General features: G+C 39.2%; 2 protein-coding genes across 6 annotated transcripts; one reads left to right on the forward strand and one right to left on the reverse strand.

Moving 5' to 3' along the window:
* Window positions 1-5,008: 5,008 nt before the first annotated feature.
* On the reverse strand, window positions 5,009-242,752 carry LOC149262346 (adenylyl-sulfate kinase 3-like). 5 transcript variants are annotated; one of them, XM_089424100.1, is made up of 9 exons: window positions 242,451-242,750; window positions 241,924-242,324; window positions 186,065-186,187; window positions 145,643-145,783; window positions 145,352-145,501; window positions 145,010-145,128; window positions 144,774-144,858; window positions 5,797-5,843; window positions 5,009-5,378 (listed from the first exon to the last, which is right to left on the reverse strand). In XM_089424100.1, the coding sequence occupies exons 2-9, from the start codon at window positions 242,282-242,284 to the stop codon at window positions 5,280-5,282; spliced, it is 1,125 nt and encodes a 374-aa protein (XP_089280226.1). In that variant the 5' UTR covers window positions 242,285-242,324; window positions 242,451-242,750; the 3' UTR covers window positions 5,009-5,279. The 5 variants fall into 5 exon arrangements, with proteins under 5 accessions (XP_089280226.1, XP_089280242.1, XP_089280219.1 ...); XM_089424116.1 differs by having other exon boundaries at window positions 144,761-144,858; window positions 241,924-242,751; XM_089424093.1 differs by having other exon boundaries at window positions 241,924-242,748.
* Window positions 242,753-271,648: 28,896 nt separating this feature from the next.
* LOC149262347 (uncharacterized) lies at window positions 271,649-272,617 on the forward strand. The gene has a single exon (XM_089377789.1). The coding sequence runs from the start codon at window positions 271,649-271,651 to the stop codon at window positions 272,615-272,617; it is 969 nt and encodes a 322-aa protein (XP_089233915.1).
* The last annotated feature ends 15,741 nt before the right edge of the window (window positions 272,618-288,358 follow it).

Here is a 288,358-nt window from a genome sequence, read left to right on the forward strand (position 1 = left end):
AAAAACCTCACCCTTGGATTTCATAAGTAGATCCAGCGCTTCCTAGAGAAGTCATTAAGGAATGTCACATTGTACAATTCTTCCTTTACTGATGCCATTGATATCAATTTGCACACATCTAAATGAACTAGATCCAAGATCGTTTAGACCTATGCTACTTGCTTGGAAAAGTAACCTTGCCATTATTGCCAAGTGCAAGCCCTTTGCACACTCCCACTACTCGATGTTGAAATCTAGAAGACTAGTGACAATCTCCCTTAGAATCAATGCCCCATGGTCCAAGTGTTCCATCTTCCTGTGCCATAACTAACATTAGTTGTCCCTACTATGTAACAAGACTTGAACTAGCTTACCCTATAACCTGTAAATATTGTTTTCTCTAAACCCCAATAACCTCTAAAGTGTTAAAGCTAGATCCCTTCAGAAAAATGCATGCTTTCCCTTTCTGAAACATAAAGAAAAAAACCATATCATCCATCTAATATTGAGAGCATGTTCTTCCTAAATCCTGGTAAATATAGCATGTCCTTCGCTTATAATGAGTCGCCTAACTCAAGTTTGAACAACATAGTCCCCAACCATCTCACTGCATACCTAACATCGTTTCCAAGCTTTGCATGAACATCTAAGGCCTTCTTTTTCACACTGCTAAGTATATCTCATGTTGTTGTCATGTCATTAGATGCACTATTGTCCAAATACCATGTATTCCTTGTGATGTGTTAGTAGAAAGGCAAGAAACTAGTGAGAATTTATTTTCAAACTTCGCAGCAAATCATCTATCTGAGTTTTTGTTATGCTTCTACCTGTTATGATTTTCCCTTACCATTATGTTTCTTTAGACACTGAGATGCATAATGTTGATTCATGTGGCATATGAAGCACTTGATCTTGCTCAAGTCCTTCCCCGACTATGAAGTTGACCCCTCACCTCTAAACTTCTTGTTGGAAGCCTTCCCTCTGCCCTTTTTCACTTGACAGACAAAGGTTGGGTTCTCATCACCTCCCTGCCTATTGGCTTTGGAATCATTCTGAGTCTCTTCCTAGATGCAATCATCCCAAAGCCTCTCAAAAGAGGGAAGTTTCTCCTAAGCACAAATACCTCAAGAAATGGTTCCCAAAGCTTTAAAAATCCATTCAATGATGTATTAACTAGTTACGCATCATCCAACTCCTCTCCTACTACTACAAGATGATCACATATATGAGTGATCCTCATGAGGTAGATGGTAACATTGTCGGATCTAAACATCTACATAGATATGAGCTTATTCCTCAACATCATTTTCTTATTCATGTTATCGCTCTGGCAAAGATCCTTTAGATCTTTAAACATCTCTGTGGCCAATTGTTTCTCACAAAATAGAAGAATCAAATGATCCTTCATAGCATCTAAGATCACACGTCGGGCTTTGATATCCTTCTCCCCATGAGCTACTGATTGATATGGATCTATTGGTGAAGGAATTACGTTGTCAACTATTTCCCAAACATCATTTTCCTTCAAAAGCAAAGTAACCCTTGCTTTCTAAGACCAGAAGTTGGATGCTCCATCCAATCTGTCTTTCAACCTAAGATTTGTTGCGCCCTTTTTTAGTTCTGAACAAACTATTCTAGATTTGTACTTGGTCCTTTAATCACCCACAAGATTTATTGTTGGTTTATAAATCTATTATGATATGCAATTTGTAATTGGAAATCAGCCTCCTCTTTAGAGTGTGTGTTCTAATACCACGTTAAATTTTTCTAACTCCCATAAATTGGTAAATTATTTCCGAATAATGTCCTCGCTAAAAATATATTTTAAATTTAGCTTATTGAATAAAATGCACCCACTAGGATTTTTTAATAGAAAAATAAAGATTATAGTGGAATAAAATGAAACTAATTTCCACTTATGCACAAAGTATTTATGTCCTTGAAATCATCTTCTCATTAAAAATAATATCATAGCTTACAAGGGCTCCCTTACTAGGAAAATGGCTCTCTCAAAAAACACTACCAACTATGGAAAAATTTCTAGAAATAAATTGGGCACTTATATGACATGTACAACCCCTCTACAAATCCCTAAATCAACCATCAACCTACATTTGAATTTCTCTACAAATCATACACTTGTATGGCCTACATTGGACATTATACGACTGCCCTTAACCTCTACTCCATGCCCTTGACCTGTTGTATGACCTTCATATGACTTGTGTACCCTATGCGAATCGAGCTAACTAGTATGGTCACCCTCTCTCTTTTGAAGCATATGGCCTCCACTTGTCTAATCTCTATTGTAGTTACTCACTGCTTTTGTCTTCGTTGGTCTTGAGTCACTGTCTTTGGCACCTCAATCAGTGATTCCAAGTTCTTTTGTGTCTTTCTTCTTCACTTAGCTTTGCCTTTATAACCTTGAGTTATTGACTAAAAAAATTATTCATTGATGACTAAGTCTCCATAACCCTAATCTCTTAATGAGATTAATGGTTAAGATTAAATCCCAATCAATGTTCTAGATTCATATAATTCCCTAACATAGAAACTTTAAATTTTCTTACATTAAACTCACTTTTATAAAAAGCATTATAATTCATTTAATTAAAGTGAATTTGCTAAGGTAAAGACTTTGGATGACTTCCACACTTCTTGACACTTGACTTGTGTGGAAGTACTTGTCCAAGCTACAAACATCAACATTATCAATTAATGGATGGTGTTGGCAAAAGGTTTCTCCTTATAACACAGTTTTGATTATTTTATTAGGAGAACATCCCTTTATGCCAATTCTCCTATGGTGTCCAACTTATGGCTCATGATTTGATGAGCTTTATTGTGATTGCATGTGGATCCAGGCCTTTGCACATGCTCCTAGGTCACCCCTTTCTTGGAGCTTGTTATAACAACCAAAGTGGACCTTCTAGCACACATCGCTATGTTATTTCTTGAGAGACAAATTTATTATTGCATGAGAGAAAGTGCTCTAACTACCAATTCTACTTTTATATGGTTAGGTTCTCAAGGTATTGTTGGCACATTTATTGAGGGAGATAACAACTACTATTGGCACATACTCTTAGGGTACAACTCCTCAAGTAGCAATTTATTATTATTTGGCGTATTTAATGTGGCCCTCATTGCACATTTACCTAAATGTAGTTGATGAGGACTATTTTATTGATTTGGCTCTAGATCCAAGGTGGCACAACCAACTACCTTGGTTCACTTCTCAAAGGTACGCCTCTTCATGGAGTTTAATATTATCTTGACTTGGTCAATGTGATGGCACTGCATACTTCTCAAGGATGTTTCATGTTGAGGATTGTTATATTGTTTAATAATTAGAAGCTATAACTATTCTTGAACACTTTTGAAGGGAAGATCTTCTATCATGTATGTTTTTATATGAATGTGTGGCCAATGTGGTCCAAAATAATCCTCCTTGCACTCATCCCAAGGGCACACCTATTTTAGGTCATATTTTACATTATTTTGCTAATTAAAATGCCTTTTTAGAGAGTGATCCCATTCTTTTGACTTAGCATGTATTAATATTTTATTGCAGATGTTCTTGGAGGTTAGCCTGGAAAAGCATTCCAAAGGAGAAAAGGAAAATGGAACCTTGCATTGGCTTGTTATTTGATGATGAAGGCATCTGAAATTCTCATCTATGTAGCCTCATTATTCTAGTATATTTGAGGGCATTTTGGTCTTGAGTAGCCCTCATATATATTATTTTAATCATTTTAGTGTTTGTTCTAGTATTTCACTATGAAAAATAAGTGGATCTAGAAGTTGCAAATACCATTTTATTGTGAAGGGGGTTGAGCTGAAATTTGAGCCATGGTTGGATTTGGGAAGATTCCTTTATGAACTTAGTTGAAAATTTTGTTATAGCAATATGAAGTAAAAGGTTCTTATGTGAGGCATCATGTGTTTGGAGCTAACCTTGCTTAATATAATGCTAGAAATTCTTGTCAAGGGATATGTTATGAAGGGCTAATTCATCTGTAATACTTTTTTCTTTTAGAAGTAATTTAATTATGTCAATTTCCACCTTAATAATTGAGTTTATTTATGAAATTATTAATTGTGTACCATCCATCTTTACCATCCATCTTAATTATAATTTGTTGCAAACTTATATTTCCCATTGATAGGTTCAACCTCATGCATGTTTTAGACGTTCTCCTTCATTAGACTTCCTCTAAGTAATTTGTGCATTTCTAGACAATAAAGTAAAGATAGTTTTTCTTAACCCTTTTCTATACTTATCTAATAAGAAAAAACCTTTTATGTTTGATCTTTTAGAGTCCATTTGTCTTAACTTGGATAGGCATAGTTCTTGGTCCACCCATCCATCTACAGTTTCTAACAGTTACCCCACTTGTGTCGAGGAGAACTAGCCTAAAGTGAGAAAGGGAACTACTATGGTGATAATGGGTAGCCTCTCTTTGTTTCCCCAATGTCTTATTTATGTTTTAGGACTTTATTACAAGAACTGAGGTTTTGGATGGTAACAAAGGCACTCCTTCAATAGAATGATTACTTCCCAATCATTCAATTTATGAGAACAAGTGCATGTCTCCAACAAAAGAGATGGGTTGGACCAGAAAAGTGTTGCTGATCAAATTTGCCATAATGGATGGGAACTATATATAAGCACAATGATGATTCAACCCCTCCCACTGGTTTTGATTTCAAGTGCCTAACCTGCACAAGGGTCCTTTGCCTTATATTTAATGTTGATGTTTGGTTGGTTTTGGTACTCGCAATTAATGGATTAGTACTCCCAATTAATGGAGGTCAAAACTATTATAATAACCTTTTAGGCTGTAAGCACAACCAATTTTGTTATTATTATTATCCCATTTTGTGTTCCTCCAAAGTGATGTCATTATTAAGATTTGAAGATATACCAACTTCTTAATTACTGATATCCTTTGCCACCCCTTTTTATGATAAGCTTTGAATTATAGTGTAGAACAGAAAATTGAAGCATATTTACCAAAAGCAAAAGGAAACAAAATGCTTAATTGCATCACTTACATTAATTGGAACTGATATATTTTTTGTGAAAGAAGAACCTTTGGCTGACAACTCCACAAGCATAACTATAACAAGTGACCCTTCTCAAATATTAGATGAATGTGCATCCATCAGAGGTAAAAGCATAAAACTAATACAAGCATAACGCATTATATTATTAGGTGTTGAGAAGGCCCTTTTCTTCCAAATATGCAACTACAAATGTACATCCATCAGAGGTAAAAACATAACACTTTAAATCATTAGGCTTTAAGAAGGCCCTTTTCTTCCAAATATGCAACTACTTGTTCTGCCATATCTTTAGGGGTTGGACACACTCCATTTCTTGGTTGCATCACAATCTGCAGGCCATTATTCAGAAACACCGCTGATAAGACTAAAAATCAAAGATAAGAATAATTCTATTAGCACGAGGATTAATGTAACACCTAAATGAAAGGCCAAAAATATATTTTATCTTTCCAAGTGTGTCATAGAGAGCACATGATGGCTTTGCTACTTCAGTTTTTAACATCTAAAGAGAAACCATGGGCACAAGACCATATTATTACTTCATGAAAGCAATAATGTTTATGCACAACACACAAAATGCCAAGTATATTAGACACCTGAATTTAGAAAATTGCAAATTCTACTAAAAGAAACAATCAATCCAAACTTGATGACCTCATTATAATAATTGAGTGCTCAAAAAGGCAATAAAACTCCTGAAAAAGACTCGATGCATATTGGCTTGAAAAAGCCAGATCTGTCACATACCTCACAACTTTCCGGTGGCTCGTAAGGATCATCAATGCCAGTAAAACCTGCAGCCAAGACCAAATCTTAATTGCTAAAAATCTCAAACATCAAAATGAAGAAAGAGATAATATCAGAAAAATGCATAAACAAACATTTTTCTTTCTTTCATTTGGGGATGGAGGAACGAATTTTGCAGACTGCAAGAGAGAACCCCGCGAATCTCAAAGGACAAAAAGAGATGGAACATAGAGCCTCTCCATATATGAAAAAAATTAAAAATAAATAAATAAATATCAAATAACTAGTAATATTGATCACAAAGAAACACAACGCATTATGCAACGTCTAAATACACTTTAAAATCGAAATAGGTAACTGCAGATTAATTCACTGTTAGATCAAAATGAAAATATGATGATACATCCATGCATCATCATCTAAGTTCTGGGATGGTATAAAAGCATTATATGAATGAATGAGATTTTAAAGTTCACAAGACTAAAAATAGCCTATGGGTCCACCAGCCTCCATGTTTTTCGCCTTTCGCAATTCAATCATTTTCTTATTCGAATTGATCATGAGCTGGCCCATCATTCTAACAGTCCCCTCGCTAAAAGACAACGCCAAGAAACCATTGCTAACATATTGCCATAAATGTCCCTAATGTCCCTGATATTGCTTTAAATTTATGGAATGGGGGCATTTAACAGTAAGGTAGGGCCCATCTAGGAAAAACCTTATATATAAACTTTAAAGCATTCATTTTGGAATTTTTTTATTGGGTTTGTTGGGGCCAGTGGGGACACCTATGCATCCCCTATGGGATGAAGGAACATCCCCAATGCATCCCTCCATCCCCAACCTGTAGTGACCGTATGGGATGCATTCCCTACACCCAAAGATATATGTTTTCAACATACATTGTTTATGTGGCATGCTCCCATCGCTACTAGCCAGGTACACACTTGACCATATTTGAAAAACTCCTTCCTTAAAACTAGTCAGGATTCCAACTGCAAATAGAATTTGATCTTCCAACAGAACCCAATTAACTGTTAAAGCAAACTACATGCAAAATTACAAATGCATACACAGAAATATAATTTGTACGCATATTTCATTCCTACATCCACGGTTTACACAAATGCACAATGGCAAGTGAATTCCACAGAAAATACACATGGCATTGCACCGTTTCACCATGGAATTCATATCAGCTCATGCCTACATTACCAGTAACGCTTCTAAGTTTCTCTACATGTGTTTTCACGAAGATTCATATACAATTTCATGTGCAGCATTCATATCTATAAGAGAAGTCAAAGAAATAAATACAATACTGCAAACAAAAGTAAATATTTGTCTTTTATTAAAACTTGTCCAAGAAACTGAGTGAGTACTTCTCTCAAGTACCCAACACAGCCATGGACCTCTTCCTCTAAACCATTCCCCAATACAAGCTAATGCATTTCTCTTCTGTGCATTCACTCTCCCATGAAATCCATCTCAGCAAGTTTAACAGTTCACATAAAAAGAATACAAGCTACCAAGACGTGGTATGGTAGTCATTGGCTTAGATACAATCAATGCTTAGCACAGACGTGAGGGTCACCAGGTTTCTCTCTTTCCCTGGCCTCTGTTCACTCCAGCCAAAATCACTGATCAAACTGGAAGTTACCAAAGAACAACAATGCATAGCACCGAATAGAGTCATAGACAGCTGCTGAATATGCCAGCTACACCCAACATGTGGAATGGATACATGAGGATGTTGTGCTCAACCTGGAATACAATCATCAAATTGGAAGTACCAGAAATTCCTAAATGCATACTGTCGGAGAAGTTTCCTACCAGTCACCAAAACATATGTGGCTGCTGCTCCCATCGCAGGCAGTCAGTTACCCACTTCACTATATCTTAAAAACTCTCTTGACTAGTAAGGATTCCAACTGTGAATGGAATTGGGCTGCTAACAGAACCCTGAACCCAACAAACTACACATGCAAATTTCATAAGCATTACAAATGCATAAACATAAATCTTATTTGTATGCATACATACTCTTCATCTCATCCCTATACTTGGGGTTTACACAAAAAGCACAACAGCAAGAAAATTCCTCAGCAAAATACATACAACAATGCACTGTCTCACCATGGAATTCATATCAGTTCATGTCTACATTCCATATAATGCTTCTAACTTCCTCTGCATTCGTTTTCACGAAGATTCATATACAATTTTAAGCACATAATTCACATTTTAAAAACAGAAGCCATAGAAGTGAATACAGTAATGTAGAACAAAGGTGAATACTTAATTTTTATTAAAACTTGTCCAAGAAACTAGGTCAATACTTCTCAATCACCTAACCCACAATGCTCAGGAGTCCATGAATCAGCCAAATTTAGACACCTACCATAAAATCTCCAAACATAGTTTCCTCCAAGCACCTCAACTAGCATTCAATCAGCCCATGGACCTCTTTCTCTTAGTCATTCCCCAATACAAGCCAATAGATTTTCCTTTCTGTGAATTCACTCCATCCAGAAATCCATCCTAAGGATGTTTGAGAGTGCTTCCAACCTCATTGGATTTCATATGGAGAAAGTAGAATTTTAGATTCCACCCAAAATCCAGCAGACTTCATAGCTTTCAGAATTTCAGGATTGGGATTGCAACATTTCCATTGGATTCTATCATGTATGAAGATATAGAACTAGCATTTAATCAGGAGCACCAAGCCCTCTATTTACCTCAATGTCGGTGGCATTGATTGTTGAACTCCTCTATCATGATCCTAGTAAAAATGTACCCATCACTCAAACAAAATCTCAATTTGACATGCTAAGCTTAGAGGGTGATATTGATGCTGAGGATCCCTCTACAGACAATGATTTTGATGATATGCAGTTATTTGTTGTACCATGATTCTTTTTTTGGATTATAGAGGCCATCTAGAGCCTCTTTGTTGATTTATTTTTGGTTCAAAGATGTATTGCACTTAGTGCTATTTTGGTTATATGCACTATTACTTGTTATATATATGAGAAACTTTGCAATGGTTTAAATTCATATGGATTAACAAGAATATTTCTGTAGTTTTTTCAAAATTTGAACATTAATGTATTTTTTGGTCAATCAGTTTTTTGTTCTGGATTTTTTATTGATTCCCGATTTTGGGGTCAATCAGTTCGATGACTGGTCCAGTTACGATAACATTGGTTCATTGTCCATTGTTCATTTTCAGATTTAACTTTTGAGTCCTGAGTCCTGACTCTTGATACTAATGATCTCATACTGAGTCTTTGACTCCTCACTCTTTACTATTTTCCAGCTTTAGTAATTTCAATTTACTATTTCAGTCTTCAGACTTTAGTATCTACTATTTTGCTTGGTACTAATCAGATTCTACAATAATGAATGATGACTTTAAATCAATGTATACAAAATTTTACTATTTCTATTTCATTGAATCATTTACGATGTATGAATCAATGTATATCACTACTGAATATGAATTTGTATCATGTTTATAGTTTATAATATATATATATATATACACTCCGACATCCCCCCTGAATTTCCCTACCATTTGTGGGGTGCTCCCACACGTCCCCCTTGTGCATATCCCCATTCCCACATCCCCTGTCTCAGAAACCTGGAGGAACATTGAAAAGTAGGGCCAACCTACAAGAAATTTACTTGAGTTAATCTAAAAATATGAATTGGTGCATAGCCAACCGGAACTTTAGCCTTTCTCTGACTTCAAATGATTATAAATGAAAGGGCTGACCCTTATTTGCACTACGTTTGATTCACTTGGTGGCCATTTGTGGTGAAGAAAAGGGTGGTTATCTCATTGCTGGTTTTCTTGCTGAGTTGGGGGCAGATTTGAATTCCCATGGGCCAATTGGATAAACCTTAAGGTGAATGAAGGATCGCATGCTTGCTTTGGAGCTTCCTTTGTCTGATAAGTTAAGCTTTTGGGTGCTTATAAAATTGGATGTGCCTGCTATGAAGCCTTTGTTGTCAATAGTAAAATATGACTCAGGTTTGGCCTTCAGGACTTGTGGAGCAAGCAAAACTTGAAAAGCATTAAAAGTTAAATGTTACAAGTTACAGTCCATATATCTACGTGAAAGGGGTATGGTTATGTTGATTGGCACATTTTGGGAGGTTTTGTTGACAACTATACATTGCAGAGAATCACTGTTGAAAGGGCTTTGAAGGCCACTACAGGGCTTTATTTCCATACTTGGAGGAGAGGTCATACCCATTAGGGCTTGCGTGCCTGCTTTTGAAGGTTACATGGCAGGTTTGAAGATTAATTAACGAACATTTGCGCACTGAAGGGCCCTTGGAGGCTGGATGCCACATCAACAACCCCTCCATGCCCCTTCATTTATGGAGATGGATCAATTTTGAGGGCTCGTGCACCTTAGATTTTGTACATGTGGCATAATTTCCCTTCTTTTATATAATTTAGAATGATTAATTGTTGAAGAGGGCCTTTTGCCACTCCATAGGCTAGAATAGGGGATCTTAGTCTTAAAAATTAATATTTTAATGTGGGCAATGTTAGCACCTCCTCTATAAATAGAGGTGCACTTCCTCTCATTTTCTCATGGAATTTTGGGGAGAAATCTCATAGCTAATCTGAAATTTTCTGCAATTTTTCTCTTGTAAAATTTGGCTATGGATATTTTAAGTTGACAAATTGTCTTGGGGAAGATATTATGCTTGAAGGTATTTTCTCTTGGATTGATGAAGTGATTCTATTGTGAATTATATTATTTTATTGTGAGTATCTTCCTCTATCTTGCAACTATTGTAGAATTAGGGTTTCTATGAAATTTTCATCTTGATATATTGAAACTTTTATGGCTCTAAAATCCCTGCAAAATTTGCCACTAAGCATCCATCAAGGAAACTTAGTATAACATTCCTTGACCTTAAATCTTCAATTGATTGAAAATCACAAGGGTTTTGATGGAGAGATTTTTTTGTATCTTAACTCGCTCCAACCAAGTCTTCAACGATAAAGAGTTATTCCTTGTCTAACTCCATATGCCTAGAAACTCATTGATAATCCAAGGCATTGATGCTTCATTCTCCATCACTTCGTACCTTTTTGTAAATCACAAAAATCGTTTTGCTAGGATTCCACTCTCGAGATCTTGTAGTTATGAGGTTTAGGCACATTCCCTTCGAACTCTAACCCTAATTACTCTAAGAAGCCTAGTAATCCTATCTTCCACCTAATAAGCCTTAATTGATCAGATCATTTGATTGGTGGAGTGTGAAGTAGAAGCTTTGGAGAGCTTTTGACTTGGTGTGACAAAGCTATTGGATCTCTAGGATCTATAGGGAGAACCTCCCTTGAGTCAACAGAGAGTTAGTTAGAAGTGAGAAGAGGTTTGGTGAGGTGATAGTGGCCCACTCTGAGGTGCAATGGGTCTCGCACTTGAGTTTTTGGACTTTATCTCTAGAAGTGCGAGATTTTGTTATAACAAGAACCTTGCCAAAACCAAGATCGTGCTTTTTATCCCTTAGTTTTGCATAAGACATTTGTGTTCTCTTCAAACTACATAACAAATTTTATTTGGATACGTGGTATTTGGGTGAGGAGTTATCTAAAGCGCACAATGTAGGGAATCTCTTCCCATGGACCCCTTTCCTCTCCCCCTCTTATGAAATCATAACACCCTTTGTGCTCCTAGCAGCCATCTTGGACATTTTGAATTATATTGCATATTCACTTTTTGCATAAGATATTGTGTACCATGATGATACAATGTTATTGGAACTAGAACAAAACTAGTGGAACTGGCCAGTTCAACTGATTTGACCACCAAACCAAGTTCGGTTCGAGGTTTGGAACCAAAAATGGCCAATTTGGTACTGAACCAATCTTTTCATCAAACCAACCAGTTCCATAAAATGTGACTAATGACATTCCAAACGCAACTAAAAAAAAAAAACTTTTGAATGAGGCAACCTAATATTCAAGCCTACAGCCCTACTATTAAATTAATGGTAAAGGTAAATTCTATAAAAATGAAAGATAAAGAAGAAGAAGAATGTCACTTTTACTTAAATTTTTAACATTACCATTAATTGGCTCAAAATGCTTGAGAGTGGTTTTAACCTCATTGGACTTCACATGCAAAAACTAGAATTTTAGATCCTACTCAAAATGCAACAGACTTAACAGTTTTTCAGATTAGAGGATTGTGGGGATCGCAAAGTTTCCATTGGATTTTTTCATGTAGGAGGTTATGGAACTAGCATTTAATCAAAGAAAAAAGCCCTCTATGTACCTTGATATCAGTGACATTGATTGTTGAACTCCTCTATCATGACCCTAGTAAAAATTGTTAGTTCGTGTAGCTCAGGCAGGTGTTCAATCTCAGATGGTGTTGTTAATTTTAGATAACAATGGTATGTTCTACGCTTTAACAAAAATTACTTCAATGTTCCTTATCAGCGCAATGACAATTTCCAATTATTTCCAGTAGCAATCACATTAACTTAAACACATTGACAATAAATGCAGATAGAACATAAAAACATGTGCAGAAGACAAGCCAAGACAAGAGGACACAAGATGTGGCAGATGCCAAGGAAAAACCACAATGTGGGGAAACCCTTTGATCAAATCTTCTTCTTATTCTTCAATAGTTCAACAAAGAGAGAGTACAAATATCAAATTAACAGTCCTGTCAGATCAACAGTCAACTCAGCCCTAATCAGAAAGTCAACAGTGGTCAAAGCAGCTCCAAAATATCCTCCAAGCAGCTCAGTCAACAGCAGAAAAATTTGGACTTCCAAGAGGGTCAAACTCAACCCAAAATAGATTGGTCAAACCAGTCAAAGGAGAGAGAAAACACTGCTGTAAATTCTGCAATCAAATCTGAAGTCAATGCTAAGTCAAACCGGTCAAACTGTCCCAATCACCTCGATTTTTGTGCCAATGAGTGCAGCCTTCAAATATCGAAATTCTGCCCAAGAAAATGCAGTCAATGCTGGTCAAGGCACCCTGGTCAATGCTGGTCAACTCTGTCCTGTTTTCATGAAATTCGACCAGCAAACAAACCCAGAAATTCGTCCTCCTTTCACACGTGCAACATAGAGAAGGTTGCATCCAAGCTGTAACCAACCAATCAAGAGAGGAGAGAGAGATATGTGATGAGATGAGTGATGTCCAAATAAGGAGAGAGGTCACTCCTATTTATACACTTCGTTGAGGTTGAGGAGACACATCAATTGGGCGAGCCTACATTTGATTGAGGCCGGCCTAGACAATTTATGCATGAGAGAGAATATATTCAAAATTCCATTTCTACTTGTCAAAATGAGATGATCTTTATATCAAAATTGGACCTATTGAAAAGAGGAATCCAATGCAATAATCATCTCCATCATATGAGTTGTCCTAAGGTGGAATTTGGCCCTGGTTGCCGATTTTAATACTCGCTCTCAACTAGGGAGAATTCCACCTACCAATCCATCTGTTATCATCATGCCATCCTGTCATCCTATACCATCCCTGTCATCACTGCCTTGCTTTGCTCTTTCTCTGTTGAACCATGAAGTAATAATGAAGAAGTGATCGAGAGTGAGTCATAAGATCATACCACTCTCCACTGACAAAAGTCAATCCTTGATCCCAGATCAAGTTGTTGAACACCATGCATCCTAGTCATAGGGAGTACGGTAGTACACGATGCGTCCATTGGTAGTGCTATGGTCCCTAACCATCTTTTGCCAACTCATTGGCCAAATGAGAGGTACTTCCCATGAGTCTCAAACTCCATGGGTAGGATGTGTGTTGGGGCATCGACAGGAGAAGGTGAACCACTCATCCTATGCATATGTCAACCGTAGGGGAAGGTGAAGCACTCACCCTACATGCATGTGTTCGGGTAGGGGAAGGTGAACCACTCACCCTGTATCTAGCGCACCACTAAGGGAAGGTGAACCACTCACCCTGTATCTAGCGCACCACTAAGGGAAGGTGAACCACTCACCTTATGGTCGCTCATAGCTCCAAGAAGTACCCCAAGCCCCCAAGAGCTCCCAGAGCTCAGTGTCCAACTCATATGAGTCCCTCATAGGAGGGTCGTTCCACGACTCCAAGTCTCCCTCGGAAGGTTAAGAATTTGACCTTGCCCAAAGGCTTCGTGAAAATTTTTGTGACCTGCTCATCTGTCCTGATATGTTGGAGCCTTATTGCTCCCCGTTGTACCATATCTCGGCTAAAGTGGTACCTGATATCAATGTGCTTGGAGCGGTTGTGGAACAGGGGATTCACTGATAAGCGAATCCCACTCTGGTTGTCGCAAAAGATCACGGTGGTATCCAACACATGCTCAAATAGCTCACTGAAGAGCTTCCTCAACCAAACAGCTTCACAACAAGCAATACTCACAGCGATGTATTCAACCTCGGCAGTGCTTAGTGCAACTGATTTTTGCTCCCTGCTCATCCAAGATATTGAAGCAAACCCCAAAGTGAAGCAGCACCCAGACGTGCTCTTACAATCCACCACACTGCCAACCTAGTCAACATCTGAATATCCATGTAGTCTCAAGTTCCCGACAATGTATCTCAGTCCATAGTGGATTTTGCCCCAGAGATATCTCAAGAGATTCTTAGCAGAAATCTAATGAATGTGATGAGGCTCGACCATAAATTGACTCAACGTGTTTTACAACGAAGCATATGTCAGGACGAGAGTTGACCAAGAACATCAAGGCCCCCACAAGTTGGTGATACTCGGAAGGGTTCGCTAATCCGGGCCTAGCACCACTTCCACATAACTTCTTAAATTTGAGTTCCATCAGAGTAGTCACAAACTTGCAATCCACCATCCCACATCTCTCAAGTAGCTTCACAATGTTTTTTCTTTAAGAAAGGAAAATCTCACTTGGTTTTTGCCAAATCCCCAACCCTAGGGAGTAATGCATCAGTCCTAGGTCCTTCATCTCGAATTCGAAAGCCAACTCCCTCTTGCATTGATGAAAGCGAGGGTCATCACCTGTCAGAAGGAGATCATCCACATAAAGGACCAGAATGAGGGGCATGTCCTTTTCAACCTTGAAGTATAGGTTCAGGTCAACATCACTCCTTGTAAATCCTAGCTTCATAAGATAGCTATCAATCCTCTCATACCAAGCCCTAGTGGCTTATTTCAACTCATAGAGGGCTTTCTTCAACCTGCATACATGTGTCTCACGATCTTGAACTTCGAACCCCTCGATTTGTTCCACATAGACTTCCTCTTTAAGCGAACCATGCAAGAAGGCAGTTTTGACATCCATCTGGTGTAGGCTCCATCTTCGCGAAGCGACAAGGGCTATGATTGAATGGATGGTGATATATCGGGAAACTAGTGCAAATACCTCATCATAGTCTACTCCTTCCTTTTGAGAGAAGCCTCAAGAAACAAATCTGGCCTTGAACTTCTCAACATACTCCCATCAGCTCCATGTTTGATCTTGTAGAGCCATTTTGAAGTGACCATTGGACTTATCCTTAAGTCTAGGAACAACATTGCAGAAATCATTCTTCATGATTCACTCATATTACTCGTTCATCGCATCCTTCCAAACTTGGTGTTTCGCGGCTTCTTCAAATTTGCAAGGCTTATATTGTACAATGGTACTCATGGCAGCTAAGTACCCTTGGTACCTATTCGACTTCTTGATTTCACGAAATGTCCCCCTCGATGCAATGTGTTTCTCAACATCTTCAAGAGTATCTTTGAGCCACAAAGGTCTTTTTCTTGAAGTAGAGGGCTCACTAGGAGGTGGATCAATGGGATCCATCAGACCTTCCACATCGGGCATCGGTTCATCAGATGGAGGTTCATCCTGCTTTTCTGCATCAGCATCGTCATTGTCCTTCCTAGGGATATGAAGTTCTCGGACTTTCCTAAGAGAAAAATCTTCATCGAAAGTGACATAATGACTTAATTCCACTTCCCTTTGACCAGACACAGATTCTATATGCCTTAGAAGTTTCACTGTAGCCCACAAACATTCCTTTCTTCCCGATACATCTAGTTTGTTTCTTTTCTCTTTCAATACATGAAAATTCAAAATATATGGGACAACCAAAAATTCTAAAATGAGAAACATCAGGTTTCTTATAGGTGAAAACTTTTCCGGGTGTCTTAAAGTCCAATGCTTGACGTGGGCATCTGTTTTGAACATACACAGCAGTGTTGGCAGCTTCTACCCATAAGAACTTCGGTAGACCTTGGTCACGAAGCACGGCACGGGTGGCTTCTATGATAGTACGATTCTTCCTTTCAGCAACACCATTTTGTTCAGGAGTATATGCAATAGTGGTCTCCCTCTTAGTGCCAGCTTCTCTACAATAGTCTTTGAATTCATTTGACTCATATTCGGTACCATTATTGGTCCTCAATATTTTGATCTTCTTCCCTATTTGATTATCGACCAAGGCTTTGAAAGAGCAGAACCATTTGAACACTTCATCATTCTTCTTTAAGAAATAAATACATGTTTTGCGAAAGAAGTCATCCACAAAAATAGCATAGTACAAATATCCACCCAAAGATGTCACGGGCAACATACCTGATAGATCAGAATGGACCAATTGAAGAATATCGATGGTTTGAGTTTCACTTGAGGGGAATGGTCCCCTTGTATGTTTTCTAGCTTCACAACCTTGACAAACACCTTCATGATCTAAGTTGAATTCGGGCATACATGTGATCATCTTCCTTACATCAGGTAAGGATTTGAAATGAAGGTGAGAAAATCTCTGGTGCCATAATTCGGATTGAAGAGAAGTATCACAAGTCATTGCTCCCAACGGACTTCCTCCAACCTGATAGAGACCTTCAACCCTAAATCCAAGAGTGAATGCATCTCTTGGGTTCCTTTGCCAAACACGAACCTTCCCATCAATGAATGTCAACTTGAAACCTTTATCTTCCATCACAGAAATAGAGACCAGGTTCTTTTTTAGATCAGGTACATATAGCACTTCTTGTAAATGAAGAGTATGACCTTGATTTAAGTGGAGAGTAACAGTCCCAATTTCTTTCACGGGATAAGTGGCATTATCCCCAAGTATAATCTCCATATTCGTCTTCTTTTTGATCAAGTTTAAGAGAGCCTCTTTGTACCTAGTGAAGTGGCTTGAGGCACCACTATCAATCAACCAAAGATCCAATGTGTCTGGAGGAGAGGCAACGGTGAGGGCAGAAATAAGATAAAATTATTTTTTCTTTACAACATTAAATTCTTCATACCTGGAGTTTCTAGACTTCTTGGGAGGAGGGCCATTTCCATTTCGAGCAATGGGAGCATTCCTCTTTCCTTTGTTATTGAATTTGTTGTTCCATTGATTATCATTGCCCTTGAAGTTGTTGTTATTGTTGTCATCATCTCTTGGAGTATCCTTCTTGTGAGGACACTCTCTAGCGAGGTGGCCAAACCTGTTACAATTGAAGCATCTTCCTTTTCTTCCTTCTTTGAATCCCTGCTTGAACCCTTGACCTTGATTTCTTGAACCAACATTGTTCTTCCTTTAGAATGAGCGGAGAAGGCGGTAGGCTTGTTTCCATTTGAGGGCTTGTCTCTTTCCATCATCCTTATTTCTTCTTGAGTGCATCTAGCCAATAATTCATCAAATCCCGAGATCCTGTCATTGTTGAGGATGGTAGTGGTGAACACATCCCATTCTCTTGTAAGGCCTCCAAGTGCGATAAGAGTAAGCTCCCTATCACCAATGACTTCTCCAATAGATAGGAGATCATTCTTGATCTCGGCAATCCTCATGAAGTAGGATTGGATGGATTCTCCTCTATCCATCTTGATGCCTTTCAACTTGTTCTTGAGAAAGAGAACTTAATTTGCATTATTTACTTTGAGCATCCCAACCAGCTTGTCATACATCTCCTTAGATGTTTCCAAATCAGAAATATAGGCAAACAAAGGCTTGTGAATAGAATCAACAATAATTTTCTTAGCTTTAACCTCACCTTTCTTGTACTTTGCTTGTGCAGTAGTGGATGCATATAAAGGAGGCTCCACTACTCTTCCTTTGACATAGTCCATGGCACCATTTTCTTCCAATGTCAAATCTAGATACATCTTCCATGCATGATAGTCGAATTTGTCCCTATGCTTGTCCTCGGATTTGAAGTAAGATGTAGTCGTCATTGGGACTAGTTCCAAGTCCTTGTCCAACAGCTCCTCTTAGTGATTTCTTTTCCTCACTCTCGCTTGGGATTTTTCTTCACCTGAGCTCCGATACTATGTTAATTTTAGATAACAATTGTATGCTCTATGCTTTAACACAAATTACTTCAATGTTCCTTATCAGCCCAATGACAATTTCCAATTATTTCCAGTAGCAATCACATTAACTTAAACACATTGACAGTGAATGCAGATAGAACATAAAACATGTGCAGAAGACAAGCCAAGACAAGAGGACACCAGATGTGGCGGATGCTAGGGAAAAACCCCAATGTGGGGAAACCCTTTAATCAAATCTTCTTATTATTCTTCAATAGTTCAACAAAGAGAAAGAGTACAAATATCAAATTAACAGTCATGTCAGATCAGCAGTCAATTGCAGCCCTAATCAGAAAGTCAACGGTGGTCAAAGCAGCATCAAAATATCCTCCAAGTAGCTCAGTCAACAGTAGATAAATTTGGCCTTCCAAGAGAGTCAAAGTCAACCCAAAATAGATCAGTCAAACCAGTCAAAGGAGAGAGAAAGCAGTTGTAAATGCTGCATTCAAATCTAAAGTCAATGCTGAAGTCAAACCGGTCACACTGTCCCAATCACCTCGATTTTTGTGCCAATGAGTGCAACCTTCAAAAATTGAAATTCTACCCAAGAAAATGCGGTCAACGCTAGTCAAATGCACCCTGGTCAACACTGTCCTTTTTTCCTGAAATTCAGCCAACAAACAAACCCAGAAATTCGCCTTCCTTTCACACATGCGAAGTAGAGAAGGCTGCCTCCAAGCTGTACAAACCAATCAAGAGAGGAGAGAGAGATATGTGATGAGATGAGTGATGTCCAAATTAGGAGAGAGGTCACTCCTATTTATACACTTTGTTGAGGGTGAGGAGACACATTTGTTGGGCTTATGAGCCTACATTTGACCGAGGCCGACCTAGACAATTTGTGCATGAGAGAGAATAAATTCAAAATTCCACTTTTGCTTGTCAGAATGAGATGATCTTTATATCAAAATTGGACCTCTCGAAAAGAGGAAATCAATGCAATAATCATCTCCATCATATGAGCTATCCTAAGGTGGAATTTGGCCCTAGTTGCCAATTTTAACAGGTGCCTACGAGGCTAGGAGCACAAGTGGATTAATTATCACCAATACCCAAAAAAAGTTTCTAAGTGAAATTGTCTTAATTAAATTAATTAGCCAGTTTTAATTATTTTCCTAACTTAGGGAAATGGGTTAATCAATCAGGATTAATTGAGACAAATCGATTTTACTCTAGAGACTCCTTGAAAAGTGATTTTGAGAAGTCAATATGATCTTACCCATTGATTGGAGTTAGATCGTGGTCATTGATTCATCCACAAGAGATTAGAAGAGGAAATTGATGGGACCTTTGGAGATCTATTAGAACAAGCAGGCTTGCAGTGACAACAAGGGCGTAGTGATAGTGTGGGAGACACCAGCGGTATGGATCAATATTGATTGAGATCGATTTGTTAGAAAGGGATTCTTCATAGTGATTTCTAGATTCTCAGTGACAAAGGGAGATCGATCTATCTGCAAAGGCTGAGTTTCTCTAGCCAGTGTGAATTATTTCAAGGAGGCAGATTTGCCAAAGCAAGTGCTAATTTGCCAGTGGGATCAATTTGCATAGGAGAAGTCAAGTTTGCCAATGAAGGATGAAATTTCAGTGGAGGACGAGTTATTTTCCCAGTGAGTGTAAGTTTCCAAAGCGACTAAGTTATTTATCAGAAACACACCAGTTGGATCGGTTCAAGGTCATAGGAAGAGGCTGAATTGATTTAGAGGGGCCAAGTTCCTTCCAGGGGTTCGAGTCAATGTGCAGAAGTAAAGAAATTAATTTGTTGGAGGTTTGCTAATTTACAACAAACAGTTTACTTAAATTTCATTTACAGATTTGTTGAATAATAATAAAATCCCTCATCTACAGAACTGGTTTTTCCTTCATGGTTTTTCCAGGGACAATTTGTCCAAAAATACAAATGTCAAATTTTATGTGTGTGATATTTTCTCAATTCATGTGATTATTTATTTGTGAAATTGCAGTTGTGTTTTAATTCAGTATTTGTCGTAAGTAATTTATAGAAGACAAATAATCTGGAAAGATAGAAGATTAATAACCAGTAACTGCAATAGAATTTTCACATGGTATTAGAGCGAGTCCAATGAAGTGCAGGCTTGATGACAAGAAGAAGCTCAACGTAGGGCACAAGAAGAAAAATCAAGGGTTTATAAAAACTAATTCTATCTCCTTCAAATTTACTTGGGTTTTGTCTATTTTCCGAGGGTTCTCAGAAATGGCTTCAATTGGATTGAGAGATCATGATAGATTGGATGGAGCTTCAAACTTTGGTGTCTAAAAAGCCATAATTTCTTTGTTACTAGAAGAGAATGGTCTTAAAGAATATGTGACCAGTGTTGTAGCCATATCGGCATATCCAACACAGCTCATTGCATACAAGAAGGGAGATGCTAAGTCGAGAAGAATAATCCTTAACAGGGTTAAGGATCATATCATTTCACATATCAAAGATTTGGATACAAAGAAGATGTGGGATGCCATTCTAAATCTATACCAGAATGTTGTTGTGAACACAAAGTTGGTTCTCAGGGAGAAGCTAAGAAATACTCGGAAGAACGAGGGTGATGATGTTATTAACTACCTCACCAAACTCAGACTTGTCAAGGACGAGTTAGCAGCTATCGTAGATCAATTAACTGATGGTGAACTCGTGAGAGCAACCTTGTATGGTATCTCAAGGCAATGGGATGTATGTCTTCAAGTGATCAACAAACGAGATACACTACCGAGTTGGGATCATTTGTGGAGCAATTTCACTCAAGAGGAGCTTAGATTGATTCTTATCAGTGGCAGCAGTAGCAGTGAGCCCCAAAAGCGTGAGGATGATGAAAATGTGGCCGTAGCAGGAAAGTTTAAGGCCAAGAATGGCTCGAGAAAAGGGTCCAAGGGAGGAGAGAAGAAAAAGGACTTGAGTACAATCAAATGCTTTGGTTGCAGTCAGAATGGTCATTATGTTGGTCAATGTCCAAACTGAATGAAGGGTGACAAGAAGAAGAAAAGAAAGTAGCAGACAACAGCTTCAGCAAACATTGATGAGCTATCTTCGAGATTAGAGGACGAGTTCGCTCTCATAGCTTGCCTCTCTAGCTCTACATCTACATGTGTCTGGTATATTGATAATGGAGTGTCATGCCATATCACAAGGGTTAGAGACATTGAAAGTTGTAACTAGTATCAATCTTCATAATTGTATTTGGCTCATGACATGATGTATCTCTTATGTACTTGTCAAAAGAAAAAGGAAATTATTGTAAAAGAAAAATCATTTATTAAAGCATGGGTTTCATGCTCAAACTTTCTAGTTCCTAACTCTAAGCACCCATTGAGTGCTCTAGGGTTTTTATCTTGAGTCAAATTTTATGTCATGATGTAATAGACCCGATTGGGCTCTTGTATCAAGAAAGAAAATATTATTTTGATGTTTAGCAAAGTCTAGAAAGACCCAATGACTAAGTCGGCCAGACATGATAAAGTCGGCCTACAGAGGCCCACTCTAGCCCTTGTGAAGGCTATAAATAAGAGGACTTCGACCTCCACAAGAGACGTACATATTAGCATTTGATCTTCGAAAGAAAAGTAGTGCGAGGAGGCAAGAAGACAAGAAATCACCCAAGTAAAGAAGAGTCTCTTTGATTCTTGGGTTACTGCAGGTCTGAATTTTTGGAAGCCGAAGTTGTAAACCTGATTGATGAAGCTGAAATTTTGAAAAGTTAAATTCTTGGTTAGGTCAACCTTGTTGACTCGTTGGAGATCTTGTTTTTGTTCAAGGAAAATTGTTTGGTCGCTGGCTTGGTCTTGGGAAGTCTTTTTTTTTGGGTCTTGGGTCTTGCAAGTCTCATTTGAAGTTGATTCTATAAGAAGAGAATTTATTTTTGGGTTTTCCCCTTGGAGGAGTTTTTCCCTGGCTTGGAGCCTATCTATGTTGTTCTTCTTGTTGTAATTGTGATCTTCATTGTTTGGCATTTGTCTTGATGATAAGATTATAATAATAGCAAAAAGAAGTAATAAAAGAACATCACAAGAAAGTGTCAAGTTAAGAGAAATCAAATTAAAGAAACCCTAATAAGCTACCCTAAGGATTTCTCAACAAGAGAATACCTTTCTAGTTATCAGGACGAGGAGATTGCTTTCTAGATTTAGAGAGGCAATAACTCCAAGTGCACTAAAATATGGAGAGGGTCAGTTACCATTCAGAGGGAGTCAGGCAAGATTACCAATGTTATAGGTGCATTGCATGTGCCATGTTTAGGCATGAACCTGATTTTACTTTCAACTCTTTAGGAGAAGGGATATGATGTCTAATTTCAAGGGTCAAAGGTGTACATTAACAATTAGGATTGGAAATTAGTGAAATAGATTGGAGTGAGGAGCAACAAGTTATATATGTTGTAGTTGGATCCTCCAAAGGCACTAGTGAGCAATAGCAGTAGCATAGACATGGAAGAGTTATGGCATAGGAAAAAAAACACATCCATCATGGATCATTCAGATTGCTCAAGGAGAATGTGACAGGAGTTCAAAAGTTAGCATAGAACACGACGATGTGTGCAGAGGGTGTGTGCTTGGGAAGTTAGCAAAAGCAATGTTTCCAAGGAGTGACAATAGAGCCAAGGGGGTGTTGGACCTGATACATTCTGATATATGTGACCCATTGTCTACGAAATTTCTCAGGGGTTATGAGTATTTCATAACATTTATCAATGACTTCTCCAAGAAGACCTAGATATACTTCTTGAAGACTTGAGATGAAGCCTTTAGTGGCTTCCAAGAGTTTAAGGCTCTTGCGGAGAACATGACAGGGAGGAAGATAAGTACTTCGGACAAATAATGGAGGTAAATACCTTGAGAAGGCCTTCAAGGAGTTATGTGCGATGGACGATATCAAGAGAGAGTGGACAACTCCATATAACCCACAACAAATTGGGGTCACTCAGAGGAAGAATAAGACAATAGTTGGAGCAATGAGGAAGATGCTATATGACCAGGACATGCCTAGATATCTTAGGGGCAGAGGCATGTAGTACAACAATATACATTCAGAATAGCATTCCTCACAGGGCAATGGAGAAGATGACACCTGAGGAGGAATTTACATGAAAGAAGCCAGAGGTCAGGCACTTCAGGATCTTTAGCATCATCTCTTATTGTCACATGCTAGATGATAAACACACCAAGTTGGATTCGACTACAAAGAAGGGCTACTTCATTGGCTATAGCGAAACGCCCAAGACATACAAGATCTATATTCCAGGCAATAGGAAGATTATCATGAGACGAGATGTGAAGTTGCAAGAGGAGAAAGCCTTCAAGAGATCTCGCAAGTTGCCAGCAGTTGAACAAAGTGAGCCAACATAACCTCGAAGGGATGAACAAGGATCTCAGTCTCATGGCACTAGTACAAGTACAATGACTAGTACAGGTGTAGGTACAGGTGCAAAGGAGAGTTCACAACAGGTGGAGCAACAGAAGTAGGCAGAGGAGCATGAATCTCCACAAACTACTAATGGGAGAAGAAATAGAGAGGTGCTTCAAACATTGATAGATGCACAACAGTTTGTGGGACCTCCTAGATTGAGCACCAGAGACATGAGACTACCAAAAAGGTATTCAGGGTATAAGGCGTTGATGACCGACATCATTGACAATGAGCCTTCTAGTTATCAGGAGGCTACATAGCTTTAGATGTGGCAAGATGCAATGGTGGAGGAGTACAACTCCATCATGTTGAATGATGTGTGGGAGGATGTACTTAAACTATTGGATCGGGAAGTGGATCTATAAGATCAAACACGCTGCAGATGGCAGTGTGGAGAAGTATAGGGCTAGGTTCGTGGCCAAGGGATTTGCTCAAAAGGAGGGCATAAAATATGAGGATACTTTCGTTCCAGTGGCTAGATACACTTCCATCAGGGCCATGATATCTCTAGCAACACAAATGGAATGGCAGATTCATCATATGGATGTCAATACAGATTTTCTAAACAAAGTGATAGAAGAGGAGGTGTACATCAAACAACTAGAGGGATTTGAGATGCATGGGAGGGACACCTATGTATGCAAGTTGAAGAGAGCGCTATATGGACTCAAGCAAGCTCCTAGACCATGGTATGGTCAGATCGACAGTTACATGTAACAGATGGGCTTTGTGAAGAGTGAGGCAAACTCAAACCTCTAATATTGGATGGTAGGAGGTTAGCCTTTCATTCTCGTGTTATATGTGGATGATATATTTCTGACAGGGTCACCAAGGCTCATAGAGGACTACTAGAGGGACTTGGAAACAAAGTTTGAGATGAAGGATTTGGGGTTGATACATTATTTTCTAGGTTTGGAGGTATGGCAGATGGATGGGGAGATCTTCCTTGGTCAAGGGCGATATGTTATGGAGATTCTAAAGAAATTCAAGATGTTGGATTGTAGACCCATGTCCACTCCTATGATCACCAATTGGAGGAAGATAGATGCGTCAGAGCAGGATGCAGTGGACCCCACCTTGTATAGACAGCTTATTGGCCCTCTAGTGTATGAGGTCAACACAAGGCCAGACATTTGCTTTGCGGTCAATACTCTCAGTAAATTCATGGTTGAACCTAAGACGGTACATTGGATAGTAGCGAAGCATGTGCTATCATATCTACAAGGTACAATCAAGTATGGCTTGAGGTTTACTCGAAGTGACGGTGTCAAGTTGATGGGTTATACAGATACAAATTGGGCAGGTAGTGTTGCGGACCAAAAAAGCACTTCAAGGTGTTGCTTCAGTATTCGATCAGGGGTTGTCTCTTGGTATAGTAGGAAGAAAAAGTATGTGGCACTGGTTCTGCAGAAGCAAAATACATGGTAGCGAGCATGGCAACATGTGAAGCCATATGGCTTTGGACACTACTAGGGGAACTATTCAGTCAGAGGTTGGAGTCGAGCACTAACTACTATGATAATCAGAGTCGCATCAAGCTCTTAGAGAATCCAGTGTTTCATGATAGGTCGAAACACATTGACATCAGATACCATTTCATCAGGGACTGTGTACAGCATGAACCAGTTCGGCTATAGTATGTTTCCATAGATCAACAGGTTGCAGATATTCTGACAAATGCCTTAGGTAAAGCAAAGTTTGTTTTCTTCAGGGACAAGTTGGGAGTAGTGGAGAACACCTCCCTTGCTAAAAGAGGGAGTGTTAGTTTTTGTAGCTCAAACAGTTGTCCAATCTTAGATGGTGTCTATGAGGCTAGGAGCACAAGTGTATTAATTATCTCCAATACCCAGAAAAAGTTTCCAAGTGAAATTGTCTTAATTTTTTATTTGTCAAGTGATCTGTGTTTATCCAGGCTTGACTTGTGGCTTGAGAAACTGCAATCCAGTGGCATCTAAGTCGTCAAAATCACCCGGGGATTGCACCCGACCTGCGCCACACCAGCCCTAAGCTGATTGGATTTTAGTATGTCTCCTCCCCTAAGCAAGAGCGCAACATCCTCCGTGAGGTTTGATCCTGGGTCGCCTTGGTAACGAGGCCCATCCTCAACCAATTGTGCTAGTGGGACTTGACAGTGAAATTGTCTTAATTAAATTAATTAGCAAGTTTTAATTATTTTCCTAACTCTAACTTTAGGAAATGGGTTAATTAATAATTTAATCGAGATTAATTGAGACATGGATCAAAAGTGATTTTTAGAAGTCGATATGATCTTAGCCATCGATTGGAGTCAGATCATGGTTGTTGATTCGTCAACGATAGATTATAAGAGGAAATTGATGTGGCCTTTGGAGATCAAATCAAACAAACAAGATTGCAGTGACAGCAAGGGCTAGTGATAGTGTCAGAGACACCAATAGTAGGGATCAACAATGATTGAGATCGATCTGCTGGAAAGGGATTCTTCACAGTGATTTCCAAATTCTAAGTGACAGAGGGAGATCATTAATCTATAGAAGCCAAGTTTCTCTAGCCAATGTGAATTGTTTCAGGGAGGCTGAGTTGTGGAAGCAAGTGCAAATTTGCCAGTGGGATCGATTTGCATAGGAGTGGTCATGTTTTCAAGTGAAGGATGAAATTCCAGTGGAGGAAGAGTTATTTTCCCAGTGGGTGCGATTTTCCAAAGAGGCTAACTTATTTGTCGGAAACGCACTAGTTGGATCAATTCAAGGTCACAGAGAGAGGTCGAATTGATTTATTGGGGTCAAGTTGCTTCCAGGGGTTTGAGTCAGCTTGCAGAAGTTGTAGCAGCCCCGAAATAACAACACATAATTAATTAGATTAATCAAGCGATTTATGATCAACAAGCAATTTATCCACTAGTTAACATTAAATTACAAAAATATGAGTGAAGAGAGACAACTTACCTGTGGAATGCTAGTTAAACGCTAGTTGAATTTTACTACCTACAACAAAGTCTTGGGGACAACTCTCCACCCAACCGTAGGCTCAGTTGCACAAAATCTTACTACAACTAGCCACCCCCGAGCCCTCAATCAATGTACTACTGCCAAGGTATCCTTTGTCTCACAACACTATTCTCCCAAGAGAATGGATGGTGGAATGCCTCTCATCTTCCTCACCATCTATTAAATAGGCAAAGATTAGAAGGGGAACCACATGCACACACTCTATGTGTCAACATGCAACTTCACTGCTTTCTTGTTTTATTCTTTTGTTTTTACTTTTTAATAGTTTTACTGATTTTTACTATTCTTCTTGTTTTATTTCTTTTGTTTTTACTTCTTGATAGCTTTACTGATTTTTACTATTTTTCTGTTTATTCTTATTTATATTTATTTAGAGCATGTAATTAATTTATTAATTTATTATTATTTATTATTTTATTTATTGTTTATTATTTATTTAATATTTAATATTTATTATTATTTATTATTTTTATTATTTATTATTTATTATTAAGGGACATTACATTTATTTTATTATTTATTCATGTAATAGTCCCAACACCCTCTGCTGAACTAGTATAACCAGCAGGCATCAAAAGTTTCACAACACCCGGGAAATCCCAAGGAATCTCTGTCCTTTTTCCCACTTTCGGAATCAGGCATAAGCCTCCTCAGTCTGTATCCTAGTCCAAGGCTGGCCCCAAGGCTTGCGCCTGACTCAGACCTCATCTGCCCCAAGGCAGGCATCCAGTACAGTGCTCAATGTCACCGGCATCTCATAAGGTTGGCCCACTCCCTCCACAACTCACTAAGGCACACAACCCCAAGCATCAAAGTCCTTACACCCCTACCAGACTTCGGCATCCCAATACAATACTAGGCACCTAGCCTAGAACATCAGGCACTTGGCCTCCTCAAGATGGTCCCATAGCCCTTCAAGAGCTATCCATCAAGAGCTACACAAGACAAAGGAACCACTGGCATATGTAGTGTTGATTGAGTTTGTCCCCAGCCCATATGGTGTTACATATTTTCCCTCGTAGGTATGGGCTCCTACGAGATCATCAAATAAACCAGCCCTCTCGGCCCATTTGTGATTTCCTGTCAATCACCACATCTCAATATGCAACCAATGCATTAGCTATACCATCATAGTATCATAGAAAATAATCCACATGCCATGTCTTGCATGTCATCATCAGAACATTCATCATTGTTAATCGCAACATTATGAATAATAGCGAACTGCATGCTCATGCATGTCATAAATTTGTATGCAACTATCACATGTTTCACCTCATGAAATACCATCATAAGTTATAACATCAACATATTTGCATCAAAGACATATCATGACTTCACATAATAAATGAACCACATGTCAATAAACCTCATATTATAGCATCATAATTCCTATGCCACATTATGCATATCATATCCATCATGAGTATTCAACATTAAATACCTATCATCGCATAGTAAATGAATATGTCAATATACCTCATCATAATGCCTATGCATATCATTATCATCATACCATCATATCATGAAACCTCATCATAAATATGAGAATCATCTCAATACACATAAAATATAGAACAATAATACTATAATCATTCTTATCATGAATCAATTCCGTTTCCTTATATAAACAATGAATACCAACTATGAAATAAGATTATTCAACGTCTCCCTAGGATCTAGGTTATCTCACCAATCTTATTAGTGTCATGTTTTCATCAAGACACTGATTACTTTTTGATAATCATTCCCACTTTTTCCAACTACTAAGTTGACCATTTACACCATAGGTATAATCATTTTAAGTACATCATTAAATTTTAAATGAGCCTCATCATCTCGAGCCATAATCTCATCATGTATTATTCCTTCCTCAAGGAAATTTTAGTGAAATTCATTGTAAAGATATTACTGGTTGTACAATATAAAATTAAAATTCCATGGTCACTATACATATTCTGCTTATCCAATGGCACACATACACTCGATCGTCCTTGTTTAATTCTTTTGTCATGCTTAATCCACCTACATGAGGGTATGTTGAACCCTAGGGATTTATCCATCACTTGTGTAATTGTCATTGTTCATCCTAAAAAGATTTTCTTATCTCATCAAGTTCCCACTTGATCTCCTCTAATAGATTTACCCTTGTTCCAGTTGGGATTCTTCTTGTCAATTTGTGCATAATTCTTCTCATGGCCTTGTTATAGAGTTTCTATTGAATTTCCTTCTTACTCTTCATGTTAAGAATTTTCTCATTAACTTCATAATTTATTTCTTTGCCAAAGAGTAAACAATTTTTATGCTTGATCATTCAAACCTTTAAACATGTATATTCCTATAACTTATCAACTACACCAACTATGAGTTATAACTTGCAATATATCAACACGATGAGAAAAGTTGGCACATCTATACTCAATTGATGAAATCAAGTCCTAATTGGCTAATGATCAAGCTTACCTAATTCAATAAGGGATACCATATTATTAGTTATTCTTCTGTCAACAAGGTAGAGATAATTCTACTTGGGTCAAATGTAAATCTAATCTATTAGTGTCAGCGACATTATGGCTAGATCAAGGAAACCCACATGATAAATCAATTTTACATCCAAACTTAATAGACAAGTATACCTTATGTAAGAATCAATATTTTTAATCAAAACTAAAAGATTGAGTTTCCAAAAAGAAAAAGGTGAATTTTTAAATGAAAAACCATGGTTGAAAGAATAACATCCCATCATTATTTTGAAACATGATTACTGTAAATGACGATTTACTTATATTATTGAATGACATAACCCGGTTGTTTAATTATCTCTCATCACTATCTTTATCTTGTTCCATGCCATGAACAACTTGGAATTTTATCCATTTGCATTCCAACACAAGATGAGGGCATGGAATCTTAAACTTTATTTTATTTTTGCATGAGAGGTTGGACTTGTTTAGATTTTCCCCTACATTGTCCAAGTCATTCTAATCATACAAAAAATCTACATACATAAAGTTTATGACTTCAAACAAAAGCTCATGATATCAAGGAAACTAAAGACTTGCTATCGGCCACACAGTAACCTAGAGAGAAGTTTATTCCATCTTAGATACCTTGAATGGAAAGGTGAGAAAAAGAGACCTTATTTTTACGTACCGTCACAAGGTGTGGCTTAGCAGTCTTGGTTGTATTCTAACTTGAAACAGGGATGCAAATTCCTACAACATTTCCAAAGAAAGGTGCAGGGAAACAGGCTTGAAATGTATTCTAGAGATGCAAAATGCTCCTGCAGTGTTTCTCTTTCAATAATGTAGACCTATGCAGCCTTACTATACCCACATTTCCCCATGACCAGAAAAATAAAACAGAAATCAGTAAATGGTTTGCAGATATACTTCCTTTTCCAAACCAAAGAACAAAAACAGCACCTTTAGTTGGATAGAAAATTGACTGATCCGGTTCTAATAACAACGACAAGACCTCTCTCTAACAACGATGCGACTTTGGTCCATATAGTATAGAATAACCATAGATCAAACCTAGCTAGGATTACAACAGAAATAGCATACAGGGATTTTCATCTCTTCTCATACTTGTACTTTCCACTTTCAAAGACAGTTATCTATAACAATCCCAGAGACTTGTGCGTGTACCCAGGTCCATAGGCTTGCTGTTGAGAAAGTTTTTAGCTGAAAGCAACTGGACATTTTCAGGATCCTTGATGACTCATGAGGGAATCTATAAACTGTAATTTAGCAATTTTTAGTCCGAAAAAAAGTCCATGTCTGTTTCTTGGTGTCCACTATAGACTTTATATCAGTAGAACAATTTGGACATCCTCTGCAAAGGATAGCAATGTTTTTTTTTTTTTTTCGGTAGTCAATCTTCAGGCTTTTGGACAATTCCTAATGTATCAGCAATCCTACTTTTTGTATTATTATGCTGTGAAGCGACAGCAACTTTATAATACAAAATTTAACCAATTTTGCTTTTAAAACAAATGTAGCTTGTGTCAGATTTTACTATGGCTCATAGTCACAGCTTTTGATATCGGTTTCTTGTTTTTCTTCAATTTCATGCTAAATTTGATTTGCTCCAAGAGCAAAGTTAATTCAATTGGTTAAGTCAGTTGGCTGACATATCCTGTTCCAGGGCAAGCCTTCAAGCATGCAATTACATTTAACATGCTACATATGTATGGATTATGTTCCTGATTTGCCCCACTGGAAATATTGAATTATCATCAAGCTGTTTAATTTTTTTACAATCTGTTAGAATAGCTATAGAACAATATTCCATGTCAAATGGATACTTTTCAGGATGTAACTATTCCTATATGTGCTCTGAAGCTTCACTGTAGATATTTTGTGGGCAAAATTGCTGGACAACTCATTCTACCAACATCAAACACTTGAATTAAACATCCCACAAATCCATGCCACTTAATTGACATGGCAAGATCACCACTAGAATTTGTGCACCAGCAAACATTGCAGTGTGAGAAGATCACAGTATCAATGCCAAACCTGCATATTTCTAGAATGCTTCTCTACTCACTGTCAGACTCATTTCCAGAATCTATAATATTTATTCGTCCACTTTTGTAACCTAGCATAGCATCCTTGTATCTTTTCCTTTTGATCATCATAGGGCTCTTTTTCCTCAGCTGACATCTTTTTCCATCTTTCTCCAAGTGCCTTTGCAATTTCTGTGAACGCTATTCCTGGATTGCTCTTCTTGACATTCTCTCTTTTAATTTGGGAAAAGGACATAAAGCCAGACATGACTCTCTTTGGTGCATTTCAATTTAACGATGTTTCTAGTGTTTAGGGCACAAATCTGAACATATGACGTATCTGAAAGTTACTTAGTTTCAGCAGATTTATTTCCACCGTGAATCTGCCCACTTAGCATCTTTATATTTGTCAATTCACTTAACAATTCATTGTTATGTTTAATTAGTGTACATTACAAGCACTAGAAACTACTTAATCATTATGAGAACCTAAACGAAAAATCAGAGATGCCAGCACATAGTTTGCAGAGAAAAGCATGCTCAATATATGCACAAGATGAAGTAAAAGTACATACTAACAACTTATCCAAAGCTGGCAGAAGTTATTCCTTCAATCTTATCACAAGACAAGACTCTTTAATGCTCTACAAACCCTATCTAGAACTATCACAAGTTCACAACAGTCTCATATCACTCCAATTGGTAAACCCTAGCCGCTAATTCATCCTATCTAAGAATCACTCCCCATTAAAGTGGATCATGTCACCAATGATCCACAACAAGCAAGCATACAAATTAGCAAGTCCTCTTTGCCACCTACACTTGAATCACACAAGTGTACAAGTGTAAACAAGGTAGTCTTCCACTATCTTCTCCACATCCAGCACTCCAAGTAGTATTAGGGTTTCCAGGGCCACGAAAACCTAGTCTTATTCTCTCACAATAACCACAAGAATAAGTTCTCCTTTTACTTATCTAGGATTTTCCCAAACCCTAGCTTCCCCTGTCTTCTTAGGGAGAACCCTAACCATAATGCCTTCCTTGCATCAAGATGAGAATTGTAGCACACTTGACCAGAATGCAGAGTATAATGATGAAGTACAAAAGAAAGAGACAAGTTTTCCCTAACTTTGATGTCTCTGACGATGTGATGAATGAATGAATGAAACATTGCAGCAGCTACAAAAGACAAGCAGACGAAAATATTCAAATAAACTCAGTAGCATGTTGCCTTTATTGACTACACTCTTAAAATCATCTGCTTCAAATCTTGCCTTGTCCAAAGAATGTTCTCTCTGTGGAGGCTTGCCCAATTGATTTAACTACTTAAGTTTTGACTTTAAGCCGCCCCTTTCCGATTACATGAAATTCCATCTTCAAATCAAGGTAGTGCTTTGTTTATTCAACAAATTGATGCTTCAAAGTATCCACCTCTGCACCTGACTTCCGCACTTTCCTTTCCTACATCATCTAGTCCTATATCCAAACTGTTATCTTCATAGATTGATATGAAGATGATGAAGGAATAGGGAAAGAATGGCAGTGTGATGATTGATCATTGAGGAGGTAGAAATAATGGACTACAAATGCATGATGCAAAATTTCGGGATCTTGCAAAGACCAAACAAAGTTGCATGTCTGAAGCTGAGAAAGAGTACAAGCTGGAGAAGCAAAATAAATCAACTGGGACAAAAAGGGTGAAATGCAAGTATACCGTCAGAAAGTTCAATAAAATGCAAGCGGCAAGGGGTTTGTTTTTTTTTTTTTTTTGATAATCAAATATAGTAATACAAAAAGGTAGATGAGAATTTCCAGAATGAATCTAGTCAAAAGTGTATCTAGCAGTAAGCAGCAAAAGTGAGATAATGTTCATGAAACATATTAAGCCAAACCAAGCAAATATCAGATTATGCTTTGGGATTGTAAGAGACAAATTGTCAAGCAAAATATGAAAATAATCTAGGATGGACCTTCTACATGTGGGAAGCACTCCATTGTGATATCTGATAAGGAACAGATTTTGGGTAAAAGTTGCCAACAAGAAGCTGAATTTGTCAGCAACTTCAATAGGAAAAATAATGAATTTCAATTATGAATGCAATTCTCTAAAATTATGAACTTAGTTTGATTAAGCAGTTAAGGCAGTTGTTATTGCAGGTTATTCAATGGTCAAAGCAAAATTCCTGAGAGTTGTACCACACATACATGGAAAACTTGGCTGAATGCTATTGGCAGACCCAAGTAATGCCAGAAACCTAGGCCTGATAACCGTAGTATCCTGTAATTAAAGATCTCAAATGATAGAAATCTAGACAGGCAGAAGGTAATTGGACTGTTGACAAGGGGTCAATAAGATGATCTATCCTGTATACAACTTTGTTGCTACTTTCTGCAACAGAGAAGAAATTGAAGTCAACTTCCAGGGAGAGATTCTGCTTGCAGGAAGGGACGAAAGGTTTTACATTAATGTCCCTCAATGACCAATAAATAATAAATGAGACCAAAGATGGATCATGTTAAGTACCTCAAGGAAGTACCTATACCAAAAACACAAATATACAAAATGTAAGCGTACAAGCACCATAAAGAAAAAATATACAACATAACATATGGCTGCAAAATAGAGGGATGCCATTGAAAGCTTTACTTCTACCAATAGACAAGAATGCCATCTCCTTTCATAGCTGTATGTATGAAGATGCCATGTAAAGAAGAGCATGTAGCTTTGGAAGGATACGGCACATTAAACATTTAATTCTTTAACCTTAGAATCAGAAAAAACTCTGTTTGAATTATAACCATGAATCAAGGGAATTTTGTAACCAAGTATGATTAAATGACAAATTTGTAGAACAAAGAAAAATAACTTATTAGAATGCAAGGAAGATGACCGGTAAACTGGCTGAGACCCAATGACTTCCACCCAACCATAGGTAGTCCTGTTGTGGAAACCACCACTTAGCCTCGCTGCTACAAGTATCCTGGACAAAGTTAACAGCAGCACAATAGAATGAATCCCAGACATTGACCGCTTGAAGTGACACAACTATGCCTGAACTCTTGTATATTCCACAAAACTGTTGATCCTAGGCACTCTCTGTCCAATCATACTTTCGGCACTCTCTTTCCAATCATACTTTCGGCAAGATTCACACATGTGCATAATTGATATGCACCCACGAATAGATAGTTGCAATACGAGCTTGAGGGCAAATTGGTTGATTCTGTGTTGGTATTTATATTGGAACAGAGACCACAATGGCTGTAAACAAATTCCTAGTTATCTACAGAGGCACAATGCATATAGCTAATGATCAACACAGTACATAAGCATATTTACTATGCCAAAGACCAAACAAATGGATAATTGGGCTATGCGTTTTTATATCTAGGCAATTGCATGCTGTTAACTAACAACTAAATGATTCCAAAAATACAAACATGAGATTTGCCACAACAATGGCGATAGATACGTATCTCAAAGCAAGGTCAGGCAACCAAGTTCAGGACTAAGCTTCTCCACCCAACCTTAGACTAGGCTACCGTTCTTCTAAAATCATATATTAAATGATCAACCTTAGGCTTAACATCTGATTTTCGTTAAATCATTTAGATCGAAGCTTTCTACATTAAAATGTCTATAGGCCCTAAGAGTTGAACCTAACCTCTGATACCATATGTAACAGCCCCGAAATAACAACACATAATTAATTAGATTAATCAAGTGATTTATAATCAACAAGCAATTTATCCACTAGTTAACATTAAATTACAAAAATATGAGTGAAGAGAGACAACTTACCTGTGGAACGCTAGTTGAACGTTAGTTGAATTTTACTACCTGCAACAAAGTCTTGGGGACGACTCTCCACCCAACCGTAGGCTCAGTTGCACAAAATCTTGCTACAACTGGCCACCCCCGAGCCCTCAATCAACGTACTACTGCCAGGGTATCCTTTGTCTCACAACACTATTCTCCCAAGAGAATGGATGGTGGAATCATGGAATGCCTCTCATCTTCCTCACCATCTATTAAATAGAGCAAACATTAGAAGGGGAACCACATGCACACACTCCATGTGTCAACATGCAACTTTACTGCTTTCTTGTTTTATTCTTTTGTTTTTACTTTTTGATAGTTTTACTGATTTTTACTATTTTTCTTGTTTTATTTCTTTTGTTTTTACTTTTTGATAGCTTTACTGATTTTTACTATTTTTCTGTTTATTCTTATTTATATTTATTTAAAGCATGTAATTATTTTATTATTTTATTATTATTTATTATTTTATTTATTGTTTATTATTTATTTAATATTTATTATTTATTATTAAGGGACATTACAGAAGTGAAGAAATTATGTAAATTTCAATTACAGATTTGCTGAAGAATAGTAAAATCCCTCATCTGCAAAACTGGTTTTCCCTTTAGGGATTTCCCAGGGACAATTTGTCCAAAAATACCGATGTCAAATTTTATGTGTGTGATATTGTTCTCAATTCCTATGTTTATTTATTTGTGAAATTGTTGTTGTGTTTTAATACAGTGTTTGTCGTAAGTAATTTACAGAAGACAAATAATCTGGGAAGATAGAATATTAATAATCACTAACTGCAATAGAATTTTCACAAAAATGCACCCAACACTCAAACAAAATCTTGACTTGACATGTTAAACTTTTTCCATCTTACTTGAATGCTTAGAGGGTGATATTGATGATGAAGATCCCAATAATTTTGATGATATGCAGGCATTTCTTGTAGCATGATTTGTTTGATCCTAGATGTCATCTAGAGCATGTTACTGATGTATTTTTGGTTCAGTGATGGAACACACCCGTGTTGTTTTGGTTATATACACCCATACATGCTATATAAATGAGAACTTTTGATATTTGTGTATAAATGGTTTGGATTCGTGTATATATATATATATATATATGTATATATGTATTTTCAAATCTTTTATATATATATAAGATTTGAATAGTTTATGTATTTTTGGTTGGTTGGTTTTTTGGTTTGGTTATTTAATTAGTTCTTACCAGTTCTCGGTTCAGTGAGTCTACCGGTTCAGTCAATGGTTTGGTTCTGACAACATTGTGGTAATATCACAATGTTTTACCTATGAAGCGTAAACATAATAAGGAAAGCAAGGTCTAAGTCTTCACATTCTCTGGGGATTTGTTTGAGACAATTACAATATTTACCACATGAATTCATTATAACAAAGCCCACCTAGGTTGACACCGGTTGAAATAACCACATCATTGCTTGTACCAAATCAAATCAAACATATTCCAAGGCTCAAACTCAAGGCATGCTATAGTTTATTATGCAACACTAGTTAATCAATAGTAGAATAATTATTCCTAATGTCGAGCTTAGGTGTGCTTCCCATGAATAAGGGACAAATGTCATTCTTCTAGAATATTACACTAAGGCAGTGTTATCTATAGCGCAAACTTTCCCTTGTCATAGCCATATCTATGGATGCAATTCCCTTTCAAAAATTTGGTGCACTCTATTTAGAAAGGGAAGGCTTATAGAGCACACGAGATTATCTACTATAGTAAATCACCTTTTGTGTTCATCCTACCCATTCTTTCTTTAATACTATAGTGTGATAACAGGGTTGCGGGGGAGCGCCCCCCCCCCCCCCCCTCTAATACACTCCCAAAGTGCGCTCCCTAAAAACCTTTGCGCTCTTTGGTCTGATGCGAGCGATGGAGGGAGCGATCGCTCCAGTTCGCTCCGGTAGCGACTTTTAAAATCGGGGAGTGAAACAAGAGTGGTCGCTCCCAATCCCAAAAAAAGGCTCCGACCACAAAAAGAGAAATCCACACGAATATTTTTGGGAGGGAAGGAAGGCGCCAAAACTTAAAAGAAATAAAAGACCTCCTTCCCTCCCACAATGCATCACTTGCATGATTGAGAGAGCAAGAGAGGGCTTTTGGAGCCAAGGTTGCGAGGGAGTGACCCCTGCCCCCCCTACAAATCCGCTCCCGAAGCACGCTCCAGTCGAGAGCGGATCCAGAGCAACATCGGGAGCATGTTTCCTTAATAAAAAAAGCTCCCTGGTTTTTCGAGAGCAAACAAGGGAGCGGTAAGGAAGCGTTCGCTCCATGACTTCTCTCATTCCCTTGGGAGCAAATTTTTTACGGTGGGAGCAATCAAGGATTGATCACTCCCAACCACCCCCGCCTTGAAAAATTCACTCCCCGTGGGTGAAATTGGAGCGGGCTATGGGGCAGATTTTTTCAGGGAGGGGAGGGGCCAAAAGAAATAAAAGGCCCTCCTCCCCTCCCACAATTCATCATTGGCATATTGAGAGAGCAAGAGAGGGCTTTTGGAATTGGAGATTGAGTTGAGGAGGAAGATTGAGAGGGTTGCTTGAGAGCTTGAGGAGCTTGCAAGGGAGATTGGAGTTTGGGATTAAAGGCCAAAGAGCAGTGTAGCACGACTCTTATAAGACCTGCAGATCTTGATAGGTTCTATGGCGAGACGGGTCACTCGCATAAGACCTGCGATCTCTACCAGTACTCGTCCAAACTTGCATAGAACCCCTCTACTCGTATTGAACCCGTGAAGGCCCGCATAGGACTCACATAAGACCCATGGATCCACGCAAAATTCATATATATATATATATTTGGAGATCATATTTTTTAAAGTTTTTTCTGTAATTTGCTGAGTCTTATACGGGTCATTCCCAAGTCTTATATGGGTCATTCCCAAGTCTTATACGGGTCGGCGAGTCAATAGCCAAACGAGTCTTATACGAGTACGACTCGTGAAACATTTCCAAAGATGTAGGATCTAGACTCTAATCTAGCATGTGTTTTTTATATGTTCATTGGTTTTTTCGTTCAAAATCGCTTTCATTAGATTTTGAAAATATCATAGCGTACAACAATGCTCTCAACAGCCCCCACTCCCTCATTCCAACCAAACTTTTTTAGATTAGGGGTTGGAGAATACCAGGATAGACAATTTGCATACATTATTTCCGAAGGGCCTTGTGGCCTTAGCATACTATGAGACACAAAAAGATACTAGAACTAATAGCAGCATATCAAGGAGGGGGATGAGGGGGCATTATAGGGGGAGCTGCAAAGTAGCCAACACGGTCATGAATGTGAAAGTCAATATGTTCCACCTGTGCCTCTAAGTTGCGGAGGTGGTCGTTTGTATGACGTTGACTGCGCCAAAGGTTGTCCAACTGCTCCAGAATGGTATTCTGGCTGTATTGAATATCAGTGAGATAGGCAACAATTTCATTGTGGTCTTCATACCTGTGGTCCCATAGAATGTCAATGTCAATTTGTATGTGTTGCAATTGCTCGGCGATCAATTCCATGGAGGCAGGAGCCACTAGGCGGCCTGGCGAATTAGCTAGGGAAATAGCCTCTGCATCCTCTATTCCTTGACTGGAAGAGGTAGCAGAGGACGAATGATGGCCTGGCTCGGGACGCCTAGCCTGGCCTTACTGCCCCCACCTGCGATGAGGACGGCCCGTTGGCGTGGCATCTTGCTGGCCATGGTGGTTAGCGGTTCGCAATAGGGGGAGCCCGCAGTGAAAGCTTTAGAAAACCTGCACAGGAGACAAGACAGTCCAGACCCACGAACCCACTGACCCGAGCAGGAATGAACCACTAGCCTGACACTCCTACCAAGAAGGCAAGAGGGGCACACGTTTACCCAAATCGGGTGCCAGAGCAAAACAATTATGAGAAACCAGCCCAAATCCTCACACAAACAAAACCCACACCCCCAAGTGCTGGTCGAGAGACTGTAAATTCCTTCAGGCCAAAGATAGACCCGAATCCAGAGCACAAATTACCAAATACCAATTGAAAACCCACACACCTGTAAAGACCAACAGTGGTCCTGGCAAGCAAGAGAGGAGCCAGGAACTGGAGAAGGAACGAAATAGACTTGTATCCAATAGAAGCGAGGGAGCAGAACCAAACCGCAATTGTCCACGTACCAGGGTCCCAAACATTGTCTACCCTCCTCACCCCAGGCCAGAGCCTCAGTGAGGCACCATAAACACAAACCCAGCTGCTTCCAATCTCCTTACCACCCAAATTCATTGCCCAAACTGCCGAATTGAACCAATTCGCGTACCAAGCTTCGCATTTATCCATAGAGCTCATGAGGGGGAATGTCACACCAAAGGAGTAAATGTCGGATCATTTCATCATCGAGGAGTTAATACGCGCATGGAGGAGAGGCAGGCTTGAATGGCCTTTCACACGCCACTTGTACCATCGCATGTGCACCCCCATCGGGGGATATGTTCATTGTTAAATGAAAATGTTCTCTTCCCTTTTTCCCATTCCCATTCCTCCATTTTATCGCAAACAAAGAACTATAACTCCACCAAGTTCAGAACTTCAAACATGATGGGTATGTGGCTTGGCATTCTCTTGTTGGTTCCTCTTTTAGTTATGATGATGTTGGGGAGCAGAAGGAGGAGGAATGATGAAGATGATGAAGTGGGGAGTGGTGGAATAAGAAACCCTAAAGAAAAGGAGTACCTTGGTGATGAGGAGGAGGATAATGAGAGTGGAGATGATGAGGGCAAAAAAACCAAACCAAACCAAACCCCATTGTAGAAATATGTTTCTAGGCCTGCAGGATGGAAAGGGAGTGGAACCACTAAATTTACATGCCTCCATTGCAAAAACACTTACACAGGTTCATACACCCGTGCCAAAAGGCATCTTTGTGGGAAAACGCAAGTGTGTCACAACAACAAAGAGCCAAATGCATAAGGGAAGAGGAGGAAGCCCAATACAAATCTAAAAGTTCAAAGGGTGACTTTCAACATGACACCACTAGGCCACAATCACATAGACTAAGAACTCCATCAACATCCTACCACGACAGTGGATATGGAGGCACAAGTACAGACATCCCTTTAAGGCATAGAACCATGCCAAGTTTCCTTGACCAAGGGTGTAGGAAATATGTGGATGCAAAAATTTACCGGTTTCTCTATGCATGTGGGATACCATTCAATGTTCTTCACTAACCTTATTGGCATGAAATGGTTGGCGCCATTAATGATGCCCCCAAAGGATACCAAAGCCCTGGGTATGACAAAGCCAGAATTGTGGGACTTGATCATAAGAAAGCAAAAATAGCACATGCTTTGGGTAAAATGACAAATTCTTGGAATGACCATGGGGTATCCATTATATTTGATAGTTGGGCAAATATAAAAGGCAACCATTGATAAGTGTTCTTGTTGTGTCTACTACTAGTGCAATCTTCCTTTCAGCATATGATTACTCAGAAAAGTTCAAGACTGCCATCAACATTGCAGAACCATTACTTCAAACAATTTAAGTATTGGGCCATACAATGTCATCTAAGTCATCACTGATAATGTTTCTAATTGTAAGGCAACAAGAGCAATTATTGAGGATAGATACCCCAACATATTTTTGTCTGGGTGTTTGGTTCACACAATGAACCTTTTGATGCATGATATTATTAAGAACAAACACCCTCAATATAGATGGATTAGTGATTTGTACAAGAGAGGCAAGAGAATGATGAAATTTGTTATCAATCATAGAAATACCCATGGGATTTTCTGTAGTCACTCAAGTTTGGAGTTGTTGAAGATTGCAAAGACTAGATTTGCTAGCTATTACCTCACCTTCAGGTGCCTTTTGAAGGTAAGAGAGTCATTGGCTAGCATGGTATGAAGTCAACACTAGAAGGTATTAAAGGACAAGGCTCTAACTGCAGTTGACAAGCAAGGTTTTCAGGAGGTGGAGGAGACTGCTCTTGATGGTTTGTTTTGCACACGTGTGAGGGAAGTTTTGCAATACACCAAGCCCATTTAAAACATGATTTGTTTTGCAGATACAGAGGCACCAGTGATTGGGGAGGTGTATGAGTAGATGGATAGCATGTTGTGGCAAATAGAAGATATTGTTCTGGAAAAATATCCCAACTTGTACGGTGGGATAAACTTAATGTTCCACTACATGCCTTGGCATCTATCCTTATGCCAAAATACTACTCTCCATCTCGGTTGGGTAAACCTGCACCTAGGGGTGGGGTTAGGGCCAAGCCCCATACAGATTCAAAGGTACAAAATGGGCGTATGACAGCATTAGACAAGATGGTCCCTGATAGGGAGGAGTGTGCTAGATTGCGTCTTGAATTAGGCAGATACTTCACTGGCACTGGAGTGTTTGGTTCTTTGCATGCAATGGAAGATAGGACACGTATGGCGACCAGGGACTTTTGGCAAAATTGGCAAAAAAGGTGCTTTCACTAGTTGTAAATAATTCTTCTTCCGCAAAGAGGTGTTGGAGTACTTATAGCTTCATCCATAATGTGAGAAGAAATAGACTCAATGAAAACTGGGTAGAGAGCTTGGTTTATGTGCACTACAACTTGAGGTTGTTCACACATTATTGTGAGTGGGTTCCTGATGATACATCAGATGTATATTGGGACAACAACCTAGAAGAAGATAATTTGGAGGATGGTGCTCTACATCTAGAAGAATTGGAAACAGAACTTTTGAAAGATGGTGATGAAGCAGCAATAGCCAGGCAACCCCCATCATCCAGGAGCAGTGCTCGAGTTCCACAATCTTTGCCTTTGCTTCCGCCAACTCCATCTACACATCCTCACGTGGAGGTCATGTGCCCTCTGGTTCTGATTTTGGACATGATCATCCGACTATGCGGGAGGAGACTCCCAGTAGATCACCATGACCCTCTTAGAAATTAGACATTTCTCGTGGCAGCAAGAGGCCCAAGCATTAGCAATAGATAATAGATTTACTTGTCTTTTTCAGTTTCTAGTAGTTTTTATAATTGTTGACTCTTTCATATTTATTAAGATATTTTTTGTAAACAATACATGACAATTTAAGTTTGAAGTTTGAAGTTGGCAATTATAACTCATTGGTAATGAAATATGAATATGGTGCTTCGTGAAAGTTGCAACATTTCATTTCATGTTAGATATTCTTTGTTATCATTTGGTTACTTGATAATGGTAATGGTTACAAGTACAAGTTACAACTTTAGTGATCAATGATGATAAATGTTATATATCGAATTTTGAAAGCTTGAAACTTTAAGATTGATGAATCATGAGACTCGATATGTTATATGTTACTAACTTGTGGACATGGTTAATGAAGATTTTAACTTCTAGATGATTGATGTTATATGGTTCAATCCATTCTTTATGCATTTTATATCTAATTCATTATTCTACATGCTTTTGTTGACATATATGCATCAATATATATATATATATATATATATATATATATATATATAAATAAAAATTTGCTCTTGATTCACTCCCGAACTAGGAGCTTTTGAAAATGTCGCTCCTAGCTCCCACTTTTGCTCACAACTCCCACTTCCGCTCCCAAGCAACCTTGTTTGGAGCCTGAGTTGAGTAGGTGTGTGAGACGAAGATTGAGAGGGTTGCTTGAGGAGCTTGCAAGGGAGATTAGAGCTTGGGATTGAAGGAACCATTAGAGAGCCAAAGAGGTAGGGTCTAATCCCATTATTTTTACTTTGCCATGTAGCATTTGTGTTTTTTATATGTTCATTTTTTAATGAAAGATGTTCTCTTCTCTCTTTCCCATTCCCATTCCTCCTCCATTTTATTGCAGGCAAGAAACTATAACTCCACCAAACATCATGGCTATATGGCTTGGCATTCTCTTGATGTTGGTTCCTTTTTTTGTTATGATGGTGTTGGGGAGCAGAAGGAGTGATGAAGAGGATGAAGAAGTGGGTAGTGGTGGATTTGGAAACCCTGGAGAGGAGGAGTACCAAGAGGAAGATAATGAAAATGGAGATGATGAGGGCAAAAAACGCAAAGTAGACCAAAACCCTTTGTGGAAATATGTTACTAGGCTTTCAAGAGGGAAAGGGGGTGGAACCACTAAATTTACATGCCCCCATTGGAAAATCACTTTCACAAGTTCATACACCCGTGCCAAAAAGCATCTCCATGGGAAAATGGCATGGGATGGAAATAAGAAAATAGTAATCAAAACTTGTGGAAGTGTGTCACAACAACAAAGAGCCAAATACATAAGGGAAGAGGAGGAAGCCCAATACAAATCTAAAACATCAAAGGGTAACTTTGAACATGAAACCACTAGCCCACAATCACATAGACTAAGAACTCCATCATCCACCCATGATAGTGGATATGGAGGCATGGGCACAGACATCTCGTTAAGACGTAGAACCATATCAGATTTCCTTGATCATGGGTGTAGGGATGAAGTGGATGCAAAAAAAAATTGGTTTCTCTATGCATGTGGGATACCATTCAATGTTCTTCGCTCACCTTATTGGCATGAAATGGTTGGCGTCAACAATGATGCCCCTAAAGGAAACAAGAGCCCTAGGTATGACAAAGCTAGAATCGCGGGACTTGATCATGTATAAGCCAAAATAAGTAAATAACACATGTTTTGGGTAAATTGACAAATTCTTGAAATGACTATGGGGTATCTATTGTATCTGATGGTTGGACAAATGTAAAAGGCAAGCCATTGATAAGTGTTCTTGGTGTGTCTGCTACTGGTGCAATCTTCCTTTCAACACATGATTACTTAGAAAAGTTCAAGACTGCCATCAACATTTCATAACCATTGCCTCAAACAATTGAAAGTATTGGGCCATATAATGTCATCCAAGTCATCATTGATAATGCTTCTAATTGTAAGGCAGCGGGAGTAATCATTGAGGATATATACCCCAACATATTTTGGTCTGGGTGTTTAGCTCACACAATGAACCTTTTGATGCATGATATTATTAAGATCAAAGAACCTCAAAACAGGGGGATTGATGATTCGTACAAGAGAGGCAAGAGAATGATAAAATTTATTACCAATCATAGCAATACCCATGGGATTTTCCGCAGTCACTCAAGGTTGGAGCTATTGAAGCTTGGGAAGACTAGATTTGCTAGCTATTACCTCACCTTCAGGCGCCTTTTGAAGGTAAGAGAGTCATTGGCTAGCATGGTATCAAGTCAACATTGGCAGGTATTAAAGGACAGGGCTCCAACCGCACCTGACAGGGAAGGTTTTGAAGAGTTGAAGGAGACCGCTATTGATTGTCTGTTTTGGGCATGTGTGAGGGATGTTTTACAATACACCAAGCCCATTTATAACATGATTTGTTTTGCAGATACAAATGCACTAGTGATTGGGGAGGTGTATGAGCAAATGGATAACATGTTGGGGCAAATAAAAGATATTGTTCAGCTAAAAGATCCCAACTTGTATGATCATATTTACAATTTTTTGTGTGCATGGTAGGATAAACTTAATGTTCCACTACATGCCTTGGCGTATAGCCTTATGCCAAAATACTACTCTCCATCTTAGTTGGGCAAACCTGCACCTAGGGGTGTGGTTAGGAGAACATAGATTTAAAGGTACAAAATGGGTATATGACATCATTAGACAAGCTGGTCCCCAACAGGGAGGAGTGTGCTAGATAGTGGGGAGAATTAGGCAAATACTTCACTAGCACTAGAGTGTTTGGTTCTTTGCACGCAATGGAAGATAGGGGCCGATTAGATGCTGTCACATGGTGGGACATGTATGGCGGCAACGAACTTTTGGCAAAATTGGAAAAAAAGTGCTTTCACAGGTTGTAAATACTTCTCCTGCAAAGAGGTGTTAGAGCACCTATAGCTTCATAAGAAACTGCCTCAAAAAACCAGGCAGAAAGCTTAGTTTTTGTGCACTACAACTTGAGGTGTTGACACATTAATGTGAGTGAGCTCATGTTGATACATCATATATGACTTGGGAAACAACCCAAAGGAAGAAAATTTGGAGGATGGAGCTATACATCAAGAAGAATTTGAAACAAAACTTTTGAAAGATAATGATGAAGTAACAGCAACAACCATGCCACCCCCATCATCCAGTAGCAGTGATCATTCTATAGCTTTTGTTGGTGGACAGCTCATCAACTAAGATAAACTACACTACAAAATAAAGTCAACCATTGGGAGTGGTTTATGCACCCAAGAAGTGCCAACACTACCTATTTTCAAGCATAGGTTTATGCACTAAAGAAGCATCACCCATCTGGACTTAGACTTCCTATCCATATCTCGAAATGGAGAAGATGTTGGAGGATTCATGATGACTTTTCTGATGTGAATTTATTTCACATAGAACAAGTGCTAGTGTATATGTCAGATGTTTCCTATTTCCTTGAGAAGAGCAAAGTATTGGGAAGAAGCTTAACAAACGAGAGATCATTTAACGTTGCAAGAGATGAAAATGTGCTAAAGAATAAAAAATGTGAAACTCGAGATTTTCTAGAGGACAAATTTTTTGAGGTAACAATAACGAGGATATTGAAAGCTAGTTTCTAGTATCTTCCACTTTCCTAGGATTGTCTTAATTGCTTTTAAGTGTGATCCATGTCAACTCAAAGTTAGAAAGCCCAATAAAATAGACAATGCCATTTGAAACTAATCTTCTTATGCAAATAGAGTATGTATATGTGTATATATATTAAATATAGCAACAATTGAATATTCACACACTAAGTATAAGACAGGGTAATTTGAAAAGAGTTGAATAAGTTGTTGCCAAATTCTTATTTTATTATGGCATTATTGCATTTGGCTATCCATTGGAGATGACAAATTGACAAATACACACACTTTGTTCACAAGCAACAAAGAGAATAACCTATAAATTTGTAATCTTGCAAAAGCAGGTTCTATGTCATCAAAGAGAAAATGACCATGAATTTAGCACTAATAAGATTCTCTACATAACTTTGACAAATTTCTTAGTGCCAATTAAAAAAATTGAGTTGGGAGAATACATATTGCACTTTACACCTTAGAATGCCATTTGAGAAACAATTCAATACACATTACTCCTAGCCAACTTTTTCAAGTTTAAGTTGACTAGTAAGTTTGACTTTGCTCTTTGAGCAACCCAAGTTGAATCAACTCCTTTGATTAACTCGAGTCATACTCATGATTTTAACTCGCAAGTATCATTCAACTCACAAGTCATATTTACTCAGTTCTATTTGTAAAAGTCATGTTGCCGCAAAATCCAGCAGGCCTAGAAGACGGATGCCCTACTAAGCATAAACTAGACCAAAAGACAACATTGGGGAAGTGGCCCACTGTCACCACAGCCAAAACCCCCTACTCTTTACGGATTTTCACAATAGGAGGAGTCTCGGTATTTGATAAAGGTCACCAATGTATGATATTCTAGGTGGAAGGTGTTAGGTGATCTAAATAGGACCTCAAAGAAAGGCACAATTTTGGGTTCAAGGCTCCACTAGGAGGCAATTCATTTTCTATAGGGAGACCTATAATGCAAGGCACAAGACCTAGGGTTTAATCGATTTGATGAGTGTTGGAGTAACCCAAGATCAAGGTGAAGAAAAAAGGTTTCCAATGATGTATGTTAGCAAGGCCAAGCCTCATGAAACCTTCAAGAAAACTCCCAAGTTGAAGGAAGATAAAACTAAGGTTTCCCTCTTCGGGAAAACAACTAAGGCAAGAGCAATTGTGGATGCCCACCAAAAGGATATACTTTTTGGAAAATGATATCCCCTTGATGTTTAGGCTCTTCAATCCCAAGAATCCTACTTGCCGAGGAATTTGCAACAAGTCCTAGTTTATTACCTTAGCCTTAAAGGGGTCGAAATTACAAAGAGAGAGAAAATGGATCAGAAAGGTAAAATCATGAACCAATCGGACCAGTCCCTTATCCCTTGGGAGTATGGAGTCAATGATGTTTCAAATAAACTAAGTAGCTTCTAAGGAGGCCGAAATTTTGATGCCCTAACTTCCAAAATTCCAACAATTACCTATTCTATGGAAGAAGGGTTTTTCATGGTAGAGCTACCAAGAGTTCACCACTAAGGACATTCATTCACATCCCACATATGAGTAATGCATGCAATAGATCATCTAGATTAGCATTCAATAGATATTCAACAAAATAGGGCACAATTGCAATTACCAGAATCAACTCAACAAAATTCCTTACATTAGACATGTAAGGAATAGATATTCATCACTTAGATAGACTTACAAGATATCATGCAAAATAATCAATTCTATTCATCCAAAGAAATAGCTCCAAACTTCAATGATTTAGCTCCAAATATCAAAATGCATCAAAGATCCAAATATCTCCACCAATTCAAGAGGATAAAATGCACAAGTAGGCCAAAATATCCAAGGGTAATGTGATGATGAATAACAAATGAAGGGCTCCTCTATTTGTACGAGGAAGCCAAATTCTAATTCATCTTATTAGCCCCTCAAACTAATAAAATAATGGGCAAATACTAGCCAAGGTCACAAGACAACCTAGTAGCCTTCGAAAAACATAACAAATCTCCACATGTGAGGGCCAAAATGCTAACACAATGCTAGTGTAGGCCCTTTTAGGGTTGACGTTGAGGACTATGAGTGCCATCATGAGTGTAGAAGCCCTCTAAAATCAATCTCTAGGGGTTGATCCCTATATATCTATCAATCTCCCTCTATGGACCCCAGTTTTGGTTTTCAAGCACAAAAGTGGTCTCATGGGTCTACATGTGGCCAAAATGTCTATCTTTGCTACAACGTTGGGGCTCTTAGAGTGTTGCTAGCCCTTCCATGTCTCAATGTCTAAGACCATCCCCATTTGGGCACTAGATTGGTTGTCATCCATCTGATCAGTGTTAAGTCGGCTAGGGGCATACTAGTCTGGGTGCATCATCCATAAAAGTCAACAATGTGGGGCAAATTGTTGGAATGTTGTGGGTATTAGAGGTGGCCAAGGATGTAGGTGATGCTTTACAACTGTCTGGAGTCCCATAGCTCTCAACGCCTCACTTGTTGCTGTCAATATGTTCCTCTAGAGGACTTGCACCCCAGTTAAGTTTCCCAGACCTATAGATGAAACCAACTTTCAATTACACACAATATCCAGTGGTGCAACTTTCACCATCAGGTGAATCATTAATGCATCTAAGCGAACCAAGCTTGAGAGTAATGGGCAGATTAGGACTTCATACAAGGCTTCCCTTCCAAAATTGGGGTTTGGTCACGTAATGGTGTTACCTCCCTAGGTAGGAGTTAATAAACAACCCTATTAGGTGTTCTCAAACCCCCAAGGGGAAGTAACATGTCCTTGGTACACCTTCAATCAATAGGTGTCAGGTGAATAATGATGGAATGCAGGGGAGAAGACTTCATGGCTAAGTGCCATGGTAAAAGAGACCATCTATGATAGGGATCCTCATCCTGGGTGTACAAATGTGAGGAAGCAATCATGGATGCAGGAGTTACCAACTCGGCCTTTGTTTTTCCATCCCACTTATGCCTTTTATTTTTTCTTGATTTTTTCTTTTTATTACTTCTCGTAGCTCGAGGAATGAGAGCTTTCTTTGTATGATGTGTAGCAATTATTTGTCCCCTTAAGGATGGGGCAATTCATCGCCCATCAAGGGTTGGAACATCCAAGTGTTCCTTGTCTTCCATGAGATAGGGAAATGTTGGACTAAGAACTGAGTGATGGCCATATGAATGACGTAGATCTCATGCTTGGCTTTTCCCCATGTGCTAACATGTATGTCCCGACCATCTTTTACATTTTGACTTTTCTTTTGTTTTGCTTGTGGCCATCATATGCTCTTTCTATTTCTTTTAGTTGCATCAACCTCCCAAGGAAAATTTCTAGGCCCTACCCAAGTATGAGGATGTGTGAGTGCCAAATCCCAATGAACCAATGGTCAGTTGAACCTAAGGAATGGAGGTGGAATAGGGGTTTGTAATGTAACAAGGAAAATGGTAAGTATGGAATAGGGAGAGATGGGGCTATGCTATCTCAATCATGGCTTTCCAAGTAGTGCCCCTCCTATACTCGTTGGGCCATTAGGGGAGGTCACACTGGACTAGGATTGAAAATTCACCCCCCATTTAAGGTGAGGGAACAAGATCACTACAAAGACCCTTCTTTCTTCCAAGTTACTCAATAATCCATGTCAAATGCCCAAATACAAACAAGCATAAGCACTCGATTGCAAAATCAATAAAGTAACTTTTGATCAGAAACCCACCTTCCAACATGTGCTCTTGCCAGATGGGTGAGGAAACATATGACTGACACAGCTGGTGGAGATATGAATGGCACATTTTCATCAACTACTAGTGGTTGTCAAGGGTTGTTAGCTGGTCGGATGAATATAGTAGTGGGAGAAAAATTTCTCCTTTAGGGTCACCCACTTTGGGTGGGCGACATAATAACAAGGAACAAGCAAAAAACACCCAATTTGATAGCAGATGATTATTTTTCTTATAATAGAAACTGATTTCCCAATCTGATATTTATTGCCAATGATTTGTGTTTTCAAGTTGTCTTTATGACACTTATATCATTAAGTAATTATACATAGAATCTCAATTATAATGCAATAGTAACCATAGGATCATAAACAGACAACCAGCTGTCAAACACAATAAGGGACACAACATTACCCTAGGGAAACCCAACCTTGGAAAAAACCCAACCAACTTTTCTTCTAAGGAGAATTCAATCTTCAGCAAAGTTTACAATATAAATTATCTATAAATTTGTGTCAATTTCCAAGCACAAAATACCAATCAAACCTGGTCAAAGGAGACAGAATGTATGACTTTTGTAAGCTTAGTCAAATCTAGTCAACAGGCTGATTTTCGGTTTATTCTGCTTCTGGTCAACAATAGTCAAAGGAGGCTGAATTTCGGCCTTGCAACTTTCATAGAGAACTTAGTCAAACTGTCACAGTTGACCTGCGGTCAACCCTAGTCAAACAGATTCGATTAATATCTAGATTTCAGCCCAGAAATTCGGTCAATATTCAATCAAAGAGACCTAGAATATCCGCTCCAATAATCAGTCAAACAGCCCAAAAAATGTCAAATTCAATGTTGGTCATGTTAAGAAACCTAGGGCATAGTAATTAAGTGATTTCTCTTCTAGTAGTAACTGCTTGTGAGTGCTTTTTACTTCATTAGATTAGGATCTTCTTTTACTTAAGTTATTAGTGTTCTTCATCATCAAACAGCTACCAATGCATAAACCATAAAGAGACAAGAGACACAGAATATAGGCTACCAACCAGGGCCAAAATCTCTCACTCTTTGAGAGGAACACCTAAACAAATTCTTCTTCTTATAGAGATTCCAATTGGCGAATACCAAGACCATGACACTTGACCTATTTTCCATTCCAAGATAAAGACACAAGTTCTCTTGATGGGATCCTTTGACGACGACAGTCAACCCTCTGCTCCTTTCCTTTTCTCGGCTCCTCTTCTTCTTTGACCTTCTTCAGCTTCAAACCTTCAGCCTCCGTTCTAGACTTGACCTTCTTCTTATCTCGACCTTCCTTCTAGACTTTACCTTCTTCCAATTCTTGTCTTGGCCTCCCTTCTAGATTCACACTTTTCTGCTTCAGACTTGATCACCGAAAATTTTGTCCCGAAATGAAGACCCACTGCACTATATATAGTTGTTTCCCAAGGTAATAAGTCGACTTGATATCAAGCTGAGCCGACATGTCAGTGGGAGAGATAATTAATTCCACTTCGAAGTCAACTTGAGGTTAATGCTTGTGCTTGGTCTTGAAGGGCTACTTGACATTTCTAGTATATACAAGTGTAATATGCCCAAGAAGGGTCCTCCATACATGACATAGACTCAAATTGACTTTTATGACTAGATGATAATCCTAAAGGCTCATAATGGGAGCCATTACTAAAATAAAATTCCTTGTTCACGAAACCCATGAGACAAGCACTACAATAATAATTTTATTTTTCTTCTTTTCATCAATTACATAAAATCACAATTACACATGTCATTATGAAGACCAAACCTAGCTACTTTTCAATAGGTCAATGAGTCAAACTTCACTTTCAGACTTCGGTGGTCAACTTCATAATTCTTTTGCTTCTTCGCACATGTAGATAGATGACTTCTTGTTCTTGTGTGTTATTTGAATTATGCCAAGTGAGGTGGTCGAATTGTCTTATTTACAGTGGTCAAATAGGTGCCCTTTTGACCAAGGATTACCTCTAATGGTGGGGCCGACTTAGGCTTCTTGGAGCATGCATAAAACAATATGAAAAATTGAATTTTCTTTTAATATCTATAATTTATTTTTGTTGATTTGGAAGGATCTTTGGCATGTGAGAATACCTCCCGATGCTACAAAAATCAACACTCCCTCTTAGCGAGGAAGGTATTCTCTTGCAATAGATTTCCCTTTAACTGGGAATTCTACTTCATAAGAAAAGGTTCATGAGCTTGTCATAATGATGCATGTCCTCTTGATAGATATCCAAGGTGGGCCAAGTTCCTTTATGGCTCCTGGAGAAAATATATCAAACTCCTTTGGTCATGACCTTATTAAGATTTCTAGCTTGGGAGGCACTCCAAACCCTAGGCTTGAGGGTTGTGGAAGATTAAAAGGCACACAAGTGTGGCTTGTGGGTGTGAAACTTAAGCCTGTGGGCTTTGCAACCCAAGGAGATTTCTACATGTGATGATTTGAGTTGATTGAGGACAATGAGAGTAACCGAATGCAACAAAAACTCGAGTTTGAGTTGTAGAAAGTAGAGATATTAATTTTCGAAGTTATGGTGTGGGCTTGTAGCACAAAGGACAAGTAGGCGTTGGCTTGTAGAGGTGCCCTTTAGGGCTAGACTTTGCCACATGAGTCTTGTATAAAAGGAGGTGAGATAGACCTCATTTGAACATATCCAAGGGTGCGATCTCATCAAATAATACCTCTGAAATAGGACAACAACTGAGGCAATGAAGTTAGGGGGAAAGGAGCACGAGTTTAGAGGAGTTTTTTCTTGTGTTGGGAGCATATTCCTTGAATGACAAAACTGCAATCTGAGGCAGCTAACGTGGAGGGCTTAAGAAAGAATTCTTGGACGGTTTTGGTGCAGATCCTTTGAGCAGCCTATCAACAGATGTCTGAGGTAAGTTGGGTGACTTTTGTGCTTATTTTATGATGATTTATGCCTTTGTTCTAGGCAACAATGAATGTAGTAGCAAACAGCAGCTCGTGGAGGAAGTTTAGAGGGTCGAGAAGCCTAGTCTAGGGCCCTCTCCCCTAGCCGCAACCTCTAATAAGGCATCACAGCCTAAACAGAGGGTGTTAACCCTTGAACAGTGAGAAGACTTCTTGTTGTAGCTTGGCCGCAGGCTATAGGGTGCTTTGAGAAGGATTCCAAGGCAAAACAATGTGTGGAGGAGGCCTAAAAAGGGGCGACAATGAAGCGCAGCCAATTGGAAGGGGAAACGCGATGATTGGAGCAGTTCTTATGTGATGTAGCAGTGTGACATCAGCCCTAACCAAAGTTTAGGTAGCATATATCCCAAGGACAAGCGCAGACCAGCAGTATGTTGGAGGTTGTGTTCTCTTGTTGATGTGATTTGTAGTTGGATGGTGTCCTAGGAGAGGACAATTTGTGAAGTCTGTTGACAGCCAAGAGGAAGGGTTTCCTAGGTAGTTGGATGCCCTAACCAAAGTGTGGATGCTATAGCAAGGATTGGTCACTCATGGTCTGTTGGAGGGTAGAGTGAGAGTAGACCAAGTGTGGACAATGGATTGGGCATTTACGGTCTATTGGAGGGCAACATAATAGTGCCCAAGGTGGAGCCCGATGTGCAACATCGTGATGGACTAAGGTGGTTGGTAGAGTGCAGAAGAAGAGCTCAACGGTTTGATCAGCCAGGAGAAGTTTTGAGCAGTGTTTTACGAAACGGCCGTACCGAAACGGAAACGGCCGTTTCTGACCGTTTCATTGCCAAATTTGATGACCCGGACCATGACCCGGTTCGGCTGGCCGAGTCAGCTATGACTCGGCCGAGTCAGCCAATGACTCGGCCGAGTCATAGCTGACCCGGTCAACCCGGCCGGGTCCCGTAATGACTCGGCCGTTTCAATAAAGTCCGGCTGGGCAGCGTATTTACCAAAAAAAAAATGAATTTTTTGCTGATTTTTGATCAAGTTAGTTAGGGTTTGTGGAGCTGAAAGGGTTATTGTGATTTGTTTAATGCTTTTGGGGTCCATTTCCCCCTCCCAAACTCTATTTAAGACAGCCAAATGCTCTCATTTCACTCACAGCAGTGTTATGCATTTGAGTGAGAGTCTTCTTTGAGAGTTAGTGAGCAGTTCTTGAGCTTGTTTTGGAGCAGCAGTGAGGAGTCTTGGAGGAGCATTGTAGCTGGAGTGAGGAGCTTCTTGGGCAGCCATTTGGAGCAGCATTGAGGAGCTGATTTTTGGAGCAAGCTTGAGGAGGCAGTTTGTGCCTGGAGGTATTTTTTTCCACCCTTACAAATCTGTTTTTGCTTAGTAAATTTTAGTTGCATATCAAGAAAGCTTAGAGAGTGTTTTTTGTCAAATAAATGAACATTGAATCAATTTTTTTTTTTTTTTTTTTCATTTTCAGATTGTTTTCCTAGTCAAAAAATGGCACCTAGAGCAAAAGATCCTGCTTGGGCATATGTTGAAATGGTTGATAGTCAGATGTGTTGCAAGTTTTGCCATAGGAAAATTAAGGAAGGTCCTGGGGGATTAATAGGCTGAAACAACACTTGGCAGGGATTAAAGGCAATATTACTGCATGTCAATCTGATCAAATTGAGGAGATTAGAAAGAATTTGTTGGAAAGCTTTGAAAAATTTAAAGAAGAAAAGAATAGGCAAAAAGAGATACAGGCTGAAATTGGGAGGAAGAGGGAGATACAAAGAATGATGGCTGCCAACCCCCACTATGAGTTTGAGGGTTCTTCCTCTATCCCTCAAACTGATGCATCAAACCCTTTCCGTTATGTTCCTCCCTCTTTTGCTTCTGTTCAAGATAAGGGAAAGGGTAGAATGAAGGGTGATGGGACTATCAAAAGTTTTTTCACTCACTCAGGCTCCTCTCCATCAGATGCACATGGTCCTGAAGTTAGTATTAGTAAAGGTCTTGCTCAGCCCACTTTAGATGACCATTGGAAGAAAGAATTGAGGGAGACTGCTTGTGACTACATAGCTAGATGGTGGTATGATGCTGATATCCCCTTTAATGCTGCTCGTTCACCATATTATGAGCCTATGTTTGAGGCCATACATGCTGTTGGAAAAGGCTTCAAAGGCCCTACTATGCAAGAGCTAAGGGGGTTTCGTTTGCAGAAAGAAATTCAATCAATTAATGAGTATTTGCAAGATTTCAAGGAATCATGGGCAAGAACAGGGTGTACCATCATGTCAGATGGATGGACTGATCAAAGAAACCGTACCATCATAAACTTTCTTGCCTTCTGCCCACAAGGAACCATGTTTTTAAAATCAGTTGATGCATCTGATAAGGTAAAAGATGGCCACTTGTTGTTTCAGCTATTGGATGAGGTTATTCAGGATGTGGGGGTGGCTAATGTTGTTCAAATCATCACAGACAATGCCTCTAACTATGTTCTTGCTGGTAGACTGTTAGAGGAAAAACACAAGACCATCTTTTGGACCCCATGCGCTGCACATTGCATAGACCTCATGCTTGAGGATATTGGAAAATTAGATTGGGTCAGAAACACTGTAGATAATGCCAAAAGCATAACAAAATTTATCTACAATCATACACTGGTTTTGAGTCTCATGAGGAAACACACTGGAGGCAAGGATATCATTAGGCCTGCCATCACTAGATTTGCTACACATTTTTTGACATTACAATCTATGCTTTCCCAACATAGAAACTTGCAAAAGATGTTTTCCAGTGATGAATGGAATCAAAGCAGTTGGTCTAACAAACCAGAAGGCAGAGAATTGAAAAGGAAAGTCCATGATGAAACTTTTTGGAGAAAGGAAGCAGAGATTGTGAAGCTTGCTGACCCACTAGTTAAGGTGTTGCGGTTGGTGGATGGGGAAAGGTTGGCTATGGGCTTCATTTATGAGGCTATGGATCAAGCAAAGGAGCAAATAAAGACAGCATACAAGGATAGAGTGGCAAAGTATGGGCCCATTTGGGCAATCATTGATGAAAGATGGAACAATCAACTCCATCGCCCTATACATGCAGCTGGGTATTTTTTGAACCCACGGTATCATTATAAAGCTAAGGAGTCAGGAGCTTTGAGGGGGGAGGTCAGAGATGGACTGGTTGATTGCATTGAGCGCATGGTCCCATCGGAGTCTGATTAGCTGCTGATACATCAGCAGGTCACATCCTTCAGCAATGCAACAGGTACCTTTGGGAAGAACCTAGCAAAGATTGCAAGAGAAGCAGATGAGCCAGGTAAACAAAAATTTCAATTTTCAATTTCTTAATGGTTTTACTTTTTTTATTAAAGTTTGTTAAATCATTTATAATTTGAAAGTTAGATATAATTTGTAATTTTGTTGAGCTTCAGCCTTCATCTAACTCATAATTCATTACACTCCTATGTTTTTTGCAGCACAATGGTGGGAGGCCTTTGGTGGCCAGTGCCCTGAATTGCAAAGGTTTGCAATTCGTATTTTGAGTCAAACTTGCAGTGCATCTGGGTGTGAGCGCAATTGGTCTGTCTTTGAGAGGATTCACACAAAGAAGAGAAACCGTTTGGAGCAAAAACGGTTGAATGATCTAGTTTTTGTCCAATACAACCTTCGGCTCAGACGGAACCAATTGCTGAACAAAAGACCTGATTCAGATCCCATTGTGTTGGAAGACATTGACCCAACATCAGATTGGGTAGTGGAGAGTCGTCTACCAGAGTTTGATCCTGATGAGGATCTTGATGAAATTGATGTTGGAGATCCACTGCAGCGTGTTCAGTTGAATGCAGATCCCAATCCACCAGCCTCAGTCTCACAGCCAGCTAGTAGGACTCCAGTTGTAGGTGCTTCCTCTGCTCAGCCACGACAGAAGCGCAGCCGCATTTGTACTCTATCTCAGCTTGCATCTGCTGCACAGCCTAGTGGTACTGGCACCACTTCTACAGTTGCAGTTGGAGACGATGATGATGAGGAGGAGCCATGGGGCCCCTTGTCTGACTCTGATGATGATGATCCAGAGATTGGTCGAGATGATCTTGGCTCCTCTGGCAGTAGCGACTAGCCTCCTTGGTTATTTGTATTTTGTTTTGACTCTTGAGTCTTTGATCATGTATGACAGACTACAGTTGACTATGTATTTACTATTGCCATTGGGTACACCGTACCATTTTGATATAATGGATTGGTTCATGAGCCTACTTTGATCATATGTTGTTTTCCATGTATATTATAATGTTGTGTGTTTGGAAACTTGAATGAAAATCTTTAAAATTATGTTTAAAATATTTAAAATTATGTTTTTTTATAAAAAAAATAAATATTTAATGTATTTTTTACAACGACCGAGTCATTGAAATCGAGTCGGCCGAGTCATTACCGAGTCCGAGTCGATCCTCGGCCGAGTCCGAGTCCGAGTCCGAGTTGTAAAACATTGGTTTTGAGTAGCCCTAGACTTGCCTTGTAGAGAAGGACATCTACAGCAGAAGTTGGGCAGTCCTCTTAGCCTGTGTTCATTGTGGGAGAAGGTCATCTTGCAGTGATAGGTGGCATCCCTCCATGCCCTATGTTAGTCTTCATTGGAATAACGCTAGAAGACTATAGTGGGAAGAAGTCCCTGAGTAGATGAGGGGCAGCAATGGGCAAATGAGAGTTGTTCACAAACAGAGTTATGAACAACTCAACAAGAGTCTCGATGTGTTGTGCCCTTGATGGACTAAGGCACAACTAATGAGCAGATTGGATAGCCGAGATTCAGTGGCCAGATGGACTTGGATTATTGATAGAGGCAGTGTTGCAAATTGGGAACTGAAGGACCGAGAAGGTACAAGGTACAACTGAGAGGAGCTTTGATTGCATGCTACATTAGCTAGATGGTCAGAGTATCTTGTTGAGGGTAGATTGGTTGTCAATGGATCGACACCAAGCCCTAGTTTTGTATCTTTGTATCAATGGATGTATGAGGGCCATTATCCCTGCACGGGGTCTTCACTAAATGAATCTCTGACATATCATGTGTATTCGTGGCATACTAAACAATACCCTTAAGATGACTACATATTGGAAAATACCTCTAAAAATCACATTATTTAACCCCCTACCAATACGAACCCAATACACCTTCCCAATTTAAAAAACCTATACTTTCACTAGATATTATAGGTATCCATTTTTTCGTTAACATTATTTATACCCCTTTATATTTTTTCATTAACTTTGCGTTGCATCTTTTATACCTACCAATATAAAATCCCTTTATCCCCTATTATACGTTCAATATATTATGCCATTTTTTCCTCAATATATATCCCCAAATACGAATGCACGTGGTATGGTATATATCCCCAATGAAGTCCTTGTGTATCCCTGTTACAGGATCCCTAGACTATTGTATTATTTAGATTGATTAATATAACAAATTTGGGTTGAAAATTTGCAAAAAATTGTCTATATTTGTGCACGTGTGATTTATTGTTGTTTATATTCCGCTGCAATATGTTGTGATACTTGGTTTAGTAGCGTCGGTGATTTAAGATTCTATCCTAGACACCAGTGTCGTGGAAAAACAACATGGTATCAGAGCAACTTTGATGGGACAATGAATCAAATTGTGCATAGCAAAGCGGCACAGAGGAAGTTGTGGGTGTCTAGATCATGGAGCAAAGGGTTCAACTGAAGACATGGAGATGTGGTCTTGACTGGCTTGGTAGCGAGATTGGTTGGGAATTCTGGTGGATTGGTGGTGACCTTGGGGAACAACAGTTTGTTGTAGTACAGGTTGTTGATCATGAACTTCCTATCACTTGTCATGGACGGTTGGGCCAACTCGAGGATTGTTTTGGCATGGATGAGATTGGTTTGATCAAGATTGCTTCATGTGATGGACTACATGTTGGTAGGCTAGAGTCTTCATCAAATCATGGTGTTGCATATCTAAGATTGGAGGGATTTGCATGAGTGGTATTTGATCTAGGAGGATCAGTGCTTGCACGACTGAGCCAGTGGATATCGTGTAGACTCATAGAGAGTCTATCTTCAGAGGGAGCAGCCCTATGGAGGTTTCAGACTTCAGGTTCAGATGTTATGAGGCAGAGGCACTACCGAGATTGGAGGGTTCATTCTATAGAGTATGCTGCAATGATGGATGCCAGATGGGCTAGTGTCGTCGATGATGTTGATGGAGACTTCCTAGTGTTGGAAGTACCTCCCTCACTAAGATGGAGTGTTGAGATATGTAGCTTGAGAGGTACTCCAAACCCTAGGCTTAAGGGTTGTGGAGGAGTTGGCACACAAGTGTGTCTTGTGGGCATGAAACCCAAGCCTGTGGACTTTGCACCCAAGCAAATGGGTGTGATTCCATGAGGATATTTCTACAAGTGATGAATTGAGTTGATAGAGGACTTCAAGAGTAACTGGATGCAATGAAAATCACTTGAATCTGAGTTGTAGAAGTGGACATATTAGTTTTTGAAGTTATGGTGTGGGCTTTTTCACAAAGGACAAATTAGCCTTGGCTTGTAGATGTGCCCTTCAAGGCTAGATGTTGCCACATGATTCTTGTATAAAAGGAGCTAAGTTAGACCTCATTTGAACATATCCAACGGTGCAATCTCATCCAATGATACCTATGAAATAGGACAATCACTAAGGCAGCGAAGTTAGGAGCAAAGGAGCACGAGTTTAGAGGAGTTTTCTCTTGTGTTGGGAGCAGATTCATTGAAGGACAAAACCGCAGTCTGAGGTAACTAGCCTGGAGGGCTAGAGGAAGAATTATTGGACGATTTTGGTGTAGATCCTTTCGGCAGCCTAGTAGTAGATGTCTAAGGTAAGTTGGGTGATTTTTGCACTTGTATTATGATGATTTATGCCTTTGTTCTAGGCCGCAGTGAATGTTGTAGCAAACAACAACTCATGGAGGAAGTTTAGAGGGTCGAGAGGCCTAGTGCCCTCTCCCCTAGCTGTGGCCTCTATGAAGGCACCGCAGCCTAAATAGAGGTTGTTAACCCTTGAACAGTGGGTAGATTTCTTGTTGAAGCTTGGCCGCAGACTGTAGGCTTCTTTGAGAAGGATTCCAAGGCAAAATAGTGTGTTGAGGCCTAAAAAGGGACAGCAATGAACAACAGCCAGTTGGAAGAGAAAACATAAGGATTCGAGCAATTTTTTGGTGTTGTATCAGCGTGACTCCAACCCTAATTAGAGCTTAGGTAGCACATATCCCAAAGACAAGAGAAGACCAGCAGTATGTTGGAGGTTGTGTGTAATGTTCCAAACTTAAATAAATAGTGATATGCAAAGAAAAAACGATTTACAACACAAAAATTTTAAACAAACAGCAAATGCTCATAAAAACTCTGGAAATAAGAACTAGCTGAGCCATTTTATTAATCAATGGAGAAAGTACAATAGTATGGAAGAATGCACCTGGGCTTGCCTCAATGGCAAACCTGACAGAACCCAGGTGATAATACAATTATCTCAAATGCTAGAAATGACTGCTACTCTAATGCTATGCGTTGCCCAGAAAACTTCACTGCTGCCTGGAAAGGGACTGTAAGAAACTCCTCCTCCAACGCTCTGAAAATGATGAAACTTCAGCGGTAAACTCCTTGGCCAAAACCCACAAAAACTCAAAAATGGTTTGGCCTGATTTGGACTTCCCAAAATCGACCCCCAAAGGCACTATTCAATCCCTAGTAATTCTACATTGTCTGTTGCAAAGATACGGCTTAAAACCCCACCTCCAATGCTCAGAAAATTATGAAACTTTATAATTGGGATCCTTGTCTAAAACCCAGAAAACCCAGAAATGATTTTGTTTGGTTTAGACTTCTGAAATTTGACCCCCTTGGAGGCCAACCTCAGCTACAACTGCAAAACTCAGCCTGCTAGAAACTAGCTGTAAATCATCCCGAAAATGCCCCCAAAGTGTTTGACTGGCCCTTGCTATCCAATCCCTGACTTCTCGGGTGAGCTCTTGGCCTAAGACACCTACTCCTAAGCTCCACGAAAAATTCTTGAGTGGCCTCTACGTTGTCCCCTAGCCTAGCAATTCGAACTGCTAGAATGCTAGCTCTGCTCGCTGTAAAACTCAGTGAGAATGTTGGCCTATTGCTGCTATCTTAGCTCTCTAACTCTCTGGCAAACAATCTGATCTTTGTTGGCCTCTATCTCCCTCTGTGTATTCTCTGGTTGCCCAGAAATATGCACTCCCTGCTCTGTGCTAGTTGGTGGTGCTATGTCACTGCCCCGAAACTCCTGAAATCCTTGTAGAACTGCCTCTCTAGGGCAGGCACGGATGGTCCCCCGAAATAGAGGTTGAAACTCCCGCTTGAGAGATTGGTGGCTAAACAGCCGGTTGACTCAGCTAAACAGCAGAGTGAACAGTCAAGGGATTTTGTTTGCAAGATGTATGAATGAATCCCAAAATGAGGGTTACTCCCTCCTTATAACTCATTGGGCCTCCCTTACCTCATGTGGGCCCCTCCATCCACCTATTCGACTTTCCCTCCAAGCTATTTGAATGGGCCAATTCAAATTCCAATGTGGGTGGCCCCCACATTCCACTAGCAACCAAATTAAGTCGAATCACCTCCTAAGTCCCTAAGTCGAAAATGATGGGTTCTCTTCCTTAGCCAAAATTGTGCAAAATTGTGCAAAATTGTGTAGCAGCACCCTGTTACAAATGTGTTTGAGAAGGGACATGACAGTCCTCCCCTCCGAAATGTTGCTTACCCTCAAGCAACCTCAAAGTTGGGTGCTCCAATATGTGCTCACCCTCCCAGGTGGCATCCTCATCCGGCAAGTTCTTCCAACGCTCCAAAAATCACTTGTCCTCAAGCAATGCTTGAATGAGCATCCTCTCTAACTGTTGCACCCCATTGTCACTGCAACATGTCCCAAGGTCCCAGATGTGCCACTGAATCGCCATTGACCTCAACATTGTCCTGATATGAAAGAATCCTTCAATACCAAGATCCCAGGCCATCCTGTCCAACATGAAGCTCCCCTCGCTCCACTCACTATCCTACTCGATGCAAGTACCAGAAGTCCCTTGCTCCATCATTGACTCACTAAAGCCCAATGGAAGATCTGTATGATCTACCCCTGCAGTAGCCAGCACATCCCTAAAGGTTATTGAGTTGTGAAGAGTTCTGACGCACTAATTCCCTGCTAGTCCCAGAGTGGTGCCACCAAGCTAACGCTGCGCTACTCTGACTATGTCATACTCCCCATCGTACACAGACAGTATCCTCCTCTCCTCGAACTCGATGGTGGAATACTGAAAGAGGCGAGACACATCCTGCCTGGGCATCTCCATGGCACCAAGGCCTACCCATCTAAATCTAACTCCGAACCTGTGCAGCAATAGAGAATGTTTGCCTCCCCATATGATGAAACCCTCTGTGAACCCCCATGTGTCATCCCAAGAATGAACTATATCACTCTCTACCACGACTCCGCTCATCACGAGTGATCTATCGACCAGCTGAATCCGTGCATCCCATAGGCAGACCTGTTGCGGCATAACCCTGACAACCGATGGAATCCCTTTGGCCCTCATCTCTAGTCCCTGCATGCCACCCATATATAGGCTCCATACATCATGAACTAATTTGAGGCATGCTAAACTATCTGGTGCCTGCCACTGTGTAGTACTGATGACCACTGGAAACCACGTGTGCCAAATAGCTAACCCCTGAATGCAACCAATAGGTGGATATATGATACGCGCAATCGACTCAGCGTATTCAGATCAATCCTGCTCCTGCCAACCATCGCCACTAGTTTGGCTATCCACCCCCTAGAGAATGTGTCGATACAATGTCGGGAACTCGAATACATACTAGACAACTATCTCAGCCGTACACGGTATCCTCTGCTCATGCATGGTCCAGACATGCCCTATGGAAAGAGTGAAACATGTCTCCCCTATGACCAACTCCCCAGGCATAGGATCAGTGATGAATGATATGCCATCCCTGTCGGTGATCACCTCATCCCTCGACCTGTGGCTGTCAACTCGTGCACCGACTCAATGCCCCTACTGAGAAGTCTCCCCTCTATCGCACCAAGTGTCATCCAAATATCTTGGGTGAGCTCCCCATCCCCTGTTGCTCGTGCCCAGAGTGTCAAAGGGCAACAACCAGATCACCCGTTCCTATAAGTGACGTAGGTCAAGAGTGTGAGTCCCCGTGGACACCATCAAGTATCGCTCATCTGTGTCCCCATAGATCCTGGGTGAACTACACCCAAAGGTATGCTCGATATCTTCGTCCATGGGTGTCCCTAGAAGCAACACTCCAAGACCTCGTTGTGCAGCACCATATGCCTCTACATGCCACCGATCATCCCAGTACTCCTGGACATGCCACTGTACATCGCGGCCTACCCCTGTACACTGCTAGATACGCTCGGTTGCAGCTATGCCATCCTGTATCGTCCTGCTTCCTACTTGTGTCATTGCACCTGTCACTCCCCGCATGTACTCACTGCGAGTCTACGATTGAGCCACTCCCACTCCGCAATGCAGACCAAAACACTACAGCGCACCACCATGCATCTCCATGCCCACCTATAGACCACTGCTCAATGCTAGATGCTCCCACACATCCCTAGACATGATGGCCTAGAGCTATGTCTCTACGTGTCAAACCACACCCGATCAATATCATCACCTCCACCATCACATCATTATCCCCGTCGATGAATGGATCTTCCCTTCAAATCCCCCCAGAGGGATCTGAGAAGTGACTCTCCCTATGTGTTAGTAGTGATGCCACCACTACTCCGCTCCTTTGCGTCCTCTGTGCCCCGCACAAAAGTGAAGAGCCCCCAGCTCCATGCAAGGCACCGTCTGGTGGCCTGCCAATGCCACCTCCTCCGACAAACTCTTGCCAGAGTATGTTGATCACCCAGTGATCCCATGTACAAATGCCATACCAAGAAAACCAAAAGAGTTTGTCCATAAACTGGTCGGCCACTGGTGCTGACCGAGACTCCCCTAGCGAATGTGCATGCTCAACTGCACCATCCCGGTTGTAGTCAACCGGCATACATGGGAAATGATAGGTAGTCCCTCCTGTATCCCAATGCCAGTCGGGGCTTCCAGCATCCCCAATGCCTGGAAACTCCTACTGAGCTCCACCTTGGTCCACGACCATCTCCATAGTCCACTCCATCGGGTACCAACTCAGAATCTCTCGCCACCCAACCCCAAGAGAGGGATCGAATGCACGAACTCCCGCACATAAAACAACCCCAGCATGCGAGTGTTGCACCCTATGCAACTCAAGTCGTCTCATCTCGCTATCCTGGTCAATACATACAATCTGACTAGGTAGCTCTGTCTCCCTTTGTCCAATGGGCCAAGGTAACCTAACAATGTTGCCAGCCTCGTCTATGTATGCCCGAAGAGGGCTGCTCTCACGCTCCAATGTGCACTCTAGATGCACCAGTAGGGAATCCAAATCAATGTTGCACGAAGCGGAAGCGAAGCGGAAGCGAAGCGGAAGCGTTTTTTGGAAGCGGGGACGCCGAAGCGTCATTTTCCAAAAATCTAGGAAGCAAAGCGTCCGCGGAAGCGTCTGCTATATATATATATATATATATATAGATATATATATTTATTTATTTATTTGCATTTATACTCGAAACAAACATCCCAAATACCAAATTAATTGTAGAAGACATGAAAACATGCATATTTTTGCATAAATCAAGATAGATATAACATCCATTGTACATTAATGATCTAGAATCTAGATTCTTCTCCTCTTGTCTAGCCTTTGCCTCTACCTCGATTGTCTAGGGATATTAGTCAACATTGCCCAATTTTGATCAAACTACCTAATTCAAGACTTAAAATATGGTAGAAAAAGCTTAACATGTTTGATCGATGATTTTGACTTGATTGAAAGGTAATTTTTTGCTAAGGGCGTGCCGCGTGACAAAGGAGTTCAATAATTAACACCACCAACACTAGGGTACATATAGGGCTTGGTGCTCTTGATTAAATGCTAATCGCATACCTTCATACTTGATATAATCTAATGAAATGCCACAATCCCATTGATCCTGAATTCCTGAAAACTGTTAAGTCTGCTGAATTTTGAATAGGATATGAAATTCTATTTTCTCCATATTAAGTCCAATGAGGCTGGAACCACTCTCAAACATCCTGAGTCATTTCATGGTAATGTTAAAAATTTAAGTAAAAGGATGAGAACGAAAAATAAAGGAGAATGTCACTTTTACTTTAAGAATTTAACATTACCATGAGGGAGCATCTGCTATATTTATATTTTTTTTGCCTTCATTCGTCACCCTAACCCAAGGTGGACCCACCCCCAACAAGCAAACTCACCTAAAATTAAAAAAAAAATTGAAAAAAAACGATTTTCTAAACGCTTTTCCAGAAGCTTTTCTAGAAGCGTACGGGAAGCGTACGCTTCCGACGCCCGAAGCGTCGTACGAAGCGCGCTTCGGCGCTTCCGTACAACGCTTCCAAATTTCCAGGAAGCAGCTAAAAAAGCCAAAGCGGCGCTTCCGAATTCGAAAGCGCCGCTTCCGGCCAAGCTTCCTAGGCGCTTCTGTACGAGACGCGCTTCGGGGCTTGGAACCGGGGGGGGCGCTTCGTGCAACACTAATCCAAATGCTCCCCAACATGAGTCAATTTGGCCGTGGACTTGGCACAAACCACTCTCATGCCCTCCAGCTGCTCGTTCTGCTGCAGAATCACCACTCGCACTAATGCATCCTTCCTTTTTAATGCTAGAAGGTCGGCCTGAAACTGATGGAACTATCATGGGCATCTAGGACCTATAAACTCGGTCACGCCTACAAATACCTCGGCAATTGTTAGCATCTCGTCCAGGGATGGCACCCCCTCAACAAATGGCTCTATCCTCTCCACCAGGGTGTCAAATGGGGCTATCAAAGAGGTCTTTAATAAAGGTGACTCTTGCGCCACACCGAGTATATCGATGTACTCCTCACCATCTTGTGCACTCTCAGCATCATGCTCAACCTCCTCCTCAGGCTCCTGATATCTAAAGCCAGGTATCCACTAGCAAAAGCGCCCCCTAGTCTCACCCTCTAACCGTCTTTGTCCTATCTACTCCTTCTTAGGAGATCTGGTGCCCTAATCTGATCGACTTCCCCCACACAATGTAGATGGATGCACCCCCACAACCTACTTACCTCTAACGTCTTTGTTGTAAGGGTGATTATGGGTTTGGTCTGTCACCCTCCTTAACTGGGCCAACCTCTCATCGTCCCAATGAATTCTACCCCAGAATTTATGCATACTGAATTTCCCTTGAGCCATGGGTTTGTCTCCGGTTTCACCCGTCACTGTGCACTCATACCCAAAGCTTCCATGATCTTTTGGCTAATTTCCCACAGTTGGGCCAAGATCATGCTCTGATACCACTGTAATGTTGCAAACTTAAATAAATAGTGATATGAAAAGCAAAAACAATTTACAGCACAAAAATTTTAAACAAACAGCAAATGCTCATAAAAACTCTGGAATTAAGAACTAGCTGAGCCATTTTATTAATCAATGGAGCAAGTACAATAGTATGGAAGAATGCACCTGGGCTTGCCTCAATGGCAAGCCTGACAAAACCTAGGTGATAATACAATGATCTCAAATGATGAAAATGATTGTTCCTCTAATGCTCTGCGCTGACCAGAAAACTTCACTGTTGCCTGGAAAAGGATTGTAAGAAACTCCTCCGACACTCAAAAAATGATGAAACTTCAACCGCAAACTCCTTGGCCAAAACCCACAAAAACTCAGAAATGGTTTGGCCTGATTTGGACTTCCCAAAATCAACCCCCAAAGGTGTTATTCAATCCCTAGCAATTCTACACTGTCTGTTGCAAAGATACGGCTTAAACCCCCACCTCCGATGCTCAAAAAATTATGAAACTTTATATTTGGGATCCTTGTCAAAAACCCAAAAAAAACCCCAGAAAGGATTTTGGCTGGTTTAGACTTCTGAAATTCGACCCCCTTGGAGCCCAACCTCAACTGCAACTACAAAACTCGGCCTGCTGGAAACTACCTGTAAATCCTCCCGGAAAAGCCCCCAAAGTACTGGATTGACCCTTGCTATCCAATCCCTGACTTCCCAGGTGAGCTCTTGGCCTAAGACACCTACTCCTAAGCTCCACGAAAAATTCTTGAGTGGCCTCTGCGCTATCCCCTAGCTCAGCAATTCGAACTGTTGGAATGTTGGCTCTGCTAGTTGTAAAACTCAGCAAGAATGTTGGTCTATTGCTGCTATCTCAGCTCTCTAACTCTTCGTCAAACAATCTGATCTCTGTTGACCTCTATCTCCCTCTGCATATTCTTTGGCTGCCCAGAAAAATGCACTCCCTGCTCTGTGTTGGTTGGTGGTGCTATGTTACTGCCCCAGAACTCCTAAAATCCTTGTAGAACTGCCTCTCTAGGGCGGCACGGATGGTCCCCAAAAGTAGAGGTTGAATCTCCCGCTTGAGAGATTCGTGGCTAAACAGCCGGTTGACTCAGCTAAATAGCAGAGTGAACAATCAAGTGATTTTGTTTGCAATATGTATGAATGAATCCCAAAATGAGAGTTGCTCCCTCCTTATAACTCCTTGGGCCTCCCTTGCCTCATGTGGGCCCCTCCATCCACCTATTCAACTTTCCCTCCAAGCTCTTCGAATGGGCCAATTCGAATTCCCATGTGGGTGACCGCCACATTCCACTAGCAACCAAATTAAGTTGAATTGCCTCCTAAGTCCTTAAGTCAAAAATGATGGGTTCTCTTCCTTAGCCAAAATTGTGAAAAATTGTGTAGCAGCGCCCTGTTACAAATGTGTTTGAGAAGGGACATGACATTGTGCTCTCTTGTTGATGTGATTTGCAGTTGGATGGTGTCCTAGGAGAGGAAAAATTTTGAAGTGTGTTGGCAGCCAAGAGGAAGGGTTTCTTCTATTAGAAAATCAAAAAGGCAGAAATATTTTCTTATATTGATAATCACTTGTGACTCTTTTATCTTTATGTTCTTTTATCTTTTAGTACATCAAGAAATTACCAAAACAATAACACAAGGACAACAAGTGTAGGCGAACATCCACGGGAAAACCCCTATCTAGGGGAAAACCCAGTCAACAATTCTTCCTTCAATAGTTTCTCGAGATAATCATAGACTCTAGACCTAGACAAAGACTCCCTCCACAACCAAGTCAACCCTCAATCCTTCTTACAAATGACAACCCTTCACAAGCAACTTCGACCTGGCAGCATCAGCAGAAGCTTCAACCCAGTAGCAGCTTCGACCCAACAGTAGTAGTAGCAACAGCTTCAACCAAACTTGGAGAACTTCAATCTCCCTTGATACACCTCGAAACTGAGTGATATTTGTCCCAAAATTTTGATCTTAAGGTCTTCTATCCCCTTCCAGAAACTCGCATTCTTTCCAACTCCCTTTCTAGCCCTTTCTCAACTTCGCACTTTTCCAGCTTCCAACTTCAGCAATCGAACTATGTGTGAGTGAGTGAGATGCTCCAAATGAATTCGAATTGCCTTGTATTTATAGCCTTCTAGGGAGGTCGAATTACTTGTCTTGAGGCCAACTTGGCATGGAGGAGACTAAATTCATTTTTGACTCAAAAATAGTTCTTTTTACATGATTCGAAAGCCCAAGAAGGGTCTCTTTTAATGTACAATGACTCTAATGACTCGGAATAAATCCTAGAAGTCCTCAATGGGGACTTTGACCTAAAACATGATGACCCAAGCATGAAGCCCATGCTTTAATAAGTCATAGAAATAATAAAAAAATTATTTTCTTCATTCTTTTGATAAGTACATCTCAAATACATTTACGAAGACCGAACCTAGTTACATATTTCAATACTCCCTCTTAACTAGGGAGGTATTCATTCGTACAAGTACAAGGAATATCTCAGAACACATGAACCATGAAGAATTTTTGGCAACGCAATGCCATGGACTAGATTCCTAACCAAGGCAATCTATCGAAGGTCCTTCAATAGTTTAGGCACCGCAATGCCATGGACTAGATTCCTGACGAGGGCAATCTATCCAAGTGGGACTAACATGGACTAAAGCTTTCAACCTCTCTAGGTACCATCAGGCAGGCTTACTAACCATCAACCCAGGGATCTAGGTGTGTATCTAAGGTCAAAGCTCCATGACCAACACCACCCTCCCTACTTCAGGAACTAAACATCAACACAAAGTGTTGGCCAGATGTCATCCCAGGCAATGTCTCACACACAAAGCCTCAACTTCCCAATTATTCCAATCAGTAACAAATCCTCCCCGATCAAACAGATCAACAACAACTCTCTCCAATCAAACTAATCGACAACCCTAAGCATGTGAAATATGCTATCGAACCTTCGAGAGATTTACCTATACAAACACAACCCCAGTCAGTAACAAACTTTCAAATGTACGTAAATAGATACAAACCTCCAGGGTCTTCTAGACAACTTGATGTTGCTTCAACTTTTCACAAAAGGACTTGGATCTTTCCAAATGAATCTTGACAGAAGATTCCTCGACCATATAGCTTCCTTTCCTATTCTTCATGCAGCAACATAATCTACAAATAGATCTAGCTCTTCTTATCTCAGCAATCCTTCAAAATACATTCTCCAATTTTCTCCTCTCACTCATGGCCTTCACTAAAACTTACGGTTGTTAGTCCTGGTCTAGTGCATGACACATGAAATAGAGAACCATACCCATCACTCCCTCTTAATTAGAGAGGACTTAATCATTCCTATACAAGGAATATAGCCGAGCTCCTTCTTAACCTAGGGAGTTCAACTTTCATCTAGGCTCCCTCTTAACTTAGGGTGCTCATCTTCCTTACTGGAGAATCTTTCATGGCTTCCATCCTTCTTATCAAAGTTATCATGACCATCATCATTCACATCATGCTTATCATATCACCTTTGCTTTATGAACATCTTCACCATCTTGAAGATTATGTACTTGCACAACTTAGATGGCAAGTACAACCAACTCTATAGAAGCATGAAGTTAACTATATCAGAATCATATCAAACACTCACACTTGGTTACAAACAGGAGACACATACTCTTCAACTTCTTGCTAGGGTTTTGTCATAAACCCTAGACTACATGATCAAGACTTTGAGCATTTCATAGCAACTTTCATTACATCTAGGGTTTCAATGCTTCTTCCAGAGGTATGACATACCCTACTACATCATATTGCAAACCCTAGAAACAATTCAGACAAATATAGATCCACAATGTATCTAACAACTTTTAGAATTCATATGTTAGACTTCTCATTAGGATTTAGTGTGAGATCCTAGATTTCATACATGAGCTTTTAACAACCAAAACCAATCACAACTCAATTCAAAGTAACATGACTAGCTTCCATTAGGGTTTGTTGCAAACCCTAGATTTTCTCAAACAATCAAACATCAATCATAACTAAAACTCAAATTTCAACAATCTTACATAAATCTCAAATTATCACATAGTCATCATATATCAGAGATTTGGACTTCTACTAAGGTTTGTTTACAAAACCCTAGAATTCACAAATACTATCATCCTAGAGAATCAAACTTCGACTAGGGCTTAGTTCCAAACCCTAGGACTCATGACCATCAACAATTAGGTCAACTCATATATCTAGGATTCCATCATCATGCACAAGCATATCATAACATATGTTAGTCAAACCCAACTACACAAATATCAATAAGAGTTAGACATATAACAAACTTGATGAGACTAGAGTTTGATCGGACAAACACATACATGCCAAGGATTTCATTTCTAGGACATTATAAGGGTCCTGCTTATACACCCTACCAAACCCTAATGATCTAAACATAGAAAACCTTAAATTACCAAAGGTTCAGGATTTCAGACATTACCATTCAACCCAAACATGTTAGGGTTTCCCTAAAAACCCCAAACATGACATTATCAAAGCATCAGACATTTTTCTTTTGACTTCAACAATAACCCTAAGTAGGCTAGGTTTCCACACATAATCATCATCATACCCTTAAGTTAGGGTTTTTCACAATGAGCCTTTCCAGGTTTCCACAAGAATAATCAAAGATATGGGGAGGGTAGATTTATCTAATGATGAATCACCCAATCAAGAATCTTCAAGATTCAAGAAAGCTAGACAAAAGATGTTAGTAATAATTTATCAAGAATGAATATGCAGAGAGGAAAAACTTGTAATTCAGAACATACCTCTTGTTTCTTAACAAACCTTGTAATTCCAATGGTTTGTCTAGTGAGGCCTTCTGCCTTGAGTCTTCAGCAAGTTTTCCTAAACAAGGGAAACAAGAGTAGAAATGTGATTAGTATTTAATGCAAGAAAAACTAGATAAGTAGGGCAAACTAAAAATGAAAATGGTAATAGGATACTTATCTTTAGAGGTTGGTGAGGGCTCCCTCCAAGCTTGAGGGATACCTATAACCTTAAGAACAAAATAAAAATGCTTTTCCAAAATATGTTAAACCTAAAAAAACTAGAAATCAAAAAGAAATAACTAAAGCTTAGACCAAAGGACTTAGTAGTGTAAGTCCCTTATATCCAGTTCTTCGGGCTTAGGATTCTTTGGAGATCCTTCTTCAACTACATTGGCTTGATCTTTGCTTCTTTCCTTGTTCTTCAGATTGTCAGGACAGTCACTTTTATAGTGACCCATCTTGTGGCATTGGTATCATTCTATCTTGGACATATCAACTTTCATTCTTGTCCCTCTTGACTTCTTGGAGTGTCCTTTCTTGTGAGAAGCAGAGTATGCATTTGACACCTTTCCTTCTTCGCTGTTGGATACTAAAGAAATTCTCATTTCTTCTTGGATGCAAGAATTCCACAATTTTTCAAAGGTAGGAGCTTCTTTCCAACTATTGAGACATAAAGCAAAAGAACTCCAAGTAGGTGGTAATCCCAATAGTGTAGTGATTACTAGCTCCTTCTTTGGTACTATTTCATCTATGGCTTGAATTTCATCTTTAATCCTTGATATCCTTACAAAGAAGGAAGACACAGTATCATCCTTTTTCATCTTTATAGTCCTTAACTCATTCTTCAAGCTTGCTACTTGAACGATGTTCTTGATAGTGAATAATTTTGTCAATGCTTCATACATGTCTTGAGCATAGTCTATATTGGAAATGTATGGGACAAGATTGTCCTTAATGCTTTCTACCATCAGTGTCATAGCCAATATCTCCAATTCTCTATACTTCACCTTGTCTGCATCACTAGATTCTTCAGCAGGTTTCTTCACCTTCCCTCTAACCACATCCAAGACCTTGTTCTTTTCAAGAATGAGGTCAATTCTCTTCTTCAAAGATCTGTAGTTTGATGCTCCTTCCAATTTGTTCTCACTCTTTTATGTGTTAGACATTGTTCTTGAAGATAGTGAGCTTCTTCTCTTATAAGAGCTCCTTGTATGATCCCTAGATTAATCCTTTAGATCCCTTCTAGTAGATATTCAAGACTGCCTTTTTCCTTCTTCACCTTAGCTCTAATACCATGTTAGAAAATCAAAAAGGGAGAAAGATTTCTTATATAGATAATTACTTGTGATTCTTTTATCTTTATCTTCTTCTATCTTTTAGTTCATCGAACAATTACCAAAACAATAACACAAGGACAATAGATGTAGGCGGACAGCCAGGGAAAAACCCCTATCTAGGGGAAAACCCAGTCAACAATTCTTCCTCCATTAGTTTCTCAAGATAATCCAAGACTCTAGACCCAGACAGAGACTCCCTCCACACCAAGTCAACCCTCAATCCTTCTTGCAGATGACAACCCTTCACAAGCAACTTCGACCTGGCAGCATCAGCAACAGCTTCAAACAAGCAACAGTAGTTGTAGCAGCTTCGAACAAGCAACAGTGGGTACAGTAGCTTCGAACAAGCAACAATAGCTGCAGCAGATTCAATCAAACTTGGAGAACTTCGAAAGAGTTTTCCCAAAATTTCGATCTTTGCGGTCTTCTATCCCCTTCCATAAACTCGCACTTCTTGCTAGCTCCTTTTCTAGCCCTTTCTCAACTTCGCACTTTTCTAGCTTCAGAAATCAATCTATGTGTGAGTGAGTGAGATGCTCCAAATGAATTTGAACTGCCTTATATGTATAGCCTTCCAGGGAGGTCAAATTACTTGTCTTGAGGCCGACTTGGTGTGGAGGAGACTAAATTCATTTTTGACTCAAAAATAATTCTTTTTACATGATCCGAAAGCCCAAGAAGGGTCTCTTTTAATGTACAATGATTCTAATGACTCAGAATAAATCCTAGAAGTCCTCAATGGGGACTTTGACCTAAAACATGATGACCCAAGCATGAAACCCATGCTTTAATAAGTCATAGAAATAATAATAAAAATATTTTCTTCATTCTTTTGATAAGTACATCTCAAATACATTTATGAAGACCGAAACTAGTTACATATTTCAACATCTTAGGTGGTTGGATTCCCTAACCAAAGAGCAGATGCTACAGCAAGGATTAGTCACTCATGGTTTGTTGGAGAGCAGCTGACAGTGGACCAAGTGTTGACAGTGGATTAGGCATTTATGGTATGTTGGACAACAACATAATAGTGCCCAAGTTGGAGCCCAGTGTGCACCATCTTGATGGACTAAGGTGGTTGCTAGAGTGGCAGAAGAAGAGCTCAAGGGACTGATCAGCCAGAAGCGGTTTTGAGTAGCCCTAGACTTGCCTAGTGGAGAAGGACATCTACAACAGAAGTTGGGCAGTCCTCCTAGCTTGTGTTCATTGTGGGAGAAGGGCATCTTGCAGTGATAGGTGGCAGCCCGCCATGCCCTATGTTAGTCTTCATTGGAGCAACGCAGGAAGACTATAGTGCGCAAAAGTCCCTGAGTAGCTGAGGAGAAATAGTGGGCAGATGAGAGTTGTTCACAAACGTTGTTATGAACAACTCGACAGGAGTCTCGATGTGTTGTGCGCTTGATGGACTAAGGCACAACCAGGGAGCAGATTGGATAGCCTAGATTCAATGGCCAAATGGACTTCAATCATTGATAGAGGCAGTGTTGCAGATCATGAGCCGAAGGACCGAATAGGTACAGGGTATGACCGAGAGGAGTTGTAATTGCATGCTACATCAACCAGATGGTCAGAGTATCTTATTGAGGGTAGATTCGTTGTCGATGGACTGACACCAAGCCCCAATTTTGTATCTTTGTATCAGTGGATGTATGAAGGCCATTATCCTTGGTACGAGTGCCCTAGATTGTTGTATTAATAAGTTTGATTAATATCACGAAGTTGGGGTGAAAATTTGTTAAAAGTTGTCTATATTTGTGCACGTATGATTTACTATTGTTTATATTCCGCTGCAATATGTTGTGATGCTTAGCTTGCTAGCATCAATGATTTAAGATTTTATCCTAGACACCTATATCGTGGAAAAACATCGTAGCGACTTTGATGGGACAGTGAATCAAAGTGTGCACAGCGAAGTAGCACAGAGGGAGTTGTGGGTGTCTTGATCATGGAGCAGAGGGTTCAACTAAAGACATGGAGATGTGGTCTTGACTGGCTTGGCAGCAAGAATGGTTGGGAGTTCTGGTGGATTGGTGGTGAGCCTGGGGAACAATAGTTTGTTGTAGTATAGGTTGTTGATCATGGACTTCCTATCACTTGTCATGGATGGTTGCACCAACTCGAGGATTGTTTTGGCATGGATAAGATCGGTTTGATCGAGATTTCTTCACGTGATGGACTACAGGTTGGCAGGCTCGAGTCTTCATCGAATCATGATGTTGCGTATCCAAGATTGGAGGGATTTGCATGAGTGATATTTGATCCAGGAGGATGAGTGCTTGCAAGACTGAGCCAGTGGAGATTGTGTAGGCTCAGAGGGAGTCTAGCTTCAGAGGGAGCAGCCCTATGGAGGTTTCGGATCTTCAAGTTCAGATGTTATGAGGCAGAGGCACTACCAAGATTGCAGGGTTCATTCTATAGAGTATGCCGCAGTGATGGACGCCAAATTGGCAAGTGTCGTCAGTGATGTTGATGGAAACTTCCTTAGTGTTGGAAGTACCTCCCTCGCTAAGAGGGAGTGTTGAGATTTGTAGCTTGGGAGTTACTCCAAACCCTAGGCTTAAGGGTTGTGGAGGATTGGGCACACAAGTGTGGCTTGTGGGTGTGAAACCCAAGCCTATGGGCTTTGCACCCGAGTATATGGGTGTGATTCCATGAGGATATTTCTACATGTGATGATTTGAGTTGATAGAGGACTTCGGGAGTAACCGGAAGCAACGAAAATCACTCGAATCCGAGTTGTAGAGGTGGAGATAATAATTTTGAAGTTATGGTGTGGGCTTGTGGCACAAAGGACAAGTCGGCCTTGTCTTATAGAGGTTTCGTTTAGGGTTATACATTGCCACATGAGTCTTGTATAAAAGGAGGTGAGTTAGACCTCATTTGAACATATCGAAGGGTGCAATCTCATCAAATGATACCTTTGAAATAAGACAACGACTGAGGCAACGAAGTTAGGAGAAAAGGAGCACGAGTTTAAAGGAGTTATCTCTTGTGTTGGGAGCATATTCCTTGAAGGAAAAAACCGCAGTGTGAGGTAGCTAGCGTGAGGGCTAGAGAAAGAATTCTTGGACAATTTTGGCACAAATCCTTTGAGCAGCCTAGCCGTAGATCTCTGAGGTAAGTTGGGTGACTTTTGTGCTTGTTTTATGATGATCTATGCCTTTGTTCTAGGCCGTAGTAAATGTTGTAGCAAACAACAGCTCGTGCAGGAAGTTTAGAGGGCCAAGAGGCCTAGTATAGGTCCCGATCCCCTATCCGTAGCCTCTAAGAAGGCACCGCAGCATAAACAGAGGCTGTTAACCCTTGAATAGTGGGCAGACTTCTTGTTGTATCTTTGCTGCAAGTTGTAGGGTGCTTTGTGAAGGATTCCAAGGCAAAAAAAAGTGTGGAGGAGGCCTAAAAAGGAACAACAATGAAGGGCAACCAGTTGGGAAGGGAAAATGCAATGGTTGGAGCATTTCTTAGGTGTTGTAGCAGTGTGACTTCAACCCTAGCCAAAGCTCAAGTAGCACAAATCCCAAGGACAAAAGCAGACTAGTAGTATGTTGGAGGTTGTGCTCTCTTGTTGACGTGATTTTCAGTTGGATGGCATCCTAGTAGAGGACAATTTGCTAAGTTTGTTGGCAGCCAAGAGGAAGGGTTTTCTAGCTGGTTGGATGCCCTAACCAAAATGCAGATGCTACAGCAAGGATTGGTCACTCGTGGTTTGTTGGAGGGCAGCATGAGAGTGGACCAAGAGTGAGCAGTGGATTGGGCATTTATGGTCTATTGGACGGCAACGTAATGGTGCCCAAGTTGGAGCCCGGTGTGCACCATATTGATGGACTACAGTGGTTGCTAGAGTGGCAGAACAAGTGCTCAAGTGTTTGATCAACCAGGAGAAATTTTGAGTAGCCCTAGACTTGCCTTGTGGATAAGGACATCTACAGCAAAAGTTGGACAATTCTCATAGCCTATGTTCATTATGGAAGAAGGACATCTTGTAGTGATGGGTGGCAACCCTCCATGCCCTATGTTAGTCTTCATTGGAGTAGCGTAGGAAGACTATAGTAGGAAGAAGTCCCTGAGTAGCTGAGAAGCAGCAGTGAGCAAATGAGAGTTGTTCTCAAACGAAGTTATGAACAACTCGACAGGAGTCTCGATGTGTTGTTCCCTTAATGGACTAAGGCACAACTAGTGAGCAGATTGGATAGCCGAGATTTAGTGGGAAAATGGACTTGGATCATTGATAGATGCAGTGTTGCAGATTGGGAGCCGAAGGACCGGGCAGGTACAGGATACGACCGAGAGGAGTTGTGATTGCATGCCACATCAGCCAAATGGTCAGGGTATCTTGTTCAAGGTATATTGGTTGTCGATGCACTGAAACCAAGCCCCAGTTTTGTATCTTTGTATTAGTCGATGTATGAGGGCCATTATGCCTAGTAAGGGAGCCTTAGACTATTGTATTATTTAGTTTGATTAATATAATGAAGTTGGTTTGAAAATTTGTAAAAAGTTGTGTATATTTGTGCACGTGTGTTCTACTGTTGTTTATATTCCATTCTAATGTGTTGTGATACTTGGTTTGGTAGCATCAGTGATTTAAGATTCTATCTTAGGCATCAGTATTATGTAAAAACAATAGACCTTAGCCTACGCAATAATTTTTTCTAACTTTTCAAGAGAATTTGTCTTTGGAATATTCACCTTTCTGGTCAGAGCCCTTTTTGACCTTCCCAAGTCCTTTGGTATTTAAAGGTGAATTTCATCTATCTCCTTTGGTCGACACAGCCATGTCCTTCTGACTTCTAAGGAAAAGATATATCCAATATTGTAGTTTCCCTAAAACCTCTGCTTTTGGTCGACCTAGCCAAGTCCTCTTGGCTTCAAAAGTGAATGTATACATCTTTTCTTGGTCAAAATCCTTTATGACCCAACCAAAATCATTTTTGGCTTCCTCATCATTCCTTTTAATGAGGGAGACATCTAGCATCATACTAAGCTCAAATCTATTCATGAATATATACTGGAGCTCAATTGCTCCTTTCTTCATCATGTCTCGAATGAAGTGATTTGGTCATTACTTTATGCAAAGACTCACTTCATTTCCTAAGATATATCCAATATACATCATAAGTACCAATGTACCATATATGTATATTAACTTGAGATGTTCAATTTCATATATTTGGTCCATGAATATGGATTTGTAGTTCATCAAAAAGCTAGACAAAATCCTTCATCTTGAGGTCTTCCTTGTGGTGATCTTGGTTGCTCTCTTTGTCATGAAAAAAAATCCTTATATTATTCCTTTCATAAGCAAGTTCTTCGCTCCCTTTGCCACACAACCAAGTCTTTTGTACCACTGCTACTCCTTCTTACTTGAGAGATCGCGTCAACCATACACTTGCAAACCTTATTCAAGATATCATAAAAAAGATAATTATTATTGAGAAAAAAAAAATACACAAAAGCAACGTGCAAAGGAATGTAAGAGAAGTAAAAACAAGATAGAAGGAAAGAAATTACTTATCTTTTGAGATTTGTATGGAGTTGTTTTCCTTTAACTTTGCCTCCTTACAGATATCCCTCAAATTCTTTTGCAATCCTTATATACAATATTTTGAATCTAATTCTAGAATTTACTTTCTAGAAGATTTCAATAGGTTGTATTTTTCCTTTATTATTTTATAGCGATCAATTCCTTTTGATCATCCATGATCCTAGGAATTTGTAGATTATTTTATTTGTCCTTTGTAGGAAATTTCTTCTTCCTACTACATTGCCTTGTATTACAAAAATCTCCCTTTATTATAACAACAAATAGGAAGAAATTACCAAGGCTAAAACCAAATAAAATCTTGACTATATATATATATATATATATATATATATATATAGGAAGATAAATACTTATCTCTTGATTGAAAGAATCCTTTGACTTCATTTTGAGGTGGTTGGTTACCTTCATTCTTGACATTAGCTACTAATGTATCTTGCTTTTCTTTCTTTGCATGAAATGTATGAGCTAGGGTTTCTTCATCTGTGAATTACCATTTACACCAAAGACTCATCTGTAAGTCAATGAGCTCCTTCTAGCATTTAGCATCCTTGGTCAAGTTCTAAGGTTTTTTATTCAAAAATATATATCCTTCAGGGGATCACACTTTTAGCACAAGTGTTATAACTCTTCTTGTTTTAAATGGGAGAGCCTTTTTCCGTAGCTCTCTCTAGCTCTATATTATTTTTTAATCCGTCCTAGTGAATGCAGACTTCAAACAACTAATTCAAAAATATCTCTTACATATATTTGTCAAGGACCATTATTTGACAATACTCCACAAGATTTGTGAGTGGGCCTTGTCTTCCCTTACTAAGATTGAACTTGTCTGTGTTGTTCTACATTCCAGAGTTTTGGTCAGCCTTATTTCACTAGTCAATCAAGGATGTTTCTTCTAACATAGACACAAACATTGCAAGTCGAGCCACATTTTTCATTTCTTCAATTATGAAAGTGAGGTGTTTTCATAAAAAAATTATTGTAGTTATCAATAAGATTTCAAGTTGGGAACAATTTTTGTCTCTCTTGGAAATATTTGTAACCCTCAAAACCTTAACTATCAACAGAAATGACCTTGGCTTTCACTTCAAATGTTCTAGGAACTAGAGATTAGCAACGTGTTTGCAAGTCTTAATATAGGTCTTTCAACCAAGGTTATTCTTGGTCCTCTATAGAATCTCCAAGGGAACTTGCGCCATTAATCTACAAGTGGCACGAGAGGAGTCCTCTGCAAGTTCTGGTCATAGGATTTGTTCACAAAGATAAAGGTTTTGGCACAAAAAAAATACTTGGCATATTTAGATGATTACTCCTTCCAAACCAAGTAGCTCAGTCTCCTCAGAGCTCCTCAAGACTATTAAGCAATAGTTATCGAAATGACTCTTCCATCAAAATTTGGTCTGCAAAAGTGATGAGTAGCTCAGCCTCTCATGAATTTGTCCTTGACTAGTTATATTTGATTCCAAGATTCATTCAAAGAGATTTTTGAAAGACAACAGGACTGTGGATTTTTTATCTTCTTTTGCCCTCCGACCTGAAGCTTCTTTGTAGAAATTCCTTATAGATTCAAACTGCTTATGTAATAAGCTAAAACAAAAGACTTGAATCTACTCTACTCATCAGCAGAAACAATTAAACGATCGAGAAATCACAACATAAACATGAGACAAGATTCAATCACATATTCTCAGAGATTTATCTAAGGGAAAGCTTGCTCTCAAAACCCCTTCCTATCTATAATATATATTGCATTAGTAAGAAAATAGAGGAGAAATATAATGCTTGTTCAAGCCTGAACAATATTTGCACTAGTATAATCTATCTCACTACTTCACAAGCTTCCTCTAGTCAATACTTAACCAATTCTGCTGCCTACCAAGCTCCTATTAACTTGCGCTTTTCAATGAGGAATTAAGCCCCTATTTAATAGGAATTTTCCTCCATTTGATTGCACAGTTCCTTTAGGCTCTTCCTCTGATTGCATGCACCATTTGTACAATTCGGATAATTATATAACTGATAGTACACTACCCTTGAACTCCAATCTCAACTGGATAACTCTTAGATCTGACATGCATGAGTTATTTATGAGTGAATCATTAGTTAACTGGTTGAACACATGAAGCAGCACCCCACTCTCTGACCTCTCACTAGTTCCTCCATCAGTTGGAACTAGTTTAACTGACTTTAACTCAGTTAAACTAAATTAATTAATTACAACTCAAAATAAACTCAACCAAGGCTCCTATAAAGTAGGAGACACTCTACATGGCTCAGGTTAGACCCTCAACTCGAATTAACTGAACCAACTAAGTCAAATTAACTTAGTTAACTCGTACAAGTTGTCTTGTGTTGTGGAATTACAATTTTATTCCTAATTTAATTCAAGGTAAAATTAAATCGGGATTTTTTCTTGTTGCATTTTCGACATTCCCTCTCAACAAGAAAGGGATTCACATATAAGTCGATCCAGCACCTTTGGAATGTACTGCATGCAACATTTCTCACTATTGTTGTTGTTACTGCAACATCTGCAACTGAAAAGCATAAAAATACAAACTGAATCCACTGTGTCTGCAACTGTCTACTGGAAAAATTGTGTTGCTACTGACTCTACTACTGAGCCTCCTGCTCTGCTATCAACACCCTTCTTCACTCCTCGGTATCTAATTAACACTAATCCTCCTACTACTCAATACAGTGGGCCCCCGTAGCAAGGTAATGATCCAAGAGACAAACACATCTCAATGGACCCTGCCCAATTTCTGAAACTCTTGGACTAAGGTTTCATATCGCCCCACCTCACACCTAGAGGTATGGCTGCATGAGCTCCCTCTGTCCACTTAGTTCGAAATTTCCCCCTACTGGAGGCCTCTAGTTGAGTGGATGTTTCCACTCTGTCTCCTCTCTACTTCTCCAATTGTGGTTGCTCCACAACTTGCTGAGGCTGCTTCTGAGGCTCCATTTTGAGAGGTAAATTATGCTCCCTCTCAACCACCAAGTCTCTAACCTTTGCCTTGCTCCTCAAGGCTTTGCATGCATCTTCTACCTCAAGTGCATACAAGTTCTTGACTCACAGACCGATATGCTTCACCTGTCTCATGGCGATGTGTCTAAGGAAAACCTTTACTTTGCTAAATATCACATTGTAGCCACAGTCTTCCAATACCGCGATGGAAACTAGATTCTTCTTTAGACTCGGTACATACACACATCCTTGAGTCTGAGAGGGGAGCCAGACTCCCTCTGAAAAGTAATTGTATCGATATCGATCCTGTTATACCTCCCTACATGTCCAAACACAATGTTCTACTTGAGGTCTTTCTCCTCCAAGTCACTGAAGAGGTCTTTATCCCCATCATATGGAACAAGGCACCGCTTTCGAGATACCACATGCTTCCCATTACTGTGCTTTCCATGCATGCAATGAGAGTAAAATCAAGCTCGAATTGTGAAGCTAGAGCTTCACCTGCTGCTGCAACTGTAGGCTCCTTCTTGCTTGCCTTCTTCTGTGGACATTTCGTGGCATAGTGCCTGAATTCATGACAGTGAAAACACTTGATGTTGGACAAGTCTTTCTTGTTGCCCTCCTTGCCTTAGGACTTCTTTCCCTTGGCTTTCTTGCCTTTGTTGACTAATGCAAAGTCCTCTTCCACTTCTTTGGATGAGTTGGCACCAAGTCGGACCACAACCGCTCCCACATTAGTAGATGCTCCCTCCCATTTACCGAATCCTGGTAGTTGTGCCAGCTCTTGGGAAGGCCTAGAAGTGCTAGGTTGACCAGATCATCTTCAACAATTGTAATACCAACGCTCCCAAGCTTAATCCTACATTGGGTGAACCTGCTCAAATATTGTGGTATTTTGTCGCCCTTCTCCATCTTGATCTTCCGAAGCTTGTCCTTCAATGCCAGCTTCCTGTGGTCACTGTTGTTCTGAAACAAGTCGATCAAGGCTTGCCACATTGCATATGGTGTATCCTTCCCGTGGATGTTCGAGACAATATGATCTCAAACTCCTTCTAGTATGATCCTCCTCGCCTTTGCTACACTATGCCAGATCTTGAGTATCTATTGTTGGAGGCTTAGGAATATCATTGTCTATGAATTCCTTTAGCGCGTTGTCTTCCAACGCGGCCTCCATGCGGTCCTTCCAAGCAACATAATTCAATCTTCCCTCAAGGGTCTACTCGAGTCTTAGTCCATAGAAAGCCATCCTATTAGATCTGAAGAAATGATCCTGCAAATTCGATCTTCCTACGATAACAATTTCGAAATCTCTGCTCTATTGTGAAACCTACTCTATAGCGTGCTCTATAGTGATTCCAGCTCTGATACCATGTAGAAATTCCTTATAGATTCAAACTTCTTATGTAATATGCTAAAACAAAAGACTTGAATCTACTCTACTCATCAACAAAAACAATTGAATGATCAAGAAATCACAACATAAACATGAAACAAGGTTCAATCACATATGCTCAAAGATTTATCTAAGGGGAAAGCTTGCTGCTCAAAACCCCTTCCCATCTATATTTCATTAGTCAAAAAATAGAGGAGAAATACAATGTTTGTTCAAGCCTAAACAATCTCTACACTAGTATAATCTATCTCACTACTTCACAAGTTGCCTCTGGTCAATACTTAACCAATTTTGTTGCCTACCAAGCTCCTATTTCCTTGTGTTGTTGAATGAGAAACTAGGCCCCTATTTAATAGGAATTTTCCTCCATTGGATTGTGTTGTTCTTTTAGGCTCTTCCTCTAACTGCATGCACCATCTGTACAATTCGGATAATTATACAACTGATAGTACACTGCCCTTGAACTCCAATCTCAATTAGGTAACTCTTAGATCTGACATGCATGAGTTATTTATGAGTGAATCATTAGTTAACTAGTTGAACACATGAAGCAACACCCCATTGTCTGACCTCCTACTAGTTCCTCCATCAGTTGGAACTAGTTTAACTAACTTTAACTCAGTTAAACTGAATTAATTAATTACAACTCAAAATAAACTCAACCAAAGCTCTTATAAAATAGGAGACATGACTCAAGTTAGAACCTCAACTCGAATTAACTAAACCAAGTAAGTCAAATTAACTTAGTTAACTCATACATGTTGTCTTGTGATGTGGAATTACAATTTTATTCCTAATATAATTCAAGGGAAAATTAAATCAGGATTTTTTCTTATTGCATTTTCAACATTCTTGGCTTCATCGTTCTTGGACAAAGGCTCTTTGGCCTACTTAATCATTTTGCAGCCCTGAAACTAGGGCTAGTGTTGTCTGCGGCCAGCCTTAATCTTGTCACAGAATAGATTCTTGATCAACCCTGGCTTGACCTATTCTTTCTTTGTCCTCCCTTCTTTCAAACAAAATAAAAGGACAGAGATACTTATTAGACAGATATTTTCCTTCATTGTTTGAGGAAGATACTTTCGCTTTCAATAGAGGCTGCTCTTTCACCTAGGATCTGATACCATGTTGATTTTTCTTATAATAGAAACTGATTTCCTAATCTCATAATTACTTCCAATGATTTGTATTTTCAAGTTGCCTTTATGTCACTTATATCATTAAGTAATTATACATAGAAAATCTCAACTATAATGCAATAGTAACCATAGGATCATAAAGACAGGGCCAAACACAATAAGAGACACAAGATTACCTTGGGAAAACCCAACCTTGGGAAAAACCCAGCCAACTTTTCTTCTAAGGAGAATTCAATCTTCAACAAAGTTTACAATATAAATTCTCTAGAAATCTGTGCCAATTCCCAAGCACAAATACCAATCAAACCTGGTCAAAGGAGAGAGAATGTCCAACCTCTGTTAGCTTAGTCAAATATGGTCAACAAGCTGATTTTCGATATGTTCTTCTTTTGGTCAACAGTAGTCAAAGGAGGCCGAATTTCGGCCCTACAACTTTCACAGAGGAATTTTTCAAACTATCACAATTGACTTGCAGTCAACCCTAATTAAACAGATTCAGTCAATGTCCATATTTCAACCTAGAAATTCAGTCAATGTTCAGTCAAAGATGCCAAAATATTAGCTCTAATAATCATTAAATGATTCAATCAAACATCCCAGAAAATGTCAAAGTCAACATTGGTCAATGAGTCAAACTTCACTTTCAAATTTCAGTGGTCAACTTCAAAATTCTTCTGCTTCTTCGCATTTGTGGACAGATGACTTCTTGTTCTTGTGTGAGATCCAAATTATGCCAAGTGACGAGGTTGAATTGTCTTATTTGTAGTGGTCACCTCCAACGGTGGGACCTACTTAGGCTTCTTGGGGCCTACATAAACCAATATGAAAAATTTAATTTTCTTTTAATATTTATAATTTATTTTTGCCGATTTGGAAGCCTCCTTGGCATGCGGGAATACCCCCTGATGCTACAAAAATCAACAGAAGACAACCAAAAGACGAATGAACTATCCAAAATCCATGGTGTTTTATAATAATAATAATACTCTAATTTTAACGTCATCGCCAAGCCAAATACCAAATTGATGTATGAGAACCCCTTGTTTGTAGGACAAGAGACTCCCCTCCACACAATGATTTTACTGCTTAAGTCTACGGAAGTGCAGATATTCTAAGCACCTCTAGATTTGAACCTATGTAGTATCATGTATGTACTTTCAAATGAGCTATTATTGAAAGTATACATTAAGAAAATTGTAAGCTTTCATATCAATGAAACATATCTTGTTTTTTTTATAAAATTTAGTGTTATTTTTAAATTTCCCAGGTCAACTTCTCATCTTTTCCCAAGAACAAGTCAACTCTTTATCTTCAACCTCATTGATTCATTCTTTGAGTCATAGTTTAATACCTTTTAGTGTCATTCTGAGTCACCATATTATGGAGATGGAAGACAGTTTCCATGATGAAAAAAAACATCTCTCCAACAAGTCTATGGCCATGACATAATTTCATGTGTAGAATCATAGCTACTATCCCTCAGTAGGTATCAGTTTCTTAGATGAATGCTTGTTCTACCAAAAAAAGGAAAATCCAAGTGGTAAAATATCAGTGGTTTTAGCCAAATAACACATAAAAAAGGTCTTCACATGCTTTTGAAGCCAATCGACTTTAAGGAAACGTAGCTATTAGATAGAAATATCAAATTCCAATCAATATCCCTTATATCCTCATAAAGTTATGTGATAGTTAAATACAGTTGGTTGAGTTAAGTAATCAAGTGTTTGAGAATTATATTAGCATAGATATGTTTAAACTCCCAATATATTAACCAGTGAGAGGAATCAAAAAGAAGTTGAGATGCAAATATCCCAATGCTTAAAAGATCTCAATTTGAGATGGCTTTCCATTGGTTTGTGTGTGGTAAACTACCTCTAAAAATAAATTTGGCATTAATAATATATGTTTGTTATATGATTTCCTTTGACAATATATATTATCTTTACATTTTTCCCCAAGGAAAACCTCACAATGAATCCCAAGGGATGCTTTCTCACATTCATGGATGGCACCCCTAGTAAACCCATCAGCCTAGTCTAATACCTCACCTGCCAACACAAAATATAGTCAAATGCCTAGTGAAACTAGTGATAGCCTATTAAGCTAACCCCTTGGGCTATAACATTTATCTATCTATCAATCCATGGATTAGAGTATGTACACCTTCATAGACTTTAGCAGTCAAATCGTTGCATGGGATCCCTTGTGCCACAAACAAGGGGGTCTCATAAACTATTTTGTTATGTTCATTGATGACTTTCCTGGGAAGACCTGGATCTACTTCATAAAGACCAAGGATGAGGTCTTCAGTCGGTTTCAAGAGTTTAAGGCTCTTATGAAGAACCAAACAGGAAGGAATATCAAAGTGTTGAGGTATGACAATGGAGGCAAGTACACCTCCAATAATTTCAAGGACTTTTGTGCAGGTGCAGGGATAAAGAGAGAGATGACAGTTACTTACAACCCTCAGCAGAATGTGGCTGTAAAAAGGGAAAATAGGGCCATCATTGGGGTTGCAAAAGCAATATTGCATGACCAAGATCTACCCATGTTCTTGTTGGCAAAGGCTTGCAACACTGCAGTCTATGTGCAGAACAAGAGCCCACACAAAGTGTTGGGGAGGATGATCCCTGAGGAGGCTTTTATTGGCAAAAAGCCTAAGGATGGTCATTTTCGCATTTTTGGGTGCCTAACATATTCCCATGTCCCTTCTGAGAAGAGGACAAAGCTCAATCTTATAGTGGAGAAGGAAATCTTCGACAAATACAATGAAACTTCAAAGGCTTACCAGATTTACATTCCAACGTTGAGGATAATAGTGATCAGACAAGATGCAAAATTTGAAGAAGAAAAATCCTTTAGGAAGTCCCACAACACAAATTCAATTGTATCACAAGATCAAGAGCATGTAGCTCCGAAGGTTGAGCAGGTACAAGTTACAAGTTCAAGCACAGATACAGGTGGTACATAAGGTATAGGTACATATGGTATAGGAGGTACAAGTACAAGTGGTATAGGAGGTATAGGTGTAGGGACAAGTACATGTGCAGGTACAAGTGTTCAAACTTTAGGGCAAGATGATGAGCAAGAGGCTCTCTTACAGGATCCCCCTACTTCCAGGACGAGGAGACCCAGATCGGAAGAGCAGACCATTAGAGATGCTCAGGAGTATGAAAAGGCTCATAGGAGGACCATCAAAGAGAGTAGGCCACCACAGTTATTTTCGAGTTACATGGCACTCATGAGTGACCTCATTGATTCTGAGCCTTCTAGCTTCAGGGAGGCTACAAACTAGCAAGTATGGCGAATGCCATGGTGGAAGAGTATTCTTCCATCATGAAGAATGATGTCTAGGACGTGCCACATGCAAAAGGAAAATTAATGATGGGCTCGAAGCTAAGTTGCATCCCCAAATTTTGGAAACAAACGCGATCATGTGCAATCATAAAGCATGAATGATACATTTACTTACATAAACATTTAAACATTAAGATTAAATTTACATCACATTTACTACTTGGAAACCCTACCTGGGTGTAAACGTGGCACGTACTGGAAACGCGTTTCCGGCCGTACGGCCAAGTTTCCGGGAAACGTGGCCGTACGGCCGGAAACGCGTTTCCAGGCCGTACAGTACGGGAAACGAAAACGGACCCCCTACCCACGTTTCCTGCAACTTAGGCTCGAAGTGGATCTACAAGATCAAACATGTTGCAAATGGCAGTGTTACCACCTAAATCCACACCTCAATTAACGTGGAGAAAATCTTTAACTTCACTTGGTGTGGCCTTGGGGGCAAGTCTCGAGTTGAGCAGTTGTCACTCAAATCTCAACTCCTTCATTTAGGCTAACTCCTAGAGAAGCCAAGGGGGTTGGACCATATGGGACAAAATAAACTAAGGCTTTATTCAACTAAGAAAAGTAAATCAAGTTCTAGGAGTTAAAGGAAATTAGACAAGATACAAATCCAACATCAACAAAATGAACCATAGCATATACTTCAAAGCATTCACAAGTAAATAGCCATAAGCATCATGAATCATTTATAAACCATAGATGTACCAGTGATAAGAAACTGAATGAAGCACTTGATAAGAAAAATACATGACCAATAAGACCAGTGTCAAAAGAGTGTTTGTATAAATAGATGCTTGAAGTAAAGCACTTGAAATGTAAATTGCTAGAAAATAAAGTACTTGGAAGATACATTGCTTGAATTGAAATGTACTTGAAATTCGAAATGACAATTGCCCCAAAGTAAATAAGCTTGCAAAGTAAGAAGGAAATGATATAATAATCAAGTACAAAAATGTTGCAAAATAGAATGTGATGGAGTGTACTTGGTTGATTTTAGATTAAGTTAGAATTTCACTTGAGATTAAGTCAATTCAGTGTGTGTGTGCACAACATGCCAAGTGATTGCAAAAATTAACATTAACCTAAGATTAGCTTCCTTTTCATGCTTTACCCTCGCTAGGTTAAGGAAAGTTGCAAGGGGATCCTACAGGGGAAAGCTTAGGCTAAAATGAGTACCCTCGAGAGCCCACAAGTCGGCCTGCTTGCAAGGAGGTCCAACACTAATGGAACAAGCCCAAAGTCTTACTTCTCAAGTCAAACATTTATCAGTTTCCCCCTGTCTCAGAATAAGAAGACATAGAGCGAAAAGGTCCCTAGTTAATCTACTTCAACCAGCAAGTCGTTGGAACTTGCTAGAGGTTTATTACTCTTTGCAAAAATGAAATCTAACTAATGAAATTCTAATCTAAACCAAGAAAGGAAAACTTCTCTAGATTGCTTCAACGAAATGGAAAAAAAACTATAATAGATTGCAATTAGATTGTTAAAATGAAAGAGAAACTAAGCTCAACCATGTGTGAAGAAGGGGCAGCGAAGTGGGAGACATTTCCCCACTTAACTCGTGGTGAATCCCACTTGAAACTTACCCATAATCCCAAGTGTCCTAACAGGTCTATGTATTGGTTCTGGTGTGCTGTCAAAACTGCGTAAGTGTGAGTTGTTAGGAGCGACATATCATCTTGTGGACTAACAACATGAACATGTGTAGGAGAGGGGCATTTAACCCCACTCAAACTTGTGGTTTACCTACCACATAACTCAACCAACAAACATCAAACTCTTACTGTGTTTAATGTTGAACTCGGCCTCCTATGTGGCAACCCATTTGACCTTCTTATGTGGCTTCACTTCAATCACTTAACTCCTTAATGCCAAGTCACTCCACTTGACTAGTGGTGACCTTCTTTGACTGGGAACATGATTTTAATGTGTCCCCAGTTTATTAATTTTTCAATTTTCCTTGTCTTTTTTGCTCACTTCCGAGTAAAAGTGAATTTTGGTAAGGAAATATGTATTTTTTGGACCCCAAAATGGGTACTATGATAATGTTGGTACTCTGAGTATAAATTTTGAGTACAAACATGCCATACAACATTTCCTAGTGCCACTTTTTAATTATTACATACAATTTTGATTAAAAATTCCCGTTATGCGGGAATTTTTAATTATTAAAAAATCCTAGATATACCTAATGCAATTCTGTGAGACTTTGGGAATTGCCTAGCATGGTAATATACGTTGACCCTAGACTTAGAAACTCACTCAAGGCCCAACTATTAAGACACACTCCAGCTTTGGCAATTATAATGAAAAAACTCAACTAATTATTAATCGCTGAAAATAAAAAATAATTAGTCAAGTGAAAGAAAACACTCTAGAGTAACTTCCTTAGTAACCATGTCCCAAGGGTCTAAGACTATTACATAAGTTCATCATGCTAGTGTCATTTATTGCAATTCCCTATGGGAGTACAGAATTTGCATAGAAGAAGAGAGAGAAAAGGGGCAAAATGCCATGTTGGACTTTTGACCTTCAAAAATTTGTTAGGTGCCTTGTCCATTGGACAATGGGGTCCTTGTTTCCTACCATGTACATATGACTAGGGAACAAGAAGCATTGAAAAGTACAAGGCCAAGTTTGTGGAGAGAGGGTTCTCCTAGAATGAGGGAGTTAACTACGAGACATTTGCTCTTGTCGCCAAGTACACTTCTATCAGCGTTGTCCTATCTATTGCTTTAGAGATGTTGTGGAGGATACATCAGATGGATGTAAAGACAACTTTCCTCAATGGTGTTATTGAGGAGGAAGTGTATATAGAGCAGCCAGAGGGCTTTGAGGTTCATCACACGCAGTCATATGTATGTATACTAAAGAAAGTATTGTACGGGCTCAAGCAGGCTCCTCGAGCTTCGTATTCGAGGATTGACAGCCACTTGTTGGGATTGGGCTTTACCAACAGTGAGATAGACTCTAACCTATATTTCATTCAGGTTAAGGGTGAACTACTCATTCTTGTGTTATGGATGGATGATCTGTTTCTTACAAGTTCTAAGAGGCTCATAAGCAAGTGAAAGGAAGATCTCGCTTCGGAGTTTGTGATGAAGGAATTGGGCCTTGTTACCACTCAAACTAGAAAGGGGCCTAAAACGGACTCCTAAAGGGACAACTGCAAGGTCAAGGGCAACAATGGAGACTTAGCCCACCATCACCTCAGCTAAGACTCCCTACTCTTTACGGACTTTCACTGATGGGAGGAGACCCGATATATGGAAGTCACTTGTGAATGATGAATCAACAAATAGATGTGAAGTGACCATAATGATCTGTTTCCTAGAACAGGGGTAAAGAATAGAGCTTACTTGCTCTTCAATCAAGGTACAAAGATTTCTAGGATAAGGAGACAAGGATTTGAGGGTTAGGTTAGGGGAATATGCCTTCTAAAGGAGTTTCCCAATCCTAAAATCCTTATTGAACTTGACTTCCCGAATGGTTCTTGAAGAATTGACTTTTCAAAGGTGTGGGATCACATGAAACCAAGTGGACCCAACCTAGGTTAAGGAGAGGGAATCTAACAATCAATGATGTTCTTAACCCAGACAAGGAAGGGGAAAGGATCAAAGCAAAAATTTCCAATTAAAAGTGTCAAATTGATCCTATGAGGTGCTAGCCTAGGGAATACCAAGGCAAAGTTTGATCTCAGAGCTAGGGCTTCGGTTATCTCACAATTCCACTGTCGGAAAGGCTTTAAAATTGGAGGAGGCCTTGAAAACACACTAGCGCAGTAGAGGCTAGAAGATTGAACTTCTTCTTCAGCTATTTTGTCGAAAAAAAGTGATGCACTAGGTGACCCAACTTGGCTAGATCTAGAAGAGAAAGGGGAAGGTGGGGAAAAATGTTCTTAGAGTGATCACCTATTGGTGGACCAGTGCCTAATCCCTTGGGGAGAATGGAGTCTAAGAGAATGATGAGAAAGGAACTAGTATTTCAGTCAATGACGCCTTGAGGACTACTCCACTTGGCTTTTAGGGCAATAAGAAGAGACCTCAAAGCTTTTATACTTCGCTTTGCAAAAGGGGACGACTTATCACGATAATTTCACTGGTGGAATTATCCCTAGGAGATTTCATTCACATACATGGCCCAAACATTGAGAGATGCTATATAGAAGCAATAATTTCACAATTTCACAATTATGCAATTAGCCCCGATATAGCGAAAATCCCATTCAATGCATATGACAAAAGTAAAACAAGAATAGCATTAAATGCATGTACTTACATGTAATAGAACATGTCCAACCATCAACAATTTCACAATAAAGAAGCTCCAATATGAAATACTCCAATCCAAACATCAAAATTCATCCATCCTCCAATTCATCTTCCTAGAAAAAGTGCAAATTCTCTAAAGAGAAGAATAATCCAATCCAAAGTGATTTCAGAAAAGGATCCTTCGAGGAAGGAAAACATCAAGAAGAAAGAAAAGAGGAAAGAGGTTAAACTTGACATTGACATAGGAGTTGTTGTAGGAAGAATAACCATACTCGTTCCTTTGAAAGAGATTGCTAAATTTCCTGAGAAATAACAACAAATCAAGAAGTCCCTGGGATTTCAGGAAGAAGAATTACCCGAAAAATTACAAAACATTCATATTCCTGACCGAAACCTTGGATGTGAACAATTTATTCTCACTTTGGCTATCAATGACCTCTTCTTACACAATTGTATGTTAGACTCGGGGGGCTTCCGCAAATATCATGCCCAAGTTATGAAGCAATTGGATCTCAACATCACTCAGTCATATAAGGTGTGTGGTTTTAACTCCAAGCCTGTGGAAGTAGAAGGTCTCATCAAGGACCTTAAGGTTTCTTTGGCCAGGAAGCCTGACATATCACTCCTCATGGATGTTGTTGTCATTGATATTCCTGATGTGTGGGGGATGCTATTATCTAAAAAATGGGGGGCTATCGTTGGGGGTCATGTTCAAATGGACTTATCATATGCCACCATTCCACAATCTGACGGCAACCATTTTATCCTTTATAGGGAACCCACCTACCTATCTCATGTGATCAAGCCCGAACCATACTATAAAACAATTTGAAAATATAGGTATCGGCAAAATATCGGCGAGGGTCTAGAAAACATCTTATCGGCAATATCGGCTAAAATATCGGAAAATATCGGCAAGCATAAAAAATGCATCATATATTCATTTTTTTTCAGATTTTTAAACATATAAAGAAATAACAACATGAACTAAACACATTGGCACATAAATATGAAGAAAGCACTGATATATATGATGTCAAATAGAAATGATACATCAAACTTCAAAGGCGATACCAAATCCTACTGATCCCTGATAATTGTCCAATCAAGGACTCAAACAAATAACATCACATATCCTGTTGATCCTTGATAATTGTCCAATCAAGGACTCAAACAAAATAACATCAAATATATAAAACTTTAAAAATATTTCATCATCATGAGTTATAAACTTATATGTAGCAAAAAAAATAAAACTAGCAGCTAATAGCTATCTATCTGAGACCAGTGGCCTCTCCCTAGCAGCTTTCTTTCTGTCTTATTCAACAATTGCTTCAAGAGCTTTTTGTATAACCTCCGCACTATAAACCATACAAGGCATTACATCTGCATCATGTGCAGGGAGTCTAGCCAGATGGTATTTCAATCGTGTAACCCCTCCTGACATCTTGGTTCCACACAATTTGCATGATATATATGCCCGATCCCCACCAACAGCCTCCCCATACTCTCAAAATGGGTACAGGGCTTTTGGCATATTTGACATTTGTAGTGAACTAATTCAAACCTAGGGCACAAAAATTGGCATTAAACCCTCCGACACAAAAAATAGTAAGCAATAACCACCTCATTTAAAAAAAAAATACTACATTATTTGCATTTTGCAATGTGAATGAAAAATGGCAATAAGAGGGTGCATAAGAAAGTTGAAAAAAAAATGAAGCTTGCTCTCCAAATATGGAGAAAACCCTTGCATTGGCTCATGGGCATGAAAATCATAGCAAATGAAAAAAAAAAAAACAAAATGTTGGTAGGCAAAGAGGCAAGCAAGCATAACCCTAAATCTATGAAAAAATCATTAACATAAGGGTTTTTAAGAACATACCTGTTAATGGAAGAAATGAAGTTTGTCTCATTGTTCTTCAATCTTTGATCCACAAAAAAATCTTAGTTGGTGGTGATAATCGTTGTTTGATCCTCAATCCCTCCTTGACAACCACCACAAAACTCTTCCCCTTCCTTCTCCAACACTCAGAAACAGAAATGAAGAAAAAAAAAACAAATTTTCATTATTCTAGCCGCAACCTAGCCTGTCCGGCGATATTTTCTATCGTCGCACGATATTTTGCCGAGATATCAGCGATATCTCGGAAATATCGCGATATTTTCGAGAGCCAAAATATCGCGATATTTTCTCGACGATATTTTGGCTCGCCGAAAATATCGCGATATTTTCGATTATCGGCAATATCTCGTTGATATTATCATCTGTTAATTTATGGTATGTTATATGCTTATAATAGTTTACTTATCTTTCTTATTATTATCCACAGATTAGCAATCACATGTACATAAAATAGAGTGCAGATAGAACATTAAACGATCGACAAAAAACAAGCCAAGAGAAGAGACACAAGATGTGGTGGCTAGCCAGGGACAAACCCCAATGTGGGGCAACCCTTTGATCAAATCTTCCTTTATCTTCAATAATCCAGCAGAGAGAAATAGTACATGAATCTGATTTACATCAGCAGTAGCAAACCCTAGATCAGTCCCAAACTAGGGCAGACAATATCTTGCAAACCGACCGTCGGATCGGCTTGATTCCACCACCAAAAAATGCGGCCTTCAAAGGAGATCCAAATGGATCTATAGCGCAGTTCTGTGGAGGGAGTCTTCTGGTCAACGCTGGTCAAACTTTGGTTCTGCAGTTGCAGCCCTAAAACTATGTCCTTCCTTCCACATGTGTGAGAGAGAGTCTCCTTTCTGCGCAGTAGAGAAGAGCCTCTTCTCTGCGCAGGAGAGAGAGAGAGATGTGATGAGATGAGTGAGTCCAAATGAGGAAAAGACCTCCTGTATTTATACACAACTGTTGGTGTTTGCATAGATGCGACTGTTGGGCTTCTGAGCCTACATGAGTTGTAGGTCGGCTTGATAATTATTCCATAATCAAAATAAATTCATATCTCCATAAATAATTATCGGAATCAGATGATCTTTAGATCAATCCTACACCTCTCGACGAAAGGAATCTAATAAAAATATTATCAACCATGAATAAGATGACCCACATGGAGTTTGGCCCTAGTTGCCAATTTTAACAATCCCTCTCAACTAGGGAGAACTCCATCTGCAATCTGTCTGTCGGTTGCTACTATCCATCCATCAAATGCACTGCCCTGTACAACTTGACCCCTGCTCTGCTCTACCTGTTCTGCTCTGTTCTACCTGCTCTACTCTTGTTTTGTTCTACCCTGTTCTAATCTACTCTGCTCTGCTTTGTTCTGCTCTGCTCTGCTTTGTCTGAATTATGAAGAGGAAGAAATGATCGAGGATGTATCATACTGACTCAAAGTCAGTCTCAGAGTGTGTACCACTGGTCCCAGACAAGTCTCAATCGACCCGAAGTCAGCGTCATAGTGGATACAACTCCTACCACTGGTCCCAAACAAGTATCATCCTCCACTGACTCAAAGTCAGTCTCAGAGTGTGTACCACTAGTCCCAGACCAGTCTCAACCGACCTGAAGTCAGCGTCATAGAGGGTACAACTCCTACCACTGGTCCCAGACCAGTATCATTGATCCCAGATCAATGAAGGTCATCCTAGCATAGGGAGTACGGTAGATACAGCAATGCGTCCATCGGTACTACTATGGTCCCTATCCTCATTTCCCTTCTCATTAATTAGATGAGAGGTACTTCCCATGAGTCCCATATTGCATGGGTACGATGCCTTGACACGAGAACTTAATCAATCTTGTCCTCACAGGAGAACTAATCATCCTGCTACATAAACGCCATGGAGAACACATCACCCAGGCCTCACAGGAGAACTAATCATCCTGCTACATAGTTGTCATGGAGAACACATCATCTAGACCTCACAAGAGAACCAATCATCCTACTACATAGTCGCCACGGGGTGTACATGTATACCACCAGGGGATGGTGAATCACCCTGTGGTCATATGTCGCTCCAAGAAGTACCATGCACCCCCCAGGAGCTCCCAGAGCTCAATACATCATACAGGACCCTCATAGCAGGGTCTTTGAACGACACCAAGTCGTTCTCGAAAAGTAAAAAATTTGACCTTTCCTAGGGGTTTTGTCAAAATTTCGGCGACCTGTTCATTTGCACCGATATGTTGGAGCCTTATAGCTCCCCGCTGCACCATATCTCGAATATAGTGATACTTGATATCGATATGCTTGGAGCGATCATGAAATACGTGATTCTCTGACAAACGAATCCCACTCTGGTTGTCACATAAGATCATGGTGGTATCCAATGTAAATCCAAACAACTCACTGAAGAGCTTTCGCAACCAGACTGCCTCACAGGAGGCCATGCTAGCAGCGATATACTCTGCTTTGGCGGTGCTCAAAGCCACCGACCTCTGCTTCCTACTCATCCAGGATATAGAAGCAGATCCCAAGGAGAAACAGCACCCGGAAGTGCTCTTATGGTCCTCCACATTGCTTGCCCAATCAACATCAGTGTATCCAAGTAGTCTCACATCTCCGGCAGTGTATCTTAACCCATATGTAATTGTGCCACGAAGATATCTTAACAAATTCTTGGCACCAATCCAAAGTATGTGGTGAGGTTCAACCATATGTTGACTGCGAAGCATATATCTGAACAGGAGTTCACTAAGAACATTAATGCTCCGACGAGTTGTCAACATTTCGTAAAACAAGTCTAGCAGCACTACCGCTTAAACTTCTTGAAGTCAAGCTCCATCGGGGTAGTTACAGGTTTGCAGTCTACCATACCAAATCTTTCCAATATCTTCACCACATATTTTCCTTGAGATAGGAAAATTTCCCTTGGCTTTTGCTAGACTTCAAGTCCTAGGAAATAGTGCATTAGTCCTAGATCCTTCATTTCAAATTCAGGAGCCAACTCCCTCTTACATTGTGAATAAGAGGGTCTGCACCTGTTAGGAAGAGATCATCCACATACAGCACCAGTATAAGAGGTTTGTCATCTTCAACCTTAAAGTAAAGGTTAGAATTGGCTTCACTCCTAGTGAATCCCAGCGTCATCAAGTAGCTATCGATCCTCTCATACCATGCTCGAGGTGCTTGCTTCAGCCCATAGAGAGTTTTCTTCAACTTGCATACATGAGATTTTTTATCATAAATCGCAAATCCTTCAGGTTGCTCCACGTAGGCCTCTTCTTTGATAGAACCATGCAAGAACGCGGTCTTGACATCCATCTGATGTAGGTTCCATCCTTGTGAAGCCGCAAGGGCTATGATAGAGCGAATGGTCGAATATCTGGCAACAGGAGCAAATATCTCATCATAGTCTATACCTGCCTTCTGGGAGAAACCACGAGCAACAAAACGAGCCTTATACTTTTCCGTACTTCCATTTGCTGCATGCTTTATCTTGTAAAGCCATTTAGAAGTGACAATTGTCTTGTCCTGGGGTCTGGGAACTACTTCCTAGACATCATTCTTCATAATAGACTCATATTCTTCGGTCATAGCATCCTTCCATACTTGATGCTTGATGACATCTGAGAATGATGAAGGCTCATTTTGTATGATCGTGCTCATGATGGTCAGGTATCCCTGATACCTGTTAGGTTTCTTACTTTCACGGAAGGTTCCTCGGGGTGCAGCATGTCCTTCAGCATCATCAAGTAGCCCCCTAAGCCATGAAGGCCTCTTCCTAGAAGAGGAAGGCTCATGTGGAGGAGGATCAATCAGATCCATGGGTTCTTCCACATCAAGCATTGTTTCATCATCCTTTTCTTTCGGTTCCCTAGTGTCGGCTTTTTGAGAGCTCCTCAAAGTCGGAAGATTGTCCACCTTGCTGAGAGCCATATCTTTGTCAAAGGTGACATCATGACTAATCACAACTTCCCTCTGATCAGCTACATAGATTCTATAGCCCTTAGTATTTTCTCCATAGCCCACGAAGACTCCTTTCTTTCCAAATGCCACAATTTATTCCTTTTCTCTTTCGGCACATGAAAATATATAGGGCTTCCAAAAATTCTAAAATGAGATACGTCAGGGTTCTTACCGGTGAACATTTCTTCAGGAGTCTTGGAACCCAATGCTTGATGAGGGCATCGGTTTTGTACATATACAGCAGTGTTTGCAACTTCAGCCCATAGAAACTTCAGAAGTCTTTGATCATGCAGCATGGCACGGACCGCTTCCACAATCGTACGGTTCTTCCTTTCCGCCACACCATTCTGTTCAGGAGTATATGGTGTAGTAGTCTCCCTCTTGATGCAAGCCTCTTTACAAAAATCATGGAACTCATTAGATTCATATTCAGTCCCATTATTAGTCCTTAAGATTTTTATCTTCTTTTCGGTTTGATTCTCAATCAAGGCTTTGAAGTGTTGAAACCAAGGGAACACTTCATCCTTCTTTTTCAAGAATTATATCCACATCTTTCGAGAATAGTCATCTGTAAAAGTAAGGTAATATGAATATCCCCCAAGGAGTTCACAGGCATCATATCAAATATGTCTGAGTGAACAATATGTAATATATCGGAGGTCTTGCTTTGGCTTGAGGGGAATGGTTCCCTTTTGAGCTTTCCTTCGCAACATCCCAGACATACACCTTCTTTCTCTACTTGGAATTCGGGCATCCCTGTTACCATTTGTCTTACATCGGTTAGAGCTTTGTAATGAAGGTGGGCAAACCTCCGATGCCAAAGTTCGGACTAAGAGATGTGTCACAAGACATGACACCCAGCGGACTTCCACCGACCTGATATGATGAATCAACTCAAAACCCAAGAGTGAAGGCATCTTTAACATTATTTTTCCATACAAATACCTTGCCATCGCTGAAGGTTACCTTGTAGCCTTTGCCTTCCATTGTCGAGATGGACACCAGGTTCTTTTTGAGGTCAGGCACATATAATACATCCTGTAAGTGGATCGTATTACCTTGATTCAATTTGAGTGTTAGGGTCCCACCCTAACCCCCTTATTTATGTAATGGGATCACGTCATAGTCAAGAGTCAATAAAGGCCATATTAATAATTGTAAGTGGTTAATCCGCAATTAATGACGGAACCACAGTTAGTTGCAAATGGGCCGTAGTATTAGATAGATGGTATTAATAAAACCCACGGTATTGGCCCGTGGTATTGCATGTATGAGTCATATATAAAGGATAGAGACTCCCTGCGAGGAGCATCGTGTCTTATTTTGTAATCGAGCTCTGCTCTATTGGAGGTTGCCCCCTCGAAGAGGCAAGTGAACATTACTCTCTGAATAATAAAATCATTGTTATTCTGTGTTCTAGGTATTTTTTCTTCGCATATTCTGTATTTGGGTATCATTTTGCAGGTTAAGAGCATAACAAGTGGTATCAGAGCACTTTCCAGGGCCGGTGGGATCTCCATTTCTGAGCAAAAAAAAATTTGGCTAGAGATGTGTTCCGGCGTCTTTAAACCACGGGATCTGTCGTTGAGCGCATAAACCTGCGGATTTGGGGAGGCATGCACGCAGGAAATACAAGAGGTGGTCACGTCTGTTGGACTCCCTTGTAACCCCTGTGGGTACCCCTTCGAGTAGTAGCGCATTAGACAGAACCGCGCACGGACTGTCTTCCACGTACCCTCTGGGTATATCGGAAGCCCCCTAGGCTCCCTTGAAACCTCGCCATAGATAAACCGTCGGCCATCTTGCGGCTACAGTACACCGAGAACAGCACTCGGAGAGATTACTCGCCCGTACAATAGGGTAGTCGGGTTGTACGGCTAAGGGTACGGCCAATCCTCCTTAGTTAGAGCCCTGAAACATTGGGCCGAGTACTACTGCCAGACCATTATGTATATTGCGATCTGTAGCACCTGACACTCCTCAAGACCATAGTTCCCTTTTCTATCGGGGGATCACACATCATCTCTTCCAGATCCGCTTGTGCAAAGGGGTGCAGCAGCAGCAGACATCAATCCCGCAGTCTCGAGTTCGCAGATCAGCCATTCCGATCTATTAGATCCATCAGATCCGCAGAAGCAGTCTGTTCCGCCGCCCAGAGCTATCAGATCCGCCATTCAGATCTCTCAGATCCACCAGATCGGAGTCGTTGTGAAGGGTTCCTATACCGGGGTATAATTTTCGCAGGACTTTTGGCCGCATTGACATTTTGAGGATTTGGCCACTGCAGTATTGATAAGGAAGGAGTAAAACTCCGTTAGGAGTTTTTAGGAAAAAAAAAAGTCTGAGATCTTTCGGGGCGCTTATTGGTGATCTAGCCCATCAGAATCAGGACGACGAGCTGAGCAGAGTGGTACCATTCACTTCTTAGTGAAAAATTTTTTAGGCGGTCCCAATTTTCAAAAAATCAGGTTGGTGTATGGTAGAAACTAGAGCTCAAGCGATGGCCAATGAAAGGATGGACAAACTTGAAGAATCAGTGCAAAACCTCCACATTCAGCTTAGCGGACTATGTAGCATGGTCGAGAAAATAGTCCCGAAGGGCAAGGAGCAAGCCCACGAGGAGGCGTATAATGGCAATGGACACAATGAGGGTGAGTCTAGCCACTCTCCTCACGTCTGGCACACCCACCAACAACCCAGTCAGTGACCTCCCAAGTTGGATATGCATAAATTTGACGGTTCTCACCCGTCGGCATGGATAGCACAAATGGAGCAGTATTTCAAACTGAATCACATCTTCGATGATGAGACTCAGCTTATGTTGGGGAGCATGTACTTGGACAATGAAAGGTGGCAATGGTGGGAATGGCATCAACGTTGCACTGGACCTTTTAGGACTTGGACCAAATTCACCAAAGCTCTTCAAGACCGCTTTGACCAGGAATCATCTTTTTTGGGTCGTCTCACTAAGCTCCGACAGACTGGTACAGTGGATGAATATATTACAGCTTTTGAAGCCTTAGCCTTCCGCACTTGGGGTCTCTCAGATGTGTTCTACACAGAATGTTTTATCAGCGGTCTTAAAGAAGTTATCAAATCCCAAGTCCTACTGCACCACCCTCCCACATGGACGGAGGCTTGCAAGGTAGCTCGTAACGTGGAACGTGCATTAGCAGCCCAATACAGTCACCCAAATTTCTCCGCTAAAGGTCTCCCCCCACAGGCTCACAACATGACTCAAACACTTAAGGTCCAAAAGGTGTCACCTGCGGAAATGGCCGAAAGAAGAAAGCAAGGCCTATGTTACTACTGTGATGAAAAATACTCCCCAGGTCATAAATGCAAGGAGCCCAAATTTTTTCAAATTGATGCCACTGACTACAGCTCAGCAGAGGAAGATCCACCACTGGAGGAACATGAACCGCTAGAAGAAGACAACCAAAAGGACAATGTCTCTGACGAACCAGTTATTTCGTTGCATGCTTTGGCAGGAATTTATTCCCCTCAAACTCTCAAAATCAGAGGTTTTATTAAACATCGCCCAGTAGTAGTCTTGATTGATAGTGGAAGTACACATAATTTCATCCATCAAAAAGTCGCAGAAGCAGTGCATTGTTTTGTACGAGTAGTTTCTAACTTCCAAGTTCAAATTGCGGATGGAGGCACAATGAAATGTGAAGGCCGCTGTGAAAATGTCAAACTTCAAATGGGGGATTATCAGTTGAAAACCCACATGTTTGCCATACACATGGGGGGTTGCGACATTGTCCTCGGCGCTGAATGGCTCCGCACTCTTGGGCCAATCACAATGGATTTCCAGGAGTTATATATGAGTTTTAAGTAGAACAACTACACACATACCCTCCGTGGACTCCAAGCGGGAGCTCCCTCTATCATCAGCTCGCATAGGATGGAAAAATTGTTAAAAAAGGGCAATCATGTAGTTGTAGCTCAATTTAATGCCATCCAGGCAGTCGAAACCAAGCCTCTGCCAATTCATCCTGAGATGCAACAGATTTTAAATAACCATCTGCCGGTCTTTGACAAGCCTCATGAGCTTCCACCCTCGCGAGGGGAACATGATCATAGCATCACCTTGGTTCCAGGGGCCCAACCCCCAAATGTGTGCCCATACAGATATCCGTTCACCCAAAAGAATGAAATAGAAAAAATCATCAAGGAACTTTTGGAAGCAGGTGTCATTCGTCCCAGCATTAGTCCTTATTCATCCCCAGTGGTCATGGTGCTCAAGAAAGATGGGGAGTGACAGATGTGTCCCGACTTCAGGCCCTCAATAAGTTGACAGTCAAAGATAAATTTCCCATCCCGGTGGTTGATGATTTGCTGGATGAACTCAATGGGGCTCAATTCTTCACTAAGCTGGATCTTCGCTCAGGCTACCACCAAATTCGCATGAAGGAAGTCGACATTCCCAAGACTGCTTTCAAAACTCATGAAGGCCATTATGAATTCCTGGTCATGCCATTTGGTCTTTGTAATGCCCCCTCTACTTTTCAGAGCCTTATGAACCACATTCTCAAACCATATCTCAGGAAATTTGTCCTTGTCTTCTTCGATGACATCCTCATCTATAGTTGCACTTGGGCCGCACATCTTCAGCATGTAGATCTACTCTTGCAACTGCTCCGCAAGCATAAATTATTTGTCAAAATGTCTAAGTGTTCGTTTGGCATGGCAGAAGTAGAGTATTTGGGCCACATTGTGTGGCGTGAAGGTGTCAAGGTGGACCCCAAAAAGATCCAGGCAATGCAGGAATGGCCTCAACCTAATACCTTGAAGAGCTTGAGAGGATTTTTGGGTCTCACAGGCTATTATCGTAAATTTGTCCGCAACTATGGTCGCATAGCGAAGCCCCTCACCCAACTCCTAAAGAAAAATTCATTCTTTTGGAATGAGGAAGCACAACAGGCCTTTACAGCTCTAAAAAATGCCATGTGTTCCACTCCAGTCTTAGCACTACCTGACTTCACCAAATCTTTTGTCATTGAATGTGATGCTTCGGGTACAGGTATTGGGGCAGTCTTAATGCAGGAAGGGCGACCGTTGGCCTTCACAAGCCAACAACTAAGTGGGAGGAATCTGGGCCAATCTACCTACGAGAAGGAAATGATGGCCATCTTACATGCAGTCGAGACCTGGCGACCTTACTTATTGGGGCGACGTTTCCAAATCCGCATAGATCATCACAGTCTTAAATATTTTTTGGAGCAATGCCTATCCTCCCCACAACAAAATAAATGGCTCGCCAAAATGCTGGGATATGATTATGAGATCATTTACAAGAAAGGGAAAGACAATAGTGTAGCAGATGCATTATCTCGCCAATTTGAGGAGGAAAGTACTCTGCTATCAATCTCCCTCCCCATTCCAGAATGGATTGCAGAGGCTCGCATGGAATGGTTTTCACACCCCGGGCTCTCCCAACTCATTTGTCAATTGCAGGTAGATCCAAATCCCACCAAGGGCTACTCGTGGCAGGATGATATTCTTCGCTACAAGGACAGAGTCGTAATATCACCAATATCCACCCTCAAAAGTCGCATTTTGGCAGAATTGCACTCATCTCCCATTGCAGGACATTCGGGCTTTCAGAAGACGTATGCTCGCACCAGAAGATCATTTTTTTGGACAGGCATGAAAAAGGACATCCTTACTTTCGTAGCAGAATGCGATGTCTGTCAACGCCACAACGGGGAAACCGTCAACACACCAGGCACATTACAACCATTGCCCATTCTGGCATCAATTTGGACGGAGGTTTCTATGGATTTCATTACAGGTCTTCCAAAGTCAGGGAACAAGTCAGTCATCATGGTGGTTGTGGACCGACTGTCGAAGTATGCTCATTTCTGCGCCCTACCCCACCCGTTTACACCAACTTTGGTCGCTCAATCTTTCATGGATCAGATCTTCAAATTGCATGGCATGCCCACTTCTATTGTGTCCGACCACGACTCGATCTTCACCAGTAATTTTTGGCAGGAACTCTTCAAAATACAAGGCACTCAACTAAAACTCAGTACTTCCTATCATCCGCAAACAGATGGTAAAACCGAAGCCGTCAACAAATGTCTAGAAACCTACCTTAGGTGTTTCACTTCAGAAAAGCAACACCTTTGGGTATAGTGGTTACCTCTGGCTGAATGGTGGTATAACACCAACTATCATGCCACCACCAAAATGACTCCCTATGAAGCAGTATATGGCCAACTCCCGCCTTCACCTACTTCGTATCTCAAGGGGTGCTCAAAAGTACAAGCAGTGGATCAACTCCTACAACACCGCACAACCATGCTCGCCCATCTTCGAGAGAATCTTCATCAAGCTCAGAACCGCATGAAGCAACAGGTAGACCAGCATCGCTCAGAGTGCCAATTTCAAGAAGGGGATCAGGTCTTTTTACGGCTACAACCATATAAGCAAACATCACTCAAAGACAAGGGGTGTCAGAAACTATCTCCCAAATTCTACGGACCATATCAAGTACTTCAGCGCATTGGAGAAGTGGCTTACAAGTTGGCCTTGCCACCTACTGCAAAAATCCATCCAGTTTTCCATGTCTCATGCCTCAAGAAAGTGATTGGGAACAATTGCAGAATTCAGACCAGTCTACCTGAATTGGACGAAGAAGGGTCCATCTGGCTTCAACCCGAACAGGTCCTAGACACACGCAACAAGCAACTGCGCGGCCGCATGATTAAGGAAGTCCTCGTCAAACGGAAAGACACCTCTCCGGAAGATGCAACTTGGGAACCAGCCACTATTCTTCAGCAGTTTCCACAGCTTCAGCCTTGAGGACAAGGCTAGTCTTAAGGGGGAGGGCATGTTAGGGTCCCACCCTAACCCCCTTATTTATGTAATGGGATCACGTCATAGTCAAGAGTCAATAAAGCCCATATTAATAATTGTAAGTGGTTAATCCGCAATTAATGACGGAACCACAGTTAGTTGCAAATGGGCCATAGTATTAGATAGATGGTATTAATAAAACCCACGGTATTGGCCCATGGTATTGCATGTATGAGTCATATATAAAGGATAGAGACTCCCTGCGAGGAGCATCGTGTCTTATTTTGTAATCGAGCTCTGCTCTATTGGAGGTTGCCCCCTCGAAGAGGCAAGTGAACATTACTCTCTGAATAATAAAATCATTGTTATTCTGTGTTCTGGGTATCTTTTCTTCGCATATTCTGTATTTGGGTATCATTTTGCAGGTTAAGTGCATAACATTGAGAGAGACATTGCCTACACCTTTCACAGGATATTTCATATTATCTCCAAGGACAATTTCCAGGTTAGTTTCTTTCTATATCAAATTAAGGAAAACTTCTTTGTAACCAGTGAAGTGCCTTGAGGCACCACTATCAATGAGCCAAATTCCCATTGAGTCCGAAGGAGCAAAGGTAGATAGAGCACCTGGTAGATAATATTCATCTTGCTTATTTTCAACAATGTTGGATTCATACCTGGAATTTCTAGCCTTCTTGAATGGTTGTCCTCTTCCTTGATTTCCAGCACTCCTTTTACCTTAGCTATTGAATTTTCCATTCCTTTGATTGCCATGAGAGGGATTTTGATCATCGTCCCGGTGTGAATCCTTTCTATCAGGACACTCCCTTGCATAGTGACCTACTTTATCGCAAATGTAACATCGTCCTTTTCTTCCACCCTTAGGTCCAGCCTTTCTTTTTTATTTTGTCCCGGAATTATTTCTTTTCTTAGCATGAGAAGAAAAGGCAGTAGGAGGACCTTCAGGCATGGTCATTTCTTGCTCTTCTACCCTTGTTTCTTCTGGAATGTATCTAGCCATTAATTCCTCAAAACTAGGAATTACATTATTGTTCAGAAGAGTAGTCATGAACACGTACCATTCAGATGATAATCCTCCAAGAGTCGTGAGTGCCATTTCCCTATCAGTGATAATCTCCCCAATAGATAAGAGATCGTTCCTGATTTCGGTGATTCTTAAGAAGTATGCTTGCATACTCTCATCTTTACCCTTCTTAATTTCCTTTAGCTTATTTCTAAGAAACAAAACTTGATTTGCATCATTAACTTTAAATAAACTCACCAGTCTATCGTAGATTTCCTTGGAGGTGTTCAAGTCGGAGATGTAGGCCACCAAGCGCTTGTCGATAGAGTCCCAATGATCTTTGATTTGACTTCTCTGGTTTTCCATTTGTTCCTGGCAATAGCAGATGCATTTGATGGAGGCTCAACAATATTGCCTCTCACATGGTCCAACACTCCTTGATCTTCTAAGGTTAGATCGATAGACATTTTCCATCTGTGATAGTCAGCTTTCTCACGGAGCTTGTCTTCAGCAGGGAAGAGTGTTGAGGACCCCATAGTTCTTTTAGGATAGCCTTGCCAATCTTCTCTTCGGTGATTGCTCTTGCTCTTGCTCGGGCTTTGTCTTCACCTCAGCTCTGATACCATGTTAATTTATAGTATGTTCTATGCTTATAACAGTTTACTTATCTTTCTTATTACTATCCACAGATTAGCAATCACATGTACATAAAGTAAAGTGCAGATAGAACATTAAACGATCGACAGAAAACAAGCCAAGACAAGAGACACAAGATGTGGCAACTAGCCAGGGACAAACCCCAATGTGGAGAAACCCTTTGATCAAATCTTCCTTTATCTTCAATAATCCAACAAAGAAAATTAGTACATAAATCTGATTTACATCAGCAGCAGCAAACCCTAGATCAATCCCAAACTACGGCAGACAATATCTTGCAAACCGACCGTCGGATCGGCTTGATTCCACCACCAAAAAATGCGGCCTTCAGAGGAGATCCAGATGGACCTACAACGCAGTTCTGAGGAGGGAGTATTCTGGTCAACGCTGGTCAAACTTTGGTTCTGCAGTTACAGCCCTAAAACTGCATCCTTCCTTCCACATGTGTGAGAGAGTCTCTTTTCTACGCAGTAGAGAAGAGCCTCTTTTCTACAGAGGAGAGAGAGAGAGAGATGTGATGAGATGAGTGAGTCCAAATGAGGAAAAGACCTCCTGTATTTATCAGTGTGGAAAAAGTCTACAAAAAATCCCGATTTAATCCTAAAAACGCGATTTTTTGAACTAAACGATTTAATCCCCCGACTTTTTGGCGACTTTTTCACAAAGGAAAAAATCGCGATTTTTTCCTTATACTCCCAATTTAATCGGGAGTCGACCCAAAAAGTCTGCCTCCCTTCCCAGGCTGCGGATAAAGAGGCCGCAAAGGTGAAAAAACTATAAATTGAATCTTCCATCCATGCATTTTCAAGTTATTGCATTGTATTGTTTGTCATACTTCTTGCGAGCATAGCAGTCTCATTTGTAATCTGTTAGTTTTGAGGTTAAGATATGTTTTTGTTTTCCAAGGAAAAACAAATCTTTATACTTCATATTTTTAGTTAGAAAGCAAAGTATACATTGGCTAAGCCTCTAGGCTTTCAGTGATCCAGACTCTAACAGCCATTGCCCCTTCAAAAGATTACAAAAGTACCAAAAGGACAAGCATACAACAGTCTTCCGTAGAAAGAACCCCACACCATCAAAAACACTGTTATAGTTGTTGAATGCTTGCAGAAGAAACAACAAAGAGGAGGTCATGAAGATCAAATAGCAACAACCTCTCCAAAAAAAACAAAACCAGTGCCTCAAAAAAGAACCCATTTTTCAGACAGGAACAAAGTACTTGTGAAATCTTGTGACAGCAAAGATCCTCCTGCAATGAGAGCACGTTTTGAAAGGGAATCTTCTTTAGTGGTGAACTCCCTGTAAATGTGGGGAAAGGTTATGTATCAGAAGTGGATTTTACCTCCAAGAGCTTTTGAATAATAAATTCCAAGGCTAGGTTAGTAATCTGACATCTACTGTTTTCTCAGAAAATAAGCAGCTTGGAGTCACCAAGCGTTAATTTTCACATCTACTGTGATACTCACTATTAATTTTCATTGGACCCACCACCTGACACCTTATTACCCAAGCAGATTACAATCTACTGAATAAATGCATGACTTATTTCTTAATACAATTAGCGGAAACAAAAATTAAAAGGGGAAGAGGATCTCAATGACTGATTACTTGATGACTTTTAGATGACTCATGATATACATTTATTATATTTTTTGTTGATATTTTGACTCTTGAGAGTTGAGATTCAGACAGGACTCAAAATTCAGGAGTTGATTCAATATTTTGATATGTGATGTAGCACTAGACTTCATATACATATTATATATTAGCTTTCTTTACATGTTTATGTGGAAATGCATTTATTTGATGTTGTGGATACTCTAGATGTTAAAAAAAAAATTTAAAAATGAATAATTTTGTGTTTTTTTAATTTTGCCGACTTTTTGCCGACTTTTGCAAAAACTCCCGACTTTGACGAGTTTTTCAACTTTTGGATCCTTGCCGAATTAATCCCGACTTCGACTTTTTCCACATTGGTATTTATACACAACTGTTGATGTTTGAATAGATGTGACTAGTGGGCTTTTGAGCCTACATGAGTTGTAGGTCGACTTGATAATTATTCCATAATCAAAATAAATTCATATCTCCATAAATACTTATCGGAATTGGATGATCTTTAGATCAATCCTACACCTCTCGACGAGAGGAATCTAATAAAAATATTATCAGCCATGAATAAGATGACCCACATCGAATTTGGCCCTAGTTGGCAATTTTAACATCATCACTGCTATAAGACACATGAAATTGAGAAGCCTTCTCCTATTCTCCCGACTCAAGAAGTTTGTATCCTCAAACAACCAATCTCTAAAGCAAGCAAAATGTGGAAACCTAAAAACAAATATAAGGTCGGAGTCTTGGTCCTGGTTGATCGAGATCCAGTGCTTGTCAAGATTCATGGAAAAGTTGGGGAGGATTATTATTATATTTCCAAACTATACAACAAACTTTGGCTTGAGCCGGTCAAATTAAGTCGTATCATCCATTTCCTTGAGACTTGATATTGTATCATATGCATGATAGATGCATTGCATGTTGATTTTGCATTAGAATTAACATCATATGATATTTCTCATGATAGATTAGATGCATCTAAATTACTAAAAAATAAATAAAAACTAAAAAATTGCATATTTTATTTTTTTGTTGATTTTACGGCCTAACATTAAGCTTGTGCGATCATGAAACTATTGATTTTTGGGTAGCATCGAATGTGCTCTAGCCCCGAAATTTTGTGGAGGGGATAGAACACATGAGATCTCCAAGACCCAGAAGTCATTTGGATAAATTCCACCGAGAGTGCATGTTATTCAAATAATTAATTATTTTTAATGGTGCCTAAGTTAAAACTTAGGAAATTAAAATAATAAAAGTGAATTAATGTAAATATGGGTGAGAAGCTTCTAAGTGATGAGGATCAAGTCTAATTTAATCTTAGCCGTTGATTAGAGATTAGATCACGGTCGTTGATTTCTCAACATGAAAAGTATAAAGGAAGGCTTGGGGTCAGTTGGAGAACACACACAGAGAGAGCAGCACTTGAGCTAATTCAAAATTTTGGGGCGTGGTTTGCTGAGAATTTCGGAGTAAGTTTCTAGTGCAGAGATGGGCAGTTCGACAGAGGGACTTCAATCCAAGGCCAAAAATACATAGCATAGAGGCATCACAACACCAGGGAGAGACAACGCAACTCCAGAAGGATGACGCAGAGGCTAGAGAAGCTGACATAGTCACTTAGAGGCAACGATGGTGTTTCTGTGAGGCAGATCGAGTAGCAGTTCAGCAGATCAATTTCTGAGCTAGGAAGGCTCACTGGGAGGGTGACACAACTCCTAGAGTAGGTGATGCAGTTCCAGCGCAGAGCTTGGAGCAGCCATCGTTGCACAACACTAGGCAGTGGGGACAGCGCAGTCACTTGTGGGGTTTATTCATCCAATTGCTGGATTCGCCAAAATATCTGACTCCGGATAGAGGTACTTCTGCCACGTTAGTCTCTGTTGGGTGAGACGGATTTGGCACCTTAGTTGTATTCAAAAATCTACTTAATAATAAAACCCTCATATCTGTTGCACTGGTTTTCCCACACTGGGTTTTTCCAAGGATGTTTAGTCCAAAAATAAGTGTCTCCTTTGTGTGATTGTCTCATTTATTTTTCATTACTTGATCTGTATATTGGTGTAGGCTGCAGTGTATTTGCATTAATATTTTCTAAATATTTCGGAAAATAACTTGTTAAACTGAAGAACACAAGTAGGTAATGCAAATCAGTTTACTACATTAGGATTTCTAGTTTGTTAGATTTAGAAATTTTCACATGGTATCAGAGGGATTGCAGATCAAGGAGGACTGGAGCCATCATCGAAAGGACAGAGGAAAAATCTGTGTGAAGATAGCGGTCCTGAGAGACAACGCAGTTTTAGGCCAAGAGAGTAGAGGAGGGGTGACACAGTGACCAAGGGAGGCTCACGCAGAGCCTGCATCAGCCTGATTGGGTGACATTGTTGCTGCAGAGGGCAACGCAGTGGTCACTGGGCCAGCGCAGAGACTATTGAGTCTCGGTTTCCCAATTGTTGGTGGTGCAGCGCAGATTTCATCTGGAGTTGGTGGTGCAGCGCAGATTTTATATGGAGTTGTTGGTGGTGCAGCGCATATTTTATCTGGAGTCGCTGGTGGGGTGTTGATTTTGTTGGTGCAAAACAGTACCTAGTGGGGCAGAAGCAAAGTAGAGGGAATCAGTTCCTCAAAATATTTTTTGCCAAGAAATCTAGATCCGGTTTTGAACAACAACAAAGAGAGATTAGAGAGGGGTGGTTCGACAATGGTTGGCAAAAGGATTTCCGTGAAGGAAATCGAAATTCAAAGGGAGCTTGTTCCTTATAGGATTTCTAGCGCAAAAGAAATCCAAATCCGAGTTTTGCTAAAGCAGCAACGAAAGAGGGAGAAGAGAACTAGTTTGACATTCATTTGGCAGAGATGGCAGCCACATCTTCGGGAGGGAGATGGGCTAACTTAGAGTTGTAGTTTGAAAGAGCTACAGAAGGGCAGGATCCTTGAGGTGCCCAAACTCTTGGATCACATACGGCTACGGGAGCCCTTAATGATAGTAGCAGAATGACGGGAGTCAGTGGGTGCGAGGGATCATGGAGCAACATTAGCAGAGCTAGAGTGCCAAAGTCTGAAGTAGTGTAGTGGAGTGTTGTAGCAGTGTAGAAGGCAAAGAGCAGATACAACCAGTGTTTTAAAAGTTGGCCGGCTCAGAACCGACTCGGCCGAGTTGGTCCGAGCCGGTAAAAAAATTTGCGACTCGGCCGTCGAACCGGTTCGGTCGGCCGAGTTTGTATCAACTCGGCCAGGTCACTTCATGCGGCCAGTAAACCCCAAAATCGCAATTTTTTTTTTCTGTTTTTTTCTGAGTGTGGGGGACTCCAAATGGTTTTATTAATTGGTTTTTTAGTCCTTGGGGTCCATTCCCGTCTCCTAGTATTGATATGCTATTCAAATTTCATGGTAATGTTAAATTCTTAAAGTAAAATGACATTCGCCTTAATCTTCATTTTCATCCTTTTACTTAAATTTTTAACATTACCATGAAATGACTCAGGATGTTTGAGAGTGGTTCCGGCCTCATTGGATTTCATATGGAGAAAGTAGAATTTTAGATTTCATTCAAAATCCAGCAGACTTATCAGTTTTTCAGGATTTCAAGATTGGGGGATTGCAATGTTTCCATTGAATTTTGTCATGTATTAGGGTATGGAACTCGTATTTAATCAAGAGCACCAATCCCTCTATGTACCTTGATGTTAGTGACATTGGTTGTCAAACTCCTCCGAATTTTCGCTCCCAAACCGGGAGCTTCTAAAAATGTCGCTCCCGCTCCCGTTTTCGCTCTCGCTCCCCGCTTTCGCTCCCACTCCCAAGTAACACTGAGCCAGATGATGTTGGCAACTCTAGCAGTAGCCAGTAGTACTGGTCACAAACTTTTGTTGTAGAGGTCATTTATAGCCTCCTTGGTTATGTGTTTTTGTTTTGATCTCTATATCATCATCGTGTATGTATTGGACAATGCACTGGGTGCCATTTTGATATAATGGATATATTCATGAGCCTACTTTGATCATATGTTGTCTTCTATCTATATTCTAATGCTGTGTGTTTGGAAACATGAATGAAAATCTTTAAAATTATGTGTTTTTATAAAAAATAAATATTTGATGTATTTTTTACAACGACCGAGTCATTGAAATCAAGCCAGCCGAGTCAATACCGAGTCGGAGTCGGAGTCGGAGTTGACCCTCGGCCGAGTTGGAGTCGGAGTCGCAGTTTTAAAACATTGGATACAACAGCAGCGCAATAGCATCAGACGATCAGCACTTTAGCAACAGAGTTTGCTTCAGCGTCAAGGGGCATCCAAACTGACCAGCATGTCAGCTTTTGGGTGGGTTTTCAGTTGCTTACTTCTCAGCAACTGAGTTGCAGTGCAGCAATTGGCAATGGCAGTGCTATGGGCAACATGATGCAGCATATTGAGAGGAAGTTGTCGTACAGATACAACAGTGACAGTGGCAGTGTCATGGGAAGCAATACAGATTGCAGCAACGCAGTGGATGAAGGGAAGCAGGCTAACCATCAGCAGCGCAGAGGACAGATGACGTGGATAAATGCGATACTTCTATTGGGAAGTATTGCTAGAGCACATTCCACGCCAAGAGGGAGTGTTGATTTTTGGGTAGCATCAGATGTGCTCTAGCTTCGAAATTTTGTGTAGAGACTAGAACACATGGGATCTCCAAGACCTGGATATCGTTTGGAAAAATTCCACCCGGAGTGCATGTTATTCAAATAATTAATTATTTTTAATGGTGCTTAAGTTAAAACTTAAGAAATTAAAATAATTAAAGTGAATAAATGTAAATATGGGTGAGAAGCTTCTAAGTGACAAGGATCAAGTCTAATTTAATCTTAGCCGTTCATTAGAGATTAGATAACAGTTGTTGATTTCTCAACAGGAAAAGTATAAAGGGAGGCTTGGTGTCAATTGGAGAACACACACACACACAGCGACACTTGAGCTAATTCGAAATTCTGGGGCGTTGTTTGCTGAGAATTTCAGATTAAGTTTCTAGTGCAGAGAGGGGTAGTTCGGCAGAGGGACTTCAGTCCAAGGCCAAGAATACATAGCAAAGAGGAAGCACAGCCCTAGGGAGAGACAGCGCAGCTCCAGAAGGGTGACGCAGAGGCTAGAGAAGTTGACGCAGTCACTTAGAGGCAACGCTAGGGTTTCTGTGAGGCAGATCGAGCAGCAGTTCAGCAGATCGATTTCTGAGCCAGGAAGGCTCACTGGGAGGGTGACGCAGTTCCATCACAGATCTTAGAGCAGCCATTGTTGCACAGCACTGGGGACAACGCAGTCACATGTGGGGTATGTTCATCCAGTTGTTCGATTCGCCAAAATATCTATCTCCGGATAGAGGTACTTCTGTTAAGTTATTCTCTATTGGGTGAGACAGATTTGGCATCCTAGTTGTATTCAGAAATCTGCTTAATAAAAAAACCCTCATATCTGTTGCACCGGTTTTCCCACATTGGATTTTTCCGGGGACGTTTAGTCCAAAAATAAGTGTCCTTTGTGTGATTGTCTCATTTATTTTTCAATACTTGATCTATATAGTGTAGTGTAGGATGCAGTGTATTTGCATTAATATTTTCTGAATATTTCTGAAAATAACTTGTTAAACTGAAGAACAAAGTAGGTAATGCAAATCAGTTTACTGCAGGAGGATTTCAGGTTTGTTAGATTCAAAAAATTCACAGAGACATTGTGAAAGCACGCTGCCTCGTGCTCTTCATCTATTATATGTGCAGGTAACAGGTCTACGATAACCAAGGGATTGTTGGAGTTCTCGTGACCACCTGTTCAAGTAGCTTCATCCACTTCTTCGAGAGATCATGTCCAAGTTGGAGCCAGATGTTACCCACCATTTTGTGGGTGATATCCCCAAGATTAAAAAAAATCTCCAAGATGGTCCTCATTCGGCAGTCAACATCCCCTCGCAACCACCAACTAGCTCGTTGTGCCACTTCTCTGCCACCTGAGCCAACCATGTGGTCCCTCACCCATCTACATGATCGTATGTTTGAAGGTGGGCCTCCCGAACCTAAAGATATTCCTTGTCATTTGGTAATTCAGTATTGTAGTTTGCTTATCATGGACACTTCTAGGCATGGATTAATGGGGGGATTCAGCGGAAAAGAATGGGCTAGGTCTGTGCTCTTGTCCCATATACCACTTTTTGGATATTGACCTTGGATTCTAGTCCCGTCGGATCTCTTTTACTAACCATTTGGCTTTAGGGATGGTATTTCATGGGAAACGTTGATTTTGGTTGCATGGTCCCGCTCCCTCATCCACATATATTACTCCCTTTCCCACTCATTAGTACCCCATTCATCATTTCTCCCAACTAGATCCACATTTCTCCACTGGGTCCACATAGGGCGAGCTCTCCCCTTCCCCTTGCCCACACCTTGGGTCAAGCCTAGAATAATGTCCTAGAGGTTGATGCAGCTGAAAAGAAAAATAAAGGCATAATTGGCCACATTCAACAGGAAAATGTGCAAAAAAATGCAAAAGATGGTCGGGACAAACACATTAAGCACATGGGCAAAATCCAATACATGAGCTCTACCCCATCATCATGGCCATCACCCTGGTTCCTACAGCTTCTATGAGCCTCCTTCATCATATAGGAACACATGATTGTCCCAACCCTTTGTGGGAAATGAACCTGCCTACCTTAAAAGCAGGTATCCACTACTATATCTCACACATCATGCTCTTACTCCTTGAGCCCGAGCAGTTAATTAAAGAAAAATCATAAAATTAAAAAAAGGCAAAGGCATATAAAGAAGAGCGGAAAAATCAAGTCTGAGGCACCTCATGTACCACGATTTCTCCCTCCTATACATTATATACCCAAGTGGGGGCTTCCCTTCTACTAGCTACCCTAGTACCCCAGCATGTGACCCAGGGTTGCCTCTTCACATTCCCTACTCCATTCACCTCTTTATCACGTGCCACCACCTTTTAAAGGATGTACCTTGGACATATTATATGCTTTAGAAGTAGAAACCACCAAATGGGATACTTGGTTAACCCCATTTGGAGATTGGAGACATTATCACATGCCAAAGCCCATTATGGAAGGGCAGGCCATTATGAAGTCCCCATTTGTGGTCCACGGTTTATAAGCTCTTTTACTCGATTTCCTTCATGACTTGTTGTATTGGAAGGCTGGGGGACGCATTAGATCTTATGCAGGATTGCAGATGGTCTCCATCTTGGGTTTGGTCTCCCTATACGGGATCCTAACCCTCTAGAGAGCTACATTGGCACATGTAGGGTGTGTGTTGAGAGCCATGGGCCTCCAAAGCATTAGGCATCACTCCATGGATCCCCAGAGATGTTCAAAGACTGCTTGAGATTCACCTATTGGATGAGGAAAATGCACCTGGTTCACCTTTGCCCAGCGAGCCCCACAGATGTACCATGCACTTGGCAGCTGCCCCAAGACTTGTAGGATGATGTGGCATCACCTACACCATCATGTGAGCCCTTACATATGGTCTACACACACATTCGACTTACTTGGAGACCCATGAGGTCACTTGTGTGCCCTCACAGCCCTCGGGAGCACCCTAGGTTTATTATGTGGAGAACAATGGGCCAAGCCCTTGTTCATTACTTTTGGAAGTCCAACTCATCATTTTGGCACTTATGCATTATGGATCATTCGACCTCTTGGGAGGCTTATTATTTTATTTGTGAGCTAGTTTGGTGGGCTTGTCACCAATAGATAGTTATTTGCACATTATTTTAGTTGATGGGCTAATGTTGACTCAAATTAGGTAATTCGAACTCCTAATGAGTGTATAAATAGGAGAGACATGAATTCATTTGTATCATCACTTGGATTTGGAACTAGTATCTCTTTAGAGATTTTCGCTATCCTTCTTGGAGGACGAAATTTTGAAGCATGGAATGAATTTTGATGTTTGGATATTTTTCATGTCTTGGAGCTTCTTAATGGCAAGTTTTTGGATGGTTGGATATATTCTTATACATGTAAGTACATTTTAATGATATTCTTTCTTTATGATTTTGTCGCATACATTGTTGTTGGGATTTCGCTATATTAGGGCTTATTTATTGCATCTCATATGTGAAGTTGTGGAAATTTTGTTTCTAGATAATGAATGCTTCATGTACGGGCTATGTATAATGAATGAATGTTCCTAGGGATGTTTCATTACTGAAATTCATCTTCGACAAGCCATTTATCTTGCAAAACGAAGTATAAAGTCTTTGAAGTTGCTTTTGTTGTTGCACTAGTGCCAAGCAAAGTTGCCTTTGAGGTCTCCTTGACCTAGAAAATTCAAAGGTCGATAGTCATAATTCCACCTGACTCCAATCTCCCCAAAGGATTAGGAACTAGTCCACCCAAAGGTGATCACCTTAAACTTATTTTCCTTCTCCCCTTTCCTATTCTCTAGGTCTAGTCCTCTAGGTCACCTGGGGCATCAATTATCTCACGATCTAGCCATCTCACAATTGTATTGATGTGTCTTCAAGAAGCCCTCCAAATTTCATGAGATTCCGATGGTGGGATCTTGAGATATCGCAAGCCCTAGCTTGAGGACCAATTCTTGCCCTTGGTTCCCTTAGGCTAGAAACCTCACTGGGATCCTTGCATTGCCTTTCATTGAAAATTCATTCCTTGATCCCTTGCCCCTCCCTAATTAGGTCAAGCATATCATTGGTTGCTAAATCCTATCCCCTTAACCGAACCTCGAGTCCACTTGGTCCCGTGTGATCCCATACACTATCAACTTTCAAGGTTAATTCTTCAAAGATCACCTAGAACCCATGTTTCAACAAGAATTCTAGGGCTTAGGGATCTCCTTTATAAGACACATACTCAAAACGTAACCCTAGAAATTCTCCCCAAGCCCTTCCTAGAGAGCCTTACATCTTGTCTTCCAAGACAAGCAAGCCACATATTTGCAACTCTCTTGTGAATAGGCTTCCAGGATCACCCCTCGCCCTATCATTGGTCCATCCATTTCGTGATCCTTATCATAACAGGTCTCCTCCCATCGGTAGTTCATAAAGAGTAGGGAGCCTTAGTCGAGGTGACAATCAGCTATCGCTCCATTGTTGCCCTTAGCCTAGTAGTAATCCTTCAAGGATCCCCTTTTAGGACGTCTGCTAGTTTGAGCGACAACATTTTGGCTTTGTTGCGGGGAAGAAGAAGGTCTACTTCCCTAGTGAATCATTGAGGAATTGATTCATTCACGACATCTATAAATAATTCCTCTGGCGACTCTACTCATTGTCCAAACCCCTAGTTTACTTGAAGGCGACAACATTCCTCTAACTAGGGTTGCTGTAAAAAGGGGAGAGTGAACTCCATCAACTGTTGGAACCGCCCTTTTCCCTGAATTTGAGAAAGTCAGTGATACATCCCCAAAGATTCCATCTAGTTCTAACACTGACCCAAAACAAGATCAACCCAATATGACTAAAAGTGAAAGACACTTGGTTAGTGTCTTTGCCCATTTGAAATTGAGTAGTGATCCCAAACCACTACCTGAAAAATATAACCGAAGGTTACCCAAGTTCAAAGGGGATGTTACTTGGACTGCACATGGTTTTATTGAGGAATTCTATTGGCAAATGTCCCGTAGGATGATCTTTGATGAAGATAGGCTCATAATGCTTTTTGCTTTATCACTTTTTGCTTCCCATGTCACGAGCTCTTACTTCTAATGCTTCTATCATGCTATTTTCTAATCTGATGCATCCTCTCTTATTTAAACTGCACCCTATCTATAATTTACAAGTGGACAATACCTTCTAGAGAATAAGATCATCTCAGTCATAGTAGAGATCTTTTACTTCTTCATTCTTAGGCTTGTTTGACTCAGGGTCTCACTTCTTCAGTAATGTGTGCTTCTTCCCTATTCCTCTAGTCCTTACTACAATTAGGACAATCTCTTGTATAGTGCCCAAGTTCAAGACACCCATAGCATCTTATCTTATCCATGTTCTTCCTTTTCTTTGGAGGACCCTTTCTTTTTGTCATTGCAGGATATGCTTGATTCTGCTCACTTAGTTTGACATCGATCTTTGCCTTCAGTCTAGTTTCTTTGATCTTACAGAGTGACCATAGATCTTGAAATGGAGTAGTCTTTTTCTTCCCATATAGACTTAAAGTGAAGTTACCCCACTCTTCCGGTAGTGCATTTAGTACCACTGTGGTCATCTCTCTATCAGACATAACTTCTCCTAGTTCTTGTAGTTGATCTCGAATTTCTGATATCCTCATGAAGTATGAGGCTATTCCATCTTCCTTGGATATCTTCAGTTTGTAGAGTTCTTGCCTTAAGGAGATTACTTCTCTTGCGGTACTTATGGAAAACAACTCTACCAGTTTGTCATATATAGCTTTTGTAGTCTCCAGTTTTGATACATATGGGATTAGAGAGTCTTTTATAGATTCTATAAGAATCCTTTGGGCTCTCACATCTCCCTTCATGTATCTAGCATGAGCTTGAGTATCTTCTTTTGGAGGTTGGGTTAATGATCCCTTAATGTGATCCATGACCTCATTCTCAATAAGATTTAGGTCAATCCTTTTCTTCCATGCAAGGAAATTTACAACCCCAACCAATTTATTGCTTTCCTTGCAAAAAGACATTTTGATATTATCAGATATAGTCATAGACTTACTTGTAAGATTGTTGCTTGCTTCCTCCTTAATCTCGATGTTGATAGAGGGCCTTATTCTTGAGTGATTGATGAGAGAGAGCTTGATTCACGATCCTTCTTGAGTTGAAGAGCTTTCACTCCTTTGATGATGTGATGATATCTGAAGTGCTTCTAGGGTTTCAGTCTTTCTTCCTGCCTTCTTCGATCTAGGGTTTCTTTGATGTAGATCTTGATCTCATTGATAGCCTTCGACTTGCTTTGATGCTTTCTTTGAAGATCGATTCTCGTGTGTCAGCTTGCTTTGACTACCCCTTCTTGTCTTCAGCACCTAAGCTCTGATACCATGTTGAGAAATCTAGGGCATTCAAAGTTAACAATTTCTCTGCTTGATAATTGCTTGTGATCCACTTTTACTTCTTAATCTTATAGTCTTTTCTTCGTTAGCTTATTAATGTGTTCTTTCATCAAGACAATTACCAATATATATAAAAGACAAGTGACACAGTATGTAGGCTTCTCCAGCCAGGGCCAAAACCTCTCACCTTTTGAGAGGAAAACCCGATCAAAATTCTTCTTCTAGATCTTCAATTGATAAGTACCAAGACCATGACACAGACCCTTGACTCTAGTATCCTCCCAAGAACCTTGTCACTAACCTTGATGCTCTGCCTCTTCCTTTCCTTGCCTTTCTTCTTGACCTTGAACTACTTCACCCCTGCTCCTTCTACAGAAACTCAATCTCTATCTTTTCTATTGCACCTTCACAACTTCCCTAGAGAATCTCAGTCTCTAGGTCTTCTATAGATGAACTCGGTCTCTACTTTGATCACCCAGAAGATACCTTCCTTCGCTATCCCAGAAGAAACTCCACTTCACAGGTCCCAAAAGAATCCTTCTTCATATGCCCAGAAGAATCCTATCTACTGCCTCTTTCGTTGATCCAGAAGATCCTTCTTCACTGCCCCAGAAGAGTGACTTTCGTAACCCTAGAGGAAACCCTTTCACTACCTTTACTTCACACTTTCTTCTGCACCCTTCTTCGCACTTCTCTTAGACCGAAATCAAATTGAATTGCTTACCTTGAATGGAGGTCGAGTTCTCCTATATATACACCTCCTCATTGGATCTTTAGGCCGACTTGATAGATGGAGTTTAGGCCAGCTTGTTCTAGAAGTTTCTCCATCGTTTGTAGGCTAACTTAAAGAGGTTAGGTGATAAGTTCTTGGAAGATACTTCACACTGATAATATTGACATTTTACAAAGTGTAACATGACTTCATTTACATGACAATGACTCTTACATTTTATGACTAGATGATAAATAAATCCTAAAGACTCTCAATGGAGGTCTTGAGTCTTGACTCACAAACAAAATCCCTTGCTCATGAAACCCATGAAGCAAGTCAATATAATAATTTTATTTTTCTTGTTTACATCTTATTACATAATTACATGTCATTATGAAGACTAAACCTAGTTACACTTTTCAACAGTTTTAACTCCAAGCCTACGGAAGTAGAAGGTCTCATCAAAAAACTTAAGGTTTCTTTGGCTAGGAATCCTGACATATCCCTCCTCATGGATGTTGTTGTCATAGATACTCCTAATGTGTGGGGGATGCTATTATCTAGGAAATGGGGAGCTACCGTTGGGGGTCATGTTCAAATGGACTTATCATATGCCACCATTCCACAATCTAACAGAAACCCTTTTATCCTTTATAGGGAACCCACCTGCCTATCTCATGTGATCAAGCCTGGACCATACTATGAAACACATGAAATTGAGAATCCTTCTCCTATTCTCCCGGCTCAAGAAAGTTTGTATCCTCAAATGACCAATCTCTAAAGCAAGCAAAAGGTGGAAGCCTAAAAAGGAATATAAGGTCGGGGACTTGCTCCTGGTTGTTCGAGATCCAATCCCTGTCAAGATTCATGGAAAAGTTGGGGAGGACTATTATTATATTGCCAAACTCAACGACAAACTTTGGCCCGAGCAGGGCAAATTAAGGCGTATAACCCCTTTCCTTTAGACTTGATATTATATCATATGCATGATAGATGCATTACATGTTGATTTTGCATTATAATTAACATCATATGATATTTCAACGAGATAGATTACATGCATCTAAATTATTATAAAAAAATTGCATATTTTACTTTTTTGTTGATTTTACGGCCTAACATTAAGCATGCGTGATCATGAGACGCTGTGAAAGCATGTTGCCCCCTGTTCTTCATCTATTATATGTGCAAGTAACAGGGCTACGGTTAACCAAGAGATTGTTGGAGTTCTCGTGACCTCTCGTTCAAGTAGCTTCATCCACTTCTTTGAGAGATCACGTACCAATTGGAGCCAGATGTTACCCACCATTTTGTGGGTGATATCCCTAAGATAAAAAAATTCTCCAAGATGGTCCTCAGCCGGCAGCCCCTTACAGCCACCAACTAGCACGTTGTGCCACTTCTTTGCCACTTGAGCCAGCCATGTGGTCCCTCACCCATCTGTCATGATCGTATGTTTGAAGGCGGGCCTTCCGAACCTAAAGGTGTGCCTTGTCATTTGGTAATTGAGTATTGTAGTTTGCTTATCATGGACACTTCTAGGCATGGATTAATGGGGGGATTCGGCGGAAATAATGGGCTAGGCCTATGCTCTTGTCCCCTAGACCCCGTTTTGGATATTAACCTTGGATTCTAGTCCCGTGGGATCTCTTTTATTGACCATTTGGCTTTAGGGATGGTATTTCACAAGAAACCCTGATTTTGGTTGTGTGGTCCTGCTCCCTCATCCCCATATATTACCCCCTTTTCCACTATTATTACCCCATTCATCATTTCTCCTACTCGGGTCCACATTCTTCCACCGGGTCCACATAGGGCGAGCTCTCCCCTTCCCCTTGCCCACACCTTGGGTCAGGCCTAGAATGATGCCTCGGAGGTTGATGTAACTTAAAAGAAAGTAAAAGCATAATTGGCCACATTCAACAGGAAAATGTACTAAAAGTTGGGGAGGACTATTATTATATTGCCAAACTCAACGACGAACTTTGGCTCGAGCAAGTGAAATTAAGGCGTATCACCCCTTTCCTTGAGACTTCATATTATATCATATGCATGATAGATGCATTACATGTTGATTTTGCATTATAATTAACATCATATGATATTTCAATGATAGATTAGATGCATCTAAATTATTAAAAAAATATTTGCATATTTTATTTTTCTGTTGATTTTACGGCCTAACATTAAGCATGTGTGATCATGAGATGTTGTGAAAGCACGCTACCCCCTGTTCTTCATCTATTATATGTGTAGGTAATAGGTCTATGGTAAACCAAGATATTGTTGGAGTTCTCGTGACCTCTCGTTCAATTAGCTTCATCCACTTCTTCGAGAGATCACGCACCAATTGGAGCCAGATGTTACCCACCATTTTGTGGGTTATATCCCTAGGATAAAAAAATTGCGCAAGATGGTCCTCAGTCGGCAACCAGTAGCCCCCTACAGCCACCAACTAGCTCGTTGTGCCACTTCTCTGCCACCTGAGCCAGCCATGTGGTCCTCACCCATCTGTCATGATCGTATGTTTGAAGGTGGGCCTCTCGAACCTAAAGGTGTGCGAGTATTGTAGTTTGCTTATCGTGGACACTTCTGGGCATGGACTAAGGGGGGATTCAGTGGAAAGAATGGGCTAGGTCTGTGCTCTTGTCCCCTAGACCCCATTTTGGATATTAACCTTGGATTCTAGTCTCGTGGGATCTCTTTTATTGACCATTTCGCTTTAGGGATGGTATTTCACAACAAACCCTAATTTTGGTTGTGTGGTCCCGCTCCCTCATCCCCATATATTACCCCCTTTTCCACTCATTATTACCCCATTCATCATTTCTCCTACCCGGGTACACATTCTTCCACTAGGTCCACATAGGGCGAGCTCTCCCCTTCCCCTTGCATAAACTTTGGGTCAGCCTAGAATGATGCCTCGCGGGTTGATGTAACTTAAAATAAAAGTAAAAGCATAATTGGCCACATTCAACAGGAAAATGTACCACAAAATGCAAAAGATGGTCGGGACAAACACATTTAGCACATGGGCAAAATCCAATACATGAGCTCTACCCCATCATCATGGCCATTACCCTGATTCCTACAGGTTCTATGAGTCTCCTTCATCATATAGGAACCCATGATTGTCCCAACCCTTGGTGGGTAATGAACCACCATACCTTAAAAGTGGGTATCCACTGCTATATCTCACACATCATGCTCTTACCCCTTGAGCCCCAAGCAGTTAATTAAAGAATAATCATAAAAAAGGCCAAAGGCATATAAACAAGGGTGGAAAAATCAAGGTCCAGGCACCTAATGCACCATGATTGCTCCCTCCTATAGATTATATACCCAAGTGTGGGCTTCCCTTATACTAGCTACCCTTGTAACCCAGCATGTGGCCCAAGGCTACCCCTTCTAATTCCCAACTCCATTCACCTCATTATCACGTGCCACCACCTTTTAAAGGATGTACCTTGGACATATTATCCCCTTTAAAAGTAGAAACCACCTAATGGGATACTTGGTTAACCCCATTTGGAGTTTGGAGACATTAGCACATGCCAAAGCCCATTATTGAAGCGCAGGCCATTATGAAGTCCACATTTGTGGTCCATGATTTGGAAGCTCTTTTACTCGATTTCCTTGATGACTTGTTGTACTGGAAGGCTAGGGAACGCATTGGATCTTATGCAGAATTGCAGACAGTCTCCATCTTGGGTTTGGTCTCCCTATATGGGGTCCTAACCCTCCAAAGAACTACATTGGCACATGTAGGGTGTGTGTTGAGAGCCATGGGCCTCCACAGCGTTAGACAACACTCCATGGAAACCCATAGATGTTCAGAGACCGCTCGAGATTCACCTATTGGACAAGGAAGATGCACTTGGTTCACCTTTGCACAACCAGCCCCACATATGTACCATGCACTTGGCAGCTAACCCAGGAATTGTAGGATGATGTGGCATCACCTACACCATCATCTAAGCCCTTACAGATGGTCTACAAGCATCTTTGACTTACTTGGAGACCCATGAGGTCACTTGTGTGCCCTCACAGCCATTAGGAGCACCACAGGTTTATTATGTGGAGAACAAGCGGCCAACACCTTGACCATTACTTTTGGAAGTCCAACACATCATTTTAGCATGGACTTCATCAGGCCATTTAGAGAGCCCAACGACATGCATTATGGATCATTCGACCTCTTGGGAGGCTTATTATTTTATTTATGAGCTAGTTTGGTGGGATTCTCACCAATAGATAGTTATTTGCACATTATTTTAGTTGAGGGGCTAGTGTAGGCTCAAATTAGGTAATTCGAACTCCTAATGAGTGTATAAATAGGAGAGACATGAATTCATTTGTATCATCACTTGGATTTGGAAAAAGTATCTCTTTAGAGATTTTCGCTATTCTTCTTGGAGAACGAATTTTCGGAGCATGGAATGAATTTTGATGTTTAGATCGATTTCATATGCCTTGGAGCTTCTTGATGGCAAGTTTTTGGATGGTTGGACATATTCTTATACATGTAAGTACATTTTAAAGCTATTCTTTCTTTCTAATTTTGTCACATACATTGTTGTTGGGATTTCGCTATACTAGGACTTATTCGCTGCATCTCTTATGTGAAGTTGTGGAAATTTTGTTTCTAGATAGTGAATGCTTCATGTATGGGCTATGTATAATGAATGAGTGTTCCTAGGGATATTTCATTTACTGAAATTCATCTTGACAAGCCATTTATCTTGCAAAACGAAGTATCAAGTCTTTGAAGCTCCTTTTGCTACTGGCCTAGTGCCAAGCGAAGTTGTCTTTGAGGCCTCCTTGACCTAGAAAATTCAAAGGTCCATAGTCATAATTCCACCTGACTTCCAGTCTCCCCAAAGGATTAGGCATTGGTCCACCCAAAGATGATCACCATAAACCTATTTTCCTTCTCCCCTTTCCTCTTCTCTAGGTCTAGTCCTCTAGGTCAACTAAGGCATCAATTATCTCACAATCTAGACATCTGAATACTTCGATTTTTGGTCCAAAATTGCACTAGTGTGTCCTCAAGAAGCCCCCCAAATTTCATGAGATTCCGACAATGGGATCTTGAGATATCGCAAGCCCTAGCTCGAGGACCAATTCTTGCCCTTGGTTTCCCTTAGGCTAGAAACCTCACTAGGATCCTTTCATTGCCTTTCATTGAAAATTCATTCCCTGATCCCTTTCCCCTCCCTAATTAGGTCAAGCATGTCATTGGTTGCTAAATCCTCTCCCTTTAACCGAGCCTCGGGTCTACTTGGTCTCGTGTGGTCCCATACACTATCAAGGTTAATTCTTCAAAGATCACCTAGAACCCAAGTTTCCACGAGAATTCTAGGGCTTAGGGATCTCCTTTATAAGACACATACTCAAAACCTAACCTTAGAAATTCTCCCCAAGCCCTTCCTAGAGAGCCATCCATCTTGTCTTCCAAGACAAGCAAGCCACATATTTGGGCCTCTCTTGTGAATAGGTTTCCAGGATCACCCCTCACCCTATCATTGGTCCATCCATTTCGTGATCCTTATCATATCGAGTCTCCTCCCATCGACGAAAGTCTGTAAAGAGTAGGAAGCCTTAGTCGAGGGGATAGTGGGTTATTGCTCCATTGTTGCCCTTAGCCTAGTAGTAACCCTTCAAGGATCCCCTTTTAGGACCCCTGCTAGTTTGAGCAGTAACAGGCCTAATGCATTATTTCTTGGAGTTAGAAGTGTAGCAAAGGGAAGGTCAAATTTTCCTAGGACAAGGAAAATATGCAATAGAGATCCTGAAGAGGTTCGAGATGGAGGATTACAAACCTATGTCTACACTTATGGAGACCAAATGGAAGAAGCTTGATGCTTCTAGTTCTAAGTTGGTGGATCCCACGTCATATCGTTAGTTGATAGGTTCGTTGATGTATCTAGTCAACACCAGGGCAAATATTTGTTTTGCTATGAATGTTAGAAATCCACACACCCCAGGTTTGGTTTATGCCTTAGCTAGGAAACATAAACACAATAAAGATGCCTAACTTTAAACAAATTTGCACAGCAAAAATTACACCAACAATTAGATCAATGATAGTACACAATATTTTATTGTCCAAACAAGTTTCGTATTAGTCCATTAATAATACTCATAGGGCTCGTGTACCAATGATCATGGGCCTTTACAATCCCTGCACAATGCCAACATCATGTCAATCCATCGACCAATACACCTAGGGTTGAGGCCAAGTCCCTTAATCTCTCATCTACCCAACAACCAATACCTGCAGAACTTCAAATACGACTGTTGTAGCACACTAGGTTAGTCAACAAACCTATTCACTTACCTGGGCATTTTCCTTTAGCCCGCTATCCTCTACTGTTGTTGTTGTCCCTTGCAACTAGCCTTGTATACCTTGTTGTCAACTTGTCGTAGTCTTACTATCCACCTCAGCTAGTTATAGACCACCTCGGCTTACTCCCTTAGGCCCTCGACTTTGCTACACATACAATTCCACTTACAAGCTTGCAGCTTGTGGCCATCTTTTACCTGTGGCGAGCTCTTGGTAGTGATGTTCAAGCCTCATTCTTCTAGGTCTCGAAAAGCAATGTTAGACCTTGACCTGCGCTAACCAACTATATTATCCCTCAACCTCACTTTCTATATTCTACAGCGAGGGCATATTAAGCCCTCCAAGGCTACGGCCAGTTCCCCTTTACCAATGCTACCACAGATCTAGGGCTTCTCCCTTTGCAACAACAATCAAAACTTCCTTAAACAGACCCTCCTTAACCACAGAACTTGGCTTTCTTTCTTCCTTTGGCAGTGGCTTCCCTTTGCTATCTTGAACACAGAAAAGATTCCACCTCTCTAGTTGTCCTTTACTCTTATAGCCTTCTTCCTTCCTTAGGTCTACGACTAGTTGACTTTTTGGCCTCCTCACGAAAAGAATAGTCCATACACTTCTGGTACACTAGCCTCTCCATTGGCTAGTATATATATTTGTCTCTTAGTTCAATTAGGAAGCCTCCTTTCCTTCAAGAGCCCTCCAACTCAACCTTAATACTAAACTAGAATTTTAAATTCCCTCTCTTGGGTTCCAAGCCCACTCCTTTAGGTCCAAAAACCCAAACTCAAGTGCAAAGCCCACACATCATTTATGTGGGTGATTTTCTCTCACAAGCCTAGCACCAAGGGCTTGTGGGAGTAGCTCTCGATGCTACCCGATTTCAACAATGAACACTCTCAGTCAATTCATGGTTGAGCCCACGAGAGTGCATAAGATAGCAACAAGACATGGGCTCAAAACATACGGGTCAGTGTAGAGTATGGATTGAACTATGTTAGGGGAGATGGAGTCGAATTGATGGGATATACAAATGTGAACTGGGCAAGTGGTGCTGCGGATAGGAAAAACACTTCAAGGTGTTGCTTCATCTTGGGGCCAGTAGTTGTTTCTTGGTTCAGCAGGAAGCAGAAGTCGATGGCACTTAGTTCTACAGAGGCTCAGTACATGGCAACCAAATTGTTAGTATGTGAAGCCATCTAGCTTTGTAAGTTGCACATTAGTGTATTTGATCAAAAGATGGAGCCCACGGTCCTATACTACAATAATCAGAATTGCATAAAACTCTCGAAGAATCCAGTGTTCCATGACATATCAAAGCACATCAATATTAGATATCACTTCATCAGAGACTAAGTTCAAAAGGGAGCTATTAAGCTCCAACATATTCCTACAAATGAACAAGTGGCAAACAACCTCGCAAAATATTTAATGAAAGGTAAGTTTGTAGTCTTCAAAGATAAGTTGGGGGTTGTGTAAAACACCTTCCTCGCCAAGAGGGAGTGTTAGAGTTAATTTGGATAAGTGTTTTTGCATAAACTATGTGTCTTAGCACGCAGAAGTGGTCCAACACTTTTCCCGCATAACTTTATTTTATAAAGTAACTTTTACTTTATGACTAAAAGTGACTTAAGTGACCTCAATGAAAGATTAAGTCACAACCATTGATCTCAAGAGGGAAAGATCTAATCATGACCATCAATATCTTTGGAGATCTAGGGTTAGGCTCATAAAGAGAATATGCAAGTTTGGCAAAAAGAGAGACATATTGAACACACAAGAGAATAGATGAGGGTTTGAGGATGAGAAGAAAAATCAAATAGCAGAGGCTGAGAAATTGCAAATCAGATTTAGGTTTTTCAAGGTAGAAGTTGTCTCATTTATTGTTTGTGGTTTTCTATTTTAGCTCTGAATATGTTTTCATTGTGTTGTTGTTCATAAAGATTAGGATTGTGAAAATAATTAAATATAGGCATAAATTTTATTGCAACCTCAACTAGGTATGAAACCTATAAAAAACTTACATAATAGACTTGGAGAGTTACTATGTATGGAGTGAGTCTGACTCTAGGATCTCTTAGAGCTAATATGTCCATCAGTCTGGAGATGTCTTTCCTAGGGTTTGGAAAATGAGCTCCATGGAAGTCTCGTGGAGATCAAGACTTATAGGAAGAGAACTTGTACTATGGATTGGAGTCAGTAATTGAATCATTTGGTTTTTTCTACTTTCTTTGGGCTTTGTGAGCATGCCTATAGCTAATCAATGATTAATATGAGTTTGAAATTCAATTGAGTTGATATCATTGTCATGTAGTCTAAAGTTCTAAACAATATAAGTATGAAGAGTAGTTTCCCTAAAACATGGCATTGTTGAAGTTTTACATTCCATAACCTTTGATTTGCCACATGATGTAAGGACTTGCAAGCACTTGAAAACTCACGTTCTCATTATAAAAGAAGGATTTTCAAACGAACATGAATATTGATTACAAGCTCAACATTATTAAGGAGAAGATTGAAAGAGAATAACATCACCAAAGACAACACAACTAGGCTCAAGGGCTTCCATGTCATAAGATATGATTAATTTCTAAGGCCAGCAACAAATATAATAGGAAAAAATATCATCCCAGACCCGAGTGTCCTCACATCCACTGAGACAAGGCAGATTTCTCTGTTGGAATTTCTAAGTTTAACCTGTTAGAAATTCTTCATGTACTATCCAATTTATTTCTTCCTACTTGCTCAATTACTTAACAAGTTATTTACCATGTAAATACTGAAAATAAATACAAATATAGTATCAACACATACAAATCATCAACTGAAAGTAAACAAGAACACAAGCAACACTGTTGTTTTTGGACTAATGTCCCCGAAAAACCCAATGCGGGAAAACCGGTGCAACTATTCAGAGGGTTTTATTATTATGCAGTTTCATAATACAACTCGGGTGCCAGAAATGGCTCACCCAACAGAGAATGCCCTCAGTAGTAGTACCTCTCAGTCTGAGACAGATATTCTGGCTAAATCACCAGATGAACGATCCCACAGCAACAATGCAACTTCTACTGCTCTGCGTCACCCTATCCAACTCTCCAGCTCCCAGCCTGTCCCACGAAAGTCTCCCAACGCTGCCTCTAGGCCCTGCGTCAGCTTCTCTAGCCCTGCGTCAGCCTCTCTGGGCTCTGCATCAGCTTCTGGAGCCTCTACATCAACCCCTAGACCCTCTGCGTCTCACACGCTGGCCCTCTCTAGCTCTGCGCAGCTCCTGGTTGCCTCAATGTGGCCACTGGCTGCCTTTGCGTAGCCTCTAGCTGGCTCTACGTCAACCTCTCACAGCTCTGCGCTGATCCTCCTAGTACTAACTCTGCCTCTCTGATATGTATTCACTGCCCCTCAGCTGCAACTCAGATCATTCGCTCGATTTCCTCAGCAAACCCTGCCCCAGAAAATCGAATTCTTGATCTCTCTTGGTCCGTTCTCCAACTGACCCTCAAGCCTCCTCTTATACTTTTCTTGATGGTCCATCAACGGCCAAGATTAAATCTCCAATCAACGACTAAGATTAGACTTGGCTTGATCCATGACTTTTGGTCCCTTCTAACCCACTTTTATATTAACACCCATTAATATTTTATTTTTCCTAAGTTTAGACTTAGGAACTCCATTGAAAATACTAATTATTTTAATATCTCCTAAACCAGTTAAAATCTGCCCAAACTATTTCTGGGTCTTGGAGATCTCATGTGCTTTAGCCTCTCCACCAATTTTCATGGCTAGAGCACATCCGATGCTACCCCAAATCAACATTCTCATGCCAATGTTGATTGATTCATTAATGAGAAGAGTTGGGTGGCGAACATTCCTTGAACATGTTGAAGGTTTCATTCATTGCAGACAGGATATGGGCAACCAATTGAGGACAAGGCATTTATTCGTAGACAAGAAAATGAATTCTACCATTAGCACTTAGCAGGACATTCATTCCCTTAGATTTCCTGCTCCGTGGGTGGTTGGACATTGTGGGTCTGGAAAGGTAGAGAGGTTTAGGGTGTTTAAGGTTAGAAGCATAGCAGTTTCAGGTCCAATCATCATGGTCTACAAAAGGTGTTGAGCCAGGGGAGGTGGTGAGGGACGTGAGCCTCAGCCTCTCCCTCCCTGGCATGGTTAAGGCAAAGAGCAATTCGATGAAGATTTGTCGATGCGTATTCGTCGCTTAGTCACTGCCATGGAGGTGCAAGAGCGAAGGAACATTGGTAATGGCCACTAGGTCGTCAGGAACCTACTTGGCAGACATCTCCAAGAGCAAGAAGAAGCTAAGGAAAGGGCGGAATGTTGAATCGTTGAAATTAATTCATATCTGGTTCATAGTTGCACGGCATTGCAGAATCTGTCTAGAGCTTTGGGAATTCCTTTTCCCCCTCCTCCCCCTCCTTCAGCTTCCTCAAATTCGCATGAAGGAACAGTAGTCATTGATTCAACTCATCAAGGACACAAACCCTCCAATCCTGATCACCCAGGGTCTTAGACAAAGAAGCAAAATCTCTCTAGTAGTCACAACTCCCTAGACCACGCAAAGCAAGCGCAAAATTTGGCTAGCCAAACTGATGTTGAGGACACAACCAAGGGCGAAAGATATCGAAAGGAGGCAGACACCTACACTGGGACTATGTTTATTGAGTGGGAGCGCCCTTCATGGTTTCGTAAAGGATTTGATGACCCCTTTACCTTGACCAACAGGACCAGGCTCTAAGGGACAAGGCTCAAAGTGATAAAGCTCAACACAACCAAACCAAGCATGACCAGGCAATAGACCAACTCAACCAGGCTCGTTGAATTCCCAGGAAAGACTCACTCAGCCTCTGTTGCATCCAAGTTTTCCATGTTGTTATGTTGTTCTTGTCTCCTTAGTGTCAGTACTATCTACTCTGCTATGGACCAATTCTATTGTAATTTGGTCTCATAACTCTCTAAGAGACCACCTGGTTTCCCTCTCATGGGTAGATGGTCTCTCTTATGCTCACTTCAGGACAGAAATGCTTTTTTGCAGACAGCACCTCATCCTGGACACTGTCTATTCCAGCTTTTCCATGCTTGTACTTTATGTAAATTTCTAATAATATAAAGAATTTTTGCTTGCTTAAAAAAAAAGAAAAAATATCTCTAGAAGAAATCATTTTTTCCATCATTATTGCTTTTGCAAAAGTGAGAATGTCTACAAAACATGGGAAAAAAGTTACAATAAAGTTCTTGACAATGTAAGAGATTTCAAAGATATTTTGATTTATAAGAGAGAACATCTCATATTTCCAACATGATCAATTTCCTACACTCAATAAATGAGAGCAGCACAAATTAACAGCCAGTGCAATAGCATGTTTGATATACATGTGCATTCCATTGGAAATAACCTTAGCAACACAAAGAAGATGTTCAAACGAGAGTGAACATCACTCAAATGGAATCATCACCACCTTACGACACGAAGGTACAAATTAGTTTTACAACAAGGTTTCCAAGGGGATTGTTGCTCCTGCCGCCTACACCTACCTAAAGGTTAGTGAGAAAAGCCTTCAACCCCACAAAGTGTGGTTAGTGGCAGGGAACTCAAAGAAGGGTTGTCACGCTAATCCTGACTCTCTCCGTTTGAGCTATCTCTAGGTCAGCTAAGGCGGATGGTCCCTAATGAAAATTTAAGTTAAAAGATGTGAGTTTCTAAGAGAGCGTTATAGTGAAAATGGATTACTTTTAAGGATTTATGAGCAAATATGAAGTAAGCACCTTGAAATAACAATGTCAATTATTAATATGACAAAAACCATAAAACCAATGCCTTATAAAGAATTTGCTCAACAATCTAAAGATATATTTGTTCAAAGTAAAATGCAATGCTCTCAAAAGAGAAAGCAAAGTAACCCTAAAATGTAAACAAAAATTGTTAGTGCAAGATATGTAAGATACAAATTTTTTTGAGATAATACTCTCTTTATAAATCAAAACATGTGAAACATATCTTGCCAAAACCCAAAAATTAGTCATTAACTTGGAAATGTAAAAGAAAGGAAGTGCGAAACCAAGATATCAATATGCAATTAGACTTGAAGCATGAAACGAAAGCACTTGTTTGAAAGGATTACAAAACTTGCTTTTGGAATATTTTGCATATGAAAACTCAAACCATCAAGAGACAAGTAAAGCAAATGTAATGGAAAGTGCTATTGGTTAATTTTATTAATTATCTCTACAACAAGATTACAATGTAACTCTTCAATTCTCAAATTTCACTATCACCCAAAGATATGGATCTCACAGTGAGGAGTAGAGAGTCCCTAAGATGTCTACTTCAACCAACTTATGTTGGAGGTAAAATTTTAATGAGACTTGGGGCCTTCCTATACTAAAATGCCTAGATGAAGTGCAAGTTGTGTTAATTCCCCACATTAAAGTGATGCTACATGCAAATGCTTCAAAGAGATTTATTTGCAATGCTTGAAAATGAAATAGTGTTCAACATAAGTTGCAATTATAACTTCAATTGGAGGAATAAAATTAGCTTGCAAGTGTTTCATGTGTCTCATCAATGAATTAAAACGATATAAGTAATTTGCTTGAAAGTAAAATTTGTTTCAAATAGACAATGATAATAAATTGCTCCAATATTCAAGATAACAATGTAGCAAAATAATGAAGCGTGTATTCAAGTGCTCATGAAACAATTTACCAAGGTAAATGGAAACAAATCAAAGTTTGTTAAGAATATAAAATGCTTGCATGTAAAGGAAGAATTGCCCAAGGAAAATGTAAGTTTGTAGCTTCAAGCAACAATGAGATAGAAAATGCAAAGCTCAAATGAAATTGTAACAAATTTTAAATTAAAAATGAAATGTAATAGTGAGTTTGTGTTAATTCACAATTAAAGCATGCATGTAAGTGAATGAAATGTGAAAATTTAAACCATGCAAATTTCAATCCACCCAAGAGAAGCCTCCCTCTAAATGGGGAGATAGGATACCATGGGAGAAATCCCAAGCTCCCACAAGCAAATTATATCTTTTATTAATATTACAATGAGAAGACGGCCCTTCAAAGTCCTATACTACACTTCAAGGAGAGTTTTCACAATAATTGCTTGAAACTTGGACACTAGACCTCCTTCCTTGAGAAAGTAATGACAAGATTTCACAAAACTTATGCAAAGGAAACAAGGTGAAAGTTTCTCCAAATGCCCACGACTTAGAGAGGAAAATGGGCAGCCCTCTAATGAACTCGACTTTGGCCAAAATAAGCCTCAAAAGGGCTCATTGCATCCTTGGAAATCAAACCCCCAATATTTGCCAAAGGTCTTGCAAACACTTGTTAGATATTGTGGGAGATTGCTCTTCAACATCTTCCACACAAGAGTTAGCAAACAATCCAAACAATGACTGCAAAATAAGTTAAGTATTAGTGAAAAAATCAACAAGATAACATGTATACGTACAATTATAATTTACAAAAGGCTAAGCTAAAGAGTGAGAATAATCTCATCTTTGCTTAGCCATCTTCAAGCTCTTAGATAGCAAATGAAAGAAATGAAGTACAATGTTTTTTTAAATAGATTTAAATTTAGAAGTACTCGGCTTGTGTACAAGCTATGTTCCAAAAACCCCTGCAAAACCACTTTGTAAGATAAGACTATGAAGGCTCAGAGAACAAATGAGAGCTCCTTTAAAAATGTATCAAGAGTGGGTTGGTCTCTCCAAAAACTTCCCCTCACGCTTGATTTTGTGATACCAACAAGATGTTCCCTCTACAAACTTCAATCAAGAATTAGTTCCATATAAATTCAGCAATAAACAATGGTAAGAAACTCTAGAGATTTATTTAAAACCAACTAAAGAATTCTGTACCTAGAGCATACTTCTAAATCAAATGTCAATGCAAGATAGCTCTACATTAACAAATCTACAAGAGTATATGAAAACAAATTAGATCAAAGCATGAGTAAAAGGAATTATACCCATGATCAACAATTCATCACACTCGAAAAGGAGGAACACCTCATGAATGAAACCCCAAAGTCTTTATTGATATTTTTGAAAGTGTACAAAGGATCAGCGCTTCCGCAAGCACAATAGTAAAAATATGATACAAATGAGAGCTCAAGGCTCTATTATATAGAACTATGGGAGTCAATCCCAATGTAGAACTGATTAAACAAGTGTCATGAAGTGACAATCCCAAAGAGAAATTCGAATTTGTTGAATGGAGCTCCAATGCCAAGTGTAAAAATCGAATTTTGGCAAGTGGACATCATTTTCTTCTTCCCTTATGTGCTAAATTCAAATTTTATGATGGGATGACAAGTGTGTATGGGTGGTAACCCATGTAAAGACAATTTCCCACAAAAATTTCCACCAAATATTCTCCCAAATCCTTCCAAATGTGCATTAACTTCACAAATTCGAATTTCCAAGTAACCAGCTTTCTCATTTAATGTCAGAAATTCGTTTTATTTGAGCACATGTCTTTTCCTTGATTTTGGGAGTCCACATCACCTTGGGACTTCACTTTAACTCCATAATTTTCCACCTCATTTCCACAACGTTTAGCATGTGTGGATATTTATTTTTCTCCATTTATTTAATTTCTGACTAAATTAATTTTCAGATTTTCCAATGTGTTTTGAAAAGTGGGTTTTGAGGGTTCAAAACACATTTTTAACCCGTCAAAAGTTGTCATTGTAGAAAGTTGAGAGTGAGAAGTGCAAATTTTATTACTCATACCCCATACAACTTCTCTAGACATCACTTATTATATTACAAATACAATTTTTATTACAATCTCCATTGTGCGGAAAATCTAAAAACTTAAAAAATGACTACCTAGACCTAACCAAATTCCACGAATTTTTTTGTGATCTAGTATGATAATATACATCGATTCTAAACACTAAGATGTATTAGGGGCTCAACCTTCAAATCGTCACCCTGGCTTTGGGATAAAAAGTGAGTGAAAAAACCCAGAAAATTATCCATCACTGAAAAAAAGTGGATAATTAACCAGATAAAAAAAACACTCCAAGGTGTACTCATCTGTTGATCGAGTCCCAACATCCTAGGCCTATTACATACTCAAAACTCATCATTACTAGTATCACTTATTACAATTCCCCACAGGGTGTGGAATCTGGGTACAAAAAAGATGATGAAAAAACAGAAGTAGAGTTAAAAAACTCTGTTGACTGATGATATTTGATGGTACAAGTGTCCTCTGGATCATCCTTGGGCATGGAGTCTTCATATAATCATCAGGTGCCACTCCAGTGGTCAACATTTGGCTCCATATGGGGATGCATGCTAGATATGAAGTGATAGTGTGCAAGAACCTGGAATCTGCATCAATCGACAAAAGACATATATTCAAAAATATCATCAAGTACATAAATGAAGCAGTGGAAATTTATTCTAAAGCATAAATGACAATTTATTCTTGAAATAAAATGACAAGGGATAAGGTTAGAAATATGATACAAAAAGATGCCCCATGGCATCAGATGTCCTCAATGAGGATCCTGCTAAGAACCTGCTTACTTTCAGGTATATCCATGGGCTGCTTTTCTAACGTGCCCTGTCCAATTCTGAATACCTGAGGACTTTGATCAATCCCAACACTGTGTTGTACATGGCCATCAGATTTACCAAATCCTTTCCGCTTTTTTCTTTTCTTCTTAATAGATTGTGATGTTGATGTTGAGGTGATCAAAGGAGATCTTTCTGCTCGATCTTCAAGATGCCCTAATGGAAAATTCGATGTATCCAAGACTTCTTTGATCTGTTTTTGTCCATTTTTCTTCTTCTCTGACATGGGTGATGGATCAATCTCATAAGTATAAGCCTGATTCCCCTCAGTTTCCTTGCTATCCAAATCTCCATCAATTAGCCATTTTTCAATGGAGTAAATGACCTCCTCATAATGAGATGAAGATTGCTTCAGTGGATTGGGAGGTTTATGATTTGTTTCTTTGTTCTTTTCTCATTCGTCATCTGACCTAAGCTGGAATTTTTGTATCTGTAATCTTTCCATTTCATCCAACCTATTCTGAAAAATGACTTGATTATCCTTCATAGCACTTATTTCCTTGGCATGATTTGTTTCCATGGTGTTGATTAATTCTACTTGTTTTTCTTCCATGGCAAGCAACCTATTTTGAATAGAGGTCATCTGATTACAATGATTTACATCCATGGCCTTTATTGCTCATGCATGATTTTCCTCCATGGTCTTAATGAGTTGAAGTTGGTTGAGTTGCATATCGTTAATCATTTGAGTCAACTCCTTGATGAGATCCTTATCATTCTCATCATTTTTCACTTTGATCTTTCTTTCATCTCCATATTTTTCTTCAAAGGCATTAATGATTGATTCTAGAGAATCGAAACTATTACCAAGTAAGTCTATGAACTAATCCATAGCATTGCCATTTAAGGAAAAGATGAAAAGTCTCATTTTAACATCCTCATGGTTAATATCATGGAACCATTTGCTCACACAAAGGTGGAAATTCCTAAGGTGAGTTTTAGTACTAATGGCATTGTTACCTAGAAAACTAGGCAACTCTTCAATAGCCTCAATCGCTTCATCCGGAATGAAATTCAAATAGCCTAAAATGTTAGTAAAATCACAAGGGGCGAAAAAATCATTCATGATGTCATGCTCACTTGACCCTGAAAGAGAAAATGGATACCAGAGAGAGGCTCATGTCCAAAATTAGCAAGAAATCTACAAGAAGCAAGCTTCAAGCATAAATCCTCGCAGAAAATTAAATAAGTGAAGTCACCACTTGAACAAGAATCTAACTCTGAAATCCAACATGCAAAACCCAAAAGTTAGTCGTATTTCCCAGGTACAAGAAGACTTGTCCCCGACAACAGTGCCAAAAATGTTGCTCATGCCACCTACACCTACCCATAGGTTAGTGAGAAAAGCCTTCAACCCCACAATGTGTGGTTGGTGGCAGAGAACTCAGAGAAGGGGTTGTCACACTAATCCCGATTCTCTCCGTTTGAGCTATCTCCTAGTTTAGCTAAGGGGGATGGTCCTTAAGGAAAAGTTAAGTTAAAAGATGTAAGTTTCTAGGAGAGTGTTATAGTGAAAATGGATTACTTTTAAGGATTTATGAGCAAATATGAAGTGAGCACCTTGAAATAACAATATCAATCATTAATATGACAAAAACCATAAAATCAATGCCTTATAAGGAATTTACTCAACAATCTAAAGATATATTTGCTCAAAGTAAAATGCAATGCTCTCAAAAGAGAAAGCAAATTAACCCTAAAATGTAAACAAAAATTGTTAGTGCAAGAAATGTAAGATACAAAAATGTTTTAGAGATAAAACTCCTTATAAATCAAAACATGTGAAACATATCTTGCGAAAACCCAAAAATTAGTAATTAACTTGGAAATGTAAAAGAAAGGAAGTGCTAAACCAAGACATCAATATGCAATTAGACTTGAAGCATGAAAATAAAACACTTGTTTGAAAGGATTACAATACTTGTTTTTGGAATAGATTTTGCATATGAAAACTCAAACCATCAAGAAACAAGTAAAGCAAATGTAATAGAAAGTGCTATTGGTTAATTTTATTAATTATCTCTACAACAAGATTACAATTTAACTCTTCAATCCTTGGACCTCATCCTCGCCCAAAAATATAGATCTCACAGTGAGGAGTCAATAGAGGAGTAGAGGGTCCCTAAGATCTCTACTTCAACCAACTTATGTTGGAGGAAAAATTTTAATGAGGCTTGGGGCCTTCCTATACTAAAATGCTTAGATGAAGTGCAAGTTGAGTTAATTCCCCAAATTAAAGTGATGCTACATGCAAATGCTTCAAAGAGATTGATTTGCAATGCTTGAAAATGAAAGTGTTCAACATAAGTTACAATTATAACTTCAACTGGAAGAATAAAATTAGCTTACAAGTGTTGCATGTGTCTCATCAATGAATTAAAAGGATACAAGTAATTTGCTTGAAAGTAAAATTTGTTTCAAATAGACAATGATAATAAATTGCTCCAATATTCAACATAACAATGTAGCATAAAAATGAAGCATGTATTCAAGTGCTCATGAAACAATTTACCAAGGTAAATGGAAATGAATCAAAGTTTTTTAAGAATATAAAATGCTTGCATGTAAAGGATGAATTGCCCAAAGTAAAGTGTAAGCTTGTAGCTTCAAGCAACAATGAGATAGAAAATGCAAAGCTCAAATGAAATTGTAACAAACTTTAACTTAAAAATGGAATGTGATTGTGAGGTTGTGTTAATTCCCAATTAAAGCATGCATGAAAGTGAATGAAATGTGAAAATTTAAACCATGCAAATGTCAATCCACCCAAGAGAAGTCTCTCTCTAAATGGGGAGATGGGATACCATGGGAGAAATCTTAAGCTCCCACAAGCAAATTAGATCTTTTATTAATATTAGAATGAGAAGAGGGCCTTCAAAGTCCTCAACTAAACTTCAAGGAGAGTCTTCACAATAATTGCTTGAAACTTGGACACTAGACCTCCTTTCTTGAGAAAGTAATGACAAGATTTCACAAAACTTATGCAAGGGAAACAAGGTGAAAGTTTCCTCCAAATGCCCACGACTTAGAGAGGAAAATGGGCAGCCCTCTAGTGAACTCGACTTTGGCCAAAATAAGCCTCAAAAGGGCTCATGGCATCCTTGGAAATCGAACCCCCAACACTTGCCAAAGGTCCTGCAAACACTTGTTAGATGTTGCGGGAGGTTGCTCTTCAAAATTTGCCACACAAGAGTTAGCAAACAATCCAAACAATGACTGCAAAATAAGTTAAGTATTAGTGAAAAAATCAACAAGATAAAATGTATATGTACAATTATAATTTACAAAAGGCTAAGCTAAAGAGTGAGAGTAAACTCTCGTCTTTGCTTATGCATCTTCAAGCTCTTAAATAGCAAATGAAATAAATAAAGTACAATGTTTTTTTAAATAGATTTAAATTTAGAAGTACTCAGCTTGTGTACAAGCCAATGTTGTGAAAAGCGCGATCGGGATTAAATCGGCGCGGGGAACGAATCGGAAAAAATCGGAAAAATCGGAAAAAATCGGAAAAAAGCAGGAAAAAATCGTTTAGTACAAAAATATTCATTTTTTTTCATTTTTTTTCAATTTTTTAATATCTAAACCCTCTACAACATAAAATAAATACATTGACACATAAATATGATAAAAAAACTAATATATAAGATGTTTAATATCATTTCTAGCGCTAAAATCACACATAACATTGAATCATGTCCTAAATAGTAAGTCCTGACTCCTGAGTCCCAACTCAGCCTCAAAATATCAACAAAAAATATGATAATGTATCTCATCATGTCATAATGTCATATACAATAAAATTAAAGTCTAATCCTATTGATTTCCTCTGCCCCTCTTGCGAGAAAAAGCCCAGCAGCATGAATGGGACGATGGAGTGTGTTGTTCCATCACTCATCAATCACTCCCCATAGAAGGAGTTGTTTCTGAAACCCATCATCTCCCTTATCATCATAGTAGGCCCAAATGGCTTCTTTGGCCCTGTCCATGGCTTCATACAAATAGCCCATTGCGGGCTTCTCACCATCAACCAACCGAAGAACCTTTACCAAAGGTTCAGTAACGGCGCACACCTCCTGCACTCCCGCCCAGAAGTCTTCCTGGTATGAAACTAGTCTGCATACGGCCTCTCCTTCTGGTTTGCGGCTCATTGACAAAGCACGCCACTCCTCTGAAAGAAACATTCTCTTCACATCCCACATAGAATTCAAGAGGGATTGAAGAGATATGAAACTCGTGGCAAACCGTGTAATGGCGGGGCGCACCAACTCTTTGTTGTTGGTGAATCTTCTCATCAAGCTAAGCACAGATGTATGATTATATATAAATTTTGTGATGCTTTTTGATGAGTCAACAATATCTTTGACAAAGGAAATTTTCTCTATGTCCTCTAACATCAAATCAATACAATGAGCAGCACAAGGTGTCCAAAATAAAGTAGGATGCCTGTCCATAAGCATTCTACCAGCAGCAACATAATTTGCAGCATTGTCCATTATGACTTGGACAACATGTTGTTCACCCACCTCCAAAATAAACACATCCAGCAAATCACATAAAGTTCTTGCATCTTTGATTTGATAAGATGCATCAACAGATTTGATAAACATAGTCCCCTTGGGACAACTAACCAAGAAGTTTATAAGGGTTCTCCCTTTTTGGTCAGTGCATCCATCTGACATAACAGTGCATCCTGTTTGTGCCCATGATGCCCTAAAATCCTCCAATCTTTGGGTGCAGTCACGCTTTTCATTTTGAAGAATCCGGCCTCTGAAATCATGATAAGAAGGGATTTTGTACCCCGGGCCAACACTGGCAATAGCATCAACAGTAGGTTGGAAAAATGGATTATTCCTTACAATGCTGAAAGGAATATAACTCCAGAGGAGAAATTTTGCCATCAACCTGTCAGCGTGTTCTTTATCAGTTCTTTTTAGCATTGAACCGATAGATGGTTGTGAACCAGGTGTGGTTCGAGGAACAAAAAATGATGATGCAACTACCAGATTGACTGATGCTGCAGTAGAACCAGTGCCACTTGGCCCACTTCCTTCAGCTGACCTTTTTAGTTGCCTTTTGAGTTCTTCTTTGGCCTCTCTAGTGTGCTCTAATTCTTCCAATGCTCTCATGGCTCTTTGGATAATTTCAGGATTTGTATTTATACAGGGCCCCACATCATGTCCAGGGATTTGTGCAAGGTGAAACTTCAACTTGTACACCCCCCCGTATATCTCCTTTCCACACAACTTGCAATTCAAGTTTTGTCTATCATTCGGAGCTTTAGGTTCACCATATTCCCAGAAAGGATCCAATTTCCTTGGCATGTTTGTTTTTGAACTTTGAATTTGCAAACTTGAAGTCTTGAATGGTGTTTTGGTGCAGTTGTGAACCTATGGGAAAATAAGGATTAGGATTACAATTTAGCATTTACAAAATTACAAGTTACAAATTTACAAATTACAATTTAGTATTTTAATTTTTAATTTTTACATTGATGATTGTACAATGAAAATCCAAGTTACCCATAACCCAACCTAAAACAACCATTCCAAAGTTCAAAGTTTCAAACACAAATTACCCAACCATTCCAGAATCCAAACCCAAGTTACCCAACCAAATGGCAAATGCCAAAAACAATGAAAAAAACATAAACAATGTTTAAAAAAAATGAAAGCAAAAAAAAAAAAAATGGTTCCCATAGTCATACCAAGTTACACATCCCAAATCAATGAAGAAATACAATTTTTTTTTTAAAAACAAAATAAAAATGGTGTCCATACCAAGTTTCCCAACCAAAAAAATGAAAAACATACAAAAACAATGTTTTTAAACAATGAAAACAAAAAAAATTAATCCTCATACCGTTTCTATGGAGAAATCGGTGGTCTCCTCTTGATTTTCTCCTCTAAGCACTTAGATTTGGCTGAAAACCCTCTTCAATGGTCTCCAAGAGCTCCTCCTCCCTCCACGCGCACGACTGTCCAAATGACCAAATGAAAAACCAAAAAAAAATTTATAAAATCGTGCTGTCCCGAGCCCCCGCGATTTTTTGAAAAAAGCGCAATTTTTTCAATAAAAATCGGCAAAAAAAAAGTAGGCGATTTTTTCGTATAAAAATCGCGATTAAATCTGCAAGCTGAAAAAATCGCGATTTTTTCATTAAATCGCGATTTAATCGCGCTTTTCACAACACTGGTACAAGCTATGTTCCAAAAAACCCTGCAAAACCACTTTGTAAGATAAGACTATGAAGGCTCAAAGAACAAATGAGAGCTCCTTTAAAAATGTATCAATAGTGGGATGGTCTCTCCAAAGACTTCCCCTCACGCTTGATTTTGTGATCCCAACAAGATGTTCTCTCTATAAAACTTCAATCAATAATTAGTTCCACATAGATTCAGCAATAAACAAAGATAAGAAACTCTAAAGATTTATTTAAAACCAACTAGAGCATTTTATACCTAGAGCATACTTCTAAATCAAATGTCAATGCAAGATAGCTCTACATTAACAAATCTACAAGAGTATATGAAAACAAATTAGATCAAAGCATGAGTAAAAGGAATTATACCAATGATCAACAATTCATCGCTCTCGAAAAGGAGGAACACCTCGTGAATGAAATCTCAAAGTCTTTATTGATATTTTTGAAAGTGTACAAGGTACCAGCGCTTCCACAAGCACAATAGCTAGTAACAATAAGATACAAATGAGAGCTCAAGGCTTTATTATAAAGAACTATGGGAGTCAATCCCAATGTAGAAGTGATTAAACAAGTGGCATGAGGTGACAATCCCAAAGAGAAATTCAAATTTGTTGAATGGAGCTCCAATGCCAAGTTTAAAAATCGAATTTTGACAAGTGAACATCATTTTCTTCTTCCTTTATGTGCCAAATTCAAATTTTATGATGGAATGACAAGTGTTTATGGGTGGTAAACCATGTGGGGACAATTTCCCACAAAACTCTCCACCAAATATTCTCCCAAATGTGCATTAACTTCACAAATTCAAATTTCCAAGTAACCAGCGTTCTCATTTAATGCCAGAAATTCAAATTTATTTGAGCACATGTCCTTTCCTTGATTTTGGGAGTCCACATCACCTTGGGACTTCACTTTAACTCCTCCATAATTTTCCACCTCATTTCCACAACATTTAGCATGTGTGGATATTTATTTTTCTCCATTTATTTAATTTATGGCTTAATTAATTGTAAGATTTCTCACTAAACTCGGGAAAAGTGGGTTTTGAGGGTTCAAACCACATTTTTAACAAGTCAAAGAGTGTCATAGTAGGAATTTGAAGGTGAGAGGTGCAAATTTCATTACTCATACCCCATAAAAATCCTCTAGACATCACTTATTACATTACAAATAAAATTTTTATTGCAATATCCGCAGTGCGGAAAATCTAAAAAATAAAAAAATGACTACCTAGACCTAACTAGATTCCATGAAATTTTTTGTGTGATCTTGTATGGTAATATACATCGACTCTAGACACCAAGATGTGTTAGGGGCTCAACCTTCAAACCATCACTCTGGCTTTGGGGTAAAAAGTGAGTGAAAAAACCAAGAAAATTATCCGCCTCTGAAAAAGAAGGGATAATTAACCAGATAAAAAAATTAGTCCAAGGTGTACTTGTTCGTTGATCGTGTCCCAACATCATAGGCCTATTACATACTCAAAACTCATCATTACTAGTATCACTTATTACAATTCCCCGCAGGGTGTGGAATCTGGGTACAAGAAAGATGATGAGAAAATAGACATAGAGTTAAAAAAAATTTGTTGACTGATAATATTTGATGGTAAAAGTGTCCTCTGGATCATCTTTGGGCATGGAATCTTCATATAATCATCGGGTGCCACTCCAGTGGTCAACAGGCATAATTGGATTGGGTGTATGTTTTCTACAAGTATGAAGTGTCTAGGTTGGATCCAGAAAATATCAGTATTTGTGGATATTAAATCCAAGGGTACAGCTAGAACTCAAGCTTGCTTTCATTCATGTCTGTGTATATCTCCAATGTTTGAAGGAGAAGGAATGGGTGAAAAAGTTTTCAGGGCAGTCATAAAGACCCTTCAAATTTAATTAGAAACATGCGCGATGGCAAAGTAGAGCCCAACCTGTTAATAAAAAGCAACATAAAAACAAAAAAAACAAAAAGAAAGCAATCAAATTATTCACAATGCTAATCACAAAACATACCTGGTGCAACATACAATCTAAGTCACTTTGTTCGTTTTTGCGTTTGAATTATATATTACAATAAGATTTGGAAAAAAAAATTATTGCCAATGGAAAATTTTGAAAAAAAATAAAGTCAACATTTTCCAGCAAAGAGAATTAAGTGTAAGTTATTAAACTTCAGATTTGTCGCAATTGAAATCTGATATAATAGAAAAACTAAAACCTAAAATACTCCATCTCTATGTTCTAATATAAAAAGATTATAGATACCAGATTAATATTCTGTTCTATTAGAATTTGTGCATGAATCAGATTCATGGCATTTAAATTCACCAAAAATAGCAAATTTAATTGCCAATGCTTAAGATTTGGTGAATATTGTATTTTTTTTTAAGATTCATCAAATGCAGTGACTAAGCATCCATTTAGACAATTTAAAATAGATGAATCCTTGCAAAATAAAAATGAGCATACACTTGTCCGCAAGGGGTAGCTCAAGTGGCAATGGCCGTGGAAATGGAGTCTCACCGAACCGGAGATCTTGGGTTCGATTCTTGTGCTACCCTCCCCGGAAATGGGGCGAATAACAGACATGTAAAAACTCGAAAATGAGAGGGTCCTACCTAAGCTTACAAAAAAAAAATGAGCGTACACTTACAATGATTCATTAGCTTTACATGAGGGAAAGAAATAAAATTTTAGATTTGTATTTTATTAACGAGTTGCTACAAGGGGTAGCTAGGAAACACTTGTTGGGAGAAGGCGACCTCCCAATGATGACCTAAGCCATCTCCTCAAGTTAAGGACATTAGGGATGTCCTCATGCCATCCTAGGAACATATAGGATTCCTCTCCAGCCTAGGGAAAGTGTAGCATGTGTAGATATGTGTGTGTATAATTTTAAAGTCACAGCCAAGTTAATCACCAAATTGGTGCACGAGACCCCCTTGTTTGTGGGACAAGGGACCCCCCTCCACATAGTGATTTGACTGCTAGAGTTTATGGAGGTGTACATACTCTACCGCACTTGGGATTTGAACTTGTGACCTCTAAGGAAGAAACACATGCTCTTAATCATTACTCTCAAGCTGTACATAAAATAATTTTAAAAAATAAAATGAAAAGAAAAAAAGATCATAAATATTTGAAACTATTTTGAATGAAAACATTTATAATTTTGAGTAATTCTTTGCATCTCCGATTGTGTCCATGTAGTGATCACTTGATAATGTTGATCAACCCATCCTTTTTCATAATAAGATAAAGCAACAGTTTTTATCTGGATTTTTCACCTCCTTCAAACCAAGACTAACGTAAGTTCACATTTGTCTTCTTTCGTGGGGAAAAGGGGATTATAATACAACTGACTTTTCTAAATGAAATGTTTTATTTTAAACAAATATTTAAATTCTTTGACTCTATTTATTGAGATATTACACTCAGTGTTTCAATCATATCTGGTTTCTCCAGATTGTTCCAGGTGGTCAATTTTTCCAAGTTTTTCAGGTCCAAGTTTATGTTTGCCAATATTTTCAATAAGTTTCTTTGCAGACCTTCTCAGCGATATAATTCCCAACACAATTTTTGTAACATTAACTATAATTAATATGATCTACCAAACACCTTTAACTTTTAAAAAGAGAAAATGTCATTTCAAATGGCACAATTGTGAGGTGAAATAGAATAAAGTTAAGCATAGAAAGATTATTCAATTTTTTCCTTGAAGGTTCCATTTCCGTTGTGGTGGTAATGTCTTTTTTACAGAAGCATTTTGTCATATTTTTAGTGCTGGCATTCTATATAGTATAAGCGGGTTAGAAAGTTAACCCATTCCTCTGTTTTTCCTTGGTGGCACCATGAGGAAAGCAACCCATGACATCAAAGAGTCTGTGTTCATGGTACGTTTTTAATTCAATTGGAGAATTTTATGGAAATAATCCCAACTCCTACTCTTGCCTATGGATGTACGAATGATCTATACAAAAGTAATTGATGGAGGCATTTAAAGATTCAATATAAAGGTAAGTTTTGCGATTTTTATGGGATATGGTTGGTCGTCCCACATCCCCTAACATAGGCAGTACAGGAAAGTATGATGGGTCATTCCTTCTCTGTTTGTACATACATGAGATGGGGGCACCCCGATTTCAAAGTACTAGCCCCAAAAGTAGACATGCTTATGCAACCTTGGCTTTAAATGGCCAACTCCTATATATGTAAACAGATGTCTTCGGCTTAATGAAGTGATCAAATGGAAAAATATTCAATAGTTGTTCACTTAATGTTACATAGAAATAAATGGGACTACTTACATGTAAAGAGAAACTTAGATGCTTCCAACATGATATATTCCATAGATAAGATTTCTTTGAATAGGTTGTGATCATTCGCAAATACTAATACTACCAATTATATAGAACAAATAGTTTTGGCTGCACAACTGTACAAGCCTCAAGGATACTTCAGATTTTTACGCTATAACTAACAATAATAGGATACAAAATAAATTACTAACATTTTTGACTCACATTTGATCTTGCCTGCACGAGCAAGCTTATAAAGACCTTTTGCATCTCTCTCTTCACAAATTTCTAGAGGAAAATCCATAAAGATCTGCAAAGAATAGTGAGGTATGGATATGTATATCAATGCTTTAACCAGTTGATGTCCACTTGCCAAAAGATTCATTTCCACATGATAGACATCAATTTGCATATTAAATACATCGCATGAACTTGGAGAGATAATGAGAATCAAAGAGAACCTCAATAAATTCTCCAACAGGCAAAAGTGCACGACATGCATCACGATCCCTCTGATAAGGAGATATCAAGCTAGTGATACATATAACACCAGCATCCACAAAGAGCCTTGCCACCTCACCTAAAAATACAATGATCTCAACAAAATTGAACCAGGAAGCATTAGACAGTTAAAGGCGGAACTAAGGAAGCAACACATGCAGCTTATATGTGAGATATTATGGGAATTTTAGTTTTCAAAGACATATTTTGCATGGAGCATTTCTTTGGAAGTAAGAGAATGCCTTAGTGATGAGAAAGAAAAATTTGAATACAATATATATGTATATTGTACATTGCCTTACCAATGCGACGAATATTCTCTGCGCGATCTTCTGCACTAAAGCTAAGATTCTTGTTTAGTCCATGCCTTAAATTATCACCATCCAGAATATAAGTGAGCCTTCCTCTAGAATGCAGTGCACGACTCAATGCACAAGCCAATGTACTTTTGCCTGCATTGTTGTAAAGTGATTTAAGTCAATAATCGGAATAAGCATTCGACTATAACAACATATACCAAAACCAATTAGTATAAGGTGCTCCATCAATACAAGACAACAATGCGGATTGTAGAAACCACATTAAGGTCAAACCTGAGCCACTGAGACCAGTTATCCAAATGACACAACCCTTCTGTCGAAGTAGCTTCTGCCTCTCTTCTTTGTTCACTGAGCATTCCTGCCACACAATGTTTGTTGATTTTCCTACGTTTGTTATTGGTGGGCAGATTATACCTGCACAGTGACACAGTTCAATGTGAGAAGCAAAGTTGCCACATTCTTTTGTAAATAGAAGTGGAAAACAATAATACTTGGTGTATGATTACTTCAGGGAGATTACAGTGAGAGAGAGCGTGCCCAAAATATTGCATAGAGAAAACGACAATTGGGAGCAAGGATTTATCAAGTGGTTATTTCTCACCCAAATCTTTCCATTAAGCAAGTAACAATAGAAAAGCACAAAAAATCATTAAAATCACTTGCAAACATTGAAAAACTTGTAAAAAATACTCAGACAAATGGAATAAAGGAAACGGGAGGCACCCCAAAAACTATTGTTGAATGGATTCCTTCGTTGAGTAGATGGGGCCCCAAGCCTTCGAATCAAACGTGGCATTGTGCTAGATGACATTTATGTGTCTATCATGCCTCTAACTATAAGTTCATAAGAGTTTAGATAGAAGGAATCTTACGAAAATGAAACCACCAAAACTACCCATAAAGAAAGGAAAACATATAATTCCTTTCGCTATGGGACACTTCTTTGTCGTATTTACCAATAGAGGATGATGTATAGAATCATGGTTCCTTATTAGCGAAAGGCATTCATTGGAATAATGGATAGCATATTTTGATCATGTAGAACAAACTCATCCTTGTCCTCTATATGGATCTAGCAATACTCGTTCCTTCTAGAGTATTGGCAAGAAGTTTTTTGGAAATTATGGAATACAATTGGAGAATACATTAGCTCTATAGATATAACAAGGAAAAGACTAAGTTGCATGATACAGGGAAACGGAACTGCATATCTAAAACAGAAATGCACTGGAAACATGACCCCTCAAAAATCAAGAAACTTTGAAAGAAACTTGAATGCATTTAACTTTTAACATTATGATTTAGAATACAGATTCATGAATAAATGAGCAAGTGCCAAAGCCAAAGAACATTCAAATGAGAAACAAAAAATATTGGACAAGTGATACACAATGCAAACAGTGAACTCCAAAAACAGCCTTCATTATTTATAAATGAGGCTATACATCCAGAATTACCTTTTATGTATGAGCCTTAGAGCTACAATGCTGCATGTGTGAACTATGAACAGTGAACGCAGAAATAAAACTTGAGATTCAGCTATGCTAATAAAGCCTAAAGGTTAATAATCATCATCGTCATCTTCATATTCATCATGGAAAATAGAAGATGCACATTCAACAGAGAAATATGAATTGGTAGGAAAAAAATTCTAGAGGATTTTAAATCCTAACTACTTAGATAATTAATTTTTAATCAATAAATATTGTTTTTTGTGGGATCGGGCCCAAAACAGTGCTTAAAAAGCATTATGTGGAATCAAAAGCATCTTACAAATGCTGAAACACATTTCAGCCATGTTTTGGGGTTTTCGTACCAAAATGCCATTGGTACAAGTGGGGGTCACGTTTCCTACAACTTAGGGAAAATATAAAGGCTTACCATTTTTAAAGATAATTCATCTTAAATGACATTGTAGTAGAGGACTAACGGGTACCTAAAACGGGCTCCTCTTTCAACAACAGAAAGAAGGGACAACTTGTCAAGTTGTTAACCTTAGCCCCTATCTCCAACAAACTTATGGTTTTCCTAAAAGTTTCCATCTTAGTAATTTGTGTAGCTAAATTATGGTGTAAACGATGATAACTCTCCCACATGCAATGGGTCGTCATCGAAAGTTGCCCTACGCCTCCACAAGAATTCAAATACTCTAAGCTTGATGGTGCACCAAACTTCTCGACCATGTATTTTGATCATCCATGTGTCACTTAGAACTACCCATATTCACTAAGTAGTTCTATGAATGGGACAAAACACTTAGCAGTCACCTCTTCTAAGAATGGCAATGCCACCTTGTGACTCCTATAACACAAAATGTCGGTGCTTCTTAGTGACTTCAATAGAACAATTTCATTGTTTCCTCCCAGTGAATAACACATAGAGCATAATGTATCCCTATAAAGTACAAACAATCTTAATTTTCAAGTTATAATTGATTGCCATCCAACCCAATACACAAAGCTTAAAGGTTACTTTAGTCTTTTGTTATGAATAAAATATAAATATAATAATAATAAGGAATAGTTAATTAAATAGTAATTAGTTAATCAAGAGGCATGCCCCTAAGGACATGACCATTCATGAAAGGGTACCTGCCTGGGTATATAAAGTAGACCCTCATTTGTAACTCGATCATCTCACTTGTATTCAAATATTCTTCTATAATATATTATTGTCCTATCATGGATGTTAATATATTTCAGATCTAATGAAGTAGTCCGTTGCATATACAAACTTTGTTCATTACATTGGTATCAGAGCATTCCTTTGAGTATACGAACATTGTTCGTTACATTGGTATCAGAGCCTTTCTTTGATAGCAATGTAACAATCAAAGTTCGTATACTCAAAGGAATGCGCTGATACCAATGTAATAAACAAAGTTCGTATACTCAGAGGAATGCTCTGATACCAATGTAACGAACAAGTTCGTATACTCAGAGGAATGCTCTGATACCAAATGTAACGAACAAAGTTCATATACGCAATCGACTACTTCAGAAGATCTGAAATATATAAACATCCATGATAGGATAGAATAATATTTGAATACAAGTGAGATGATCGAGTTACAAATGAGGGTCGACTTTATATACCCAGGCAGGTACCCTTTCATGAATGGTCATGTCCTTAGGGACATGCCCCTTGATTAACTAATTACTATTTAATTAACTATTCCTTATTATTATTATATTTATATTTTATTCATAACATTGTCTTCCTCTTCAAAAAGCTTTGTCCTCAAAGCTTATTGTTGACAAGGCATATCATCTGTTTCTTTTTCTTTTAATCTTTTCGCATCTTTCGGAACTCTTCGAATTCTTGGAGTCGTCGTCTTCATTGATACAAGATGATAGGATCTTTTAAGAGATAAACAAAACTGTCGAATGAGAAGAAATCTGACCATCCTAAATCAATCCTCTGTGGAATCTTGCGGTTACTCAAAACTTGAGATGCATTTTTATCACAGGATTGAATTATGGTGACATCCACGTTCTTTGGAACATAAGTCACTTGTTTCTAGTTGAGATATTTTCTTTTATAATTTGGAAGGCGAAAAGAAGTTCTTGTGATCTGATCTCTCAATTTGTTTGTGGTAATTTCGTGGTTTATTGAAGGAATCTGATTTCTTTCAGGTACAAAAGTCGCTTGATTAATTCTGAACTCTTCACTTGAAATTTCCATTGCTTGAACTGCAACTTCTAAGTACATCTTCGCTTCAACTGGTTTATCCTCTTCTTGAATTGTGATATTGACTGGATTAGTATTCATTCCCTTATCTTCAACTTGGATTGTCACGACTGGGAATTTCGATAATTCTTGAGTAAATTGTTCTAACTTGTCTTTTAGCTATTTTTTGTCACTTTTAAGCTTCTTTATTTGCGTAAGAAGGTTTTGATTATGATTCCTTAGACGTGAAAGTTCTTTGTTTTCTGAATTATTGACTTTAGCGTTAATATCCTTCTCTTCATCTTTTAAACTTTTGATTTGTTCTAATAAATTTTTATTAAGGTTCTTTAAATGTAAATTTTCTTCTTCTTGTTCGGATAGGTGCTTGTTGAGTTCCTTCTTTGTGACCTTAGACTTCTTGAATTGTGCAATGAATTTTTCAACGTGGTCCTTGAGGCGAGAAATTTCTTCGTCCTTTTCCATTACTTCTTTGTAATTCATGTCCGCAAGATCTTCATATTCATGGTAACGCTTTCTTTTTTGCCTAAGTTTGGTTATTTTATCTTTCTCTTGATCTTCCAACTGCACTTTCTCAGTACACTGGATTACATTGTTTTGTAGGAGTGATGATGGGCGTTCCACTTGCAATTTGGATTACATTTTCTTTGTTTCCTTATTAATATCTACATGTTATCGCTTAAATATTTCCATTAATTGTTCTATATCGCTTGTGATTGATTGTTTTTTTGCATCACTTAAGGATTCGACTAAGGTAAAAGTTTTGTAACATTTTCTACAAACCACATTTTTATTTTTAAATGACACTTGACAATTAGAATATCCTTCTGAAAAAAAGGACATTTTGAAAAGAAACCATTGTTCTTTGTGGCAATCATCTTTTTACCTTCTTTTTATTTTTCTCCTTCAAAGATTGAATCCCTTTTGTCTTTATCAATAATTTTATTAAATAATACTTTGACTAAAGCTTGGGATTTTTATAAGATACCCCCTTCTTCAATACATATAAATAAGTCTCTCTTTTTTTTCTTACCCCCTTCTTCAACATATATAAATAAGTCTCTCTTTTTTTCTTTAATTTAATTAAATACTCTCTTTTTCTTTTAAAAGAATGTCAAATAAATTTTTACTTTATCTAAGTGAAGTGTATCTTGGACACTTAAACCTTTCTAATATGTCTTAGATTTTCAACTTTTAATTGAATTTTATTTGCACTTACCTTTCTCTTTTAATTAATCAACAAGCAAGAGGTGTGTTGTATGGCTTTGAAGCTTTTGATTATTTCTAACTCCAGCCTTTTTGAATGGCACAACGTCTCACAAAAATTATTTATTTATCTTGTGGTTGACTGTAAACTAGACCAAAGGGGAGTTGTGGAAAAGGGTGAACAACAGTGGACAGGGCGTTCGGCAGATATGGCGGGCGCAGGCAGCATGATAACAATGTATAACTACTTGAGGACAAAATTTGTTGGTGATAGGGAGCATTGTAGTGGTGGTGTTGTGGTTGCATGGTGGCTGGAAAAGCAGCAGACAAATTTCGCTAGGCAGGTGTAGACGCAATAGAGTAATGGTTGTGGTGTGCGCGGGTAAGTGCAGCGGTGATAAGGTGGTTGGGCAGCTCGAAGTTGTTGGCAACAACTGAGTACACAACTATGATTGGGTATGAAGGTCGCAGTGGAGAAGGTGGATGGAAGTGATCAATGAATTCAATGTCAGGTGTGTCAAGAAGCGGCTACTGCGAAAGGTCGATCAATGAGGAGAGTGATAGGAAACTGCGCCCCTTTTTAATTTTAATTTTCGATATATATATATATAGATATATATTATTTTTTATAGTAATATTTTTTTTAATATGATTATTCTTTAACATAGCACTTTTTTTATTTTCTTTTTAATTATATAAAAATATTACTAAAAAATAAAAAATAAATATATATATATATATATATATAATTTTTTCTATTTTCTCTTTCTTTTTAATACAATAATCTTTTTTTTTTCTTTTTGTATTTGATTTTATTTTTTATTTTTTATTTTTTTATATAATTTTTTTAGACTTTTTTTTTAATGATATATATTTATCTCCCTTTTTTTAACTCTTTTTTTATAATGTCCTTTTTTTTGTTTTTGTTTTTTTAATTATATATTCTTTATTTATTTATTTCTCTTTTTTTTTAAATGGCCAAAGGCCTGAGGATGAAACCTACAAAATGAAGAACCTCCACACTGTGTAGCAAAATGCTTCAATGACAACAAGGTTAATGAATTTCTACAGCCAAAGTCTGATACCAAATGTAACAAACAAAGTTCGTATAAGTAGCAGCGTACTTCAGAAGATCTGAAATATATAAATATCCATGATTGGACAATAATATATTATACAAGAATATTTGAATACAAGTGAGATTATTAAGTTACAAATGAGGGTCTGCTTTATATACCCAGGAAAGTACCCTTTCATGAATGGTCATGTCCTTAGGGACATGCCTCTTGATTAACTAATTACTATTTAATTAACTATTCCTTATATTATTATATTTATATTTTATTCATAACATCTTCCAAATGGACTAGTATATTTTGACACATCTATTCTCAATGTCTTCAATCCACTTCTATTGAGCCTTTTTGTTCTGTTATTTGGATGTTTGACCTAATCTTCTCTTGAAGATTTTTTTGTCATGGAAATGGAAAGACTTCCCAAGTTGCCATAGCTCCAACCAACCTTTCCATACAAGTTTGTGGGCACCTAACTATGGCACAAACAAATTGAGCTCTAGTGTTATTCTACATTACTTTGTATCAACATTCTTGTTGCAAGCTAAAAGGTGTTGTACCAAAATGAATACTCTAGTTTATGTACCCAAGGTGGGGGGGGTTTCTGTGTGAGAATGTAACTATCATTGTGCCCATTCTAAAATAGTGATAGTGTAGGGGATGGAGGTCTGATATATTTAAATGTACAAATATAAATATATATATATATAGACACACACACACACATTTATATAAATATTTAAATATATTTATACATTTTTAAATACAGACATTCTAGGTCACTTGACACAACGACATAGAACACAGACACAGAAATAGTGATGTCCAACACGAGACATGGTGAACCCAAAAACAAGACACGGAGGACATGTTTTATATATATAGACACACAAGAGTGATTACGCTTGGGCAGTATTAAATAATGTAACCTGATAATGTAAGTTGTTACGAAGGAAAATATGTATGTTGTCTAGCAAGTCATTTTATCTGGTAGACCCTAGAAATTAGTATATTAACAATTTCTATGCAAGAGAGTGAGAATCCATCAATTCACTGACCACCTATTCACCTTGATTAATCTATGCATTTGCTTTGTCTTTGACCAATGTGTCCTTCCTCTATTACATGCCAATATTTATTCCCAACATGTCTTATGTCATTATTTACATGCTGCAATATACTAGAATGAGAAAGATTTGAGAACAAATGAGAAGACTTCCTACTCAAAGTCTAATTATTTTAAGCTTGAGAAGACTTGTTCCAGGTAACACATATTTGGATTACTTTATTATCTAAGTCACCGGATTCGTCCTAAACCCCCTACGAATCCCAAATCCAGCGAATCCAACACGATTCGGTCCGGATTCGTGTCCAAATCATATGACACGTCGTGTCTGTTTCCGACACGTCGAATCCGAGGTCGTGTCACGATTTTCAAAAGCGTGTCGCGATTTTGGGACACGTGTCCTGTTTCCAGGACTCGCTAAGCTCAGTGCGGGAAAAAAAAGGGCGTGTTTGCTCATTAATATTTTCATTTGGCAAGTGATTTGTGTTGTTGGCAAGTGATTTGTGCTGTTGCAGCAAGGAGTAGAGCATTTTGGCAGCTTCATGATCAAGTCTAGGCCCTAGTATTGATATGTTATTCATGGTAATGTTAAATTCTTAAAGTAAAAGTGACATTCTCCTTAATCTTCATTTTCATCCTTTTACTTAAATTTTTAACTTTACCATGAAATGACTCAGGATGTTTGAGAGTGGTTCCGGCCTCATTGGATTTCATATGGAGAAAGTAGAATTTTAGATTTCATTCAAAATCCAGCAAACTTATCAGTTTTTCAGGATTTTAGGATTGGGCGATTGCAATGTTTCCATTGAATCTTTTCATGTATTAGGGTATGGAACTCGTATTTAATCAAGAGCACCAAACCAAGAGCTTCTGAATATGTTGCTCCCGCTCCCAAGTAACACTGTTCCTGATGATATGGGTCTGGACACCATTGTTGAGTTGGCATTGGCCAACATGGATCTCAATGATCCAGTGCTAGAGCCTGTTAGATTTGATGACTTAGAGGGGTCAACCTCCATACCAGCAGATGCAGAGGCGACTATGGATACAGGGGAGGAGGAGGATGCAGAGGAGAGCAGTGGGGACCATGATGATGGGGACAGTGATGCTGATTCTGATGCTGATTGATGCCTTGAGGCTTGTATACCTGTAGTTGTTTTATATTTTCTATTTCTATTTGCCATTGGCATTGCACCAACACTACCTATGTAACACATTTTGATTTGATGACTTAATGAGAAAACTACAATTGTCAGTGTGTTTATCTTACTATCTTGTAGTTGTAAGTTGTCTTTCAGTTATGAATTATGAATCATGATTTAAATTTTTAATAGATTTATCATTTATGTGACCAGTACCACTGACATTTATTTGAATTTTGTATGTACTATGCATGCTAATAGCTATAGATGAAGATCTATGTTTGAAATCAATAAATTTGTATCATTAATTAAAATTTGTGTAAGAAATATGATAATATCTAATTTTTAATATATATATATATTTAATAAAATAATATATAACGTGTCCTGTTCCGGGGGGTCAGCGTGTCCGAATCCGACACCACAAATCTCTAATCCTACGTGTCTCGAATCCCCGTGTCAGGTGACTTAGTTTATTATATACAACGAACACATATGTTGACAAGTATCTTACTACTTCAATAATTGAGAATTGTTAGTATATCCTAAGGGCCATAAGTTGAAATTCTTTGATCACTTAAAAACATCATGTGCTTCATATAATGCAGGTGTGCTATTAAATGGGAAATGGGTCTTTCAGCCACTAAATTCATGTGTCGTTGTGGTCGGTGTGGCTGTATTTGTTCGTAGTCCTATTAAAAGCATCATCTCGTATGACTAAAGTTATAGACTTTGGTGTATGAAGAATGAGCACACTATAGTACAAAACTATGATACAATGCTATTTTAAAGAATTATATGACATTGAAACTAATATAACATTCATATTTCAAGAAAAAAATTCAGGGGACACATGTCTAAATCACCTAACACATTAATGTTGTTGGAAAATGCAACTAGGTTCGGTCTTCATTAATGTATTTGAGTCGTCATGTAATGTACTTATCAAAAGAATAAAGAAAAGAATTTTTATTATCGTATCAATGACTTATTGAAGCATGCATTTCATGCTTGGGTCATCATTATATTAGTAAAAGTCCCCATTGTCGACTCCTAGGATTAATATTGAATCAATAGAGTCATTATACATTTAAAAAGACCCTTCTTGGGCTTTTGAATCATGTAAAAAGGTTTATTATTGAGTCAAATATGATTTATCTAACCCTCCACACCAAGTCGGCCTAAAGGAGATCAAGTCCATGGAAAATTTTAGGGGCTATTATTCGCATGTGGGCTAATTTTCCATGATTTTTCCAAAAGAAAGATTCATCAATTTCCATTTTTTCTAAAAATGTTTCGCCCAAATTTTACAATATAAAATTATTTTACCTTAAAAATCGCCAACATTATATAGAGAAAATATATAAAATCATTATAAATTTGAATAATTTTACAAAAATATCAATAAACATTTTATAGTTTGCATATTAGGGACTAGTGAGATTCGCTAATGATTTTAAACTTCAAGATAATTTTCCATCCTTAAAATTTTCCCTAATCAAGTCGGCCTAAGGGACACCAATTCGACCTCACCTAGAGCCTATAAATAGAAGGAGATCGAATTCATTTGGAGCATCTCATCACAAGCAAGTTCAATATCTCTAGTGAAGCTGGGAAAAGTGCAAAGTGGGTCAAGGAAGTCAAAGGAAGTGCCAGTTGGGTCAAGGCTAAGGAGAAGCAAGAAATCAAAGTTTCAGTGCTATGCTCTCTCTCTTTCGTGCCCTAGTTTGGGAGATTGAAGTCTTCCAAGTGTTGTTGTTTCCAATTGTTACATGACACCGGAAGTTGTTGCATAGTCGAACTTGCTGGAGTGGAAGAGTTGTTGCAAAGGGGTCGAAGATCTGGAAGGGCTGACTTGGTGTGGAGGGAAGGTTTGGTCTATGTCTAGGTTGAAGAGTCTCAAAGAAAACTATTGAAAGAAGAGAATTTTTTACTAGGTTTTCCCCTCGAGAGGGGTTTTTCCCTGGCATAGTGCCTATTACCCACCACTTTGTGGGTGACATCCCCAGGAGAATTTTTTCTCCATGGTGAGCCTCAGTCAACAGACCCTTAATGCCTCCCACTAGCTCGTTGTGCCATTTCTCTACCACCTAAGCTAGCCATGTGGTCTCTCTCCCACCTGTATTGATCGTATGTTTGAAGGTAGGCCTCCCGAATCTAAAGGTATGTCTCGTCATTTGGTAATTGAGTATTGGGTTTACTTATCATGGATACTTTTGGGTATGGATTGATGGGGGGATTTGGCAGAAAGAGTGGGCTTAGTTTGTGCTCTTGTCCCCTTGATCTCTTTTGGTTATTACCCTTGGATCTTAGCCCCATGGGATCCCCTTTATTGACCATTTGATTCTAAGGTGGTACTACTTGTGAAACCCAGACTTTGGGTGTGTGGTCCCTCTCCTTTACCCGCACGCATTACTCCCTCTCCACTCACTATACCCCCATTCATCTTTTCTCCCACCTAGGTCCACATAGGGCTAGCCTCCCTATCCCGTTGCCCCTACCTCGGGTCAAGCCTAGAATGATGCCCCACCTCGGGTCAAGCCTAGAATGATGCCCCAGAGGTTGAAGCAATTAAAATAAAAGGTTAAAAGGATAATTGGCCACATTTAACAGGAAATTGTACCACAATTAGCAAAAGATGGCCAGGACAAATTCTCAGCAGATGGGCAAAATCCAATGCATGAGCTCTACCCCAATCCATAGTCATCACCCTGGTTCCATAGGCCCTAGATGAGCCGCCTCTATCATTCAAGAACCCATGATTGTCCCAACCCCTGGAGGGAAATGAACCGCCCTACCTAAAAGGGGGTAATCACTGTTATATCTTACATATCATGGTTTTGTCCTTTGAGCCCCGAGAAGTTAATTAAAGAAATTCATAAAAGACAAAAGGCATATAAAGAAGGGTGGAAAAATCAAGGTCAGGGCACCTCACGTACCACAATTGCTCCCTCCTACACATTACATACCCAACTGTGGGCTTCCCCTTATCTAGCTACCCATATGCCCCACTATATGGCCCAGGATTGCCCCTCTCATTCCCTATTCCATTCCACTTATTTGTCACTTTCCACCCCCATTAGAGGGATGTACCTTGGACATACTACCCCTTCAAGGGCTGAAACCACCTAATAAAGTACTTGGCTAACCCCCTTTGGAGCTTGGAGACACTAGTACATGCCAAAGCCCACTACGGAAGGGCATGCCATTATGAAGTGCCCACTTTGTTATCCATGATTTGTAAGCTCTTTTACCCAAATATTTTAATGATTGGTTTTACTGGAAGCCTAGGGGGCACACTCAACCTTATGCAAGATTGCAGGTGGTTTCCTTTTGGGTTTAGTCTCCCTATATTGGATCCTAACCCCTAGAGGTCTACATTGGCACATGTGGGGTGTGCATAGATAGCCATGGGCCTCCATAGTAGCAGACAACACTCCACGGATCTTCATGGATGCTCAGAGACTACTAGCGATCCACTTTTGGGTGATGGTGATATGCTTGGTACATTATGCCCAGGAGGCCCCCACAAGAGCCCCACACTCTTGACAGGTGTCCCAAGACTTGTACGATGTCATGGCAACATTCATTCCACCACTTGGACCCTTGCAGAGGATCTACAGGCATCTTCGATTCATATGGAAACCCATGGGGTCATTTATGTGCACTTAGACCCATTGGGAGTACCATAGGTCTACTACTTGGAGAACAAGGGGCCACCCCCTTGTCCATCATATTTCGAGGAATTTATTCCTCAATATGGCACTTATGGATATTATTATGCCTTTAGAGGGCCCTACGACATGTACATATTATTATTTGGCCCCTTGTGAGGCTTATTTTTACACTTGTGAACTAGTTTGGTGGGCTTGTCACCAATAGGGGTTTTATTTGCACATTATTTTATCATTGGGGGCTAATGTATGCCCATAGGCTAATTCGAATTCCTTAGGAGGCTATATATTGATGTTAGATACATTCATTTGTATCATCACTTGACTTGGGATCTCTCTAATCATAGAGAATTTTCGCACTTTTCCTTGGTGGATATTTTGCGAGATGGATGAATTTTGATGTATGGATTTGGGTTATTTCTCTTGTCTTGGAGCTTTATTGAGCAAACAAAATGCTAGTTAGATATACTCTATAACATTGTAAGTAAATTTTGATGTTATTATCCACTTATTTGTCACTTGCCACCTCCATTAGAGGGATGTAACTTGAACATATTATCCCCTTTAAGGGTTGAAACCACCTAATAAGGTACTTGGCTAACCCCCCTTTGGAGCTTGGAGACACTAATACATGCCAAAGCCCGCTACAGAAGGGCATGCCATTATGAAGTGCCCACTTTGTTATCCATGATTTGTAAGCTCTTTTACCCGATTATTTTAATGATTGGTTGTACTGAAAGCCTAGGGGACACATAGAATCTTATGCAGGATTAAAGGTGGTTTCCTTTTGGGTTTGGTCTCCCTATATGGGATCCTAACCCCCAGAGGTCTACATTGGCATATGTAGGGTGTGCATAGAGAGCCATGGGCCTCCACAGTAGCAGACAACACTCCACGGATCTTCATGGATGCTCAGAGACTACTAGCGATCCACTTTTGGGTGATGGTGATATGCTTGGTACATTATGCCCAGCAGGCCCCTACATGAGCCCCACACTCTTGACAGGTGTCACAGGTCATGTACGATGTCATGGCAGCATTCATTCCACCACTTGGACCTTTGCAGAGGATCTACAGGCATCTCCGATTCATATGGAAACCCATGGGATCATTTATGTGCCCTCAAACCCACTGGGAGCACCACAGGTCTACTACTTGGAGAATAAGGGGCCACCCCCTTGTCCATCATATTCCGAGGAATTTATTCCTCAGTATGGCACTTATGGATATTATTATGCCTTTGGAGGTCCCTACAACATGTACATATTATTATTTGGCCCCTTGTGAGGCTTATTTTTACACTTGTGAGCTAGTTTGGTGGGCTTGTCACCAATAGGGGTTTTATTTGCACATTATTTCATTAGGGGCTAATGTAGGCCCATAGGCTAATTCAAATTCCTTAGGAGGCTATATATTGATGTTAGATACACTCATTTGCATCATCACTTGACTTGGGAACTCTCTAATCATAGAGAATTTTCACACTTTTTCCTTGGTGGATATTTTTGGAGATGGATGAATTTTGATGTATAGATTTGGGTTATTTCTCTTGTCAAGGAGCTTTATTGAGCAAATGAAATGCTGGTTGGATATACTCTATAATGTTGTAAGTAAATTTTGATGCTATTATTCTTATTGTTGCATACTGCTAAAATTAGGGCTAGTTACTGCATTATCGAAATGTGCAATTGGACATGTTTTAGCTAATTTAATATATGCGCCAATGTTATATGAATGAAATGTCCTAGAGATTTATTTATCTCAAGAAGCTTGCATCATTTTCTTTGAAATATAAATGCTTGAAGGCCACTTTTCTTTTCTTTCTCTCAACATTGGATGCAGTTGACTTTCTTGGCCTCATTGATCAAGAAACCAAGTTCTTACTCATCATTATCCTTGACTCCATATCCCCAAGTGAACTAAGCATTGATCCCTCAAAAAGGGTGATGATTCCACCCCTCTTTTAACCATTTTCTTCTTTTTCCCCAAGTCTAGCCCCATTAGGTCACCTAAGCCATCAATATCTCGGGAATTGACCCAAGGAAAAAATTCGATCTCTTATAGGCTACTGCACTGGTGGGTCCCCTCCCCCTCCTCCAAATTTGAGGCAATTCTAATAGTGGAATCTCCGAGAATCTCAAGCCCTAGCTCTAGGATCGAATTGTGCCTAGGAGTCCCCAAGCCTAGACCTCAATAGGATCAATTCAACCTTTTGAAGAAGGTATTCTTGTTTGGTCCTTTTCCTTCACCTTGTCCAAGATAGGAACATCATTGGTTTGTACATTCCATCCACGAACCTGGGTTGGGTCCACTTGGCCCTGTGTGGTCCCACTTCTCAATAAAGACTATTTGTCAAGGACCATTTGGGAATCCAAGTTTCCCAAGGATTATAGGGATTGAGAAACTTGTTCATAAACCTATCCTTTCTCCCTCAACCCTCCAATCCTCACCCCTTATCCCTAGTGGACCAAGTCCCTTACTTAAAGAGCAAGCAAGCTCCATTCTTCACTCCATCCTTGGGAAAGGGTTTTCAGGGTCACTTCTCACCTATCCATTGACATATACTTTACAAGTGAATCCCTACACTATCGGGACTCCTCCCATCAGTGAAAGTCTGTAAAGAGCAGGGAGACTTAGCTGTGGAGACAATGTGCTAAGCCTCCACAGTTGCCCTTAACCTAGCAGTTCACCTCTTAGGAACCCCTTTAGGTCCCCTGTTGGTTTGAGTGGTAACAGTGCCTACATCTTGTGTCTTGAGTTTTTTGTGATCTTCATACACATAAAATATGGTAATTACTTGATGAAATATAAGATAATAAAGAAGTAAAAGGAGCAAACATAACTTACAAGTAATTATCAAGAAAGAGGAATCAAACCCTAATCTACTTGCACTGATTTCTCAACAGAGGCCACGTCTTTAGCATGTGTCCTATGAGTAGGACACATGTACCATTATGGTCGATTTGGTGGTATATGTTTGTAGTCATATTAAAAGCATCATCTCATATGACTTAAGTTATAGACTTTGGTGTATGAAGAATGAGCACACTATACTATAGAATTGTGATGCAATGATATTTTAAAGGATGATATGAGATTAAAACTAACATACGATTGATATTTCAAGTAAGTTTTTCGAGGGACACATGTCCAAGCATAGGACACGTTGAGGGTATCTGTTTGGCGCATGTCCTATGAATAGGACACATGCCAAACACGTGTCCTCACAAATTTGTGTCTGTCACGCCAAATATGTGACATGTGACTAGATGTGTCAAGTAGTTTTTCGTGTGTGTGTGCATTAAATTTTGTATTTATTACTATATAATGTATAGTATTGATCCAAAATGGATTACTATATAATTTGTCATATGTTTTGGTACTTTCCAAGTGGAAAAATAAGAGTCGTGGACTTGTATGACCCATTTTAGGCGTAGGTCCTATTTTCGCGATTTGTGGTCCTAAAACTTATGGGAGCTCATTCGAGGTATTAAACCATTGTTTTGGGGGTCAAATCTTTGCGAATGAAGTTCTCAACCTTCCAACACTATTCTATTCATCGAGAGATTTCCAACAGCCCAAAGATCAAATCAATCAAAGTTTGTATGAGGAACTTGTGACTCCCACAAATTGACATATGCTTCGCAACCATAGTACTAGGTGGATGCCGCATCAACTCTCATTACTCACACACCTGTAACTAGTCACATTTCGACTTTTTAGAAGATTCTAGAGTCCAAAACCCTATCCCTAATCAAGAGTTGAGGCATGTAGAAACCATAACCCCAATCCTAGACAACTATCAAGACATGTTAAATACTATGTTGTCGGGAAAGGAAGGGACTTTATTATTACTGTAATGAGTTTTTGTTCCATAGTGGAGAAAAGCATAGGAGTAGGATATTGTGAGCAAAAATGCAAATCAAAAGGAGTAGAATCCCTTGTGGCAACCACTCAACCCACAATTCTACTACAGTTCCATAGTGAGTCCATATTTCTTTGTGTTTGCATTCTATATTTGTCAAGAAAAGAACAAGGGATAGTCCTCACCTTCTAGCTGGTTTTAACCATATTGGTTTTCCCGAGGTACTACTTGTGTGCATTATGTATTATTTATTCTTTAGCTTATTTTATTACATTCTTAGTTTATTTCAATGATTTGAGTGTTATGCTTGTAATATTAAATGATAATAATAAGCAAGCACTGCATAACAGAGTATAACCTCACAATGTTTTGCAAAAACATGTAAGAACTGTTGTGACATGTTGTCGCTCAGATTGTACAAGCACTGCGACAACGACTCAGATCGAGGTCTATCACTCTAATCCCTGACATCTTTGTTCTAGTTGTCTCCCAACAACAGGCTACGGGGGGTAGTCCCTATGGAAATGTGAAGGTGAAGGACACGTTGGTATCCAACAAGTCCAGGAGACAAAGTTGAATGGCCTACCTACTTGGTACAATCTAACAAGATTTAAGGATTAGATTAAATTCGAATTTGAGACCAATGCCTTATGGAGTCAATATCTTGCTTATTATTAATTAGAGACCAAATAAACGGATGGACAACCATTGCTTAGATACTTCACTAACCTATATGCGGTGCAAATCCTAAGGCCTAGGTGTGATGCAAAGATCTTGGTTACGTTTTAGTTAAATGCATAATCTAAGTATAACCTTCCCTTAACTGTTTTGAAGCTAAGCTCCAAGGTAGGTTGTGGAAAGGAGGGCAACAGGAAGCAAGCAAAGGCTTGATTAATGATACCTTCTATTAGGGTCCTATGATCTATCACCCGATGCCTCCGGCACTGCAAAGATTGTGGCTCTGACGACTGTAAGGTCACCGTGTTAACCACCGAAGAGTTGCTAAGCCCCTCAAGTTAGATGAGATGGGTGGCCTTAAAAGTCTATCAACCAAGCTTATGCTTGGAGGTAAATTATTAATACAACTAGGCCTAGGATGCTTATGAAAAGGATGTGAGTGAACCTTGAGATGAGATTGTTTAATGACAAGAGTACTTAATGATGAATTATAAAACAATCCTACAACCAAGAATGTGCCGAATTATTAAGTGCCAATATTAAACACTCCAAAGATAAATCTATATTCCACAAGATATTTGATCAATGAACGATTAGCCAATGATTATCAATCACAATTGCTCAAGATATTCCAATGATGATAACACCATAAATTATGTTCTTTAGACAATGCCACTTATTTAAGAGATCCAAGATAACCAAATAGATTCTTCAATGTTTTAGATCACAATTAGAACAAGATACCAATTATCTCTTGCCCAAGGAGACTTAAGATATTCAACAAGATTAGAGCTTAAAAGAGTGATTTCAGTGCTAAGTTAACAATTCTTAGATCTAACACAAAACAAGTAAATGTTAGATTTCAATAGCATAAATCACAATGAGCCGATTTGATCATGAAAACCACTTATGTGACATATAGGACAGCAGCAAGTAAATCACTCTAGATCAAGAAATTATCAAGCATATGAAAACTAAATATGACCAATGAGATGCCCAATGACTTGCCAAGCAACTATATGAGCTACTTAACCCTCTTATGATGAAGTATTCAGAGATATATCAGATCTGGAAACACTTATAACAGCAGTAAGAAAGATATGTGAACAGTGAGCTATCAATGTGAAAGAGTGTGCGTCAAATTGTGTACAGAAATTGCCAAATGCTAGAACAAGCTTGCCCAATTGAAAATTTTGATTTTTAAGCCCTTTAAGATGTGATCTTCAAATTTATATCAGATTTGATCTACTGGTTATGCAGAGATATTTCAGCCACTAAATAAGTAAATCTATTCTCAAAAACCAATGCCCAAGTCACCAAACAATTAGCAAAATTTTACCATGAAACTTTTAGTGTGTTTGGATTACTTAGATATGATTTTTAGGGCACTTAATCATGAATTTTACCACTGTTATGAATGATTCAGAGAGTTGTAGCAAACAGTGAAGAAAAATAAGTGTTTAGAGATCAAGCCCTAGGCTCAAATCCTTGAATATCACTTGCTCAATTTGTCAAAACTTGTACAATGGATTTGGCTCCTGAGAACCCAACTTTGAGTTAACTTCTCTCTGCAAAACTCACCAATATTCAGTCCAAAAATCCAAATGAACAACCAGGGATGAAGGAGAGGAAAACCTGTTGAAATTTGTAACTAGGTTTGGTCTTCATAAATGTATTTGAGATATGTTTATTAAAAGAATGAAGAAAATATTTTTATTATTATTTCTATGACTTATTAAAGCATGGGTTCCATGCTTGGGTCATCATGTTTTAGGTCAAATTCCCCATTGAGGACTTCTAGGATTTGTTCTAAGTCATTAGAGCCATTGTACATTAAAAGAGACCCTTCTTGGTCTTTCGAATCATGTAAAAAAAATTATGTTTTAGTCAAAACTGAATTTAGTCTCCTCCAAACCAAGTTGGCCGCAGGCAGATAATTCGACCTCCCTGGAAGGCTATATATACAAGGCATTTTGAATTCACTTGGAGCATCTCTCTCACTCACACGTAGTTCGATATCCCGAAGCTAGAAGCTCAAAAGTGCAAAGTTGAGAAAGGGCTAGAAGAAGAGCTAGAAAGGAGTGCGAGTTTCTGGGGAAAGATAGAAGACCTCAAGATCAAATTTTTGGGACAGCTCTCACTCACTTCTGAGGTGTGTCAAGGCAGATCGAATTTTTTCTAGTTTGGTCGAAGCTATTGCTGCTACTACTACTGGGTCAAAGTTGCTAGTGGGTCGAAGTTGCTTTTCAAGGGTTATCATCTGCAAGAAGGATTGTGGGTTGACTTGGTGTGGAGGAAGCCTTTGTCTAGGTCTATAGTCTTGGATTATCTCGAAAAACTATTGAAGGAAGAATTGTTGATTGGGTTTTACCCTAGATAGGGGTTTTGCCTTGGTTGTCCGCCTACATCTGTCGTCCTTGTGTCATTGTTTTGGTAATTGCTTGATGAACTAAGTTAAAATAAGAACATAAAGATAATACAATCACAAGTAATTATCTATATAAGAAAATATTTCTGCCTTTCTGATTTTCTAACAAAACCAAGGCCAAAAAGAGCTAACGATGGGAGAGAAAGGCCCTAAAGGCCTAGCGGATAAGGGAAGAGGCCGAATAGGCCTTCGGCTAGGGGATAGAGGCCTTGAAGGCCTATCGCAAGCCCTTAGGGACAATGGCTTGGAGGACGGAGGGGAAAGGAGATGAGGGAAGGCTGAGAAGGGAGGATGAACAGTCAAGCAAGGGGGAGAAGGGAGAGCAAAGGGAGGAGAACACTGAGGTCTTAAGGCCTCATGGTTAGGCAAGGGAGGGAAGGCCAAGAAGGCTAGGCCTCACGTCCAGCCCTATAAGGCCCTAAAATGGTCATGGCAAGGGTTGACAAGGAGGCTGAGGCCCTCTAGGGCTTGCGGCCAGCCTCTAAGAGGTCGAAAATGACTGGTGTTGGGGGAAGAAGGGCTAACACAGGGCTTGGCAGAGGATGTTGGGCCTTAGGGCCCAAAAAATTTTGAAACCCTTGCTCCAAAATTAACTTTTGCTTCAGATTTGCAATTTCTGAAAAATTTCTTCAATAGTTGGCCCTGCAAAAAAATTGTAGAGGCTAGATCTTACCCTCAAGGGCCTAGATATAGCTCTAATGTAACTCTTCTCACTTGATCTCACCTGCACAAATGAATTTACAAATACCCAAAACCCCAATATATACAAAAAAAAAAATTCAAAACCCCAGCTGCAAAACAAGGGTTAGAAAATAAATTATTTACAAAAATCTATTTTACAAATATATTTACAAAATATACATATGTACAATGCTTGAGAAAATTTTGAGAAATATTTTTTTTGTAAACCCTTGATAATGGCTAAATGTATTTTCGAAAGATAAATGCAAGCTACAGCCTTAGCGAAGTTAGAAAAACCATAAAAATATTTGAAGTCCAAACAAGGTCAGCCTGTGCCCACAGTTTGTGAACTTGGAGCCCAAGGGTTGGGGAACCTGCAAACACTATATAATTCTTCAAGCATAAACCATTAGAACAACAATGAATCAGATCATCTAAGATAAGCCCAAAACTTATCAATATGTTCCTATCATCTACAATGAAATAACGATTTAATTTAAAATTTTAAACACAATATAGGAATGCTCGTACCCAGCACATACCACAAATCAGTAGAACATAGACACCATGAACTGCACCCCAAAGTCTTTATTATGATTATTCAAAAATCATTCCCAACGGAACAGTAGCTTTACATCATCTTTTCTACAGAATTACATTAGTCAAACATCCAATGGCTTGAGACATAAATGACTCCTAATTTATAAATAAATACTCAAAGTGAAAAATAACGGCTAATTGGCTTGATCCCGGTCAAAATAATCTCGTTCATTGATAAATATTTGACGATCTTTTAATCTCTGTTGTTGAAATAATTGTTTTTTGAGGAATTTTCAAATTTCTCATTAAACCCCTCGTTTATTAGTTGAAAAATAATTATTTTGAGCTAATTTTACTCAAAAATTTGACTTTGACTTAACCACCAAGGTCCAAGGGTCCAATTTTTCTTGAAATTTCCAATATTCCCTTGGTGGAGGACCTCCAAAAACTAATTTTTTTAAAACCCACGAATTTTTACACTTGGGGAATTTAATTTCTCTAGCATTAATTAATTGACAATTGAGGGGATTAACTATTTTGCCACCCTCTAATATTTTAGCCAATAATTTTTACATAATTCAACCCTCAAAAGGGAATACCCATTCATTATAGGCCCTCAAATAACATACCCAATTCTGCGACACAATATGATCTAGTAGACCAAGTGATTTGTAATAAAATAATTTAGTCAATTAGTTTAAATTATTCCCAAATCACTTTTACATAAGACTCGACTAAAACACTAGGACTCACCTAAAACTTTGACAATAAATTCCACCCTGGCTTTGAGGTGGGGCTAAAGGGACAATCTTTGCCGATCATTCGAGTTTAGAAACACAAATAAATCAGTGAGACGAAAAACATCCTAGGATGAAATTAATCGCCAAAATAATAGGCTTACCTAGGTTGTTACATACATACACAGTCTTACTAGCATCATTTACATTGCAAATTTGCAGAATGGGTTTACAATGACACAATAGTTGATGGTTGATCTCGATCTTTGAAGAAAAATATGGTACATCTGCTTCCTTGGAACTTTGACAAAATGTGTGCAACATGACAAACTGTCCAATAGAATATCCATAGTAGTCTATCGATCACGTATTAAAAATATATACCAATGTTACCAGACTCGGAATCGGCAATAAATCGGTGAGGCAAAAGAGCGAAGAGTTTTAATCGGATCGGGAAAAAACAGGAAAAAAATCAGTCAATTCAATAAATAGATATACACATATTGAATTTAAAAAATATATTTTTCATTGATATTCAATAAAGCCATGATCAAACAATGCATAATATCAATAGATGTCCAAAATATCATGAATGAATAAGTATCTTGTATATGTTACGAGTCCAAACATGATCCGAAGGACCTAAGTCCTAACTCCTAACCAATGATTACATAGAACCAGAAGCATTTGCTTCTAAAAGTTTATAAAATACTACATAATAATCAGTAAAAAAGCAGTAACTGAAATCTTTTGATTGTTGTTGAAATGATACGATAATGGTTTGCTACTAAAATCTCTGACAAAGCACACGCTTAAGCTACACTAGAGCACACTGCACACTACGCCTCTATTACACTGCAACTCTATTACGTAGAGTAAACTAAAACTGAAACCATGCCTCTATTACCTCTCGGTGTATGAGTTGCGGGCCTGAGCTGTGAGAAGTTAGTTACAGACCAACGTAACCTAACTAAACCACACAACGAAAAATGCGAGAACCCTAAAATTTAAAACCCATGCTCGCCAAGTTGAGGGCTGAAAATCACCTCAGTTGCCTAAATCGCAATTAATCAGTGAGGCGCAAGTCAAACTCACGTTGACCAAGAGTCAAACTCAGTCAACGTGAGTTTGACTCGCCCAGAGTTGAATCAGATCGTTTGAGGGAAGAGCAGAGTTTGACTCGTGATTAATCGCGAGTAATCAGAGATTCATGTATCACTGATATATACATTTTATATATAGTAAATAATATCTTATACACATTATAATATCTTATGACACTATTGATCGAGGCTCAACATCTATAACAAGTATTATATGTGCAGATAGAACTTTAGACATCGCTATAATAGTGGATGCACTCAAAATGCTATCAAAGGCATTCAGTGCATCCCCCCGACAGGTTGGAGTGCATTGTCCAGCACCCAAGTGCACATGGCCACATATGTTTGACTTTGCCATTATGTTCAGATCATTTGACTCATCAAGCATGTTGTTTAAAGTTGTCAAGATTTTGTGGAATTCAAAGGCAGGGGATCCCGGATAACACAGCAGCAGAGGGTAGCAAAATTTGTTTATCCACCACCAGTTACAAGGTCTTCATGTGCTCACAGTTTTGAGTCATATGATCAGAATGAGAAATCTCTCAAGCAAGAGGAGCATAACAGATTAAATGTTTTCAAGCCTTCTTAAGCAAGAGGAAGATTTTAATTTATCCTGATTCGAAGCCAACATGTGTCTTCTTGGATGAAAAATATTCCAGCGGGCTTCTGTGAAAAGAAAATAAATAGCTGAAGGCGAGTTTCCACTACACAGTCCCGTTTCACATAACTTAATGCGAACAACATGAGTATTTTGGTATTTTGGTTTCTTGTGGGAGTTGTTATTCTACAAAAAATTAAGCATTCTGGGAAAAGCACTCATATACAGCATAGTTATGAGCTTCTATACACATCTCATGTGTCCAGGGTTGAAAAATGGCAGATTAGTGGACATTTGGTGCTTTATAAAGAAAGCATGTTTGATCAAGTGGATGTTAAAGATGAGCTGTAACAGCTTATACCCATGTATTGTTCCTGCCATGCATTGGTCTACAAACACAATTTATGCTTATGTCGGGACTTATTCTTTTAAAGTAGAAAAATCAGGCTCTGCATGTAGATATGAGAGTCGAGACATTGAAAATTTACATGGCCTTTTGCATGTGAGAAGTCTCCCCAGGATGATCCACATATCTTGTATTTTCCTAGCTAAATAAGGAAAGAAATATGTTAGATCTCATGAAGGAGACCTTGTTTCAAGTTTCTATTTAGGAGGTGTGGAAGTATATCTGTTAACAAAAACTGAGAAAGAACATGAAAAGTATATAATTAGGAGAGTAACAGCAACATAAAATGGGTGATTGATCTCAGGCAATTGAGCTTGAAGAGGAATATTTTAACTGGCTGTGATTGAGATTGGAATAGTAACAAATTTGAGGATAGGTGCACCCCAGAGATTGCAGTGCACTCGGCAATTCGTACTTGAGAGTAAAGATGAAAATTGGCACTCTCGTAAGGATTGAATCATGTGCATCATAAGCCTTGGATTTAGCATTTTACACCAAGCTATTCTCATGTCAAAGAAAGTATGCAAGGTGCTTTCTATTGGAAGATAGGGCGCAGCATTTCGAACCCTTTTGTTGGCAATGAATGCACCTATGGTCAATATCGAACACAGAGTTTCTTTTCCTAATTTGGCATCCACTTTCTTAATGTGAAAGCATGCAATCCGCATCCAATGCCATTATTTCAAGTGTGATGAAGGGCAGATCATGATCTCAGTGTTACCCACCACCTTGTGGGTGATATTCCCAGGAGAAATTTTTCTCCATGATGAGCCTCAGCCGGCAGCCAATAGCCCCTTGATGCCTCTTACTAGCTCGTTGTGCCATTTCTCTGTCACCTAAGCCAGCCATGTGGTCCCTCACCCACCTATATTGATTGTATGTTTCAAGGTGGGCCTCCCGAATCTAAAGGTATGTCTTGTCATTTGGTAATTGAGTATTGGGTTTACTTATTATGGATACTTTTGGGTACAGATTGATAGGGGCATTTGGCGGAAAGAGTGGGCTTAGTTTGTGCTCTTGTCCCCTTGATCTCTTTTGGGTTGCTACCCTTGGATCTCAGTCCCGTGGGATCTCCTTTATTGACCATTTGGTTCTAGGGTGGTACTACTTGGGAAACCCCAATTTTGGGTGCGTGGTCCCGCTCCTTTATCCGCACATATCACTCCCTTTCCACTCACTATACCCCCATTCATCGCTTCTCCCACCTGGGTCCACATAGGGCTAGCCTCCTTATCCCCTTTGCCCCCACCTTGGGTCAGGCCTAGAATGATGCATCGGAGGTTGAGGCAACTAAAAAAAGAAGAAAAGCATAGGTGGCCACATTTAACAAGAAATTGTACCACAAAATGCAAAAGATGGTCAGGACAAAAAATGATTAGCACATGGTTAAAAGCCGACACATGGCTCTAACCCATCCATGGCCATCGCCCTAGTTCCATAGGCCCTAGATGAGCATTCTCTATCATTTAGGAACCTATGATTGTCCCAACCCATGGAGGGCAATGAACTGCCCTACCACAAAAGGGGTAATCACTATTATATTATACACATCATGCTCTTGTTCTTTGAGCCCCAAGCAGTTAACTAAAGAAAAATCCATAAAAGGCAAAAGGCATATAAAGAAGGGTGGAAAAATCAAGGTCAGGGCACCTCATATACCACGACTGCTCCCTCCTATACATTATATATCCACGTGTGGGGTTCCCATTATCTAGCTACCCATGTGCCCCATTATGTGGCCGAGGGCTACTCCTCTCATTACCTATTCCATCTCATCTATTTATCACTTGCCACCCCCATTAGAAGGATGTACCTTGGACATACTATCCCCTTTAAGGGTTGAAACCACCTAATGAGGTACTTGGCTAACCCCCTTTGCAGCTTGGAGACACTAGCACATGCCAAAGCCCACTACGGAAGGACGTGCCATTATGAAGTGACAACTTCGTTATCCATGGTTTGTAAGCTCCTTTACCTAATTATTTTAATGACTAATTGTACTGGAAGCCTAGGGGATGCATTGGATCTTATGCAAGATTGCAGGTGGCTTCCATTTGGGTTTAGCTTCCCTATATGAGATCCTGACCCCCAAAGGCCCACATTGGCACATGTATGGTGTGCATAGAGAGCCATGGGCCTCCACAGCAGTAGACAGCACTCCACGGATCTTCATAGATGTTCAGAGAACACTAGCGATCCACTTTCGGGACGATGGTGACATGATTGGTACACTATGCCCAGCAGGCCTCCACAGGAGCCCCACACTCCTGACAGGTGTCCCAACACTTGTATGATGTCATGGCAGCATTCATTCCACCACCTAGACCATTGCAGAGGATTTACAGACATCCTCGATTCATATGGAGGCCCATGGGGTCATTGATGTGCCCTCAGACCCACTAAGAGCACCACAGGTCTACAACTTGGACAACAAGGGGCCACCCCAATGTCCATCATTTTCCGAAGAATTTATTCCTCCATATGGCACTTCAAGATGTTATTAAGCCTTTGGAGGGCCTTACGACATGCATATATCATTATTTGGCCCCTTGTGAGGCTTGTTTTTACATTATGAGCTAGTATGGTGGGCTTGTCACCATTAGGAGTTATTATTTGCACATTATTTTATATTTAGGAGCCCATAGTCTAATTCGAACTCCTTAGGAGCCTATATATTGATGTTAGATACATTCATTTGTATCATCACTTGACTTGGGATCTCTCTACCCATAGAGAATTTTCACACTTTTTCCTTGGAGGATATTTTTGGATATGGATGAATTTTGATGTATGGATTTGGGCTATTTCTCTTACCTTGGAGCTTTGTTATGCATCGAATTGTTGGTTGGATATACTCTATAAAGTTGTAAGTGTTTTTTATCCTTCTTATTCTTGTTGCGGCATACTGCTAAAATTAGGGCTAGTTGTTGCATTATTGTAATGTGTAATTGAGCAATGTTTTAGTTATTAAATGTATGGGCCAACATTATGTGAATGAAATGTCCTAGAGATTATTTATATCGAGAATCTTGCATCATTTTCTTTAAAGTATAAATGCTTGAAGGTCGTTATTCTTTTCTCACTATCCACATTGGATGAAGTTGACTTTTTGTGCCTCCTTGATCAAGAATCCAAGTTCTTACTCATTACCATCCTTGACTCCATATCCTCAAGTCAATTTGGCGTTGGTTCCATAAAAATGGTGATCACATTAACCTTCTCTTCACCATTTTCCCCTTTTTCCCGAGTCTAGCCCCAGTAGGTCACCTAGGGTATCAATTTCCCGACAACTGGCCCAAGGAAAAATTTTGATCTTCTCTAGGCTTCAGCGCTAGTGGGTCCCCTCCCTCTCCTCCAAATTCGAGGCCATTATGACGGTGCAATCTTCGGGAATCCCAAGCCCTATCTCTTGGACCGAATTTTGCCTAGGTATCCCCGAGGCTAGATCTTAATAGGATCAATTCAACCTTTTGAAGTGAATATTCTTGTTTGGTCCTTTCCCCTCACCTTGTCTAAGATAGGAATATCATTGATTGCTACATTGCATCCCCGAACCTAGGCTTGGTCCACTTGGCCCTGTGTGGTACCACTTCTCAATAAAAACTATTTGTCAAAGACCACTTGGGAATCCAAGTTTCCAAGGATTATAGGGATTGATAAACTCCTTTATAAGCCTATTCTTTCTCCCTCAACCCTTCAATCCTCATCCCTTACCCCTGGTGGACCAAGTCCCTTGCTTAAAGAGCAAGCAAGTTCCATTTTTCACTCCATCCTTGGGAAAGAGTTTTCAGGGTCACTTCTCACCTATCCATTGACATCTACTTTATAAAGTGATCCCTACACTACCGGGACTCCTCCCTTCGGTGAAAGTTCGTAAAGAGCAAAGAGACTTAGATGTGGTGGCAATGGGCTAAGCCTCCACCACTGCCCTTGACCTAGCAGTTGCCCTCTTAGGAACCCCCTTTAGGTCTTGTTGACCACTGGAGTGGCACCTGATGATTATATGAAGATTCCATGCCCAAGGATGATCCAGAGGACACTTGTACCATCAGATATCGTCAATCAAGTGAGTTTTTTAACTCTATTTCTATCTTCCATCATCTTTCTTGTACCCAAATTCCACACCCTACGGGGAATTGTAATAAGTGATACTAGTAATGATGAGTTTTGAGTCTATAACATGCCTAGGATGTTGGGACTCAATCAGCAAACAAGTAGACCTTGGAGTGTTTTTTTATCTGGTTAATTGTCCCTTCTTTTTCAGATGAGGATAATTTTATGGGTTTTTCACTCACTTTTTACCCCAAAGCCAGGGTGACGGTTTGAAGGTTGAGCCCCTAACACATCTTAGTGTCTAGCGTCGATGTATAATACCATACTAGATCACACAAAAAATTTCGTGGAATTTTGTTAGGTCTAGGTAGTCATTTTTTAATTTTTTAGATTTTGCGCAAGTCAAAAATTGCAAATAAAATTGTATTTAAATTTTAATAAGTGTAGTCTAAAGAAGTTGTATGGGGTATGAGAAATCAAAATTACACCTCTCACCCTCAACTTTCGACTATGACACACTTTGAGGGGTTAGTAATGTGTTTTGGACTCTCAAAACCCACTTTTCCTAAGTTTAGTGGGAAATCTGGCAATTAATTAAATCAGAAATTAAATAAATGGAAAAAAATAAATATCCACACGTGCTAAATGTTGTGGAAATGAGGTGGAAAATTATGCGGGAGTTAAATTGAAGTCCCAAGGTGATGTGGACTCCTAAAATCAAAGAAAAGACATGTGCTCAAATAAAATCAAATTTCTGGCATTAAATGAAAATGTTGCTTGGGAATTCGAATTTGTGAAGTTAATGCATATTTGGGAGGATTTGGGAGAATATTTAGTGGAGATTTTTGTGGGAAATTGTCCCCACATGGGTTACCACCCATATACACTTGTCATTCCACCATAAAATTCGAATTTGGCACATAAGGGAAGAAGAAAATGATGTCCACTTGCCAGAATTCGATTTTTACACTTGGCATTGGAGCTCCATTCAACAAATTCGAATTTCTCTTTGGGATTGTCACCTCATGCCACTTGTTTAATCACTTCTACATTGGGATTGGCTCCAATGCCACTTGTTATTGTCATTCTTCATTGGGATTTGCTCCCAACTCTCTGTATAGTAGAGCCATGGGCTCTCACATTGAAGAGGATTATTACTAACTATTGTGCTTGCGGAAGCGTTGTTGTTTTGTACACTTTCAGAAATATCAATAAAGACTTTGGGGTTTCATTCATGAGGTGTTCCTCCTTTTCGAGTGTGATGAATTGTTGAGCATTGGTAAAATTCCTTTTACTCATGCTTTGATCTAATTTGCTTCCATATGCTCTTGTAGATTTGTTAATCTAGAGCTATCTTGCATTGACATTTGATTTAGAAGTATGCTCTAGGTATAGAATGTTGTAGTTGGTTTTAAATAAATCTCTAGATTTTCTTATCATTATTTATTGCTAAATCGATATGGAACTAATTCTTGATTGAAGTTTTGTAAAGGGAACATCTTGTTGGGATTACAGAATCAAGCGTGAGGGGAAGTCTTTGGAGAGACCAACCCACTCTTGATACATTCTTAAAGAAGCTCTCATTTGTTCTTTGAACCTTCATAGTCTTATTTTACAAAGTGGTTTTGCAAGGATTTCGGCACATAGCTTGTGCACAAGCCGAGAACATCTAAATTTAAATCTCTTTTAAAAAAACATTGTACTTCATTTCTTTCATTTGCTATCTAAGAGCTTGAAGATGGCTAAGCAAAGACGAGAGTTTACTCACTCTTTAGCTTAGCCTTTTGTAAATTATAATTGTACATATACATTTTATCTTGTTGATTTTTCCATTAATACTTAACTTATTTTGCAGCCATTGTTTTGTATTGTTTGCTAACTCTTGTGTGGCAGATTTTGAAGAGCAACTTCCCACAACATCTAACAAGTGTTTGCAAGACCTTTGGCAAGTGTTGGAAGTTCGATTTCCAAGGATGTCGTGAGCCCTTTTGAGGCTTATTTTGGCCAAGTCGAGTTCACTAGAGGGCTACCCATTTTCCTCTTTAAGCCGTGGGCATTTGGAGGAAACTCACACGTTGTTTCCCTTGCATAAGTTTTGTGAGATCTTGTCACTACTTTCTCAAGAAAGGAGGTCTAGTGTCCAAGTTTCAAGCAATTATTGTGAGGACTCTCCTTGAAGTATAGTTGAGAACTTTGAAGGGCCCTGTTCTCATTGTAATATTAATAAAAGATCTAACTTGCTTGTGGGAGCTTAGGATTTCTCCCATGGTATCCTATCTCCCCATTTAGAGAGAGGCTTCTCTTAGGTGGATTGACATTTGCATGGTTTGAGCTTTCATACTTCATTCACTTACATACATGCTTCAATTGGGAATTAACACAACCTCACTATCACATTTCATTAAGTTAAAGTTTGTTACAATTTCATTTGAATTTTGCATTATCTATCTCATTGTTGCTTGAAGCTACAAGCTTACACTTTACTTTGGGCAATTCATCCTTTACATGCAAGCATTTTATATTCGTAACAAACTTTGATTCGTTTCCATTTACCTTCATAAATTGTTTCATGAGCACTTGAATACATGCTTCAATTTTATGCTAGATTGTTATCTTGAATATTGGAGCAATTTATTGTCATTGTCTATTTGAAACAAATTTTAATGTCAAGCAAATTACTTGTATCATTTTAATTCATTGATGAAACACATGCAACACTTGTAAGCTAATTTTATTCCTCCAGTTGAAGTTATAATTGCAACTTATGTTGAACACTATTTCATTCTCAAGCATTGCAAATCAATCTCTTTGAACCATTTGCATGTATCATTATTTTAATTTGGGAAATTAACACAATTTGCATTTCATCTAGGCATTTTAGTGTAGGAAGGCATTTTAGTGTAGGAAGGCCCCAAGCCTCATTAAAATTTTACCTCCAATATAAGTTGGTTGAAGTAGACATCTTAGGGATCCTCTACTCCTCTATTGACTCTTCACTGTGAGATCCATATCATTGGGCAAAGGTGAGGTTTGAGAATTGAAGAGTTAAATTGTAATCTTGTTGTAGAGCTAATTAATAAAATTAACCAAGAGCACTTTCCATTACATTTACTTTACTTGTCTCTTGATGGTTTGAGTTTTCATATGCAAAGTCTATTTCAAAAGCAAGTATTGTAATCATTTCAAACAAGTGTTTTCTTTTCATGTTTAGAGTCTAATTGCATATTGATGTCTTGGTTTAGTACTTCCTTTCTTTTACATTTCCAAGTTAATTACTAATTTTTGTGTTTTGGCAAGATATGTTTCACATGTTTTGATTTATAAAGTTGATTATCTCAAAATCATTTTGTATCTTACATATCTTGTGCTAACAATTCTTATTTATATTTTAGGGTGACTTTGTTTTCTCTTTTGAGAGCATTGCATTTTACTTTGAGCAAATATATCTTTAAATTGTTGAGAAAATTCCTTATAAGGCACTAGTTTTATGGCTTTTAATCATATTAATGATTGGCATTGTTATTTCAAGTTGCTCACTTCATATTTGCTCATAAATCTTTAAAAGTAATCCATTTTCACTATAACACTCCTAGAAACTCACATCTTTTAACTTAACTTTTCATTGGGGACCACCCCCCTTAGCTAACCTAGGAGATAGCTCAAACGGAGAGAGTCGGGATTAGTGTGACAGCCCCTTCTTTGAGTTCCCTGCCACCAACCACACCTTGTGGAGTTGAAGGCTTTTCTCACTAACTTGTAGGTAGGTGTAGGTGGCAAGGTCAACAAGTCCCCTACTAGTTTGAGTGGTAACATTTCTGGCGCCATTGCCGAGGAGGAAGTAGGTCTGCCTCCCTAGTGAATCATTGAGGAATTGATTCATTAACGACATTCTTATTATTCCTTTGGCAACTCCACTCATTGTCAAAACCCCTAGTTTTCTTGAAGGTGACAACATTCCTCCTTTAACTAGGGTTGCTGCAAGAAGGAACCATGAACCATCACCTGTTGGCACCGCTCTCCTTCCTGAATTTGAAAAGTTAGTGACTCAACTCCGAAAATGACGAATACTATTGGCACTAGCAACAACAAAATGACCAAAAGTCAAAGACATTTGGTTAGTGTATTTTCTCCTTTGAAGCTCGGTAATGATCCCAAACCCTTACCTGAAAAATATGACCGATGGTTACCTAGGTTCAAGGGAGATGCCACTATGAGTGCCCGTGACTTTGTTGAAGAATTTTATTGGAAATTGTCCCCTAGGTTGATCTTCGATGAAGATAGGATCATGATGCTATTTGCCTTATCACTTGAAGGACAAGCTAGAGAATGGTACCTTAGTCTTCCTCTTGGTTGTATCTCTGATTCCGATGAATTTGAAGACCTATTCATGAAAAGGTGGTCTTGCAATGCCCAAGGAACCTTCAACATCGAGAAATTTTATCAGATATCTAAGGGAAGGGAAAGCCTACAAGAATTCATTCAAAAGTTTGATAGGGTTGTACGAGATATCCTTGATCACCTAAAGCCTTCTGATGCCAACATCCTTGATAAATTTGTCAAAGTTGTGGAGGGTCACCTAACGTATGCCTTAAGAGGCAAGAAACCTTCCACATTGGCTGAAGCCAAAGAAAAGCGATTGAGGTTGAGGAAAACCTACGTATCTCAAAGATGAATGTTGATGACATCCCTAAAGCCAAAGCTGAGACGAAGAAGGAGAAATCAAAAGATCAACATGAAGAAACCCTTTGGGCTATCCTCAAGAAAATGGACAAACTTAGTGAGCAATTTCATTCACGAGATCGAATTGTTATGAACAAAATCACTGCTTTGGAGAAAGTCCAAAAGTCAAACTTTGTTCCAAAAGGGAAGCCTTGTCCAAGAAAGAAAGGTGAGGAAGACAAACCTAGCTCATCTCAAGTCCCAAATACCTTAGCCCCAACCAATATAGTGGACCAGGATTCATCCTCTGAAGATGAGGCTAGTGAGAGTGATGAGAGTGATGATGATGAAACAAATGAGCAAACTAACCTTGTATTATCCGATATATTCAACATTTTACTTGGAGGTTCATACACCCATTTTCCCATCAATGAGGTCATAACCAAAGACGAGAAAGAGAAGCCTATCCTAAACACTAACGAGCGTAGTGGAAGATTCAAGGTGGTCAATATTCCTAAAGAGACAATAATAAAGACCTTGCAAACTCCAAAGAGCCTGACAAAGAAGATACTTCTCCCAAGCAAAATCTTCCCAAAAAGGTCCCCTCTAAAGAGCCTCCCAAAGAGAAAGCCCTTTCGAGGAATCTTCGAAAAAAGATTCCCAAAATAGAGATGAACAAAAAAAGGTCCTCAAAAGGGAGAAAGCACCAAAAGGAAAGAAAAAGGGAAACATGTTGGGCTTAACATTGACATGGATGTTTCTATTGGAAAGATGACCATATTTGTCCCTCTAAAGGAGATTGCTAAACTTCCTGAGCAAGGACATCAAATTAAGAAGTCCCTGGGTTTTGAAGAGGAAGAATTGCCTGAAGACTTGCAACACATTCACATTCCCGATAATAACCCTGGATACGAACCTTTCATGCTCACTTTGGCTGTAAATGACCTTTACCTCCATAATTGTATGCTCGACTCAAGGGCTTCTGCAAACATTATGCCGCTAACTGTTATGAAGCAATTGGGTCTTAGCATCACCCAACCATACAAGAAAGTGTGTGGATTTAACTCCAAACCTATGGAAGTGGAGGGTCTCATTAAAGATCTTAAGGTTTCTCTAGCTAGGAATCCCGACATATCTCTCCTCATGGACATTGTTGTCATCGATATTCCTGATGTATGGGGGATGTTGCTATCTAGGAAATGGGGAGCCACTGTTGGGGGCCATGTTCAAATGGATCTATCATATGCTACCATCCCTCAATCTGATGGGACCCCTTTCATCCTTCATAGAGAACCTACCTACCTATCTCATGTGATTGAGCCCGGTCCCTACTATGAAGCACATAACACCGAGAAGCCCTCCCCCATTCTCCCTTCACAAGAGGTTTGTATCCTTAAAAGACCAAATCACAAGCTAGGCAAGAAGTGGAAACCAAAGAAAGAATACAAAGTTGGGGACTTGGTCTTGGTGGACAAGGAGTTCGTTCCCGTCAAGATTCATGGGAAAGTTGGAGATGACTATTACTACATTGCCAAACTCAACGACGAACTTTGGCCTCAACTAGTCAAAATAAGTCGTATCACTCCTTTCCTTGATTCTTGATGTTGTATTATATGCATGTTAGAGTAGGATGCATTGCATAATGATTTCTGCATTAGAACTAACTGCATATGATGTTTCTCATGATAGATTAGATTGCATATAAACAAATAAATAAAAATAATAATATATATGATTTGCATATTTTATTAGTTTATGGGCTAACATTAAGCATGGGTGATCATTAGACACCGTGAAAAACATGTTATCTCATGGCTTTGATCTTTGACATGTGCAGATAACAGGTCTATGGTGACCAAGAGATTGTTGGAGTTCTCGTGACCTCCCGTTCGAGCAGCCTCGACCACTTCTACGAGAGATCACGTCCCAGTTGGAGCCAGATGTTACCCACCACCTTGTGGGTGATATCCCCAGGAGAAATTTTTCTCCATGATGAGCCTCAATAAGCAACCCCTTGATGCCTCTTACTAGCTCGTTGTGCCATTTCTCTGCCACTTGAGCCAACCATGTGGTCCCTCACCCACATGTAATGATCATATGTTCGAAGGTGAGCCTCCCAAATCTAAAGGTATGTCTTGTCATTTGGTAATTGAGTATTTTGTTTAATTATCATGGATACTTCTGGGTACGGATTGATGGGGGGATTTGGCGGAATGAGTGGGCTTAGTTTGTGCTCTTGTCCCCTTGATCTCTTTTGGGTTGTTACCCTTCGATCTTAGTCCCATGGGATCTCCTTTATTGACCATTTGGTTCTAGGGTGGTACTACTTGGGAAACCCCAATTTTGGGTGTGGTCTCGCTCCTTTATACACACAGATCACTCCCTTTCCACTCACTATACCCCCATTCATCTTTTCTCCCACCTAGGTCCACATTCCCATTCTGGGTCCACATAGGGCTAGCCTCCCTATCCCCTTGCCCCACCTTGGATCAGGCCTAGAACGATGCCCCAGAGGTTGAAGAAACTAAAAAAAGAAGAAAAGCATAGGTGGCCACATTTAACAGGTAACTGTACCACAAAATGCAAAAGATGGTCTGGACAAAAAAATAATTAGCACGTGCTAAAAAGCCGACACATGAGCTCTACCCATACATGGCCATCACCCTAGTTCCATAGGCCCTAGATGAGCCTCCTCTATCATTCAGGAACCCATGATTGTCCCAAGCCCTGGAGGGTAATGAACCGCACTACCACAAAAGGGATAATCAATGTTATATTATACACATCATACTCTTGTCCTTTGAGCCCGAGCAGTTAACTAAAGAGAAATCCATAGAAGGCAAAAGACATAAAAAAGCATGGAAAAATCAAGGTCGAGGCACCTCATGTACCACAACTGCTCCCCCTATACATTATATACCCAAGTGTGGGATTCCCCTTATCTAGCGACCCCTATGCCCGATTATGTGGCCCAAGGTTGCTCCTCTCATTCCCTATTCCATCTCACCTATTTGTCACTTGCCACCCCCATTAGAAGGATGTACCTTGGACATACTATCCCCTCCAAGGGTTGAAACCACCTAATGAGGTAGATGGCTAACCCCCTTTGGAGTTTGGAGACACTAGCACATGCCAAAGCCCACTACGGAAGGGCATGCCATTATGAAGTGCAAACTTTGTTATCCATGATTTGAACTTTGTAAGCTCCTTTACATGATTATTTTAATGACTGATTGTACTAGAAGCCTAGGGGACACATTGGATCTTATGCAAGATTGCAGGTGGCTTCCATTTGGGCTTGTCTTCCCTATATGGGATCCTGACCCCCAGAGGCCCACATTGGCACAAGTAGGGTGTGCATAGAGAGCCATGGGCCTCCACAACAATAGACAGCACTCCACGGATCTTCATGGATGTTCAGAGACTAATAGCGACCCACTTTTGCAACGATGGTGACATGATTGGTACACTATGCCTAGCAGGCTCCCACAGGAGCCCCACACTCTTGACAGGTGTCCCAGCACTTGTATGATGTCATGGCAGTATTCATTCCACCACCTGGACCATTGTAGAGGATTTACAGACATCTTCAATTCATATGGAGACCCATGGGGTCATTGATGTGCCCTCAGACCCACTAAGAGTACCACAGGTCTACCACTTGGACAACATGGGGCCACCCCCTTGTCCATCATATTCCAAGGAATTTATTGCTCCAATGGAATTTTAGGATGTTATTGAGCCTTTGGACGGCCTTACGACATGCATACATCAATATTTGGCCCCTTGTGAGGCTTGTTTTTACATTATGAGCTAGTATAGTGGGCTTGTCACCATTAGGAGTTATTATTTGCACATTATTTTATCTTTAGGGGCCCATAGGCTAATTCGAACTCCCTAGGCGCCTATATATTGATGTTAGATACATTCATTTGTATCATCACTTGACTTGGGATCTCTCTACTCATAGAGAATTTTCGCACTTTTTCCTTGGAGGATATTTTTGGATATGGATGAATTTCGATGCATGGATTTGGGCAATTTCTCTTATCTTGGAGCTTTGTTATGCAAAAGAATTGCTGGTTGGATATACTCTATAACGTTGTAAGTGTTTTTTATTGTTGCTATTCTTGTTGTTGCATACTGTTAAAATTAGGGCTAGTTGTTGCATTATCATAATGTGGAAGTGAGCAATGTTTTAGTTATTAAATGTATGGGCCAACATTATATGAATGAAATGTCCTAGAGATTATTTATCTCGAGAATCTTGCATCATTTGCTTTAAAGTATAAATGCTTGAAGGTCGCTTTTCTTTTCTCACTATCTATATTGGATGAAGTTTACTTTCTAGGCCTCCTTGATCAAGAGTTTAAGTTCTTACTCATCACCATCCTTGACTCCATATCCCCAAGTGAATTAGGCACTGGTTCCATAAAAAGGGCGATCAAATTAACCTTCTCTTCACCATTTTTCCCCTTTTTCCTGAGTCTAGCCCCAGTGGATCACCTAGGGCATCAATTTCCCGGTAGTTAGCCCAAGGAAAATTTCGATCTTCTCTAGGCTACTACGCTAGTGGGTGCCCTATCTCTCCTCCAAATTTGTGGCCATTCTGACGGTGGAATCTCCAAGAATCCCAAGCCCTAGCTCTCAAACCGAATTTTGCCTAGGTATCCCCAAGGCTAGACCTTATTAGGATCAATTCAACCTTTTGAAGTGAATATTCTTGTTTGGTCCTTTCCCCTCACCTTGTCCAGGATAGGAATATCATTGGTTGCTACTTTCCATCCCCGAACCTGGGCTTGGTCCACTTGGCCCTCTGTGGTCCCACTTCTCAATAAAGGTTATTTGTCAAAGACCACTTGGGAATCAAAGTTTCCAAGAATTATAGGGATTGATAAACTCCTTTATAAGCCTATTCTTTCTCCCTCAAACCCTCCAATCCTCACCCCTTACCCCTGGTGGACCAAGTCCCTTGCTTAAAGAGCAAGCAAGTTCCATTTTTCACTCCATCCTTGGGAAAGGTTTTTCAAGGTCATTTCTCACCTATCCATTGACATCTATTTTATAAAGTGATCCCTACACTACCGGGACTCCTATCGGTGAAAGTCCATAAAGAGCAAAGAGACTTAGCTGTGGTGACAGTGGGCTAAGCGTCCACTGTTGCCCTTCGCCTAGCAGTTGCCCTCTTAGGAACCCCCTTTAGGTCCCCTGCTGGTTTGAGTGGTAACATCCAGCATATAAATGTATTTGTTATATCATCAAATTAATTCATGGATGCATGAAATTCAGATTTTTTTCCTCCTGGAGACATGCAGTAGTGAGCTTGGCACTTTTCTCTTTGAGGGCAAGTATCATGGAGTTCAATGCTCAATGTGGCCTAAAACTAGAGCTTCACAGGGATCTATTTGTGTCTAAAACAGCAGAATGCAAGGTGCTTTCTGTCAGAATATAATTATACCCAACATTAACAACAAATTCAGCGCTCTTCTCTTGCATGACAACATGAGATCTAGCACCTCACAGGACTGTTTTTAGCGCCTCTTTTTCATCCATGAATTCACAAAAAGGGGGCACTACTTTTGTCTTAATGTAGAATGTGCTTAAGTTGAGAAAAGGCCACCACTCTTTTCTTGGAAAGTGTCTGTTGCTGATTTTGAAAGAAGTCACTGGTTTTTTCTTGGAAACATATGCCGCTGTTAATGAAGAGGGGCACTGATTCTTTCTTTATTTAGCCTATAGTTAAGATTAGTAAAGAAGGAAATTTGTTATTTTTGGAAAATACTCTAGTTTGGGATATTTGATGCGTTGCAACCGAGCTTAAAAAAGAGTTCATCATCAGCCATTAGATCCTTTTGGAACTGGCACATCCTATTAGTACATCCTCCTGTACGAATCCTCAAAAGGCGGTGTTTTAGCCCTCCCTGGTGAGAATAAGTGTCTTCTTTATCTGTTTGTCTTCCGTGACTATATAGAGGTGTTTTAACAGATAGCCAATGGATGTGTGCACTGTTCAATCATGAACAAAAACACTTGAAAATTTACAAAAAAATATTTTATTCCCAATACTACAACACGAGCTTAAGTGCAAAATCTTTGGTGAAAAGATCTTAATTGAAGATCTATGACATTATAGAGACACCCCACTTGAATCAGAAAACGACTGATCCTAATGCAAGCAGGGCCTTGACACTGTCCCTAGACTTCCTTGCATTGGCAATTTTTCAAGGGATAGATTTAGGAGACAATGGTATGTACTATGGATAGAGGCCTGCACCTGGTGGATGTATCCCAAGAGTAGGTACATGCACCCTGGCTACACAATCTTCAGTCTATCCAGGAATGTGAGTTGTAATCCCACAAACTGCCCAAGATATGGAACCCTTTGAGAAAAAGTTTACCCATAGTTCTTAGGAGGAGACAATGCTACTTCTTATAAAATAGAAGTACATTTTAAACTTGTTATTACATCCAATTCATTTCCAGTGCCTCTAAACTTCCAATTTAGCTCTCTAGAAATTACCTAGCAAACCTGCCATGGTTCGTTGAGCACCAACAAACAGATAAGTTGAATGAGATCACTGCTCCAAAAACATTGCAGATGCTAAAAGCTCTTTTGAGACCATTCACAAGGAATGCAGGTTCTTGATTATGTCTACTCCAAATCTAATGTGGTACATCTCCACTACTAGCCCTTAAAATGTAGTTTGTTTCTAAAACTAACCCATACATGCAAATCTCTCTAACTTGAAGGCCTCCTCTCTCCTATGAGTGTACATGTCCAAGGTCACTAATGAGAGCTCCCCTTAGCTCCTTGATTTTTCCCTGCAGAAATCTTTGAAGAATCGTCTCTAGCTTTCTATATGCATCTTTTGTAGAAAAGACATAGATGTCCAGCTGCTACAATTTGGTTGATAAAATTACCCACTAATTGGAAGATCCCAATTAACCCACTTTTGGAGCTTACATTCAAACCCATTAAATATGCATCTAGATTGTTCACATTCAACATCCGTCTACATTGCTTAGTTGGCCATACATCCACTCCCTGTGATAGACACATGTAATCAATAACCTCTCCTAGTTGGATCAATTTCCATGTCCCTGTATGCCAACCTAAAGAATCCTCTTAACTAATAATAATCACCTCTCCATTCTTTTTTCTCACCAACACGCACCTTTGTTACCTCAACAAAGGTGGTAATGCATTGCAGGCTTAGGATTGAATCATCTCTGAGGTGAACATTACAGAGGCTTTTGCCTCCTAGAATTGTAATATCCCTAATCCATCCCTATAAGCATGTTGCTTGCAGTTAGTATCCAAGTGCACCAACAACAAAAGCATAAAGGTATAGCGCCAAAGGCCATCCTTGCCTCTTGGATAGTTTAGATATAAGGTCATTTAAGCAAGGCAAATTTTAAATTAACAGTGATCTAAGTCATTCCTAACGAAAATATTGTTCTGGATTCCAGATCAAGAATTATGGAGGGTTTCAAATGTAGGTTCAGCAGCAACTATAAACATCTAATGAGGTTTATCCAATGGTATTAAAAATCGTAGAAAACTCCCCAAAGCAGAAGATACAAATAACGAGTCAAGCAATTAGCAAAGGGCAAAACTACACTAACCGAAAAAGGTGGAGAACAAGTATGAGATCTTGGAGGCAATGAAGACAAATGAAAATGTAAAAGAAAGTTACAAGTATCAAAAGGAGATCTGGCAAATGAAAACAATTATTCGGGATAAAATGGAGAAACGGGGGCATACAAAAAGGACACAATCAAGAGAACATAAATCAGCTAATTAAGACTTCAGAAGAAATGGACATGAGAAAGAAAGGGGAGAGAACAATCAAAAGGCAGCACATAGGGAGCTTGGAAAGAGGATCAAGAAACTTAGAAAGTGGAAACATGGAATTACAGCAGAAGTTAATCATATAGATGTAAAAGAAGAATGGAGAAGAGAAAGAAAGGGAGGAGAACAATCAAAAGGCAGGATATAGTGGGGTTGGAAAGAGGATCAAGAAACTTAGAAAGTGGAAACATGGAATTACAGCGGAAGTTAATCATATAGAAGTAAAAGAGGAAGACACAAGCAAGCAAGTAATAAAGCTGAAATAGAGAAAAATGAAAAAGATTTATCAAGGAGACAAATATTTAGGCAAAGAATTTGGGATTATGACAAAGAGCCACTCAAGCTCAGACCTAGAAAAGGAAAAACTAAAAGACACAACCAAGTAAGGATACTGTCAGTCAATTTAATTGATTAAATTCTGCTACATTAAATATCAAACCAGGAACATATGCTTATGAAGTGCTTACAACATTTGTGCAGGACTTATTTCTGATTAATTTCTGGATGAGTAAATGCAATACTGATTTCCTAATGAACTTCTACAGGAATGAACTTAACTTTTAAAATAGAACTAATGAACTGCTAGAGGAATGAATTTAACATTTAAAACAAAAATTGAGTCTGTTAAACTATTGCATAATCCCATTACATTCTTTCAGTCATTGAATGAAATGAAGATTTCTATAATAAACGAGGTAATCTTATTTGATAACAAACTGTGCACTAGTATCCCTGCAGTTTCTGAAAAGCAATATTCATCAAATGTTATAGAAAATAAATGACTGGAAATGAAATCACACTGATTACATAAATAAAAACTAATTAAAATTAAAAGTTCAACATATACCATACACAGGGGACCCTCCTAGATTGGATTATCCGTCAAAAGATGTTACAGATCTACACTGAAGATCAGCACGCACAACACAAAAATGGAAAGTCAGCAGTATTTCTATTTCTGCTCAAAATCACATTGCATCCTTGTTCTATCAAAGATCCGATAAGAACCCGTAGGCTGTGTCTTTTTTTCAGATCCATATCCTACAGATTCTAAAACCAAATAAACAAAAACAGCGTATGTGGAATCTACAGATTTGATCTATCTCGATCCTAGCCTAATGAGCTGTTAAATAATCCACATATAGAGAATTTCATGATAGATATGCATGAAATTATCTTATACGATTTGCTGACTCGATGAGAATTGATTCAGCGCTGTTGTACTTCAGGATACTCTGCTACCGTGCCTTTTTGCTGACCCGCAGTTTGACTTGGCTTTCTTGTTGGCTCTGTTGACTCTGGATCTCGGCCGATATGTCTATAACAATCTCCTAGAGATTTGGAACCACCTCCAAGTGATGGTTTTCCTCCTGAATGTGCGCAACCATTCAAAATAATGAATCTGCTACAGGAATAAGTAGTTGCTACAAAATCTGTGATTCTTGTAGTGACTAGTTAACAAAATGACTTTCAATCTAAAAGCAAAATAAAAGGTGAAAATATGTAAAAATAGACAAACATACCTCAGATATATCTTTGGTATACATATCGTGTAGATAGTGAAATCTTATGGTAAAAGAGGTGATAAATCATAATAAGGTGCAAATAGTACAGAGCATGGTTTTAGAAAAGATATATATGAATGGAAGTGACAAAGAGAGTTAAAAATAGGACCCAGCAGATACACTCCCCCATAGCTATGAAGCAAAAAGCCCTTGCATCTAGTCTTATGTGAGGAAGGGAAATAGAGAGAGGAAACCTGATAATAGAGGGGAAAGATCTAATAAATTCAAGACAACAGAGGGAACTAAAGAAACTTATGAGGAAGTTCAAACTCTCAAGCAAGCATATAGAATGAAAATCATGTCTTGTAATTCCAGGGGACTGTTGCCACCTAAATCCACATCTGGGATTATTGTGGAGAAAGTCTCTAACTCCACTTGGTGTGGCCTTGGAGGCAAGTTGCAAGTTGGGGCTGTCACCCAATTCCCAACTCCTCCATCTAGGCTTCGTCCTAGCGAAGCCAAGGGGGGTAGTCCCTATAGAATAATGTTAATTTTAGGTATGTTCCATGCTAGAGCAATTTATTTCAATTTTCTCAGTTAGCCGTTTCCCAGTCAATTCTAGCCGTTGTCAGTCTAGCCGTTTCCCAGTCAATTCTAGCTGTTGTCAGTATAGCCGTTACCTGGTCTAGAATGTTCTGCTATCTATTAATATGCAAGACGAGATCTGTTCATTCAACTTGTCCTGACGATGAACCACACTAGTTGATTCGAAATGCGTCGACAAATGAAACATCATGTGATTTACGCCAAAAGAATCTCTCTTAAACAAGATAGACCATCACATGTGCTTCAAAATAAAGAATGATTTTGCAAGTACATAAGCATATCATTCATGACAAAACATATATAAGAGTGCCAAACCAATGAATGAAATACTTGAGCAATGTAAAGATATGATCAATAAAGAGACCAGTGCCAATAATCCAAATAGATGCTTGCAAGAAAAGTAAAGTACTTGGAAATGAAAAGAATTGAAAGCAAAGTACTTGAAAAGGATAGCTTTGAAATAAAAGATGCTTGAAACAAAATGCTTCGAAATGAGAATTACAAGCAAACTTGTAAAACAAAAGAAAATGATATCTCAATCAAGTACACAATGCAAATGTAAAGTGTGATGAATTGCCTCTTGGTTGATTTTAGAATTAGTTAGGTTGTCTCTTGAGTTAATGTAAATTAGAGAGAGATTGCACCTAATCTAATGTGAAACTTTTCCTCCAAGCCTTTATCCTAGCAAAGATAAGGATAGCTGCAAGGAGATCCAACGTGGGGAAGCTTTGCTTCAATGAGTACCCACCTGATTTCACAAGTCATCCCACTCGCAAGTAGATCCAACATTGGGTTTCCCCAACCTGATTTAGCAAGTCGAGTGTTTACTGTCTCCAAACTTGGAAAAAGAAATGGTTTGAACTATACAACCAGTTAAGTTGGAGGTTAATTTCTCTAAATGGCAAAAACAAAACTTAGATATAATGGAACTAGCAAGTTAAAAGACTAAGATAAATAAAGATTGCATGAATAAAAGGAAATGAAAAGATTACAATTGCCAAATTTGTGATACAAATGGCTTGCACAAGTAGATGATGCCTTGAAAACAGAATAAGAGCAACTAATGAGCAATTTATAAAGTTACAATACAGAAAGCTATGAACAATAGTTAATTGCAAGGAAAAAAGGATGCTCAAATGGATGAAATAAAAAAAAAAGGTGAAATTAGTCCATAAGACTCATTCAAGTAATTTGCATGTGAAATTTAGAGACCATGAACCATGTTGCATGAAATAAAAAGTGAATGAAAGTGAAAGCAACAAAAACAAATCATCCAACCATTCAAGCAAGATACCTTCCCCAAAAGGAGAAGAGTGGGATGCCAAGGGGAAAAAGTGCCCAAGCTCCCAAGAGAAAATGTTATCTTTATTAAGTAAGGATCCCCTTATATGATGAGGAGGATATGGAGGTGGAGTAAGGGTCACAACAAAATCCTATATAAGGATACAATGTCTTCTCCAAGTAGTTAATGAGTTACAATGAGTGAAATACAACTAGCAACCTTCTCTTGGGAGAGACTCAATGAAATTAGAAAAAGAATTACAACTAAGAACCAATTGCATGGCAATATTGGATAGTTCCAAGAAATCAATGTCTCCAATGGAAAAAGTGATTGAAAACTCCTTGAGAAGGATTACAAATCTGTCCTAAAAGGACAGGACTTTTACCCTCCAAATCTGCCCAAAGGGGGGCTTTGAAATCTGCCCCAAAAATACAAAATATCAGTCCCAAAAATGAGACTAACCAACAGTCTGCAAGGAAATTCGGTCTCATGGATGGACAAATTCTGTCCAATAAGGCTGCAATGAAAGTCGGTTTCCAGAAGCCAATTTGGAGATGCTTTGAGAACAATTCCCAAGACTGTCAACAACCCTCTTTTCTGCTATTTATAGCTGCCCTAAAGTGAGCTTGAAATCTACCCAATGAGCAGCCTCAACCTCTGCCAATAAAACAATGACAAAAGAAAAATGAATTAGTTAACATGAATGATCTAATGCATGAGACAATGAGAAGCTAGAATGATCTAAGAGGTCCTAGGGAAAGATGGAACTAAATTTCAAATGAACTAGAAAATATTTTAGGCTTTGATCAAAAGGAACAAGCAAGCTTGCTTCCTTTGGATCAAGAAATAACAATTGTTGAAACAATGGTCCAATTTTGAGTCTAATACTCTAATTTTCAATAGTAAACCCAAACAGGTAACCAAAGATTGTTTAAAAATTTGATTAATGGAAGAGAACCCAATAGGGGCTAGTGGAGCCCTCTCAAAAATCCCTCTAAGATCACAATGTAGCAGCCCCTTGGAAGTGGTTCGAATGAATACTCTTAGTCTTCTTTTATGTTAGAGACAACCTGCAAATACACATCAAAACCCCTCCACACACTTGTTAGCGATAGCTGGCAACTTGACAAGAGAAAATAATCAATGTAAGCTATTCACAAGTACTCACTGTTGACCATGCAAATGTCAACGGTTCCAAGAAGCAGAGTACACAGCAGTGGATAAAAAAATTTAAGTCATCATCATCATTGTAATCCCAAATTCTGCAATTTTATTGTAAAAATCATTCTAGTATGACTATGAAGCCATGTAAAAACACCTAGGTAAGCCTATGATTCTTAACAAAGGGTTTCACTCTAGGGAGTTTTTTAACCTCCCTAATTATTTTTGTTTCTAAACAAGAATAATTAACAGAATTTTTCTCCCAAGCATCCCCCAAAGCTAGGTGGGATCCTCTGGTAAGATCCTAGGTGAGTCCTAGCATTATCAAGTCAATGTATTTGATCATACAAGATCATGTGTCTTGTGTCACAGAATTTGGTTGAGTCTAAAGAGGTCATCTCTATTGTAAATTTCCCCTTCTATGGGTGATTATTGTATTATCTTGATATAAAAGTGTTATCTAGGAATATTTTGGTGAATGGTTACTCATAGTTAGACACCATTGCCAAAATATTTTTTAAACCCAATTAGAGGGTGGAAAATATGTGTAATGCCCTATTGAGTCTTTTATTTAAATTTTCTAGCAAAAAAAATAAATTAGCCAAAAATTATCAAAAAAAAATAAGAGAAAAAATTAATTTCTCTCCAAGTGGAAAAATTATCAAAAAAATTATTGAGGGCCCATGTCAAAAGGAAAAATTCAAGTCAAAATTAAAAGGCCTCATTTCCAAGGCAAAATGACCCAGTTTAAAAATTCGTTGGACCAAAAAGACTATTTTCTAGCAAATCGAATTTCTTGACCATGTGGTTAATTATTTTGCACAAGTTACGACAATTCTATTTTTTGAAGATTCTCCACAGGGCTTATTGCACCTATTTTATCACAAGTCTAAGGAAGCAGTTGTTCGAATTTTTTCAAAGTTCAGAATCATGAGCCAACCAGTTCCTATGTCATTATAAACCCAACTTCCACAAATTGTAATGTAAAGGATGCTAGTACGACCGTTTAATTATGTAACAATCTAGGTAAGTCTATGATTTTGGCGATGAATTTTATCCCAGGAGGTTTTTCGTCTCATCGCATTATGTGTGTTACTAAACACGGATAATCGACAGGGTTTTTCCCTTCGGCTTAAACCCCAAAGCTAGGGTAGAATTTATCGACAAAGTCTTAGGTGAGTCCTAGTGTTCTTAGTAGAGTCTATTGTAAAAGTGATTTGGGAATAATTTAAGCTATTTGGCTAAAATATATTATTACATATCACTAGGTTTACTAGATCATATTGTGTTACAGAATTGTGTAAAATTATGAAGGACTATAACAGATGGGTATTCCCCCTTTGAGGGTTGAATTTGTAATTATCTGATGTAAAAATATTTTAGTACATGGTCCCTCATAATCAGACACCATGGCTAAAGAATTTGAAGGTGGAAAATATAATTAATCCCCTCAAGTGTCAATTAATTAATTTTTCTGGCAAAAGAAAATTAAATCCTAAGTCAGAAAATTAATTAATTTAGAGTCAAAAAATTAATTCTAGAGAAATTAATTTCTCCAAGTGGAAGATGACCAAAAAAATCGTGGGTCAAAAAAAATTAATTTTTGAAAGTCCCTCACCAAGGCAAAAATGGATTTTCTAAGAAAAATTAAGCCCTTGGACCTTGCTGGTTAAGTCAAAGTCAAATTTTTGAGGAAATTAGTTCAAAATAATTATTTTTGAACTAACAAAAAATGGGTTTTATAATAAATTCGAAAATTCCTCGAAAATAACTATTTTCAACTCCAAAGATCAAAAGTTGATGAAGTATTTATCAACGGTCGAGATTATTTTGACAGGGATCAAACCAACTAGTCATTATTTTCCACTTGGAGGGATTTCTCTATACATAGAAGGCATTTTGCTTCTATTCAACATCTTTGGCTGATGCAAACTTTGTAAAGCTGGTGTGAAGCCATTGTTCTGTTGGGAACGTTTGAAATTCATAATAAAAGACTTTGGGGTACAGTGCATGATGTCTTTGTCTCATTGATCTGTGGTATGTGTTGGGTATGTGCTTTCCTATATTGGGCTTAAATTTTTTATCAGCTTGTTTATTCATTAGATGGTGATAAAAACATTATTTTGGTAGATTTTGGGTCTATCTTAGGTGATCTAATTCGCCATATGTCTAACAATATTTCTTGAAGAAAATATATAGAGTTTTCAAGTTCCCAGGGCCTTAGGCTCCTAGTTCACAGATTGTGGGCACAAGCTGACCTTGTTTGGACTTCGGGAAATTTATGTGATTTTCTTACTTTGCTAAGATTGTTGTTAAATATCTATCTTTCAAAATACATCAAGCCATTGTCATTATTATAAAAATTATTCTTCCAAAAATCTTTTAAGCATTGTATATTTGTATATAACTAGTAAATATATTTTGTAAAATAATTTTTTGTAGAATATTTTTTCTAACCCTTGTTTTGCATCTATTTGGGGTTTGGGGTTTTATTTTAAATTTTTGTATATATTGGGCTTTTGGGTATTTTTATTTTTTGTGCATGTGAGATCCAAGCTATTTGAAGAAGATTTGTTGGGGTTTGAGCTAGATCTAGGCCCTTGAGGGTAAGATCTAGTCGCCAAATTTTTTGTAGGGCCAGCATCAAGGGATTTGCAGTGATTTGGGTAAATATTGGTGATCTGAAGCAAAAACAAGTTTGGTAAGGGTTTTGAAAATTTCTTTTGGGCCTTTAGGCTCAATGTTTCCTTCCTAGGCTTGGTTGCATGCCCTTTTGGGCCTCCCTCTCCCCTCAACTCCTTTTCCCTGCCTCCACTAGCGTCTTTTAGCCCTCAGACTGCCCTCTATTGCCCCTTCTCTCCCTCCTCCTGCCTTCGGCCTACCCTAATCCCCTCTTTGTCCTCCTCTTCTACCCTTCTTCCCTCTCGGTTGCTTCCTCTTCCTAAGTCGTAGCGTCATTTGAGGCCTAGCGTGCCCCTTTGTGGGATTTTCCTTTGACCGCAAGCCCATTAGGGCCTTTTCCTCCTTGTCGTGGGCCCTTAGCAACCCTCTTTATTATATGCACAGTTGTCTCCACTGCTTGAACCCAAAAGATATCGCTCAATTTGGAATCGTTCAACATGGTCCTAGCCATGTCTTCCATTGTTCTATTCTTTCTTGCAGCAATTCCATTTTCCTATGGTATCTTAACAACCATGAATTGTCTTTTTATTCCTTGTTCTTCACAAAAGTGTTGGAATTATTTAGATGTGAATTCTCCTCCATTATCTGATCTTAAACACTTGATCTAAAATCAGTTTTGTTTTTAACCATCTCTTTGTAAATTCTAAAGCATTCAAATGCTTTTGACTTTTTCTTCACAAAACTTACTGTCGTCATTCTGGTGTAATCATCGATAAAAAGCAAGTAGTAATGTTCACCTTACAATCCTTTGGTTCTCATCAATCCGCATAGGTCGGTGTACCAACTCTAACAGTTTTTAAGTAGAGTGTTCCTTGGTCCTAATCTCAACCCTTGTTTGTTTTCCATGATTGTGGTGCTTACACATGGTGCTAGTCGATTTTGAAATTTCTGACATCTCTCTTATTGCTTTCTTTTTACTGATTTTTACTCCATTATCAAAGTTCATATGACCCATTCTCCTGTGCCAAAGCCAACTTTCAAGCTCCTTTACCAAGAAACAACCTTCCTTTCCAATTTCATCCAAGTTTATATATCATTTGGGGTCCTTGCGATAGTCGCCACTAATCTACCTGATTTATCCCTTCTTATTTCGCATTTCTTTGAGTTAAACAAAAGTGTGTGTACTTGTTCACACGTTTGACTCACACTCAACAGGTTATGGTTCATATTTTTAATGAGAAAAACGTCTTCTGCCATGGCATTCTTGCTTCTAAACTTGATTGTACCCTCTCGTAAAACCTCATCTGAACCGTCATTTCCAAAGTAAACCATTCCATCCTTTTCCTTTTCCAAAGATACAAATTTGTCTTATCCCCTATCATATGTGGTGAATAGCCACTATCGACATACCGTACAATTTTCTTGCTTTGGGCTCACAAAGCAATCGCACAACTTTCATCCTTATTTTGCCAAACTTTAGAAGGTTCTTTTAAAGAAGTGATCAACCTACAATCTTTTGCTATATGTCCAAAATTGTTGCACTTGTAGCACTCTACTTCATCACTTAATGATCCAAACCTATTATAATTTTGGTCGTAACCTTCTTGAGGTTTTCTAGGATAAGCATTTCTAGAGTAACTTCCATTGTTGCTTCTATTCCTAGCATAATCTTTACAATCCACAACTTTGTGCCCAAACTTATTGCAACAATAACACACAACGAGGAAGATAATTTGATGCTTGAGAGTAGGAGATCTTTTATGTGGTGCAGTGTCCTAGAGACCTTCCTCTTGAGGTTTCTTTATTGCAGGTTGTTGATTTCGCATCTTCTGACCTTTAACCTTCTCTTTGTGGGCGTGCCTTCCTCCTTGATAGAGTCCTTGATGATATCTACATAAGTCTTCTGTTTGGCTTCTTTTTCTATCGTTGTGGAGCTTCAACCATTAATGAAGGTAGACTTGTATCCTAATCCTGATTTGTCATAGCATGACCTTTGACTGCTAATAATTTCATCCAACACTTTGGTGTTGTTTACAAAATTTCGTTGGATATTCATCTTTTGTGCATCTTTTCGTAGAGATACTATCTTTGCTTCCAAACTCTCCTTTGTCTTGGTGCTTTCTACCAAGTCCCTTTTGAGTGTTTCTTCAATTTCCCTGGCCTCCTCTAGCGACACTTTTAGATTGATGATAATCTTCTTTGATTCTTCAATCTTCCTGTTGAGACATTTAGCATGTTTCTTTAGTTCACTCAACTCGGTTTCCAAAGCCTTGATGCTCTCCCTTTCTATCATTAGATATTTTAAAGAGTTGAAAAGTTCTCTTTCAAGGTCTACCTCGCCTTCTTCTTCGTCTTCTTCAAGATATTCCTTTTGATTGTCCCTTGCCATAAATAACACCCTTCTTGTGTCATTGTCGCCATCGTTGTCACTATCACTTTCTTCATCCGATGAGGAGTTGTCTTCTTTTAAGTAGGGGATTTTCTTCAAGACTTTCTTTTTACCTTTTTTATGGTATCTTTTCTGATTTTTCTTTACCTTCTTAAGAGCTTCTTCTTCGTTATCATTATCCGAACACTTTGCATAAGGACACTTTGAAGAAAAATGAGTAGTTTCACCACAATTGAAACACTGCAAGGGGAGCTTACTTTTGTATTTGTTGGTTCCTCTCTTCAACTTCCTTACAAAATTGGCTATTTCTTCATCTAAAATCTCACTATAGATGCAAATGGTGCTTGGATTTGATTGTTGCTTGTTTCTCCCTGTCTTCTTGGATGTTGTAAAGGTTGCCTCCCTTTTGGATGGGTTCTCCTATTATGTTCTCATTTTGTAGGTTGTAAGTATTCCATGTAGTACATCCCACTGACATTTTCCAAGTCTGATCTTTCTTCTAGCACTGAAAGTTAGCGTCAAATCTCATTAGAATTGATCCCAGTACCTTTCGAACAATTACCTTGTTTTCTATTGGTTCTCCCAATCCTTGCATGGCATTTACTACTTCATCAACCCAGAGAAAATAGGTTGCAATATTTTCATCTTCATTCATTCTTAGTTGCTCAAATTGTCCTCTGAAAGTCTGAAGCTTGACCTCCTTTACCCTTTTGTCCCCTTCATATATGTTTTGGAGCTTATCCCAAACTTTTTTTGCAGATGTGCAATGCATTACTTTAACATACACTGACTCCGTTAGACCATTAAAAATAGCATTCCTAGCTTTAGCATTACTTTCATAAAGCTTCTTACCAGCATAATTTGTTGGAGGAGCCAAGGATTCTTTGTATCCAGTAATTATAGAGTGTCAGACATCAAATCCCTGTGCTTGCACATATGCTTTCATCCTTCCACTCCAAAGCGCATAGTTTTGTCCATCAAATAGTGAAATTTTGTTCTTCGTGCAATTCATGATCTCCCTTCCAATGGTTAGACTGCTTTTGAAGGAAACTTGCTCTGATACCAATTGTTGGAAATACTGAGAGGGGGGTGAATCCGTAGTTCGGTTACAATTAGTTAATTATTAACTTTCCGAGCATCAACATTAAATGAAACATAAATCATCAACACATCACAAGAGTAGTACACAAGAAATTTTTTGGTGGAAACATTTCCAAGAGAAAAACCACTGAACGTTTTTCTAAATTTTTAGGTGTACAATGTTTCTCAGCTCCAAGTGAAAGTGAAGCTCCAACTTCCTAGTACTCAAGAAAAGCATTCAATTTATTAGGAAGCTCCTACTCCTGAAAGGATTCTCTTACACCCTAGTTTTACCAACTCCAACTGGAGCACCCATCATGTAGTATAGCTCATACATGCCTTACACACATGTTGAAGCATAATCCTATTTTATTGGTTGATGAGGGGGCACCCCCTTTCTTCATGGAGTTTGTTGAGCATTAAACAAATTCCACACGTGTTGTTCATAGACTTGATGATTGTTTCATGGATCCACTTGCTTGGCACTTGACTATAAGAGGAGGTCCATCATTTGAGGTTTGACATAATTCCCACCCTATTTTGAGGAAACACCCACCTTGAAGAGGTAATTTCCGCTCATGTCTATGCTCATGGAAGAAGTCTTGGAAGAGTATTTATCGCACACTCTTCTATTCCATTGATGAGAACATCCACCTTTGGAGTTTTTATTACACACTTATTCATTGCTTGTTGATAGGGCTTCTCACCTTAGAGAGCCACACATGCCACCTCATGAGGATTTTACTTGTTCTTTGCATCATTGAAGGACATCTCACCTTACATAGCTACATTTCCACATTTTAGAAGATCTAGAGGTTTCAAACCCTAGATTAGAGGTTTCAAACCCTAGATCTAGGGTTTCATTTCACATTTTGAGTACACTTGGAGGCTTTTGGAGGCTAGAGTCCCAATGTGGAAAAAGTCGAAGTAGGGATTAAATCGGCAAGGGTCTAGAAATTGAAAAAGTCGTTAAAGTTGGGAGGGTTTTGAAAAAGTCAGCAAAATTAAAAAAAATACAAAAATATTCATTTAAAAAAAAGTTGTTAAAGAAACTACCACACTCACGATTTTTTGGAAAAACTCTCGATTTCATCCAGACTTTTTCGATAAAATCCCGATTTTTTCAAAAAAAATTAAAAAGTCGTAAGAAACTACCTCACTCACGATTTTTTGGAAAAACTCCTTATTTAATCCCGACATTTTCGATTGGGAAAAAATCGCCAAAAAATAGGACTTTGCCAATTTTTTCGCGACTTTATCGCGATATTTTCCACACTGCTATTTACTGACTTGTAGCAAAAGATAGTTTGCTGGTTTTTCTTATCATCTAAAGGTTTTCCTCATATCTGAAGGTTCCTTTCTCACATCTAGAGCTTCCCAAGCCCTGATAACATGTAGAAAAAAATTTGCATAGGTAGTACACTCAATTTCAAGTCTTTGCATAGGTTTCATACCCACAGCGCAAGATGTGTTATCTGATATATATTTTAAACATGCATTCAACTCAAAGCATAGGACTGCTCTACTCTTTAAACATTATCAATTAATAAAAGAATTAAATGCAAGCACGCACACACATTTATACACTTTTTACATAGTTATTTTTGGTCCAATGGCCCTAGAAAAACCCACAAAGGGAAAACCAATCTTCAAGGAGTATTTTAACTACTCTTAAGGAAAAATGTACAGCAGAGAGAAAATGTATTGTCCCAAACTAGGAAGAATAGTGATATGCAAAGCAAATAATAAATACAACACCAGAAAAGCAAAGACCAAAAATGATAACCAACAGAGCCATTTTATTAAGATATGGGAGCAATAGTGCAATAGTGTGGAAGAAGTGCACCTAAGCTTGCCTCAATGGCAAGTGTGACAAAGCCCGAGTGATAAAATGACAAGCCCAAATGGTAGGATCAGCTGCTACAATGATGCCCTGCACTACCCCAGTAAAACTGCATTGTCTGCTGGAAAGATGCTACTAGAAACCCTACCTCCAGTGCTCAGAAAATTCCACCAAATTAATCCCAATCTCCTCAAATAAAACCCACCAAAACCCAAGAAGGGTTTGGCCTGGTTTTGACACCAGAAATTCGGCCCCCAAGTACCACGTCCTCCTCCAACTGCTGGAAAATACGACATGCCTACAACTCCAGTAAAATCCCTCCCAAATCACTCCAAAGATGCTGAGATACACTCCCCCAAGGTTCTCCTTATTTCTCCCAGCAAACTCTTGCCCCATAACTTGACGCACAAACTCCCACATGTGCCCAATGAGAGACTACCGCGCTGGCCTTGGGTGTTACAATTCGTACTACCCTCAAGCAGCCATCTCCTGCTCCCAAACGCCTCCCAAAGGCTAGTATTCCACCAAAGCTCCTTTATCAAAATTCTCCCGGCAATTACACTCTAGAAGACCCCTGAAACAACTCCCACATATTCCCTTCCTGCGTCCTCCTGAAATATGCACTAGCTAGGTAAATGGCTAAATGTTAAGCTCTGAATCCCCTCCAACTCTCCTCCAAAATGGTAGGATAGGACCTCCCTAGGGTGGCACTCGTAGTCCATCGAAGAAAGCATGAGTTATCCATTTGGAAAACTCGATGCTAAACTTCAAGTGACCCAACTAAGCAGCTCGAGCAACTAGAGTGAGTTTGATAGGAAAAAGATACCAAATGAGGCTAAGCCTCTCCTATTTATAATTCGTGGGCTTTCTTTCCCTTAGGTGGGCCACTCCATCTAGCCTCTTGACTTCCCTCCTTGGCTATTCGAACTTTTACCTTAGGCAAGTGTGTGTTTCTCCATGTGGGTAGCCCCCATGCTCCATTAACAAAACATTGTGGCCCCCTTTTCCCTCCTATGTCTTTTTCCCAAAATTTTGTGGGTCCGATGGCCTCCAAAAATCTCAAAATTGTGGAAAATGATCATGTGAAAAATTGATTTAGGAAGGGACATTACAGTCCTCCCCACCCAAATGTTTCTTGTCCCCAAGCAACTTCAGCATTGGATGCTCAAGTATGTATTCACTATGAAAATTTCTAAATCTACACATCAGAAATCCTACTGCAATCACTGGTTTATCATCTCCTACTTGTTATTACATTCAACAAGTTATTTAATTTTAAACAGTGATGAAAAACACTACTGTAGATTACACTGACATACAGGTTATAAACTGAAAATATATGAGACAAACACACAAGGGACACGATTATTTTTGGACAACACATCCCCGGAAAACCCAATGCGGGAAAACCAGTGCAACAGATAGAGGATTTGTATTATTAAGCAAGCAGAATCTGAGTACAACAGGTTGCCTCTCACACCAGTTAACCTTTCAGAGAAATCTCGGCAGCAAGAAATACATATGAGGGTTTACCTCGTTCTCCAAGTCACAATTGATCCACTGAGTGCCCTGACTCCAGCAAGCACTATGAAATCCCAGCGCAATCCCTGCTTGGTGGTGGGCTCCAGTATTGCAACAATGATGCTGCAACTCCTGGAACTCCCTTCTTTACTTTTATCAACCCGGTAGTTCGTAACAAACTTGGAAGCGACGATGTTGTATGCACAAGTACTAGCTCTTACTGCAGGCTATCACTTGATCAGCTGGCACAAATTCGCTAGGAGCTTAAGCCAACTTCTATGAGTTCTTAGATGAAGCTTTTAACTGTGATGGACGAAAGCTAACTCAAAAGAGGCTAATCTACTTGCAGAAAGAAGCGGAAAGCTAAAAGGAAATGTAAACCCTAATTTTACCGACTAACCCTACTGGTGCAAGAAAAGAGATGAAAGCAGTGGAAATGGATGCCATTGACTCTTGAAAAGGTAAAATGCATGTGACTAAGCTACCTCTGAAGGAAAATCTGGAAAAAACATCTTTTTGCATTTTTGAGTAATTTTGCAGAATTATTGTGCATGTGCTTTAACTGTTTTTGACTGTGCAGAGGTTGATTGGCGACAGGAAATGGAGTAGGCGCTTGCAGGAGGTCGGGAAGGTGAGAAGAGGGCCTAAGGGGTCCTTAGCACCCTTCCAGAGAGTTCCACAGTGATCAGATCTCGAAAAACCACTCACGTGAACTTCTACAAGATGTTCTACAGGAAGATCTGAAAGAGGATTTTGGAGGGGTTGATGGTGGAAAACGATGGGAAAGTGGAAATGGAGGATAGATGAGGATGTGAAGGAGTCTAGGACCTGGTGAATGAAGCTAAGGAGTGATTAAGGTGGTTGGATTCGTTCAAGGATGGAAGGAGCGATGTTGCACAAGAATGTAGAAATTAGGGCAAATAGGGAAAGTGTGACAAATGAAGGGAAGGAATCTGGAATTAGGGGTTGGAGCAGGTTGTATGGTGGAGGAAGGGTAGGTGGGAATGTATCACAGGTGCTCTGCACACTATTTTCCAAAACTGATCGAACAAAGACTAGAAAAACCATAGATCTATCTACTTTGACCTAATCTGACCTAAAAACAAGAAACATGATGAACAGAAGTTTATAGACAGGAAATCATGCAAGATAACTATGGAAACTAAGCAAGAACAAATCTAAACATGCAAGTACAACTGGTATCAACTTTTCCAACTCAAAATCTAGCACTAGCAGTGGCATTGGAAGGCAAAAACAATGCTTTTGTGGCAGCAAATATGCCTTGGTCTCAGCTCATGGTCCCAAGGAGGGAGAGATGAGATCAAGGATTGCTTGATGGCCTTTTTGTGGATCTTTTCTGTTACCAAACTATCAAATCAACCTAAAGCATGAAAAACTATCTCAATCATAAAAACAACCTAAGTAACAAAGCAAGATTTTAACCTAAATAACAGAAATTATTCTATGAATGCAACAAAGACACATAAAAGTACACAAAGGAGGTATTGGCACTTGAGTTGGGCCCAACCCCAAGAGCTACAACCTCCTAAGAAAGATAAAAGCTGGTGCAAAGCTGGATCCATCTTTATTGATCAAGAAATAATAGTTACATCCCAAAAACTATCTACAAGAAAAAGCTCGAAAATGTGTTGATACAGGGCTGCACTAGAGTGCGAAAATAGACTTTAAAAAATGACTAAAATCTAACTAACATCTGCCTAACATCTCTGAGGCCCTAAGCCTTCTTATTTATACAAATTGAGGACTCCAACAGTCCTCCTAAACTTTAGGAACTCAGCTGCCAAAACTTGCAGTTAACAGCAACTTTACTAGCCCTGCTTGGCTGCCCTTGTGATCATCAATGTGGTGGCCCTTGAAACCCGAGCTGCTGGTGGAGAATTCGAGGTAAGGGCTCATAAATGAAGGGGACACCTTCCTACAAATCTTCTCCCTTGTTTTTCCACGAATTTGGCTACCAAGTGCTCATTAAACCTTTGATTTTGTCTCAAAATTGACCAAAACTCTGCATAAAGCACACATTAGACTTTTTGGCATAATGACTAACCCAATTCACTCTATTAGCATAAATATAATCAAAAACATGCAATAAACTAATAAGAATGGTGGATTAAGTCAAATTAGAAGGCTAAATGAGCCCATATAATTACCTATTTTTGGGGCTCATCATCACCCCCTACTGAAAGTGTTGCTCATCCTCTGAGCAACTAATCTATCTCTTCATCTTTGATGGCCCTGGTGGCCTCCCTATCATCCCAAGCTTCTGATGTGGTCTACTCATGTGTGCCATAAAATTTTGCCTTCTTGTCCATGTCCTTCCACTGCTCCTATTCTGCTTGTTTGAATTCTTGTGCTTTTCCTGGCCTTTAAATACATGGAGGCCTGCCTTTTTCTTTTTCCTTTTTGTTTTGTAGGTGTGCTTAATGCAGCAAGCACAGCTGCTACTTCCCTTGCCAACATTGCAGGGGATTTCTCTTTCTGTTGTTCTTTTCCTTCACTTCCTATAGAAATCTCTATGCCCCCTGTTTCTGCTTGTGTCCCTGATATCTCAGGGTGTGTCTCTTCTTCCTTTTTTCCTCTTCTTTTGTCTTCTCTGCCTCTGTTAGCTTTGCTTCCTCAAGCTCTGTTTTGGTTTTCTTCTCATCTTGTTTAGTTTCTGCCTTCTCTGCTTTAGTCTTTTTCTTTTCTATTCTGGGTCTTCCTTCTCATCTTCTATTTTGATTTCCTCCTCTGTTTCAAGTTCTTCTTTCTCCATTTTGGTCTTTTCCTCTTTTTCTATTTCCTCCTCATCTTCCTCTGCCATATTTCCTCATGTGTAGTGACTGCTGCAAATGTTCAGGTGAGGAGGGAGGAAACAAACTTTCAAAACAGGAAATGGAGAAATGGCTGAGGTTTGTCTTTCGGGAATCAGGAATATCTCATGTTCTTCTTTTTCACAACATCAATTTGCAATTTTTTTCTTCAAACTGTTTCCAACTTGAATTTGCTTCTCGGTTTTTTAGAAAAATCAATACTTTTGATAGAACAGAGAATATTTATAACACAGTGTTTTTTCTTCAGAGAGTGGACAGTCTTGCAAATTTGGTTTTTCACAGGTTGGCTTCTATGGTTGCATCCCTTTTTTCAGAAGAATGTGAGAAAGAAAAAGGCAGATTTTGGATGCAGAGCAGAAAAACGGAGAGACTGTGTAGAACTCAGAGAAGGAAAAAAACACAGGCAGACTTTTAAGCTTCACTTTCCTTTCTTTCAACCCAATACTGTGTTTTTAATCCTCCACCTTATATAAATATATCATATGCAGAGTAGTTTCCCGAGCCTACCTCTTTTCAAGCTCGAATTTTGACAAAAATCTCAAATTTTCTGGCTGCAGAACTGCTCTCTGCCCTTCCTGTAGAAATCTTCATGTAGACAATGTTCCTGTAGAATGAAATTGTGCTTCCTGTAGAGCCCGATAGGCGGGAGATTTTCAAAAAAACAGGCAGAAATCTGGCGGAGGATGACTGGTTAGCTGCTCTGGAAGTGGTAGATGCGTACTCCAGTCGAGAACGTCGTGAAGGCACAATGAACAAAGAGTGGTGAATGCGTTAACTGAGCTGTCTTTTAACTGCTGGCGTGATTCGTGGTGAGGAGATGAGGTGGCCGGATGTACGTTGGCCCCATGCAGACTGCAGTACTGTTATGAAACTGTATGTTGCTTGCCCGTAACCACTTCCATCAATTACGTTGGAGTTTAAACAGCCACCACTATCTGTTTTCAGTTTTCTTCCCAAGATGGCTGAGCACTCGTGCCGATTGCACCCACTAAGCGTTGTTTGAACTGGACAAGGCATTGTCTGAACTGGATGAGGGTGGCCAGTTAGCTAGCCACCAATCTTGTTTAATCACAACCATCTCACTGTCCATTTGTTGTCAGGTGTTGTGGCCTTTCCTTCTGCTGCATGCCTTCGTTTCTGTGGATGCATGCTGGTCTGGTTGCTGATACATGGCTATTTTTCTTGTGCAAGTATCCTCTGGCTGGATCTAAGCTGCAGGAGTCTGCTTCCATCTTCAGATTTGCACCCTCATGCCACTGATGCTGGATTTTTGTAGGACAGCAAATTGTTTCGTCCATAGCTCACAAACGATAGACTAGATTCATCTGAAACTTTCTGAGCATGTTTCTATCATCATTATGCACCTCCCATAGCAAAATTGTGGTCAAAGGATGCATAGATTTCGAGAAAAACTGAAAATGGCTGAAGGTCGTAGAGTTCAATTTCTCGAAAACCGTGCACTAGAATTGGCTGAAATTTCTTGGGCAGGTTACTATCACCCACATGCATCTCCCCATGAAACAAGTTTTTAAATGGATGCACGAATATGGAGAAAATGCAAAAATGGCTTAAGGTGATGGAGGCTGATTTCTTGGAAACCGTGCACTGGAATTCGCTGAAATTGCTTGGGCATGTTGCCATCATCCCTATACAACTCCCCATGAAACAGTGTTTTAAATGGATGCACGGTTTTATAGTTAGGGAAAAAAAATTCTACTCCATGTATTTTTGTATCAGAGCATTCTGCAGTTTTTGAAAAAATGATCTTGGGCTGTAATGTAGACTTGGAATCGATGGAAGAGGGGTTTGAAGACTGTAGGAGGATTTATAAACCCTTTATGAAGCTTCCCTGTTCCTCAAATTGCTTTTGAAGTCCATTTCTGGCTTTCTATAATTTCTACAAGATCTTCCTGTAGAAAAAACAGTTTTCAGAACAGAAGCACAGTGAGGTGGAAAGAATGTCAAGATTGATGAGAAGGGTGAGGGAAGATAGGATAGGTGTTGTTATTGATTTCAGAGATTTCTTAGTGCCTGCTGCTGTTTCTTGAAGTTCTCTTGTAGACCTGCAATACAATTGGAAATTCATTTTTTCTTTTTTCTTTTTTTCTTTTTTTCTTTTTTTGAAAACGACTAGGGCGCCTCAAGGAAGTTTTCACCCTAATTGCCTGCCCTGGGCGCCTCCAAGGGAGGTTTTCACCCAGGGATCTTATTCTCTTTTCTTTTCTCTTTTTTCCAACCCATTTACCGCCTCATGGAAGTTTTCAATCAATGAGCCAATCTGAAGCGCCTCCGATGAGGTTTTCACCTTAGATTTTTATTTTCCTCTTATTTTCATTTTTTTCTTTTTTCTTTTTTCCTTTTTCCCTACCCTACCCTACTTGAAAAACAAAATCATTTTCAAGTATAAGAATACTTCCAATGGAGCCATGTGCACATCGAGATGATAGACAAAATGATGTGGAGGCTTGAAATGCATGCTTTGACAGGTATCCAGATTTCAGAGACCAAATGATTTGACTTTGAAGGGATCAAGCATAGCTGAGGAAGAGAGTACTGTTGCAACTTAGTGACCGTCTGGAACCATATCTCAATATAGCTTTGATATCCTTAGTCCTTTTGCTGATCTTGATCATTCTTCATGTCACTTCTACCATGACCTTCTCATTTTCCTCTTTTTGCTGATTTTTCTCTTGAATACATGGAGGATTTGATGGTAACCATGAGGGAGCTCTCTCGATCTCTGATTCTATTGTCTTCTCTTTATCAAGTGCATCCCATGGACCTTTGATCTCCTCTTTTGAATCTTCTTTTGCTGGATGTGGTCCTTCAATGCTTTCAATAGAATCTCTTTTTTACAATACTCTTCCTGAGCTATGGTGAATATCATTGAGCTCAAGAAGAGTTGTTTGGAAGTGTTGTGCCTCAGCATTGTAATTGGGTTGAGCTACTCCAATGTGCGGGTTTGGAAATGGTGGTACGGGTAGTTGAGTGGGGGTGTATATTTGAGATGGATGTGGATGGGGTGGTGGTTTCCCACTATATACTTGCTGAGCCTGCCTGTTATTTGGGTTCGGGTTCGGTTGAGCAGGCATTTGGGGTTGTCTTGGTGGAGCAGGAGGCGATGGTTGTGGTTGAGCAGGTGGTGGAGGAAAAGGAGTGGGAGGAGTGTTGTACAAGGGCCTCCACGCCTGATGAGGTGCATTCCACTGAGGCTGTGGCTGAGCATAGGGGTGAAATGGATGAGTAATTGGTTGAGCATGATATTGAAATGGATACGACCAAGGAGGGGGTGTGGACCAGGAAGGATGAGCAAGGGGACCCCAAAAAGGCATGGAAGTGGCTTGATAGGGGTTGTAATAAGTCTGGGATGTCCCTTGCATTCCCTACTGGTAAGGTATGGGTCCATGTGGCCTCATTTGGTTCATATAATAGAGTGGTTCAGTGGCTCCTTTGGCCCTCTGATATGCAGCTTTAATTCTGGGCAAAGAAGGGCACTGGTTCGTAGGATGGTCTTTTTCACAGACAAAACACACTTCTATAGAGTGCAATGGACATCCGTTCCTAGGATGCTTTCTAGTGCACCTAGGACAAAATATGGCCAAAGCCCTCTCTGCTTCCTCTCGATATCTTTTGATATACATGGCAAGCATCTGCCTCACCTCGCTTTTGAAATCTTCCCACATATCTCCAATTTCACCCTCAGTGGATGAGTTGGAAGAAAAGATATTGCTCCCAACATTTCTGTTTTCAGCCATTTGCTCCAAAGGAATGTTTCCTTCTTCTTCTCCCCTAGAGGTTCTTCAAATATGTCTTGTTGTCCACCTAGGGGTTCTTCTTAATCACAGCCACCGAAGAAGAGAGAAGGTTGGCTATGTGAAGTAGTGTTCTTTTCTTTCTTTCTTTCTTTTTTTTTTTTTTTGCTTGTAAGTGCAAAACTGAAATTGATTGAACAACAAATTGCAACTAACTAAAATAAACCTTGCTGGAATGAAAATTGCAGAATTGAAATGAAAGCGGGAAAGGACTAATCTATGTTGCTGAAATGAAATTGCAGAATTTAGATGCTAATCTACGCTTGCAGAATTGAAATGCTAATCTATGCTTGCAGAATTGAAATGCTAATCTATCAAAGCGGGAAATATCTAATCTACGCTTGTTGAAATGAAATGAAAGCAGGAAATGTCTAATCTACTTTTGCGGAAATGAAATTGCAAAATGGAAATGAAACAACTACTCTACTCTTGCTGAAATAAACTACTTAGGAGAAGGTTGCAGTAGAGAATAGAAGAAAAGCAGTAATCACCAATACTCTGACCCTTCCCCGGCAACGGCGCCAAAAAGATGGTGGGCTCCAGTATTGCAGCAATGATTCTGCAACTCCTGGGACTCCCTTCTTTACTTTTATCAACCCGGTAGTTCGTAACAAACTTGAAAGCGACGGCGTTGTATGCACAAGTACTAGCTCTTACTGCAGGCTATCACTTGATCAGCTGGCACAAGTTCGCTAGGAGCTTAAGCCAACTTCTATGAGTTCTTAGAAGAAGTTTTTAACTATGATGGACGAAAGCTAACTCAAAAGAGGCTAATTTACTTGCATAAAGAAGCGGAAAGCTGAAAGGAAATGCAAACCATAGCAAACCCTAATTTTACCGACTAACCCTACTAGTGCAAGAAAAGAGATGAAAGCGGTGGAAATGGATGCCATTGACTCTTGAAAAGGTAAAATGCATGTGACTAAGCTACTTCTGAAGGAAAATCTGGAAAAAACATCTTTTTGCATTTTTGAGTAATTTTGCAGAATTATTATGCATGTGCTTTAACTGTTTTTTATTGTGCAGAGGTTGATTGGCGAAAGGAAATGGAGTAGGCACTTGCAGGATGTCGGGAAGGTGAGAAGAGGGCCTAAGGGGTCCCTAGCACCCTTCCAGAGAGTTTCAAAGTGATCAGATCTCGGAAAACCACTCACGTGAACTTCTACAGGAAGTTTGCAGGGGTTCTACAGGATGTTCTACATGAAGATCCGAAAGAGAATTTTGGAGGGTTGATGGTGGAAAACGGTGGGAAAGTGGAAATGGAGGATGGATGAGGATGTGAAGGAGTCTAAGACCTGGTGAATGAAGCTAAGGAGTGATTAAGGTGGTTGGATTCGTTCAAGGATGGAAGGAGCAATGTTGCACAAGAATGTAGAAATTAGGGCAAATCGGGAAAGTGTGGCAAATGAAGGGAAGGAATCTGGAATTAGGGGTTGGAGCAGGTTGTATGGTGGAGGAAGGGTAGGTGGGAATGTATCACAGGTGCTCTGCACACTATTTTCCAAAACTGATCGAACAAAGACTAGAAAAACCATAGATCTATCTACTTTGACCTAATCTGACCTAAAAACAAGAAACATGATGAACAGAAGTTTATAGACAGGAAATCATGCAAGATAACTATGGAAACTAAGCAAGAACAGATCTAAACATGCAAGTACAACTGGTATCAACTTTTCCAACTCAAAATCTAACACTAGCAGTGGCATTGGAAGGCAAAAACAGTGCTTTTGTGGCAGCAAATATGCCTTGGTCTCAGCGCATGGTCCCAAGGAGGGAGAGATGAGATCAAGGATTGCTTGATGGCCTTTTTGTGGATCTTTTCTGTTACCAAACTATCAAATCAACCTGAAGCATGAAAAACTATCTCAATCATCAAAAACAACCTAAGTAACAAAGCAAGATTTTAACCTAAATAACAGAAATTATTCTATGAATGCAGCAAAGACACATAAAAGTACACAAAGGAGGTATTGGCACTTGATTTGGGCCCAACCCCAAGAGCTACAGCCTCCTAAGAAAGATCAGAGCTGGTGCAAAGCTGGATTCATCTTTATTGATCAAGAAATAATAGTTACATCCCAAAAATTGTCTACAAGAAAAAGCTCGAAAATGTGCTGATACAGGGCTGCACTAGAGTGCGAAAATAGACTTTAAAAAATGACTAAAATCTAACTAACATCTGCCTAACATCTCTGAGGCCCTAAGCCTTCTTATTTATACAAATTGAGGACCCCAACAGTCCTCCTAAACTTTAGGAACTCGGCTGCCAAAACTTGCAGTTAACAACTTTACTAGCCCTGCTCGGTTGCCCTTGTGATCATCAATGTGGTGGCCCTTGAAATACGAGCTGCTGGTGGAGAATTCGAGGTAAGGGATCATAAATGAAGGGGACACCTTCCTACAAATCCTCTCTCTTGTTTTTCCACGAATTTGGCTGCCAAGTGCTCATTAAACCTTTGATTTTGTCTCAAAATTGACCAAAAATCTGCATAAAGCACACATTAGACTTTTTAGCATAATGACTAACCCAATTCACTCTATTAGCGTAAATATAATCAAAAACATGCAATAAATTAATGTGAATGGTGGATTAAGTCAAATTAGGAGGCTAAATGAGCCCATATAATTACCCATTTCTGGGGCTCATCACTTGGGCCAACGTCTTTCCTCTAGGAGACTGTGTCACCCCTTCTACTGGATCAATTCGCTGGAGGAAGACTGTTGTTCAGCCCTCCTGGCTCAGAACCTCGCTTCTCCAGCAAAATCTCGAGCTTCTGACAAATATGTTGCGTTGCCACTGCAAGAGACCCTCTTGGCCTGTGTCAACACTGTGTGAGCCCCTTCCTGGGCTACGTAGGCCTCTACGCTGCCTCTTTGATGCTATTGTTGCCTCTCTGCCTGGTACTCTTTGGCTCGAAACTCCTTTCCGATCCAAATCTCTGCTTCTACCCCTTTCACTGCAACTCAGATCACCTATTCGATTTTCTCAGCAAACCTCGCCACAGAAAAAATCGAATTGACTGATCACTTGGTGTATCTCCAACTGACCCTCAAGCCTCCTCTTATACTTTTCCTGTTGATGGATCAACATTCGAGATTAAGTCCCTAATCAACAGCTAAGATTAAAACAAACTTCATCTTCGCCTCTTAGAAGCTTCTCACCCATATTTTTATTAATTCCCATTAATATTTTTATTTTTCTAAGTTTAGACTTAGGAACCCATTAAAAATATTAATTATTTTAATAACTAACAATCCAAGTGGAATTTCTCCAAACGATTTTTGGGTCTCAGAGATCTTATGTATTCTAGCCCCTCCACAAAATTTCCGAGCTAGAACACATTCGATGCTGCCCAAAATCAACACTCCCTCTTAGCGAGGAATGTGCTCTAGCAATACTCCCCAATAAAAGCATCACACTGATCCATGGCATCGATCCTCTTTGTTGCTAATGCTTGGCCTGTTGCCCTTCATCCATTGCATTTTTACATCTTGTACTGCTACCCATGACACTGCCACTGTCACTGCTACATTTATACTACAGCTCCCTCTCAATATGTTGCATCATGCTACCCATAGCACTGCCACTGCTACCTGCTGCACTGCAACTCAATTGTTGAGAAGTAAGCAACTAAAAAGCCACCCAAAAACTGACATGTTGGTCAGTCTGGATGCCTCGTGATGCTGAAGCTACCTCTGTTGCTAATCTGTGTTGACCCTCTATTGCTACTGCGCTGCTGCAATCCGCTTTGTGCGTCCCGCACTACTGTAACTTCCACTGCGTTGCTTCAGACTCTGGCACTCTAGCTCTGCCACTATTGCTCCATCATCCCTCGCACCAACTGACTCTTGTCATTCTGCGACTATCATTAAGGGCTCCCATAGCCGTATGTAATCCAAGAGTTTGGGCACCTCAAGAATCCCGCCCCCGTGTAGTCCTTCCAACTACAGCTCAATGTCGCCCCACCTCTTCTCTAGAGGTGCATGAACACTCATGGCACAATCCTCGTCATCATCCTCCTTGTCAGCTTTCGCGGGAGCAATCTTTGAGTCAGAAGCCTCTTCCTTGCCCTTCTTCCGGGGGCACTGAGTGGCAAAATGTCCTAGTTCCCCACAATTGAAGCATTTGACCTTGGATATATCCTTTTTCTTCCATTTTTGTTGCCCTTGTTGTCCCAATGATGCGAGAGCTCCATCCTCCTCCTCCTCCTTGACTCTGACTCCTTTGCTGCTACTCCTTGACCTCCTGATCTCTTCCTGTCGAGGAGCTGCCCACATTTCCTCCCAACTGGGGAGGGAAGCTCTGCACAAGATACTTTGGACAAATGTCTCCTAGTCTTCAGTGACTGCATTCAGGGCAGTCTAAACCATGAACTCAGGATCTGGTGTAGACCCCACAGAAGTCGGTCTCGAATCCCTTGCAACTTGAGGAGGAAGAGATCGATCTTTTCTCCCTTTTGCATCTGGTACTGTCTCAACTGATTCTCCAATAGTATCTTCCGTTGAACGGAATTCCCCTGGTACAAGGTGGTCAACGTCTCCCACATCTCCCTTGTTGTTTCCTTCTCAGCAATGTGTGGGACCACATGAACTTTGACCCAGTCTAAGATCATGCATTTAGCCTTTTCCTGGGCCTCCTCGTACTTCTTCAGTGGATCAGCATCGACTGGAACAACAACTACCTTCAAGGCATAGTCCTTGACATGATTCTTGTCTAGGATTGCCAGGATCCTGGCCTTCCAGATGACAAAATTGGATGCTCCATCCAATCTGACATGATCCCTTAGTCCATTGACTGCCATCTTTGCTAAACCAAATGCAGGACCAGTTCTCTTCTCCCTCTCCTGCTGCTACTCTAGCAAGACTCGGATCTGGATTTCTTCGACACTAGAAATCCTCCAAGGAACAAGCTCCTCTAGACTCCCTTTGAGTCCCGATTTCCTTCATGGAAATCCTCCCGCCAAATGTCGAATCACTCCTCTCCAATCCTCCTTTGTTGTTGTTCAGTAACCCGGATCTAGATTTCTTTGGCTAGAAATCTGTCAAGGCAGTGACTCCCTCTACCTCGGTTTTGCCTCCACAGACATTGTTCTGTACCAACAACAACAGTGTCCCACCAGCGCCTCGGATCGAATCTGCACTGCTCCTCCAGCCCCGACAGCTGACTGATTTGAGCCTCTCAGGCTCTGCGCTGGCCCAGAGATCTGACGCAATCACTGCATGAGCTCCTCTCGGGTACTGCATCACCCTCTACAGGCTCGAAATGCTGACGCAAGCACTGCGGGAGCCTCTGCATAACTTCTTTGGCTCTGCGTCACTCCTTCAGCTGCTCCTCTACCTTTGAAATTGTTATCCCTCACAATGTCCCACGCTGAGAGGAATCAACGGAGGTAACCATAGACCAAGCTTTTAGTTTAATAGTTAGCCCTACAAAACCAGAGAGGGCTCTCTCTATGAAATCACAGCCAAGAGATGACTGGAATATAAAGGATTTTAGGCTAGATAGCTAGGCTCAGGTAGGTTTTGGAAAATTTAGGGTTTTGTTGTTAGATAAGGGAGAAAAACCAAGTAGCTAGGTCAGAGGGTGCTAGGCCTAGGCTTTGAGAATCAGATTTGCAAAGATGTAATGGGGCAAGGTAGGCACACACTTTAGCACTTTAGGGTTGTCATTGTGTATATGGGAGATAGGTAGGGTTTCTAAACGAGCATGAATCTCATGAATTCGTTTATATCAGAAGAAAACTGAACAATAATGTGAAAGCTTCTCCAAAACAGAGCATTACATGAATGAATTTTGTTTATTATCTTAGGAAACAAGCACATGAAACATGGAAATGAAAATGAAAGACATAATACATTCAGACTTATGATCATAGAAGAAAAAACACTGCTAAAACACATACCACAGGAATCCCACTACAATAGCTACAAACTCTGTCTTTTGATTTCCAAAATGTCAAATATAAGCTATAATGGTTCTCTCCTAAAATGTCCAACCCCTGGAAAATGATTCCCTTCCATCTTATATAGGAAAATACAATATATGACATCTCATCAAGTCGAAAATTCTATTCAAGGCTCATCATAACTGGCTTTGATGAGTCCTCACTGAAAACTAGGATAGTTGAGACAGTTTCCACAATTTAGGCTAAAGTTTAAGAGAGCATATCTCCTCATTAATTACAATTTTCCTCATAAAGTGAGGCAAAAACCAACTAAGAAACCTAAAGTAACATTAATAAATTATAAAATCTCGAATTTGCCATCATTCAGTACTCAAGAGGTTACCAAACCAAATGGGTTGCACCAGAACCAGAAGGGTCGCGTCAGTCAGCAAAAAGGTCGCACTAGCATGCACCAAAACAGGAAATTTTGCAGAAGGGTCGTGCCTGTTTGAAGCCATTTTAGGTATCTTCCCCAAGTCAAAATGGAAATCTGAAAGAACGGTAAACTAGATTTTTCTGTCTAGTTTCCAGATCATCTTGAAGTTTGGAAAATCATAAACTTGACCTAGACTTCCTAGAACACACTAGACATTTCGTCAAACGTATGGTAAACATTTAAGTTACAGGTCATGAATGCATATATGAGTGTAAATTCATGTTATTTCGCTGAGAATCACCGAGAATGTCTAATTCCCTCTCAAATAGTTGCAACAACACTTGTTAGCGCTTGCATTCATCAAACATTCATTAACTTATCAAATCTTAACGAGATCCATAGCTAGAACATATCTTAAATCATGCTTTAACAAACATATAACCAAAATATTAACCATGATAAAAAAACCATCAAATCAACATAATACAAGTACAAATACTCATAAATCACAATAGGAAAATAGCTCTTATTAACTTATGCAAAAGCCAACCAAGTGAGGGACTTCCACGTACCACCTGACCATAGATTGAGCTAAACCAAATCTTTCTTTCATCCAATCACCCTCGTGCCATATTCCAAGCATGAATGTGGTATCTCATGCCATGGGAAGGCCTCCAAAAACTCATTCTCCCAACCTTACTCAGAAGCGCCGCGCCAGTCCAGATTTAGTGGCAGAGAGGTGAAAAAGGTGAGGTTTTTTGAGTTTCTGATCAAAATGGGAATCCTTCATGCAAAACTAGGATTATATTTGGCATGTACTCATCATAATGCATCCATCCATGTAGAAAAAACCTCATTTGGATGTCCAGGGAAAAAGGGTCGTGCCTCAGCATGGCACTTCTATGTGCCTTTTCCTGCAAAATTTCAAAAAAATCCAAATTTCTCCAAAACTTTCAAAATTTGTTCCTTGGTTGTTATGGAAGATAGGCTAAACATTCTTGGATGTTTTAGTCACCAATTTCACTCTCTTACCCCTTTTTCTTGATTCCCTTTGCTTGTCTTGGACCTCTTTCAGTTTTGTTTTCAGTTTCTTGATTCTAATTTGTGCAATCTGATTCCTTGTTTGATAGTGATGGGCCATGTGCCTCAACATCTGATTGTCCCTGTTAGCTCTGTCAAGAAGCTTCTCCAGATGGTCATTTACTTTGCTAAGCCAATATTCCCTGTCTTCATTGATCTCCATAGCTATTCTGTCTTCAAGACTCAAATCCTCATTCAGTAGGTTTTGGTCTTTTTCCTTCTGCAATTTTCCTTTGAGACCCTTTGTCCTAGGCCTCTTCCTCCCAACCTGCCTCTCTTGTTCATCTTTCTCATCATGCCCCAACACTACTTTACCTTTGGACTCTTGCATACTAGTTTTAAACAAATCTTTTTCTAGAAGCAGTTGCTTTGCCTTCAGCTACTCATTTTCTTGCTCAAGGAAGGAAATGATGAATTTGGCTCTTGCCACATTGTCCAAAAGCTCCATGATCTGAGAATCCTTCTCTCTGATAACTAGTTTTAGGTTTTGATGATCATCTTGGGACTCCAAGTCCACTATCTGTATGTCATGATGGATAGCCTCCTCATCTTGCAAATGTAATCCCTGTTGTGTTGATGTAGAAGGCTTAGCCCCTTCCCCACTCTGTGGAGCAAACATAACCCTGTTCCCTCTTTGATATGTCTTGGTTACCTTAGGTCTAAGTGCCTCTGAAACCTTTGCCTGCTTGCTTGTTGAACCATGCTTCATAGACCTTGTGAACCTAGGCCCTGATGATGTTCTTTTGCTAGGAGAAATAGTGGGACTAATGACAGGAGCAGTCTTTAATTTATCCAAAAAGGTTTCCCAAGTGATTTGCTTGACTGAGAGTTGATGCATAACCACAATCTTGATCAGGCTATGGTGAAACAAATTTGTGATATGAGGTTGTCCCCTGGTGTGAATTTTTTCAGTCATCTTCACCACACTCTTAGACAGAAAATTGCACAAATTAAGTGTTCTTGTAGAGGTGAAATGCATAAGTAACCTAACATGATACCTGTATAATCTAGAGAATCTACCTTCACATGTAAAATACTTCATGATAAGCTTCATTAGAGGGGCATACTTGTTAAGCAGATGTCTAAAAGGAAAAACATGTTCAGAAGTCTCTCTGACATTAGGTTTTAGGAACATCTTATAATCATCAAGGGATAATTCCATGCCTTTGAACCAGGTGTCACCATGATTTGGAATACCTGTGGCTGAAGAAATAATATCTGCTGAGACACTGAACTCAATACCTGCTATGACAGCTTTATCTATGTTGAAATTTTGGGCAAAGATGCTTGTCAAAGGGACATGGGAACCAAACTCTGCAACCTACTCACAAAACTTCATACAACCAACATTTCTGAAACATTTATGGGCAAATGGAGAAGCATTGATTTCTCTCAAGTTGGATGGCTCAAACCTTGAATGATGTCCTCCCTTGTGCACTTTCTTTTCACTCTCTTGTTCACTCTCCATTAAATTTGGCGAATGGTAAAACACTAGCCAGATGATGTTGATAAAACTAAAGTGGATTTTTTTCTCAAGGTGAAAATGTAGTGGGAGGCTAGGGTTTGATGAAATCAATGGCAAATGAGTGGTGGAATGATAGGAGATTTTAAATTTAGGGTTTTCTGGATGATAGATGATAGTGGTAAATCAGTAGAAGCTAGGTTTATTCACCAAGAATTTGCTAGAGAGAACCTTGAGAAACAATCAATTCACATTGAGAAAAATCTTTGAAAGGATGGTGTAGATGCCCACTTACTGTTTGCAGAAGCTTTAAGAGTCCTTGAATGATCTTTGGAGATTTGAAGAAGTCGAAAATCCCCTTAAAAACAAGAAGAAATCCCTGTGGGTCACTCTCGCTCAGAAAGGTCGCACTTCCCTTAAAAGAGTCACACTTTTGGATAGAAGGGTCATGCTCCACTTAGAAAGGTCGCAATCTGCACAGAAGGGTCGCGCTCCTCCACAAAAGGGTCGCAATTCACTTCAGAAGGGTCACAGTTCTATCAAAAGGGTCGCATTTTTGCACAGAAGGGTCACATTTCACTTAGAATACAGCAAAACCCTCAATTTTCACCAAGTTTTCCTCTTGCACGATAATAACTGAGATATGCTTGGAAATTTGAAAGTGCAAATGAGTTAAAAAGCAACTCCTCTTACCCTTTTAAACTTAAATTGGGACCCTTGACACTTTATGATCTCTGATATTTGAAACTTGGTAACTTTATGGCCTTTTTTGAGACATTGAACCTTTTTGGAACTCTGAACTGCAGCCTTTGGAACTTTGAAGTACTTATGTTGTATTTGTATCACTACTCCTTTACATGCCACATTTATGAATGGAATGAGAAACTCAATGACTGAAACCCTAATGACCTAATGGATGATAGTGAGCTGGATGAAAACCATGATAATGAGATTGAGATGAGCATAAGACTTTTCAGAGATGGTACATCCAAATGTATGATGCCAGTGACCAAAACATGGCAATTTGTAAAGGAGTAATTGACAACCTAGACACACTAACCAGTGACCAAAGTTTTTGAATGGAAGACCTAGTGAAATGACAAAAAGTTGACCTTAAACCCTAATGGACATTCTGAAAGAGAACATTTGATCATTGGTGGAAGGAAAAACTGACTAACACTAACAGAAATAGCACTGTCACTTGAGACAACTGCCTATCTGGAGCAAATTTGTTGGATCTCCTGGCTGATTGCTTCAGTATCCTATGATCTGCAATACTCTGATACCATGTGAAAATTTCTGAATCTACACATCATAAATCCTACTGCAATCACCGGTTTATCATCTCCTACTTGTTATTACATTCAACAAGTTATTTAATTTTAAACAGCAATGAAAAACACTACTGCAGACTACATTGACATACAGATCATAAACTGAAAATATATGAGACAAACACATAAGGGACACCATTATTTTTGGACAACACGTCCCCGGAAAAACCCAATGCGGGAAAACCGGTGCAGCAGATAGAGGGTTTGTATTATTAAGCAAGCAGAATTTGAGTACGACAGGTTGCCTCTCATACCGGCTAACCTTTCAGAGTATTCTCGGCAACAAGAAATACATACGAGGGTTTACCTTGTTCTCCAAGTCCCAACTTATCCACTGAGTAGCCTGACTCCGACAAGCACTGTGAAATCCCAACGCAATCCTTGCTTGGGCCAGCGTCTTGCCTCTAGGAGACTGTGTCACCCCTTCTGCTGGATCGATTTGCTGGAGGAAGACTATTGTTCAGCCCTCTCGGCTCAGAACCTCACTTCTCCAGCAAATTCTCGACTTCTAACGAATATCCTGCACTACCACTGCAAGGGACCCTCTTGGCCTGCATCAACACTACATGAGCCCCTTCCTAGGTTGCATAAGCCTCTCTGATGCTACTGTTGCCTCTCTGCCTGGTACTCTTTGGCTCAGAACTCCTTTCCGATCCAAATCTCTGCTTTTGCCCCTCTCACTGCAACTTAGATCACCTATTCGATTTTCTCAGCAAACCTTGCCCCAGAAAAATCGAATTGACTGATCACTTAGTGTATCTCCAACTGACCCTCAAGCCTCCTCTTATACTTTTCCTGTTGATGAATCAACGGTTGAGATTAAGTCCCTAATCAACGGCTAAGATTAAAACAGACTTGATCCTCGCCTCTTAGAAGCTTCTCACCCATATTTTTATTAATACCCATTAATATTTTTATTTTCCTAAGTTTAGACTTAGGAACCCATTAAAAATATTAATTATTTTAATAACTCACAATCCGGGCGGAATTTCTCCAAACAATTTCTAGGTCTTGGAGATCTTATGTATTCTAGCCCCTCCACAAAATTTTGGAGCTAGATCACATCCAATACTACCCAAAATCAACATTCACCCTCCCAGGTGGCATCCTCATCCAATAAGCTGCTCCAATGCACCAAATATCTCTGATAGTTCTGCTCCACAACTTCCTTTCCCTAGTCTCCGGAATGGCTTCCGACTCCAGAACTAGATGCCCCTCATCATCAAGTGGTCGTCACCTACTGCCCCAACACCTTCTTGGGGCATGAAACATGAAAGACATGGTGGATTTTGCTCCCCGGGGGAAGCTCCAGCTCATAGGCCACCTCCCCAACTCTCTGAATCACCGTGTACAGGCCATAGAAATGCGGTTGTAGCTTCTCGGCCCCTTTCTACTTCAATGTGGACTGGCAATATGGTTGTAATCATAAGTAAACCAAGTCCCCCTCCTCAAACTGCCTCTCGACCATGTGCCTATCTGCATACATCTTCTGTTGATTCTGAGTTGTCAATATGTTATCCTTGAGAGCATTAAAGATGTCTTGGCTCTCTTGGATCCAATCTTTGGCCTTTGGGGCCCGGCTGTCTGCAAAAAAAATGCCAACAAAAGACAAAGCATCATATCCATATAAGGCACGGAAGGGTGACATACCGATGGACATGTGGTGGGCGGTGTTGTAGCAGTACTCGCCTAGGTGTAGCCACTGAATCCATGCTTTCTGTTGCCCGATCACGTAGTTCTGAAGATAGCCCTCCAACCATTTGTTAACCCTCTCAGTTTGATCATCTGTCTGTGGATGGTAACTCGTGCTCAGGGTGAGCTTAGTGCCCACTAATCTGAAGAGCTCCTGTCAAAATGCTCCCATCAACCGACTATCTCTATTACTAAATAATAGTGTTGAAGATATCGGTATCGGAAAAATATCGACGAGGGTCAAGAAAACATCTTATCGGCAATATCGGTGAAAATAACGGCAAATATCAGCAAGCATAAAAAATAATTTTTTCAAATTTTTAAACATAGCCGATATTTTGCCGATATTTGCCGATATTTTGAAAATATCGTGATATTTTCGAATATCGCTGATATTATCAACAGTGCTAAATATAATCTTAGGGATTCCATGCAAAACAAAAGACCTCCCTGAAGAATAACACACCCACCTGTGACGTTGTATACCGAGTTGGTACGGCGAAGAAGTGGGCATATTTGGTCAACCGGTCTATCACCACATATAAACAATCCTTCCCATGCATCGCTAGGAGCCCCGTGATGAAATCCATGGAAATACTCTCCCATTTCCCCTCAGGAATGGGAAGTGGTTGCAACAACTCAGTTGGGTGAGTCAACTCCCCCTTGTTCCTTTGGCAAGCCTCACACTCCTGCACATATCTCAAGACGTCACCCTTGAGGCCTTTCCATGTGAAACGCTCTCTAACTATCATGTATGTCTTGCGGAACTCCTGGTGTCCCAATAGTGGGGAGTCCTGAGCTACATGGAGAATCCTCTCCTTCAATTGCGAACCCAGCACCAAGAATATACGCCCCTTGCAGTAAATGACCTCAGCCATCACCCTATAGCACTCATCAGCATGAATTCCCTCCAATATCTCGCATGCTCATCGATCTTTGGAGTACTCCACCAACAACTGCGCCTTCTAGTCATATAAAATGTTCATGAGTGAAAGTGTCGTGGGCCTCCTAGATAATGTATCTTCTACTATGTTGTGCTTGCCCTTGACATACTCGATGTCGAAATCATAGGCCTACACCTTGCTAACCTACCTCTGTTGCCTGTCCCTGAAGCCATGCTGCCCTATGAACTGGCGAAGATTATTGTGGTCAAACTTCACCCAGAATTGTTGCCCACTAGGTATTACCAGAATTTGGCTAACACATGCATGATGGCCAACATCTCCTTGTCATAAATAGAATACGACCTCTCATGTGGAAGGAGTTTCTGGCTCTCAAAAGCAATGGGATGCCCATCCTGAGACAATACTGCGCCAACCCCCTCTCCTGATGCATCACACTCTAATGTGAATGGTCGTGTGAAATCCAGAAGTGCCAAAACTGGGCAGCTACTCATCACCTCCATAAGGCGATCAAATGTTGACTGTGCCCTGTCTGTCCATGTGAAAGGCCCCTTCTTCGTCAACTCTGTGAGGGGAGCTGCTAGCTATGAGAAGTGTTGAAGTTTCTAAGTTTACTTAGTTTAGAAAACCTTCATGCACTTTTTCTGATTTATTCCTACCTACTTGTTATTTTTCTTTAACAAGTTATTTACAAAGGAAATACTGAAAATAAACACCAGTGCATGCTCAACATATTACAGATCAAAACCTAAAAGAAACAAGAACAAACACACCACATGAAACCATTATTTTTGGACCAATGTCCCCGGAAAAACCCAATGCGGGAAAACCGGTGCAGCTATCTAAGGGTTTTCTTATTAAGCAATATCAGAGTACAATTTGGGCGCCGAAACTAGCCTACCCAACAGAGAATTTCCTTAGCAGCTATACCTCACAATTTGAGAGAAATCTCCTGGCTGAAACCCCGAAAAATCCTTTTGGCAGCTCCTCAGCACAAAATTGTTCTGCAACCCCAGCGTCTGCCTAATCTGGACTATGTCAGCCCCTCTCTGTCTCACGTTGGCCCTGCGTCAGTCCCAGGAAACCCTGCATCAGCTTTTTGGGCCTCTGCGTCAGACACGCTGGCCTCTCTAGTGCTCTGCGCAGCAATGGCTGCCTCTGCGTGGCCTTGCGTGAGCCCTTGCAGGCTCTGTGTCAATCTCCTTCGCTGCTGCGCTGCTCTCCCGGCACAATCTCTACCTTCTTTGTTTCTCTATACTCAATGCCCCTCAGCTTCTCTCCCAATCACTAATTCTCTCTCTTAGCAAACCCCGCTCTAGAGAATAGAATGACTGATCATCTGGTGTATTCGCCAAGGGACCCTCAAGCCTCCTCTTATACTTTTCCTGTTGACATCTCAACGGCCGAGATTAAGTCCCTAATCAACAGCTAAGATTAGATCTGGCTTGATCCATGTCTTTTGGACCACTCTAACACAAATTCATATTAATACACATTAATATTTTATTTTCCCTAAGTTTAGACTTAGGGACTCCATTTTAAATATTAATTATTTTAATATCTCCTGATCTGTTTAGAATCTACCCAAACCCTTTCCGGATATTGGAGATCTCATGTGCCCCAACCTCTCCACCAAATTTCGTGGCTAGAGCACATCCGATGCTACCCCAAATCAACACTCCCTTTTAGCGAGGACTGTGCTCTAGCAATACTCCTCAATGAGTATTACTCTGATCATCTGGCATCGGTACCTATGCTGATGCTAGGCCTTCCTGCCCAACATCCTCTGCACTGCTGCCACCTGTATTGCTGCCCATGGTTCTGCCACTGCCATTGTTGCATCTGTACAACAGCTCCCTCTGCGTTCGCGTTGTTGCTGGTCCTTTCTCCTAGCACTGGATCTGCACTACACCTCCTCTCATCATGTTGCATCGTGCCGCCCACTGCGGCACTGCAACTCAGTTACTGAGAAGTAAGTAACCGATCTCCCAACTGACCTCCCTGTTGGGCTAAAGACACCCACTAATGCTGAAGCTCCCTCTGCCGCTGACAAGTGCTCCCTATCTCTGACTTTTGCGCTGCTGCAACAACTCCCTGCATCTCGCACCATTGCACACCTCTCTATGCCTTCCTGCATTGGTGCAACACTCATGTGCCTCTCGCACTGCTGTAGCCTGCTAGCTTCGCGCTGTCTCGGGACTCCTGCACTGTAGCTCTCTTTGTTGCTCCATCCGCATCCGTCTCTACCCACCCAGCCAGTCTTGCTACTCCTCGTCGGGGCTCCCATAGCAAGGTCTAATCCAAGAGGCTGGGTACCTCAAGGATCCTACCCCTCATCGCCTCTAGTCCTCCTAACTACAGCTCGATGTCTCCCCACTTTCGCTCAAGTGGCGTGTGTGCACTCATGGCACAATCATCATTTGTCAAAACTTCCTTCTTTGCTCGTGTTGGCGCTGCCTTAGTCTCGGAAGACTCTCCCTTACTCTTCTTCCTTGGGCACTGGGTCGCATAATGACCCATCTCCCCACAGTGGAAGCACTTGATCTTGGAGAGATCTTTCTTCTTCCGCTTCTCCTGCTTTCCCTCAGATGCTAGGGCCACATCCTCCTCCTGCTTGACCTTGATCCCTTTTCTGCTGCTACCTGTCTTCGACTGTTGTCTGATCTCTTCCTGGCGAATAGATGCCCACATCTCCTCCCAAGGTGGGAGAGTCCCTCTGCCCAGGATACACTGGACAAACACTTCCCAATCTTTTGAGACAGCATTCAGGGTTGTCCTCACCATAAGCTCTTGATCCGGGGTCGCTCCTATAGCAGTCAACTAGTCTCGGATCTCATTCAGTGCTCCGACGAAGGTGTCAATCAATTGACCCTTCTTCATCTGATACAACATCATCTGGTTCTCGAGCAGCATTCTTCTCTGCACAAAAGTATGTTGGTACAGGTTCTTGAGAGCCTCCCACATCTCAACTATCGTTTCCTTTTCAGCTATATGTGGTACCACATGATCCTTGACCCCGTCAAGGATAATGCACATGGCCCTCGCCATCGCCTCTTTGTACTTGTCGTTATCATTGGGGTCGACTAGGACAACTATAACCTTCAAGGCGAAGTTCTTGACACGATTCCTGTCAAACATTGATAAGATTCTGGCCTTCCAGACTGCGAAGTTTGATGCTCCGTTCAGCTATCCCGGTCTCTTACCCCGTGTAGTGCCATGACGCTCCTCTACTTCCCTCCTGGAAGTTCTTTGTTCGACTCCTCTGAGTCTCTACTTCCCGTGTGGAAGTTCTCTTCTAGACTCCCTCTGAGTCTTGATTTCCCTCCTGGAAATCCTTCTGCCGCATGTCAAGATGCCCCCTACTCTGATCGTCTTATGCAACTGCACTGCTAATCTAGGTTCCTCGGCAAGAAACCCTCGTAACAACTCCTCTGGCCCTGCTCTGTCGGGTATTGTTCTGACTACAGTACCTCACCAGCTCCACTCTGCAATATTTCTACCGCCTTGTAGACTCCAGCAACTGCCTCTCTGTGAACTGCGTCAACCCCTCTCTGCCTCACGCTGGCTCTGCGTCAACCCAGATGGGTCAGCATCAGCGCTCAGATGCCCTGCGTCAGCCCTCTGGCCCTCTGCGTCAACAACACTGGCCTCACTGAGGCTCTGCACAGCTCCCGGCTTCTTTTGCGTGGCTCTGGCTGGCTATGCATCACACTTCTTGGCTTTTGCGTTGCTAGAAACAACTTCTGTCACCTCGAGACAGCTATTTTCTGCTGCTATTGATCCGCTCGACTGATGTCTTTTAGTCCTCCTGTGATCTGCAATCAAGCTCTGATACCATGTTGAAGTTTCTAAGTTTACTTAGTTTAGAAACCCTTCATGCACATTTTCTGATTTATTCCTACCTACTTGTTATTTTTCTTTAACAAGATATTTACAAAGTAAATATTGAAAATAAACACCAGTGCATGCTCAACATATTACAGATCAGCAACTAAAAGAAACAAAAACAAACACACCACATGACACCATTATTTTTGGACCAATGTCCCCGGAAAAACCCAATGCGGGAAAACTGGTGCAACTGTCTGAGGGTTTTCTTATTAAGCAATATCAGAGTACAATCTGGGTGCCGAAACTAGCCTACCCAACAGAGAATTTCCTTAGCAGCTATACCTCACAGTTTCAGAGAAATTTCCTAGCTGAAACCCTAGAAAATCCTTCTGGCAACTCCTTAGCACAAAATTGCTCTACAACCCTAGCGTCTGCCCAATCTGGACTGCGTTAGCCCCTCTCTGTGTCACGCTAGCCCTGCGTCAACCTTTCTTGGCCTACGTCAGCCCCAGGAGACCTTGCGTCAGCTTTCTGGGCCTCTGCGTCAGACACTCTAGCCTCTCTAGTGCTCTGCACAACACTTGGCTGCCTCTATGTGGCCCTGCGTGAGCCCTTGCAGGCTCTGCGTCACTCTCCTTGGTTGTTGTGCTGCTCTCTCGGCACAATCTCTGCCTTCTCTATTTCTTTATACTCAATGGCCCTTAGCTGCTCTCTCGATCACTAATTCTATCTCTCTTAGCAAACTCCGCTCTAGAGAATAGAATGACCGATCATCTGGTGTGTTCTCCAAGTGACCCTCAAGCCTCCTCTTATACTTTTCCTGTTGACATCTCAACGGCCGAGATTAAGTCCCTAATCAACGGCTAAGATTGGATCTGGCTTGATCCATGTCTTTTGGACCACTCTAACACAGATTCATATTAATACACATTAATATTTTATTTTCCCTAAGTTTAGACTTAGGGACTCCATTAAAAATATTAATTATTTTAATATCCCCTTATCTGTTTAGAATCTGCCCAAACCCTTTCTGGGTATTGGAGATCTCATGTGCCCCAACCTCTCCACCAAATTTCGTGGCTAGAGCACATCTGATGCTACCCCTAATCAACACTCCCTTTTAGCGAGCACTGTGCTCTAGCAATACTCCTCACTAAGCATTACTCTAATCATCCGGCATCGTTACCTGTGTTGATGCTAGGCCTTCCTACCCAACATCCTTTGCACTGCTGCCTCATGTAGTGCTGCCCATGGTTCTGCCACTGCCATTGTTGCATCTGTACAACAGCTCCCTCTGCATCCGTGTTGCTGCTGGTCCTTTCTCCCAGCACTGCATCCACACTGCACCTCCTCTCATCATGTTGCATCGTGCCGCCCACTGCTGCACTACAACTCAATTACTGAGAAGTAAGTAACTAATCTCCCAACTGACCTCCCTGTTGGGCTAGAAACACCCACTGATGTTGAAGCTCCCTCTGTTGCTGGCAAGTGCTCCCTATCTCTGACTTTTGCGCTGCTGCAACAACTCCCTACATCTTGCACCGTTGCACACCTCTTTGTGCCTTCCTACACTGGTGCAACACTCATGTGCCTCTCGCACTGCTGCAGCCTGCCAGCCTCGCGTTGTCTCCGGACTCCTGCACTGTAGCTCTTTCTGTCGCTCCATTCGCATCCATCTCTACCCACCCAGCCAGTCCTGCTACTCGGCGTCGGGGCTCCTGTAGGATCCTGCCCCTCATCGCCTGTAGTCCTCCCGACTACAGCTTGATGTCTCCCCACTTCCTCTCAAGTGGCGTGTGTGCACTCATGGCACAGTCGTCGTCTGTCAAAACTTTCTTCTCTGCCCATGCTGGCGCTACCTCGATCTCGGAAGACTCTCCCTTACTTTTCTTCTTTGGGCACTAGGTCACATAATGACCCATCTCCCCACAGTGGAAGCACTTGATCTTGGAGAGATCTTTCTTCTTCCGCTTCTCCTGCTTTCCCTCAAATGCTAGGGCCACATCCTCCTCCTCGTGCTTGACCTCGATCCCTTTGCTGCTGCTACCTGTCTTCGATTACCGTCTGATCTCTTCCTGGCGAAGAGCTGCGCACATCTCGACCCAAGGTGGGAGAGTCCCTCTGCCCAGGATACTCTAGACAAACACTTCCCAATCTTCTGAGACAACATTCAGGGCTATCCTCACCATAAGCTCCTAATCCGGTGTCGCTCCTATAGCAGTCAACTGGTCTCGGATCTCATTCAGTCCTCCAAGGAAGGTGTCAATCAATTGACCCTTCTTCATCTCATACGACCTCATCTAGTTCTCGAGCAGCATTCTTCTCTGCACAGAAGTATGCTGGTACAGGTTCTTGAGAGCCTCCCACATCTCAACTGTCATTTCCTTCTCGGCTATATGTGGTACCACATGATCCTTGACCCTGTCAAGGATAATGCACTTGGCCCTCGCCATCGCCTCTTCGTACTTGTCGTTATCATTGGGGTCGACTGGGATAGTTATATCCTTCAACGCGAAGTTCTTGACACAATTCTTGTCAAGCACTGATAAGATTTTGGCCTTCCAGACTGCGAAGTTCAATGCTCCGTCCAGTCTATCCTGGTCTCTTACCCCATGTAGTGCCATGACGCTCCTCTACTTCCCTCCTGGAATTTCTTTGTTCGACTCCTCTGAGTCTCTACTTCCCGTCTGGAAGTTCTCTTCTGGACTCCCTCTGAGTCCTGATTTCCCTCCTGGAAATCCTTCTGCCGCCTGTCGCGATGCCCCCTACTCTGATCGTCTTATGCAACTGCACTGCTAATCCAGGTTCCTCGACTAGAAACCCTCGGTAACAACTCCTCTGGCCCTGCTTTGTCAAGTACTATTCTGACTACAGTACCTCACCAGCTCCACTCTGCAATATTTTTGCAGCATTCTAGACTCCAGCAACTGCCTCTCTTTGAACTGCGTCAGCCCCTCTCTGCCTCACATTGGCTTTGCGTCACCCTAGATGGGTCTGCATCAAATGCTGGGATGCCCTGCGTCAACCCTCTGGCCCTCTGCGTCAGCAATGCTGGCCTCTCTAAGGCTCTGCGCAGCTCCCGGCTTCTTTTGCGTGGCTCTGGCTGGCTCTGCGTCACACTTCTTGGCTTCTGCGCTGCTAGAAACAACTTTTGTCACCTCGGGACAACTGTTTTCTGCTGCTATTGCTCCGCTTGGCTGATGTCTTTTAGTCCTTCTGTGATCTGCAATCACGCTCTGATACCATGTTGAAGTTTCTAAGTTTACTTAGTTTAGAAACCCTTCATGCACTTTTTCTGATTTATTCCTACCTACTTGTTATTTTTCTTTAACAAGTTATTTACAAAGTAAATACTGAAAATAAACACCAATGCATGCTCAACATATTATAGATCAGCTAAAAGAAACAAGAACAAACACACCACATGACACCATTATTTTTGGACCAATATCCCCGGAAAAACCCAATGCGGGAAAACCGGTGCAGCTATCTGATGGTTTTCTTATTAAGCAATATCAAAGTACAATCTGGGTGTCGAAACCGACCTACCAACGGAGAGTTTCCTTAGCAGCTATACCTCACAATTTGAGAGAAATCTCCCAGCTGAAACCCCCGAAAATCCTTCCCACAGCTCCTTAGCACAAAACTGCGCTACAACCCCAGCGTTTGAACAATCTGGACTGCGTCAGCCCTCTCTGTCTCATGCTGGCATGCGTCAACCTTTCTTGGCATGTGTCAGCCCTAGGAGACCCTGCGTCAGCTTTCTGGGCCTCTGCGTCAGACACACTTGCCTCTCTGCGCAGCAGTTCGCTGCCTCTACGTGGCCCTGCATGAGCCCTTACTGGCTCTGCGTCACTCTCCTTGGTTGCTGCGCTGCTCTCCCGGCACAATCTCGAATAGAATGACTGATCATCTGGTGTGTTCTCCAAATGACCCTCAAGCTTCCTCTTATACTTTTCCTGTTGACATCTCAATGGCTGAGATTAAGTCTCTAATCAACAACTAAGATTAGATCTGGCTTGATCCATGTCTTTTGGACCACTCTAACACAGATTCATATTAATACACATTAATATTTTATTTTCCCTAAGTTTAGATTTAGGGACTCCATTACATATATTAATTATTTTAATACCTCCTGATCTGTTTAGAATCTGCCCAAACCCTTTCTAAGTTTTGGAGATCTCATGTGCCCCAACCTCTCCACTAAATTTCGTGGTTAGAGCACATCCGATGCTACCCCAAATCAACACTCCTTTTTAGCGAGGATTGTGCTCTACGCAGCACTTGGCTGCCTCTGCCTAGCCCTGCGTGAGCCCTTACTGGCTCTATGTCACTCTCCTGGGCTGTTGCGCTGGTCTCCCAACACAATCCCTGCCTTCTCTGTTTCTCTGTACTCAATGCCCCTCAGCTGCTCTCCCGATCACTGATCCTATCTCTCTTAGCAAACCTCGCTCTAGAGAATAGAATGATTGATCATTTGGTGTGTTTTCCAAGTGACCTTCAAGCCTCCTCTTATACTTTTCCTATTGACATCTCAACAGTCGAGATTAAGTCCCTAATCAACGGCTAAGATTAGAACTAGCTTGATCCATGTCTTTTGGACCACTCTAACACAGATTCATATTAATAAACATTAATATTTTATTTTTCCAAAGTTTAGACTTAGGGACTCCATTAAAAATATTAATTATTTTAATATCTCCTAATCTGTTTAGAATCTGCCCAAACCTTTTCTGGGTATTGGAGATCTCATGTGCCCCAACCTCTCCACCAAATTTCGTGGCTAGAGCACATCCGATGCTACCCCAAAATTTGGCCAACGCATGCATGATGGCCAACATCTCCTTGTCGTAGATAGAATACGACCTCTCAAGTGGAAGGAGTTTCTGGCTCTCAAAAGCAATGGGATGTCCAAAAATCTAGGAAGCGAAGCGTCCGTGGAAGCATCTGTATATATATATATATATATATATATATATATATATATATGCATTTATACTCAAAACAAACATCCCAAATACCAAATTAATTGTAGAAGACATGAAAACATGCATATTTTTGCATAAATCAAGATAGATATAACATCCATTGTACATTAATGATCTAGAATCTAGATTCTTCTCCTCTTGTCTAGCCTTTGCCTCTACCTCGATTGTCTAGGGATATTAGTCAACATTGCCCAATTTTGATCAAACTACCTAATTCAAGACTTAAAATATGGTAGAAAAAGCTTAACATGTTTGATCGATGATTTTGACTTGATTGAAAGGTAATTTTTTTCTAAGGGCGTGCTGCGTGACAAAGGAGTTTAACCATTAACACCACCAACACTAGGTACATATAGGGCTTGGTGCTCTTGATTAAATGCTAATCGCATACCTTCATACTTGATATAATCTAATGAAATGCCACAATCCCATTGATCCTGAATTCCTGAAAACTGTTAAGTCTGCTGAATTTTGAATAGGATATGAAATTCTATTTTCTCCATATGAAGTCCAATGAGGCTGGAACCACTCTCAAACATCCTGAGTCATTTCATGGTAATGTTAAAAATTTAAGTAAAAGGATGAAAATGAAAAATAAAGGAGAATGTCACTTTTACTTTAAAAATTTAACATTACCATGAGGGAGCATCTGCTATATTTATATTTTTTTTTGCCTTCATTCGTCACCCTAACCCAAGGTGGACCCACCCCCAACAAGCAAACTCACCTAAAATTAAAAAAAAAATGAAAAAAAAAAACGATTTTCTAAATGCTTTTCCGGAAGCTTTTCTGGAAGCGTACGAGAAGCGTACGCTTCCTCCTCCGAAGCGCCACGCTTCCGACGCCCGAAGCGTCGTACGAAGCGCGCTTCGGCGCTTCGGCGCTTCCGTACAACGCTTCCAAATTTCCAGGAAGCGGCTAAAAAAGCCAAAGCGGCGCTTCCGAATTCGGAAGTGCCGCTTCCGGCCAAGCTTCCTAGGCGCTTCCGTACGGGACGCGCTTCGGGGCTTGGAACCGGGGCGCTTCGTGCAACACTGGGACTCCCAAGTAGAGCATCTCTGTCAACCCAAACTCACACTTGGACAGCTTGGCGTAAAACTGTTGCTCCTCTAAAATACAGAACACTATCTCCAAGTGTTGCAAATGCTCCTCCCATGTCTGACTATAAATCAAGATATCATCGCAGAACACCAATACAAACTTCCGCAATTGCCCACGGAATACATGGTTCATACATGACTGTAAAGTAGCAGGTGCGTTGGTCAACCCAAAGGGCATCACCAAGAACTCAAAGTGCCCATAGTGGCACCTGAAATCTGTCTTGGGGATGTCCTGATCCCTCACCTTGATCTGGTGGTACCCCAAACGCAAATCTATCTTAGAGAAGTACTTGGCTCCTCTAAGCTCATCAATGCGCAGGATGGGGTATCTGTTCTTCAAGATCTTCTTATTTAACACCTTGTAGTCAATCCAAATGTGCAAGGTCCCATCGTTCTTCTTAACCAGAACTACTGATGAAGCGAAGGTGCTAGAACTCGGCCTAATGTGCCCCAATGCCAGCAACTCCTTGATAGCACGCTCTATCTCGTCCTTGTAGGCCTTAGGATGCCTATAAGGAGTGGTGACGACCACCTGCACCCCAGGCTCTAGCTCAATGGTGTGCTCAAAACCCCTGTCAGGTGGTTGCCCTTGTGGTATGTCCCCAAACACTACCGGGTATCTGTCCAAAATTGTCTGTATGTTGGGGTGAGGTGGCTTGGGTTGTCCTCCAACCTCCAAAATCCTCAACTCCACTGCCCATACTATGTCCCCATGCCTCAAATCAACCTCCATCATGTGCGCAAAAACTGTCTGTGGAGCGTATGAATGCATGCCCTGAAGAACTACCAACTTGCCATCCGGCCCTGTGAACTCCATCTCCAGTTTCCTCCAATCAGTGGTGACCTGACCCAAGGAGTAGAGCCACTGGATGCCCATCACCACGTTGGAGTCCAGCACGTCCACAACGAAGAAATGATCTGTCACTGAATCACCATGGTCATTGTTAATGCGGAAACGAATCGGGTGCACTGCATAGTCTTGTCCCCCGGCACCAGAACTGAGAACCCTCAAACTCCTCTGTAGTGATACCCCGCCTCTGGACCACTGGGCATCAATGAAATTGTGAGTGGCCCACTATCTACTAGAACTGAGACACGTTGTCCCTGCACTGTGCCTCGGATCCTCAAAGTCAAAAACTTGGGAACTCCATGCAAAGAAGCAAGGACTCCCCTAGTTGGTGTGTGTTGAAAATAGCAACAAGAAATGCTAAAAATAGCACTACTATAAATAGCAGTTTGGGTACCAGTGCTAGATTGAGCAACAGGGAATGAAAAATGGAAGTGCTAAAAATAGCATTCTATTTTTAGCACGGGATGGATTCCAATTTAGTCAATTCCTAGACTAAAATAAGAAGTAAAATTTGAATTTGAACTTAACAGTTGTTTGAAAATAAATTAATTAATTCACCATGAGTTAATTAATTGTGAAAAATCAAACATGAAGTCTATGTGAGGACATGCAACAATTTCTCCATTAATTGAGGAATTTATCCATCAGTTAAAGAGATAAGGATGAGTTGTAATTTGAGTTGTAATTAGTTGGCGCAGTTAACTAAGTCAACTCCAGTTAGATTGATTTAAACAGTTTGTTTAAATTAACGTGAGTTCAATTAGTTAATGCTTACATGCATGTAACTACTGCACTTCAGATAACTGAATATTCTCTCATAAATAACTCATGCATGTCAGTTCAGACAGAGACCCAATTGAGATCAGAGGAGGGACAGTGTACTATCAGTTGGATGGATTTTTCTTATAAAGGAAACTCATCCATGGAGAAGGATTTATCTCCTTCAGGACTACGTAGTTGGATCAGAGGTTAGTGAGTGTGTGAAGAGGCCAATTCACACAAGTGGCTACACTGGACCCCAATCAGAATTGCACAAAGAAATAGGAGGCTTGGAGGGTAGACCAGAGGTTAGATAGAGGCCTTTGACTGTCTATGAGCAGCAGAGGTATTGCAGAGAGAGCAGGATAGCTTTTGAACTGATTCTTTTTCTAATACTAGCTATATTTCCACTTGTATGATAATACGGAGTTGGGGTTTTAGGCTGAGGCTTTCCCTGGGTTATATCTTCTGTGTTATGTGTGATTGATTTCTCCATATCAGTTATATGTGTTCTTATTGATGTTGCCCATGTTCGATTAAGCTTCCGCTAAATTGGCTGTAGAAGTAGATCAAGTATTTTGCTTTAATATATTGCATTATTAGGTGATCTACAGTGGGAATTTCTACATGGCATCAGAGCGAGGTTTTGTAGAAAAAGTTCTACATGGTATCAGAGCAAAGGTGATCAAAGGAGAGAACAGTGTACTTAGAGGAGATTTCAAAGTTTTGAGTTTTGAGTTGAGAGTTTGCATAGCAGATCTGAAAATTTCTGTACAAAATTTTCAAAAAAAATAGCAGATTTGGATTCCTTGCGGAAAAATACCCAAAATCAAAAAAAAAATCGGCTGAATCGGAGTTCGGATGAGGGAGATATTGCTGATTTAAAATCAACTCTTTTTCTAGAAAATTTCATGATAGCGGGAAATATGAAACAGATTGGTGTGCTAGCCAAGAACCTATATGCACTTGAGGTACATGATACATGCAAAGCCTGGAGGAGCAAGGCAAAGGTTAGATACTTGGTGGTTGAGAGGGAGAGTAAATTACCTCTCAACATGCAGCGCCAGACGAAGTCTCAGACAATTGTGGAGGAGCTGCGATTGGTGAAGCAGCTTCAGAAGGTTGTGGAGAAGCCACAACTGGGGAAGCCAAGAGGAGACAAAGTGGAGGCATCCACTCATGCAGAGACCTCCAGAAATGGGAAATTTCGAGCCAAGTGGGCAGAGGGATCACAAGCATCCATACCTCCAGGTAGGAGGTGGGGCGATGTGGAGTGATCGTCCCATGGAGGCTAATATGGAGGCAGGATCCTTGAAGTACCCAACCTCTTTGATTCGACTTTGCTACAGGAGCCCCGACGAAGAGTAGCAGGACTGGCTGATTGGGTAGAGACAGATGCGGATGGAGTGACAGAGACAGCTACAGTGCAGGAGTCCCAAGACAGTGTAGAGCTAGCAGGTTGCAACAATGCGAGAGGCAGAAGAGTGTTGCACCAGTGCAGGATGGCACAGAGAGGTGTGCAACGGTGCGAAATGCATGGAGTGTTGCAGCAGCTCAGAGGTCAGAGATGGAGCACCTGTCAGCAGCAGGTAGAGCTTCAGCATCAGAGTATGTTTCTAGCCCAACAGAGAGATCAGTTGGGAGTTTTTTTTGTTTCTAGAGTTGTTGGAGCAACCACACTTGGGAGAAGTGTTGCATGCAGAACATTCCAAAGGTACAGGATCGGGTTCGAGTTGAATGCCTTTCTTGTTGAAAGGAAGTTTTGAAAATAGCAACAAGAAATGCTAAAAATAAAAGTGCTAAAAATAGCACTGCTATAAATAGCAGTTTGGGTACCAGTGCTAGATTGAGCAACGGGGAATGAAAAATGGAAGTGCTAAAAATAGCATTCTATTTTTACCAGTTCGGGATGGATTCCAATTTTAGTCAGTTCCTGGACTAAAATAGGAAGTAAAATTCGAATTTGAACTTAACAGCTGTTTGAAAATAAATTAATTAATTCACTATGAGTTAATTAATTGTGAAAAATCAAACATGAAGTGTATGTGAGGACATGCAACAGTTTCTCTATTAATTGAGGAATTTATCCATCAGTTAAAGTGATAAGGGTGAGTTGTAATTAGTTGGCTCAGTTAACTGAGTCAAGTCTAGTTAGATTGATTTAAACAATTTGTTTAAATTAATGTGAATTTAATTAATTAATGCTTGCATGCATGTAACCACTGCACTTCAGATAACTGAATATTCTCTCATAAATAACTCATGCATGTCAGTTTAGACAGAGACCCAGTTGAGATCAGAGGAGGGGCAGTGTACTATCAGTTGGATGGATTTTTCCTATAAAGGAAGCTCATCCATGGAGAAGGATTTATCTCCTTCAGGACTGCATCGTTGGATCAGAGGTTAGTGAGTGTGTGAAAAGGCCAATTCACACAAATGGTTGCACTGGACCCCAATCAGAATTGCGCAAAGAAATAGGAGGCTTGGAGGGCATACCAAAGGTTAGATAGAGGCCTTTGACTGTCTATGAGCAGCAGAGGTATTGCAGAGAGAGTAGGATAGCTTTTGAACTGATTCTTTTTGTAATACTGGCTATATTTCCACTTGTATGATAATACAAAGTTGGGGTTTTAGGCTGAGGCTTTCCCCGGGTTATATCTTCTGTGTTATGTGTGATTGATTTCTCCATATCAGTTATATGTGTTCTTATTGATGTTGCTCATGTTCGATTAAGCTTCCGCTAAATTGGTTGTAGAAGTAAATCAAGTATTTTGCTTTAGTATATTGCATTATCAGGTGATCTACAGTGGGAATTTCAACATGGTATCAGAGCAAGGTTTTGTAGAAAATGTTATACAGTGCAAACAGTGCTCTCCCGAGTGGTGGTGGTGGTGGTGGTGGTCCCCTCTCTCCCTGACCCTGGCTATCTCCCCTGCCAAACTCCAACTCCACATCATACTGCTTATCACTATCCAAGAAGACCTCGATATTCCTCATCCAACTGCCCATTCCCCTACGTTGCTCATTGTGGTGGGGGTCTAGTGTCACCTCCCTTTTGTGGGTAGGGAATCTGTGATGGAATTGGGTGCTCTGGTCTTGGGATTGCCCCTTGCAAATCTCTAGCACAAGTCGTCGCCTCCTCCAAGGTAGAGGGCACGCGTGACTTCACCAGTCCATGCAATGGATCCAATAACCCCTCTATGAATATGCACACCCTCCTAGCCTCGGATAGGTCTAGCACCATAACTAAAACCCTCAAAAACTCAGACATGTAATGCTCAAGGTGGTCGATCTGTCTAAGTTGGGTCAACTCCCTGAAGTGAGAAGTGAGCCTTTGGGTTCCTCCTATCAAAGCATTCCACCACTCCTTGTGTGAAGTCCTCATAAGAGGTCACGCTGGCATTCCCCAACATGGACAAGCCATGAAACCACCACTCATGCACTTCCCCTCCACGTGCAAGGTAGCCATTTTGATGGCTTCCACCTCTGTCATCCGATTAAGCTGGATATAAGTATCCAACTTCTACACCCAAGCTCGAGTTATGAACTTGGCAAAGCCATCATAAGTGGGGAAATACATCCTCCCAATGGTACGTTGTAAGTTGTAACTCTGAGTTCTGTGTACCAGATCCCCCATTGTACCTACCCTTCTCATTTTGTCTGAGCTGGAAATAGTCTCTGAATGACAGGGCTGCTTTGAAATCTTCCCCCATGGATTGCCACTCCCTGAAGAAATCCCCCATGGGCATCTGATCATCCGGTCCTCCATGCTCACTAGGTGTTGATGGTAGGAAAGCAAGCAGCGTAGTTTTCGATGGCCCACTGAAAGTTGGTGGGTGAGTGGCTGGTGAAGGGTGGTCATACTGTTGTGAGGCCCCTGAAGTCTCTCCAAATAGGAACTCACGATGAAGGCTCTTGTCCCTATTCTACTGTTTGATTTCCTCCAACATCTCTTTCTGCCCCCTAACCAAATCATTCAAGGCCTTCAAGAGGCTATCGAATGTCGTTTCTTCCTTACTCCTTGGCTACCCCATCTCAGGTACATGTCTTCCCACATGCCTCTGGATCAGGTGTAATCTCCAATTCTCTTTCCCTGCTCCTATACCTCTGCCTCCGGTAAGTAATGTTCTGCCTGTCCTCCTCATTCATAGGAAAAGTCTCCCACTATAATGTCCCAAACTGGGAAGAGCAGTGATATGCAAAGCAAATAATAAATACAACACCAAAAAATGTAAACATTCAGTGCACACTCGTGCAGAGACCAGAAATGATAACCAGCTGAGCCATTTTATTAAGATATGGGAGCAATAGTAAAATAGTGTGGAAGAAGTGCACCTGGGATTGCCTTAGTGGCAAGTGTGAGAAGCTTTAAAAACCGGAACCAGTGACCAAACCGGTCCACTTAATGAACTGGGTTACCGACTGGAACCGGTCGAACCGCCACTGGTTAGGTCTAAACGAACCGGTTTTAGAAAAATACATTAAATAATTATTTTTTAATGAAAAAAACTATTTTTAAGATTTAAAACCATGATTCAAAGCCAATAGACAAAATATGCAAATATTGCTCATTTATATACCATGTAAAGGTGAATATATCAAAATGGCACCGAGTGCAATACATATCATCGACAAAATACATAAGCAATGAGGCTCTAAATGGCCTCTAGAGTGCAAAAACAAAGCCTACAAACTATGGGGCCAATGGCCTACTACAAGACTCAAGTCTACATATATGATAATAGTGATTAACATTATCACTTGAAACTTCTCATGAGTCATCATGATCAAACTCAATTAGTTGAGTCTCAACTCCCAAACTTTGCAGTCACAAACTTCTCTATTGGTTCAGTGACTTGAGTCTCAAACTTCTGAAGGTATTCTTCCCTAATATGCCCTATTACTTCATTTGGTGCTCCACATGGCTTTACATGGCCTCCTATCCCAGCCAAGTGTTGCTTGAACCTATTAATACCCCCTCCTTCAATGGATTTTTGGCAATATTTGTAAATCATTTTGCCATCAATCATATCACAATGAGCCCATGCAGTATCTTTGGCTTTTGGAGGCATTATGACTACTACTTAGGTTAAACTCTTTGTTGTTCCACTACTCCAGCAAAAACTCAACACTCTCCAAGCTCCCAAGCAAACTCATAAACACTCCAAATGAGATGTGTGAAACAAATGAGAGGGAGAAGGGCCTCTTAAAGGCTTGGAGAGGGTGTTTTTGGAGGGAAAGGACCCTTACTTTCCCTCCAAAAACCCTAAACCACCTTGGATAAGCTGCTATGTGGGTCCTCCGCGAGCGTGGCAGGTAACCAACCGGTTTAGGACGAAACTGGCCGGTTTGACCACAAACCGGCCGGTTCTGTCCTAAACCAGCCGGTTACGACCATTGGGGCTAAAAATTGGCCAAATGACCTTGCTGACCGGGTTTTTCAACCGGTTCCAACCGGTGGCCTTGCTGACCGGTTACCAGTTAGGACCGTCCAGTTTTAAAAACACTGACCAGGTGATAAAATGACAAGCCCATATGGTAGGATCAACTGCTACAATGATGCCCTGCGCTGCCCTAGTAAAACTGCACTATCCATTGGAAAGATGCTTCAAGAAACCCCACCTCCGATGCTCAGAAAATTCCACCAAATTAATCCCAAGCTCCTCAAACAAAACCCACCAAAACCTAGAAAGGGTTTGGCCTGGTTTTGACCCCGAAAATTTGGCCCCCAAGTACCACGTCCTCCACCAGCTACTGGAAAATACGTCCTGCCTGCAACTCCTGTAAAAGCCCTCCCAAGTCATTCCAAAAATGCAGAGATGCACTCCCCCAAGGTTCTCCTTATTTCTCCCAGCAAACTCTTGCCCCACAAACTCCCATGTGTGCCCAATGAGAGACTATTACGTTGACCCTGGGCGTTGTAATCCGTACTACTCTCAAGCAGCCATCTCCTACTCCCAAACTCCTCCCAAAGGCTAGTATCCCACCGAAGCTCATTTACCAAAATTCTCCCGGGAATTGCACTCTGGAAGACCCCTGAAACAACTCCCACGTATTCCCTTCCTGCGTCCTCCTGAAATACGCACTAGTTGGGTCAAGAGTTGAATGTTAAGCTCTGAATCCCCTCCAGCTCTCCTCCAAAATGATAGGATATGGCCTCCCTAGGGTGGCACTCGTAGTCCACCAAAGAAAGCGTGAGTTCTCCAGTGGGAAAACTCAATGCTAAACAGCAAGTGACCCGGCTAAAAAACTCGAGCAACAAGAGTGAGTTCGATAGGCAAAAGATACCAAATGAGGCTAAGCCTCTCCTATTTATAATTTGTGGGCCTTCTTTCCCCCACATGGGCCCCTCCATTTAGCCTTTCGACTTCCCTCCTTGGCTATTCGAACTTTTACCTTATACAAGTGCGTGTTTCTCCATGTGAGTGGCCCCCACGCTCCATCAACAAAACATTATGGCCCCCTTTTTCCTCCTACGTCCTTTTCCCAAAATTTTGTGGGTCCCATGGCCTCCAAAAATGTCAAAATTGTGGAAAATGATCCTGTGACAAATTAATTTAGGAAGGGACATTACCGAAAATCAACTTATCTCCGTTTTAATGCTCGCTGATGTCACCACCAAATTACATAGAAATTTGACCTCCCACAGTCATGAACACAGACTAATATTTGCCTTGAATTCTGTGCACAAAAACCCTCTTCCAGCACCTTGATTTTCATGCCAAGTACAACAAAACTCTTCCATAATTTTCTACCTTCACACTGCCTTGAAAAACACACTTCTAGGGCCTCGAATTCAACGCTGATAGACCCAGAAATTAGTGTTGGAACACGCCTCCGTTTCTGTGTGAATTCCTGCCCTTATCCTCCACGACTTTAGCTGAGAAAACACACTCAGCCAATCTCCAAATCTCAGCCCTGTCACTGTTAATATGGCTGAAAACAGAGGTTCGAACAGCCCCTCTTCACAGCTAGAAAACAGCCGAATCTCACACTCAGCTATTCAACCTATCAGCACTGCCTCCTAACCTAAAACTCAGCCAAAAATCACTGTAAATTCTGCTCAATATCCTAGCCCAAATTTTCCGGATGCGTGCCAATAAAAGAAAGAAAAACTTGGGCTTGCTGTAGCTGTCCTCCTCCTGTTGTGTGCTCCTTCCTTTTTTCTGCAATCTCAGCCTCCTTGCTTCTACGCTCTCCTTTCTCCTCTTCTCCAATGCTACTTGTGAAGAACTATTAAGAATAACCTGTCTTTTCCCTTTTGTCATCTCTAAATAAGAAACCTAACCCTAGAGATCTAATGGCTGAAATTAAATCTCAGCTCATTAGATCAAGGGTGGAGTTCATTTCCCTCTCTTGACCCCTTTTCTCATGTGGTCCCCCTCACTTAATAAAAGTCTTAATCACTTTGATATGTTTTGTACCATCTAAGCCTTTTTTTCTCTCATAAAGTCATTTTTAAAACATAAGAGTCACTTTGTACTTTTTCTCCCTAAAGTCACGTTTAAAACATAAAGTGGCTTTATTAAAAAATACCTATAATACATGTACCACCTCGTAAAGTGACTTAACTCGGTGACATTAATATTACTCATTATGTCTCATGACAAAAAGGTCATTAAAGTGTTTTCCTAGGCAAAAAGGCCAATGCACTAGGAAATACTTCCTTGGTACCGTTTTTCCTCAAGAAAACCTATACCCTCTAAATGTGAGACATTTTGTACAACCAAGACTTGGGTCCCAAATCTCAAAGAGATTTCAAAAGCAAAAGTGGAAAAGCAAGCCTTAAAAAGGGAACTAGAAAGGAGAATGAAAAAAGTTATGCAGGAAGTTGTAAAGGAAATTTGGAAGACCATGAGTAGGTTTGAGGTACACCATGATGCAAATATATAGTATCACAAGTAGCATTGCTGTGAGCTAGATCACTTCAATAAGTTGGCCATGATTCTAATGGACATTCCAATGAGATTGGACTCTATCAAGAAACCAATCAATGATGCTGAAATTGAGAACCACCCAAGGATTAGCAACTGGGAAAGCTATTTCTAGAGTTTGTATTACTTGGCCTCCCCACCCTAGCATGAACAGTGAAACTCAGGAGGATTAATAAGTTGTCTTAATTGTTTCAAGTATGCTATATAACTACTTTTGTTAAGATAAAAGTTCCTTGAGCAGTAAAAAAAATGCAAGTATATCCTATTTTATTGGAAGTCTTTTCCATAGATAGAGTTGAAATATTATATAACCTTTCCACCTATAGCCCTTAATGACATGCTTTCTTCTATTTATGCACAAAATAATTTGTTCCTGAGCAAATAAAAGTGCACGTGACATGGGGACGAAATGTGACATGCTTGTCATACCCATTGTCCAGTCATGGCCACCACTTGGCATTAGGTGTACAGGCAAGGAGAGTATACAGACTAAAACACTAATGTTTTCAAGACAATACTAGCACTCTTAATCTGTATATAACACTTGTTGCAGGAGCTTGGCACATGAAGGTTCTGGATGTGAAGGCAATGGAGAGTCAGAGACAATCCGAGAAGGGTAAAGGACAACTGAGGTAGGATAGAGCACCAAAACAAGAGCTCACACAGCCATAATGCCACTGGCATGTAGCAAAGTCGTAGCGACACAGTTGTGACACTGATATGGGATTTATAGTCACCTTACTCTAAACTAGCATCCTCCTCATGATTAGCCACAACAAGCATGTAATGGCTCCCCCAATTGCCTTTCATCTGTGTAGTAGTCAATGGAACCCAATAGAGGAGAGCCAAACAACAGCTGAGAGAAGCAATGTAGTAGTGACAATGGAATAAAGGGTGCTTATTGTAGTTTTTGAGGCCAAACACCTCAAGAAAGAAGCAAGGGAAATGGAAGGGAATGAACACTAGTTGACAAAAGAAGGGAACAAGGCCAACCCTCCTCAACCCAGAGTTTTTATGGCTATTGTATGTTGGAACAAATGAACAAAATCGAGCTTTTGCAAATTAATTACAGGCTGGTAATAGTATACAAGTCAAGTTTCTTAAAAGTACCAAAGTATATTTAAGACTAACTCAAATAATCACTAAGAAGCCAGAAATTTGGTAGAAAAAGAGATGAAATATACACTCGTCCGAATAGCCTAACAAGGTTGGGGAAAACAAGATGAAATAACGAGATCCACTATACTCTAATCAAAATAACCTGACAAAATGCTCCAGAATATTACAAGTCTACCCAGTCACGACTCACAATAGAACTGAATTTGGAAGTGACACTTACTTGCCAAATCTCCAACATGAGAAAGTCTCCCGTCAAATCCACTTGAAAATGTTGGGAGGAGAAATAAGCTCCAAATTCCTTGATCAGCCTCTTGAATCTATTATAATCGAATTAACATGTTGTCTTTTACCCTGCACATGGGTGCCTCCTACTTCTCCAAAGGAATTAAAAAATGCCAATGCAGCTGTGCCTTTTGTATCTAACCCCCATCAAAACCTGCACCGAAAACACACCAACCAATGCAACTATGATAAAATGCAAAGTATTTGTAACCTGCAATGAAGGAACCTCAGACGTTATTGAAGTTTCAAGCTGCCTGGAGATGAGCGTTGGAAGAAATGGGATGAATGCCTGAATTGTAAATGCAACTGATATTAGTAATGGAGGAGTCGACAGCACAGTTACTACTTGAAAAGTTCAGCTAATAACTACTAAACAAGACTCACTTCTGGAAAACCTATAATTCCATATCTGGAATGGACAACTGGCTTGAATTATCAATGAAGCTATGCGGGGGAATTTAGTAGATGGTACTTTCATCTCTTCCAGCTTTTACAGACACCTATTTCTCAAATACTCAACTATGTTTAAGCCATCTCCACACATCACCTACAATTCATGAAATTTAGAGTCAGTGCCCTGTATTTTCCTGCTGCAACAAATGGGATTCAATATTTTCACTACTCTTAAAAAATACCGCTCAGAATCCTCTCAACCTATCACGAAATATATCCCTTCTAAACTAAAGGTACAGTCCTTAAATTTATAAAATGGACTTTCAAGGTTAGCCGGAATTCAACAATGTTTGAATAACCAACTGCAAACTCTTAGGGTGCTGAACAGTGAAAACTTTACACTGCTAGCATGTTTTGAAATTTAGCCTATCTACTTCGAAGTTTACCATGTATTGGTCCTTAACACCGCAGTGATTTCTGTAAGTTGTCAGCTCGTGGCCTTCAATAATCTGAGCAGGAATGCTAGACCCTAGTCCTAGTCCAGGAGTGAAACACATAATACACTCATTTCAATAAATTTTGTAACATAAAGGACCCAATATTATTATTGAAGGAATAGGAATTGCAAACCAATTCAGACATAAAAGCAATTCAGCCAGATGAACTATTGTACACCCAAACATGTTAAAACTTCAAGATGGTATATGACAGATACCAGGATAATCTTGAAGGGCTCTCAAATTTAAGGTGATAGTTAACACTCGAGAAAAAGGCAGTGGACAACACTCATCATGGGTGACACAGCCAGAATTGTAGGTTAGAGTACTTCCTTGTACGCACTTGACACATTCACAGCCAAATATCTATAAACCTCCATTACTCTAGGCAAGGATTTATTACAGAATAAACTTTAAACTCTTCACTTGTACAAAATCGTGACAAAGTGCTACAACGTTTGCCATTGCAACTCATACACAATAAATAGTAAAAGACACCTACACCTAGGACCACTTTGAGATGTTTCATCTGAAGGCAGATGTTAACTCCCCACTGTATAGCCATACAAATCAAATATTCCTATACCCATACCGTTATCCATGGATGGGAAATCACCGAGGGTAAAACATTTGTCAATTGATTGCACCTACTTGCCACTATCAGATGATATATTTCCAATGACTGAAAAGGATACATCCCTGTCAATTTATATTTTGATTCATTGGCATGGCATTGTGGTGTATAGCCCTTGCCAAATGAGATTACTCTCTCTTTACACCTAGAATATACAAATTGTTCATTTCCAGCAAGATTATCATGAAGCTGGCATGGTTGCCAGCAAATCATTTATCCTAGTGAATCTTGTGCCCAACCAGGACGCAGCATGCAGTAGGGGATGAGCAATGCTTGGGAAGTTTTTCACCTGATAGAAAACTTTTCACCGCGTGAACAATCTATTTACATAGAAAATTGGAAGTATTGAAAAGTAATTTAAGGTCACTTCACACTCACTGTAACTTTGACGAACTGAAATAAACTTGCGTTTTTGCAAACTGATTAAAATCTAGAAAAAAGGCTTGCTCTCAATTTCCTTAGTAGTCTCTGAAGATATATAACAAAAGACTAAGTTTCCTGGGAAAAAACAAAAGACTCGAATCCCTGCGGAAAATTACGTTAAGAAACCACGAATTTAGTAAAATGCCAGATGAGAACTCTGTTATGGCAATCACCTAGAAAAATGCAAAGATGTAAATACACTATCAAAGATATGATTGGATCTCTTTCTTAGTCACGGGTGGTCTTCGACAACGATGTTTCCCATCAACCTACATGAGAATTGGGAGCATAATAATTTCAACACACTCCTAAACTTTTCCTAAAAACCCTTCTACATAATATTAGATGCCTTTACCTCTCCAGAGAAATGCACGATGTCTCAGAAACCAGTAAATTTGCAACTTATTAGCCATATACGAACCTACAGTTGCCGCAGCCACACCCATGACACTATGATAAGAGGGCAATATAATTGGGGCCTAAGCCACAGTAGATTCCGAAGGGCTCCCTGCAGCACCTAGATTTGGGATCTTTGTTAGGCTAGGGATGGTCCCAAAAGTTCCTACCTGATGTTAAGGGAACATGATTGGTGTCTACATTGCCAATGCAACTGTGGGCATTGACCTCATAACAAATTGTTGGCAGATATCAGCCCTAAAAATTAATCAAGTATGCCCAATTCAAATTTATAAAGATAAAATAAAATCCTGTTTCAATTTTCTAAAAAGACACTTCAAATTTAAAACAAGGGAAGAAAAGAAAAATGCATGCTTTGGAATGGACTCTACCCAATTGCAATCTTTAAATTTAACAAAAAAAAAAAAAAAAAAACCTGAAAAAAACATACTTGGAATGGAGGATTCAACCGAGTTGGAGTCAACCATGGCATGTTGAGCATTTGGGTTCATGGTACTATTCTCTCCTCCAGCACTAACAGCCACCCCTTTGTCAGAACCTCTGCGATGCTCAACCCCACTGACATGCACTCCTCCAAATTCACCAGCACCCCGCATCTTTCTTCTAGAACAAATGGGCTTCACTACGAAAGAGCAGCTCAGAAATCCTCTGTTCAACCGACTATCCCCTTTCACTCTAAATCCAAACTGTAGAGATTTATAAGTCCTAAAATTAGCTGCGGGGGGTAGTCTGCATTCGAAGAAAACCGAATGACCAACCGCTAAATCCGAGGGAACCGAAGAAGTTCCCATCTTTCTTTGAGATTGTGCAGTCCCAGCACTCTCCAGCTCCCTTCAAACCAATTTAGCAGGCTCAGAAAACTGTCAATGCCTCGATCTAGGCAATTAGATCCCGCAGATTTTGGTGCGAGTGTTAATCAAATTGTATCGAGAACATATCATAAGTGCGTGTACACACCTCCTTTTATTAGGCTTTGCTCGCTTGCTGGGCGCACTTCAAGTACCAGTCTCTGACTCAACGCACTTATCCTGCGAAAAGACAATGATCTTCGAATTCAATATGCGCCTACGTCCTGATCCTGTGGCGAAAAGGACGAATCTCAATTGAATATCCAGAATGTGAATTGGGGACCCAATTGGACGTACAAGCGCTTGTTGTGAATAATCAGCACAACATGAATTTACAGTATTCGGACATATTCGGCGGCGGAGTTTCACCATATCTAGCCATGGCTGGTTTGGTTTTGATTAAGAATGATATAATTAATAAAATACGAATGCAAATGTAATTATTAATTGCTAACCGCGGAACTAATACAAATGATGGTATTCGCTAGCCATCACCCTGGGTTGGCCAATTCGGTCCTAAAGTTTCTAAAATCGTGACCGGGAAAATCACCTGCCTCACTGTCAGAATCTATGGTTTTTTCTCACAGAAAATCGCATGTTTTCCTTATTGAGCCTTTAATGGTCAACGCATTCGCTCATATGTTGTCCTACCGTCAAAGGGATGTGTTAAGGGGACAGACACATTGGTATCTCATAGGAGTTGTCTTTAAACACACTTTTTGGAAGTTTTTCTGATGGGTTTTTCCGGTTAAAATATGGCAGTTATTTATTGAAATCGCAAGTTTGATAGCTAATTTCTGCACAATCAAAGCATCCAGGAATTTTTCAGGGTGCTGAATCCAAATATGCAATTAAAAAACCATTTTAAATAATGCAAATCAAGATTTAACCTCACGGATTCCTTCACCCCTATGTCATATACATGCCACCAATGTGCCATCTCATGGAAATAATAGCTTTGAAGTTAAAAATACATTATAATATTGAATTTATGAAGTGTTTGTTGGAGTATATTTGTAAAATTTATTTGTTGGATGGTTGTATAACGTTAAAATTATGTTAAAATAAATTTATTAATATAAAAATTAAATATAATATAATATGTAAGAACATTTTTTATTTTAATAATAATAATTTGTTTGAAGTAATTATAAACAAAGAAAATTGTAATAGTATAATTTGAAAGAGGGTTAATATTTTGTATGTTTATGTGAAATAAAATATTATTAAAAAATAAATTGTAATTGTAATTAATATATTTAATAATATAATTATTTATAGTCAACTAAAAGTATATATAAAGGTTAATATCTTTTGGAGAGTCAAATTTTTTATTTTCATCAACTTTGTTGTGAAACAGGGCGCTGGAAATGTGGGAGGAAAGAGTATGCATTTTTTGTTTTTCTAGAAAAGTGGAAACCGAAAAACATTTCATTTTAGAATGTGAGGCCTTCAAAAGCAATAGGGAAAGTTATGCAGATATGTTGGCAGTTAGCTCTTGGGATAATCTATTTAGCTAGGGGTTTGTCAAGAAGGTGGGAGCATTTATTTTGAAGTTTCACAGAAAAACAGAAAAAAGGGCTGAATACATCAAGCAGATGAACCAATCTGTCCCATAAGCTATCTTTAGCCTCGTGCACGTTAAAATAATTTCTTTCTTTCTATTAAAATTAGGTATTGTAAATATATTTAAAAGTATTTGTTATTTATGGAGTTGTGGATTGATGGTAAATGAATGTATTATTAAGACACTTTTATAATAGGCCATCTATTTAAATTTTATAAGTTATAAGTTCAAATTTTTTTGGTGGTCACATTGAATTCTAATATCAAATTTTGTTCATATGCTTAATTATGGTAGCCAAGAAGAGACAGCTAAAATCAAGTCATGTTAAGAATTGTTATTAGCTACACAACCATGTTAAGGATTGGACTCAACCATGCACAAGCCATGTTAAGGATTGGTCTCGCATAGGCCAAATACGAGCGATTCATGAGTGATTTTGACAACTTATATGCCCCTAAATCACAATTTCTTAAACCATGAGCTATCCACCAATGATTTTGACAGCCTATATGCCCAACTTGTATGCCCTAGATCACTTTTGAGCTCATATTTATATGAAAATTTTGATTTTCATATTGAGATTAGGGAATGTCAATTATCTTACAACCATTAATATGTAGTATATGTATATCCTATATTATCTTATATTTAGCAAATTTTATAGAAACTAAACATTATTAAGATGGTATGGAATCATTGTACTTAAAATCAAGTCATGTTAAGGAATGGTTTCACCTAGACCAGATATGATGCATAAGTGATTTCGACAACTTATATGCCTTTAAATAAATATTTCTTAAACTATTAACTATGCAAGAATGATTTTGACAACTTATATGCATCTACATCACTAATTTTTAAACCACATACTAATATTTATATTATATAAATATTTTGATTTTCATATTAAAATAAAGGAATGTCAATTATCTTACCACCACATTAATAAAATTAATGTGTTATATATGTCTATGTTATATTATGTTATATTTAGGACATTTTATACCAACTAAACATTGTTATTATACTATATGATAAATGTTTTATGTTTTGCTTTTTTACAGCATATATTTAATTAATTTTGCTTAAAATCAAATGAATTTTTTTTTGGAATTGCAAGTTTAGCCCAGGATAAATGTTATTAATGAAAATTTGCTCTAAATCTAACTAAATTTTTTGGAATTACAAATTTAGTATAGGATAAATATTCTATATTTTGGTTTTTTTAAGTATATTTTTAATTAATTTTCCTCAAAATCCAATCAAATTTTTTGAATTGCAAATTTAACATAGGATGATTGTTTTATGTGTTGGTTCTTTTTGGAGCATATATTTTAATTAATTTGCTCAAATTTAATAATAATAAAAAAAAATTAAATTGCAAATTTAAATTGTTGACTATGCAGAATTCAAATGCATTAATAGCTTTTTAGGGTGTTAAATACATTTATACATTCAAAAATACAATTTAAATAATGGAAAATTATGATCTTACTTCCAATAAAAAAAAAAAGAGCCCAAAAATTATAACATATAGCTTGCACCTAATTAATATATTTGTTGTTAATAACCATTCATTACATATGATATCTTTAAATATGACATATCATATATTAATATAATATACGATTGATTAACATTATTTAACTATGCCTATAGACATGCTTATTTTGGAATAGGGTTGTCATAATTTTAATTTAATTATAAATCATTTTCAAGTGGATGGTAGAGATTTAACCTCCACAAAATATTCTAGAATATTAATAGTAGTATTCACAATGATTAGAGATTTAACCTCCACAAAATATTCTAAAATGCTCATAGTAGTATTCACAATGATTAGAAAAGAGTGCAACAGGATTATAAAGATGCCAAGAGAGGGTGAACATCAGTTTCAACTCTTAAATGAATGTTTGAAATTAGAGGTTAAAAACAAAAGACCAAGAAATGGGGAGTAATAAAGATGAAGAGTTATTGACATAGTTTAATGAATAAATAAATGAGAAGACAAAGGTTACAAGTCAAAGTAAAAGACGGAGAAAAGAGGAATGAATAAATTAGCAAAATGATTAATCAATTAAAAGTCTAAGATGAATAAAACTAGCAATTGCACCAAGAGGTGCAAAGGAACGCCCATACGACGAGTGGGGAATGTGAAAGGCAACAATCAAGCGAAATATATGAACAATAAAATATAATCTAAATTTGAGTTTGAGTTTGCGTTGGAACAAATAACTTTCATTAATTATTTGACCAAGTTTTACAAATAGTGTCTGAGCAAGTTACACAAAGAGAACCAAATAAAACAATGGCTCGCACCCAGTAAAGAAGCAGCAGCTCGCTTAATAGTAGAAGGGTCTAAGGGGTAGGCAAAAGTAGTAAATTGTCGGTCAAGAAATTGCAAAAGTGAGGGACGGGTCGTAGGTGATAGGGTTTTGTATGATCTTTCCACATTCTTCATTTATATAGAAAGATAAATAATGCAAATGATGTACAACTAGCCAATCCATTCCAACTGAGAAGATAAGGGAACATCATTCCACGTTTGACCTGTGGTTTGAGGAGTTGCGACCTATAGGCATCTAAGCCATCAAAGTCACCTGGGGATCGCACCCGGCCTGGGCCACACCAGCGCTTAGCTGGATGGATTTTTTAGCATGTTTCCTCCCCTAACACAGGGAACAACCACCCCCCGTGAGGTTTGATCCAAGGTCGCTTTGCTGACAAAGCCCATCCTCAACGAGTTGTGCTAGTAAGACTTGACCACTAAATATTAAAACTCTTATTTCTAATAAAATAAATATAAAATTCTTATTTCTTATAGAATAAATATTATAGAAAAGATAATTTGAAATAATATTCAAGAAAACTTATATATATATATATATATATATATATATATTATTACGTTTTTGTTTTTTTATTAAGTATTTATTTATTTTTTAAATTTTAAATTTTAAAAAGTCATATGTCAATTCTACAAATACAAAGAAATCACACATTACTCTTATGTTCGGTTGTAGATTGAAATTAAATTAACAATTTAATTTAATTAACAATTTAATTTAATTAATAATTTTATATAAAAAAACAAAAAAAAAACAAAATCCAACATTAAAAATTTAGATAAATTACCACTTTATAATAAACATATAAATTAATAGCTTAAATTAATAAGTGTTTATATCTTAATAATCGAAGAGTACAAATTGGCTAGAGATTTAGTAAATATGTAAAACCAATTAATTATACACAAAATTGCGTTTAGTATAGAAATAAAAATTTACACTACATACTTTATAATTTAAATTATTTTAATAATGGAGAATTTAATAAAAAATAAAAATAAAATAAAGCAAAAAATAAGATAAATATAATATATAAATTAATTTTTATATTAAAAATAATATTATTACAATAATTATTATTTTTAATATTTCAATCCTAAAATACTACATTATTAAAATTAATTACCAATTTTGATACTTTAACATTAAAATTTAAATGAAAATGTATAGAAAAATATTATATATAAATGGAAATAATAATATTATTAAAATTAGTTTAACAGGAAAAGATTATATTGTTGGAATTATTTATTAACCTCAATACATCCACATTAACATTTATCTAAAAAGACCACATATATAATAATATTACTAAATAATTATTACTCTTCATACTTTAACATTAACCTATTGTATTGTTAAAACCAATCATTAACCTTCATACATCACCATTAAAGTTTAAACTAAAATTTATAGAAAAATATAGCATTAACCTTCCTACTTCATTATTTAACCTCACCATTATAATTAAAATATCACTATGGGAATAACATGTGACGAGATGGATTTAATATATATTGCAACATAAACAAAGAATTTTATATTTCAATGACGACTAGAGGTAGATGGGAACATGTGTCAAGGAACTTGAAGGAACAACACCACTAACCGAACCAAGTAATCAACGGAGATGGGTGCTAAATAGTTGAACTTGAGATTGTAATCATATAACTTATACACTCTGTCAAAAGTAAATTAAGTAATAAAAGGTAGCCTTCCTAAGTGACTTATTTGGTGGAGGGGGCATTTTGATCCAAATAGAATGAGTGATCCCAATCAATAGATCTTTGAGTTGGAAAACATCGAATTACCCACGTGGGCCCTGGGGTTAGGCCTTTTTAACAACTTGAGTGGGCATGGCTTCCTTTTGCTTAAAATGAGAGTTGGCCAGATATCAATAACGTTTTTTAAGTTATATTATGCAATACAACTTACATTACCTAGAAGTGGTGGTAACAGGCAAACTGCCAAAATTGTGTCCGGCCAAGTGGCCCATAACACGAAGGAGTGATCATGTTCTGTTGCATGAGAGTCATTCTCTCTCTCATGGCACCTCGCCATCTGCAATTCAATTCCTCCCTCGCCAACACTTGCATACAACAATTGTCTTGGTTGCACTAACACAACAATGTCTGATAGGTAACAGTGAAGTCAAATGTCTAAGACGTAGAAAAATTATAACAAAGCTAGCAATATATGGAACCATGTCAAATCAACAAGTGGATAGCCATTAGTTTCCACCTCAATCGATTATGTTCTTTTAGGTAATTTGGTTCATAACAATAAGACTCCATAAATGCATTGGTTTCATCCTATGCAATGTGTTTCCTTCCTACTTTGTGTGAGATAAGGGCTTATGGGCATAAAGTTTAACACATTTTCAAAATGAAAATGAAAACTCAATGTAAATAGGATTCTCCAAAGTTATTTTGGTGATCTTTGTTTTAACCTTGTATCACCATATGTTTTCCAAAAGGCAAGATTTGTATTAACTCACAAACTCTCATTATATTTTGATCAATAACATTTGTCTTTGAACCATTCAAATATTGACTTTAATATAATTGAGAGACCCTAAAATGGGAAAACTAAAATAAGGTTTTACCATTAATGTTCTTTGTTTAGGAAAGATCACCATTAAAGAAAAGTCAACCATATAGCCATTCATTAAACTCACACAATTACCATGAATCCATCGTATTTCCATCAATCATTCCTGGCATATCAACGCCACTAAATTATCATTTTCCAATCACATCAATATTGCTAGGTTGTCAAGTTCATTAACTATCTCTTCTCCTGGTTGTGCGAGGGATTGGATATGGTACTAATTTTTGCATCATTTTTTGAATGACTATATAATTAAACATTACTCTTGTTATGCTTCTTACTTAGATAACCCACTAGGTCGCATCCAAGGATTTGATTAATGAAATAAATAAAACAAATGAGATGACAACATCAATAATAATCCTCAAATTGTCATAAAGAAAAACTCAAATGACAAACACAATCAAACAAAACCACATCCATGTAAAGCTAATGACATACACACACAAACACATTTCATAAAGGATAAAATATTAGATATCCTTCTACATCAAATATTGATATCAATATCATAAAATTTTCCCTGTTTCCAAACATAAATCTATGTTATAACCAAATAATCATAGCCCAAAAACCCCACATTCATAGTAATCACATAGTGATTGTATCGTAATTAAGGTTTTCCTTAATGTTGAATGATTATCTTATTATAATTTCTTTAAAAATCCACTTAAACCAAGTTATCCCTCAACTTTTTATGATGTATACATCACCAGTATCAAACTAAATTAGTAATGGTTGAGTAGAGAAATGCACAAGTCTAAATAAGGTGCATTGCTAACAACATTTAAGTATGCTAAGAAGAAGGTTTTTATTATGTATACGTCACCAATACCAAACCAAATTAGTAATGGTTGAGAAGAGAAATGTGCAGGTTTAGATAAGGTGCATTTCTAACAACATTTAAGTATGCTAAAAAGAAAGCAAAGACAAGAGGTTGATTGATTTATAAGGACTCTTTTCAAGTTCAATTTAACTTTGCAATATTTTAAAATATACATTTATTTTAAATAAAAACATATTTAAGATAAAAATATTAAATTTTTATTTATTAAATATAATGAGACTGTATTTTTTTTTATTGCAATGAGAGTAGTGAGTTGTTGTACAGGAGGAATATATTATCGTGAACTAACATAAACATAACATTACATAAAAAGGCAATGAATCACTCACATAGACAATAGTGCGCAAATTTGACTGAAAATCACAAGTCTCTGTTATTATAAAATGAAACTAGTATTAAAACAATAGTATCTTGAATGAAATGATAAGGACTTTAGGACAATATATTCATGATAGGAGGCGATGGCGCAACTACACCCTATTTTCTGTAGTACCGATTTTGGTTAGGGTTTGTAGGACTATTACTTCAGTTTGTGAACATCGCCCTCCTGCACCCTTATCGCGGCTAACCTGGGTATCTTCGCACTCCTATGTTTTGTCACCCTACCTGGCATCTGGCGAGGAAACCTACACTAGCATCACGGGCTGTCGACAGGTCGGCAGAAATGGAGGTAGACCTGGTTGACTATACGAACAACCCGTATGCATCTATGCCCATCTGGACCACATCGCCCCCTCCACTGTCGGATGAGTCGTTGTATGTGCCCCCAACCTCCCTTATCGATTACCCTAGGGAAGTTACACTGCCTATTCCAACTGACCCTAGCTCCTCGTGTCTGGACATTTCCCTGCCAGATGCCTCGCTCCCCTGGTTGGATTCAGATTATCTTCCCCCTTCTCCGACTTCCCTACAATTCCTAGCTACTTGCCTTGATACCACCTCCCCCTCTTATCCGTTCGTTTATTCCTCTACCCCTTATGTTATTTCTACCACTCACTTTCCATCCTCTGCAATGGCTTTTTACCCCCCTTGTATCATCTCACTAGGCCTCCCCCTCTTTAGCCGGATTCCCAACATTTCATACCTAGCCCTCCTTCTTTCGGATATTAAGGACTGCCCATTAACTCAACAGACTGTGACATTGACCCTAGGGCTGAGGATCTTGACCCCCCTCCCGAACCGTCCTTGGATTCCCGGGCAAACAAGCAATCAAAATTGGTGAAGAAGTCTAAGTGTGTCAAGGCTAAGAACAAGACGTCTCTCTCAGTTTCAGTGAAGGGATTCAGATGGGGGATGTCGTGGATACGGCGGATAGAGTCCTGGTAGGGCGTGTTCAAGGACGATCCTACTCTACATCCAGGCTTCGGTAATGGATCACTAAAATTCGGGGACAAATTATCACCGAATTGCCATCCGTTTCCACTCTTGTGTGTGATTGGTTCGCCCTTCGATTTCAAAGTGATGATTACACTACGTGGGTGCTCTCAAAATATTGGCACATCGAGCTAACTCCTGTATTTCTTAAGTGATGGAGCCCCATGTTCGATCCAGAGCAGGAGAAATTGGGGGTTGGTCCTCATTGGGTGAGGCTTCCTGGTCTATCGATACACTTCTAGTCCAAAGACATTTTCAAGTGCATGGATAGTGTATTAGGTACCTATCTAGATCATGACAAATCCTTTATTATCTCTGGCAATATGTCCTTGGCCCACATATTGGTTCACCTTGACACCAGAGAAGGGTTGGAGGAACAGATTACCCTTCATTGGAAGCACTTTACTCGCATTCAGATCCTTGACTACGAAGGGGTGCCCTTCAGGTGCAGACGATGTCATAAGGTAGGGCATTTATATAAGGAATGCCCATTAGTGAACCTTGTACCCCCCCTGGAGGAAGCGACTGAAGGATTGGTGGACAAGTAGGGTCCACATGTTCAGCGGACGCCCACTGCTTCTGGTACCTTGACACCAGAGAAGGGTTAGAGGAACAAATTACCCTTCATTGGAAGCACTTTACTCGCATTCAGGTCCTTGACTACGAAGGGTTGCCCTTCAGGTGCAGGCGATGTCATAAGGTAGGGAATTTGTATAAGGAATTCCCATTGGTGAACCTTGTACCCCCCCTGAAGGAAGTGACTAAAGGATTGGTGGACAAGGAGGGTTCACATGTTCAGCGGATGCCCACTACTTCTAGTAATTTGGTTTAGGAAAAGGTTCTATAGAAGAAGCATGGAACCACTCCGGTCCGTCCTCCCTCGCCTCCTCTTACCAGATTTTCGAGTGGCGGCCGATGTTGCGCTCTCTTCGGGTAACCCTCTCCTCTATTCTATTGTTAATTCATTTGTAATATCTGAGTCTTTGTTGATATCCACATCTACATTATGCACCTCTACATCTGCATCTGCATCATCTCCCCTGTCTTGTCCCCTGATTCACCCCCCCTATTTTTTCTAATATGCTGCCTTCCTTCCTGGACCCTCGTCTATTCGATTCTCTGTCGGAGGCATCGAACTCTTTTAGACCTACCCACTCCTACAATGTTCCTTCCTTGGATAGATCCTCTGTTAAGGACTCTTGTGGTATTATGATCATACACTCCCTTAAGCCCCCTAAATCTGCTTGGGGAAGTCCCTCTACCATTTCCAAAGCCATCCATCAAGTTGGTATTGATGTTATGGAAGGTCGACAACTCCTTATTGATTGGGTTCTTAGAACACAAAGTACCATTTCTTCTTCTCCCCAAAGAAGTGGTTATCCCTTAATTGTCGTGGGTTGGCTAGCCCCGCTAAAAAACTAGCCTTCGAGAGACTTATGGAATCTGAAAGGGTGGATGTCCTCTTCCTTCAAGAAACCCTAGGTCTTATTGACCTGGTTATACCTATGTTGGAATCTCTGGTACCTGGATGGCACTTCCATGCCCTAGATGTTCGTGGGCTATATGGGGGTATTTCTTTTGGTTTTAACCCTAGAATGGTTAGACTATCAAACGTTTGGGGTGGGAATGGATACATGGTGTTGATATATTCTCATATGATTTGGGATTGGAACTTTGTGGGATAAATGTATATGGCCCTTGTCACAACGGAGCTGCTTTCTGGGATCACCTGCTCAATTCAGCCCTTTTACAAGTTGATAACATCATTATGGGAGGTGATCTCAACTTTTCCATTGGTCATGTTGAATCATGGAGGCACAATTCCCAGATTGACCCCTTATTTGATACATCGGAGGCTCTACTATAGGATCATCGATTTATTGATATTCCCATGGCACGACTTCAACCTACCTGGAGGAACAGAAGGACCGGTGAGGCTATGTTGGCTATAAGATTGGACCGTTTTCTTATTAAGGAGAGGCTCACTGACACTATCCATAATTACAGCAGTGGGTAGATCGGGGGGCTTTTCATATCACTCTCTTATTTATCTTGAGATCAGTGGTCAAGCTCGCAAACCAAAGCCTCCATTCAAATTCAATATCACTTGGTTAAAGGATCCTAACTATACCTGTTTAGTCTCAGAATTTTGGAAGGCACACCCTCCAGGTTTAGGTCGATCTATATCGGAAGGTTTCTCTAACAACCTTCTTAAACTCAAACAATTAACCATTGGTTGGGCTCATAACAAGAGAAAGCAAGATGACATCAAGCTCCACTACATCAAGATCGAGATTGCTAGTATAGAGGATGAAAATGGGAGGGGCTTTTTATCTGTTGATGCCAAGACCCATCTCATCAACTTGGAGATTGAACGGGATAGAATATTAAAGGATAGAGAGGAAACATGGAGACTTCAAAGCAGAGCTATCTGGTTGAAAGAGGGAGATGACAATACAAAATTCTACCACCAATATGCTAATGGGCGTCGAGTGATCAACACCATCTAGAAGATGACCAATGAGGAAGGTCAGAGAGTACACTCCTTCCATCACTTAGCATCTCTCAGCTCATCACACTTTAAAAATATTTACAAGGCCCCTCGGAAGCAACTTTGGTAGAGATCATTAGGGTGGCTGGCCTTTTTCCTCGCTTTGTTGAACAAGAGGCAGTCGAGGATCTCCTCAAGCCGGTTACGATGGGGGAGCTGGAGAATACTCTAAAATGGTTTAAGAGGGACAAGAGTCCTGGTCCCGATGGCTAGCCAGTCGAGTTCTACTTGGCCTTCTTTGACATTCTGGGGGAAGATCTGCTCCAAATCATTGAACACTGTCATACTAGTGGTCGCATGTATGAGGCTTTCAATTCAACCTTCATAGGCCTCATCCCTAAATCTGATTGCCCTGAGTCTTTCAACGATTTTTTACCCATCTCTCTCTGCAACTGCATCAATAATATCATTGCCAATTGACTTAAGCCTATTCATTCTGTACATATTTCCCTTGAACAATTTTCCTTTCTTAACAATCGTCAAATACATGATGCCATTGGCATTGCACAAGAAGTTTTACACTCCATCAAAATCAAGAAGTTGAAAGGCATGATCCTTAGATTGATCTTGCAAAGGCTTTTGATCGCATAAACTGGCTTTACCTAAGAATGCTATTAACCCATTTGGGCTTCCCTCTGGAATTTGTCAATTGGATCATGTGTTGCATTACCAAGGTATCTTTTAATGTACTCATCAATGGATCTGCCTCCCCATTTTTTCATGCAAAGAGGGGTCTTCGACAGGGTTGTCCCCTCTCCTATTCCTACTAATTATGGAAGGCCTGATTCGACTCATTACAGAAGAGTGCAGACTGGGATGTCTCTAGGGTATTAAGACCACCAACAATTGTATCCTAACACATTTACTTTTTGTAGATGATGTTTTAATTTTTTTTCAATGGGGGCATTGGTGATATAACAATACTACAATCTATTATGCATTTATTCTGTTTTGCTACTGGTATGGAGTGTAATGCCCATAAATTTACTATTACATCTTTTGTATGCTTACCCCATGAGATCCAATTCACTCTCCCTAGATTCCCTTACTCTCTCCTATCATTGGATGATGGTTTGAAGTATCTTGCGTTTCGACTTAAACCCCTTCATTACAGGATTGTTGATTGGACTTGGATGGTAGCCAAAATTGAAATAAGACTAAACATTTGGCATCACAAATACCTCTCTATAGTTGGATGATTGGTATCAATTAAATCTGTATTGGAAACGACACCAGTTTACTGGATGTCCTTGGCCTGGATCCCAAAAGGCATACTCTAGCGGATCCTGTTAGCCTTGAAATTGTCATTCACTTCTATTACATTTTCACTTATATTTCCATATTGTCACCTTCACTCCACCTCTATTTCATTACATTTACCTCCTTTTCATTACATTTACTTTACCATTATCATTATTGGGTCACATTTATGTTTTTCCAAACTTTATTAATTCTCAGCATTTTTAAGTGAATTTATGATTAAAAATTAGAAAATAATGTGCATATGATTATACCTAACAAGTGGGATGAGATTGTTGACATGGGTAGGTCAAAAGGAAGTTTCTAAAAGACCCTTATGTGGCCTCCCAAAACCAAATTTGAATTTGAGTGGAGAAGATAATGGGATCATGAGGATATGTGTCTCGTTTCCTATTTGTATTGAAACTCTAAGAAGACATGTGTCTTATCATTTCCTATTTTGATTGTAACTCTAGAGATATGGGAAGAGATTCATGGACTCTCATTAATGAGATAGTTTCTCATCTTTTTGTATAAATAGGAGAAGTTTTATCCTATCATTTTCATGTGTAAAATTGGAGTTATGCTCAAGATTTGAATACAGAATTAGATTGTGGCACCTTACTCATAAATGTTTCTTCATTTTGACTTGGTTTTGCTTACATATGGAGCATATCGATTTACCATCTCTCACACTTTTAGATCAGCTACCTAAAATGTGTGAGATTTAATTGTTTTTATAGATTAAAATTCATTTGCTTTCTTAATATTAGTTTTAGAGTGACTGTGTAATCTTTGCTTTTCTAAAAAAATTTCAATAAGAAAGATTTATGTATTTTCCAATTGGATTAAGTTTGAGGCAAGAGCTCATAGTTATTTAGTTTCCATTCATGTTATGTTATTTACTTTCTTAGATCAAACTATCAATTCATTGTATAATTGAATAAAAGATCAGGCCAAGAAGGTGACTTCAAATTGGGTGATTGAATGTTCAACCTATGCAATCATTGAGCTTTACTTTTTCGTGTTTTTATATTTGCTTTTAAGATCCCCATTTAATTGCATTAATTGATATTCCTAAAGATCATTCTAAGAAATCCATTTAATAATATTTCAAGATTAAATGGTTGATTTTCTGCACACTTTACTTGCTTTTCTAGGACATTCGAAGTTAAAATAGTTGCTTACACATCATCTCAAGAAGGTAACACTTCATAATTGAATGTTGGAGTAACTAAGTATACATTAGTTGTTTTTTTATTTCATAGGTTAGTTGAATTTCATTTTCATTATTTGATTTCATAGATTAGATAAATTGGTTTTCGTTATTTTGTAGTTAGATTGATCTAAACTGAAAGACAATTTCTAGCACATACAATGCACGCATGCTTCACAAGTTTACGAAACCCCCATGTTGACAAATTAAATGACAGGCAATCACTTTGCCCCAACATTTTGGCGTCATTGCCGGGGAAGTGTGCATAGGAACTAATTTTCAATTTAGAGTGTATTTTATGTGTTTTTATTTTTACTGACCATTTATGAACAAAGGACCTAGAATGTAGCCCAAAGACTACGTTGAGGAATTGTATCAAGAAGTGGTTACGCCACAATATTCATCAATTCTTCAAGGGATCCTTGCGGAAAATCAAAAGGTCAAGTCGATTTCGCATATCCTTACAAACAATCAAGTACATTTTTCAAGTTGGGATATGAGCATTTCAAAAATTCTAATCTGTAAATGGCTTCACTGGAAGCATGGATATACTTAAAAAAAAATAGTTTTTAGATAGATAGAAAAAATAAAAATAAATTTTTATAGTTTTTAGGATAAATTTGATGTTTTATGGTGCAATAAGAACCACCCATCTACTAACCCTTGGTAGGAAAAATTTGCAATAAAACAAATGGTTGAGAACAAGGAACGCAAGCGAAGATCACAAACAATGATTTAAGGTATGAGATTAAGCCTTTTCATTTTATTTTTGCAAAATTTACAGAGGAATCGATTGATAAAATCTTGACTATGCTAACAAAATAAATCTCTCAAGTATGCTCTCCTTCTGCACTTCGTGTGACCTGAAGGATCAGAAAAAGAAATTGTTTTATTAGTATATCATAAAAATTATTTAGCTACTGCAAGACTTGCAAATCCATGTGCAAAAATCCTTACCTCTGTAATGCAAGAGTTTTCTGCGGGATTACAAAAATGATGCGGTTAGATTTCTTCAAAGTGTTGTCCCATCTTTTATCTCATTCCAGATTTCGAGTCCCCCAGAATTGTCTATATGATGATTGATATAGTTAGATCTTCCCTTTTCCTTTGTTGAAAGACATCCACGTAGCCACAAGCCCAACCTTCAAAACCCGCAAATCCAAAATCACAAGAATATTTCTAGAAAACGCAATAGCATAAACACACGATTTTAAAATGCAAATTCTAAGCAAACCAGGGTGAATCTGAAAAAACTGAGACATGGGTTTTCTCTGGAATGGGGAAATTAGGTAAATTTTGAGTCATTTTCTAGATTTTGCAACCGTTTAGGAGAAATCCGAAATTGATTTTTGCAGAAAATGTAATTGCCAGAAAGTGTAAACTGTCTTGACACCTGATTTTAAAACAAATTTTATGAGCATACCAGGGAGAATCTAAAAAAACTGGGATATGGGCTTTTTCTGGAACGAGATGAATTTAATAACCCAGAAATTGTTTCCTCGGATTCCTAACCATTTGGGAGAAAATTGCAGTTCTTCGGGACGCTGTTTGGTGATTGCGTGAGGAAAACAAAATTTTTTATGCACGAGGTTTTGCTGGCAATAACAAATTTAATTCACTAAGACTTCTAATCAAACAATGACTCTTGCTCCTCTTCAATAAATTTACCCTCCTTACATCTTTGAACACTTGGAAGAAATTGCTAACTTAATGCTACACCCATGTGTATACTTGTTTTGTCACGTGTCAGTGCAGTCAGGGAGTGATTCTGTTTTGAATGTTATGAAGCGTGAATACACAATCAGTGAATTAAGATTTGTGGTTGATACAACGAACAAAAATAATTTTCAAAGGTTGAATGAAAGAAATCATTTTATTTGAAAAAAAATAAAATAATAATAATTATAAAAAAAAAAAAATTGTGATGATTAATACATATGCAATCAATTTATTGAAGCAATTTATAAAGCAAAAAATACTTGCAAAATTTGATTGAAATAATTTTTTTTTTGTACAAATATTTTTTCATATTTTTGCCGCTTCAAATATTTTTGACAGCATGTTATTTTTGCAGCGCAAATGACAATTCAATAATTGCTTGCAAAACAATTGGAAAATTATTTAGATGATTTATGAACATTTCACATTAATATTGTTGCTGTGTATTTTTCTATGAAGTTTATATTAATAATTATAATATAAAAAAATAAAAAAATAAAAAATAAAAAAATGTGATGATTAATACATATGCAATCAATTTATTGAAGCAATTTATAAAGCAAAAAATACTTGCAAAATTTGATTGAAATAATTTTATTTTTTTTGTACAAATACTTTTTCATATTTTTGTCGCTTCAAATATTTTTGACAACATGTTATTTTTGCAGCGCAAATGATGATTCAATAATCGTTTGTAAAACAATTGGAAAATTATTTAGATGATTTATGAACATTTGACATTAATATTGTTGCTGTGTATTTTTCTATGAAATTTTAACTTGAAGAGCACAACAAATCTTTGTGATGCCAATTGTTTTACTGAGCACAGTGCATGAAGTCATCCGACAACAAGGAGTTAATTTAATTTTCATGGTTATTTCTTAAAAAGGATTATTATCAATATCATGAACGGCACTGAATATAAAACTTTTGATTTTCCTTAATCTGTGTTATTTGACATTTACATTTTGCATAAGAATCATAAAGTAATTTGGCCATTTCTTTTTTAACACACTTATGTTCTTTATGTCAAGTTTTTTTGCAGGTTTGGGATGATCGAATGATCATTGAAGAAAACTAATTGTGCTCACAGTTGGTCTTCAAAGGACCGATTTCGTGAGAAGCATAAGAACAAGTCCATGTCCATATCCACCAAAACCATTACCTTTCCTCCTTTTGAATTATAAATCTAACCAAGCAATTCAAAGCAAGCCACAGTCATTTTTCCCAACAAGAGTCAGTTGTTCATTTTCCTTTATTCACATACACTTTCCGCCTGACCCACAAATAAAAGCAAGAAGCTCACTTACATGCTTATTGTCCATTGTCATTATTATTTTCCATTGTCATCTTCCATTTTCATTTTTCCTTTCCTATCATTTTTCATTTCATAAATAAACCCTGCTTCAATGCAAACTATTGAGTCCATAGTCCTTTGAGTCTAAAATCCTTGCAAAAACACCTTGAGGCTTGCATGCCTTAATGGCAAGTCCTCATGCCAACGAACAATGGGAATACATCAATGTCCCTTGTTCATCGGATCTTCTAGGTACTCGACAACAACAAAATTATTTGTACTTAGCAAGATGTGTTTGGGCATCATGACTTTCATTGTCATTAATGGTGAGAGTTCTCGTGTTGACTAGTGGCATCCATTAATGGCCACTAAGTCAACAATTTTATGCTATGTTCGACATCAGAACATTTATTCACATAGCAGGAATTGTGCTAATGAGTTTTGAAGACATGAAGACTATCATTTTCAGCATTTTGGAGCAAATGTAGAAGATATGCAACTACAGAACCAGATGGCAGCTACGGAATTAGACAGCAGCTGCAGAACCAGATAGCAGCTGCGGAATCAGACAACAACTGCAAAATCAGATGACAGCTGCAAAATCAAATAACAGCTGCGGAATCAAATGGCAGCAATAGAATCAACACTATTCAGTAGCAGATTCAGCAAGTTTTAATAAAAGCAAATAAAAGGTCATCTTGACTCTTTTTTCTATGTTTTGTCCAACCACTTGAAGAAGATTATGATCAGAATTTTGCAGCCACCACACATGCAGCTCATCCATTTCTAAAGGGTAAGTTAAGGTATGTCATTTTCTAACTTTTTACCATAAAATTCCTTGAAAAGCTAGAATGATAATTTTTGGAAGAAAAAAAAATTATTTTCCTCATCTCATATGCCAATATCATCAGTTGGGGGGGATACATTCATATTCATATTTTGCCATATTCATATCAATTCAAAAGCCCACATACTTGCAAAAGATATTAATTATTACATTATTGTTATCAGCATACAAAGGCTTGTCAAAAGTACTAAAAAGGTAATTGAATACAAACACAATCATGATTGTCACACAAGAACCAACTATGATGCAATCCAATAAAGATATATTTTGCAACAATAATCAAATTATCATTATGCAAAGTTCAAAGATAAAAAATGAATGCAACAACAAAATATGGTTGTAACACAAGAACCAACCAAGTTGCAATTCAACTAAAAGATTTTGCAGAAGCATGAAGTTATCAAATGATATCATGCAAAGTTAAGCCAAAGCTCAAGGATAAAAAAAAATTAATGTAATAGATTGCATGAGGACATGCAATACCTTCAGTTGCGGGGTATTTTGGGCCTTGAAATTGTCATTCATTTCCATTACATTTTCACTTATATTTCTATATTGTCACCTTCACTCCACCTCCATTTCATTACATTTACCTCCATTTCATTACATTTACTTTATCATTGTCATTAGTGGGTTACATTTATGTTTTTCCAAACTTTATTAATTCTTAGTATTTTTAAGTGAATTTATGGTTAAAAATTAAAAAATAATGTGCATATGCATATACATAACAAGGAGGATGAGATTGTTGACATGTGTAGGTCAAAAGGAAGTTTCTAAAAAACCCTTATGTGGCATCCCAAAACCAAATTCAAATTTGAGTGGAAAAGATCATGGGATCATGAGGATATGTGTCTCATTTCCTATTTGTATTGAAACTCTAAGAAGACATGTGTTTTATCATTTCCTATTTTGATTGTAACTCTATAAATATGGGGAGAGATTCATGGACTCTCATTAATGAGATAGCTTCTCATATTTTTGTATAAATAGGAGAAGTTTTCTCCTATCATTTTCATGTGTAAAATTGGAGTTATGCTCAAGCTTTGAATACAAAATTAGATTGTGACACCTTACTCATGAATGTTCCTTCATTTTGACTTGCTTTTGCTTACATATGAAGCATCTCGATTTACCATCTCTCACACTTTTTGATCAACTACCTAAAATGTGTGAGATTTAATTGCTTTTATAGATTAAAGTTCATTTGCTTTCTTAGTATTAGTTTTAGAATGACTGTGTCATCTTTTCTTTTCTAAAAACATTTCAATAGGAAAGATTTATGTATTTTCCAATTGGATTAATTTTGAGACAAGAGCTCATAGTTATTTAGTTTCCATTCATGTTCTGTTATTTACTTTCTTAGATTAAACTATCAATTCATTGTATAATTGAATAAAAGATCAGGCCAAGAAAGTGACTTCAAATTGGGTGATTGAATGTTCAACCTATGCAATCATTGAGCTGTACTTTTTTGTGCTTTTAAGATCCTCATTTAATTGCATTAACTGATATTTCTAAAGATCATTCTAAGAAATTGATTTAATCATATTTCAAGATTGAATGGTTGAATATTTACTATATGCAATTACCGAGTTATTTTCTGCACACTTTACTTGCTTTTCTAGGACATTAGAAGTTAAAATAGTTTCTAACACATCATCTCAAAAAGGTAACACTTCATAATTGAATGCTGGAGTAACTAAGTATACATTAGTTGTTTTTAATTTCACAGGTTAGTTGAATTTTATTTTCATTATTTGATTTCATAGATTAGATGAATTGGTTTTCGTTATTTTGTAGTTAGATTGATCTAAACTGAAAGACAATTTCTAACACATACAATGCACACATGCTTCACATGTTTACGAAACCCCCCGGGTTGACAAATTAAATGACAGGCAATCACTTTTCCCCAACAGATCCAATAGTTGTGTTGCAGATTCTTATGGAAAGGGAAACAGGATGGTCACATCTATGCTTAGGTTCGTTGGTATTTGATTGCACTTCCAAAGAAATGGGGTGGCTGGGGACTAAAAAACCTTGAGTCCTTCTCCAAAGCACTTGTTGCCAAAATGGGTTGGTAGATTCTCACGGTACAAATCTTATGGACTGAGGTTGTTTATAAAAAATACATCTGGCCCCTTCGTACACTTTATTGGATTCAGCTCCTTACTTGGAACAAAACAAGAATATCATCCATATGGAGAGTTGTATTAAACTCTATATCTTATGTTCGAGATGGACTGGCCTGGAGGATTAGGTCGGGCTCCTCAATTCGTGTGGGTATGAATCCATGGTCTGACAGTGGTAATGCTTTCAGACTATCACCGAATCTCATCCATTATTTATCTAATGCTAGTATTATCTATCTTGATCAAATTGCAGACCCAGAAAACACTAATATTTTTTCTCAAGCTTGGAAATCAGCATTACAACTTGCCATACTTGACATTTGGCATCTTGACTGGCTCAGTTATACTAATGCACTTATTGAATCACATGTCGGGATTCTTGAAGGCGAAGATGAACTTATTTGGGCACATGCTAAGCATGGGCATTATACTCCCAAGGATGGATACCCTATTATATACTCTACATCTAAGCCACCAATTTCTTAGTAGTGGTGGAGTTTATTATGGAAACTGAAAGCTCCTCCCCGCACTAGACTCTTCATGTGGAATTTTCTATGCCACAAAGCTCCCACGGGTGAAAACCTTATGAAGCGATCTTTCCATGGCCCTACTTGGTGCTTTTTATGTCAACAAGCCTCTGAATCCATCTTTCCATGGCCCTACTTGGTGCATTTTATGTTGACAACCTCTGAATCCATTGAGCATGTCTTCCTTCACTGTCCCACCATCATGGATTTTTGGGCCCTGATTCTCTCCTCTCTCTCTATTATCTTTAGATGATAAGGAAATACCATCCTTGAAGCCTGGCAATCATGGTGGTCATCGGCTTAGCCTCACAAAGCTGGAAATCTCCCACTATGGGTCTGCTGGGCTATTTGGCTGACTCGAAACAGACACATTTTCAGTGATATTATGCCTCACTAGAACCATGATTCTACACGTGTCTTGTCCATTTATTCCAATATACTTGAGGATGGTAGACTTGCTCCCCATCGATCCATTACCCCTAAAGTCATTGACAAAAACATTCCATGGGCTTATTTTGATGGATCTGCCCAGGCATAAGGCTGTGGAGGGGGAGCTTTATTACACCTATCACAGAACAATTTTTTTAAAATTCAGATGGGTTTGGACAATGGTACCAATAAATTTGCAGAATTGATCACACTCAGACATCTTTTGCAATTTTATTTAGAAAAAGATTGTAGGCACCTTCAAGTATTTGGTGCCTCCAAGATTATCATAAATTGGTTCAACAACTTATCTATCTTCCATGCACACACACTCGGGCACATATTGGATGATGCACTGTTTTTAAGGTCCCAATTTGATTCCATTGTTTGCCATCATATCTACTGGGAGCACAACCAGATTTCTGACCAACTATCCAAGGAGGCTGCGGTCCGCCCTCGGGGTCTATGGATGATTCAGGAGCAGAAGGATATGGACCACTATCATTTTCCATACATCGATCATAGAATATAGGGGCCCGATAGGGCCTGTTTACATGACTACCAGTGCTTATTTCACAAGACAGTTTTATGTATATATTTATTTTTGATATGTAATTATGCACATATTATTAGTATACCTTGCAAGGTTTTTTGTATATGAACATCTGAATGGTGGTTCGCCACAACTTCAACGTATGCTTCTTCAAGCATCTACAACATGTAATTTTCAAATATTAATGGAAATTACTATTTTTACTTGGGGAAAAAACATTACGTAAAAACATTTAAAGATAAATAAATTAATTAAAAAAATAAATTTAAATAAAAAATAAAACAAAGGAGATGACAACCTCAATAATAATCCACACAAATTGTCATAAAGAAAAATTCAAATGGCAAACACAATCAAACAAAACCACATCCATGTAAAGTTATTGACTAATTCAAATGGCAAACACAATCAAACAAAACCACATCCATGTAAAGTTAATGACTAATTCAAATGGCAAACACAATCAAACAAAACCACATCCATGTAAAGTTAATGACTAGATAAAATATTAGATATTCTTCTACATCAAATATTGATATCAATATCACAAAAGTTCCCCTACTTCCAAATGTAAATCTATATTATAACCAAATGACCATAACCCCAAAAACCCCACATATATAATAATCACATAATGATTATAACTTGGTAATTCAATTATTTTATTGTAAATTAAAGTTTTACTTAAAAAACACTTACACCAAGTTATCCTTTAGCTTTTTATGATGCATACATCACCAATACCAAACCAAATTTAGTAATAGTTGAGCAGAGAAATGCATGCACGAGCTTAAATAAGGCGAACATTTAAGGATGTTAAAAAGAAGGCAAAGACGAGGTTGATTGATCTATAAAGGTTATTTTCAGCTTCAATTTTACTTTGCAATGATTTAAAATATAAATTTATTTTAAATAAAGAAATATTTAAAATAAAAATAAATAACTACCTATATAATAAAAAAATTAATTACACATTAAAAAAATTGAATTTTCTTGATACTTGAGAAATCCAAATTTTCATTAAACAGGGAAATTTCATCTCTTCATACATCCAAATTTTCAATAAATACAACTAAATTAAAACACTCTTTACTAAAAGTCAATAAATACAACTAAATTCCAACTCTCTATCCAACAGTATGTAGCAAAAATCAATAAATGAAACTAAATTTGAACACTCTGTACTAAAAACCACATCCATATAAAGCTAATGCCACACACACGTCATAAAGGAAAAAATATTAGATATTTTTCTACATCAAATATTAATATCAATATTATAAAAATTCCCCTGCTTCCAAACATAAATCTATATTATAACCAAATAACCATAACCCAAAAACCCCACCTTCATAGTGTCTTCCGTAATGTTGAATGATTATCTTATTATAAGTTCTTTCAAAATTCACTTAAACCAAATTATCCCTCAACTTGTTATGATATATACATCACGAGTACCAAACCAAATTATTAATGGTTGAACACAGAAATGCACAGGTATAAATAAGGTGTATAAATAAGGTGCATTGCTAACAACATTTAAGTAGGTTAAAGTGAAGGTTTTTATTATTTATAAATCACCAGTACCAAACCAAATTAGTAATGGTTGGGAAGAGAAATGTACAGGTCTAGATAAGGTGCATTGCTAACAACATTTAAGTATGCTAAAAAAAAGGCAAAGACAAGAGGTTGATTGATTTATAAAGACTCTTTTCAAGTTCAATTTTACTTTGCAATAGTTTAAAATATGCATTTATTTTAAATAAAAACATATTTAAAATAAAAATGTTAAATTTTTATTGATTTGAGGCTTCTGCGATCTATATTCTGTGTGGTGTTATCTTCCGGAGTCATCGCAATCGTATTTGTTGTAATCGACGTTTCGAACCAACCTTCGTGGTTCATCATCAAGATTAGATCCATGAAATAATAAGTCAGAACCCAATAAGGTAATAAATAAGGCTAGAGTGGGAATGAGAATGAATGACAACCGACATGTATGATAATGTTATAATACAGTTTAGTTGTAATTTATATATTTTATGTAAATTTTATTATTATTAGATCCGTTAATAATTATTTTAGTTAAAGTTTATTAATTATTAATTTAATGACTAGTCTACTAATTATTATGAATTTTTTTTTTTTTGAGAAATGTATTATGGTTACATTAATAATTTAAAGTAACTATTAATTAATAAACTCACTAAATTTTTTGTAGAATTGATTAATCTTATTAATTATATGATCAAGATGAGTATAATGATGTGCCTTATAATAAGGTTATAAATTGTATGAATTATAGTTTTCATTTTTATTTATAGTTATATTTAAATGATTAAAAGAAAAATTAATAATACTTAATAACTAATAACTAATAATGATGTAATGACTTACTTTTTATTATTAATTAATTTCTAGAATGAACTTAAAAATTGTAATGAATAAAACTATTACTTGTTTAATTGGTTTAAAACTAAACTTTATTGTATTATTATTAACTATAATAAATTGATTTATAATTCATAATCATTGAGTTAATAAATTTCATTTGAACAGTGAGGTTTTGGGAGTCGGCTCTGCATAATTGGATGAACCCCACCTGACAGGGGTTTATAGGCCGTACTATGGCCCTGTAAGCCCCTTCCCAACTCATCCCTGCCCCGTACTCCATCTCCCGAGAAGCAAATTTTTTTTACCTCCCGACACCCGGTCCTATTTCCCTACTTCTACCCTAGCTCATCGGCTCCTGTTTTTTACCCTAGGGTTTTTACCTGGCAGCGCAAATTGCATCGGAACGGAACAACCAAAGCAAGCACGGGGTTTTTGGGCTGCCTACTGTTTTTCTCCTACCGGTGAGAGCGACCTGCAAATCTGCATTACCAAAACGGTCCCCCGAGGTCAGTGCCGACGGTTACCAGCTCACGAGGCAGACACAACGAGCGGTTACGTTTCTCTCGAGGAAGGTTTGCAGCTGTCGACATGGACAATGAGGAGCTCGATTACTCGGATTCCCCGCTGGCGGAGTCCTCCATCTGGCGCACAACGTTTTCCTCTTCAGAGGGTCTGCACAGTGGCAACTTGTCTGCTAGCTTTGAGCATCTATCCCCGTCCCGTTTTGACCCGCCTCTTCCCACCTCCCTTTACCCTGGAGAACCATCCTCCTGGAATACTTTCGCTGTTCCCTCCCCGGCCTCGCTTGGTTTCCTCTCGGACTGCCTACAGTCTTCTCCGATAGGCAACGCTTCACATATGCCGGAGATTCCCCCTATCCCCCCCCTTCCTGTCAACCCTCCGGTGACAAACCCGGTGGTAAACCCTCCTCAGGCAACATCAAACCCTCCACAGGCCCTTACAGCCCCATCCGGCAGTTACCACGCGGTCCCCCCCCTCCCAGAAGCCATCCCCACCCTGGGATCAAACCCGCTCCCCCCCCCTCCCAATCCTCCCCCGGCGGGCTCAAAAGCACCTTCCAACCAGGGCCGTATGTCCTCACGTCCCTCCAAAAAACAGCGCTGCTTCAAATCCACGGCTGAGGACGCCTTCCTGAGGTTGGAAGAGGACATTCAGTGGGAAGACGCCATGGATATGGCAGACCGTGTACTGGTGGGAAGGATCCGCGGCAGGCATGCATCGGCGGAGAAAATCAAGCAATGGGCCTCAGAGATCTGGGGTCAATACCTCGTGGAGATCCCATCGGTACAGACATTCGTGCGAGGATGGTTTGCACTCAGATTTGCTAGGGCGGACCACACGAGCTGGGTTCTATCATCTTTTTGGCACTTTGAAAAAGCCCCGGTACTGCTCAAACGGTGGACGCCCCTCTTTGATCCTGAGACGGAGCTGCTGGGCATTGGGCCGATCTGGGTCAGATTGCCGGGGCTGCCCCTCCAATACTGGTCCGATGCCATCTTCAAAAGGATAGGCAACGCGCTTGGTACCTTCATGGAAGTAGACAAGTCCTATATCTCGACGGGTGCATTGGCCTATGCTCGAATACTAGTGCACATGGATACCAGGGGTGGTGTGCCGGCAAACATCACTATTCAGTGGAAATCTACTTCAAGGACGCAGAAGCTAGACTACGAGGGCATCCCCTACCGATGCAGACGATGCCACCAGGTGGGGCATCTCTATAAGGACTGCCCCCTTCTCCAGAAGACTCAGCAGGCAGCTACAGGAGAAGATCCACCAATATCAGAAGGCCATACTGGAACACCGGCAGCAGAGGCTCCAAGAGCGGACCACATCATTACATCCGACACGGTGGAAGCGCCTCCAGCATCCCGCCGAAAGAAGGCTGCATCAATCGCTAATCGGCCGCCTTCTCCTCCACTGACCCGATCACGAGCAGCAAAGGGAGCGGTCTTCTCGTCGGGTATGTCCTCTTCTCTGTCTACCTCTGCATCTCTCTCTGTGTCTATGAATTTCTCAGCATCTGGTTGTCCCCCCCCCATCAAGATCCCCCCTCCCTCCTCCCCGTCTGCACAGGACTTGGTCAAGATGGACCGGCCTCCTCCCCCCCCTCCCCGGTCACATTATGTGACCTGCCAAATCCCTAAGCCATCAGGCTTACCCTACTCCTCATCGGATCCCACTATCCCCCACTCCCCCTTCCCTTCGCCCTCTCCCTCGGTTAACTCTGCCCCGAGATACCCTACCCGCTCGACAACCAAGCTGAAAGCTCCGGACTCTATTGGACTGCCGCTGGACAATCTTATCCTCTCTCCTAAGCAGGGTCGAGGTCGACCTTCCTCTATGACTATTGCACAAAAACAAGCGGAGGATGAGATCCTCCTGGGTAAACAGATCACTATTCCATGGGCCCTTAGAGCGCAGGATGGCCCCCCCCACCCCCCTCCATGAAAATTTTGTCCTTCAACTGCAGAGGGTTGGCCAGCCCGGAAAAAAAATTGGCCCTAAAGCGCCTTTTACTAACTAACCCGGTGGACATACTATTTTTACAAGAAACCTTATGTAGCGCTGACTCCGTGACCTCTATCTTAAGTCAATGGCTGCCTGGATGGACTTTCTCAGCCATCGACGTCTTGGGCCGCTTTGGAGGAACTGCAATTGGCTTCAAGAACAAAACTATCCTGCTAAAGAATATCTGGGGTGGAGAGGGGTATTTGGGGGCAGACATTTTCTCAAAAGAAATGGAGGAAAGCTATAGAATCATCAACGTCTATGGTCCATGCATGAACAGAGAAATTTACTGGAACAAGCTTTTCAACTCCCCTCTGCTACAGGCGGATAATATTATATTGGGTGGAGACTTAAACTTCTCCATGGGATTCTCTGAATCTTGGGGACATCAGGCACAAATTGACCCCCTCTCTGATTTTTTTGGGCAATTACTTGAGGAACACCACTGGATTGATCTCCCCTCAGCAAAAGTCCAATTCACATGGAAGAACAACCGAACAGGGGATCAAAGCTTAGCCAGGAGGCTAGATCGTTTCATCATTAAGGAAGGGCTATGCATTCTCCACCCCAGATCTCGGCAGTGGGTGGGAAGTGGGGGGATCTCAGATCACAGACCCATCCTCCTGGAGATGGGGTCTAGACACCAGACTCAAAAAGCCCCCTTCAAATTTAACTCCACTTGGCTCAGGGACCCCAGTTATATCAATCTCATTACTGACTTCTGGAAGGCACATCCGATCCCTGAGGATGCAGACCCAGCCACTGCTTTTGTTAAGAACCTCTCAGCGCTCAAAGGGATCTCAAGAGAATGGGCAAAAATGAAGAGAATTCAGGATGATCACACTCTTTCGCTGGCTGAACAAGCTATAGAAGTTCTTGAATCTGACTCAGACGGAACTTACATGACCATAGACCAGAAGTCCAGTTATGAAAGTCTCATCAAAAGGAGAACACAGGTCCTCAGAGACAGGGAAGACTCTTGGAGACTTAGAAGTAGAGCCATCTGGCTCAAAGAGGGGGATGAGAACACTAAGTTCTACCATCGTTTTGCAAATGGTCGGAAGGCGATCAATTCCATTTGGGAGCTCAAAGATGATCAAGGAAATCAAGTAAGTAATCCAGGGGAACTAGCCTACCTGGCCTCAACACATTTCAGGAACATTTACAAAGCACCGGAGCAAGCTAGCCTACTTGAAGTAATGAGAGTGGCAGAACTCTTCCCCAGATTTGTGGATGACGAAGCTGCAGAGGATCTCACTAAAGACATCTCATTGGTGGAGCTGGAAGCCACAATAAAAGGATTCCAGAAAGACAAAAGCCCGGGACCTGACGGCTGGACCATTGAGTTCTATTTGGCTTTCTTTGAACTGTTAGGCCAGGATCTCCTCAAAGCCATAAGCCATTGCAGCCTCACGGGCTCCGTCCCTTCTAGCATTAAGGCCACCTTTATTGCCCTCATCCCGAAAACAGATAAACCGGAATCCTTTGATGACTTCAGACCCATCTCGCTCTGTAACTGTTTGTACAAAATTTTAGCAAAAATCCTAGCAAACAGGTTGAAGCCCATCCTCTCGGACAATATATCCTCTGAACAATTTGCTTTCCTTCACCATCGTCAAATCCATGAAGCTATTGGCACTGCTCAGGAGCTCCTCCACTCGATGCAGAGTAAGAAGCTGAAAGGCATGATACTCAAAGTAGACCTCTCAAAAGCTTTTGATAGGGTTAATCTACTTTACATCCGAATGCTCCTCACTCACCTGGGCTTCCCCTACCCGTTCATCAAAAGTCTCATGGGTTGCATCTCTGATATCCCTTTCAGTGTCCTCCTAAATGGATCCCCCACCCCTTTCTTCACCGCTGAGAGGGGCCTCAGACAGGGACACCCCCTTTCGCCCCTCCTTTTCCTCCTCATTATGGAAGGGCTAAGTAGGTTGATTACCTCGGAACACAGGAGAGGACGCTTAAAAGGTATCAAAATTGCGGACAACTGCTCTCTCACTCATCTCTTATTTGTGGATGATGTACTCATTTTTTTGAATGGTAGCATGGCGGACTCATCCACTCTACAACACATCTTTGAACTCTTTCAGAAAGCCACTGGTATGGTTATAAATGTTCAGAAATCCACTATCACTGCTCATGGCTGTACTCCACAGGAAATCATCTACACTAAAAATCGCTTCCCCTTTCAAGTTCATCCAATGGAGGAAGGGCTGAAGTATTTGGGCTTCCGAGTGAAACATGGAGGATACAAGATCGCAGACTGGATATGGCTAATTACAAAGGTGGAGAAAAGAATTAATGTATGGTACAACAGATATCTTTCAAGGGCTGGAAGACTTACTCTCATCAAAGCAGTGTTGGAAGCTACACCGGTGTACTGGATGTCACTGGCATGGATACCAAGGGGGATATTAGCTAGGCTACAAAAAATTTGCTGCAATTTCCTATGGAAGGGAAACAAACGGGAAATCTATTCGCCTGGGTAAAATGGGACACAATAGCAAGACCCAAAAAATGGGGAGGATGGGGCATAAAGCGACTAGACTTATTTGCAAATGCTCTGGCAGCAAAGCTGGGTTGGCAGCTTCTCACCTCTGACAGTCTTTGGAACAAGGTCGTAAAGGTAAAATATATTGCCCCGGAGAGCATTTACAGCTGGATCAGTAGGGATCACAGAGGTACTGGAAGACACTCTATAATCTGGAAAGCTGTCTAAACTCTCTTCCTCTCATCCGGGAGGGTCTCACCTGGAGAATCCAACAAGGCAATTCAGTCCGCATTGGCATAGATCCCTGGATTGGGTGTGGCAACATGTATAGACTATCAGGACAGCTCAGGGCTCACCTACAGGAACAAGGGGTCACACACATCACTCATATTGCTGACCAGGAAAACACCTGTTTTCTTCACCAGGCTTGGAAGTCAGCAACAGACCTCCTCATTCCGGATCACTGGAGACAAGAGTGGGAATCCTACACCGAGGCTCTCACACAAGCACACATCAGAATCTCGGAGAAGGAAGATGAGATTGTTTGGGCTCTAGCAAAGAGTGGCTTATATACACCAAAGGAAGGATACCTGCACCTCATGCGCCCTTATCAGCCTGACAATATTCAACAATGGTGGAGAGCCATTTGGCAGTTAAAGGCTGCCCCAGAACGAAACTGCTGATGTGGGCAATCCTGTACAACAAAATTCCTACCGGCGCAAACTTGATAAAGCGCTCCTTTCATGGACCTTTCTGGTGCCATTTATGCAGAAGGAACGATGAAGACACAGAGCATCTCTTCCTCACATGCCCGGTGGTACAGGATCAATGGACTCTCCTTTCTGCTCGTTCCCCCACCCTCCGGCAATGGCAGGGCCCCACTATCCTTGAAGCTTGGAAATGCTGGCTGGAAGAACATTCGGGAAAGGACAAAAACATCCCTCTTCTCATGTGCTGGTCCATCTGGACAGCAAGAAACAGAGCTATTTTTGATCAAAAGCTTCCTCACTGGCCTTCCATACTGACCCACATCTTTGCTGATCTAGCTCTTATCCCAGACGATCCTCCCTCTGCTCCCCCCCGCACCATCACCCCTGAACTCATTGACAAATCCATCCCATGGGCGTATTTTGATGGCTCAGCCCAAGAGGAGGGTTGTGGAGGGGGAGCCCTCCTCTTCCTCAGAGACGCCCACTACTTCATGTTACAAATTCCTCTGGGTTGGGGGACAAACAACTATGCTGAGCTTACTACGGCAAAACACATTATCTCTTTTGCTCTTGGAAAAGGATGCACTCATCTGCAATTGTTTGGGGATTCACAGCTTGTTTGCAATTGGCTCAACAGAAAATCAATTTGTAATGCATACTCTTTAAGACATATTCTGGAAGAGGCCCTCAGACTAACAGATGCTCTTGAAAAATTTGAATGTCGCCATATATACAGGGAGCGCAACGTTCGGGCGGACCAACTGTCCAAGCAAGCAGCACAGAGGCAGGAAGCGGACTGGCTAATTCAGGAGAAGCTGGACGGGACTTTCTTTCAGTACTACCACAGACCTTTTGTTGATCAACAACCACAAAGGGATCCACAACACTGAAAGGGGTCCCAACATATCACCGTTTTTTGGTTATTTTTCTATGTTTACTAAATACAAAATCGGTTATATATGTATGCACCGCCTCGGGGCGGAAAACAGTCTGTTTACTATACCTTTTTTGGACAGCAAGATATAGACTTGCTGCATATATTGTTTTTGAATATAAACCTCCTTGGAGGATGTACACTCCCTGAGTGGTGATAAACACACAGGGAAAGGAAATGATCTCTCTTAGCTCACCGGTGCAGTCCTGGAACAATCGTCAAAAAGTTTCTTTTTGATAGTTTTGATAGGCACACAGCCTCATTATGCATATGCGCAGCATCTACAGAATGTAATTTCTCTTTTCTTAATAGAAATTACGACTTTTTCTACGGGAAAAAAATAAATTCATTTTAAAGGTTTTTGTTTTTGTTTTGTTTTTTTTTTTTTTTTTTAAGGTTTAAATGTATAGAAATGGAAATTATGAAATTTATTTATTTATTCTTGATTATTATATACTTGATTATTTTATTAAAATGTTATAATGAATCTAGGGTCGGTATGCTAACAAGGAAGACCATGGAGGCCAAGTAGAGCGAAGAGAGGGTAGGGAGTAATCTATGAAAAGGTAGAATCAGAGGTTAAAATAGGAATCCAATTATCACTAATCTTCCAACCATCATCGTGGTTAAGGTTATCGGGGTGTTTACCTATTTCGATGGCTTCTCTAAATTTCCTATGGTGATAATGATCAATTTTGGCCACAACACAAGAGTTTTCAATACAGATATGATGATTGGTTTTACTTGAGTGCTCGGCCAAAGCTGAGGTTTTGGAACGGTTATGTTTAATGTCAGCTGCATGCTCTTGAATCCTAGTTAAGATAGATCGACGAGTCTCGCCAATGTAGGTTTTGCCACAAGAGCAAGGAACCAAATAAACCCCTTTGTGGCATTTTGGATTAATGGTTATTAAATATAATGAGACTGTACTTTTTTATTGCACCGAGAATAGTGAGTTGCTTTATAGGAGGGATATATTATCGCGAACTAACATAACATTACATAAAAACATTTAAAAATAAATTAATTAATTCAAAAATTCAAAATAAATAAAACAAAGGAGAATCTCATTAATAATCCTCACAAATTGTCATAAAGAAAAACCCTAATGACAAATATAATCAAACAAAACCACATCCATGTAAGTTAATGACTAAATAAAATATTAGATATCTTTCTACATCAAATATTAAGGAGAACCTCACTAATAATCCTCACAAATTGTCATAAAGAAAAACCCAAATGACAAATATAATCAAACAAAACCACATCCATGTAAAGTTAATGACTAAATAAAATATTAGATATCTTTCTACATCAAATATTAAGGAGAACCTCACTAATAATACTCACAAATTGTCATAAAGAAAAACCCAAATGACAAATATAATCAAACAAAACCACATCCATGTAAAGTTAATGACTAAATAAAATATTAAATATCTTTCTACATAAAATATTATATCAATATCACAAAATTTCCCTACTTCCAAATATAAATCTATATTAACCAAATAACCATAACCCAAAAAACCCCAAGTACATAATAATCACATAATGATTATAACTTGGTAATTTATGTGATTATAACTTGGTAATTTAATTATTTTATTGTAAATTAAAATTTTACCTAAAAAACCACTTACACCAAGTTATCCCTTACTTTTTTTTATTATGCATATATCACTAGTGCCTAACCAAACTTAGTAATCGCTGAGCAAAGAAATGCACGGGCTTAGATACGGCGCATTGCTCACATTTAAGGACCTTAAAAGAAGGCAAAAACAAGAGGTTGATTGATCTATAAAAGTTCTTTTCTAACTTCAATTTTACTTTGCAATGATTTAAAGTATAAATTTATTTTAAATAAAGAAATATTTAAAATAAAAATATTAAAGTTTTTATTTATTAAATATAATGAGATTGTGTTTTTTATTACATCGATGGTAGTGAGTTGTTTTACGGAAAGAAATGTTGGTTGTAAACTAACATAAACATGATATTACATTAAAATATTTAAAAAACAATTAATTAATTAAAAAAATAAATATAAAAAATAATTATTTACATATTAAAAAAACTAATTACATATTAAAAAAATTTGAACTTTCATAACATACTTGATAAATCCAAATTTTCATTAAACAACCAAATTTTATCTCTTTATACATCCAAATTTTCAATAAATACAACTAAATTAGAACACTCTTTTTAATAAATACAATTAAATTAAAACCCTCTTTATTAAAAAAATTAATAAATACAGTTAAATTCCAACTCTCTAAATTGGAACAGTTTGTACCAAAAATCAATAAATACAAGTAAATTCGAACACTTTACTAAAAATAAATTTATGTAATTATGTTTATTTTAATTGAGAAATCTACTCTCTATGGAAAATCTATGAAGTATTTTAAATATTTAGATTTTTCGACCTTTTGCTTTTATTTTTTTTAACTAGAATTATAAAATTTCCTATATCTATATTTTTCAACCATTTGCTTTTGAACTTTTTTACCCAAACCAAAATTACAAAATCAGAAAGGAATTTGGGTAGTTTTTGTTAAAACCGTACACTATTAGACAAAAGATTAGATTGTTAAATGAGTTTGAATAATCAAAGTATACTTGGGAACATCAACGTCTAATAAACACAACTATAGATATGTTTATGTGGTAAACTTATCCAAAACCACTAAATTGCAAACTATCTAAATTGCTTGACATGTCATTTCTGTGGATTATATGTGACATCATCAAGTTCCAAAGTAGGCCAAAATTGCTTGACAGACTATTTTTGTGAAATATCCTGACATCATCAAGTTCCAAAGTAGGCCAAATTTGAGGAAATAATAGTCAAGCTGGTTTAAACAAGAGGATTCAATTACATTTACAAATATGATTTACATATTTTGATGATAAATCATAATAATGGGTGAATAGACTAGCCAAGGAGGGCAGAGTAACCCTCTTTTATCATCTCTAGATATTCCATTCTCCAATAAATTTAAATGAGGATTTGCCTATATGAAAAAATTGTTCCCATAAGAAAATTGATAGAGAATTGGAAGAGTAGGAAAGAAAGTAAAGAATTATGTTGCTAGAGTAGTAGCTTAATAAAATAAAAAACAATCTACAGGATGAAGTGGTTATCATAGAGTTGAATCCTAAAACAAATTGAACAAAAAAATATTGCTGGATAAGTGCTAATCTTGCTAGGTGATTTATACTACTCAGAAGGTTTAGTGATCTTGCCGCGTGATTCGTACCTTAGGAGAAAAAACACGTGTTGTCATTTAGTATAAAAATATTGTATCCATGTAGTGATGACCTTGTTGCCTTTGCATGAACCTAGTGGCACCATTTCAATAGAAATCAATGGAGTAAGAACAAAATTCATATTTTCCCACTCAATATATCTGATAAATACCCCCCGATTAGGGTGAGAGAAGGCAGGGCAATCCGCTTTGGGGTCTGGGCGATGGGAGTAACGTTAGGAAATACGGCCGGGAGGTGGCCAACCGTCATTACATGCATGCGAGAACGGTGTGGAGTTAAGATGAAGGACACATGGTGTGCAATCAGAAAGGTCCCATGAGTGAAGCGGTACCCTGCCCAGTTGTTTAGGTGGACAACACCTCAATTGTTGGGCATTTCTCCCTTAGATAGATTTAGTTGGATTGTTTTGTGGTGTTGGTGTTCTGCATTGGTGAGTTCGTGGTGAGATGTTACTTACCGAAACTTTCATTGCAACTGGAAATAATGGAGAGCGATGCTGGGTATGTTTTTTTCTCTTACCTCCTCTCTGGGTCTAAAGACTATGTGTCGTAGTCACGAAAATGTCAGGGTTATGGGATGGCTTGATCTGGTTCGGTATGGTAGTTGTCTGTATGGGGTGTCATGGCATGAAGTTATATATATCAAGTATGTTGTTTCTATCCCTATCTCAATTATGTTCGACATTATTCTCTCCTGCATGGGCATGTTTCTCTATGTTCGAGGGTGTCGGGGTAGGTCAGGTTCCATGTGGCTTGAAAAAGGTAGTAGGTTTTTCAAGCGGTGGGTTTCACTATAAATTTGGTTGGGGCAAGGGTTTGTTATGGTTGTATGTGTCTTCTGACGTGGTTTGGTTGAGGCCTCAATATGACCAGGAAATCCTTGGTGGTGATATTGTTCAAGGTTGTTGTTGCATGCATAGAGGATGTTTCTATGGCCTCTTGGTTTACTGGGTGTTTCACCGAGTTGATATGCATGGGAGCAGCCCACATGAGATGAATTGGACTTTGTTTTGGTGGCATAAATTGAAACATAACTGTCTTGTGGCACTCTCTAATGATTATATAGTAGGTCTTTGTAATATTAATGTCTTTTGTGATTGCGTGTATTTCTTGGCTTGGGTTGGTGGTGGGGCTTCTTGACTGGCCCAGATACGCTCAAAGTGACAATGCTTAGTATAGGATGGTTTGGGATACAAAAACAACGGGGGTTGGAGGTCATGGAAATGGAAGCAGGTATAGGAAGACGAGGGAGAGTGCATCACCCTAAGTCAGAACGCTGAGAGCACTGACACTTAGAAATTTTAGGAGGCGATGTAGGCCTACGATTCGGGTATGTCTTTAGATATCAAACATTTGATTAAAATCGGGGAAACTGATATTGGCCATTAGGCATCCATGGAAGTCTAGGTGGAGGAATGGAAGGATCTTATCCCAGACCCAAGCAACACCCGTGGCTGTCTCACACAGTACAAGCACATGATGCGCCTTTACAGGATTATGAAGAGCCTGGTGGCTAGAACCATAATAACCCCTCAGGGGCATGCCAGGGAGCCAGACCTAAGACTGCAAGAAATTCAAAGAGAGCTACAACTGATCCAAGTTCAGGTTCAGCATCAGAACAAGTGCCTAGGCCACATTGAGGAGCACACTTAGTGCCTCCCTCAAACAGAGTTCTCGGGTTCGAGCGCACGAGACCCAGATCCAGTGGATTCTTCTGATTAGTTGATGTTTTTATGTTTAATTGTGGTGGAATTTTGTTAGTTTTTAACAATTATATATGTCGGCTACTATAGAATTATGTAGATATATTAGTAGAAACTTTTGGTTAGACTTACAGGCATATAGAGCCTTGATGGCCAGACATAAAAAATTCAGATTTTGGATGGCATATAATGCATTTTGGTGGCCAACAGACCTAGTTTCCCATTGGTCAGGTTGAGGCCACTAAACGTATTTACATGTTTGTAACCTGCTTTTACTTAAATGGATGAAGAAGTACTTACCTAGCTTATATATATATATATATATATATATATATATATATATATATATATATATATATATAGAAATATTTGTCTGGTAAGAAATCTCTCAAGTATGCTCTCCTTCTGCACTTCGTGTGACCTGGAGGATCAGAAAAATAAATTGTTTTGTTAGTATATCATAAAAATTATTTAGCTACTGCAAGACTTGCAAATCCATGTGCAAAAATCCTTACCTCTGTAATGCAAGAGTTTTCTGCGGGATTACAAAAATGATGCGGTTAGATTTCTTCAAAGCATTGTCCCATCTTTTATCTCATTCCAGATTTCGAGTCCCCCAGAATTGTCTATAGGATGATTGATATAGTTAGATATTCCCTTTTCCTTTGCTGGAAGACATCCACGCAGCCACAAGCCCAACCTTCAAAACCTGCAAATCAAAAATCACGGGAACATTTCTAGAAAACGTAGCAGCATAAACACACGATTTTAAAACGCAAATTTTGAGCAAACCAGGGCGAATCTGAAAAAAATGAGACATGGGTTTTCTCTGGAACGAGGGAAATTAGGTAACCTTTAAGTGATTTTCTAGATTTTGCAACCGTTTAGGAGAAATCCGAAATTGATTTTTGTAGAAAACATAATTGCGAGAAAGCGTAAACTGTCTTGACACCCGATTTTAAAACAATTTTTCTGAGCAAACCAGGGCGAATCTGAAAAAACCGTGACATGGGTTTTTAAAGGAACAGGATGAATTCAATAACCGAGAAATCGTTTCCTCAGGTTCCTAACCATTCGGGAGAAAATCGCGGTTCTCCGGGACCCTGTTTGGTGACTGCGTGAGGAAAACATATTTTTTATGCACGAGGTTTTGCTGGCAATAACAAATTTAATTCACTAAGACTTCTAATCAAACAATGACACTTGCTCCTCCTCAACAGATTTACCCTCCTTACATCTTTGAACACTTGGAAGAAATTGCTAACTTAATGCTACACCCATGTGTATACTCGTTTTGTCACGTGTCAGTGTAGTCAGGGAGTGATTTTGTTTTGAATGCTATGAAGCGTAAATACACAACCAATGAATTAATATTTGTGGTTGATACAATGGACAACAATAATTTTCAAAGATTGAATGAAAGAAATAATTTTATTTGAAAATAATAATAATAATAATATTTATAAAAATAAAAATAAAAACTGTGATGATTAATACATATGCAATCAATTTATTGAAGCAATTTATAAAGCGAAAAATACTTGCAAAATTTGATTGAAATAAATTTTTTTTTTTACAAGTACTTTTTCATATTTTTGCCGCTTCAAATATTTTTTATAGCTTGTTATTTTTGCAGCACAAATGACGATTCAATAATCGCTTGCAAAACAATTGGAAAATTATTTAGATGATTTATGAACATTTGGCATTAATATTGTTGCTGTGTATTTTTCTATGAAGTTTTAACTTGCAGAGCACAACAAATCTTTGTGATGCCAATTGTTTTACTGAGCACATTGCATGAAATCATCCGACAATAGGGAGTTAATTTAATTTTCATGGTTATTTCTTAAAAATGGATTATTATCAATATCATGAATTGGACTGAATATAACACTTTTGATTTTCCTTAATCTGTTTTATTTGACATTTACATTTTGCATAAGAATCAGAAAGTAATTTGGCCATTTCTTTTTTAACACACTTATGTTCTTTATGTCAAGTTTTTTTGCAGGTTTGGGATGATCGAATGATCATTGAAGAAAACTAATTGTGTGCACAATTGGTCTTCAAAGGACCGATTTCGTGAGAAGCATAAGAACAAGTCCATGTTCATATCCACCAAAACCATTACCTTTCCTCCCTTTTGAATTATAAATCCAACCAAGCAATTCAAAGCAAGCCACAATCATTTTTCCCAGCAAGAGTCAGTTGTTCATTTTCCTTTATTCACATACACTTTCTGCCTGACCCACAAATAAAAGCAAGAAGCTCACTTACATGTTTATTGCCCATTGACATTATTATTTTCCATTGTCATCTTCCATTTTCATTTTTCCTTTCCTATCCTTTTTCATTTTGCAAATAAACCCTGCTTCAATGCAAATTATTGAGTCCATAGTCCTTTGAGTCTAAAATCCTTGCAAAAACACCTTGAGGCTTACATGCCTTAATGGCAAGTCCTCATGCCGACGAACAATGGGAATACATCAATGTCCCTTATTCATCGGATCTTCTAGGTACTCGACAACAACAAAATTATTCGTACTTAGCAAGATGTGTCTGAGCATCTTGACTTTCATTGTTATCAATGGTGAGAGTTCTCGTGTTGACTAGTGGCATCCATTAATGGCCACTAAGTCAACAATTTCCTGCTATGTTCGACATCAGAACATTTATTCACATAGCAGGAATTGTGCCAATGAGTTTTGAAGACATGAAGACTATCATTTTCAGCATTTTGGAGCAAATGTAGAAGATATGTAGCTACAGAACTAGATGGCAGCTGCGGAATCAGACAGCAGCTGCAGAACCAGATAGCAGCTGCGGAATCAGACAACAGCTGCAGAATCAGATGACAGCTGCAGAATCAAATAACAGTTGTAGAATCAAATGGCAGCAACAGAATCAACACTATTCCGCAGCAGATTCAACAAGTTTTAATAAAAGCAAATAAAAAGTCATCTTGACTCTTTTCTCCATGACTTGTCCAACCACTTGAAGAAGATTATGATCAGAATTTTGCAACCATCACATATGCAGCTCATCCATTTCTAAAGGGTAAGTTAAGGTATGCCATTTTCTAACTTTTTACCAGAAAATTCCTTGAAAAAATAGAATGATAATTTTTGGAAGAAATTTTTTTTTTTCTCTTCCTCATCTCATAAAATTGCCAATATCATCAGTTGGGGGGGATACATTCATATTCATATTTTTCCATATTCATATCACATTCAAAAGCCCACATACTTTCAAAAGATATTAACTATTACATTATTGTTATCAACATACAAAGGTTTGTCAAAAGTACTAAAAAGGTAATTGGATACAAACACAATCATGGTTGTCACACAAGAACCAACTATGATGCAATCCAATAAAGATATATTTTGCAACAATAATCAAATTATCATTATGCAAAGTTCAAAGATAAAAAATGAATGCAACAACAAAATATGGTTGTAACACAAGAACCAACCATGTTGCAATTCAACTAAAAGATTTTGAAGAAGTATGAAATTATCAAATGATATCATGCAAAGTTAAGCCAAAGCTCAAGGATTAAAAAAAATTAATGTAATAGATTGCATGAGGACATGCAATAGCTTCAGTTGGGGGGTATGTTGGGCCTTCAAATTGTCATTCATTTCCATTACATTTTCACTTATATTTCCATATTGTCACCTTCACTCCACCGTTATTTCATTACATTTACCTCCATTTCATTACATTTACTTTACCATTATCATTATTGGGTCACATTTATGTTTTTCCAAACTTTATTAATTCTTAACATTTTTAAGTGAATTTATGGTTAAAAATTAGAAAATAATGTGCATATGCTTATACCTAACAAGTGGTGTAATATCCCTCCCTTTAATAATAAATAATAAATAATAAATAATAAAAATAATAAATAATAAATCACTTAAATAATAAAAATAATAAATCATAAATGATATTAAAAATATATACAAAATAAAAATAATAATAATAATAATAAAATAAAATAAAAATGGTTATTCTCTAAATAAGAATAAATAGAAATAAAACAAGAAAAACAGGAAAAAGAAGAAAATAAAACAAGAAAGCTAAAGAAAAGAAAAGAAATAAAACAAGAAAACTAAAAAAATCAAAAGAAAAGTAAAGAAAGCTAAAAATCAAAGTCGCATGTAGACACATGGAGTGTGTGCATGTGGTTCCCCATCCAATGTTTGCTCTATTTATTAGAGGGTGAGGAGGATGGGAGGCATTCCATCTTTCCGAGTTTCATTCTCTTGGGAGAATGGTGTTCTAAGACTTAGGAGTCACTGGCAGTAGTACGTTGATTGAGGGCTCGGGGGTGGCCAGTTGTAGCAAATCCTTGCACAATTGAGCCTACGGTTGGGTGGAGAGTCGTCCCCAAAACCTTGTTGTCATCTGGTAGACTTCGATCACAGGTAATATAGGTATGTGCTTATTTGTTTGATTATGCTTTTAATTAGGAAATTAACTTTATATTTACTTTGTACTGTTACATATGGTATCAGAGTGAGGTTCAACCCTTAGGGCCTATGGGCATCTAAAATTTTTATTTTGTCAGGATATTTAACTTGACTTGTTTTTGAAAGTTACAGGATGCTTACTTTCCTACGAGTAATTTCCACGATAACTGATTTTGGAATCGAGGTTTCTAGATTTCCGCAATTCTGATTTGTTTTCATTAATTCGTTAGCCATTGTTTGTAGGCTCTGCCACAACATAAACTGAGTGCTGTGTGTTTTATGATAGGCATCAGTTAAAGCTTGTTTATCATAAATTTATATATTGTAGTTTTGAAGAATAATTTGGTTCTGTGATCATTTTTGTCTGGGAATTTTTTTTATTTGTTTGTTTATTTAATTTTGGTATCAATATTTGGGTTGTCTCTAGCCCACAGGCGTCTTCCACGGCCTCTGCATTCTTCTGGCAGTTGGCTACATAACCCGGGTGGGGAGGCTAATAGCGTGCCGTCCCATCCATCCAGATATTTCCAATTCAATTACTTGTTTCAAACAATCATTGAATTTAGTGGTGATTTGACTGCAAATTTGCTGATAGAACCGATCACCTCCTGTTCTTAAATATTCCGTAAAGCCCTCTTCCATCTAGCGTAAATTGCAGCTCTGTTCTCTTGCACGGTGAGAAATGCTTGCAGATAATTCCAAGATAGCGTTGTCTGTGCTGATTATTTTCATTGCAACTTCTGAGGCTATATATTTTTATTTCCATCGGTGCTCTCTTTCTCTATTTTAAGCTTATTTAATGTTCTACCCCTTTGAATATTTGTATTTATTACTTTATTTTTTTTTATTTTTTTTTGTAAATTTGCAATATTGTTTTCATTCAACTATCCCAAGCTTTGGAAGATATTGGGGCGGGGAATGGGTTTACCATATGCAGGCAGTTCGTTGATTATGTATGTGGATTAGACACCAACATTCTGTCCTGCTTCGTTTCCATGGGTGGTTTTGCCTTTTGAATTTCGCAGATCTTACAAAGTTGAAGGTTATTTTGCATTATTTCTCTTGATTTGCCGTGAGAATTTGAGAGCCAACCCTCTCTCTTTGCCAAAACATTTCTGTCTATTTAAGAAACTAGGGTTTCTAGCTAAACGAAATAAATTTTGGATTCATCCTCTTTTTTCCTAACAGATCGAAATTCCTTTGAGCAGAGCGATGCATTTTTTTTTTGAAAGCTATAAACCTTGTATAAATTTGCACAGCTATCGAATTCTGTTAATTTCCAAAAGACTTTTGGTGATTTATTTTCCAACGCAACAAACCAGTCTAAAATAAAAACCTTGTGATTTTCTTTCGGCGACGTTTTCTTTAACAATTTTTGCATGTTATGAGCTCACCTCATAATTTAAAGCCAAAGAACTCATGCGGAACACGCTGATCAGGTATTTCTGTGCCCTCCTTAATTTATGAGTGTCAAAGAAGAAAATCTTCTTGAAATCGGCCTTCTGAAATCTATATTGCAACTCGTGTTCTCGAGCTTATTATATTGGCGGAGTCTTCTAATAAGGCAATCTACAACTATAAAATACTATCAAATTCAGAAGGTTTGTGTGGAGTATTAAATTTTCCCCAATTTTGGTTGCAACCCCATTCAAATACAAGTTAGAGATGCCCATTCAATCCAAAACAGGCTTCTGGATGCTTGTCTTTTTGGATTTTATATTTAACCTTGTGAAGATACCTTTTTATAGAAGTTTGCATGGGCTTGCATGCAAATTTTGTGAAATTCTGCCATCATAGAAAACGATTGAGGTTATTAATATAATAGAAATATTGCATTTTATTGGTATAATGTGAGACCATAGCCCGTGCTAGATTTTGATAAAATTATTATGATTTTAAGATGAAGAGTATGCTTTGCTCTTGGCTCCAGTGGTGGCTCTATTATGAAGTAAACTCTGAATTAGCTTGTGCGCATTTTGACTAAGAAGTTGGCTCCACGTCTCTTCATTTCACAGAAAAGTATTCGAGTTTTTGATTGCCGTCAAAGTTCAGCCTCAACCGCTAAAATAATCCCTACCCAATCCAAATTCGCACGCACTCAAGCAGATACGCCCGCTGGTTTAATCCAAAGATATGGTTTATTAAGAAATTGATGCTAACATGCTTATACTCCTCATATAGTTGGTGGACGTAGAAACGACCTGCCAAAGTGGAGTAGAGATATGGCTGCACAAATTCGATCAAACTCTGGCTAATTTAGTTGTCCTTGAATAGAACCATCATTAATTAATTAATTTTCACTGTATTTTTAATAATAGTTTCTTACAGACATGCCTTGAATTGTAAGTAGATGCCCCAGCTGATCCTATAACAGGTTTTAAGCTATATGCATTCCTTGAAGACTATTCTAAGCAGACCTAGGCATAAGTTTCAGAAATTAATGATCCGGATAGAGGAGGTTCTTGCTCAAACTCACATAAGGCTACCGTACCAAGTCATGCCGACATTCTAGCTGAAGACTCTGCGCAAACAGATTGAATTAGTAATGTGAATAATCTGTTTAAAATGTTGATAATCTATTTAGAATGTTGGTATAGTAATATTTAGAATATTGATATAATAATGCGAGAATTGCTGATACAATAACTAAAGATGCAGTTTCAATTTGCAGATAATGATTGAAAAATCTAGATTGAATTTGCAGGTTTGATAATTAAAATTTCAACATCTTCGCTGAAGTCACAAACTTTCGCTATCTATTGATCTGATCATGTCAGCATCCAGGTTACAACCATTGCCTCAAATGAAGGGCATATCTGTTCAAAGCCCTAAAAACATTATAGCTAAAATGTATTGTAGCCAATACGTTTGTTCAGAGTTCCCTGGTTTTGTTTTGATCCTTATGTTGTAATTAATGAATGTAAAACCCGGTAGCTATTAAAGCTTTGTTAAGGGTTTGATATGGTGTTGCCTTCGCAGGTGCGCTTGCAGGTGGGCCATCTTATTAATAAAATGATTTTGTTTTGTGTTTTGGGGAGGGGTAACCTTCCCAGTCATCGAATCCCATTTGGGGTTGGGTGGCGGTGTCTCTTATTGTTTATGGTGTGTTTCTGTTGGAATATCTCTTTGGTTGTTTGATTTCTTAAAGCCCCTTAGAGTAATCATTTACTGGTCATAAGAATCCCAAGATACATTTAATAAATTTGTTTAAGAATTTATTTTGTTAACGACAGTCCATTTAGTTTTTCTTCTAACATAAGTTATGATTGCTTAATCAGATACTCAAAATATTTCACTCTACAACACAAAATTTCAATTTATGTTAAACTTTTGATTCTGTTGTGAGAATTCTCGTGACACAAATAGTTTTATATCACTTCTCATGGCAACAAAGATTAAAAATGACGAGTTCTATGGAAAATTTGGACTTGGCATGATTCTGTGCTGGTATTATTCAGGTTATCATGTGTTCAACCTGATCTAGCTTTGAAAACCTTTTCTAGACATGTCATTATAACAGTGATGATAAAAATCTATATTCAAGTTTTTCAACTCTGACTCAAATCACGCATGATCTAAGGCAATAGCGGATGATGCTGCAAGCTAGGAATCTGATATTTTTGACATTACATTACATTTATAAATCTGGAACGATCTCCAATTGTTACATCTGAGATCTTCCGATTTCAGGGTCTCAATTCCTAAATTCATTTTTATGAAGCAAATGGTGGTAATTAATTTGTTGACGCCAATTCTTTTGGGGAAGGGTATTTAAATTTAAATCAATTCCTGAGGACATTTGTATGATGATAGTACAATTTAATATTTGCATCACTTCTCTGATCAAGGCAAATGTTTAAATGGATCAACAAATTTCAGCCTACGCACATTTCATCTGACTAATTTATGGAACACTGGTATACTTTATGTTTGGCAACACTAGTGGATCTCTGGATTGATTAATGACTAATAAATTGATATGTGAATGATCTTTTCAATGCATGGGTTCCATGAGCATATATGATATACTTCGATATACCATGTTCCACAACACATTAATCGCATGCAATAATCTTTCTATATATCTTTCTGATAAATAAAAAAATGAAATACACATATAAAATATTCTAATAAATTTGATTTTGCATGGTAATTGCCATTCACATTACATGTATGTGCTCATTTATTACAATTGCATCAATGTTCTTAATCATATCATTGTATATTAACATCATCAAGCTACCATTGAAGTCTCCTTCATCCTTGAGTGAATTAGTTGGGTTTACAACATATATAACAACAGGAGGGTATATTTTAGTCTCAGTGGAAAATCGTACAGATTTGGATTTGGAACATCTAAATCATGTTTTATTGTTTAAATGTTATGATACATTTAAATCGTACCCTATGATTTTAGTTTAGTTTTGAGTATAAGTGACATGAGGTTTTGTGATTCAAGGTTAATTGCATATAGTGGATAAAAGTTGTCTAAGGAGAAATGGAAAGGAGAAACTTGCAAATTTTTTAAGGATGATAACTAATGATAGCTCATATGATTATGGCCAATGTGGATTAGATGCTTAAGGTGGTAGAGAAGAAGTATCACAACAAGGGTAAGAAACCAATAAGGTGGTAGCCCTCTGCATTCTTTTGGCAGTTGGCTGCATAACCCGGGTGGGGAGGCTAATAGCGTGCCATCCCATCCATCCGGATATTTCCAATTCAATTACTTGTTTCGAACAATCATTGAATTTAGGGGTGATTTGACTACAAATTTGTTGATAGAGCCGATCACCTCCTGTTCTTAAATATTCTGTAAAGCCCTCTTCCATCTAGCGTAAATTGCAGCTCTGTTCTCTTGCACAGTGAGAAACGCTTGCAGATAATTCCAAGATAGCACTGTCTGTGCTGATTATTTTCATTGCAACTTCTGAGGCTATATATTTTTATTTCCATCGGTGCTCTCTTTCTCTATTTTAAGCTTATTTAATGTTCTGCCCCTTTGAATATTTGTATTTATTACTCTATTTATTTTTATTTTTATTTATTTATTATTATTATTATTTTTTTTAATTTTTAATTTTATTTTATTTTTATTTTTTGTAAATTTGCTATATTGTTTTCATTCAACTATCCCAAGCTTTGGAAGATATTGGGGCGGGGAATGGGTTTACCATATGCAGGCAGTTCGTTGATTATGTATGTGGACTGGACACCGACATTCTGTCCTGCTTCGTTTCCATGGGTGGTTTTGTCTTTTGGAATTTCGCAGATCTTACAAAGTTGAAGGTTATTTTGCATTATTTCTCTTGATTTGCCATGAGAATTTGAGAGCCAACCCTCTCTCTTTGCGCAAAACATTTTTGTCTATTCAAGAAACTAGGGTTTCTAGCTAAACGAATTAAATTTTGGATTCGTCCTCTTTTTTTTCCTAACAGATCAAAATTCCTTTGAGCAGAGCGATGCATTTTTGTTTTGTTTTTGAAAGCTATAAACCTTGTATAAATTTGCACAACTATCGAATTCTGTTAATTTCCAAAAGACTTTTGGTGATTTATTTTCCAATGCAACAAACCAGTCTAAAATAAAAACCTTATGATTTTCTTTCAACAACGTTTTCTTTAACAATTTTTGCATGTTATGAGCTCACCTGATAATTTAAAGCCAAAGAACTCGGGCGGAACACGCTGATCAGGTATTTCTGTGCCCTCCTTAATTTATGAGTGTCAAAGAAGAAAATCTTCTTGAAACCGGCCTTCTGAAGTCTATATTGCAGCTCGTGTTCTCGAGCTTATTATATTGGCGGAGTCTTCTAATCAGGCAATCTACAACTATAAAATACTATCAAATTCAGAAGGTTTGTGTGGATTATTAAATTTTCCCGAATTTTGGTTGCAACCCCATTCAAATACATGTTATAGATGCCCCAATCCAAAACAGCTTCTAGATGCTCGTCTTTTTGGCTTTTATACTTAACCTTGTGAAGATACCCTTTTATAGAAGTTTGCATGGGCTTGCATGCAAATTTTGTGAAATTCTGCCATCATAGAAAACGATTGAGATTATTAATATAATAGAAATATTGCATTTTATTGGTATAATGTGAGACCATAGCCCGTGCTAGATTTTGATAAAATTATTATGATTTTAAGATGAAGAGTATGCTTTGCTCTTGGCTCCAGTGGTGGCTCTATTACGAAGTAAACTCTGAATTAGCTTGCGTGCATTTTGA

This window comes from Pinus tabuliformis, chromosome 6 (assembly GCF_031772625.1).
Source record: "Pinus tabuliformis cultivar Carrire ecotype Pingquan chromosome 6, CPIR1, whole genome shotgun sequence".
NCBI classification, from domain to species: domain Eukaryota; kingdom Viridiplantae; phylum Streptophyta; class Pinopsida; order Pinales; family Pinaceae; genus Pinus; species Pinus tabuliformis.

Bases quoted from the DNA above. Each gene is read 5' to 3' on its own strand.
- LOC149262347 (XM_089377789.1), top strand. From the start codon at position 271,649: ATGGTGGAGAGCCATTTGGCAGTTAAAGGCTGCCCCAGAACGAAACTG.
- LOC149262346 (XM_089424100.1), bottom strand. From the start codon at position 242,284: ATGGGAACTTCTTCGGTTCCCTCGGATTTAGCGGTTGGTCATTCGGTT. The intron at 186,188-241,923 runs GTATGTTTTTTT...GCGCACATTCAG, and splicing joins GGTTGAATCCTCCATTCCAA to GAGGAAAACCATCACTTGGA. The intron at 145,784-186,064 runs GCACGGTAGCAG...GTCACTGTGCAG, and splicing joins AACTGCGGGTCAGCAAAAAG to GTATAATCTGCCCACCAATA.